The 288358-nt window shown below is 42.8% G+C and overlaps 3 protein-coding genes and 1 long non-coding RNA gene across 51 annotated transcripts in view; 2 read left to right on the forward strand and 2 right to left on the reverse strand.

Moving 5' to 3' along the window:
• Nucleotides 1-15625: 15625 nt before the first annotated feature.
• ECHDC3 (enoyl-CoA hydratase domain containing 3) lies at nucleotides 15626-22411 on the reverse strand. Its single transcript, XM_073002549.2, has 5 exons — nucleotides 22098-22411; nucleotides 20132-20253; nucleotides 19342-19439; nucleotides 17973-18173; nucleotides 15626-16760 (listed from the first exon to the last, which is right to left on the reverse strand). The coding sequence occupies exons 1-5, from the start codon at nucleotides 22274-22276 to the stop codon at nucleotides 16446-16448; spliced, it is 915 nt and encodes a 304-aa protein (XP_072858650.2). The 5' UTR covers nucleotides 22277-22411; the 3' UTR covers nucleotides 15626-16445.
• Nucleotides 22412-25964: 3553 nt separating this feature from the next.
• Nucleotides 25965-35364, forward strand: LOC144583174 (uncharacterized). The gene is made up of 2 exons (XR_013536822.1): nucleotides 25965-26035; nucleotides 28225-35364. It is a non-coding gene; the product is annotated as an uncharacterized LOC144583174 (long non-coding RNA).
• A 443-nt stretch (nucleotides 35365-35807) lies between these two features.
• On the forward strand, nucleotides 35808-206887 carry USP6NL (USP6 N-terminal like). 7 transcript variants are annotated; one of them, XM_020801066.3, is made up of 15 exons: nucleotides 35808-35946; nucleotides 54852-54941; nucleotides 131826-131899; nucleotides 133517-133599; nucleotides 149339-149378; nucleotides 153421-153501; nucleotides 166188-166295; nucleotides 170679-170788; nucleotides 171784-171832; nucleotides 175354-175474; nucleotides 177863-177957; nucleotides 181582-181647; nucleotides 181764-181863; nucleotides 184549-184701; nucleotides 200814-203544. In XM_020801066.3, the coding sequence occupies exons 2-15, from the start codon at nucleotides 54938-54940 to the stop codon at nucleotides 202304-202306; spliced, it is 2577 nt and encodes an 858-aa protein (XP_020656725.3). In that variant the 5' UTR covers nucleotides 35808-35946; nucleotides 54852-54937; the 3' UTR covers nucleotides 202307-203544. The 7 variants fall into 7 exon arrangements, with proteins under 7 accessions (XP_020656725.3, XP_078232583.1, XP_078232582.1 ...); XM_078376456.1 differs by having other exon boundaries at nucleotides 35936-36017; XM_073002548.2 differs by lacking the exon at nucleotides 35808-35946 and adding an exon at nucleotides 36224-36368.
• A 64793-nt stretch (nucleotides 206888-271680) lies between these two features.
• The window catches only part of CELF2 (CUGBP Elav-like family member 2), a 607596-nt gene continuing 590918 nt past the window's right edge, over nucleotides 271681-288358 (reverse strand). For 29 of the 42 annotated variants that reach the window (XM_073002525.2, XM_078376465.1, XM_073002538.2 and 26 more), the window contains 3 exons: nucleotides 282650-282847; nucleotides 280228-280371; nucleotides 272499-275450 (listed from right to left, as the gene is read on the reverse strand). In XM_073002525.2, the coding sequence (XP_072858626.1) occupies nucleotides 275323-275450; nucleotides 280228-280371; nucleotides 282650-282847 (470 nt within the window). In that variant the 3' untranslated portion in view covers nucleotides 272499-275322. Of the gene's footprint in view, nucleotides 275451-280227; nucleotides 280372-282649; nucleotides 282848-288358 lie in introns of all 42 variants that reach the window. The other 13 variants (XM_073002540.2, XM_073002539.2, XM_078376477.1 and 10 more) reach the window with 3 other exon arrangements.

Raw genomic sequence — 288358 nt, forward strand, 5'->3', positions numbered from 1 at the left:
CCCATTACATCTGGGACTCGAAGGGAGGAGAAAGGTTGAATTTAAAGTGTGGGACTCATTCAAAGACCTGAATATTTCTAGGTACCACATCTGCAATTTTATCATATCACACACTCCTAGTGATTGACTAGGTAATAATTTTTTCCCACCTGTCCTTAATTATGCCTTTTCCTAATCCTACAATTTTAATTTTGATCTCCAGTTTTACAAGAACTGTGGTTTATTTGCTAAAAGCTCAACAGGGACATGTATGTGCTACCAATGGCTTCTACAGATGCAAGTTGTGATTGTTATTTTTGAACAAAAAAAGGTGTCTCCATCCTGCCCAATGGGCTTTGGCAGTGATCATGTGATATCTGATTTATCAACCCCCATTGTCCAAACCGGGACTTGGATTAACATTCTCATGGGTTTACGCCTCCTAACCATCTATCTGGACTTCCATGATTTCTTCTCTCATCATCCATTGGCAGACTGATTAAGAATTTTGCAGAGATTAAAAGCTTCCATATTTTGTCCAAGTGCAGTTTATCCTAATAAAGGTATTGCCCATTTGTGGATTTCGGAGTCTGGATTTTGTTTTATTTCACTAAGGAGCCCCATGGCATAGTGGTTAAACTGCAGTACTGCAGCCAAAACTCTGCTCATTACCTGGATTCAATCCAAAGTAGCCAGCTCAAGGTTCACTCAGCTTTCCATCCTTCCAAGGTCAGTAAATTGAATACCCACTCGCGGTGGGATAATGTGTAGCCTGCATAATTTTAAAAATTGTAAACCATCCAGAAAGTGCACTATGGGATGATATAGAAGCAGAACAATTTGGTAGGGTTGTTTTTTTTTTTTTGCTTTCATTTTTATTTATTTTATTTATTTGTTTTATTTACAGGCCACTTTTCTCCCAATAAGGGGACTCAAGGCGTCTCACAGTACAGTATTAAAAAGAACCGGATTAAAAGCACAATACATTATAAATGAAAAAAAAAACAATTAATCTATAAAACTGATTAAAATACTGTACACTGAATGATTTAAAACATGTAAAATGTTAAAAACTATCTTAACTACCCTGTTTCCACCAAAATAAGACCTAACCTGAAAATAAGCCCTAGTATGATTTTTCAGGATGCTCGTCATATAAGCCCTACCCCAAAAATAAGCCCCAGTTAATTGAAAGCCCTCCCTCCACCCTTGTGCAGCCATCAAATCAAATCAAATCAATGTATTGTCATTGTAAGTATATACAATGACATGGGTGTCTATGTGAATTTCGTTGTATGGGTATAATATGTATATACTTACAATGACAATAAATTGATTTGATCAGAAGATGACATGACTGTAGTTGAATAAATGTAGATGGCTGTACATGAAAAAAAATCCCCTGAAAAGTTTGTTTGTTTTTTTGGAACAAACATTAATATGACCCTATCTTATTTTTGGGGAAACACGGTCAGAAATGGGATTCAGGGACTCAATCATGATGCTTAAAAGCGTGCCTGAAGAGATGGGTCTTCAGCTGTCAGTGGAAGGATAAAAGGGAGGGGGGGCAATCTGATCTCCTGAAGGAGAGCATTTCATCACCTGGGAGCAGCCACAGAGAAGGCCCCGTCTCGTGTCCCCATCAACCCTGCTTGCGCTGGCAATGGGACCAACAGGAGGACCTTCTCCAATTATCTTAAGAACTTTGTTGTACGTAGATGCCACCTGTGAGCTGCTAACCCCGTTCAAGCCATTCATTCGTTTTCGTGTAAGGCAGCATCCATTCTCTGCTATCAACCTCTGTGCATTGATTAGCGTGTTTGGGGGGGTGGGGGCTCAAAGCTGACTCGTACAAGAAGGCTCCCTCACAGGGATTCCATTAAATGCAAACAAATGACCAAAGAGGGCTAGTGTCTTGTACGATTAAAGATTTCATTCATTCTCCACAAATGAATGACTGGAAAGGCCAATTGACCATTCATGATGCATAGGAATTGTCCCTCAAGGTTTCGGCTGGAAATTCAGACGGCTACTTTAGACTACGTCCAGTGTGAGTTTTGGCTTTTCTTCAAGTTGGCTTGGAAACCGTTATCATAAACTGTTTTTGAAGTTATCTGGGCTGCCATAGTAATTCTCTTCTCTGGAGACAACAAGCCAAGAAATGCTTCACCTGAGCCTGAAAAAATGTCAACTACTCGTCACGTGTAGTCCCCCCCCCAAAAAATGGTCTCTTTCCCAAGATCTGAGGTTCATACACCTCGTACAATTTATTGGGATTCTCTACTGCACTCACGAACTCAAACTGTTCAGAAATGTGATTCCTCTACAAAAAGGTGCCAATAACACATTGTAAGGAATGTTAGCTCAGAAATGATTAGTAAATTCCTCTTTTTGGATCACAAATCCAAAATGCTTGGCTGGAGGATTCTGGGAGGTATCATTTAAAAAAAGTAAATTTAGCAAGCTTTGGTTACAGGTAATAATGTTCCTTGTAGCATGTTACTTCTGACACATGTTACTTTGATAGCCAGTGAGGGCTAACATTACTGTTTTCTAAAAAAGTAACACAACTAGTGGTAGCAGTGTTATTTTCCAAAACATCACAGGGCTTACCTATGTTATCTGAGTCAATCCATCTCACATTGCACTGTCCGCTTTTCCTACTGCCTTCCTTTTTTCCTACCATTATTGCCTTTCCTCAAGAGCATTGCCTTCTCAGAACAAAGAAAATTTAGCTTCTTCAGTACTGAAATCTGGCTGTTCACCAGTAAAGAATTATTAAATATATACTGTATTCCTTGCTGTCTTTGAATCTTGTGTTCAGGATTATAGCCTATCTCTTGCAAAAGCATCAGATCTAGCTTTAAACAGTGTTCTGAACTATGTCCATTTGAATGGCCGACCCACAAATAGTACCCAGGGAGCATCGTGATGCAACAATGGCCAAAATTGAACTGAAGCCCTTAGACTGCTGGCTCAGAACTACATGGAGGATGACCTAAGTTGGAGTTTTTAACAACCTCGCATGCTGCCTCTAAGAGGTGTGGCTGGAAGGGACTTTTCTGGGCTGGGGTGACTGTCAATCATTGACAGTACTTACCAATAGTTTCCTCCTGCCTCTGAATTAGAAGAGAGCCCCTCCTCTCTGCTCAGCACTTTTTCCCTCTCTGTTGCCTGTTGGCAGTCAGTTAGAATATTGAGGCCTGTTGCTGAGAGCAGTCATGCTTGCTAGCTTTGCTGTATGATGTGTTTGCAACCGTAAGTAAAGAAAATGGTTTTTACTCTTTCTGCCACGAATGTCTCAGAGTGAGTGACTGAGACTGTAAGTGCCAGTTATTAACAAGGAAAAGGCTTGGGGTAATCCGGGGAACTTGAATCTATTCTGCTCTGTAAATCCCTGCACTTCTGCTGTGCAGCTAGAGGAATTTAACCAAGATTAAAAGCTCTGCAACAAAGGTACAGCTTTCTGGACTGAAGTTGGGGACTTTCCCACTTTCCCAGGATCCCCAGCTATAGTGGTATACTGACTCATAGAACCACGGAGATCATAGAAGAGGACAGCCCATCCCATGGCAGGGGCCAGGCCATGGAGATGCCAACGTGGGCATGGAGCCTTCAGGCTTAGGGCTGTCATGGCCACAAAGTTTAGAGGTGCCTGTCCTCACTAGGTTGGGAGGGGGGCCAGCTCTAGGACTCTAAGCCAGAAATCTCCCCTACCAGCTCGTCAGCCTCTGAATCAAAGGCATGGCCATTACTGAATTCTTGGAACAGAACACCATCATGGTCATGGGGATTCATGGGAACTATAGTCCGAGAAAGAACATATTCAAGCTCCCTTTCTGTTGTGGTTTGCATGGAAGGGAGAAACCTTTAAACACTAGCTTTGTCCATTTTTCTGCCTCTGCGGTAATAGCCAGAGCAGATCTTTGTCTGAGGTTCTGTACTCAAAACATTCCTTCTGATAGAAAAATCTTATTTGCCAAACCGAACTGCGCATTACACACACACACACACACACACACACACACACACACACACACAGAGAGAGAGAGAGAGAGAGAGAGAGAGAGAGAGAGAGAGACTGGGTGACAATGGTGATGTAACATAACCGCTGGCTTTATTTCTCCGTCCCCCACCCCACCCCAAACACAAGGAAAGCACAGCTGACCTCAGAGCTGACTCTAAATATAGATTGAACGGTGTTAGCTTCTCATCAAGAGCCAAATGGCATAATAATTGGATTTTGGCACCTCTATTAATCGATGTCAGCTTTTTCATCCAAGTGGCATTTGTGGGAACAGTTCAGCTAGTGGACGAATCCTGAAGAATCTGGGGCACGCTTTCATTTTCTTGAAATAATAGGCTACGCCCTGGACCAGCGAAGAGCTACTCTTTAATAATGCCCCTGCCACCATTACGTAGCCCCGCTTCCAGATTCTTCAGCGGTGGGGTACAAATGTTTATGATTTGGGAATTTAAAGAAGCAAACCAACTCACCAACTTCTACCATGTTGAGCTTCACCCAAATGTCATAATATAAGACCCGGTGGGGAATCTTTTTCTGGCCCAAGGGGAGAATTCCAGTTTGGGGTGGAAGGACTTTGAGAGATTTGAACAGTGGGTACGGTGATGAAAAAGGCAAGGGTTCGGATTCTTATCCATTAGAACGATCTCCTTCCGAGCCATTCTAGGTGGGTCTCCGCAGGAGTAAGCCCCAGTGCAACACTTCTGCTGGCTGCAAAGAACCATTTCGTTTCTTGCATCCGCTCTCCAGGTTGGAAGTCCAAAGACACAGAGTCCTGGTGAAGCAGATAAGAGCTGTTTTGCCCATCTGGCCTTGTCTTCATTCTCTATTCCACTTTTGGTGGGAGAATACCTGGATTTTTAGGGCTGAGGTTTTGTGCAAAAGTTTACATAGATTTTGGGGCACTTAGCATCAAAGTTCTGCCTGGATAGCTCACTGAAGCCCGTGGGGTGTAGACGACATACAGAAGCCACCACCAATACAGGACCCACATCTAACACAGGGGGGGGTCATATAGAGCCTCTTGAACCTGGCATCCCTGAAATGCCAGTTCTGACCCCACTCATGAATCATCAGCACCCTCCAACCCAGGGGCTGCCTTCTGTTCCAAGGGTGGGGAACCTAGTCCACTCCACAAACTGAATTGGGTTCCAGAGATTTCAGAAGCGGGGCCAAAAGCAAATGGGTGGGACCAAAACAGCCACATGTTTTGATCAAAATCTTCCTGCAACCAAACCTGAAGGTAGGCATGTCCACCTTGTAGAACGAGGGAGGGTAGAGTGTTAGAAAACCTGGGAACCCACCAAAGGAGGAAGGAGACACGGCCCCTTGGAGAACCTGAGTCTTTGAGATTTCCCACCTCCAGAGACGTGAAATGCTAGCAGGAGTGGTGGTGGTGGTATTTTGGACTATTAAGTCCCACAATCTATTCGTTATGGGATTACGAACCAAACAGTACCTATCTTTGCTCGGTCCTGAACTAGACAAAGATAATTCACCCATGTACCCAGTGCTCCCAAGGGGGGTGGGGAATAAAACCCACACACAATGGAGCCGGAAACAGGCTATCCATTTAAAGATCTGTGTTGCTCCAAAAGGGGGCAGAGCTTGAGTGAGTTGGGTCAAATCAGGAGGTATTAAATGGCACAATTTGTCTCTTTCTTGCATTCTGTCCGGGGTCCTGAAAAATCTGCCTGTCTAAAGAGTTTCGTTTCCAGAGTCTTGACCTCTAGATGAATTACATTGGTGTTTCCCCGCCCTCTGGTCTCCTGCAGCATGTTGGACTTGCATTTTACCAATCTCTTCTTTGGATTCCGTCTTGCGACAACATCAGGGCTCTGTCACACGGCTGATTTATGTCGATTCCAGTCCCGACTTTTCCCCCCTCATCGCTGTAAAGTCACATGGTATAGACCTCAGTTCCCATTTACAAGAGCCAAGTAACTTGCGCCCCTGCCACATTGGCGTAAAAAGGCATTTTTAATAGGGTAAAGAAAATATATTAAAATAGAAGGGACCCGTCGCCCTTTTGGTCCTACCTCCAATTGGTGGCTCTGGTGCCCTTGCCTCCTTAGCCATCCTCTTCATCCTGCTCCCCTTGCCTCTGCCCCCCCAACCAGCCAGCCAAACCGCCACCAGAGCCATGGAAGGACCACCACGGCTTCCAGAGAAGGAGGGTGCCACAGCCAGGAGCCTCACAATGAGGAGTGGAGAGAGCTTGGTTTGGGGGAGAGAGCTTGGTTTGGGGAGACAAGTGAGGGAGAGGGCAAGGTGTGCGCAGAAGGGAACCAGGGAGAGAGGACAAAAACCTCCAGAATCACTTTGTGACCCCATTGGGGGTTCGGACCCACAGGATGGGAATCCATGGCTTAAATTAAAGGATTCCTGTCCCTCTGGGTCAATTTGTGTTATTTTTTTCAATCAGGCCAACTTGTTAAAATAAAAACAAGCGATCGAAGCCTTCGATGCAAGTCCACAATCCCTGTTTGTCTCCAATGGAGACTTGTTATGGGTTTATCTTTCCATGGAGGCAATTAGCAGCAATCCCTCCAGCCTCCTTTTGGTCTCCCTCCCTCCTAATACTTTGGAGTGTGATGACAGATTACAACATGGAAACTGCCCTCTTTGTTGGTCTCCCATGCGTAATTGTTTAATGAAGTATTCACTTTGTGTAAGTGGCTGGTTGTAAGCTCATCCTCACGTCTGCCTCCAGCTGTCTGGGCCAAGGCTGCTAAGCTTTCCAGTCTAAGCATTGCTTGTTCTCTGGCTAGAGGCGGATCCAGTTAATTTGCAATATGAAATTCTGGCTTTGCAAGGTCAATAAAGGCAGTGTCATCTTCATTCTACAGAAATGCTTTCGGAGAAGGAAGGGGGAAAGAGAGCTTGGTACCTTTGTCTTGACTTCTCAACGCTGTGTTAGAAAGGGATGGAACACATCTCTCTCTCTCGATTAATTCATTCAGTTTATATGCCGCCCCATTAGTTACATGCACAACACTGGGTAGGTTACACAAGATTAAAACTTACCAATATCCCACAATAACAAAAACTGCATTCAGCAAGACAACAGACAATAATTATATGACACAGATGAAACGTATCCATTCTGAAAGAAATCAACCCTGAGTGTTCACTGGATGGATCCTGATGCTTAGGCTCCCATACTTTGGCCTTCTCACAAGAAGACTCCCTGGAAAAGACCCTGATGTTGGGAAAGTGTGGAGACAAGAGGAGAAGGGGACGACAGAGGACGAGATGGCTGGACAGTGTCATCTAAGCGACCAACATGAATTTGACCCAACTCTGGGAGGCAGTGGAAGACAGGAGGGCCTGGTGTGCTCTGGTCCATGGGGTCACGAAGAGTCGGACACGACTTAACAACAACAACCACAATTGCCAACCTGGATAGCTCAGTGGTTTAGGTATCTGCATGAAGTGGCAGAGGTTGGGAGGTTAGATCCACTGTTCCTCCTGCAAGTAGAGCCAGCCTGTATGGGTAAGCTGCACAGACCCAGGGCACTCCAGAAAAAGGGAATGGTAAACCTTCTCTGAGTCCTCTTTACCCAGAAAACCGTTACCGTAAGTCAGAATTGACTTGATGGTACATAATAATTATTAGAAAATGTATTCTCTCTCCGCCCCCCCCCTCCCCATTTCCTTCAGGTTACAAAAGTCATGTTGTTGCATCTTTGGTGAATGGAAACACCTAGCATTTCCTGTATGTCCACTTGGGGTCACTGGGACAAAAGTATTCAGGACCTCCAACCCGCAGGCAAGGAATAAAACCTGCAGGCCAAGCCCAGCTCCTTGCTGGAATGCAAAAGCCCAGGGCTTCCTTCCTGTTTTCCGATGACTTGGGGACATTTTTGCAGAATTCTCAGAAGCTTAGCTCAGAAAGGCCCCTGTGAGATCTCCATGACTCCCTCTTGGCCCTATAGCATAGACTGAAGAGCTTTGTTTGTAAAAGGAACATTACAGAAGTACGTCATATCCCACAGAAACAATATCTGAATATCTACTGTGGGTCAGGGTTTAATCTGGGCAAAATCTCGCTAGGGAGAAAGTTAGGGATGGCAAACTCGCTTTGATGACACTTTAAGAAGGTAGTGCGGATGGAGGACAATTGGCTAATTAATTAATGGCATTAATTAAAAGGTCTTCCTGATGTGGGATGAGGAAATCTTGGCATGGATCGGGAAGGTGAAAAAGGCCACTTGGAAAAGACCACAAAAACTGTACTTGAATCATGTGGGGTAGAATTCTGTACAGGACACCCTCCTCATCCTTGTGTGCATGTGGGAACATGCGCTTGTGCTCTGTGTAACAAATAAGGAACAGGAATTAGACCATCATCTTAGAACTGCCGAGCTGGAAGGGACCCCATGAATCATCAAGTCCAGCCCCTCTCAAGGAGGCCCAGCCTCTGACCACTGAGCTACTTCTGCAAATTATTAAGTGGGTTTTGATACAAACATGGAAAAGAGGTGGCTTTCCCTATTAATGGCATCCCATTCATTAGCCTATCCCGCTCAACATAAGCATTCAGTCCCTGGCAGTCCATCCTCAAGGAAATGTAGCTCTCTACATTAAAATAAAAAAAGTTGTCCACTCTGTCCCAGGAAAAGTATTCCACCAGCTGGGTGCCACCACCCAGAAGACCCTGTACGTGGTTAAGTACTAGGCATCAGGGTTTGGCTGTGGGAGCATCAAGACTGAGGCCTCCATTGTCAAGCTTTCCTGAAAAAGTTTAAAGTACTCAAGGGTGTGAATTATTTGTTGTTTAGTCGTTTAGTTGTGTCCGACTGTTCGTGACCCCATGGACCAGAACATGCCAGGCCCTCCTGTCTTCCACTGCCTCCCGGAGTTGTGTCAAATTCATGTTGGTCGCTTCGATGACCCTGTCCAACCAGCTCGTCCTCTGTCGTCCCCTTCTCCTCTTGCCTTCACACTTTCCCCAACATCAGGGTCTTTTCCAGGGAGTCTTCTCTTCTCATGAGATGGCCAAAGGATTGGAGCCTCAGCTTCAGGATCTGTCCTTCCAATGACCAAGTTATAGACAAGTGCTAAATCAAGTTGTGGTTCTATTGGGCCAGGATGCGGATCGTAACCCTAAGCCAGATACTTGAACCATCAAGCTAACCAGCTGTTCCTTCACAGAATTCCCTCACGGAATCACCTCACTCAGGAAATAAATTATTATAGGGATACCTTTGTAAATTAAAATCACCCCTCATCCCTCTTTGCACAGTCACAACTGCCAACTCCTTTCCAGGAGAAATCTTACCATGCTTTACAGAGCTGTTGAGGCTAAGCCTTTGGCTAGGTAGGGCTCAAATTATATCATAATGGAGTCCCTGCTAAGGCCTGTCTTCCAGAGCACCTCTCACTTTATTCATTAGAAAATAAGATAGAATGTTCTGAAAAATTGGTACTGAGTTTCCTCCTCTTTTGGATATAAATGCCTTCAATGGAAAAATCCACCCAGCACAAACTCATGGGCCAGGCCTTTGACTTTTAGGCAAAACACTTGATTAGACCTTTTTAAAAAATAACCCTCAGTTCCACTTATCAGTTTCTTTTTCTGCAACAAAACAAACATCACAATAGTAAGAACACCGCTAAACTTGAACAGCTAGTAGCCACACCTTTATTTTCCAAAGGTTTGATTCTTTTAACACTTGGGAACTTCATGTTCTTGAATACTTGGATGCAAGACAGTACAGCTTTGATGGGAACGACGTGCCTATATTTTGTGTGTGTGTGTGCCGTCAAGTCGATTCCAACTTCTGGTGACCCTGTCTAGAGCTACAATAATAGCTGTGGTGAACTACAGTGTCACGGGTTTCCAATCATTTATAAAAACCACACACACACCACTCATTGATGCTTGTCATCACTGAATAAAGGATGTGCTTTCCAGGAAGCTTTTTTTAAAATGTGAGGTTGTTTTGTTTTGTTTTTTCGTTTTCACTGGTTTAGGGTGGCCATGTGTTCTGTTTTACAAAGGTCGGTCCTCTGAAGAGTTGTCACACAACATGTTCTATGAAGAAGGCAACTGAATGTACTGTATTTCCCCCTGTATAAGATGCCCCCATGTATAAGACGCCCCCTTTTCTAACCCAAAATTAAGAAATCTAAGTGGGGCTTAGCAAGTGTAAGGGGAATGGGATCAAAGCACTGCAGGATCGCTTTGATCCCTGCTTTCCCCTCCACTTGTTTTTTCCTCTCTCCTCAGTTTACTTCCATGTATAAGACCACCCTCGATTTTTGGTCTAAAGATTTTAGACAAAAGTATAGTCTTATACGTGGAAAAATATGGTATGTATCCAGATTTCATGGCTCACCATGGGCTGTTTTGCTCATGATGGCTTCCAATCTTTCAAGCAACTCGTGTGACAATCACAGGATCAAGACAGTTGTGTTCTCTCTGATATAATAGTAATACTATTCTTAGAACTTCAGAGATGGAAGTGATCCTACGACTCTAGTTCAACGTGTACCACTCAATGTAATTTGACCACCTTTCAGAACCCCCCCCCCCTTATTTTCCCTGAAGAAAACCAGCCGCAGGGCTGTGTCCATAAGTCTTGTGGGGAAGTTGTATCGAACCATGTTTAATAAGCCTGTTAGATCCCAGTGTCCTTGCGGATGCTAAGCTGCATATTCAAGGTTTAATGACTAAGGGAAGAACATTGCTAGTATTTCTTTACACAGTACACAGGAAAGAAGATCCATCTTACATTTAGACATCTCAGTTGATATTGTGTTATATTAGCAGCATTTTCCACCTGCCCTGGAGATATGAAAGGTGACTCTGCAGAAAAGGTGAGTTATCAATAGAGCATTGTTCTTCTTTCCTCATGATGGGATGGGAGACGAAGAGAATCCAGTTCCATTTACACAATAGCTCCAGCGGTATTGCTCCAGCAGGGAACTGGATTCATAAGGCGTCTCCCCCCTCCCCCCGGTCATGGATTTGCATTGCAGTGCAGATGTGAACCCGACTGAGTTTTCTTCAGGATGAACCATGACAAGCTGGGAAGAACCTTTTCCCCACCTGGAAAAGCAGCATCCAAATCTGTCCTGGAGTTTAGAACATAAGTTTTAGGAGAGCGCACAGACTTCAGGAGACACTTGCCAATTGTCTGCACAATGTCCTTGCCCAGTGCAATAAATCAGTTGCCATACTCAAACAGAAGGCAGTGAAAAAACAGTACGAACATCTCAGCTGAAGATAGCAATTGTACAGTTAATGACAGAAAGCTGTAGCACAGAGTTTAAACACCTTGATGCTAGCAGTCATTTGCCAGAGGGTTGCCCTGATAAGGTGTAGGAGTCAACAAACACCAGAGATGTGGCAGATCCAGCATTCCCTCGCATAAAGTTCCATAGGCTAGGAACAGCCACACAAAAGGCCAAACCATAGAAAAGATCTTGGAGACTTCCTTTTTCACTGGTGGAGGAAGCCTCTCTGTTACCGTCATTGGGGGGTCATAGCTGCTGTGGCCACTTTGTCACCTGTCAGCCAGCCTTCTGTTGATACACCTCTCAGGTGAGCTAGTTTTCAGGTAACAGACCCACATTCTCCACCTGGGAGAACTTGCCAGAGCTTAGAACCTTGGAGAATTCAAGATCACCCCCATCTTACACTGAAGGGGACAGCTTACAAAAATATATCTACCCACCCATTCACAAATAGAGAAGAATGGTCTCAATAATAAATCTCCATGAATTGTCCCTAAAAATCATGACACTAAAAGGTTAGAATGTTCCAAACATTGCATTGCTTTCAATTACTGTTTTCTCCTTGTTACCTGCAAAAATAACATTCCAGCTTTGGGATTTAAGCTCTATTGAATTCAGTGATATTGGCTCTGGGTTAAACTTAAATAGGCCAAAATCCAGTTACTGTTTAGTGCACAGAAGGGCAATCATGCAAACTGTATGTACATTGTGCACATAGGCAATCCCGTGTGCACAATCGATTGAACAACCAGCGCATGGGTATGCACATGATAGAGAGCAAGCAAATTAGCTTATGTAATTGCTCTTCCTTGGGAGGAAAGTGATGACAAACCTAGACAGTATCTTAAAAAGCAGAGACATCACCTTGTCAACAAAAGTCCGAATAGTCAAAGCTATGGTTTTTCCAGTAGCAATGTATGGAAGTGAGAGCTGGACCATAAAGAAGGCTGACTGCCGAAGAATTGATGCTTTGAATTGTGGTGCTGGAGGAGACTCTTGAGAGTCCCCTGGACTGCAAGGAGAACAAACCAATCCATTTTGAAGGAAATCAACCCTGAGTGCTCACTGGAAGGACAGATCCTGAAGCTGAGGCTCCAGTACTTTGGCCATCTCATGACAAGAGAAGACTCCCTGGAAAAGACCCTGATGTTGGGAAAGTGTGAGGGCAAGAGGAGAAGGGGACGACCGAGGATGAGATGGTTGGACAGTATCTGCGAAGCAACCAACATGAATTTGACCCAACTCCGGGAGGCAGTGGAAAACAGGAGGGCCTGGTGCTCTGGTCCATGGGGTCATGAAGAGTCGGGCACGACTAAACAACTAAATAACAACAATCGCTCTTCCACAATCCTTTAGGTCTTACAGGATCCTGACTGTAAAATCAGACAGCATGGCTGACCTTTTACACACACACTAGACCCCGAGTCGATGGTAAAAAAAGGTAATATGGGAACAATGACCGACGAAGGATGGTGATAAAATATTCCAGTAATGAAATATGAAGCCAGTATAAATGCTGAACTGACACAATAATCAGCTGAATGTGAAAGACCGAGAGAAAAGTGGCTGTTTTCATGCCCTTTTCATGGCCAAAATCTCTGGACCGTATCTTGTTTATATACATCTTCAAAACTGCCTCGAGCACCAAATATTTTTGAACACTGAACTTGTAATTTCTCATGGAAACCGGTGAAAAATACCCTCCGGCCTCTTTTATACTGCTGTAACATTATCTACAATAAATCGCCCTGAACATCTTAATTTAAAACAAAAATTAGAAGAGCTGAAAAACCCATTTTAATAGGTGACAGGGATTAATTTTGTGTAATTTTATTAATTTTTTACATTCGCATCTTATTTATATGAGGTTATATGATCGTTTTATTAGGTTTGGGGATTAATTAAGGGCTTTATTAAGTTTTGAATATGGTTAAGGTTGAAAAAAAGCTTCAGAAAAGCCACTGCTTCTGTTTATTACACGGCTCTGTGATGGCACCTCATTATTAATTTTTTTGGGGGGGGAGGGTGTCTTTTAGATGTTCAATTAGTTTTAGTTAAAGTTCTTTACTTCTAAAAGAGAGCTTACTCAATATATTGTTAAGAGTGTTTTTTGTTTCTGTTTTTAATGACTTGTTTATATAAAATAGCTTTCACATTTTTAGTAGATTTGACGCATCTTCTTGGGGCTTATATTTGGATTCAGATCTAAGTACTTGGTATATTCACACACATTAAACATATCTTTCTTGATTTCACAGGCTCATAACAAAGTAGATAAAATTGTGCAGCGAAGTGTTGGGCAAAAGGCAGATCTGGATCTACTGGTGATTTACCAGTAGCTTTTGTGAGTGTGTAGTAAGAATTGTGAACTTAGTGCTGGTACCAAAAACAAAAGAGCATTCTTTTCCTAAACTGTAAGCATACGATCTTCCTACTCTTATTTCATATTCAGTTGTTGAATCTTGACGTTCATGTTGTAAAAAAAACACACAAAAAAACCCGGTAGATCTTGCAAGTTCAAAGTCTACTCATTCCTGTTGTGCATAGGTTGTAAGGATATTATCATTTAAACATGAGTGTAGATTGCTCTCTTGTGGTTAAGTGCAGAATTGCCCTCTTCAAGGTTGCTTAGCTAAAAAGCCACATCCCACTTAGAATCACAGGATAATGGAGTTGGAAGACCCCTCGGAGGCCATCAAGTCCAACCCCTGCTCAATGAAGGAATCCAAGTTAAAGTATATTTGACAGATGGTTACCCAGCTTCCTCTTGAATGCTTCCAGTGTTGGAGAGCTATCTCTCAAGGTAATTGGTTCCATGATCATCCTTGACAAAGATGATGGAAAGCATCTCTAATAATAACAATTGTGTGCCATCAAGTCCATTCTGACTTACGGCAATCCTTTTCAGGGTTTTCTAGGTAGAGAGCACACAGAGGTGGTTACCCATTATTTCCTTCTCCTGGAGGGGATCCTGCGACTGCACAGCTGGCCCAAGGCCACCCAGATTGGCTCTACTTGCAGGAGGCCCATTGGGGGAATCGAACTCCCAACCTCTGGCTCAATGGCCAGAGACCTAAACCATTGAGCTATCCAGCCAGCTGGAAGGGATCTCTGACAGCTTGCAAACATTAACTAACTGATTTGCATTTGTGCCAGCACAACTTCTGCCATCTGAAATAGGATAGTGCTGCTACCCGCACCCCCTGCCCATTCCCTCCAGTGATGTCGAGGGGATGGGGCACTTAAGAGGGGAATGGAGGACAGAAGACCATGGGGCTGGTGGCTGTCTCCTAGTCATTCCCCACGAGATCTCAGCTCCAAAGGCCCAGATGTGAGCAGCCAGCCCTGCGGCCATCTCTCTCTAGAGCTGAACCTGCAGCCGTCAACGATTGAAACCAATCTATTACTATCTGGTGCAGAGCCCAGCAGTCTCCTCTTCCTTGAAACCCACCCATATGTGTTCTTGGGGGAGGGATGGTGATGACAGCGGCAATGAATGGAAGGTGGAAGCTCTGCCAAAGGCATAGAACTCCACTCCAGCATTTCAGTACCTGCGGGAACGGCCTGACCACAGCGAATGTTTGGTCTGCTCCTGATTTGGGTGATGCTTTTATCAGAATGGCTAGTAGCCATCATAAGAGCAGCCTTGCAGCTAAGTGGATGGTATAAAAGTTGAATGAATGAATGAATGAATGAATGAATGAATGAATGAATGAATGAATGAATGAATGAATGAATGAATGAATGAATGAATGAATGAATAAAACCAAGCACAAGACTTTCTACCAGGCAAGATGGCAAACAAAAGCAAAAAAGGAAGGAGACCCATGGCTAATGTCCTGCGCTTCCCAAGGCATGTCAGAGGAACCACCAAATATTTATTGTAGGCTGCTCCGTGTCACTGCATTCTGTTCTTATGCCTAGCCTGTACAACGGCTCTTTCAGGGATAGAGACTTTGGGATCATAGCAGTAGGGAGAAAGAGGTGACCAACGTACACTTGACAGAAAGGGTAGTTGCCAAAATAAACAGCTGTGGGTTTTTTCTTTGTCTGTTTGCTTCAAGGCCTGCCTTGTCATGACAATGTGGCCCGATGCACCGGTCAGATTATGTCTGTGTGGCCTCTTAACGGGAAGTTGCCAATGATAAAAACCACTGCAAAATTCATCTGAAGGGCAATAAAGGTCTAGGCAAAACCTAGGAGATTCTGAGGCTCATCATCTCAGAGCTCTTTCCAAAAACATATAAAAGTAATTAAAAAAAAACACCTTGCAAAGTACTTTTGGAGCCTTGCTTTTCTTCCAATGTTGCTGAAAAGTGTAAATGTTTCTTTTAATGTTGCTGAACAGTGCAAACTTGCCCAAAATGCAAACTCTGGTTCATTTAAGAGCCTTTTATTGATCAGGATCTGGTTGTCATGTAAATGCTTCGAACCTGCTTACTTCTGCTTAAATATGTCTTTTCAGCCCACCTACAGTGCATCTTCGGCTCTCCTTTTTTATTGATAGAGCTCTTAAATTTATATCCCACCTTTCCTCCAGTGTGGTCAAGGAGACGCTCCATGCATGCCACAACAAGCCTGTGGGGTAGGTCATGCCCCAAGAGACGAGTCTTAAACTTGCATCTCCCGTTGAAAAATAAAAGCAGAAAAATATTTTAAAGGCACTGTATTCCACAGATAGTTATTAACTGCTCGATCCCCTTTTCTCTCCCCCACCCTTTCTTCATGTTGCCCTTATTTGTGAATTAAATTTTTAAAAATTCAATTAAATTGATTTAATTTAATTTAATTTAAATAATTAAATTTTTAAAAATTAATAAAATTTAAAAAATTCAATTTAATTCAATTTTGAAATAATTTTTTTAAAATTCAAAAATAAAAAGGAAATCAGCAAGCTGCCAGCATCCTTTTAAAGCAGGGTGAGCTTTACGAATGGCAGATTACTTGAAACAAGGTTCTAGTCTAGTGGTTCCCAGTCTTGTGTTCCCAGATGTTCTTCGACTAAAACTCTCAGAAGTCTTCACCCCCTCGCTGTGCTGGCCAGGATTTACTGGGAATTGTAGTCCAAGAACAAATGGGAACCCAGGGTCGGGAAGCACTTCGTCCCTATGATAGTTCCGCAGGCTGGCGCACCTCGAGTGCCTTCTTATCACTTGATTTGGCTCTAAAAAACCCACTCTATTTGGAAAACTGTGTTTCAGGAAGATGACCAGGCAGGCTTGCGTTTGGAAATGAAGGCCTCGATCCCTTCTTGCCCATCCTTCATGGCCAGGTTGTCCACCATGACCCGCGAGGTGGTTCCGTAGGCCGCGCTAAGATCTTGCTCCATCTGTTTGTAAAAGGCGGCTTTCCCCAGTGCCAAAACAGACCGGCTGCTCTCGCATATCTTGCGGGCAATTCTCAAGGTTTCCTCTTCTAATTTGTCCTCTGGGACCACTCGGCTGACGAGCCCGTGAAGAAGCGCTTCCTGAGCGGTCATGGGTTCACCTGTGAGCAACATCCGCAGGGCAACCTGAAGAGCAATTTTGCAACCGGAGAAAGGATTATCTGATGTTGGTTCCTTTCAAGGCCAGGAACGGTGCACAGTAGGACCCCTGTATGCATGGGGGATCCATTCCAAGCCCTCTTGTGGATGCCAAAACCCGCAGATAATAATAAACCTTATACATAAGCACCACACTTTTTGGAGTTTTGCTTTTTAGCATGGTTTCTGGCCCTCTCTAGTGGCTAGTTCTGGTAATCACATCAGGGAAATACATATTTTTCCGTGTATAAGACACCCCCATGTATAAGACTATAATCCAAAATTAAGAAAAATAAGTGGGGCTTAGCAAGTGTAGGGGGAAAGGGATCAAAGTGCTGCAGGATCGCTTTGATCCCTGCTTTCCCCTCCACTTGTTTTTGTTCTCTCCTCAGCTTACTTCTGTGTACAAGGCGAGCCTCAATGTTTAGTCTAAAGATTTTAGACAAAAGTATAGTTTTATACAGGGAAAAATACAGTATTTCTGTTTTTTCCCCCCTTTTTATATTTTTATTTTCAGACTGTGGATAAGTGAAACTGCAGATACCAATGCCATGGATACATGGGTCCTGCCGTATATGTATATACGTATACACATGTACATCATGCACCAGCCATGCAAACAAGCTACAGGAACTTGAATGTAACATTAACATAATGTTGTTACGTATATCAAATCGCTTCCAAAGATGTCCAAGGAGTGGTTTACCACTGCCACTCTCTAGCAAGTTTCCGTAGCCAAGCAGGGATTTGAACCCAGGCTCAGAACCCAGGCTGAATAGAGTCTCAGTCTGATATTCTATCCACTACCCCACGTTAGCTCTTGCAACCTCCATACTGGAATTATACATAGGACTCAAGAGTAATAGCCACTGATAGACCCATCCTGAATGAATGAGTCCAAACCTCTTTTAAAAAACCCTCCACTTTGGTGATAATCAGGTGGCAATGAATTCCAGAGTATAACTAAGCACAGTGAGAGGAAGGAGTTCCTCCACCTCCTCAAATATGTGGAAAGCTGCCTGTAGACACAAATCTGCACAATTCTACTGGCTGCCATTACGACCAGCATTAGGATCTCATTATGTTCTGTGGGTTCGTCATCCACACTAAGCAGACATGTAGGGTCACCCCTCTCTCAAAGTTGCCGAGAAAGGAGTGATTGTGCAAAAGGTGGCAAACCATCTTTTTGCCAAAACCTACCTTCCTAGGGAGAGATCGACCCACAGCCACTCCAGGAGTCGAGCAAAACAGACCGACGTTTACTCCCGGGGTGGCAAACGTGGACTTCTCGCTGGCCACAGCAAGATCACAGCTGGCCACAAGCTGGCAGCCCGCCGCGGTGGCCAGGCCATTCACCTTCGCAATTACAGGCACCGGCAGTTTTGGAAGTAAAACCATGATCTGTTAAAAAAAGAGAGAAGTGTATTTTTTAAATTTTTTTTAGAATATCTTAGCAATATATTAGTAAAAACAAAAGATGGCTACAGCATCTCTCTTGTTTTCACCATGTCAGATGAACGTATTTTGCTGGAATCCTGTTAGTGCAGCCTCAGCATGAGTAACTCTGATGATGTCATCAGCCACAGCCGTTGATCTTTAATGAAAAGTTTTGTATCCTCAGCACCGCCACCAAGGTTCTGAGGCTCCCTTTCAAGTTGAGGAAGCTGTTGGGGTTCTCAAGAAGGAAGCTTTTAATGACTGAAATAGCCACCACGGGAACTGTCACCAGCCTTAAGCATGCAGAGCTATGCCAAGAGGATCCCAACCTTTTATTTCTACTTATTTCATACACTGATTGAAGAGTTGACTCAAGAGATTCTGCGGTCTGAGGAAGCGTAAGATGGAGCACTCCCCCATTCCATGTACAAAAGCCATCTGGATGGATAGCTAAATCCATCTTCAACATAGGTGATGATGAGGTAGTATTCTCTGCAACCCTTGGAGGCAGGAGGAGAGGCTGTATGATGCACAGCTTTCTTCTTCTTGCAACCACCCACCAACCTCTGCTGCCCGAGGTCAGTGCCACAACTCTACAAGGCAGCCTCCCGAAGCAAGCCGTGGTCTCGTTAAAATGAAACATCAACTTAGGAAAAGACAACTGCTACAGGAACAGAGACAGGGAAAAATAATCTATAAAAGTGTCAGACTATAGGTAAAACAAATTGAAGTTCTAACTGAATCAAAAAAGATCTTGACTGATGCCAAAAATGTACGTGTCAGACCCCACGTGAGCTTCTCTAGAGGCATGTTCCTAAGACATGAGGTACAGGTAGCCTTATGCCAGGTCTACGTAGCCCACTTTTCTCAAGGCCTTCACTAATAGAATCAAGGGGTCAGAGGTACCTTAGAGGTCATTTAGTCTACCCCTTTGCTCAATGCTGATTTCTGCGTTCTTCAGGTTTGGCGGAGTGGCCACCTAATGTTATTCCTTTGAGTCCAGCCTCCTAAAGAATCTTTCAGAAACCTCAAGCCGCGTGAAAAATCCAACTGCCCAATTAAAATTCCGGAACATGATAAAACGGGACAGGCAACGTATTCCGCATATACGGCACCCATAGGAGCAACTCACTTCAGAGCATGTCTTAAAGACTTCCATGTGGTACTTCTCACCCTTCTCATGAGTCAGTTCTTTTAAGTCATGTCCAGAGGAGAAAACAGGCCCTTCACCTTTGGAGGTGTTTGGGGGAAAAGAAAAAGACAGAAGGTGACAGGATGTTACAAATCATATATTAAAAAATTGGCAATCCTCTTGACCCGAGGCTTATAAGAGGGTTCACACATCAGTGAATGGACGCATGGATCTGACCCATGGTTTTGTCTTGGCTAACAGACAACAGCAGTAACCCCTTCTTCAGTGGGCCAGAACAGGTAGGAGGATAGGTGGTGGAATGATCAACTTTAGCACTCAAAGAGCCTCATCCGGGACCGTTCCGAGTCAAAATGGGAAGGAAGAATGTGAAGCTGGGGCAAAACCTTATTAGGGATGGGGATTTAGGATTTCTTGGACTACAAATCCCATAATTCTCCATTCTGGGATTTGTCCCTGGCAGACAGGCACCTAAATATGGCTCATATGAGAGAAAAAGGCCTAAACTGGATGGCTTTGAGGCCAAGCTAGGCCTCGCTCTACCTTATTCCTGCTCCAGTGCCAGTGGGGAGCTTTCGTTCTAGACAGGAAGCTAGGCCTAGCTTCCTGTCCGGCCTTCCAGTTTAGGCCTTTCTCCCAGGTGAGCCACATTTAGGCATCTGACTGTCTATTGGGGAGAATTCCAAGAACGGAGAGTTATGGATTTGCAGTCCAAGAAATCTGAAAATCCCACCTCTACCGCTTCTCCTCCCAGCTTTTCTCACTGAAATACCTGAAATGATGATGACACGCAGATCTGTGCTCTCTGCCTCCTGCAGAAGGTCCTCACGGAGAGATTTCAGCATGCCGAGGGAAAGGGCATTTCTTTTCTGAGGGTTATTCAAAACGATGTTCCTGTGAAGATAACTTTGGTCAGAGATGGCCCTGGGAGGCAGTTGCCGACCTGGCTCACAGTCTCATGTATTGCACATGGATATAGGCCTTCAGAAAAAGACCACCATACAACACAACAGCAACCAGTCAATCGTCCTGGGGTGTTCGGGCATATTTTTCATGAGGCTGACTCCAAATTGTGACAGCTGTTTTCACTCTTGTATAAGGAAGTGTACTACCTCTGAAAAGGTGCAGTGCAAGAACAGGTACAATAGACTCTCCCGCTCATTGCGGTGTATCAGGTTTGTATCAGGCCATGACTAGCTCACAAAATGGTGGTTTTAAGGCCGCATCCACAATGGTGAGGAATTCTGGGAGTAAAACAACACTGGAGGATGCAAGTTTGTGGGCCAGTGGCTCCAGAAAGTTCCCAAAAAAGCACATTTCAAATAGTTGATTTGACCATTTTTCTTTTCTTTTAAACATGCAAACACTGTTTTGGATTGTCTTAGACTCAGAGAATCAGAATGGAGTTGGAAAAGGCCTACGAGGCCATCCAGTCCAACCCTCTCCTCAGGGCAGGAATCCAGATCCGAGCAGATCTGACCGAGGGTGGTCTGGTTTTCCTCTGAATGCTTCCAGTATAGCACAAAATGCTGAACAAAGGGGTCCAGACACCACATTTCATGTTTTTGAGGTGCTGAAAAATGCTCTGTTAGTGTTGTCGCATATTACAACTAACACAAATACAGTATATATTTGGAAATGATTGCAAAACGATTTTGATGAATTTCGAAGTTTAACTGCTGAATTGATTAATCATGGAGGGAAGTACTCAGCGATTAAACCCAAGAATATGCTCCCCGGTCAATATGTTTCCCTCTGCTCGTCTCCGAGTCCTGAACTTGGGAACCTGGGCCATTTAGTATAGTATACAATATACAGTATGTGATGTTTTAAACCAGACTCTGTGAGTCTCCAGAGACATCCAGATATGAGCACAATTCAGATGCCAACATTCATGCTTTTACAGACTTTCTTCACACATGACGCTTACACAGTACAAGATTCCTGTGCATGTGACCACGTGTTTTCATCTGAGTGAGTGCAAAGTTTAGTTAACAGCTTTGCAAAACATCATTACGGGGAGGGGGGACAGTCTGCAGCTCTGATGATGTGCCTAAAACCTGGGCAACCAATTAATATGATTTCCCCAGCTGATAGCTAAGGGAATCTGGCGAAGATAACTCTGTTTAAGCCCTGTCAGCATCCTCTCTCCCCACAAACGTGAATTTATCTCCTTGCTTATTTATTTTCAAAGGGCTCTTATATGAGGCTCTGCATTGAAGCCTTCCTCGCCTGCGCACAGAACTCTTGCCCCGCAGGGCAAGTTTGCAGAGGACGGAAAAGTTACTCTGGATGGACTACAAAAACCCCCAGTTGGCCACAGGGGTTTTGGGGGGGGGGAATCCTGACCATCAGACACACCGGGTCCACGAGAGCAAAAAAATAAAAAATAAAAAAGGGAAGAAAAAGAAAAAGAAAAGGCTCCTGGCCCGTTCCCGTGAGAACCTAAGAGGGCGCATCGCAAGGAGACGATCATCATGCAGGTAAAAAAAGTGGGGCGCAGCAGGCAATGAGGAAGACCCAACATGGGGCGGACTGACTCGGAAAAAGGAACCCCCCCCCCGGCCCTTGCGTTCGCACAACCCTGAGCGAGGCTCTGAATGGCAGGGACGCGGGCGCATATAATAAAAGGGGAGCTAACAGGGTTTGGAAAAGGGGGCGCAACAAGAGGGGGGGACACGGAATCCCGGGTCTTCCCCCCCCCCCGCAATTTGGCCGAGCGGCTTCCCTTCCCCCACCTGATGCCGTCCCGCTGCCACGAGCGAGTGAGCCGCTCCCCTCCAGCCCCAGCCGCCGCTCCCTCCTCCTCCGGCTTCTCCGGCCCGGCTCCCCCGGAGACCCGGCGGCTAGCGAGCAGGAGCGGCGCCCGGATCCGGGCCCTGCAGCGTCTCAGGCCCGCCGCCGCCGCCGCCGCCATGGCTCGCTCCGGTCCGGGGAACGGAGGGCTCTCGTGCGCCGCCTAGTGCCGGCCGGCCTGCCAGCCAGCCAGCCACCCCTCGCGGGCGCCCCGGGATGGGCGCGAGATCCTACCGCCCAGCGCGCAAGCGGTCCTGCCTCCGCACCCGGACCCGTCAAACGAAGAACAACCACCGCGTGCCTGTAGCCCGGAAGGGACACCCGGGAAGGGCGGGTGGAGGGTCCCCCTTGGAGGGCGTGCGGGCTTCACAGCGGGTTGGATAGGCGCCGCGAGGGCGGATTCTGCCTGCAGAGGCTGGGGTGGGCAGAACCCGCACTCGGCACCACCGAAGCTCCCGCCTAGGTGGCCTTCGGGGGAGCGGCGCGGTCCTAGGATGGCCCCAGAAGAAAGGTGAACCACCTCTGACTACCTACTCTGTAACCTAGAAAACTCCGAATAGGTCAGAAGGGACTTGGTGGCACATCATCATCATCGTTGGCCATTGGGGTTATCAAGGTACAGTATGTCAGCTACTCTGTTTCCCCGAAAATAAGATCTAACCTGAAAATAAGCTCTACAGTGGGGTCTCTACTTAAGAACTTAATCCGTATTGGAAGGTGGTTCTCAAGTTGAAAAGTTCTTATGTTGAATCTACATTTTCCATAGGAATGCATTGAAAACCATTTAATCTGTATCTGCTCTTTTCCGTCCATAGAAACTACATACTGTGATTTTGCAGGATGCTCCTCATATAAGCCCTACGCTAAAAAAATAAGCCCCAGTGAAGTGAAACCCTGCCCTCCACCCTTGTGCAGCAACCAGAAGATGACATGACTGTCTTTGAATAAATGTACGTAGATTGTTGTACATGAAAAAAAAAAATAAAACATCCCCTGAAAATAAAAATAAGCCTTGCTACTTTTTTTGGAGCAAAAATTGATAGAAGACCCTGTCTTATTTTCAGGGAAACACGGTATTTAAGGGGAGGTTTCTCCATGGCTAGCCACCAGTGAGTTTCCATGGCTGATGAGGGGTGTGGGGGCCAGGTTTCCTGAACGCTAGTCCCTCGTTCTGCCCGCCATGCCACGCCAGCTCTCGTCAGAGATAGAGCGAGAGCAAAACTGAGCGGGCAAACAAGTCTGCGGATGGGTATTCGTGCACACGGGCAGGTGTTTACTCAGGTAGGCCTCACCTTGACCCTGTTTGCTCAACTCTGGAATTCAGCCAAAGAGCCAGAAAATGCAGTCGGCTGTCCAAATTAGGAGTCTCTCTCGAGCAGCTGCTGCCATCCTGTGATTGTGTGACTGAATTAAAAACTGGGCAGATGTTTTTGGCGATCACATGCGTGATCCTGAGATCTTCCCCACCGTAGACATTTGCACAGAGGCGGATGACATAGGGAGAGAGCAGGGCAGAGGGTGGCCATATCCCCCCTGATTAGAGACAAGGGTGGTTTTTCCAGTAGCGATGTATGGAAGTGAGAGCTGGACCATAAAGAAGGCTGACCACCGAAGAATCGATGCTTTTGAATTGTGATGATGAAAGAGGCTCTTGAGAGTCCCCTGGACTGCAAGGAGAACAAACCTATCCATTCTGAAGGAAATCAACCCTGAGTGCTCACTGGAAGGACAGATCCTGAAGCTGAGGCTCCAATACTTTGGCCATCTGATGAGAAGAGAAGACTCACTGGAAAAGACCTCGATGTTGGGAAAGTGTGAAGGCAAGAGGAGAAAGGGACAACAGAGGACGAGATGGTTGGAGAGTGTCATCGAAGTGACCAACATGAATTTGACCCAACTCCGGGAGGCAGTGGAAGACAGGAGGGCCTGGCGTCTTCTGGTCCATGGGGTCACAAAGAGTCAGACATGACTTAACAACTAAACAACAGCAAGTGTGGCTTGGCCTATTTATTTACCCGTTCCATTTGAATTGATTTCTATTCCAACTTTATAACAATACAGGAGAAGATCCAAGTGGACATGCAAAGTGATACCACTACAAACAACATAAAGGATAATATGCAAAGTAAACATATACCGTAGTTGTTAATAGAGACGGGCCCCATTCAGACATCCAAACTGCCCTTGGCCAATGCCTCTGGATTCCTTTAATGAGCCAAGATGTAATAATACGCCCAGTGGCTCTCATTTCCTCTTGAGTGACGACATTGTGGTGCATTTATCACCAATTAAGGATACAAACTCTGTGAGTTATTTACTTGTTTATTCATTTAGAATATTTTGCCCCATCTTTCTCCTCAAAAGGGACCCAAGGCAGCTTACATCAGTAAAAGACAAATATTTAAAACTGAAAACAGTAAGAATTGAAATACTAAACCAAACAAATGACACACTAAAAAACAAGTAGATGAAAGCAACACCCAAAGTACATGCAAAACAGTAAGCCACAACAATCCATTTAAAATCTCAGTCTCAGACAGTCACTCAAGGAAAACTTGCCAGAAGAGAAAAGCCTTTGCCTTTGCCTGCTTGCAGAGCCTATTGTGGCAGGGAGTTACAGTAAAGTCTGGGAGCAGTTACTGTAGGTATCTAACTGTTTGGAGTTCAATCTTTCCTATGCGTCCCAGAAGAGCCGGCCTGGGTTGCCTTGGGCAAGCTGCACAGTCCCAGCATTGCCCCAAAAGAAGGGAATGAGTGCTCTCTACCTAGGAAATTCTGAGAAGGGTCACCGTAATTCAGAATTGAGTAGACAGAAGACAATTAAAGGGATGTGGTGGTGCTGCGGATTAAACCGCAGAAGCCTCTGTGCTGCAAGGTCGGAAGACCAGCTGTCGAATCCACGTGACGGAGGGAGCTCCCGTTGCTCGTCCCAGCTCCTGCCAACCTAGCCGTTCGAAAGCATGTAAAAATGCAAGTAGATAAATAGGTACCACCTCAATGGGAAGGTAACGGCGTTCCATGTCCAGTCGCGCTGGCCACGTGACCACGGAAACTATCTTTGGACAAATGCTGGCTCTATGGCTTGGAGACGGGGATGAGCATCGCGCCCTAGAGTCGGACACAACTTGACGAAATGTCAAGGGGAACCTTTACCTTTACCTTACACAATCAAAGTACAGTATAAATGAAATTAGGAGTATCATATGCCTCAGTTAACCACAAGGGGGAAACAGTTTCTAACATAATACGGTAATAATAGTTTGAGCAGATTTTATGGTTCAGCTCCTGTAAAGCCAAATGCAGCCTCTTATACTGTTTGCACTTTAATCACTCCTTTGGTCCCCCCCCCTTTTTTCCCCTGACCACCCTCTTGGCTGCTTATTCCCAGGGGACCCTTGTTCTTGTCTAAGTTTCATTCTCAAATTCTTCAGCTTCATTGCCAAAATGTGAAGCTGAAGGCTGCCACCGGGCACTTTACCAAGCCCCCATGCTTATTAGATTTTCCATAAATATATATCTTCAGTGTCAGCTTCTTATTGGTGGTAGGGCTTGGGAATGCTTGCTTCAAGGAGCGTATCAATTCCAACGGGAAAGGTTTTTGTGTGTACGATCCTAAGTCTTCTTATGGAATACAGTATTCATCAGAGGAAACACAAAGCTTCTGATACAGATGCTAGCTTAGGGCACAATCACACTTGCAAAAAGAACCCCAGTCAACATTCCCTCTCATTTTAAACCCTGCTCTGCCCCTCTTGCATGTGACTCCACCCCTTCAGTGACTCTGCTCCCTGTGCAGGGTTCAGCTGCAATTGGAATGAAAGGGGACGGAAACACACCTTGCGGGTGTGTGGAGGAGGAGAAATGCTGCACCGAGAGAGGGGTATGTGTGTGTGCGTGCTGTGCTCATGTCTGTGCAGCCGTGTAGCTTAGAGGGAGCCTTCATTCCAGTTATACTGTTTTGGCCGTTATTTGAATCGTTTCGAAATTTTCCGTTCACATGATGCAGGGCTAACATTTTGATTCATTTGCCACAGCAATCCGTTTATTATCTCTTCACTGGGAGGGTTGTTTTTAAATGCACCGATCATGTATTGCTTCATTTCCTATTGTTTCCATATGTGTGATTGTCGCTGTCGATTTATTTCCTTCGTGAAGGGATCAGGTTTTGGGGCACTGTGGCCACTTCATGGCCACTGTGCTTGTACCCTTAAAGTGGTTTTTTTTAAAAAAAGGGATATCAGTAAATCATAGCACTGCCACAAAAACAACATGAATACATTGCTCAGAAGAAAAGAGCCTTCCCCCTCCCTTGAGGGCAAATGAGGGCTTGAGAAAGGGATATATCCTGCTTTGAATTGTATAGGAAAGGGCAAAGCATTAACATCTTCTCTCTTTTTAAAAATCCTGCTCTTCACAATACTTTGCACATCTTTTAAAACCCACTTTCTCCTCCCAACACTGCAAAAGAGGGGGGAGCCAAGAGCTGAGAGGGAGAGATATGCAGGGAAATAAGAAAAAGGGGATAAGTGAGTAAAGGAGGGAAGGGAAAAGGGGAGGAGGAGAGAAGGCTCGTACAACTCTAGTGATATATCACTGTTGTATTTTTTTAAAAAAAGGACAAGGGGGGCCTGATTGCCCCAAGAAACAATAGAGAAAATGAATTGATACAAAATTGAAGAGCCATGTGGCCCGCTATAACGATTCAAATACCTGTAGAAAGAAATGTAGCAATGCAATCCAAAGCAGTGTAAATGCTCCTGCCAATATGTATCCCACTTTACCACTGAAAATACCCGTATTTTTCGCTCCATAAGACGCACCTTTCCATAAGACGCACCGATTTTTTAGGAGAAGAAAACAGGAAAATATAATCTGTTTTCTTCGCTCCATAAGATGCACAGACTTTCCACGCCCCTGTTTTGTGGGAAAAAAGTGAGTCTTATGGTGCAAAAAATACAGTAATGTATCGATAAAACAGAGGGATGAAAAGAACTGGTATAACTGGGTTTCTTTTCTCACGTGTGACTGAGCCCTTAGTGTACTGTACACTGGTGGCCCTGTAACAAAATGTTATTTTTCCATGTGCCAACATGCTGCTAAAATGAGAGTGGGGGGCCCGATAACACTAAAGATGGATTACCTGGATGGCTTTATGCTCCCCACTACAAACTCAAGTTTGCAGCTTGTGTGTGCTCCTGGATTCAACTCTGAGGCTGGATGCCCCAGTTTTAACAGTGTGCATTTGCACACTTAAAATTAGTGCAGTCGCTGTGCCGGTTCCTGGATGTGTCTAGTCTGACTGCTGTGACACATGCTTTGGTTACCTCCCGGTTAGATTACTGCAGTATATGCTCTATAGCAGTGGTCCCCAACCTTGGGCCTCCAGATGTTCTTGGACTACAACTCCCAGAAGCCTACACCACCACCTTTTCTGGCCAGGATTTCTGGGAGTTGGTCCAAAAACATCTGGAGGCCCAAGGTTGATGACCACTGCTCTATAGAGCAGCTTTTAAAGAGTGTCTGCAAACTTCGGCGGATTCAAAATGTCTCAATGAAACAATGCAGCCGGACTAGTTACAGCGAGCTCATAACGTCACTGGAATGATCACCAGGAAGTATTTTCCTCTGTTTTTCTGGCCCATGGCTGACAACAGTGCAGTAATAACACCATTCTATGAATTAGCTGTATGTTTAGAGCCACAATGACAATAATTGCAACCTGGGTGCTGAGAAATAATGTGTAAAGCAATACATTCCTTTTAAAATACAACCTTTGGAACTAGATAATACTACCGAAGTGAGTTGTTGCTACCAACAGATCAGACTGCTTGGTGAAAGCTTACCTGACTGGATGTGACTTGAAAATACAGAGATAGGATTTTATAGGCAACTATAAAAGTAGTCACCCATAAATTAGTGTAGCTTTTAGGACCTCCACACATGTCAGAGCTTTCTTGGTAGTGGCCTCCTGGTTTTAGAAATTGCTTAAATTATACATCTAGTTGGCTCCCCACATGTTGTGGGGCAGCAATTAAAACAGAGTTTTATTTTTTTTATTTTTATTTTTAGAAAAATCAGCAGTAGCTGAACATGCCCTAAAACAAGTTGGACATGAAATTCTATTTCAAAATACTGAAGTACTGGACAATATCAGCAACCACTATGTTAGACTGCACAGGGAAGCCACTGAAATCCATAAACATCAACAGAATTTCAACAAATAGGAAGAAGACCTAAAACTAAACACGGCTTGGCTTCCAATATTGAAAAATACAGCCTGCAAAAGGTCAATGAACTCTACCCAGCCGCAAGAATCAGGCATCATTGCACAAAAAAGACCAGCTAAAGACACCCTTCAATCAAAGTAACAGATAATCTCTCCCCCCCTTATCACAACAAAAAACACGCTGATCACCCTATGTCCTGAAAAAAGACAAAAGCTGTTCCCACAGCTATAAATACTCAACTATCCAACAAACAGCAACAGAGCATGGACAGAGTTCCTACTCCAGTCCTCTGAAGATGCCGGCCATAGAGACTGGCAAAACGTCAGGAAGAACAACCTTCAGAACACAGCCAAAGAGCCTGAAAAACCCACAACAACCAAACCTGTTTCTGTTGCATCAATTATTGGGCCACATCCAGATGGATGCAAAGGTTCTGCCCAGAAGGTGTTTGGCTTCTTTCTGTTATGTGTTTGGTTCCCAGTGACTCATGGATCCATACTGCCTCAATGAGTTTCCCTGTTTTGCTATAGAGAGGAGGTCTTTTTCTAGGTCCTGCCACCTTCACAGTTGCATTTGGTGGAGACCCAGGAGAGGGGCTTCTCTGTGGCTGCTCCAAGATTTTGGAATGGCCTCCCACTGGAGGCCAGCCTTGCTCCATCTTGGCTGTCCTTCCGTGAGCAAGCGAAGACTTTTCTCACCAGGCAAGCTTTCTCTGAGTGATTGGCTGTCTGAGTGGGGTTCTTAAATGGATGGTTGTGCCTTTTACTGATTTCAATGTGTTTCTGGTGTTGCTTTTGTTTACTATTTTTTTAAGTGTGGCATTTTTAGGATCTGTATATTTACTGTTTTTAGATTTAAATATTGTATTTCAATGATATATACTGCATTGGGTTCTTTATAAGGAGAAAGGCAGGTTAAAATATTTTAAATACATAAAGTAATAAAATAAAATACAGATGAGAGGGAAGTGTTGGTCATATACTGCTGCTTATCTGCAATTTTCTTATATTTTAGCAGACACCTGTACTGTCTTACATTAGGTATTGCTGACAATGAACCCATATTAGGAAGAGCAAAGTATACATCAAATTACATAAATATGTAATACACACAAACATGCCCTTGGAGCTTAAAAGGGGGGGGGGCTGTCTTATCAAGGAATAGCTGGGGCATGACTATGTTTCTGTCAAGGCTTTAGAAATGAATGAATAAAGAAATAAAGGTGTAATTGATCAAGTAAGTCTCCTCTACTGAAATGGCAATGGACCAGACCCTGCTTTTTCTGCTGAGAATCAGGCCACAGATCTGTGAACCTGATAGGGATTTAATTGAGATATAATAGAATACGAGACAGCTGGCTTCCTTTATGTTTCTGTTACATCAATTATTGGGCCACATCCAGATGGATGCAAAGGTTCTGCCCAGAGGACGTTTGTCTTCTTTCTGTTGTGCAGGTTTGGTTCCCAGTGACTCATGGATCCATACAGCCTCAAGGAGTTTCCCTGGGGTTTATTTTTGGTTTTTGCTACAGATGAGAGAGATGATTGAATGTCTTAACAAAAGAAAACAACATTTTATTCACTATGCGGGACTTCCCTTTTTAGACTCTTTATTTAGCCTCAGTGTGATTGACCCACACATAGGTATGTAAGGGAAGGATTACAGATTTAAAGGTTCTTGGTTGATACCTTCTAGAAAATTTGGATCATGCTTTTCCTAGGTCGTCAAAATGTCATAAAAAGAGTGAAGGTTCAAGTCATACAGAACTCTTTCAAGTTTCGAAACACCCAGGTTCATGAAGAATCCTTAAAGTAAAGCACACATTTGAAATATATTTTGCTGGCCCATTAAAAGTCTTATTCAACTCTGAATTTTTAAATCTTAATTTGTTTCACAAGTGAACCATATGATTAGGTTTCTTTTATAAAGCTGGCATCTGCATTGATCCCTTTCATCAGGTGGGATCAAGGTTATGCCTCCCTCTTCTGTGCCTTGGGCATTCTATATCAGGTCAACATGTTTGATAACGCCTGTCTCCCATGAATAAAGCTTTATTTCATAACACATTCAACAGCACATTATAATAAGCATTTGAGACTTAAGCAATATTGGTTGATGTTTTGACTTCACATTAATAGGAAGCGCAGAAGGTTCCTCACACATGGTGTGAGTTTGACTTCACTTAGGTTCTCTCAGCTGCGATACAAGGATATCTGCAAGCGGGATCTGGAAGCCTTAGGAATGGACCTCAACAGATGAGAAACCTTGACATCTGAACATTCAGCCTGGAGGCAGGCAGTGCATCACGGCCTCTCCCAATTTGAAGAGACCCTTGTCCAGCAGGCTGAGGCAAAGAGGAAGTCACAAAAGCAGCAAAACCAGGGAGCTGGACAGGGGACAGATTGTATTTGTCTTCAATGTGGAAGGGATGGTCACTCTCGAATTGGCCTCCTGCACCACACTAGACGCTGTTCCAAGTCCTCCATATAGAGCACATTCCCATAGTCTCTCGATACTGAAGGATGCCTAATCAATCAATCAATCAATCAATCAATCAATCAATCAATCAATCAATCAATCAATCAATCAATCAATCAATCAATCAATCAATCAGGTTGTCTCAGTTATCCTTAACCATCTTCCCCCCCCTCCACCAGAGGCTGGGTGTCATGACAGCTATTGTGACTTTGGATGCAGCCCTCCAAAACAATGATACTGAGCTGTCTTTCTATATTCTGTAAATTCTAACGCAGAGACATGACCCGAATCCAAGACTCTTGAGTGCAGAGTAAGGATGGGGAATGTAGAAGGCCACAGGCTGGATGTGTTCCTCCTCCAGATGAAATTATCTTTGCACAAAAACAAGGGAGGGTGGTGGTTTTTGCTCCTTTCAGCTTCGTGGTGGGGAAATGTAACATCCTAGCAACATGAAGGGGACAATAATACTGGCCTACCATTTAGGGTTGTTGTAAGCAAAGCACTCACTGCCATTGTCTTCGTAGATCCCTTTCTCTGTTCTCAGATCACTGACAGGAGACCTTTCACATGCATCCCTGACCATGAAGATGATGGTTGGCTGGCAATGAGGGTGCATGTGTGGAAATATTTTCTCAGTTATAGTATTGGATGGAATGGAATGCTCTCCCCAAAGGGAAGTACAGCAGAGCTGAAATAGGTGTCGAAAAGTAGAAACAGAGGAAACCCAGAAACGATCAAGAGGTTGGGACATTTTCACTAGAACGAAAAGTTATGGTGTTCAAAATCAGAAAGAAAAGGGAAAGTGGGAGAGGTGGAAGCTCACGACATGGAGTGTAGTACATAAATGGAGGAGGAGGAGATTTTTCCCCCCTTTGGGACACTCAAACTGGTATTCACGGAGGCTGAAAGGTGATGGGTTGAGGGTACAAAATAAAACATGGAATTCTTCACACAGCACAGGGTGATTAAGTGTACCATTTAGTGCCATGAGTGATGGCTGCCTGCTTGCACAGCTTTGTGGTAGAAAGGCGGGATAGAACTATCTTAATTACAGTAAATTAAACAAAGCAGTCATCTTTATAGAGAACAGAACTATTAATCCTAGTTACCTATCATAGTGGGTATGGATCCTGTCTAGTATCAGTGGTCATAAGCCTGTCTGTATCACTTGCTGGGGAGCATGGGACAGAGGGCACCCTTGCATTCAGGTCCTGCTGGTGGGCTTCTGGTTGGCCACTGCAGTAACATAAACTGGAAGGGACAGGACTTTCTCCAGTGAGCTCTGGCTGTGCTGGCTAAAATAATATTTCTGAGCCCTGCTTTTTACTGTAAGTTTGCCTCTTGCAGACTCTTTATGGGCTTTTTTTAAATTTTTAGTGCCAGCAAATGTATTTACTGAAAACTTTTGTAGGCATTAAAAATTTAACCCGTTGCTTTTCTTTTACATCTCCTGCTTAATTTTAGTGCCCCCATCCTGATAGGGTTTATGTTCAATAATAGCTATAAAACTTATATATTAAAAAGTAATACAGACATGCATCAAAGCACCCTTCTGTTCTTCTTATCGATTTATTTTACACACCCCAGCATGGAATCATACCTCCTTTCTCTTGGCCTCCTTTCTTCTGTCCTATTTTGGATTTTGATTTCAGACGTGTGGTGGAATTTTGATCTAATGAGACAGCCCAAAACGAATGCAGAACTAAGAGATTATGTGAAACAGAGATATTTGGGGAGAGGTGGAATAAAAGAGAGAAGCAGGCAGGATGGGGTTACTGCAGAAAGCAGAGAAGATGTAAGGAGGAAACAGATAATTGGAAAATGGTCCAGCCAACAGGGAGATGGAGGAAATCTTTATTGACCAAAATAACTTCTTTTATCAGTCGGTCAGCATGTGGCTAACTGGCAGTGTGTGTTTTGATTCAGAGGACAGGTGGCAATAAGAATGGCTAGATCAGTGTAACTGAACCTTGAATTCCCAGAGAAATGCTGCCAGTTGGAAGCAGGAAGAGACAAAGGAGTGAGCAAGGGTGAAGGAAGAGCCACGATTTATGAAGAAGACTTGAACTGGACAACAGTTTATGGGAATGCAGCCCAGAAAAAGAACAGCACGGGCCCATTTACTATGTGTCCTCTTCCAAACTTCATTGCAACAAATAAACGTACATTATAGGAGTGCAATCTGGCATGCAGACCGAGCATATCAATTAGAAACAAGCAAATATTTTGTTATATGCCATCAAGTTACATCTGATGCATAGCAACCCCAATAGAGTTTTTCAAGGTGTGTGAAATATTTGTAGGAGTGATTTTACCACTGCCACTCCCCCAGTGAGTTTCCTTAGCCAACAGAGATTTGACCCCAGGTCTCCCAAGTGGCAGTTTTTCTCTCACACTGCCTTTCACTGCTTTATGCCACAAATGCCCTTTAAAGGCCCAACAGCAGGGGGTTGTCATTTTAGGACATTTGCAAGGGTACCTTCTCCTTTAGGCTTGTACAGCTAGTCTTCAGAAGCGCATTGCCCCGCTGCATCTGCTTCCTGACACTGCCAATTTATCTTCCTTCTCCATGTCAACAACTGGGAGTTGATCTTGATCACTTCTGTGACAGCCTGATCCATATGAGATCCACATGCGGTGCAAGTGGTTAAGTGCTGGACTTAGAAACTGGAGAATCCATGAACTATTGGCCCAGGAAACTCCTGGGATGAACTTGAGCCGGGCACTCTCATCCTAACTTACCTCACAGCGTTATTGTTAAGGGTAAATGAAAGGCGTTGTATGGTGATGAGCCTAGCCATCTCTTCCACCTTTGCATTTCTATAGTACTAAGAGAAAAATGTGCTAAATCCAATTGTTAGTCCCAATTAGAGATGGTCATGAACCATTTGCTTTGGTGGTTTGTCTTGATTATCATCGCAACAGATGTTAGGCACACCAACCCCTTCAGCAGTGCCCACTCAGAACCAGTGTCCCATCTTCCCTGCCCTGCTTCCCCTGGACTCTGCTTCTGAGTGGGAGCCCACCAGAGGAGGTGGGGCACCAAACCACTGAACACCGCTTGCAGTGGTGAATAAATTGAGACGATTTCTAACTCTAATGAAAGTTGATCCACTTAATCAAAGGAATTTATATAAGTGTTGACTCACCAAGTTCCCATTGATTCAGTGGGTCTGCTCCTTGTTCTCATGTGCTGCCCAGATTTACATTCCACTTACAGGGACTCTAATATGATTTTCAATGTGAAAACCAAGGGAATGGTTTTACCATTGCAGGCTGGCCAGATAGCTCAGTGGTTTAGGTATCTTGGTTGTGGAGCCAGAGGTTCTGAGTTGAATTTCTGACTGTGCTTCCTTTGAGTAGGGCCAGTCTGTGTGGCTCGGCCAAACTGCAGAGTCCCAGAGCTGCCCCCAGAGGAAGGGAAGGGTAAATCACTTCTGAGTATTCTCTACCTGGAAAACCCTGAAAGGGTACCATAAGTCAGAGTTGACTTGATGGCATATGATTATTTACTATTGCCACACACATCCCATGGCATGACTTAATGGAGATTCAAACCCTGTATAGCTCAGTAGTTCAGGCACCTGGGTGCAGAACCAGAGGTTGGGAGTTCAATTCCCCACTGTGCTTCCTGGGAGTGCAACCAGCCTGTGGTCTTGGGTAAGTTGGACAGTTCCCGGGTGCCCCAGAAAAAGGGAATACGTAGTAAACCACTTCCGAGTAAGGTGGTGCCTCGCTAAATGATGTTAATCCGTTCTGTGAAAATCGCTGTGTTGTGAAAACATCATTTTGCGAAGCGCGGTCCCCCAGTGGAATGCATTGAAATCTACTCAATGCGGTCCAGTGGGAAAATTGTCATCTAGCGAAAATCGCCCATAGGAAACCATCGTTTTGCGAGGCGTGGTTCCCCATTGGAATGCATTGAAATACACTATATTCAATGTGTTCCAATGGGAAAATCATTGTCTAGCGAAAATCAACCATAGGAAACCATCGTTTTGCGAAGCGCAACAGCGATCGCAAAAACTCATCGTCTAGATTAATCATCCCGTGAGGCACCACTGTATTTCCTACTTAGAAAACTCTGGAAATGGCTGCCATAAGTCATAACTGATTTGACAGCACACAAAGAACTTTCAGCTCTTTGGAGGAAAGATATAAGCATAAATGAAAATCATATTTAAAATTTATAGATACTGTATATTTAATTCTTTTTATATTGTATTTTTTTCTTTAATTTTTATAGTTTGTTTTGATATTGTGAGCCACCTTGGGTTCTCTTGAGGAGAAAGGCAGGGTATAAATATTTTAAATAAGTAATAATGATACAGTAATGGTGAGGTCTATTCCAAAGCCTTACAGTGCAATATTTTGATAACATGGGACAAAACCGCTGCTAAATGAGCTGGTACTGTAATAGCCTAATTTTTATAGCTGGATCCTATTTATCTTCTCAGATATAAGCCACTGTCCTTCTCGCGGATTACTCCTAGATAAGAGGATCATGGCCTTAAAAACAGCACATTAAATACAATACACACTGAAGCACGGCAGCGCAAGGGCGGGAAATGGCTCGCCTTTCCACTCCCCCACCCTCCGGGGCTAGAAAATTTAGCTAACCCAGCAAAAAGCAGCAAAACAACGTGCTGCCTAAGCAAAAAGTTAAACCAGCCGCTTGCTCTGTTGAGATCAAAATAGCTGCCCTGCCTTCTCAAGCACGCCCCTAAGTGGGAGGAGCTTCGCTTCGGCCCAAGATGGCGGCCGTCCTGAAAGCGGCCTATGCACACCCCAGGCGAGCGGGGTTGGGTTGCGACTTTGACAGCATCATGTCCCCCGCCGGCGCCCGTAGCGGCCCAAGATGGCGCCCGGCCTGGGAGCGCCCTATGAGCGGCGCGCGGCTGGGGCGAGGCTGCTCCTGTCCCGAACCCGGCGGGCGGGGGCAGTGTTGCCATGGCAGCGAAGAGTAGGTGTCACACCGGGCCACTTCCTGGTTGGAGGCCAATGTCCCGGGCACTAAGCTGGGAAAAGAGCCGTGGGGAGGAGGCGGGACGAGGCCCCGGAAGGAGCGGGAGGCCGAGGCGGTGAGGTAAGGAGCCCGGAAAGGGGCGCACGGGGGGGGGAGTTCTGCTCTTCTCGGACTTTTCCATTTGAGGCGGGGTACGTGGGGGGGAGAGAGACCGAAATGGGACGGGGGGGTGAAGCTCAGGCCTCCTTATAAGCCCTTTGCCGGGTGGGCTATTCCATTCCTTAAAGGGGGAGGGGTCGGCGGGTTGGGCTGGCTCATTCCACGCGCCCTCCCCGGCGGTCCAATGAGGGGCGAGAGTTTCCTCAAGCGATGCCTGCCTGTGGAGCTGGGATTCTCCATTACTCTAGAAAAATAGGGGTGGGTGGGTTCGCCTTGGACCCTCCCACTTCTGCCCTTGGTGGGGGGGAGGAGGAGGCCGAAGAGAGGAGGGACCCTCGACGGTGTGGTGGAGAGAAAGGGGAGGCGCTCGCCCTCTTTTTATGGTGGGTCGACTTTTTTTGTGGGGGGGTGGTGGACAAGAGTGGGAGTGGCAAGGTTTCCTTTTTTGGGGTGGGGGGGATAGGATCTGACCCATTTCTTGGGAAACTGCATGGGGGGGGAAAGTAGAGGGTTGCTTATGGGGGGTCAGATTTAAAGGAGATTGTAAAGGGGGGGAGCCTCTGAAATGGGGGCATGTTGAGGTGCACGTGGAGGGGGGGACAAGGATGATGAAAGTTGAACCAGAGTTCTGCAGAGGGGGAATCTGAAATGAGCAGAGTGGGGACAAAAATCTATAATTTTATTTATTAAATGAGGAGTGGGTGTCTTTAAATTGCCCCATCGGCCTGATTTTGCAGCACAGTTCTGTGCCTATTTATTCAGAAGCCCCAGGGGGGTGAGGGGGGTGGGGTGTCCACTTCCAGGTAAGTTGGCCTTAAAAGGAGTGATGTTGCCCAGCTTCTGAGTTGTGAAAGGGATTTTCTGCTGTTTCCTTGAACTGGGACCGTGGGAATCTGGAAACACTGTGTGTGTTAATTTGTTTTCCCTATTTGTGTGTGTGTGTGTGTGTATTCACCTTGGCCACCCTTTGTTGATGACGGGTGTACAAATTGCACTCCTCATTCCTCTGACAGCATCGTGGTGGGTTATATTAGAGGGTACCCCCTTGTCTTACTCTCTGTGTGTTTTCCTGCCGGTGCCACTTAACTTTGCACCGTCTGCATCAAAACTAATTTCAGAATACAGAGTTGTAGTAACTAAAATTGGAATTAAAAAGAAAGAAAGAAAAGAAACACCCTTGAAACGTTAGCATAAAATTGATCAGAAGGAAAGTCACTTGCAGTAATTAAACTCTGCCTTTGTTAGAGGCTTTGATTTTTCCCCCACGTGGTCAAGTGTGTGTGAGGGGGGAATAGAGCAGTGGAAGGAGACCTGGACACAAAAGACTCTGGACTACGTAGTTGTGTTCCTTGAATAAGCTGGTGTTAAAAAGGGGATCAGCCTGTCAGGCTTGTGGGAGAGTATTTTAAGTGGATTGGTACAGCTCAATCTGTCTTGTGCAGAAGCCTTTCAGCTGTAACTTTGCTTCCCTGCCTCGTGCACTTTCTTTAGGAAGAGGCAGTTCTTAAGTATTATTAAAGGTGTTGCATTCTTCTACGTTTGTACTGTGTAATGACCACACAACTTCCTTTTGTTTTAATTAAATAGCATAGGTGTTTCCTTGATGTGCCTTTGGGAACATTTGCGTTTACTGGTCGCTGAATGGCTGGCTTAAGAGAATCGCGGTATCCTATTACCAGTCCTAAAAATTCAGGATGACTTTCTTTGTCAGAAGTTTGGAACAGTCTCTGAAACTTGCTTCATGAAGCCATCTAGGGGTTCTTTTTGATACTGGGTTGAGATAGAACTGGAGTGGCTTACAAAGAACTCTTTCAGTTTTGTCCCATTTTTATTCAAGAAGTGACCGCTTTTGATGACACTTACTGACAAGTAAGGATACAATCCTGGGCATATTTTCTTGAGACCAGGTAAACTCAATTTAGCTGTATGGGATTTGCTTGGGAGTAAAAGGGTCTGAATTGACTTGATGGCACACAGTTGTTATTAAGCATGTGTAGAATTGGGTTACAAGAGTGACTAATGCAACATAGGTTTTTTTTTTAACATAGTAGGCATTCATTTATTTGAAAGCTGTCAAAGCCTCATTCTGTTCTTTTTAACTTCTGACCCAGCAGCTAGTAGAAGCAGTTTGCTGAGGGATTCTTTGATGTGTAAATACATTGAAACTGTGAATGAGAAAGGAGGTGTGTCTTGGCAAATATTTGATCTGTTCCTCTATTATTCCTTGCCTGATTTGTCAGCAGTTCTGGAAAGGTTATCAAATGGAAGGAAATGAGACGCTCTAAGTGTAACCTAGAGCATTTCTTGGTTTGTCAAGGTAGAATATTTGACCTGCTAATTCACAGGGCGGTTGTTGTTATTGTTATGTGCCCTCAAGTTGCCTTGGACTTAGGGCGACCCTACATATGAGCTGTCATCAGCTGTCCACATTCCTCAGTTGTGTTCAGTACTCTTTTCCTAAAGACTTTTTAATTAACTGTGCCTCAAAGTAGAATTGAAGGCAACTGCTTCAGTTTCTGTAAAATTATGTCTAGATAATGGATGGTTGATTAGGAGAATTAGGATTTGTCCTGAGGATCTCTTTGCTGTGTGTGTGGGCTTTTTTTTTTTGCACATAAGTATGTAGAAAAAAATGTGTGAGATACAATCAAACTGGAAATCAGCCAAAGTAGAGAAACTAAGTCATCTTAGGGCTGTGCTGATGCTTTTATTTCCTGCAAATAGAATATCCCTACAAGCATGTGCCACTAGCTGCAGAGTCCACATATAGCTTTGTAAAGGCTCCAGTCCCATAAATATGGATGTAAACTTATTTAAAGTCAGAGAAGCTTGCTTCCAAGAAGACGGACGTATAAAAATCAGTGAGATATAATGCGAGCGGAGATGGTGTGACCCTACTGTATGTAGCTGAGGAAATAATAAAACATACATCTTGATGGTTACAGGCAAGCAAAAACACAGATTTTTTTCTTGTTGAAGCTATTGCTTGCAAATAGCTTTGCCTCTCCTGAAATAGCACATCTCTTCAAACCGGGTGGAGTTGTAATTAGAATGGAATTTCTAATAAGAATACAATAGTGGGCAAAGCTTACAGTTGAGCACACTTTGAGCAGCATGTAATTTAGTGAGAGGTCTCATGACACGTACCATGTCTGTGTCCAAATTACAGTTCAGGAGAGGCACAATGATGTAAATACTGATGCAGAGAGATCAGGTGTTTGTTGTGTGGCGTCCGACAAACCCTCCAGCAGCTTGATTGTAGGCTACAGGGAACTGATTGAGGCTTGCGATAGAGCAGCCTATTTCCACAATGACAGCCCCGGTTCCAAAGTGGGGCACAATATTTTTGCAGTGGCCAGGCTTGCTGGTGAGTATTGTGTGACTCAGGCATGAATATCGGTTTAGATATTCATCCAGATTTGGTACTAAAGCCTTTCCTGGATTTTGCTGCAGGTTGAGGAACTTGACGGTTCTTCTGGCCTGGATGGGGCACTTCTTGCATTTCCAAGAGCAAGCCATGCTGAACAAAGGACTGCCTCTAGTTTTGAGTATCTCCTCACTTGCATAACATTCTGGATCTGGGTCCTGCTACATGACCCAGCTCCCATGCCTGGTTTACTCTTTGTGGTTGTGGGTTGCAGCAGTTTTGTGATCTGTAGTGAATGAATTTGGGCTTCCTGAGGCCAAAGATATCCTTTGTCGTTGTTATGTGCTGCCAAGTCAAAACCAACATAGCGATCCTGACACGGTTTTCAAGATAAGATTTAAGGAGTGGTTGAACCAGTTCTACTCCTCCAGTGAGTTTCCATGGCTGAGTAGGGAATTGAACCCTACTCTCCAGAGTCCTAGTCCATTGCTGCATCCACTAGACCAGTGGTCCCCAACCTTCAGCCTCCAGATGTTCTTGAACTTCAACTCCCAGACATCCTAGCCAGCAGAGATGGTGGTGAAGGCTTCTGGGAGTTGTAGTCCAAGAACATCTGGAGGCCCACGGTTGGGGACCACTACACTAGACCACAGTGGGTACATGTAAGATGTCCTTTAGCAATTACTGTATTTTTTGCTCCATAAGACACACCAATTTTTTGGGAGAAGAAAACAGGAAACTATAATCTGTTTTCTTCGCTCCATAAGACGCACAGACTTTCCACCCCCCCTGTTTTGTGGGAAAAAAAGTGTGTCTTATGGTGTGAAAAATACGGTAATTAAAGCATTAGGACTAGACCAGCCATCTGACAGCATGGCCAGTATCAAAGACAGAGTTTGGACAAGTTAGAGTTTGGAGGGTAGGTAACATGGCCATGATGGCTTAGGGATTCAGAGAGCTGTGGTTCCCAGAAGTAACTTTCCTATCATCTGGTCAGGGATAAATGCTAAAGGGGACTCTATCAGCTTTGTGAAAATGCTACATGCTAATACTACTTCTAGCTGAACTCTTCTCCCCAACATGCAAGTTTGGAAAATGCAGGGGTTCCTTTAGATAGGAAAAGTATTCAGGCGAATTCTGTATTGCTAGCAAAGCTTTTCATCTTCATCCTGCTGAATGAATAAAGGGAACATGTTGAACAGAACCTCATTACCTGTGTTTGGGCTATGGATGAACCCGTTTGGTGTTTTTTTTTATGTCAGTTGCACTTTGATTTTTGAGGCTCAGCAGCATTGCTAAATAGCTGCATGCCATGTAAACACACTTTGAAACCTGGCTGTTTCATTTTCTTGGCAAATTTCTCTGCATACGTGGTTGTCCTGTTGAATTTCATATTTTTTCACAGAAAAATCCCCAGCAAGCCCTGTCCTGTTTAGGTGATTATAAGATGACGTTTCTGAAAAAGAAATTTTACTGTTTGTTTTCAACAAGTTGGCCATGGCCAACAAACCATTGCAAACACACAGACATTGTATGTTAAGTGCTTAAAAGCACTCAGTAGGAAAAATGCCAAATGTGAAACATATACCAGATAATACATTGAATATAAAAACACAGTGCATGTATTTGCAAATCACAGGAAGTAAAATGTTGTTTAAAAGCTTTTGTAGAAAAATGCGGCAAAGTTTAGAGTTCAAAGCATATTTATAGGGATGTTATCATCTGACATCCAGAGCTTCAAAATGTGGTTTGCTTGGACTTCCTTAAGATTATTCCAGCTACAGGAAATATCTGATAATAGAAATTGCAGCTTTTACAAGAGCTACAGAATTACAGATTTAACACATTACTCCTTTGGACTATGAATTCCTTGATATTGGATTCTGGGAGTGGAAGTCCAAAAAGTAGAGTTCCCAAGTTCTGCATTTAATTTCATGTGTAGGCAGAATCCAGAAGAAACCATCCTTCTAGCTGTAATCATGTTGTGTGGGGTACATGCATGTCCACCTATGTGTAGGTAAACATGCTTTAAGCAATGGTCCCCAACCTTGGGCCTTCAGATGTTCTTGGACTACAACTCCCAGAAGCCTTCACTACCACCTCTGCTGGCCAGGATTTCTGGGAGTTGAAGTCCAAGAACATCTGGAGGCCCAAGGTTGGGGACTACTGCCTTAAGGTACACTGGCTGAAATCCAGTAGCAAACTGGTACAAGAGTAGGCTAATTGAATCAATGGGGATGTGGTGAGTCAACACATGTGTAAGTTGCACTAATTCAATGGGCTACTCTAATTATGACTTACTGTTGGATTTCCGCCACTGTTACCTGCATACACTTTATAAGTTAATGAGGACTCTCGCCCTTTTTTGTGCTGAGTCCAGGCAATTACAAACCCACAAGGGATTCTTACGGTATCTGCAGTTCCTGCTATTTTTTTAAAAAAAGTTCAGGGTTGAAATGTGTGATGAGGAGGCTGCATGAAGTAATTTACAATATTTCTTTGCCACTTGGAATGTACCTTTCTATCAGCACATTCAAAGTATTTTTTAAAATTTAAAATAGTGAGGGGGAATTGTAAACCGCCCGGAGAGTGCTTGTAGCGCTATGGGGATATATATAAGTCCAAAAAAAAAACCAACAAAAAAAAAACTGCACAAATATCACACGGTCACACTGCAGAATCCTTTTCAGGAGTTAGGCTGCTACACATTTGGCGGTTTGGCGCTGGCCTGGCTCCGTTCCTTCTTGGAGGACTGACCCCAGAGAGTACAGCTTGGGGAGAATTTCTTGGCCCCGTGGAGTCTCAATTGTGGGGTTCCACAGGGGTCGATTATCTCCCCAATGCTGTTTAACATCTATATGAGGCCGCTGGGTGGGGTCATCCGGGGATGTGGGGCTTGGTGTCATCAGTATGCTGATGATACTCAGCTGTACATCTCCTTTCCACCTACTGCAGGAGATGCCGTTCTGTCCCTTCAGCGCTGCCTGGGGACCGTACTGCAATGGATGCAGGAGAACGGGCTGAGGCTGAACCCGGACAAGACGGAGGTACTGAGGGTGGGCGCCCCCATAGTAGGGGGTTTGGGAAACTCCCTCTCTTTTGGGGGGGTGACCCTCCCCGCCAGGGACGGGGTCCGCAGCCTGGGGATCCATCTGGACCCAGCGCTCACCATGGAATACCAGGTGGCGTCCGTGGTCCAAACCGCCTTTTACCATCTTAGGCGGATAGCCCAGCTGCGGCCCTATCTTGAGGTGGGGGCGCTCACTACCTTGGTGCATGCGCTCGTAATCTCAAGATTAGACCACTGTAATGCGCTCTACGTGGGGCTAGCTTTGAGGCTGCTGCGGAAACTACAGGTGGTGCAGAATGCGGCGGCCAGACTTCTTAGCGGTGTGAAAAAATACCAACACATTTCACCTACTCTGGGCACATTACATTGGCTGCCCATCCACTTCCGCATCGACTTCAAAGTGTTGATGCTTACATATAAAGCCCTAAACGGTTTAGGGCCTCGATACTTGGCGGAACGCCTACCCCCACCAAGATCTACCCGTGTCACCTGTGCGAGCCAGGAGGCGAGGCTGAGGAGCCTAACGCCGAGGGAGGCCCGGAAAGAAAAGACAAGAAATCGGGCCTTCTCGGCAGTGGCTCCTCGCCTCTGGAATAACCTCCCTCCTAACATTCGCGCGGCTCCCTCGCTGGGCATTTTCAAAAAACAACTAAAAACATTGATGTTTCGGCAGGCCTTCCCCTTTGTCAGCTCCTGACCCCCTTTTCCTTCTTCTCCCAGTGTTTGGCCTATCTTCTGAAAGTCCTCCTTATGTAAATTGCTTTTAATCATATTGTTGTTGTTTATGCTGGTGTAAGCCGCCTAGAGTAGTCTTAATTGATTAGATAGGCGGGATATAAAATAAATAAGTAAATAAATAAAATAATTTTTTAAGTAATCAGACAGAACTTAAGTAGATGTTCAGGCTATACAGAAGGAGGCATTCCCACATGACTTCTCAGTCACTGTTTCCTCAGGGGCCAAACATTGGCGGAAGGGTAGGGTAGGATCATGAAGGGTTCAAAAAATCCCCAGCTGAGCTTCTGGACTTCATTTGTAGTATGGCCACTGTACAGAACATTTCCTTATTGTATTATCGTAAGTCATGCCAAATAGGCTGCCGATCTTTTACTGATCGCAGACAGTTTAACATTCGTGACCGAAGGGCAATTGGAGCCTGGGATTCTTAAATCCAATATTCTCTAACGAGGCCCTAATTGTGTTTTGAGGCAGCAGTCCTTTATCCACTTATTTGGCAATAAGCCTCATTTGAATTGATGTGGTGGCGCTGTGGGTTAAACCACAGAAGCCTCTGGGCTGCAAGGTCAGAAGACCAGCTGTCGTAAGATCGAATCCACGCGAGGGAGTGAGCTCCCGTTGCTTGTCCCAGCTCTTGCCAACCCAGCCATTCGAAAGCATGTAAATGCAAGTAGATAAATAGGTAGCACCACGCTGGGAAGGTCACAGCGTTCCGTGTCTAGTTGCGCTGGCCACGTGACCACAGAAACTGTCTTGGGACAAACGCTGGCTCTGCGGCTTGGAAACGGGGATGAGCACTCCCCCCTAGAGTCGGACATGGCTGGACTAAATGTCAAGGGGAATCGTTACCTTTTACCTCATTTGAATCAGTGAGATTTACTTCTGAGTAGACATATATAGTTGTTCGCAATAAATTTGTGCGCAGGACACATGTGGTTTCTCTCAGAATGGAGCTGTTCAGAATGCAAGTGGCTCCTTGTCAATGAAGCACTGCTCTTGAAAGTGTCTGTGCATATAAATACTGTATGTATATGCAAATTCATTTCCAGACTCTGTATTTATTGTTGTTGCAATAAAAAGGATGGCACGTCTCCTGAATGCTTTTGAGCCTCATTTTACAAGGCTTGGAGTGTACCTTTGAATCCTCCTTCGTAGTGATGCTCCTTTATGGCACGAGAGGAAGAAATGTAGGTTCTGCTTCCTTATCTGGAGTCTTTTTAAAATGTAAGACATTAACCAAACCTGTGGGGTCCTTGCTGAGAGTCCACATCAATTTGGCATGTGCTTCGTTGCACTCTGAACACATATTGCAAGGAAATAGCAATAATGGGGGTGCAAGCTGTCTTTTAGGGGAGGCTTCTCTGATCTTTCCTCGTTGTGGAATTCCTGATGTGCTTCTGATTTTGTATCCGGCTGTTGTCACACATGCCTTAGGTGTGTGCTGTTTGAGTTCCTGCCTCCTTTGGAAAGTGTTTGGAAATCTTGAGTAGGTCCAAAATACGGTGGTGAGGCTGTGGACCAGAGATAGTTGCAGGGTAAATAGGAATTCTTTTCTACAGCAACTTCACAGACTAGCAGTCCTAGATGCAATCGGAGTGCTAGTTATGATCTATAAAGCCTTTTACAGTTATGATTAGGTTACCTGGAGGACTCTTACCTCTGTGAACCTGCCTGTGACTTGGAAATGGGAAGAACCACCTTTTTTCTGTTCCACCGCCCTCGCAGGTGCATTTGGTGAGGATCTGAGAAGGGGATTCTTGGCTGTCCCAGGCTATGCAACTCCCTTCTAAGAAAACCAGGCTGTCCCTCTCCCAATTATAGTATCCTTACATCTACAGACAAAAGACCATTTGTCTAGATTGGCCATCGGAGTTTGATGGACCAGTTAGAAAAGGTCTTTTCATGGTGGCCATTCTATTTCAGTTTTGGTACTTTAAAATGTTATTTTAAATCATGTTGGCTGAAATCCTCTAGGAAGGATGTTGTTAGCAACAGCTGACTGCTGCTGATTAAAGGATTTCTGTTGTTGAGGTGCACACAACTCAAAGAAGCTATGTGTTGCCCTGAAATCATCAAAGAAAACCTTTAATTAGCAGTAGTCTGCCACTGCCATCGTTCCCGTTTCACAAGCAAGTCTTGCCCCAGAGGATATTTGTCTGTTTTTCAATACAGTATTTGTTTTACTGTGATAATTTATTAAATAGTGTTTCAAAACTGTAATATATTGTGGTTGCAGCAGCACTTTTAAAAATGCATGTTGTCAGCTGTCTTGGCCTTGCCAAGGGAAACCGGAGATAAATAAATGAAATAAGTAAATTCTTACCCCGTCCAGAATTTGAAAAGTGCCACTTTACTATGTGAGAGAGTGAGGAGTCTGCCATGGAAACCTGGTTTCAGGAGCTGGAGCATGTTTCCAGTGCATGTTTTTATGTTATACAATATAGTCAAAAAACGAGATGCAAATGATCTTGTAGATTATGGGGTAGCAGCAGGCATATGTTTCATTTTTACCTTCTTCTTGTGCAAAACATCCCACTGGAAGCAAATTGCTTGTATTAATCCTGTTGTAAGCCAATCATATAAGGACTGCAATTAACATAGTAAGTAGCTCAGATCAGTGAAAGACGCCTTCAGAGGATGACATTGGTCCAGTCAGAAGATCACGGATGCAATCAAGCAACTCATGTAAACCATCTTATCTTTGATTAGGAAGTATGCTGTGTGGTGTTACTTTAATTATAAGTTACAAAACAGGCAGCTTTTCTCTGCTTTATCAGTGTCACGTATGTTTTCTCACCCTGCCTATGATAGTTTACTATCATAGTTGTAAACTGCAGTCACCTCCCATGAATGTCACTGAGCGTAGGCCAATGGTCAAAGACCAGTGGAAGTACAATCCAGAGCATCGTGAATGGCATTGGACTGCCTTGATTAGGCATCCTTCAGTCTCAAGAGACTATGGTAACATGCTCTGTATGGAGGACTTGGAACAGCGTCTGGTGTGGCTGAGGAGGCCGATTCGACAGCCTACACTTGTCATTAGCTGATGGCCAATGTCTGTGTCCTTTGGATGGACCTTTTCTCTTCTCCAAGTGGACTTTTCACAAGTGACCATGTTCCATAACCCCATTTGGAGCACTGTCTTATGTAGGGCTCCTTTGGAAATTGTTCAGAAACTACAGTGGGACCAAATTGCCACATCAAGATTATTAACTGGGGCTGGTTAGAGAGATCACATAACTCCTCTGTTACAACGGCTCCACTAGTCAGTCTCTGGGACCAATTCAGCGTGCTGGTTTTGACCTATAAAGAGCTGTATAAAACTTGGGTTCAAGTTATCTAAAAGACTGCATCTTCCTATATAAGCCTGCCAAAGTTTTTTAATTATTGAGGGAGGCATTTCTCTCAGTCCCAACACCTTCACAGGTATGTTTGGTGAGGACATGAGAGCCTCCTCTTTTGCTACTCCCAAGATGTGGATCACCCTCCCATGGCAGGCCAGGCTGGTGTTTAAATATTTTAAATAAATAAATATTTTAAATAAATAAATAACAATGAAAATAAGGAGATACTGTACGATAAAGTCCCATGCATTCGAAGATTCTGTATTCGTGGATCAGGAGAGGGAAAAATATTTTCCATTATTTCTTAAGTAACCATCAAAAGTCAATCTCTTGCTGACATTCTCAGACTTTTGTGGGATAAACTCCCCACTGCCCTCGCTCAGCTTTGCCGCTCAGAGTGGTCGCATAGACCAGATGGGCGGGATACAAATCAAATCAAATCAAATCAAATCAATCACTCAATCAGTAAATAAATAAATAAATAACCACTACTTATCAATTAGCAAAATTTGCTTTGGCAGCAAAGATGATAACGTGTCAGAATCTCAAGGAAGAAGGGATGGTGTGTCAACTTACACCTATCTGTAAATTTGTGATGTCAGTGCTATATATGTTTTGTGTGGCTCTTGATATATGGTGACAACCTATAGTTTTAAGCAGTAAAGCTTGCTTGAATGAAAATAACGACGTATGCACCATCCATAATTTAAGGCTTACTGGTTGTAGAATTTGCACATTTTTGTGTTTCCTCTGGAAGAGAGCAGCTTGTTTGGGAATGCAGAAATCCTGCGTTAGACCTTTTCTTCAGGTTCGGTGGCCAGGGCATTATTCAGCATCTGGTTTTCATTTTCCTCTCCTCTGTGTTCTGGTTCCAGGCACCCAGCTGTGCAGCCAGAAATTCTCTCTTAACTCTGCATCCTATACAGTAGTTCTATTTAATTCCCAGATATGACCTTTTGTTTTCCCTACACACCCTCAATGGTCATCTTAGCCTGTTATATTGAATGTCTATATCAACTGAGAGCAAGGCCATTGCTCTTTTGCTTTTCCTCTGCAACAGGAGGGTCCATTTTTATGGTGACAGTTGTTTTTCTGCACCATCTGCACCCGATTTTTGCTCTCCCCCAGCTTCAACTCCGGGTGACCCCTGGAAAGTCCAAGACTACATTTCATTCAGAAATCTTTGTCTCTACATTTCATTCAGAATGGTTGTGTTTTTCTCATGAAACTTAAGGATATTTTTCTTAAGAATGAAACGTGGGCAGGTTTTTCTGTTGACTTAAGAACAGTCAACTTGACTTAAGAACAGTAGGACCTTGTGGGATAGGGAGATAAAAATTCCTTTCAAAACATACTTGGAATGATCACCTTTCACATTGGTTGTTTGGTGTTCTCTTTTTAAAACAAAACCCCTTTTGAATTTCCCCCACCCCGAGACAGTAGCTGTCAGTTTGCTTAGTTTTGCAACTCATTAACCAGCAACCTTACAGAAAAAAATCTGGTGCTTTCCAGTTATCTTTGTTGGATTTGCTTTCGATCTGCAAATATGATGTTCAGTCACATTTTAAGGGAGTTGGATAATTACTTTCCCTTTCTTCTTATCCTTCTTAAGTCTTTAGGAATCAAGGAGGAAACTGCATGGAATTAGCTGGGGAAGTTAGCACAGATGATGGAGCTTGGTTAGTTTGTAGAACGAAATCATATGGGTGGAGGCTTGTATAATGGCAGTTAAAAATGCAGCAATTGTATCTTGTTGTGGGATACACAAACCTTTAGAGTGCTTGTAAGGAAGTTCCAAAAATTATGGTCAGAGGGTGCATGTTCTGCATCTTCCAGAAGGATAGGACTCTTAGGGAAAACATTTGATCAACATAGATCAAACTATTTTCAAAAAGGGGGAAAAAGAAGACCCAAATAATTAGCACCCCTTCAGTCTGACATTAATTCCTGGAAAGATTCTAGAGAAGATCGTTAAGCAGACAGTTTGTAATTACTTAGAAAGTAATGCTGTCATTACTAGACGTCAACATCACTTTCTCAAAAACAAGTCATGCCAGACTAATTTGATCTTTTTTTGATAGAGTTATAGGCCTAGTAGATGAAGGGAACACTGTGGATGTAGCATATCTTGATTTTAGTAAGTCCTTTGACAAGGTTCCTCACAATATTCTTGCAAAGAAGTTACAGTGGATCCTTGACTTACAGATGGCTCCACTTACAGACTTTTCGAGTTACAAACTTCTCTGGTCGCAAAATTTAGGTTTGACTTGCAGCCAGAGAATCGACCTACAGACCGGAAAAAAAAAAACCCAAATGGAACAAAAACGGCCGGTTACGGATTAATCGGTTTTCAATGCATTGTAGGTCAATGGAGCCTCGACCTACAGACTTTTCGACTTGCAGCCCCCGTTCCAATAGGGATTAATTCTGTTAAGTCGAGGGTCCACTGTAGTAGAATGTGGGATACATAGTGCTACTGTTAGGTCGATTTGTAATTGGTTGACTGACCAAACCCAAAGGGTGATCACAAGTGGCTCCCCTTTGTCCTGGAAAGAGGTGACTAGTGGGGTCCCCCAGGGTTCTGTTCAAAATGACCGTGCCAGATTAGAGTCCTGGGCCAAAACTAACAAAATGAATTTCAGCAGGGAGAAAGGTAAGGTTCTACAACTAGGCAGGAAAAAATGAACTGCACAGATATAGGATGGAAGACACCTGGCTAGACAACAGTACCGGTGAAAGGGATCTAGGAGTCTTGGTAGACCACAAGCTGAACATGAGTCTACAGTGTGATGCGCCTGCCAAGAAAGCCAATACAATTCTTTGTTGTATGAACAGGAGTATAGTGTCTACATCAAGGGAAGTGATAATACCACTCTATTCTGCCTTTGGTCAGTCCTGACCTGGAGTGTTGTGTCCAGTTCTGGGCACCCCAATTCAAGAAGGATGCTGACAACCTGGATCGTGTCCAGAAGAGGGTGACTAAAATGGTTAAAGGTCTGGAAGTCTTGTCCTGTAAGGAGCGGTTTAAGGAGTTGGGAATGTTTAACCCAGGGGTGGGCAATTAATTTCTATAGGGGGGCCACATGAAAAATCTGAACTGTGTTCGGGGGGGCAAACCAACTTTACTTAAAAATAAAATGAAACAGTGATGTTATTATTGTTTTTATTTTAAACTTGTTAATCTTCACAAATACTAAAGAGGTTTTTTGCGGTATGTTAAAGATAAGCAACTGAGCAACTTTAGACAGAAAGCTATAAATGGTTTTGATGTCCGGCGGGCTGGGCAGGAGCAGCTTGCGGGCTGTATGTGGCCCTCGGGCCACACTTTGCCCAGGTCCGGTTTAGCCTTACAAAAAGAAGGTATACAAAAAAAGTATAACAATAAAAGAACATCTATAATTTAAACTTAAAAGTTCAATAAACCTGTTATAGTTGGCAAAAAAAAGAAGGATGAGAGGGGACATTATAACCATGTTTAAATATTTGAAAGAATGTCATGTTGAAGAGAGGACAGGTTTGTTTTCTAGGGCTCCAGAGACTAGGACACGGGGAAATGGTTTCAAACTACAGGAAAAGAGATTCCATCTGAACATTAGGAGGAATTTCCTGACAGTCAGAGCTGTCCCGCAGTGGAATAGGCTGCCTCGTAATGCGGTGGAATCTCCTTCTTCGGAGGTTTTTAAGCAGAGGCTGGATGGCCATCTGTTGGGAGTACTTTGATGGAAGTTCCCGCATGGCGGGGGTTGGACTGGGTGGCCTCAGTGATCTCTTCCAACTCTATGATCTTAAGAGTTAAGTTGTACAGCAAGGGTGAACATGATGAGGTAAGAAAGTAAGGTGGGTCTGTGGCCAAGATCAGCACCACTGTTTCCCTTCAAATTAGGGAACAAGCCTGGAAATCTTTGTAGGGCTCAAGCTTTATCATAGTGTTTTCAGTCTTGGTGGTGTCACACTTTTGGCCTTCAGCTCCCAGAAACCATAGCTGGCATACCCAGTGGCCAGGATTCTAGGAATTAAAGTCTAAAATGTTCAGCAATCGAAAGGCTGAAAATCACTACCTGAACCTGTGACCTGTAGGGGTTTCTTACTGTGTTTGTTCAGTTCAGCAATGAAGAATGCATGGCCTTCCAGATATTGTTGGATTGTAATCTGCATGTTTTGGCCATACCTCCAGGGGTTGTGGTCCAGCAATATGTAGAGGGTTATATATTTGCCATCACTTGTCTAGTTGGTACCATGTTGTTTTGACCAGGGGCTGGTAGTGGAAGTCAGTAAACGGAGTTCTGCATCTAGGTTTAGGGTTTGTACATTCTGCTTCAGCAATGCATTCATATAACTTTCTTAGCATGTTCTAGATAGGGTCCAGCTGTTCTTGAATTGTGCTTTCATTTTATGGGTTTCATAGGCTGCTATATACACAAAATCAAAGCACAATTCAAGAACAGCTATGTAATTTAAGCCAATCTTTCAATCCTTTCAGTTACTCAGTTTAGAAGTTTCCACTAGAAAAAATTCTGCAGTTCAGATTTCATTTGTGTCAGTAGACTTATTTCTTGTTAACTGCAGTATATGTAGATGAAGAATAAGAGCTTATCAGCCCTATTTTCCAACTCCGACTGAAGAAATTCCTGCAGTTTTTCCCCCCTTGTGACATGGTGCAGTTTTGGAAATTCGTAGGTGTCCTATTAAAATCTTCTGGAGTATTTTAATACATAGTTCCATTGGGAGTTCCCGATTCCTTTCAAGTGCTAATTCTAGTTATTATCCCTCTGTGAGCCGATGCAGAGCCTTTACCTCTTTCTGAAAATTGACACTGCCTGATGCTGGAAGGGTTGATGTGTAGAAGATTATTGGAGGTGGAGTCAATCTGGGCAGAGAAAGTGTGAAAAAAATACCGTATTTTTCGCTCCATAAGACGCACCTCTCCGTAAGACACACCAAATTTTTAGGAGAAGAAAACAGGAAAAAAATAATCTGTTTTCTTCTCCTAAAAATTGGTGAGCCTTATGGAGAGCTCCGTCTTATGGAACAAACCCTAGGACCCTTTGGAGGCTCGCCCAGCCCCCCCCGGAGGCCGGAGGGGGCAAAATCGCCACCTTCTGGGACTCTTCTGAAGCTTCCCAAGCCTCAAAAGAGTCCCAGAGGTGGCGATTTCGCCCCCTCTGACCCCCGGGGGGGCAGGGTGAGTCTCTAAAGGGTCCTAGGGTGTGTTCCAGGACCCTTTAGAGACTCACCCTGCCCCCCGGGGGTCAGAGGGGGCGAAATCGCTACCTTCTGGGACTCTTCTGAGGCTTCCCAAGCCTCAAAAGAGTCCCAGAAGGTGGTGATTTTGCCCGCGCTGGCCCCATGGGGTGTGTGTGGGGGGAGCGTTGCAAGGGTCCGAGTGAGCCTTCCCAGACCCTTGCGATGCTCCCCCCACTTGGAAGCTGGCGATTTCGCCCGCGCTGGCCCAGTGGAGGGTGGAGGGAGCGTCACAAGGGTCCTGGAAGGCTCACTTCATAACATCTATGAAGATATCCTGATTTATGTCAAGGTGGCTTCCAAAGGTTACACATTTTGTATAGTTGTGCAGCAGGATATTGGCTAGTGTGTTCCTAATCTGGCAAAGCTGCCTAGTTAGCTACTTAGATGGATATTCTCCCTGTCCTTGTGATAGAGCGTCATGGAATCATGTAAAGGCTTTATTTTGTACCGTATAAGCTACTGTAGTAATATTTCGTATGCAAAACATGCCTTGCATCTCCACAACATGAAGTCATGGATTCAGGTAACACTGTGCACCATTGCAAACTTTGCAAACAGTTTATTAGCAGTCTTTCCATCTGACAGAGGCTGATAAAGACACAGATGGAATCCCTCCAGCATTAAGTGGTGAACTTCCAAATGCGTATAATGCTGTGGAAAGATTGGATTATTAACAAATGGCTGCAGAATGATTATCTCCTCCTTAGTAAGAATATGGCAGTTAGTATCTGCATACTGATTTTGATCCCTGTAGCATAAGCTTTAACGAGGAGTGTTTCTCATCATTTTTTTAAAAAAATCATATCTGTGAGAGTGAAGGTATGAAGTCTTGTAGTCAAAAATCTTTTCAGGGTAAGAGGACTTCAGGACATGTGCTGGTGTAGGGGTGTAGCGAAAATGTGTAAGTCAGTGTTTTGTAGTTGTGGTCTCATATAAAGTGGACAAACCACAGTTGTAGACTTAGTTGAGATGGACTATGTTAAAATATTAATGAATCATAACAAGAGCCTCGTGGCGCAGTGGTTAAAACGCTGTACTGCAGCTAAAACTGTGCTCACGACCTGGGGTTCAAATCCCAGGTAGCCGGCTCAAGGTTGATTCAGCCTTCTATCCTTCCGAGGTTCGTAAAATGAGTACCCAGCTTGCTGGGGGGTCAATGTGTAGCCTGTATAATGAAATTGTAAACCGCCCAGAGAGTGCTTGTAGCACTATGGGGCGGTATATAAGTCCAAAAAAATAAAAATAAAAATAAAAAGGACATGCTCTTGGCCAATAGATGCTGAGCACCTAGAAATCATCCTTAGCATTTCTTAGCCAGAATAGGGAAGTGTAAGAACATTTTTTTACTTAAGAAAAACAAAAGGATAGCATCACCAGATTTTAAAGGGCAAAGACTAATTCCATTCCCTCAGAGGTTGCAACAGAAGGAGGTAGGATGCACAGCTGTTTCATTGGTTCTGCTGAAATGCCAGTATTGTTAGGCTTCTCTTTCCCATTTTAACTGGTGGTCAGAGCTTCTGTCCTCCTTCAAAAATGAGATCTAAGTTGGATTTTTTCCCTCCCTTTTCCCACGGGTCATTCTACCCGCTTTTGTCATGCATTTTAGATGGAGCCTATGTAAGCCATTTTGTGATCCTTTTGAACTGAAGAGTATGATAAACATTCTCTAAATAGATGCTCCATGGGATAAAAGACTCTTAACATTTAGCTTCTTAGCTAGAAAATTAAAGAGTGGTTTGTGTTTCATGGAAATGTGCTGCCTAATTTTTTGACCTGTTCCTTTTAGACGTTCCATGCTGCTTTTCCGGTGACCTCCACTAAATGGCTTCTGTAAAATATCTGTAAATTGAATGGTGTACTCCTTCTCATTGAAGACGCCACCAAAAATTGACTGGCCATATTCCACTCCGTTTCCATATCTTTATCATATCCCACTCCACCTCCAATAGCGTCCCTTTCTCCCTGGAAATGGCTGGCAGGAAATCTAGGCACGACTTGAACCTTGTGGGGAGGGAAATGGGGCTGTTCATCTGCTTTGTCAGAGAGGGCCCCTCTCAGGGGCGTCTCCTATTTAGTTTTGTGGCTCCAGGTGGCAAAAGGGCTTGCCAGGTAGAGAAGTACAGAGGGCTGTACAGAGAACAAACCTCTTCACCTCAATTTTTGTTTTTGCTGCTGTTCTTAATTCTGCAATGATGATGTGCCTTCAAGTAAATTCTGATTTATGGTGACCCTTTTCAGGATTTTCCAGGTATAGAGTACCCAGTTCACCATTCCCTTCTACTGGGAGCTCCCTGGGACTGTGTAGGTTGCCCAGGGTCACAGGAGGCACAGTGGGGAATCGAACTGTCAGCCTCTCACTTTACAGCCAGATACCTAAACCAGGGGTTCCCAACTGTTTTGGGATCGCGGACCAGTTGGGGGTGTGTGGGCTGTGTGCATGGGGGCAGGGGCACCCCTACGTTCATGGGTGGGCATGTCACAATCGTGGGTGGGTGTGCCACGCTCATGTGGGGGTGCATCTGACATGCCCACCGGCGAGCACGACATGCCCACCGTGTGGGCGGGCAGGGGGACGGAGATCTGTGTTCATGGCTCAGTTCAAGGAAGCCCATGGACCGGCACCTGGTCGCGGCCCGGGGGTTGGGGACTCTTGACCCAAACCACTATGCTGTCTGCCCAGCTGATTCGATATAAGCAGTGTGCTTATCAGAATGGTCATCAGAAAAAGTTGGCTGAAGAATGTGGTTCTTGTCTATTTTATGAAAGCATTTGCTTGCGTCCCAAAATGATGCTTATCTTTTCAGTTTTTGCTGCCTTGTGAGTGTTTCATTAACAGATCAGAGTACTGTTTTTTAAAAATCTTTTTAAGTATAAAAAGAATTAGCATTTTTTTAAAAAAGGAAAGCTGAAAAATCTGGGAAAATATCTGATACCTAGGAAGAAAATGAGCTGCACAATTGGACAACGTTCAGAAGGAATTTAGGAGTGCTAAAGAATTATTTCCTGAGGTTTTACAAGAGTTAGATTTCTTTCTGAAAGCACTTCAGTTGAAGGCATTATATGAATAATACTGTTTTTCTTGTGTTTTTCTGCTCTTCACCAGGACATGTATACCTCTGAGAGATCTTCTTGGACAAGATACCTTGGTTTATTATCTGTCTGGGACTATATGCGAAGAAGCCACCAGTCATGAGTGAGTAAAAGTCCTTCAGAGAATACTCAACGTTAATGCTTTTGAAAGAAAACAGATTATGCTTCTGGCTGTTAAAACCAAAACTTTCTCTTCTGCTGTGTTTCAAATGTTCTCTGACACAACAATCTGTAAATGAATCTTAGCTCTTGATGACCCTTTCCTCTCCTCTTCTTTGTTTGTTCAAATCGTGATGGAATTCACTGAGAGGTTCTCCAGAAGAACATAATTTTCAGTCCACATCATTACAGAGATAAATAAAAGTATGCCACTACAAGGGTTTCTAATGCAGTGCCGAGTATTCGTGCAACAGGCAGCTTCTTTGCATTGGCAAGATGCCTTCATGAGGAAGTTGCACCTACTACCATCACTGTCTTCCTTTTGCTGGCTGGTTCATACCTTTTTAATTGCTCACTAGAGATGGGTGCAACCCCATCCCTCCAGGACAGAGAAATTACACTGCTGCCTCTTCATGGGCACCTGCTGGAGAAGGTGGGACTTTAAAGCACTGAACAGCAGATAAATGAACCAGCATGAACCGTCAAACTGGTAGTTCATGCCAATTTCTATTGCCCACCCATTTTAAGTGATTACTTGTTCAGCTGCTTATACAGCTTTATTCTCTTGATTTAAAAAAAAATGCTGATTCTAAATTTGCCCTGAAATCCATGTTTTGTAGGTCAATATTCTTAATTTTAAAGACAAAAAGTCCATCCTTTGATTTTTTTTCCATTTGTGAAAATAATACTGTATGTTTAGAAAACATTTTTCAGGCCTTTCTTTTTTTTATTAAGTGTTCTTTCTTGAACAATAAAGCATCTTTTAGTACCCCAAAGTAATTTTGTGTATCAAGGATATTGTTGGATAATGTGTTTCACAGGTGATAAACCACATCACTGGAGTGCTTATCTCTTTTACTTGCTTTCTGATAGTTAATGGAGTCATATAGATTCTGGAAACCTTCCTAGTTTTTTTCCCCATTCTCGTTTTTTGTGGCATAGAAGTTGCTATAGCACTGCTGCTTTCTTGCCACTTGATCATCTCAGACATCTGCAGTCGGGAAGGAGGAGTTTCTGGTGTGGCTTTTCCTCTCATCAAACTTCCTGCAGCTTACATCTGACTGACCTGTAACATAAGTTCTGTTTATTAAAAGAATAAATTCAAATGCACGAGAAGGAGAACAGGACGACTTCTCCCCCACCTGTGACTGTGTGTGGGGAGATTCTCTTCTACAGGGTGGAGCTTTGTGAAGTGATAGGGAAACCTACATTTTTCAGGGTCTTTAATCCCATGGATTTCTTCTGCTTCTAGCAGACTCTTCCCTCTTAGGGCTGATGCTGTCCATGTGTGAAGAGTGACAGTGGTGGTGGAGGGTCTTGTTCTCTTCCTGGCATTATGCACTGACATTAGCCCTTTTCTCAATGTCCTAAAAGGGCTGTAGACCCCCATTTGGCATGATTTAGAAGCTGCACAGGAGGGAAAATGTGGCTGCCTTCACAGTTCCCAAACTTTCATTCATTCATTCATTCATTCATTCATTCATTCATTCATTCATTCATTCATTCATTCATTCATTCATTCATTCAATCTACCTCTTTCCCTCCTATGCAAACTTATCTGATTGTAGCCATCAAGCCGTCTGTTTTTTTGCTGCCTTCTCCATGCAGTTTCTGTCAGACTTTCGTGGCCCTCAGTTCTAGCTGGCAATTGTGTACCTTCTCTAGTTCTGTGAGATGCAACTGGTGCTGTGGTGTCTTGATGGACAGTGCCTATGTGTGGCCTTATCTACTTGGCAAACTAACTAAAGAAGACAATTAAATCTTGCTGTGAATGCATATTCTGTAAGATGGGAAGAAACAAGTTACAATATGGCCCTTCCTATTTGCGAGATCATTATCCACTGATTCACCTTTCTGCTGGCTGAAAATACTAAATAAAAACCCAGAAGTATCTACAGCAGTGCCTCGCTTAACGATTGCTTCATTAAATGACAAAACCGCTATATAATGACAGTTTTGTGATCGCTTTTGTGATCGCAAAACGATGTTTTAATGGCAAAAATCTGCTTTGCGATGATCGGTTCCCTGCTTCGGGAACTGATTCTTTGCATTACGACAATTTTAAAACAGCTGATCAGCAGCTTCAGAATGGCTGCCTGCTGTGCAAAATGGCTCCCCGCTGTGTTTTTGGACAGATTCCACCCATTATCTTTTGGCTCATATATATATTTATCATCAGAGGCATGTCTGCTCTCTTGAAACCAAGGGGATATTTGACATCTAAAAAGAATGATGAAGATTGTGGTCTGGCCACTGGCTGTTGCATTTAAATAAAAAATAAAATGACCAAATGAGGACTCTTCCTAGTAATACTGTATTTTTCTGTGTATAAGACACCCCTATGTATAAGACCCCCCCTCACTTTTCTAATAAAAAAATTAAGAAATCTAAGTGGGGTTTAGCAAGTGCAGGGGGAAAGGGATCATAGCGTTGCAGGATCACTTTGATCCCTGCTTTCTCCTCCACTTCTTTTTGTTCTCTCCTCAGCTTACTTCCGTGTATAAGACAACCCTCAATTTTTAGTCGAAAGATTTTAGACAAAAGTATAGTCTTATACATGGAAAAATATGGTATATGGCAGAAATGTCTTAGAAGAAAGGGTAAAATAGAGATACGTACTGCTCATCTTGTATAAACGGGGATGGGGTGGGCAAAGCCGCAAAAATATCCAGAAGTAGGCTCAGTTTTTCAAGTGGATTAAAACTTTGCCCTGTTTTCCGAATCTATTTTTGGAAACAATGTCTTACCATCATGCAGGAACTTGGTAGGCATGGTTTCTTCATGGAAAGGTCAGCTATTAGAATATTGTTATCGCAGTTTTTTCAGAAGCAGAAATAGTGGTGTCACTTTGTGGAGTAATTATGCAGCACATGGAAATTTTAATAACTTGCTGGACTGTAAATGAAAATGCTAACAGCAGACAATCAGACAAAAGACAAATAATGCAGCCGCATGAATTGTTTCAATTTTAGCCTTCTCACTGTTCACAAATATCTTTTCTAAGATAGCAGTGCAAAATAGGGGAATAAGAATTACCAGAACGAATTTATTTGCTAACAGTGGAGAATTGAATATAGAATTAACCATGACTTTTTTTTCCTTTTTTCCCCTTGTATAAAAAGAGAAGCAAAGGGGCAGTCAAGTATTGGGCAAAGCTTATGAACAAATTCAAACATTTTAAAAGGACTTCTGTCATACCTTATATGTTGAATCACCTGCCTCTGAATTATATTGATATTTTACAATTTATTAAGATAATTTGATTGCTATTTTTCTAGAAAGGTAAGATATGAGAGTTGTTCTTATATAGAGGAGGGTTGTGACAAGAATTGTATTTCTGGAGCTTTATACTCTCTAGTTGTCAAAAATCCTAATTTCAACTCAAGTCTACAATTTCTAAAAAAAGAAGGCAAAAAAATCTCAAATGAATAGTTTTGATCTAGGCATGTTCTCTCTCCTAGGACAGCTTCCAGCTCACTGTTCTAGCTGCAGCCTATCTTTTCCTGAGAATATAGCAGAGATGACATTTACTTGACTTCTGTCCTGAAGTATACATTTACAGTGGTGCCTCGCTTAACGAGTGCACCGTATAACGACTAATCCGCATAGCGATCCCTTTTTCAGGGAGGCATACCGACGGTCGCAGTGGGCAAAACTCGCATGGCGATGATAGATCTTTGCTTTGCGATGCCCGCAGATCAGCTGTTAGGCGGTTCCAAAATGGCCACCGGAAGCCCCGAAATGGCCGCGCACAGCGTTTTTGCACCCTCCCCTCGCTTACCGAGGGCGCGAAAATGGCTGCCGCTATGGAGGAAACTTCGCTGAACAGGTAGTTTAGGGCCCATTGGAACCAATGGGTTTTTACGTTCCGTTTAGCGATGTTTTCACATAGCGAGGGTTCATCCGGAACGGATTAACCTCGCTATGCGAGGCACCACTGTACTTCCCACTGAATACTGACCAGACATTTGAGTTCTCACCACTGGGCAGCATGAACTGAGAAGATGCTCTGGAAGGCCCATTTCAGGAGAATACTGTAGTAGGGAGCTGTCCTTCAGAAGAGCCATCTGCCTTAATTTGATTTCTCTCTGAGGAGACTCATAAACAGCTTCCAAAGGCACCTCGGGCTGCCAGAACAGCTAAATATCAAATCCCCTGCCATGTAGTAAAGTTGGATCAAACTGCAAGTCTTCTAATTTCTTCCTGTTCGCCTTCTGAATTCTTGAAATACCTTGGACCTGTTCACTGAAGGGCGCTTATGCTCAGCCTGTTAATTTGCAGAATGATTTGAAGATGATGAAATTCTGGGGAAGTTTTCCATCTGAAATAAAAAAGACAGAACGTTTTTGGTTTGGAAAAAAAATAACGAAATAATATCCTCAAAAACCAACCAACCAACCAAACAGAAGCTCATTAAACAAACTGCTGCTGCTGCTCCTTATGGAATTCGATAAAAGTAGTGTCTGATTTTTGTATACATCCAACTTCTAGTAGTTTTCACCATACAGACACACACAGACCTTAGACATACATCTGAAAAGGGCTTCACTTTTTCATTAGTTTTCCAGCATGCTCAGGGGATGTAGCTCAGTGGTAAAGCACATGCTTTGTATGTGTACAGTTCTATACCTGGCGTATCAGTTGAAAAGAGATGAATGGCAGGTGATATTAAATATCTCTGGTTGAGATCCTGGTCTGATGCAGCATGGTGATCCTTTTGTTCTTTCCCCCAAGCCCATAAAGTTTGACTGATACGTCCCTTAGAGAGGAGGGCCATGAGATTTAATTGACTTCACTCTTCTGAATGGTCCTAGGAAGTCCAGGGGCAATGAGGAGACCTACCACACGATGACCCCTATCTCAATAAAAGAGGGGCTAGCAGTCATGTGAACTGTGTGGGAAGGAAACACATGAGTTGTGCGGAGTGGGTAAAACATTTCCTGCCTGTGCGCTGAATAATGGATGGCCAAAGAGTTATTTTCAATCTTTCAAATACTTATCTCTTGTTCCTTTTTTTAGAAGGCCATGCGAAATGTCTTGCAGTTATTTTTAGCAGTGGTAATTGATGTTTTAGTTAAATCTTTTCTGTGGCTTCATTTTTTCCAAGTTTATGTCATAGACAACAAAATTAATTAGTAGAGCAGATGGAAGTTCCTGTGGAACTGGCACTAAGTTTTGAAATACTGTATTTTTCCGTGTATAAGACAACCCCATGTATAAGACGCCCCCACACTTTTCTAACCCAAAATTAAGAAATCTAAGTGGGGCTTAGCAAGTGGAGAGGAAAGCAAGGATCAAAGCCCTGCAGGATCACTTTGATCCCTGCTTTCCCCTCCACTTGTTTTTGTTCTCTCCTCATCTTACTTCCATTTATAAGACGACCCTCAATTTTTAGTCTGAAGATTTTAGATAAAAGTATAGTCTTATACACGGAAAAATATGATAATTCTAGCAGTGGCTGTAAAATCTTTACTTTGCTCAGATGATCCATGCTGCTGTCTGTACTTCTGTTGTTTTTTAAATGATCTTTTCCAAATGTTTCAATTTGATGTAGCTGTGCTTCAAGTGACTATGTATCTTCGTGTATGAGTTAATTGAAAACCTGTCGAAAATAAATGACTTATTGTAAAAGGTGCAATAGCGATGTGGCAGATCAGTTGGCATGCAAAAGCTTTAAAGATGCTCGAAATGATTGCCTTGACTCTCCCCTCACGGTCTTCTTTGGGATCAGGGTTGGACCTGGGCAGCTTAAATGCCGATCTTCTGACAGCCCGAAAGCATGCTAGGTGTGTGGAAGAAAATGGGAGTGCCAGTTTGGCAATACTAATAGCAAAAAATAAATAGTAGATGATGACATACAATATTGTCTTTTAAAGTAAGCCGTCTGAATAATGTTTTTATCTAGCAGGATCAAAATTGTTTCTGAAACTGGCTGTTATGCTGCTTTTTATGATACTGTGTATTTTAACTTCTTTTTGTTTTTCTTCCTCTGGGTATATGTTAGAAGGGCTGAATGATGCATTTATCATGGATAAATACATAATGTTAGGGAATGTCCATTGATTTTTCTCTGACTTCTATCTTGCTGGTGTAATACACTGCGGTCTATAACAAAGTACAGTGGTGCCTCGCTTAACGTTTGCTTCGTTTAACGTTTTTTTCGCTTAACGTTTATTTTTTCAGAGGCAGATTGTGCTTCGTATAACGTTTTTCCCTATGGGCGATTTTCGCATAGCGTTTTTGGGACCATGCTTCGCTTAACGTTTTTGGTTTTAGGTCCCCTGCTTCGCTTAACGTTTTTTTTGTTTTCAATTTAAAAAGTGTCTTAGAAGGGTCCAAAACGGTTCTAAATGCTTGGATTCGTTAGAGGACCCCTTAAGTCATGTGCAAACCTGATTTGGCTTTGATCTGACGTTTCGTTAATTTTTTGTGAATTTTTGTTTTTTGGCCCATAGGAACCAATGGACCTGTCAAAATCTGACAGCTCCATGCTTTCCTATGGGGGAGAAAACAATTTACAAAAAATTAACGAAAGTTCAGATCAAAGCCAAATCAGGTTTGCACACAACTTAGGGGGTCCTCTAACGAACCCAAGAATTTAGAACAGTTGCTGAGTCTTCATTAATTTTTTGTGAATTTTTTCTTCCCCCATAGGAAATAATGGAGCTGTCAGATTTTGACAGCTGTCAAAAGTTGGGGGAAAAAATTCACCATTAATTAACGAAAAGTCAGATCAAAGCCAAATTAACTTTTGCATCCGTTTTAGAGGGTGCAGAAGCTAATCCAAGCATTTAAAACCATTTTTGACCCTTTTATGACACACTTAATTTTGCAAAAATTGACTTCGCAAAGCCATTGAAACCTATTGAGTCAGCTACAATACATTCCAATGGAGGATACATTGTATCGTTTAACGATGTTTCCTATGGGTTTTTTCGCTTAAGGACGGCAATCCGTGCCTATTGGAACGGATTAACCGGTTTCCAATGCATCTCTATGGGAAATGGTGTTTCGCATAAAGTTTTTTTCGCATAAGGTTTTTTTTTTTGGAACCAATTAAAAACGTTATGCGAGGCACCACTGTACTTTTGTTTAAACAGTATACTGTACTTGAATCTGCCAGATGAGAAGCCCTTGAATGCAGGCGGCCTCGTGTTTCAGTGGTTCCTTTGAAAGCATGCTCAGTCTATCAGCAGTGTTGCTGCTTGCTGTTGAGAAGGGCCTTTTTTTTACAGAGTCTCAGTGGGGGATAGTTGGAGATGTTTTCTGTGTCTTCCCTTTTCCTTTATGTGCATGTCAGACGCTTCTGCAGTTTTCTAAGCAAGCAGCTCTAAAGCTTCTGTCCAGAGGATACAACAACCCACAGAGAAGTGTGTGGCCGCTGGAAATTTAAAGGTTTATAGCCTTATTTGTGTATTTAGTTGTCATTCTCTAAAATTATATCATAGCTTTACTGAATAAAACAGACTATATTGTGCAAAGAAATCAAATATACGATGCCCTGCAAAATCTGCTTGTGCTATGGAATTTAGCATTTTTTATGCAGAATCCACAAAAATGTGTCATTTTCCTTCGTCTTCCTTATTTTTAAGGTCCCTTGCATGTATTCTACTGTTCAGGTATATGGGATGGGCTTAGCCCAATTCATTTAGACCAGGGTGGATAAAAACCAATGTTTTTTTTTTTTAAAAAAAAACACACACAAATTGATTTAAATCACAACTTAAATTTAAATTGCTAAAAAAATTCCAGTTTTCTGATTTAAATCAAATCTACCCTGATTTAAAGACTGATGTTGGTACTAGAAAAGTTTTGACAAGAGTGGCCGGAACCTTCCAAGCCATCGGAACCAGTGGCTGGTTCTTGGAATTTTAGTACCAAATGTAATTTTTCAGAGTTCTGACGGGAATCCAGGGGGAGGTAGCCTGCCAACCATTACTCCCTGAGCTATTCTTGTATTTACACTTTAAATAGGTAGGGCTTAACTGTGCTAGAAAGCTTGTGCAGGTTTATCTGTGGAAAGGGAGTATCTAGGACATAGCATTCTAGTTATGAATTTTGCAGACCCGTTTTTCATCTGTTGCGGTTTATTCATCCTTTTGAAACATTAGCATTATAGGTGCACACTGTTTGTACAGAGACCTCATATCCAATCACGTGCCGTCTAATTTTCTACTAGCACTGCTACTAGCACTACTAGCACTAGCACTAATTTTCTACTAGCACTGCGTGAGTGGGGTTTTGACTGCGTCTGGAAGCACATTGGCTTTGGCTGCATGGCGCCAATGCCGCGCTGGTGCATTGGACTGATAAAATTGTTACAGGATTTGTGTTTTTTTGCAAACTGTTTACTGGTACCATACATCTTTCTGTTTTTAGATCAGAGTAAACCCGTAATTCCTGGCCATTTCTTTCAGATCCCACCCCCTCTCCGTTTTATTATTAATTAGCAGAGTTGGTGGTAGTGGTTGAATTACTTACCGTTGAAAGAAAAACTTCCATTGTCTGTCAGAACCCTATTTGGCATTTGGCGCTGTCTTTAAAGTAAGACTTTGGACAAATATGTCTCTTAATGCTCTGGCATTTTATTGAATGAAGTAAATATGCACCCTTAAGTAGACAGAATTTATTACTGCTGTCTGTTTGTGCTGTGCTTATAATGAATCTACGTTATTCCCACTGGTTAAATAAGGGCTGATGGCCTTCTTATAGTGTCTTCCTCCCATTACATTTTTGGATTAAACATTGCCACAGACATTCGCATGTGGTGGAGTATTTGACTTTGCTAATAAACTGTGACAAACAGAATTGTGTGCTTGCCCTCACATTTCTTAGTGATGTGAAATAGAGTAATTTTGTTCTGTTCGTGCCTTTTTCCGGGGAAAATTGAAAAATGTTGATATAGAAAGGGAGCAGCAGATCGGCTTTCTGTGCTGTCTGTTTGAATTGAATTGAGGTGAAGAGATTCCCAAATCTTCAGTGATTCATTTAATTCTGACAGAACTACTTTGCTTTCTCACTGTCAGCACATGGAAGTTAATAGTGGTTTACTGTGCTTGAAATTATTGTTGGCTGTTTTTCAGAGGGTGCTCCTTCCTGTCTATACTGTGTCTCATTACAGCATGTACAGTTCAGTCCTGTGTTTGTTTACAAGTAAGTCATCCTGCTTCATTGTAAATATATGTAAACAGGATTGTAACTTTGATCTCTTTCGAGAAAAAGACTTAGCCTTCAAACAGGACTTTTGTGTAGTCAAAATGCTTCGCATACATTCTTTGCGCTGAGATCGTGGTGTGAAAAGCAGTGTATAAGTGCCATAATTTAAATTTAAAAAAATAATTTAAAGGTTTAATTTGCATTGCTTGTAACAGTCTGCCAGGTAGGCTTTTTCCTGTTCCAAAGATGGAGCGGCTTGCAAGAAGTGGGTTACAGCCCACGAAAACATGTGGCAAATATAATGTGTTAGCCTTTAAGGTGCAAGAAGCCTCCACGTGGGAGGTGAGGACTGACATTGCTGTCTTCCCTCGCTTCCCATGGGAAGTTAAAGTTAAGAAGTGAGATTGCAAACAGAGATTTGATCTAATAAAATCCTGAAATGTTCCAGTTGTTTGAACTGGCTCTTGTTACTCATAAATTGTGAATGAAAATTGGGCTTCTCAAAAACCAGCCACCCTTCCTCCTTTTAAGCACAAAACAATGTTTGAGTCTGGGTTGTACATGTTCATCAGAAGTGAGCCATGCTGGCAGATATTGCTAGGGCAAAAAAAGAGAGAAGAAGCTGTTTTGTATGGCTTTCATGCAAGGCAGAGGTCCCCAACCCCCGGTCTGCGGCCCGGTGCCGGCCCGTGACCTGAGCCAGACTGGGCCGCAGAGGCAGACTTCCCACCCACCCCCGCATGCACTCCCCCCACAGCCTGTTTGCATCTGTGTGCGAGTGCGGGGCCGCGTGTCTGGGGGTGCACCGCCTTCCCCAGCTCGTTCACAGGGCTAAAAAGGTTGGGGACCGCTGATGCAAGGCAGCAGTGGCTCTTGAAATATTTTGTTGCAACTCCTGTAATACCTCACCAAAGGCTGCGCAGGCAAGGGCTGATCAGAGGAGCAGTCAACAACATCTGGAGTAGAGATGGGCATGAACCTCCGTTCAGAGGTTTGTGCTGGTTCGTATGCACGGTGCCACATGCTCACTTCCCCTGCCAGCGGATGAGTGAGGTCATTGGCCAAAGAGGCAGGGGAAGAGAACATGTGCCATCTGTGGTGCCGTGCGCATGAACCTCCAAACCAAGGTTTGTGCCCATCTCTAATCTAGAGGAATACACTTGTTCCATCTCTAAGGCCACATCTCTTTTTTGCACAAGTTTCAGTAATGTGCGAGATCTAACAATATGTTTTGCAAAGGGCTCCTCATAGGTGGAGAACAACAGTGCTATAGAACAACAGTGCATCTGTGGTGTTGTGCTTTGTTCATTACTGCTGCTTCTGCTGCATAGATCTAATACCCTTGGTTTGTTGGATACTTCTAACAGGATAACCTAAAGGGTAGATTTCTAATAGACTTCTAATAGGGTAACCTAAAGGGTAGAAGAAGGCTGACCACCAAAGAGTTGATGCTTTTGAAATTGTGGTGCTGGAGGGGACTCTTGAGAGTCCCCTGGACTGCAAGGAGAGCAAACCTATCCAGTCTGAAGGAAATCAACTCTGAGTGCTCCCTGGAACGACAGATCCTGAAGCTGAGGCTCCAATAGTTTGGCCATCTCATGAGAAGAGAAGACTCCCTGGAAAAGACACTGATGTTGGGGAAAGTGTGAAGGAGAGAGGAGAGAGGACGACAGAGGATGAGATGGTTGGACAGTGTCATCGAAGTGACCAACATGAATTTGACCCAACTCCAGGAGGCAGTTGAAGACGGGAGGGCCTGGCGTACTCTGGTTCATGGGGTCATGAAGAGTCAGACATGACTTAATGACTAAACAACAACAACAAAGGGTAGATTAAAGGCGTGGGAAAAGTATCTGTGTACACAACACAGTGCGCTGCATACGATTAGTGTAGAATTGGGCTAAAAGGAAATCGCACGCCAACAGATAAGCATAACTCTACTGTCTCTTCCTCCACCCTGCTGTCTGAAAAACGGCTATGGAAGTTTTCCAGTGACACTCACGGTCTGTCATGGTTGAGGGGGAATAACCCTCCCTTTCAGTTCTACTGGCAGAAGCATTTTGCATCAGAAGATATAACCTTTTGGATCCTGTCACTTTTTTTCCCCCCAAGTGGAGAAAAGGTCACTGGTACACAGAGTTTGCTTCAGCTAACTATAAAATTCAGAACTGTCTCCTTTGCAGGATAAATATCTTCTGTCCTGGTTTTACAACTCTCAACATCTTTTGCTCACTCAAGAAAACCTTTTAGCTGTGGAAAGCAGTTTCCTGAGAAATAGCTATGCTAGTCCATTTCAGCCTTTAATCTAGACAACCACCACCAACAAAAGCAGAACCAAAGAAGGGTTCTGGCACCTGTAAGCCTAGCAGATTTATTTGGATGAGTTTTCAAGGATGACAATCTACTTCTCCAAAGACGGGGGAAAACCATTGTTTGAACAAATTTCTTTGAACAAGCGGGTTGTAATCTGCAAAAAGTCAAACTGAAATAAACCGGTTAGTCTTCAAGGTGCCTGTTTTGTTTCTGTTATTGTTAACACTAGCCATAAAAAGGCTGCTGCATAAGGATTGTCAAGTAATCATGCAGGTAATATCTGGTCATAGCTGGCTGCTAGAACAAAAGTTTGTAGGACATTGATTATTAAGTGATAAACGTCATGGTTTTGAAATCATTAACTACAGTGTGAACTTGGGATGTGATTACCGTATTTTTCACTCCATAAGACGCACCTTTCCATAAGACGCACCAATTTTTTAGGAGAAGAAAACAGGAAATATAATCTGTTTTCTTCGCTCCATATGAAGCACAGACTTTCCACCCCCCTGTTTTGTGGGAAAAAAGTTTATCTTATGGTGCGAAAAATACGGTTCTTATAATGTGTCTTGTTTTGGAGAATGTTCTGAATCTCACCATGCCATATCTCTCTACAGAGACCAGCCTCTGGATCACCAAAATGCCCCAGTTTCCTGTGAAAACAAGCCTCCGCTCTGTCCCCACTCCCATTTCCCCTCTTATTTATTTTGTACAGGAAAACTACCAAGTTCTTCCTTTTCTTGTGATTCCTCCTTAGGAAAGATGCTAACCTCCACGAGGATGGTAACAATCCTGAGCAGCCTAGTTTTTGCCTATCCTATGTGGGTCTGGTCTCTGGGTGTCTGTGTGAATTTGATTGTATGAGTATACTATGTATATACTTACAATGACAATAAATTTATTTGATTATCCTTTCCATGTGAAACCTGTGTCGGAAAGGCACTGTTCTGCGCAGGACTTGTAATAACTCTGCATGGCCTGGCATTGCTTCCAGAAAAATATGACCGTGAAACTTCTGAGAAGTCCTGAGATATTTCCTGCAAGATTTTTCAGGAGGAAAAAAGAAAATCCCTCCAGTAGAAAAATTTTGCTGTGAGAAGAAAAGAGTGATTCCCCCCCCCCCCCCCGATTTGTCTCCAAAAGAAGGAGGCTATGAGATTTATTGATAGGGCAAAATGATCACCTGCAGTTCCAATGGATTGTAATTTTTCATACAAAACATGCAGGTGATGTCTGTTTGTGACACGGTAATGCTATACAGGTAAAGGATTTTATTTTATTTTTTTAAAAGGCATGCAGCTCTATACCAGTCAATTCTACAGGTTTCTCCATAACCACTGTTCTGTTCTATTGCAGATGTAGTCTGCAAATGGGATACAGAATTTCTTCTTCTGAAATTGACTTTGTTCTGTCCACTACAGCTTGTTTTATATTAGATGAATGGGAAAGTGATAGTGCAGACAACTGATTTCAGTAATGTACTTTTAATTTGTTAATTTTATGTTCAAACTGAATGATAGTCACTGAATCTTAGGGGCAACTATTGTTGTTAGGGGTCTGTTATGCATTCCCGTGGATAGCATTGCTTGATGGCAGGGCTGCTATTCTGCCAAGGACCACAGTCCTGCAGGAGTAATTTGTCCAGAGCTGTGTGTGAGCCGGGTGTAGAGCAGATGCTAGGAGGAGAATCCGCCTCCATTTCTCTTTTCTGCTGTACTTGGTAGACACCTTGGAAAGGGAAAAAAAAATCTGTTTTGCCAGAGGCCTGAACTTACTGTTTGCAGGGGGCTTCTGAAATCAGGCTGAAGAGCACCAGTAAATCAGTTCTGTCAAGGCAGAGTGGTGAGTGTTTTTTCCTTGTGTACGTATGTTGTGAGCATCAGGGAGTCCTGCCTGCCTCTCTCTGGAATTCTGCGCCTGTCATTGATTTGGCAGTTGTCATATTCAGATACTACACACTGCTGTAAAGATCTAGGGACTTCTTGTCTTGATTTGGTTTCTTTGAAAAGCACTGTGCCCCTGGAGCTTGTCACTGCTCACAGACATGCAGTCAATATAAGGATATAGACTGTTCAAAACAAAGGCAGGTGATAAATTTATGAGACTACTAAAAGAAAGTTAGCTTTCCACACAGCCATGTTCTCATCAGGCTGGGTAAATAATATTTTGTATTCTCTGGACTATGGATGATATTCAGAAGGTCTGTGATATCTATAGGGAATCAGTTCCAATTTTTTTCCCTGCAGATACTGAAACCGTGGATATGCATATCGTATATATAGCATAATCTCTGGTTCCCTCCGGTGTCCAACTTTGGTAGTACACCTTGGAAACATGTATTTTGGGGGGTTATTTAATATTTTCAGGCAGCAGATCATTGAAACTGTGGGTACTGATCTCATGTCCTACTGTACACGATTGTTTCTATAACTAATTTTGTCCTGGTTTTTGTGCGACTTTGAACATGTATTTCAGACTTCCTGGACAATGCAAAGTTGAGTCACCCATCACAGCATCTTTCAGGTCTTCCTTATTTAATGCAAAGGAAGATGGGCTGAAGACTAATTCTATGCCCTCCATGGTGGCAAATGAGACAACGCTATATTTTAAAAATTATTCCACACCTAATTGGATCGGCTTTAGAAGGACTCCCTCTGCAGTACATTTCCAGGTCTGAGGTCAATCGCAGTTCTGCCAGAAGAAAAGAGACAGATAGTTTCATTTGTCACGCCTATTCTGCGTATCAGCAGTGGGAAGTACCATGTACCCTCCTGTTTGTTCAAATTAGGTTGGAAAGGAGCTGCTGTCTTCATCTCGTTGAGCTTTGGAGATGCTGATATGGTGGAGGCAGCAGTATGTGGGGCTTTTGGGTGCATACTGCTGATTACTGTTTTGGCTGTCGGTAAGGGGAGGAATTAAGGCCCTGCCAAATACACATTATCGTCATAATTTCAGATAAGACATAATTTGTATTGATGAGACACAGTAATAGAACCAGTGAGGAAAGAACAGATGGCAGTCCCTCCTGCCTGGCAGTAGTCTTGCCCCACATGGTTTGAACAGAAACCTTTGAAGACCCCGCTTTTGTTATGCGGCTGTTTCTAACTGTAAAACATTTAAACTTCAGTGGAAGCTAATAAAGGTGTTTCTAATCCCATTTGTCAATGTCTATAACCAAGTATGTGCACATTATGTCTCTTTGACACGTGTTTTTCTTTTCTGGTTTTGCATTTTGGGGACTATAAGCTATGGAGGTCCTGATGGGCAGAAAGCCATGCGGATAAGTATAAATGATTTTTAAAAAGCGGATTGATTAAATTTTGGAAAAAAATTATCAATTTTTAAATTTAAATTGCTAAAAATCTGATACAGAAACTTGTTTTAAACAGACATTGTTGTTCTATATGCATCCAGACATTGTTGTTCTATATGCATCCATGTATTTGCATGCCCTGAGCATGATTTGTGATCTATATATTGAAATTCAGAGGAATAGCACTATATTCCATAATAAAGCAAAGATGGATGGGAAGGAAGGGATTCTGTTATTTTTGATCTCATGGTGCACCTAAATGTTGTTGTTACTTGTTGGTTGGTTGCTACATGTGTAGTTGCTGGTCTCTTTGAGTGGTAATGGGTGGTATATCTTGAACTTTATCTTGTTCTTGTTAAATTGGTAGTTGTCTTGCTCCTTGTAGAAAACCTTTCTTTCCCATTTTTATTTTCTATTTAACTACTCCTCATCCCATTTTAATAGTTTATGTATTATCTGCTACATTTATATTCTCACCTTTCCTCCAGGAAGCTTGTGGCTTCATAGTCGGGCTCTTCACCTCTCGACCCTGTCAGGTGGAACAGGCTGAGAGCTGCTGTTGGCCCGGCATTGCCTGGTAAATGTCACAGCTGGATGGTAATTTGAACCTTGGTTTTTAAAAACGTTTCCCAACATTCCAGCTATTCGCTGTGCATGTGCACGTGTGCGCGCACATGCATATTGCACACACAGGACACACACCATGATCAGAGTTTTGAGCTGCATAGAAGCTTTTGCAGGTGCATCAGTATATGTGAAGATCTCCCCGTTGCAGGTGTTCGCTTCGTAAGCGTTGGTGCTTGTGGGGTTAGAGTTATGGGCTGATGCAGCATCGGGATTTGCACTGCTTGACACAACCCTGTCTCTGCTCATGTGGTGAGTTCCTCCACTGGTAATAACATCTGAGTAGAGCCTCTGTTGACTCTGCTGCATGTGTCTCTATATGTACCGTTTCTTATACGTGAACAATACGTCATGGATGAAGGAAGAGCATTCAGGAAGAGGAGATGAAGTAAAGTATTTGATTCCTTCTTTAGTGGTGGGCTAGATACAGTGGTGCCTCGCTTTATGATTGCCCCGTTTAATGATGAAACTGCATTACAACAAACTTTTTGCGATCGCAAAACGATGTTTCCTATGGGGGAATTTCGCTTTGCGATGATCGGTTCCCTGCTTTGGGAACCTATTCTTCGCAAAACGACAATTTTCCAACAGCTGATCGCTGGTTTCAAAATGGCCACCGGGTAAACAAAATGGTCCCCCCGCTGTTTTCTGGGACGGATTCCTCGCTGCACAGGCAGCGAACATAGCTGCCCTATGGAGGATCTTCGCTGGACGGTGAGTTTACAGCCCTTTGGAACGCATTAAACGGGTTTTAATGCATTTCAACAGTTTTTTCTTTTCGCATTACGACATTTTCGTTCTACAGCGATTTCGCTGGAACGAATTAACGTCGTAACGCGAGGCACCACTGTACATAGGTGACTCTTGCCAAGATACAGTCATGTGACTTCTTAGAGATGGAGAGTTTGGCCTATTCTCAATAAATCTTTTTGTTTGTTTAAAGTTGAAAGCTGAATTTCAACAATTCTAGAGCAGACGTTGGAGGTTAATTCTCCTCACTCTTGCTCTTCATTGGCAATGTAGACATTAGCTTGTTCTTTCACACCCAAATAGTATCTGACTGCTTTCTTCAGGCTGGCTGCATTATAGATAGACCTTTTATGGCTTTTATTTCAAAATCTTAGACAATATGAAAATATTAATTGCAGCTTCCCAGATACTAGGAAGGCTGAGCAAGAGAAGAAATTGGGATGCAAAAAGGTCACCCTGCAAAGCATTTGAAACAGATGCCCATTGAGTAGGGGGTTTGACTAGCAGATTTTTGGCTCTGTCTCTTGCTGTAAATTTGTTGCCTTGTGTTGGCAATGGAAGTCAATAAAAGCTGGTTTTCAAAGAGCCACTAATTCCAATTACATTAATGAAGACATTTTTGAATTTGACTGATGGCAGCTGCGTAATCAGAATTGAGGTCACTCTTTCTTATGCTTGGAAATATGGAATGGATACTTAAAATTTTGGCTATACCAGTAGTGTATCTAGAGTGGCTTCATAGAGTTGTTTTAATCTTCTGTTAATCTCAGGGTCTGTTTTTCCTTCTGTTTAGGTTAAAGAAAGATGTTCATTCTCAACTTGTTCAGAGGTATGTTCTTGTTCAGTATATAGATACCCAATACCAGAGGTGTTAACTAAGGTTAACCAACCATACGCATTGTGTAAACACCACATTTATTGCTAGCACTAGTGAATGACTATGTGTTTTGTGTGCTAGAAAGAGAATTTAAAGCTCTTTTGTTGTGGCTCCAATACAAGATGTCGGATATTTCTCTAGAATTCTAAATGTGTGTTATTTTTCTCCTGGGAAAGAGTAAATTATTTCCCTTTATGATTATAGACAAAATACTTTAAATGTGTTGGTGGCTTTGACCAAGATACTGTAGTAGGAATAAGCAGAAACTGTGGCTCCTTGTAAGGGTTTTGGTTTGGTACAGGTAGAACACCAAAACGTGGTGGGAATATGTAAATAAAATGTGAAAATAAACAACTTCGATGACACTGTTCCAACCATCTTGTCCTCTGCCATCCCCTTCTCCTCTTGCCTTCACACTTTCCCAACATCAGGGTCTTTTCCAGGGAGTCTTCTCTTCTCATGAGATGGCCAAAGGATTGGAGCCTCAGCTTCAGGATCTGTCCTTCCAGCGAGCACTCAGGGTTGATGTCCTATAAAATGGATAGGTTTGTTCTCTTTGCAGTCCAGGGGACTCTCAAGAGTCTCCTCCAGCACCACAATTCAAAAGCATCAATTCTTCGGTGGTCAACCTTCTTTATGGCCCTAAGATATTCTCCAAATCATGGTGCAGTAGAGGAGGGTTGGATGAACCCTGAGCCTCGTGGTGCGGTGTTTGAACTGCTATACTGCAGCCATAACTGTGCTCATGACCTGGTGTTCAATCCCAGGTAGCCGGCTCAAGGTTGACCTAACCCTCTATCCTTCCAAGGTCGGTAAAATGAGTACCCAGCTTGCTGGCGGGGGGGAGGCAGCAATGTGTAGTCTGCATAATTAACTTGTAAACCACCCAGAGAGTGGTTTAGTGCTATGGGGCAGTATATGAGCAGCACACTTTGCTTTGCCTCTTCCTCACCTGCAGGGTGAAACCTATACACTGTAATTTGATTTACTTCTGCATTTGTCAAGTTACAGATTTGGAGCCATAACAGGCCTCTGTCTTCTTTGACCTGTTGAGGTGGGTGAGAATTACATGGGATTCCTTTGTGCCCTGAATCCCATTAAGAGCGGTGCCAAATGAGCCTCTGAGCCTAATGGGGTGGGTAGGTGGAAAAACGGGGGCTTGGCTTGCACACCTCGAAGGATCCCTTTGGTCGCCTTCAGGCTATGAGCACTCGGGAGAGGCAAGTTTTCCACTTCTGTCACTGTTGGTTTCAGAGATGCGTCATGCGGTGAGGAGTAACAGTCTGATGTTGGACTACAGTTCCCATCAGCTCACGGCAGCACAGCCGATGGTGAGGAATCCTGGAGTCATAGACACACAGCGTCTGAAGGGCCAGTTTTTGCTTGTCCAGTTTACATTGACTAGCAGCATGGCGCTAGGGCTCCAAACTGGAGTCTTTCACATTCTAATGGAGAAATATGACAGCTGAACCTGTGGCTTTTTTGGAAGCGTAGAACACGATCCAAGACTAGTTGCCAGCATTCCTTCTTTCAGACAGAACCAAGACAGAACTGTGGACATGAAGGGTTCAGCTGTAGTACTTTTCTCCACATGCACAGGAAGCGGGCAGTTCTGAGCTAATGGGGTGGGTGGGTGGAAAAACGGGGGCTTTGCTTGCACGCCTATGAGCTACGAGCACCCGGGAGAAGCAAGTTTTCCACTTCCTTCACTGTTAGTTTCAGAGATGCATCATGCGGCAAGGAGTAACAGTCTGCCTTGCCCCTTGGGGAACGGGGTGGGACAGTGGCCCATTTTTGGTTGGCCATGAAGCCAGTAGCAATTTGTAAATCTCTCTCTCTCTCTCTCTCTCTCTGTGTGTGTGTGTGTGTGTGTGTGTTTGTAGAGAGAGTTCATTTGGCTATTAACATCCTTCGTGGGATGACGTTGACGAAATAACAGTTCTCTTTCAGGATCTAAAACTGTGCAGTCTTTATAGGAATGCAGCTCTTTAAAACAGTTGGAGTTTATTCCCCCCCTTTAAAAAGGGAGAGTGGTTTCATTTCTTGGGATCTGAGAAGAAATGACTGTGAAAAAGCAGTGGCCCTTAAAAACAAACTACATACGTATTCACTTAAACCTCAGGTGTCAGTTCAACCATCTACATTTTAAACCAACCCCAACTCCCAAAAAAAGGAATTTACACTTGCAGTTCCTTTAAGGTTCGCTTTTGTGGGTTACATTGTCAAGCCGGTGTCATGGATAATCAGTGCAGGTTTTTGTGTAATGTTTTGGGACATTTAATTTCTTGTATTCCAGTGTTCTTGTAGAAACCACCTGACAGAAGCAATAGCAGGGATTCAGTTGAATATATATATATATTCTGTGCCCCTGCTGGTAAGATCCAAGTAATGCCAGAAATACTTGCTTTTCAGCATTTGGTATGATGTATAGGAATTTTGTTTGTGTGCAGAAATTTCAGAGGCAAGTGTTTATGAAGTGGCAGAGGGGGAAATTAAAAGGCTATGAATCCTTAGCCGTAGTTGTGAACCTTCTTCATTTTACTGCAGCATTGCTGAGGACTCTGAAACCCACCAGGCTCGGTGATTTGACTCATTGGTAGACTTTATACTCCTCCAGGGCTAAAAAAAGGTTCAGTGTGTTTTGTACTGCCTTTGCATCCATGTGCAAAAATCTCTTTAAATCATCATCACCTCTTGCTATATACAGTTGTCAGGCACCAAAAGCGTATCCTAATAGAGCAACGCAGCTGGTGCTGCGTTGCTCTTGCTCCAGCTTATTTCAAGCAGACGTGTCCTGATCTGTAGGAATGAAACCTGTTGGCATTCCAGAGGAGCAGCTGTTGGCTTTGATCTTGCAAACTCGCAATGATTCAGGTCCTGCAGATTGTGAAAGAGCTGGTGTCGCCAGCACGACGTAGAACAGGCACGGCAAAGAAAGGTAGGAGAAGCTGTGAAAAAACGTTCCCCCTTAATCATTTGAGTTAATTAATTGTTCATGCCGACTTGCAGTTTGGCACTTGAGCGATTGCCGGAAGCCTTATTCTGTGTTTATTTCTAGTTTTGCATTTTGGGCACCGAGATTCACTTGCTGCAGCTTTGTTTCGAGCAGCGGCAAACTCTGTTGAGATCAGTAATCGTGGTTTTAGAGGGAATTCTAACAGACATGAAGGCAGAATTTAAGTGTATGTAGTTGATAAGTTCAAGAACTGTATTCTCCCCCCCGCCGCCATTCAGTTAAAAGAATTTCTTCGATAGGCAACTGAGTGTTAAAATAGCAGCAGTATGCTAGAATAGCAGGAAAAACGGTAGAATGCTAGAGTACCTTGCAGTCTAGTTGTAAGATTATTATACATAAAAGAGAGATGCAGTATTAGTGCTTTCTTGGGAATAAGAGCATTAAAAGCCTGCTGTGCACTCATTCTTGTAAAAATAGGTTAAATTTTGCATGTTTAACTTTCAGATTAGTTCTTCTGAAGAAATGTTACTAAAAAGTATATCTTTGATCCCATCACTGTACGTGGGGTGTTTTGATGTAATTCCACCTGCTTTGTGTATGCATGTCTGCTTTAAGATGCAGATGGTTGCACCAACTGCCTTTTAACAGTAGGGTCCTTAATTTACCGATGTGTGAATTTAAGTATTGTGATCTCAGGTGGAAAGAAATAACCTTTAACATCTTTATGGAGCTTTGCTTAGGTTTTGAATGCTATATTTCTTGAGCATACCAAGGAAAAAACTATATTCCACTCTTATATGTGCCTGTTCAATGAGTCAGAGAGCAATACTAAATGCCTTTTCATACTGTTATATCCAGATCCATAAGTAGTAAGTCCCACTGGTTTCAGTGTAATCCATTTCTAAATAGGTATGCCTACATTTACAAACCTAAAACAGCTGTTCGTTTAAATGAAAGAGTCTGCAGACAACTAGCGATTTTAAGCTGGAAGTTTTGAAGATTAGTTCTTTTTTCATTTTGCATAGCTCATGACTGGTAAAGTTATGACATGGTAAAGTTATATATTGCCATCTCTTTTATTCTGTGCTCTAAAATGAATTGATAAATCGAGCAGTTTGCTTCAATGGAATTGGCAGACATGATGGGAGACCAGCGCTTTCAGGTTGTTCAATCATCCTGTCCGTTGCCCGTAATGGAATCTGAGCATGCGGTAATATGAAAGTGAGAATTTTGGCCGTGGAGATTAATATTTAATCTTGCGTCCACACTGACCCAAAAGAAAGCTTGACCTTTACAAAAATGTTCTTCATCAGAAGAAACAAATCTTTGTGACCCCCATTTTTGTCTTAATCATGAGAATTCTTCTAGTTAGAATCCCAGTCAGTTGCTAATCAGACTTAATGGGTTTGATGTGAGTTGTATGTGATCAGTGAATTTAAAATAATGGCGTGATCTAGCCAGAATTCAGCACGTATAAGCCCTAATCATTTTGGTGGGAGAGTTAAATGTATGCTTAACTCTTCTCTGTCAAAATGAATAAATCTTTCATGCGGAGATGAAACGCTTTGTGCATTTACTTGAAATGAATCCAGTTGACTTTAAGCAGACTAACATCTGAGTAGGTGTGTATAGATTGCACGGTAAAACTTAACAACTCTGATTGTTATGTGCTTCACAAAATATTTTCTGGTTATTTTGGAAAGTATTACTGGGGCATACATACAGTTCCTCTGAGTTCTTACCTCTCTTTGTAGTTGTGAGCTCTGGGGTTACATGGAAAGCTAATTTTTGATTAAGAGTCCATATGCCCTCCTTTTTACATACTATTATTCTGTGAGTTGCTTTCAGGTAGCTCAGTGGATTGTTCAGTTATCACTGCATGCTGAGCACAGAGCAGTAGAGTCTGTAAATGGCTGACAAAAGAGGCCCAAGGAAAGACTATGGCACTGGTTCCCAAACTTTTTTTGACTCGAGGCGCCCTTGACTTACTGGCCATTGGCCATGGCTCCCCAGCACCTGCTGTATCCATGGGGTCAGTACCCATGGTTTCACATCTGCTGCCTGAAAATAAAATCAAATAAAAACCAGAGAAATACACCTTCCCAAGGTGTGTTACCAGGACTGGCCATGGAACCAGAGACTATGCTATATACAGGTGGCTTGATGGAAACTCACCTGTGGCCTGAATGGAGGGAGGAGGCAGCAAAGGCTCCCTTGCAAACAGGAGGACAGGAAACCCAATCCTTTAGCAAGACTGGGATAGGGTTTTCTCTCTGTGCCGTGCATGTACACCAGAGAACCTTCAAGTAAGTGCTGCATGATACTTTGGGTGAGGTGGAGGGACAAGGGGGAAGGATTACAAGATTCCATGGCGCTGCTGGATGGATTTCCCAGTGTCCCACAGAGCCATGGCACACTCTTTGGGAAACACTGGACTGTGGTGTACCATGCTGATACACGAAATCTCCTTGGAACAAATCAGACTTGCGAAAAATTAAATTGAGGATTCTCAGTCTTTAGTCTGCTATTTGGTTTAGATGTCAACTCCCAACTAGCAGAACCAGTGGCAAGGGCTTCTGGGAGCTGAAGTCCAAAACATCTGGAGGGTCAGTGCTTAACCACGAACTACTCGTACACAAAATTGTATACACAAAATATGCAGAACAATAATATCTTGCTAATTTCAAATAAAGAGAAACAGTTGTTGGAGGGTTGCAATAAAACTGCCCTAAACTCAATGTAAGCAGGAATAGTTCAACCTAGTGTCCGCAGTGTGTCTTCCCTATACAGCAGAGGCTCCCAACCTTGGTTCCCCAGATGTTCCTGGACTGCAATTCCCAGAAATCCTGGGCAGCACAGCTAGTGATGAGGGCTTCTGAAAGTTTTCATCCAAGAACATGGGGGCATCCAAGGTTGAGAATCCCGGCTGTAGAGGGATACAGTGGATTCATGTAGTGTGGTCAAGCACCTACAGAACTTTTGCAGTAAAGTTGGCATAGTGACCGGACTTAGCTGCATCAGGATCGGTGTGTGTGTCAACCCAGGTTGCCGACTCAAAAAGGAAAGGACATAACGTCCTACTCATTGTGTTACATTTTTAAAAAATTGTTGTTTTTTGTTGTTTAGTCGTTAAGTCATGTCCGACTCTTCATGACTCCATGGACCAGAGCATGCCAGGCCCTCCTGTCTTCCACTGCCTCTCGGAGTTGGGTCAAATTCATGTTGGATGCTTCGGTGAAAGTCTTATATTCCCCTAGTTTCCTTTCAGGGTAAATTCCAAAATATTTTCAAAGGAATGCAACTAGAAATGATTTTTTTTTAAAAAAAGCTTGTTAGCTCTTTGTAAAAACACTTAGCAATTCATTATTTCTCAGAGCTGTAATTGGATGTGACCTTGTGTATGTCAAGGCATTATTGTACAAAATGAGTCAGCCTTGTTAGCGTTTCTCAGTAGAAGCAAATAAATGATGTTGTTAAGAATCTTGGTATAAAGTAAATGTAAAGTTACATTACTGGATCTTAAAGAATTTCTGGTATTTAACTTTCCAGGTGGCTGCTCCACCCAGATTGGAATTTAATTCTTGCTTATAAGAGACAGTGAGACCTTTTTTTGGTAATCTGCGTATTGTATGGTTAGAATATTGGACTGAGACGCTGGAGGATCAGGTTCTAGTCCCTACTGGACTGTGAAACCAATTGTGTGATCTTGGGCTACTCAGTTTTAAAATCTTTTCATTCCCTTGACTCATTAAGCAGAGATTGACCGTAGTGCTATGTTTATGCAAATATTTGTAGAAAAACCTAGGATTGTCTACCTGCATGTTCATCTGAAACCTTGGATAGTCACTACCAGTTAAAGTAAACGTTTCTGTGCTAAACAGAGTATCTCAATATGTACATATTTTATGTTACGGTGTCTGTCCAATGAGTCTACATCTGCTAAGTCAAAATTAGGGCATTATCCATTAGATCTAACATCCTACATTGAGTAAAGTGTTTCGCTTTAGCAAAGACTGTTCATGTGCTGAACTCTCTTAGGAAACGACTTCACAGTTCCATATTACATCTGCCAGAAAGATAAAAATTGTCCCATTACTTAATAAAAATAAATCAAATAGCAACAGGCAGCAGAGCATAAACTTCGTTGTTTAATAAATAACGAAGAGGTAAGAGGGAAAAAAAGTTTGGATTTTTTAAAACCTTGCATGATGTTAGGCTAGGATGTACAGTGGACCACCCGGAACATGTTCGAATCTAAGGTTGCCACTGCAGTTATGGTTCCTGGTGCTTCTGCCTTCCAAGGATAGGTGGAGCCTTCTTTGTAATAGCAGTTCTGATCTAGCACTTCCTTTCTGTTTCTCTGAAACCAAAAGAAATGGCCCATAAGACTAATTTTTCTTTCATCTTAATCTCTCCAGAGGTGTACCTGTGCTTTGGACTATGTGTGTTAAGCCCCCCTTTTTTAAAGGACTCAAAGTTAGAACATATGAACCTTCAGCCTGACTATTTTTTCCTCTTATCTTAAGCTACAGAGGATTCCCCTGAAAAGTGGGAAAGGAGCTGCATTCTCTCATCTCCAGTTTGTTGTTTGGCCGTGTCCCCCTTGACCTGCTGGTTCTCTTTAGCCTTCTCCAATTGTCTTAAACGCAGCCAGGTTAGAAATGGGTGTTCTGTTGCTTGGGCCTTCTTTTGGCTTTGTGTGTGTTTCTTCTTGCCTAGTGGTTACAGAAAGCCTGTGTGTGATGTCAGCCATGTGAGCTTCAGTTGTACCGTCAAGTAAGTGGTTCAGGACCCAGAGGTAATTGCACTTAGAACGGCCTGTGCGGCAGAAATTTCAAAAAAAGCACATTTAAAGGAATGTAATTTTATACACTAGTCCAGTAGTTCTCAACCGTGAGTAACCCAGGTGTTGGTTGTTGTAGGTTTTGTCTGGCTGTGTTCTTAAGGTTTTTCTTCCTAATGTTTCACCAGTCTCTGTGGCCGGCATCTTCAGAGGACAGGAGTCAGAACTCTGTCTGTGCTCTGGTGCAGATTGTGGGATAGTTGAGTAATTATAGTTGTGGGATCAGCTTTTTGTCCTTTTCATGAGATTGGGTGATTATGGTGATCAGCGTGTTTTTTGTGTGGGTGTATTGTTGTGATAAGGGGGAGAGATGATATGTCACTGTGATTTATTGGTGTCAGATCCCGGATCCCGGCTGTCAAATTCTCCATGAATACAACCCAGATGTTCTTGGACTGCAATTCCCAGAAGCCTCCCTCACCAGTTGTGCCGCCTGGGGTTACTGGGAGTTGCAGTCGGAGAAGACTTGGTTTACCCAAGGTTGAGAACCACTCCTATCGTCCTTCTTGTCAATGGGAGCACACAGTGGTAAGAAATAAAGGTACTTCCCCCAGTGCTATATTTTCACAAGATCTTAAAATTCTAAGGCTTTCAAACAATTAATTGTAACGGGTTGGTTAGATAAAAGGAGTAATCAATTCTATTTAAGTAAATGTGCTTGTTACCAAAACTTTAAATAGAGTTTCATTTGAGAGAGAGAGAGAGAGGAAGTATGGGTGAACTTTAATAAAACAAAAAGTTCATTTCATTATTTAAAAGGAAAGGTCATCTCATATTTTTTCCTGTCTTCTTTTTCAAGTAACATGGCAGAACCAAAATAGGATATAATTAATGTATGTCCCACCAATTTAATCTGGATCTGATTAAATATTTCAGTCTTAACCCTTTCCACACACTTTAAAATGGGTATGCAAAAGAGCTTGGATAACAACATGCGGTTTCTCTAATGGCTGTGAAAGTGTTAATCACTACATGAGATGCTATTACACCTGCCTGAACATTATATTTCCTTCTGAACTCAACAATGTGTGACGTGTACATGGCTATGCTGTAATGTAGGTCTAAACCTATAAGCATATACAGTATTTACAAAACCAGGGTACTTTGATTTTGTCGTTTTAATGGTCAGACAACTAGAAGGGTGCCATATTTTCTGTGAGGTACAGTAGCCCTGTAATGGATTTTCCTTGGCCGACCTGAAACAAACTAATCCAATTATACTTCATCTATTTTATTGACCTCTCTGTTCAACCTCCTTGAAACACCATAGCACTGTGTGGGAGGTGTGCCTGTAAGAACTCCTGCATGTATTGTGTGTGTAATATTCAGAACTGCTGTTAAGTGTTGGGAAATGCTTGGAGGTAAAGCTTGGAGGTTTTCTGTCCTGCTACGATCAGTTCTGGAAGCCAAAGTAATTGTGCCATCCTTCATAGAAAAACAGGATTTGCACTGATTTTACTATTTCAGGTACTCAGAAGATGCAAAGTTTTGTGCTCAAGTTGCCCATCATGGCAGTGGTGGCACGTCTTGCTCGCCTACATATTTGCTTATGCTTTCAAGTAAAGGAATTCTAGGAGGGCCACTATTATGACAAAGAACTGGGAGTTAGGTGTGTTTTTCTATAGCTTTCCATCATCATCAGGGTTGATTTCTTTATTGTTTTAGCACGTTTTTGCTTTGCTTTTTATCTAGAAAGGCTTCCAAGTCGACTTATTAATCTAAAAAAATAAGACAATACTTTCCCACAGGCACGTAGACTTCTCAACAATGCCAGGGTTAGGGGTGCTGGATCCCTGTGTAGTTCAAAATCCATGTGTAGTTCTCATGCCAGGAGAGGGGGATAGCTGGACGATCACTATCGGACTAGGGTCCATCTCACCGCCAACAACAGGTACATCCAAGCCCACTTTTCTCTGGCTGCTTTTTGGAGATGAACAGCAGCACAGTACTTATTGAATATTTATATATGTATTGAAATACGTATTTATATATTGGAATATTTATTTATTTATTGAAAATAAATCCTTGTATAACCCAGTGGTTCTTAACCTTTGTTACTCGGACGTTTTTGAACTGCAACTCCCGGAAACCCCAGCCAGCACAGCTGGTGGTGAAGGCTTCTGGGAGTTGCAGTCCAAAACTCCTGAGTAACCCAAGGTTAAGAACCAGTGGTATAACCAAAACTGCACTGCTCAAACCCATGGAATTCAAAGGAGAAATGTAATCCAAGAGAGAGAGAACACAATAGGGAAGTGATTACGGGGAGAAAAAATCAAACGTAGACACTAGATCAGTGGTGTCGAACTGTGGCCCTCCAGATGTTCTTGGCCTTCAACTCCCAGAAATCCTGGCCAGCAGAGGTGGTGGTGAAGGCTACTGGGAGTTGAAGTCCAAGAACATCTGGAGGGCCACAGTTCGACACCACTGCACTAGATTCTTGAATACAGGATGCAACTGGTGGTGTTGCTGCACTGAAGCACGAGGACATGTGCTTCTTCCTTTTCCTTAGGAGGGCTACGACAATGGCGGTTGGTAATTGAGAAGGTGTTCCAAACCTAGAGCTGGTTGAAGGACAGGGATGGAGATATGCCTGCCAGTGTGGTGCTGGTGGTTGAGGATAGCTGTTCGAATCCAGCACCTCTGAAGAAGTGCCAGGTTTGGGAAAGGCCTGCTGTAGCGTCCAGCTCCTGATGAGTAATTTTCTCAGCCGTACTTTCTACTGCTACTGCAGCATTGTGGGTGGATGATCCCCAAGGGAACTGTGGGAGTCTGAAATTCACATACCGGCTTGACACAACTAATTGCTTGTTTGCGGACCTCTAGTAATGAAAAAGGTGCTGCATGTTCTTCAAGGTTGGGGGAAAAATCATCTAAGGCATGGAAGGTCTCTCTACCCAACTCCCAACATTTCGATTTCCTGGGTAAACAAATCCCAGGGACATTCCTAGCTCTGCTATCTTCTTAAAAATACATTTGCAGTTTCTTGCATGTCTGTCAAGTTAAGGTCTTTGGCATTTAAAGTTGGATTCTGGCTTGCAGCAGATGGAATCCTGGCCACACAATTGCTTCTGGTTCTGTTCTGATTCGAACTGCACTGAAACATTGCCTCAAAGTGGGGGCGGCTTTCCTTCATCTGTGCATACAGCCGAACAAGATTCAGTGTCAATTGAATAAATGTTTCTTGTTCCTTTCTTTTCAAATCCAGCTTGATATTTGCAGTTTTAAATTTTGTCTGTCAGAGAGTTGATTGCAAGTGGGAGATGAAGGAAGACTTGTTATTGTTTTTGGCCTGAGCAAATAAAGCAACTCAGAGCCTGTCCACATGGGCATTTATCCACATGGCATTTGGTGTGCTGATGGGCCAGGTTGGTTCATTCTTTTTTTTTTCTGGTGACCGTTCATGGACGTTGATGGAATGGAATCGTGACCCCCTTTTATAATAGCCAAGTAACCTGCAGTGTCACCTGTTACCTCCACATAAAAGGGCATTTTTAATGGGGTAAAGTTATCCCTTCTCAGAAAGTAGAGCCGTCTGTCTCCCCACTCCCCCAAGGTCTTGTTTCTCATACACAAAAACACATGCAAAAACTTTCGTATTCTATTCCGAAAGGATATTCTTGCTAGACAAAAACTGACACCATTCTTTTACCACTGGGGAATACAGTCTGCAGATGTTGCTGAGCTGAAACTTAGAGGAACTGAGCTGGCATGATGTGTGGGTTTTTAGGAACATATAGTAGATGGGAGTACAGGGTGGGGAGCTAATACCTGTGGCACTAGAGACAGCCAAGCATAAAATCTTTGCACGTTTGTTGTATGGTATCACTGTTTGGATTAAGGGTTTTAACCCCTCCATTGAAAGTTGCGATCCTTATTTGCCATGCCAAGATGCGCCTCTTCAGCCGGTCTGCGGCTCGAAGCTGGTATGCCCTCAGTAGAATGTCAAGTGTGGCTACATGCATTTCGTTATTGGTTAAAGTTGGTCTCTGCCCCAGTAACCTGTGGCTATTTGGGTAGAGTGGGCATCATATATGTTAAATAAATAAAAAATAAATAAATTATTTGCTAAAAGATGTCATTGCCAGTTCATGGCATAAGGGGTTTACAGAAAAACTGCATCCCTTAGGCTTCTCTATTGATTTCTTACTGAGACAGCCTCAAGGTAGCATTAAACCAATACAGTGGTACCTCGCAAGACGATTATTCCGCAAAAGGTTTTTTTCGCTAGACGTTGACTTTTTGCGATCGCTATAGCGATTCACAAAATAATTCTTCCTATGGGGGATTTCGCTGGATGATGATTTGGTCTGTGCTTCTCAGACCGTTTTTTCGCAAGATGATGATTTTTACAGCTGATCAGTGGCTTCGCAAAATGGCTTCCCTATGGGTGATCTTCGCAAAACGGGTGTTTTAGGGACCGATGCTTCACAAGACAGCTATTTAAACAGCTGATCGGCACTTCGCAAAATGGCTCCCCTATGGGTGATTTTTGCTGGACAATGACTATTTCCCCCCATTGGAACGCATTAAACGGGTTTCAATGCATTCCAATGGGGAAACCCTTTTCGCTAGATGATGTTTTCACAAGACAGCAATTTCAATGGAACGGATTAACATAGTCTAGCGAGGCACCACTGTACTTATACAACATATTGAAGATATAGACCTTCAGTATGCTCTAGCTTGTGCAAACAGTACTTCTTCACCACTGTGTTTTGGCTTAAATTTTAACTTCCGCAAGCCAGCTAACTACTTGTACCAAATTACAGAACCAAGATATCACCTTGCCTTTTCAAGGGCTAATTGCTTTCCCCTAGCCCTTTCAAAGGGATGTTTTAATAACACCCCATATGGTGAAAGGATTTGTCCCTGTGGGAAAGAAATTATTGAGCCCTTGGCACTCATCATTTTAGAATGTAGGCTATATAGGATCGAACACATTCGATATCTTGGTTCACTCATGACTAAATGTACTGGCCTACCTCCCACAAGCTATTCGAAATTTTTGTTGTCTGGAGAGAATCAAATAATTACACAGTTACTGGCTTAAATTTTTATTTTCAGCTACAAGAACGTGCAAAATGCTATAGCAAGATTTTATATTATATTATGTATTTATTTTATCTATTTTACCTTTGTATGAACGGGTTCAGTAGAAATGCTATTGTTTGTGTGGTTCCATCCATGTGGGCTTAAGCCTTGGCTTAAGGCTTAATTGGGTTTAGTGTTGTCCTTAGTCCATATGTGATATCATACCAAGGTTAGTACTGAAAAGAGAAGTAGGGTGGACTTCTTGGGAAAGGGAACAGACAGGAAGAAAACTAAAGATGATGTCACGTGCATTTTGACTGGGACAAGTACCACTGTTTCCAGTAATCTCTTGGCAGGAGAAGATAGCTGGGAATCATGTGCATGGAAAGTCAGTGGTTGCTGATTTGTTTCAAGGCTTTTTATCCTGGTGATGAATGTTGTTCATCTCCCTGACATCTTAGAGCATCTGTGTTTCGTCTTTATGGTCCTCTAGTCATTTTCTTCCCTTATTTTTTCTTCACTGAGAATAACAAGCAAAAGAGCACGAACCAAAGACATGGACAAAAATTGCTCATTGTTAAAGCTGGGAGTTCAGTTCTCGACTATGCTTCCCAGAAGATCCAGCCTCTGTGTCCTTGGGCAAGCTGCACAGTCCCAGGGCAGCCCTGGAAGAAGGGAATGTTCAACCACTTCTGAGAACTCACTACCTAGAAAACCCTGGATAGGGTTGCCATAAGTCAGAATTGACTTGGCAAATTGAGTAAGGCAAATTCCAGAGTACATACAGTCGTGCCCCGCTGGACAATTACCCCGTTTAACGATGAATCCGCTTAATGTTGACTTTTTGCAATTGCTTTTGTGATCGCAAAATGATGGTTTAAATGGGGTTTTTTCGCTGTGCTTTGGGAACCGATTTTCGCTTTACAACGATCAGCAAACAGCTGATCGTCTGGTTTCAAAATGGCCGCCGGCTGAAGAAAATGGCCCCCCGCTGTTTTAGCACTGATTTTTCGCACTACAGGCACCGAAAATGGCCGCCCCTATGGAGGATCTTCGCTGGACGAGCAAGTATTCAGCCCATTGGAATGCATTGAATGGTTTTCAATGCGTTTCAATGGTTTTTAAAATTTTGTTTGATGATGTTTTCGCTCTACAGCGATTTCGCTGGAATTAATTAACGTTGTCAAGCGAGGCATCACTGTACTGCAAATTGGAAGAGGAAGGATTGCTCTGTAGTTTAATTCATGGTGAATATTGTAGATATTCAGCATCAAGTTTCTTTGCATTGTGTTTGGGGTGTGTGAGAGACCCAATTCAGCATAGTTGTAGTGCAGGTCACTGGATGGCCATTCATTCTCTAGTTGGGGGCAAGGAGGATCCTATCTGAAGTCTGGAAGATTGCTAACGGTCAGTTTTAAGGACTACCAAGCTTGAAGAGCCAAAGGTTTTGAACTGCGGTAGGGTAGCTGCCATCTCTTTCTGTTACGGTTGAGTTTACAAAAAAACTGTTCATAATTTCAGCCTTGAAAGCAAAGTGTTTGCTAAGTTCAGGAAATTCCTGGAAGAAAAAGTGGTGTCACGACTTTTCTGTAACGTACAGGGAGAGAAGGAAGAACGCAGGATGGCGAAAGAGCTGGTTTAAAGACTGGTTTGAAGGGTCCTTCCTTGGAAGAGTCAACAAGTAGAAGAAAGATTCTTGTTCACAAGCCCCTTCTGTGCACAGCTGGGAACCTTTCTTCATCTTCCCAACTTGTAGCTGGCCCTCAGTTATGTAACAAACAGTTCAGGCAGTTTGATTTCAGAAAGATTCGTCTTACTGAGCAGCTAACTGATGGATTTTAGACTTAAAACAGATGTTAGAATTTGTAGTGTGCTCATCTGTCAGTTGAGCACACTTCTGTAGGGCATTTTTACTGCTGAAGAGTTGAGCGGCATTGGGTTTTCTTAATTCAGAAAGAGGAAAACATTCAGCATTAGGATTTTTTTAATGTTTCAGCTTGCTGCTGCTATGATCAGTGTTTGTTTGGACATGTGTTGGGCTTTTCATTGCGGAAGCATAAATGACGCAGAGGGCAGTCTTGTTCCGGTGTTTATACCCAAACCAGTAGTCCTATTCAAATGTTTGCACAAGGACTAATTTTCCAGTGTGGTTTTTTTTTTCAGTATATGAACAGGAGTTTACATGCTAGCAGTTCATCATTGTTTCCCCAGATTTTGAGTCTTGCAAGTGGCCTAGAAAAGTATAGCAAGCAGGCACTGTGCTGTAAATCTCAAAGGGGCCATATGGCTGCCTGGGGGGTCCCTGGTCTATTTGGAAGGGGCCACAGTCTGGAAGCTATTCTTCACACACCACCTGATAAGGTTTGCTGTTCAACGTATATAATCTTGATTCAACCTATATTTCTTTCATATTAGGTTTATGGCCAAGGCCAAAAAAAAAAAAAAAAAAAAAAAAAAAAAAAAAAGGTTGAGAATGGCTGTGATGGTCCTCAAGAACCAAAATCTAGTGGAGTTAGTGATGGAGCTATAGGGCAGACTAGGGTCTATTTTCTCTTATTGATCTTAATGGCATGGACAAAGAAGTACTTGAGTAATGCAGAAATCGATGGCACTGTCAATTTCAACAGTAATCTTTTTTAAAAATTAAGCAGACCTACGCACCTTATATTTCTTCCTTTTAACAGATCAGTGTGCTATATTACATTGGCATGCCTTCTTTTCAGACAGAGGTGACCTAATTTTTAAAATAGCTCCTTTTACTGTCAGTCCCAGAAAACAATGCTTTACTCCTCTCTCTCTCTCTCTCTCTCTCTCTCTCTCTCTCTCTCTCTCTCTCTGTGTGTGTGTGTTCGGAATACAATACAAGTTAGTATTTGCTTCAACTTTAAGCTGTAGTTGCTAACCTACAGAGTATTTTTCTTTTTCAATGTCACAGCTGACAGGTGGCATCAGTATATGGAAATAGGCTGCAAATTGCCAGTCCTCTTACTCACACCACTCTTGTTAAGGGAGAAGATGGAAGAGGTTTAGGATTGTTACAGTGCTGTACATTGGAAGGACAGATCCTGAAGCTGAGGCTCCAATACTTTGGCCATCTCATGAGAAGAGAAGACTCCCTGGAAAAGACCCTGATGTTGGGAAAGTGTGAGGGCAAGAGGAGAAGGGGATGACAGAGGATGAGATGGTTGGACAGTGTCATCGAACTGACCATCATGGATTTGACCAAACTCTGGGAGGCAGTGGAAGACAGGAGGGCCTGGCATGCTCTGGTCCATGGGGTCACGAAGAGTTGGGCATGTCTTAACGACTAAATAACAACAACTGTGGTGGTTTTCAACCTAGTACAGAGGCCAGAAGATGGAGACATACTCACTTTCAGCAGCATCACTACTCATCCTTAGTTTCTTGTAGCTATGGCTATACCTCTTTCTGCCTGGAATTGTGAAAGGATTAGCACTGGAAGATGTGGAGAGCTGGGGATAGACAGTTGTAGCAGCCTTGTGGACAGGTGAAGTTTACTGTTTGGCTGTGGCTGTTTTATGCCATCAAGTTGGAACCAACGTAGAGCAATCCAGATACAGTGGGGTCTCTACTTAAGAACTTAATCCGTATTGGAAGGTGGCTCTCAAGTGGAAAAGTTCTTATGTAGAATCTGCATTTCCCATAGGAATGCATTGAAAACCATTTAATCCGTATCTGCTCTTTTCCGTCCATAGAAACTAATGGGAAGCTGCTATTCCGCCTTCTATCACTAGAGGGGGATTTTTTCTTTTTTCCCCTTAGGTCAGGGAACAGTGTTAAAAGCACTTCTGACGAAGCTAATTTTGAAGCAATGGACTGAAAACCAATTAATCCGTTCTGGCTGTTTTTTTTATGTAGAGGTGCGTTCGTACATTGAAGCATTAGTTCCCATAGGAACTAATGCAAAGCTGGTTAATACGTACTCTACCACTAGGGGGAGAACTTTTTTTTAACCTAAGATGACCTAAGGTTAAAAAAAGAGCAGGAAAGTTTTTTTTCCTGTTCTTATCTGGATTTTTGTTCTCAAGTAGAAGCAAAATTTAGCAAATGGAGCTGTTCTTAAGTGGAATTGTTCTTAAGTAGGGACGTTCTTAAGTAGAGACCCTACTGTAGATCTTTCGAGATAAGTGAGATATTTAAAGAGTTGTTTTTCCCAGTTTCACTCCCTTAGTAAGTTTTCATGGCCAGGTTATGATTTAAATCAAAAATTTCCTGAGTCCTATCTGGATTTTATCTTAGTTTTTGTTTTTATATTATATGTAAACGGCCTAGAGTAGACACATTCTAGATAGGCGGTGTATAGATCTAATAAATAAATAAAAAATCCTAGTCCACCATAGAATCCACTGCACCAGTGGTTCCCAAACTTGGCTCCCCAGATATTCTTGGGCTAAAACTCCCAGGAGCCTTCACCACTAGCTGTGATGGCCAGAATTTCTGGGGATTGCAGTCCAAGAACATCTGCGGACTCCAGGTTGAGAACACTGTGCTGCACCATACTGGATTTTGTACCATTTATAAATCAGTGAAAGTATATGAGGTGTTACATAGTCATAAAGTGAAATTCAGTAGATGTCAGATGAGGAGAGGAGAGGAATTTGGAAAGAGAAAAGGACCAAATGAAAATAAAAGGACATTTATTAGACATGATGTGAAGAAGAGAAAATGATTGGATGGAGAAAAAGGAAGGCTTTGTCTAAAATGCATCTGAATTATAGGACAATAATTTATTTAATGAAGGACTTTCTAATTACTGAATTACTATTTAAAATCAGTAATTAACTATGAGAAGGGAGACACACACACACACACACACATTAAAAGAGGCAGTCCTGCCAAGTATTTGACATGACAAGAGCCGAAGAACTCTGCGGGAAGATGCAGAGACGAGAAATGGCATAAGGGTCTGGAGGCTTGTTAACACATTTCATGTTTGATAGATGGGAGACAATGTAGGAGAACAGAGAGAAAGCATCAAAGATTTGTATCGAACAAGATCATGAAGAGACTTACGTGTCAGATGTGCAAGATTAAGTATAACACAAAGCAATAAGTCAGTGAAAGCTGTCAGGTGAATAAAGCATGAGGAAAGTTGGTTGTATGAGCAAAAGAGAGATGCAGGCATAGATAACAGGTTTAACCTGAGAGGTTGGAACTATGATAGAAATTGCAGTAATCAGTGTGAGAATAAATAGGTTAATTTTACAAGAGCCACTAAGGGTATTGGGACACGTCCCAAAGACGGTGGTCACTGGACTATCTTCTACAAAGGGACAACCAGGATGAAGTTTTCCGAGTAGCATTTGAAACAGCTGGGCATGTCTCTAGAAGAGATGACGATGGTTGCCTTTCTGCATCTCCTATAATGCTCTTAGTTTTTCCACTCTAGCCCAATATAAACGACCTACAGTATGTGCCCAAAGTTGTGGGTGGCTTACCGGGGCAAGCTTTTGTCTACAGAAAAAGAAAGAAACAGATACCTTGATACCTTCGTTCTCCACGAACTTTGCAGTCTCGGTCTTACAGTCTTGCAAAATTGTCTGCCTACAAACAGAATGGCTGCTAAATCTGGCCTGCCTTTGGGGTGTACGTGGTGTTTCCCCTTCTTACCCATTCTCTAATGTTATTCCTTCTAAACCTGTGGAGGAATTTTGGAGAATTCAAAATGGTGGTGTTTGTAACTTACGGATCTATCACTCCACCAACTTTTTTTTAAAATCAGGTGGGCTCTAACCAGCTTTGTCTGCTGGTTGGAAATTGCAAATATTCAGAGAAACTGGAAGTGGGAATATTAACAGCATCTGGGAAGAGTGATTTGACAGTAGAATAAATTTTGGAAGGATTGGACTCCCTTTTGCTCGGAACAGTTAACAGAGTATGGGTGGTCATCTATTATGGATGCTTACTTATCATTCTGCATTGCAGACAACTATATTAAGGACAAAGCTGAACTAACTGGTACTGTATTTTATTATCATGATTTGGAATGACGGGTTTCCATCAAACATGTCACTGCCTGATTTCCTTCCCTGTAAAATCCTCCTAGCTGGGTCACAAATCCACAAGGACTGCAATAATTTCATTCTGGGCTTCTCTGACGACTAGGAGCAAGCCATCCCAACCAAACAAATATTGACTTCAGAGAGTACGTGTGTGGTAACTCCTGCGTCTACTGTAACCTATTGGCTGATTTTGACACATGGCATGAATATGAAAATTCAAATGAATATGAAAACTCAAAAAGTTGTATTGCTTGAGGTATGTGGACTAGCCTAGGTTGGTTCCCTTTGCACATTTTGATTTTGCAAAAGATACTTCCATCTGAAGTAGTGTCATTGTTTCTCCTGGAAATGATCACTAGACTGTCGGAACAGTGGGCAGTGTTGTGTAACTGCCTGGTCCGGATCAAAAATAAAACTTGGAATTTAGAATCGAGGATGTTTTCCTCACAAATGACAGAAGCTCCATTCTGAGGGTAATGGCTCTGCTCCGAGGAACAAGGGGTCCTTGTCAGTCGCCGACTCTCTCGCTGAGCTGCCCTTCCCAGAAAGCACACAAACCAGACCCAGACTTAACACTAGCCAGAAAAAGGCAGCCTTGCAGGGAACATACATTCAACAGCCACTTGTCTCTATGCCAGTTAATTAAGTCTGGAAAAGTGAAGCAAGCTTGTTCATTTTTTCACTCCATGTCACTCAGTTAGCCATGGAAATACATCTTCTGTTGGCCTTAAATTCTGTCTCGTTCACTATCCCTCTCTGTCAAAATTCAGAAGAAAGCACAAAGGGGAAAGAAGCTTTTTGAGTCCTTCCCTGCTCTTTTAGCACAATAGTCAGCTTTATAGAGCCGACACTACTATATTCAAGGAGGAAGTCCTGTGATCACCTCGCTTCTCATCTGAACTTCAGCACCAAGCCAGCCTTTTAACACAGTCTTCGGCTACTTAAATATAAAGGCTAGCTGTGCTGTACCATTCTACCTGAAAATGCAGATGTGTGGGGTAAGGCTCTTCCTTGAAAAATGAAACAAAACAAAAAACACCAGCACAATATGGAGCATTGTTGGAATATTGTTAACTAAAGTAGACCCATTTAATCAGTGTGGATTTGGTGAATCGACTCCTCTGTGGTGTATTGCATGCAGGGAACTCATTGGCTAAAATCCTGTTCCTTAGTGTAGTAAATCACAACTAGAATAGCTTACACTAAGCAACAGGATTTCAGCCAGTGGGTCTCCTGCTTGCATTCTCAAAGGGTGCATTTCAATGGAGGACTGTACCACATCCGTCCCATAGTATTGAAGTTATATGAGTTCAGCATGTTCTTGAGTTTCAGAGCATGCTTATTCATTTCAGCTCTTTGAAGAAAGCGGGACAATTTCTTAAATGTCCCTATATCAATTATAAATGTGAGTTTTTAAAATATTTAAAACCTTTGAAAGCTTGCTTAGAGAAAGAATATCCAGAGAAAAGCATTCTCCTGTTTTATGTCTTACATTGAAAGGAGAGATATAGCCAGACAACAGAAAACTCTGGCCAAGCATTTGTTCCTGTGTCCACCTTTCTAATTTTAGGTCTGATGTTTTGTTCTGCCTGCGCTCATCAGTAGGCTAAGTGCAGCATTTTAAAAAGATATTTCTTCTTTCTTTAATTGAAGTATTATGATTTGAGTCATGATGTCAGAGCTTTGCGTGTGAGGGTTCCAAAAATACATCTTGGTTGTTAATTTATGTGCTCAGAGGTTGTCCATAGTGGTGGCTAAACAGGTAAGCTGGTTTCCAAAACTTAATTTTGTTGCCACAGTGCTATCATTAGCTTTCCTGACAGTAAACAGTTCATAAGACAATAGGGCTGGTATTAACACACATGCTAATTGGTATTAACATACAGGCTAATCTTAACCTTATCCTCTTAAAGAGGGTAGTGAAAAAGGTTTGCAGAGTTCAGATCGCTTACAGCATAAAATTTGCTGAAATGCTTGTAGCAATTTTTTTTAAAAAAACTAAGCAAATGGTCTGGAAGGTGTGAGTGTAGAGAACACAGGTACACGGACCAATGCTTGTGGCTAAAGAAAAGATGCAGATGTATAAAAATTGCTATATGACTACAAGTAACAGTTTCTACTTCCTTCCTGTTTGAAAAAAAACAAAGTGTGTTCCTTATATATCACCTCATAGTGCTTAAAGGTCTCTCTGGGTAGTTTAAAAGGTAAAGGTAAAGGTTCCCCTTGACATTTAGTCCAGTCATGTCTGACTCTAGGGCGCAGTGCGCATCTCTGTTTCCAAGCTGTAGAGCCAGCGTTTATTCGTAGACAGTTTCCGTGATCATGAGGCCAGCACGACTAGACATGGAACGCCGTGACCTTCCCATAGTGGTGGTACCTATATATCTACTCGCATTTTCACATGCTTTCGAACTGCTAGGTCGGCAGGAGCTGGGACAAACAACGGGATCTCACTCCGTCACATGGATTCAATCTTACAACTGCTGGTCTTCAGCACAGAGGCTTCAGAGGTTTAACTCGCAGCACCAGCATGTCCCTGAGTAGTTTACAGTGTTTTTAATTATGTAGGCTATGCATCACCCCCTACCCTTCCCCAGTGACCTGGGTACTCGGTTTATTGACTTTGGAAGGCTAAAAGGTAGAGTCAGTCTTGAGCCAGCTATCTGAATCCGTTGGGATCAAACTCAGGTTGTGAGGAGAGTCTTGACTGCAGTAGTGCAGTTTAACCACTGCACCATGAGGTTCTTATAAAACATTAAAGACAGAGCAAAAACCCTTCTAGCATGCCAGAGGGAAGGGAGAAGATGAACTGGTTCCTTGGCATGTGTGTGTTTGCTATGTGAATGCAGTTTTCTGTGGGGAGAGGCAAGAATGCAAATAGTATTTCTCTTTGCCTCTGGAAAAAAATCACTGAAGTTCCGTGGTTCCAAACCTTGGGTCCCCAGATGTTCTTGGACCACAACTCCCAGAAGTTCTGGCTGACACAGCTAGTGGTAAAGGCTTCTGTGGGTTTTCGTCCATGAATATCAGATAATCAATAGATTAACAAGAAGCAACAGCATCTTTAAGCATACTGACATTTGGTCCAGCAATAATAAAGAGGTGAAATAAAATAGTGACTGAAATCCTGTTGCTTAGCATAGACATTTTCAACTCAGGTAGGCCCATTGAATCATTGGAACTTATGGAAAAGTTGACCCATCATATCCCCACTGATTCAGTGGGCCTGCCCTGGTTGCAACATCCTGCTCTAAGCAACAGGATTTTATTAAGTATATGGTACGTATTGTAAATGAATGTTATATACAGTGGTGTCCCGCTTGACGATGATAATCCGTTCCAGCAAAATCGCTGTAGAGCGAAATCGTCGTCAAGCAAAAAAACAAAACAAAACCCCATTGAAATGCATTGAAAACCGGTCAATGTGTTCCAATGGGGGAAAGACCTGCTTGTGCAGCGAAAATCCTCCATGCGGCGGCCATTTTTGCGGTCCCTGTCTTGCGAAGAATCCGTCCTGAACACAGCGGGGAGCCATTTTGTGACCCGCCGATCAGCTGTTTTGAAAAATCAGTTCCTGAAGCAGGGAACCGATCGTCGTAAAGCGAAAAAACCCTTTGAATAATCATTTTGCGATCGCTATAGCGATCACAAAAACTCATTGTACAGCAGATTTTGTCGTCAAGCAGGGTAACGGTCTAGCGGGGCACCACTGTACATTAGTAACACAGTAAGAGCTTTTTCTGAGAAGTTAGTTTGAATGAATGGATCATTAGAATCTACTCAAAGGCTTTTAACACTGGTTTGTATCAGCATGAGAACATGCTGTCTTTCTCCTATACGGCATCCTGATAGAAAGGAAACACAGATATGGGGTTGCAAGTTTGCTTACTCCAATACAAAAAGGGGGTAGTAAGCTCTTTAAACCAAGAAAAGCCTGTTAAGGTTCATCATAATACGTTCAATGAAAAACATGGAAATGCCTGTTGTTTGGGGGATGAGATGGAAACATTATTTTATTAAGGGAAAGATCCGAGTTTCCTGTTATTGCTATTGATGCTTCACCCTAGTAACCCTTACTGAGAAAAGCAAGCCTGTTGAGATGTACTCTGGGTTTTGGGCTTGTTCTCAGATCATGGGTTTCGGTGTACAAGCCTGTGCTTGTTTTGTTTATTATTTGATACTAGAATGGAGAGCCTCAGGCCAAGGGCATAGCAAGGCTTGGTCATGTTTGAGACAGTATTCAAGTGCAGAACAAGTGGGACCTGCAGCAAAATGTTGCAGTGCAGAATGTTCCTGGGAAACAGCCTTCCATTCTCTTTTCCCATGGTATTCCATCCCTTTCCAACCCCAGCAAAGTATCAGCACTCCATGCCAACTGAGCCTCTTGAATCCTCTTTGTGCTGTTGCAGTGGGAGAGAAATTTCTTCTTTAAGGTGTGTTTCAACTTTTTGGTACTTAAGTAAACCCCAAACCTGTTGACATGTTGCTTTTGTGCTTGGACGGTGGTATTTAGATACAGACGTGTTGTTGTTTAGTCGTTGTGTGCGACTCTTCGTGACCCCATGGACCAGAGCACGCCAGGTCCCCCTGTCTTCCACTGCCTCCCGGAGTTGGGTCAAATTCATGTTGGTCGCTTCGGTGACCCTGTCCAACCATCTCATCCTTTATCGTCCCCTTCTCCTCTTGCTTTCACACTTTCCCAACATCAGGGTCTTTTCCAGGGAGTCTTATACAGACGTGTTACTATAAATATTACACAGTCAGATCTCTAGCAAAGTGAGGGCTAACACACTGACCATGTTGTTGTTAAGGAAGGTGTGTGCTCGGCTTCTTTGAGGCTACTGGTTAGAGATGAAGCGCTCTCTTCTCTACAGGAGCCCTATCTTGAGATAGCTCAGTAGTAGAAATGGGCATGAACCGGCGGTTCGGCGCACGGCTTGTTTCCCAGTCAAACAGCTGATCTGTTTGGTGCTTTGCCCCTTCCAGCGGTCAGCCATTTGGAGATAGAGGAGGGCAGGGTGGTGTGTTGCTACTGAGTGGGCCCTGCTCTTGGGGATAGAGAACTGAACTGTGGATAAGTTGTTCAACTGGGAAATGAACCAGTAGTTCAAACCCATCTCTGTTCAGTAGTATTAAAACATTTAGAAATCCTCATATAGCTAGCCAAAAGTTCACAGAGGAACCGATTGCTGCTCTGCTTACTAGTTAGACTCATATATTTCCACTTGGGGATGCATCAAGGGCCATAATGCCCGAAAGACGTTATACGACCATGAAACTGCAGGCCAATTAAAAGAGTAATAAACAACAAGGCAAAGCAGACCACCCAACCTATGTTTTTTTAAGTTCTTGATGTCTGAAAGTGACTGTGAGTGCAGGGAGACTGAGCCATCATTGGTGAAAAGACAGAGTAAATTGTTCCAAGAGTAAGATGTGCTTGAAGCACAGAGGTGAGAAAAGTATGGCCTGCGGGCCACATCGGGCCCAAATGTGGCTCATCCTTGGGATGCCAAGCCCTCCCCCTCCAATTTTTTTTTTAAGTACACTGAAAAAAGCCTCTTATGTTCTCTAGATGCTGTGAGATCCAACTTTGCCATATTGTTCCTTCCAGTACCCCTGTTTTCTCAAATCCTGTTTTAAATAATCTGGACAACTAGAGGGTAATAGAGGGCTTTTAAATACAGTAGCTTTTTTTAAAAAGGAAGAGTATTTTAGCATGTCACTGCTGCCTTCCAAGAACTAACAATGTCCATTCGCGGCCAATAGACCTCTGGAGATTGCCCATCCCATTGTAGCAAATAGGCTCTGGACCAAATGGTAAGAGACGCAAGTCCTAGCTGTTAATGAGCATCACAGCCGAAGATGGGCATCATCAGAGAAACAATGGCTTGCTTCAGCCAAGCAAGGCACTACTGCATCTCTCCTTCAGCTTAAAAATCTGATGTCAAATCTACAAACAAAACTCAGCTCAGCAACTTCATACTGTTCTGTCCCATTTAACTTTCTCTACGTATGACCATCTCTTGTTGAATATACAGGATAATGACATGCTTAGATACATGCACTCTGCTATTTCAAAACACATTCTGTATGTCCACTTACTGGCTTCTATAGACCATGAGCTGATTAATAAGGAAGACGTCAAATGTCTTTCAAGTCATAAAGGCATGTTAAAAAAGAAAATGCCTTCTATAGAGAGAGAGAGATTGGCACTTGCCCTGGGAGGACAGCATGAGCTAACCATACACATATTCACTAAATTGGTTTTCTGACAATACTGTTGGCACTGGCCCTCAGGTCCCTCCTACCAGTTGAGAATTTCAGGTTTGCATAATTGACTTGGCGGGCAGCCTTGTTTTGCTTACGAAACTAAGACATCATGGTACAGTGACATTGTGACTTTTGGCAATAAAGCACTGGTTTTTTTAAACAATATCAATGTTGCTTAAGTGATGCCTGGCAGTGCTTCTCTTAGCTAGATGGATGGTTGTAGACAAAAGCTTGGGACTTGGCATGCCCGTGTTGTATTGTGATACTGTTGAATTCCGAACATAACTGAGGCTTGTTTGTAATAGGTGTGGAGGCATTCAAAACAAAAATCAAAAACTGTGTCCCTGCCCATCTTGTTTGAAAAGATTAGGGTACAATTGGTCCCTCCAGTGAGTCAGAATTAACCTCCAGAGGACCCCAATGTCATCTTTTAGGTGACCAGTGTCGCAGCAATTACTGCCAAAAGCCTATTATGGCATGTGTAGTTCTAAAACAGTGACACCCGTGATCATCTTTTGCAAGGCAGTGTTACACTCTGTGAAACCTTCATTCACCCCCGTGGTGGCACTCTGAATGTCTTCATTTTCACAGCAAAATCAACCTGCAAGATCTGAATTTGTCACAGCACATTTCAAACCGCGACTACGGCCTCGTTCAAAGTTACATTTAAATTAAAGTCCTGTCCCTCCTTTCAAGTTTGTTTCTTCCTGGGTCTTGTCTTATAATGCCGGATAGCTCTGTGGTTTAGGTATCTGGCTGAGAAAACGGACATTGCCAGTTTGATTCCCCACTGTGCCTCTTTGACAGGGGCTGCACTCAATGATCCATAGAGACCCTTTTAGTTCTGTAGTTCTAAGATGAGGATGATTATATAACTTCCCCCTCTCTGAATGTCACTCAGTACTGGTATGTTTGGCCATTGGCAATGCAGATGTTTGCATTTGTTTTATCAGGGTCCTTGGCAAGTCGCTAGGTATAGATTTAGATTGATTTGAAGAGACCTCAGTGTTAGTTGTGTCGACTTACATCCTAAAGTCAGCTTACATCCTTAAAAAAAGGGGGAAGAGAAGACTCCATGGAAAAAACCCTGATGTTGGGAAAGTGTGAAGGCAAGAGGAGAAGGGGACGACAGATGACAAGATGGATGGACAGTGTCATTGAAGCTACCAACATGAATTTGACCCAACTCCGGGAGGCAGTGGAAGACAGGAGGGCCTGGCGTGCTCTGGTCCATGGGGTCACGAAGAGTCGGACACAACTAAACGACTAAACAACAACACATCCTAAAATTGGCTTGGAATTCTGCCCTTTGGGGCTTTTCCTTGCCTGCTGTAGCTTAGCACTCCAAAGCCACTCAGAGGCCCTCTTGAAGGCACAAGCAGTCTAGAAGATTGCATGTGTGAAAGAGTGGACCATCAAGGGGACCTTCTCTCCCATGACTGGAAATTACTTATGCTAGGACTGCGATCTGGATCCAGGCCATTGGCAGCACCTCCCGTTGAGGATTGTAAAATGTTGCAGTCCCTTTAAACATTTAAAGTTCTTATTCAAGATGCCTCAAGGTACAATAAATCTCACAGTATTGAAAAGATTGTGTGCATTGTATTTTCTTCAACACATAATGAAATGTTTGGCCCCTTTCCCTCCCTAATGTATTCCCACATTCCATCAGAAATCAGCTGACTCATATCCTTTATTGATTTGCTCATACGCAGCAATTCACTTTTCTATTTTCAAGAAAAATCAATATACTGGGTATTTTGCTTCTTTATAACTCCTTTTTGGGTGTATTAGCATCCAGTATTGTGAAGTTCGGTAAAGGTTGAAGCTCTTGTGTTCCTCAAATTTCATATGGGAATATAAGAAGCTCTTTAGTTCGCTGTCAAATTAATTGTCTGGTTCGACACCCTGGCCGTTGGCCTGCGGGGGGGGGGGGGCTGCCACGGGATTCTGTTTCGCTTCTGATATACTTTAACATCTCCATAAAACTGCTGGGAGAGGTTGTCTGGAGTTTTGGGGTTTGGTGTCACCAGTATGTGGATGACATCCCACTTTTTCTCTCCTTTCTATCTAAATCTGAGGAAGCTGTTTCTGTTCTAGATCAGTATCTGGTGTCAGTAATGGACTGGATGAGAGTGAATAAACTGAAACTTGACCCAGACAAGACAGCTGCTCCTGGTCAGTTGAAAGGCAGCTGGTTGCAGGGATCACATTAATTCCCCCTGTTATAGCAGCTCCACAGGCTGCCGATCCATTTCTGAGCAGAATTCAAAATGATAATTTTAACTTCTAAGACCTTATTCCTTTATGAGTCTGCCTGGGTGCATCAGGGGAGGTCCTTTGTTCCACCATCCTCACATGTATGTTTGGGGATAACTAAGGAGAGGGCCTTCTCTGTGGCTGCTCCCAGACTTTGGAACTCCCTCCCACTAGAGACCAGCCTGGCCCCATCTTTGCTGTCCTTCTGCAAACCTAATCCAAACAAGACAGGAGGTGCTTTCTGTCAGTCAGAAAACAGATCAAGTAATCGGGATGCAGCTTGTGCTGGTTGGAGTTGCACTCCCTCTGAAAACACAGGTGCACAGTTTTTTGTTTTTTGTTTTGTTTTGGAGAAGGCTCATCTCTGAGCCTTGGATGTTCAGGTTTCGGAAGTGGCCAGGAGTGCTTTTGCACAAATAAAACTACTGCACCAGGTATGTACATTCTTGGAGTGATCTGATCAGGCCACAATGACATATACCTAACTAATGACATCCTGGCTGGATTACTGTAACACGCTGTAATTGGGGGTGCCTATGGAAAGTGTCAGGAAACATCAGTGGGACCAAAACTCAGCAGCCGGATTGCTGATTGGGGCTTGCTATAGGGATCACATAACTCCTCTGTTACAGGAGCTCTACTGGCTGCCAATCTGTTTCTAGGCTGAATTCAAGGTGTTGACCTTGTTGTTGTTGTTGTTGTTGTTTAGTCGTTAAGTCATGTCTGACTCTTTGTGACCCCATGGACCAGAGCACGCCAGGCCCTCCTTTCTTCCACTGCCTCCCGGAGTTGGGTCAGATTCATGTTGGCAGCTTCGGTGACCCTGTCCGACCATCTCGTCCTCTGTCGTCCCCTTCTCCTCTTGCCTTCACATTTTCCTAACATCAGGGTCTTTTCCAGGGAGTCTTCTCTTCTTGTGAGATGGCCCAAGTATTGGAGCCTGAGCTTCAGGATCTGTCCTTCCATTGAGCACTCAAGGTTGATTTCCTTCAAAATTGATCGGTTTGATCTCCTTGCAGTCCAGGGGACACTCAAGAGTCTCCTCCAGCACCATCGTTCTTTATAGGTTCTGACCTATAAAGCCCTCAATGGCTTGGCCCCACTGTGTCTCCCTTTATTAGCTTGCTTGAGTGTTAAGATTGTCAGGAGAGGCCTTTCTCTCCCTTCCACCACCTTCACAGGTACATTTGGTGGGGACAGAGGGGAGGGCCTTCTCTGTGGCTGCTCCCAGACTGTGGAACTCCCTCCCACAGGAGGCCAGACCTTTTTATGGCATTTGTTTGATCCTTTTAATATTTGTACTCAGTGTGGTTAGCTTTAATATTGTCTTTTGATGATGTAAGCTGTCTTGGGTGATTTTAACAAGAAAGGTGGAGCAAAAAAAAGATTTAAAATAAATAAATAATAAATTTGCCCATTGTTGATGACTGGGCATGGTTCTCCAGAGCCTCGGGCACAGAAGGAGTTTTCTCATTGCTTGCTGTGTGGTGCATTTTAAAGTGAGACATATTTTGCACGGGATGACTATGCCATATGTAGTTCAGTTTCACTGAACTGAAGTCCCTAGTCTAAATGACTTGATGCAGTGTGGGGGAAAAAGTTCTTGCCAGTCTTATGTGCAGTAGAAAAGGTTTTTTTTTTTTTTTTAAAGCACTGTCAGGTGAGGATGACTATAAAACCTGATTTTTAACCAAGATATTACTGGGGCATCTTTCAAAACACTACACAGTCTGTAAACCAAGTTCACTGCTCTACTAGAGAGTCTTGTCTCTGATGGGTTTTAGTTTCCACATGGCTTCTTGTTGGCAATTCTTGTTTTCTTCTTGATTAGAAGGGCTGCAAAAAAGCTGCAGGCTATATAACTCCTTCCCATCTATCTCTTTTAAATAACATTTCAGGAAGTTCCTGTCTTTCCCTCCCCCCTTTTTTTTCCAAGTCTGCTGCCCATTCAAACTCTGGTTATTTTGAAGAGTACTGCAATTTTAAGAATTAGAAGAAGACTGCTGGGTGGATGCTGTTAAGGCGCTCGAGGTCCAGGAGGCGACCATGATGGTAGGATGCTACAAGGAGTGCTGGGAGACCCATCAACTGCCATGATCTAGATTCTGGTCCTTGCATGGGGTTTGCATTCCTCCAGAGGAGGCTGCCTGGGTTTGCTGGGACGAGGCAAAGCAGCAAGAGGTGGGCCACTGGTGGGCTCAATGATGGGCACGCCACCACCAAAAGCAAACCCAGGGCCACCATTTCCCAGCACCAGGCTCCAATCAGAGGAACCCGCCGGTTTGTCCAGCTACCCCACCTCTTCCACTACTACCACATTGGCAAAGCGAGACGTCCTTGGCCCAGCTTGGACTGTGGGCACACCTGAAGGGGAAGTGCATCAGGCCGCAGCAACAGAGCATCATCCAGGGTATGGAAGGGTAGGTGCTGAAGCTACTCTAGTGCAGGGAAGCCGGCCAGCTTGTATTCGGCATCCTTGCTCTAACACCCTGTGCCTTGTGCACTGGAGGAGAGTGTTAGAGAGGATGGAAGAGACGGGATTCTGCCCTTCCCCAGCCCTTAAAGACTGGGACTAGTTTGTTTGGGAGCACATTAAACTCCCTGGCACCCTTAAAGAGACAGCTTTCTGTTATACGTCAAGTACAGTAGTTGAATTCCTATTAAATGAGAATAAAGAGTTTCTTCTGCTCACCACTGACCCTTTCAGTGGAAGGCAGTGTGGGGGCTCCTCCCAGGGTTCTATGGGAACCTCAGAGCCTTCAAGGAGAATTGGAAATTTTTAACTTCCAGGGGGGGGGGGAAATGTTGGATATGTCATCAGCTTTACTCAGTGTAAAGCTGCGGATCAGGATTATTTCACTAGATCCCATATGCTATGATTTTATTTTGCAAAGACTTTTGCCTTGTGACACTTGGTTCTCAAAGTGTGAAAATCCTCTCCCCCCAACCCCTGCCTCCATTTTCCTACCTCTCACTATCATCACTTTAGCCTCTACTGTCTTCTTGTAAATTTTTTTTATTGTAACCTCCTGGGTTTAGGGATCTTTTCAGCTTGTTAATTTGTGAAGCACCGTGTACATGGAAAGCACTGTAGGAGCTCCTCCTTTGAAAAGTTTCCACCCATATTTTCTGAGTAGAAATCCCTTTCTTATCTATAAGCCTGTGTAGTTTAAATCTTCCATACATTATTTCAGCAGGCTTATTTGATCAGGCTGTAATGGATTACAGTGATGAAAGATTCTTGGCGCTACCTAAATTTATTCAGTTTTCTCTTAATTCCTAATGCAGTTACTACAGCATGCTGGTTTAATCTTATAGCCTTTTATTTGCTCAGGAGAGGTGTTATTTGGCTTTTTTTAAAAAAAACGTTGACCGGTCATATGATTGAGGCACACAGGATTGAGCAGAAACAGATTGCTTTAAAAATGTGGTTGAGAAGAAGAAACAGATTGATACTGTTTGGCTAGAGGTGATCATTTGAGTTCCTAAGCATAGCATGATCAAACTTTCCCTTGACAAAATAATTTAATAAGATGCTGGATAGATCATCAGCCTTACTCAGTGTAAAGAAGACCAGCATGCTCTCAAAAGTCTTTTCTCCCCTGAAGGGTCCTGCATGGCTTGGAATGGAGGTCAGGTTAGTTTCTCTGTTGTCCACGTAGGCAAATGTAGGCCTGGTTCAAGCCTAACGGTGCTTGATTACAACCTCTAGACGAACCATGGTTTGACATTGGGGTGGGTTTATGTTGGCCTTTTTGTCTTCTTCAATGTCACTGCTCCATCTTCTGATAGAGTATACTATCCTTATGGCTGATCGCCTGACTGCTGGAAGTGCTAACTACAACTTTTAATTCTGAGATTGAAATTGACTTTATTAAACTCTAATCACAGTTAATGTTGACGATTACGATGGATCAAAGGTGCTGTATTTTTCTGTGTATAAGACTATACTTTTGTCTAAAATCTTTAGACTAAAATTGAGGGTTGCCTTATACACGGAAGTAAGCTGAGGAGAGAACAAAAATAAGTGGAGGGGAAAGCAGGGATCAAAGTGATCCTGCAGGGCTTTCATTGCCGCTTTCCTCTCCACTTGCTAAGCCCCACTTAGATTTCTTAATTTTGGGTTAGAAAAGTGGGGAAGCATCGTATACATGGGGGTGTCTTATACATGGAAAAATACGGGTAACTCAGTGTTTACTGTGTTATTATGTAGTGAAGGTGGGAAGGGAGACCACGAATGTGCAACCCCCAAGGGTACAGTATCTGCTCAGCTACAGAAGTCACCTGTCTTAATATTGTTCTTTGTAAGTAGTACAGTGGTGCCTCACATTACGACGTTAATTTGTTCCAGCGAAATCACTGTAGAACGAAAACGTCGTAATGCGAAATTTAAAAGCCCATAGAAATGCATTAAAACCCTATTAATGCGTTCCTATGGGCTTGAAACTCACCGTCCAGTGACGATCCTCCATAGCACGGCCATTTTTGCTGCCTGTGCCACGAGGAATCCATGCCAGAAAAGAGCGGGGGTGGCCATTTTGAAACCGCCAATCAGCTAGCCGATAATCATCGCTTTGCAAGAATTGGTTCCCGAAACAGGGAACCTATCATCACAAAGTGAAATTCCCCCATAGGAAACATCATTTTGCGATTGCTTTTGCGATCGCAAAACCTTCAACATCAAGCGATTTTGGCGTAAAACGGAGCGCTCATAATGCGAGGCACCACTGTATTCTTAAAAAATAAAAACAATTGATCTATGATTTTTCCATTTTTTTTAATCCAGAAGTTTTGCTTATCATTACTTTGCTCAGCTTAACTTCATTTGAACATAAGCTTGTAAAATTTTAGCATGGAAAGGAAGAGGTTTAGAGTTGGGATTTTGAGGATCCGCAGATTGAACAGGTACATAAAGGTAAGGAGTTTGTACACTGAGATTAAGGAAATACAAAAACCTGAACCACTCGTAACAACATTATAATTCCTCATAGTCTGAAATCCTTTTAAATATCTTAAAATATAATTGTGGTACTGAATTATTATTATAGGAACCAGGTTCTCATTTGTACAGATGGGAACCATGGTCAGAATTGTTTCCAAAAAGACACCTTTGATTGTGTTTATATAAACATGCTGTTTGTCATTCATAGCATGAACTGGGCTGTGCCAATTTTTTTTAGCCCCTAATTGTCAACTTCTGCCATCTTTACTGCTTGCAATTAATTTTGCAGTTATGCTGTGCAAATGTCTGCAAGACAGGTTTCGAATGTCTGAAGCAGAGGAATGGTTTTTATAGGGTGAATTGTTTGTAACTGTGCCGTGCATCTTTGGGCTTGTGAAATGTTCAGAGCCCTATTAAAAAAAACAACCTGCAAACGATAGACCCTGGAACAGGCATAAAAGTGAATGTGTTGAATTTTTATGCATTTATTTATGAGAAGAAATACTTACATGTATTTTAAGTATGCCAACCTTGGTAGCATTTCTCCCACGTTCACTGACTGCTAAACAGCGTTCTGACGTTGTGCTGTGCATCTGAATAATATTGTCCACGTGTATAAACACATACTGTTACCGGTCTCTTTGAATGGTAGCTCGGTTTGCTGTAGCCTGGGATATTTATTTATTTATTTAATTAATTGATTTATATGCCACCCACACTACCCAGAGGTTAACATGCAGTTAACATGAAGAAAAAAAAAGCAGAGTGGATAAAAATCAATGTTTTTTTTAAAAAAAATCATATTGATTTAAATCATGATTTAAATAAAAAGGATTTTTTTATTTAAATTGTAAAAAAAATCTGATTTTTAAATTTAAATCAAACTTAAATCAAATCCACCCTGAAAAATAGTAAGAGATAGTGGCCAAGCTTATAGATACATTTACGTATGATTCACAGATACAAGATGTAGTGGTGGATGACAGTATGGGTGGCTTTGAAAGGACTAAATTTATAGAGGTTAGGGCCATCACCGACTGGCAGTCAGGATGGCTGTACATCTTCTCCAGGATCAGAGGTGATGTGCCTTTCTATTTCAGTTTCTGATGAACACAAATGTGCACTCAGGACAATCTATAGATAACCGACTTGCCAATCTGTGAACATTTATTTATTTATTTATTTATTTATTTATTTTATTTATATCCCGCCTATCTAGTCGCGAAGACTACTCTAGGCGGCTTACAACAAAGTTAAAATACAATAAGAATAAAACAACAAATTACAAAACAGGTAAAGAAAAAAGACAGTAAAGAAATAAGAAAATCAAAAATAGTCTTATGAGAAGGCCTGCCGAAACATCCAGGTCTTTAATAGATTCTTGAAAGTGCCCAGCGAGGGAGCTCCGCGAATATCAGGAGGTAAGTTATTCCACAGGCGAGGAGCCACCGCCGAGAAGGCCCTATTTCTTGTTTTCTCTTTCCGGGCCTCCCTCGGCGTTAGGCTCCTCAGCCTCACCTCCTGGCTCGCCCGTGTGACCCGGGTAGAACTTGGTGGGAGAAGGCGCTCCGCCAAGTATCGAGGCCCTAAACATAATGTTGGACTGGATGTACATGTTGTGACAACCCCAGACCTACTGGGATATGCCACAGTTTCACTAAGCTGCCACCAACCATTCCCTATAAGAAGTCACACAGACCAGGGATGGATTTTTAAACAAATAAAAGAACAAGGTTTATTTACATAAAACACAGGGAAAATAAAATGATCTAATCAATAAGATACAGTAACGTGGCTTAGTCTCACTCATACATACACCAGGTAAGTTCACACAGAACACCTTTAAATAGAGCACAGACCCTGAACCTATCAGTTCTGGCTTCCCATACAGACACCTGAACCTATCAGGTTGGTACTGACTGACACACAGTAGTACTCTGTCTGACACACAGACTCCCACACCAGCTTCTTCTCTCAGCTCTCCTTCTAGCTTCTCCACACACGCTCCACATATATATACAGTACAGCCCCTCCTCCTGATGTCCCGCCTTCCACTCCCCATAGGATGGAACTTTCCCTCCAAACCCATGACAGACAGGTAACATCAGTGCTGTATGTAACACATGTGTCTGATCCCACATGTCTTGTCTTGTTTTGGTGCTTCATGACAACAGATTCTCTTGCTCTTACGCTGTTGTTGAAAAAGTGTTATGGGCCCATGGGCAGCTCAGGGCATTCAGAAGTGTCTCTCAGTGGGGGCAAACTAAGCTTTGGAGCATTTGGGTCCTTGGAAAGTTTTGTGCAGGTGTCAGAGTATTATTTGACATTCTCTAACCTCTAGTGAGGCTTGGTTGGCCTCTTCTTTCTCTTCTGTCCGTTCGCCAACAGGGATACTTTGAGCAGTTGACCGGCTGCTGTGCTTTTAATAGGTGGGCACTGTACCTTTTTTGAACATATTTTTAATTACTTCGGAGCCAGCTGAGTTCTTAATAGTGAAATTAGTTTATTTGTGTTTTAGAGCTGGTGTAGATCTATTGGGACGTGGTGGCGCTGTGGGCTAAACCGCAGAAGCCTGTGTTGCAGGGTCAGAAGACCAGCCGTCGTAAGATCGAATCCACGCAATGGAGTGAGCGCCCGTTGCTTGTCCCAGCTCCCGCCAACCTAGCGGTTCGAAAGCATGCAAAGGCAAGTAGATAAATAGGGACCACCTCAGTGGGAAGGTAAAATGGCGTTCCGTGTCTAAGTCGCACTGGCCATGTGACCACGGAAGATTGTCTTCGGACAAAACGCTGGCTCTATGGCTTGGAAACGGGGATGAGCACTGCCCCCTAGAGTCGAACATGACTGGACAAAAATTATCAAGGGGAACCTTTACCTTTACCTTTAGATCTATTGGTTAGAGTGCAAGGGCTGGAAGTTCAATATTGACCATGAGTCAGCTGAGGTCCCCTGGAGGATATGAGACTGATGGGGGCCATGGGCCTTTGGCACCTGTGCAGTTTTGGACAAACTGTATAATGCCACCAGAAGGAAGGACTGTTAAACCACCTCTGAGTATTTTATATGAAACTACCAACATGTTTTGACCCAACTCCGGGAGACAGTGGAAGACAGGAGGGCCTGGCATGCTCTGGTCCATGGGGGTCACGAAGGGTCGGACACGACTTAACGACTAAACAACAACAAAACCCCAGGAGGCTTGCTTGAGTTGGAATTGACTTACGTGGCACACAATTAAATATTTTGTGTTTTAATATTCTAGCGTCCTACATTTCTCTCTGTGCCTAGTTTGTTGTGAGCCACCTTGAGTACTCTTTCTGGAAGGAAGGCAAGGCAGAAATGAAATAAAGTAGTGGTTTAAGCAGGCTTTCGTCATTGCGTTGTAGCTGTGTCTGTGGTTTCCCTTGAGTTCCTTATTCAAAACGTTTTGTGTGACCATTCCTGCTACTTGCAAAAAGTATCAGCTTCTCTTCTTCCCCAGAAAGCATTGATTTATGAAGTGTCAGCAACCCTCCTACCTAGTTCCCTGCTCTAAATAGTTTCTCTTCTGCCTGAATGTGTAGCTCAGTGACCTTTTATTTGGATCCCTGTCCTCTTTTGGTTCTTTTATTTACTGGGGACAAGTTTTTGAAAAAAGGTTGTTGTTGTTTAGTCATTTAGTCATGTCCGACTCTTTGTGACCCTATGGATCAGAGCACGCCAGGCCCTCCTGTCAAAAATAAGATCTTCCAAGGTCCCTAGGAGCCTTCCATGTGATCACTGCAGCCCATGACTCTGGTTCCCCAATGGGCTTTGAATCCACTCCGGTTTTAATGAGAACTATCGAAGGTGCTGAAACTTTTCAGTGAATACTGTTCAAAACTTTTAATTTTGTTGTTTAGTCCTTAAGTTGTGTCTGGCTCTTCATGACCCCATGGACCAGAGCACACCAGGCCCTCCTGTCTTCCACTGCTTCCCAGGGTTTGGTCAAATTCATGTTGGTCACTTCGATGACCCTGTCCAGCCATCTCGTCCTCTGTCGTCCCCTTCTCCTCTTGCCTTCACACTTTCTCAACAACAGGGTCTTTTCCAGGGAGTCTTCTCATGAGATGGCCAAAACATTGGAGCCTCAGCTTCAGGACAAAGGAGATTCCTATAATTTCAATAAGACCATTGCCGTGTAATATTTGGTGCCTCATAGCTTTGCAGTGTTTGTGCCTTAAACTTCAGTGTATTTTCCTCTGTCATGAAAATGGTTAGTAATTTGTAGGAAACTTAAGCTAGCAAAAAGTCACCACAGATTTCAATATAGGGTTTTAGTCTTGTGACAGCTCTTTATTGATTTTCAAGAAAATGTTCTCTCTCTATTTTTCTTCCAAGAGTTCATATGAAGCAATTAGAACTAATTCAAGCGGTTGGCAGTCTTCCTCTTCCTCTCCCTTCCCTCGATTTTCTGTTTCAGGTTTTCCATTCCATTTCCACCACTTGGTGATAAATGATGTTGCTGGAAAACTCAACTGTCTTGTATTTTATTCCAGTGCCACTTTTTGACACTGGAACAGAACCGGAATAGATACCAGCTGGGCCTGTGGGAGAGGGGCATTCCATACGCATGGTGCCACATCCAGGAAAGCTGTCCTTCCCATCTTCATATATCATACAACCCTCAGGGGAGGGTCCTGAGGGAGAGCTTCCTTAATGGAATGTAAGATTCAGACAGGTGTAACCAGCTAATGGGTTCCAGAGGGACGCTGGTATAAACAGAAGGTGCTAACAGTTGAGCAGGGGAAAAGTTCTGATCTGCTAATGGAAGTCCTTAATTGTTGCTCTGGAGGGTCTCCCATCCTTATTACCAGGTTCTTGATTCAGTGGTGCAATCAAGACGGGAAGGTGAGCAAACCTCACTTTCATACTAGAATTCTTCTGTACGACCATTAGCATCAATTGCCTTGTATGGAATTGCCAAAAATTCCTTGTTCCTTGTTTTCTCCCTCCCCCCCCCGGAAAAAATTGGAAATTTTTGGAAATTTTACATTTCTAGAGAGAACTTGAATACATAACGTCTCGGAGGTCTTTCATTAAGGTCTTCATGTTATATAGTTTGAATATCATGTCATAGACGTATTATTTATGATTGTAAAAGAACATATTCCACACTCCATATTTTTCCCCAATGTCTCCAAGAAAAAAAAGGATTTGGAGGAAAACAGATGCCCCCCTCCAATTTTTCCATTCCCCCCCCCAGATCTTCCTATCTGTAGTATAGAGAAACTCATAGTTATCGTCTGTATACTACATAAAATATCTTTGCCAAACAACAACAAACAAACAGACAAAAGACTAAACATGCTGTGCCTACAACTTTACAGGTAGGGTATGAACTTTATGTTGAATTACCTGAGTGACAGCTTTCTAAAAGTTGTGGCTTCCTTCTGTGCATATAAAACAAAATAAGGAAGTGATACTTGCTTACTTCATAAAGAATAATTAATTTGTGTTTGTGCTTAGCTGAGAAGTGTGAACCTTGGATGTTGGCTAAGTGAGGCTACACCCATTTTGGAGAAGAGGCAGGAGTGAAATGGAACAGACTATGACATAATCTCTATTTTGGGGAAGAGAAGGTTATGAGGTTGTGACACAGGCTGAACTAGTCTAGAGACAAGTGACAAACCCAGTATTGCACCCACACCAAGTTTTTGCTTCATCGTTTGTCATTGTTGGAATGTGGTTCAAGAACTCCACAAGACTGTTCTTCTTTTTGTGTGAAACCACTCCAGTGACTGGGAGGTTGTGTCTGAAGCTCAAGGAACCAACGAAGGCTCTAGTCTACCTGACAGTGAATTTTGGCACCTTCGGTCTGGCCGTCTCTTAACCTGGCTGGGCAGGGACTGCTGCTGTGGAACAACCATCTAATAAGATGGTTTCAGAATCATGTGGAAGCATTGTAGAAGGTATGCAGTACATATATAGTGTTTTGTCGTGTATTCTTGTATTTTACTAAATTGGATGTGCTGTCATACTGTTTGGATCTCAAGGATTCTGTGGAAATTTGTATTTATTAATCTCTGTAAGAAAAGGAACTTTTTTTTTAATTGCACTGGTTTGTTCTTTGCTTAATGATTATCCCCCAGACTAGGTTTCAGAGTTTCCTTATTGCTTCAACCCAAGCAGTTTAGTTAGAGAGCTATGGGAATATATCACTTCTGGTCAAATACTGAAACTAACAGATGAGGCCCAGATATAATAGCGGTTTGACTGTGAGGATGCGAAAGTCAATTAATGAGTGTTCTGAAATGGATTTTGGAAGAAAGTTTTAAACGTCTGCTATGGTTTTCGTTTTGTAGAGTAACGGACTGGGATTAGGACTCTGGAGAAAAGGGTTCAAATCCCTGCTCAGCCATGGAAACTAACTGGGTGTGTGGAAATGGTAAAACCACTCCTTAAATAGCTCACTTAACTTGAAAATTATATTGGGGTCACTGTAAGTTAGTTCCTACTTGACAGCACAGAACACAAACACGCACATGATGTTGTTGGTTTTTGCTCTAAATAGATGTTATAAAGTACAGTGGTGCCTCACTTTACGATTGTCCTGCATTAGACGAATCCACTTAACGACGATCTTTAAACGATGGTCTAAATGGGGGAACTTTGCTTTGCGATGATCAGTTCCCTGCTGAGTTTTTAGCCCATTGGAATGCATTGAATGGATTTCAATGCATTTCAATGGTTTTTTATTTTGCGTTACAATGTTTTCGCTTAACGGCGATTTTCCTGGAACGGATTATCGCTGTTAAGCGAGGCACCACTGTAATTGTTTTCATTGTGCCTGTAATGTTTGCCACATTTATATTTGGTGTATGCATGTATGTATATATGCAAGATCCTGTAGCAATGGTTCTGAACCTTTGGACTAAAGCTCCCAGAAGCCTTCGCCACTAGCTGTGCTGACCAGGATTTCTGGGAGTTGTAGGCTACGAACATCTGAGGATCCAAGGCTGGAAACCACTGCAGAAGGGAAGATAGATCCACTCCTCTTGTTGTGCATCTGTAACATTGCAGTTCCACATAGCCAGCTGAATACGGCGTTACTTTGGCTCCCCAAACAGGGCTGCTGCATTTGAAGAGGGGAGTTGCACAGGAAATCCCACAGTGCCTCGATTTTCCTTTCTGCTTAGACAACGTGACATTGTGCTGCCACTGGAACCTAAATATAACTGAGCCCATGTATCTGGTTGTGTAGGAGCACAAAGGTTCACCCATTTTAGATACTTATCCTTATTCAATCAAGAATCTGGTTGTTCACATTGGTCATTCTTTTAAAAAAAAGAATGCAGGTTTGGAAGCCACTGGCCTTAACGCTTTGACATATTACAATAATATTACTAAAATGTCCCAGAAGTTATGTGTGTCTCTCAGTCTAAGATCCAGACTCTCCCAGGAAGTCCTAGGTCTTTCAGCTTGCAAATGGGGAAATTCGATTCTCTTTGCAAGTGAGCAATCTTGCCCTTCCAGGCAGATCTAAATCTCCATCTTATCTTGTTTATACACATCTTCACCTTCTTTTCACCTATCCCACTCACATGATTGTCATTGGCGTTTCTGAATTGTCTTTGACGTCTGCCCTGTACATTCTTGTTCATTTAACACTTTCAGAAACCTGCTTAAATCATGCCCTCGTAATAAAACTGTTCTGTTTTATTTCTGTTTTCTTTCTCTCCTTTTCTCCAAGGAAAATGGTGTACATTATTATCATCCCTAATTTTTATTCTCAGAACACAAAGAGGTAGATTAGTCTGAGATGAAGTAACTTCAGTGAGCTTTCTGCCTGAATAGGAACACAGATCCTGGATTGTCATAGTAGTGATCCTACACTTTCACCAATATCCAGCAGCCTTCTAAATCAAATTTAGTGCTTATCCATCCTGTTCTCTTTTCCATCACAGGACTGACATGATATAGTGTTGGGATTGGTTTTATACTGGGATATGGGGATGTGGTGGCGCTGCGGGCTAAACCGCAGAAGCCTGTGCTGCAGGGTCAGAAGACCAAGCAATCGTAAGATCGAATCCACGCGACGGAGTGAGCTCCCGTCGCTTGTCCCAGCTCCTGCCAACCTAGCGGTTCGAAAGCATGCAAATGCGAGTAGATCAATAGGGACCACCTCAGTGGGAAGGTAACAACGTTCCGTGTCTACGTCGCACCGGCCATGTGACCATGGAAGATTGTCTTCGGACAAAAACGCTGGCTCTATGGCTTGGAAACGGGGATGAGCACCGCCCCCTAGAGTCGAACACGACTGGACAGAAATTGTCAAGGGGAACCTTTACCTTTACCTATGTACTCCATGAGATTCCCAGTGTGGTGTAGTGCAGTGGTCCCCAACCTTGGGCCTCCAGATGTTCTTGGACTTCAACTCCCAGAAATCCTGGCCAACAGAGGTGGTGGTGAAGGCTTCTGGGACTTGTGGTCCAAGAACATCTGGAGGCCCAAGATTGAGGATAGAGTGATGGACTAGAACTCTGGATAACATGGTTTGAATCACCGCTCAGCCACGTACCCTCTAATTTTCAGCCCTGGGCTCCACCTCTCTCTCTTGTTTTCACCCCTGTGTGCGTGACTCCACCCCCCCCTGCACACATAGTTCTGTCGTGACCAGAACCAAAGGGGTTGAACACTATTACTGGACAGAGGAGGAAGAAAGCTGTGTGGAGGGAGGTTGGGTTATGTGTGCATGTGAACAGCTTAGAGGGAACTTTGTGGCTCAGCCATAGACACTCACTCACTGGGGAAGTGGAACTGGTAAAACCTCTCCTTATAGATGTCACTTACCTTGAAAAGCCCTATTAGGGTTGCTACAAGTCACTTCCTACTTGACGGCGCAGAGCACACAACATGGATATGTACTAAAAAGGTGTCAGGCAGGAATTCTGCCTGAGAACCTGCTTCCTTCTTGATAGGGAAGAAGGAACTGTAAGGAAACCAGCTAAAGTACCGAGGAAGCCTCATGATGTGAACAGTTTTGGATCCAGTTGAATTTGGTAACCCCACCCCCCCCAAAGGTTATAGGTTAGATCCCTGATCTGTTAATGGAAGGCTCCTCTACCTGTTTGTTCTCTGAGCATCTTTCCATCATATACAACTATTCACTCCCTTGGCCCCATTCTTCACAATCTTCCCCCCCCCATTTTTTAAGCGTTTTCATGGCTTGGAGGAGTAAAGGGTTGGACTTACCCACTTCTACCAGCTCTTTTGCATTTGCCTCAATCTGGAAGAAATCCAAACTTTGCTCCTTGGTCTGAGCAACAAGACTTGGAATTTGCGTTACCTGTGTTAGGTCACCGTAGTTATTTCATAGCTTCCTCTCAGTTTTATCACAGTGGAAAATAGCTGCAAATATTCCATTTCCTTTCCTATGTAGTTTAAACAGAAGTCGTATGAGAAGAGTACGCAGTCATTGGTAAGATTATATCATCTTTTTTTGTTTCCTATTTTAAGGCTTTATGAACTACCAGTATGGGTAGCTTTACAGAGTTTTCTTAGTATGTTTATCATATGAAGATGGAGGAGGGAGGAAATAGAAGTCTGACTGCATAAATATTTGAACATTGGCATAGCAGAGGAAATGAGGCTCCACTGTGAATGGGCACCAAACTAAGTAAATTCACATTTGATTTGCACTTAACCCTTTGATACATTAGCTACACTCTATGTGAACTGTTGGTTATTTTGGGCCATGGAACCTTGAATTTATTTCACACTTTCGTTTTATGTGTGCAAGTGGCAAAGCAGATATTGATGTGAATTTGGGATTTGTGTCATCGATCTTTGTTAAAATCTAGCTTTTTGTTTGCCTCATTCATTCTCGTATGAATGATTACATAAACAATGGTGAAGGGACCCAACACAATCAGCGTGGTTCATAGTTGAAACATCCTTGCCGGTTTCTGTAGGCAAGTTAATTATAAAATAGCAACTCTGATGGCAGTAAGTTTTGTCTTGATTACTGTTAAGTTAGAAGTCATGTTACCCACCATATCTGTTGTAAATAGTAGATGTGTTAATAGCAGATGGCACATTCTTGACCATTATAAGAAGCTGTCTATCTTTGCTGTGTTTGAATTTGGACATTATACTTTGGAGATGGTCACATAATTGAGTACTGGAGTTTAAACCTAGCCAACTTATGTTTTCTAGACCACTTACATGACCACAGAGCATCCTGCTACCGTGTTTTCGGGGAAGGAAAGGAGGTTCCAGATCCCATAAGTGCTGTTTTTGTATATGCCTGTCTCATTTTATTGGCCAATATCCAGTAGTAAGTCATAACTAGAGTAGGCCCACTGAATCAGTGGAGATCTGGTGAGCCAACTTTTCTATAAGTTCCATAAATTCATTGAGTTTGCTCTAGTTGTGACTTATTGTATTTCAGCCATTGTATTAGTGTACTTTTGTAATCTCTATGAAATATTGTTTGATCTCAAAGGGGTGGGACTAAGAAACAGGGATGGGGATCATGGGACTTGCTGCCAAGTCGGATTTAAGTTGCACTGGTGACTCTACTCATTTTTTTCCCCCAATGACTTGGACTCAACTTATGACTCAGAACCCACCCACCCCCTTTTTAAAGAAAAGAGCTTGCTTTTAATAGGGACTCAGACTTGGGGTTGGTACTTGGTACCAAGGACTCGGATTTGGACTTGGACCCAAAGATGTGCCAACGTACCCGCTAAGAAAGAGTGAGGCTGTGAGTAAGAGATTTGAATTAAAAAGAGCAGGAGAGCTGAAGAGGCTGGAACTGCTGTTGCCACTCAGCTGCTAAGACCCTTGTAAACTTGGCCTAGGGTTTTGAAGACTCTGCATGTGGAGCTGATTCTTCTAGTTATGGATACCCAACCCAGTTGAGGGAGATATCTTGAATTTGTGTCTTTATTCGAATTCAAAAGGACACTTGAACTTTGCAGTTTTGACAAAGAGTTCCTCTACTGGTGCTGTTGCCAAAGTCTTAGTGCACAAAACTGTAGCATTTTGTTGTTATAATTGCTCATGTTGTCTGTTATATAACTGAATAAGAAGAGGTGCATTTTGTGAAATTGCAAGGTTTATTAGTAGATACCTGAGCTAACAAATAGCCCCAAAGAACTTAATAGTGTTACACTGCTGAAAAAAAATGTACTTGTGAATATAACACATATGGGCTCACGCTACAGATTTAGGCTGAATATCAGGAAAAAACATCTTAACTGTTAGAGCAGTACAACAAGGGAACCAATGACCTCGGGAGATTGTGAGCATTCCAGTGCTGGAGGCATTCAAGAGAAAATTGCCAACCACCTGTCAGATCTGCTTTTTTGTTTTGTTTTGTATTCCTGCCTTGAGCAGGGGGTTAGACCTGATGGTCTTATAGGCCCCTTCCAACTCAATTATTCTATGATTCTATGCATATGGCGGCCCTTTGTTTCATTTCCCAACTGCTACAGCTATGCTACTGCTTTAAGGGAGCTTCCTTGATGTGTTGCCATGCATTGTATCTTAATAATTTAGACGACCACCCCTTCGTATGAATTAAAAAGGAGTGACTTTATTGCAGTCCATAGAGATAAGCAGCAGGATCTTGCTACTGCGGCACCATGACAAAAAAAGGGAATGTCTAGGTGTTTCCAGCTAAAACAGAGTTAGGGGAAAGAAGAAAAATAAGATCTGTAATCTTACAGGTTCCGTCTTTGTGTTTCATATAAACACCAGCCTCTTTGAAAAGGAACATTCTGATCTCCGTTGGTGTTTAACAATTTCAAGTTAAATACTCTGTAGCCAAGGAAAATACCAGTTGGTATTGTCTGCTGAGAACACTGCTGTCCTTGATATATCTCATCTGTCTTTTGTGAAACAGTACGCATTGAAATCTTCTTGTTTCTTCTCGGCTGGAATGCTGGCAGTGTAGGCAGATGTGTGGAGAACACTTGCGTGGCTCCCTCGAAAGATACTTCGCACTCAACAAATAAGATCATTGTTCTCTAAACCTCTAGCCCGTAGAGTGTGGCAACATTGGGCTCAGTGTTTACAATAAGTGGAGATGCGAACTCAAAAGAGACTGGGCTGTCTGAAGCTCCAGCTTTCCAACAAAAGGAAAGAAACACACTTTTTGCCCGTTTGCTTTGGTTTTTTCTTGTCATGTGTGCAGAACGGGCATGTGTTGCTTATTATGCGGTGAACTAAAAATAAAGGATTGTATTCAATGAGGACCAAGGCTGTAAACGGCAGTCGTGACAGGACAAGAAAAGAAAAGTTAAAGAAGGATAAACTAAGGAGAGGTAAATGATCCTTTCAAGTTGCAAACTGTTCTGCTATTCTTTGTGTGTACTGTGAGCAGGGGATTAGACTTGAATGGCTTTATAGGCCCCTTCCATCTCAATTATTCTATGATCCTGCCTTTTGTGAAAGGAGGTGAAATTGATGTGTGATAAAGCAGCACTTGGCAACTTAGGACTTAGGACCATTTTCAAGTAACTTACTTTAAAATGGGACTTGCTTCAAGTAAACATAGTTAGCATTGATCTACATGTAAATTACCACTTTTTAGTTCCACAGTTTATATAAAATCAGCCTACTGTCTATTAGAACTGTTTGGAGAATATAATCAAACTGTTTTTAGAAGTTGTAAGCAAAATTACTATTTTAGATCATCTGTAGGTGCTTTAGCCTTTATATTGTCACACGCTTAAATCACATACAAATATAATACTTTTGTAAAATACTGCAAAGCACGGTTTGATCTGTTTGAAAAACTTTCTGCTGCTCATTTGAAGTAGGCACAGGATTTTTTTTGTTCGTGTGCTTGATAGATTTCTTATTTAGTGGGACTGCATGGGTTAGAAATTCAGCTAAAATGTGTTTACATCAACTCATTTATCTTCATAGTTTTACAGGGCAATAAGTATTTCAGACATTGCTGTGGAGTAATTTTTAACTGGATTTTTAAAGATGGAGGAGGTGGAGCTGGTTTGCATGCATTTCTTTCTAAATCTTGGGGTTTCTTTCTAAATCTTAATCTCTGGATAGTAGGAGAGATGGAAGTAATTTATTGTACCTATGGAAAAGCTGTCTGCCATGCATGCATTTTATTTTATTACCTCTAACATCAGTCTCCCCCATCTTACTTCTAGCGCAGGATAGGCTGAAGCGAGGTCAGCGTTAGCTATTACTTAACTGGGTAGTTTGCTATGGGTTTGCAAAAGCTTTTTACTCAAAAGTAATAACAAGCTAGTCATTTCTGTTGGCTTGATCACTTACTTCTCCGTGATACCCAGTGTTGACTCTGATTAGGACTTTTTGCAGCTGGGCTGCCCAGTTCTGAAATTTTGCAGGTTGACCAGTTCATGACTCAAACAATTGACTGTGCTTCACATCTGGCTGTACCCTCCAGCTGCAGTTCTGTGCCTAGCTTTGTTAGCTGACCTTTTGGTTTTAATTAAAAGGAGGAAAAAACCCAGAGGTGGGGGTTTTCCTGACATCTGCCTTCCTATTCTCTTACTGAATTTCCCAATGAGTATCCTATCCACGCAGTCCCTAAATCTGTACTTAGCTCCAGCAAGGATTTATCATTATGTACCTTTAGTCACTGTCCCAAGCTATTATATAAGCAGCCCACTGTAAGAACTTAGTGCAAGTGATCCTGAAGATAGCAAACATCAGTGTCTGCTTCCTGCAGTCAGAAGCTTACAGCTGAACCTTTTTTGCGCAAGGGCGAGTGAAAACAAAAGGAATCTGAATGATGTGATGGTAATCAAACATGAGCCACAATTTCCTGACTGCTAGGTAACCCCTGCAGCCCCACATGAGTCACGGAAGGAATGGAGCCAAGTTGACACTATTCTTTTTTTCCCCTTTACCTGCATTCGAAAACAAGATGCTGTTCTAGCAGTGTTATGAGAGGCCGTCTTTCTGGAGCTCTGCAGTTGTGGCCTGTGTCCCTGCTTAGCACTGTGGATGGTTGCTGTGCAGTTGTGAGGTCTACAATCCATTTACCCCTCTTTTTTTCCTACTGCAGTGGTGGGCAGCTTGTAGCCTTCCAGGTCTTGGGGGACTGCAAGTCTCACCAGCCACTGTCAGTATAGTAAAGACTAATAGGATCATCATCTGGAAGGTCACATGTTGCCCATCCTGCTACAGGAAAGAACATGGACTGGAAATGTGGAAGCAATTATGATTTTATCCTAATTAAACCCTGAGCCCCTCTTTTATTGCATTTCTCTACATCCCACCTGCATATTTCTCCCATTCTTTGTTTGCATTCACAGTTGCAAGATTTTCTCTATTTGTCCTGTGCAGCTACACCTATTGTGGCTTTGTTTTCCCTAAAAGTATGCATTTTAATCTGTTTTCCCTATTTGTGTGTGTGTGTGTGTGTGTGTGTGTGTGTGTGTGTGTGTGTGTGTGTGTGTGTTTATACCCCACCTTTCTCCTTGAAAAGGACCCAAGGCGACTTGCACCATTGAAAGATAATATTTGAGTTTGAAAACAATGAGTATACAACGGTGGTTAACATCATTAAAAGATAATATTCAAAGCTGAGAACAATGAGTGAAGAGGCGTCTTACATTGTTAAAAGACACTGTTAAAGCTAAGAACAATAAGTATGCAATTTTTAAAGAAAAAATGGCACTCTAAGGAAAGCAAAGGGCAAAATGGAAAACACAAGTAGTACTAAAAATCCAGTCATAGCAGTAATTAGAGATGAGGGTATTTGTATACAAATGCCCTCACAGGTAAATATAACAAGGGTCCAGCCCCCTGAGGCTGGACTGTCCATTTGATGTCCGCTGCAGCCATGGGCTCCACACTCCCTTCCTATCGCTCCGGAATTTGTGGTCAACTAGCCACTCCTGGCAGGAGGCGGGACGGTGAGCCTCCCTGCCAGACTGACGAGTGGCTAGTTGACTGCGAACTCTGGAGCGATGGCAAGGGAGCGCAGAGCCCACGGCAGCAGCGAACGGGTGAGTGGACGGTCTGGCCCCAGGGGCCCGAACCCTTGTGATGTCTACCTGAGCGGGGTATTCGTATTCGCATACGAATGCAAATACCCCCATCTCTAGCAGTAATGCATAACAATCCATCCGTGAAAACAAAATCACACACAAGTAACTAGTTACTGAGAGAAAGCTTGCCTGAAGAGAAAGGTCTTTACCTGTTTCCAGAAGGACAGCAAAGATGGGGCCAGGCTGGCCTCCTGTGGGAGGGAATTGTCCACATTTTAAACTGTTTATATTTGGATATGATTTTGTGGATATGATTTTGTATGTATTTTGTTTTGCTACATTGAATTACAAGGCACGCTGTGCTTCACCAGGAGTCTTGGGAGTTGCAAAATGGAATACTTTTACTTGCCTCTTTAAATCTGTAAAATTCTAGTAAGATCTAGAAAATTTGTCCTTTTTCAACAAGAATTAAGGTTGTTGTTGTTGTTGTTGTTGTTGTTGTTGTTGTTGTTGTTGTTGTTGTTGTTGTTGTTGTTGTTGTTGTTGGCTTAAGTGATCAGAGTGCAAAATGCCAGAATAAAAGTAGAAATGAGGAAGACCTAACCAGGGCAGGTATATCCACATAAAGTTACTGTAGCTGAGATGGGATACAGTACAGTGGTGCCTCACATAACGATGTTAATTGGTTCCAAACAAAACATCGTTATGTGAAAACATCGTTATGTGAAGCACCATTTCCCATAGGAATACATTGGAAACCGGTTAATCCGTTCCAATAGGAATGGATTATCCGGTTTTTTCCCTCCCCCCGTGGCTTGGATCTGACCCACGGCGGCTAACTCAGCCATGGCTTGACTCCCTAGAGTCCGGCCATGGCTGGGGTAGCCGCCGTGGCTCGGATCCAAGCCGCGGGGGGAGGGTGGTGGGATTGGAATGCCTTTCAGGCATCCCGGGGTTGGATCCCACCCGCCGCCGGTTAGGGTAACCGGCGGCGGGTGGGATCCAAACCCGGGATGCCTGAAAGGCATCCCAATCCCACCACCCTCTCAGCCTGCCCCCACAGCTTGGATCCAAGCCGTGGGGGGTCGCTGGGAGCGGACACCCCCCCCCCACCCTGCAGCCGCCGCTTGAAGCCTCCCCGCGCTGCTTTCCCCAGCCATTCTCGGACGTCCAGGCGTCCGAGAACGGCTCGGGTAGGCGGCCCGGGCAGGCTTCAAGCGGCGGCTGCAGGGTGGGGGGGTGTCCGGAAGGTTTCCAGGCTTTCACCTGGAAACCTTCCCGATACCCCCCCCCCTCTGTCCCCGCTGCTGGTAGCCTGCCCGGGCCGCCTACCCCAGCCGTTCTCGGACGTCCAGGCGTCCGAGAACAGCTCGGGTAGGCAGCCTGGGCAGGCTTCAAGCGGCGGCTGCAGGGTGGGGGGGTGTCCGGAAGGTTTCCAGGCTTTCACCTGGAAACCTTCCCGATACCCCCCCCCTCTGTCCCCGCTGCTGGTAGCCTGCCCGGGCCGCCTACCCCAGCCGTTCTCGGACGTCCAGGCGTCCGAGAACAGCTCGGGTAGGCAGCCTGGGCAGGCTTCAAGCGGCGGCTGCAGGGTGGGGGGGGTGTCCGGAAGGTTTCCAGGCTTTCACCTGGAAACCTTCCCGATACCCCCCCCCCTCTGTCCCCGCTGCTGGTAGCCTGCCCGGGCCGCCTACCCCAGCCGTTCTCGGACGTCCAGGCGTCCGAGAACAGCTCGGGTAGGCAGCCTGGGCAGGCTTCAAGCGGCGGCTGCAGGGTGGGGGGGTGTCCGGAAGGTTTCCAGGCTTTCACCTGGAAACCTTCCCGATACCCCCCCCTCTGTCCCCGCTGCTGGTAGCCTGCCCGGGCCGCCTACCCCAGCCGTTCTCGGACGTCCAGGCGTCCGAGAACAGCTCGGGTAGGCAGCCTGGGCAGGCTTCAAGCGGCGGCTGCAGGGTGGGGGGGTGTCCGGAAGGTTTCCAGGCTTTCACCTGGAAACCTTCCCGATACCCCCCCCCTCTGTCCCCGCTGCTGGTAGCCTGCCCGGGCCACCTACCCCAGCCGTTCTCGGACGTCCAGGCGTCCGAGAACAGCTCGGGTAGGCAGCCTGGGCAGGCTTCAAGCGGCGGCTGCAGGGTGGGGGGGTGTCCGGAAGGTTTCCAGGCTTTCACCTGGAAACCTTCCCGATACCCCCCCCTCTGTCCCCGCTGCTGGTAGCCTGCCCGGGCCACCTACCCCAGCCGTTCTCGGACGTCCAGGCGTCCGAGAACGGCTCGGGTAGGCGGCCCGGGCAGGCTACCAGCTGGGGCTGGCTGACGCTTCGGAGGAGCCGCGGGAGAGGTCTCCCCGCAGCCCCTCCGAAGCGCCGGCCAGCCGGCCGGCATTCTCGGGGCAGGCGCTTCGGAGCAGCTGCGGGAGAGGTCTCCCCGCGGCCACTCCAAAGCGCCCGCCCGGAGAATGCCTGCAGGCTGGCCGGCGATTCAGAGCGGCTGCGGGGAGACCTCTCCCGCGGCTGCTCCAAAGCGCCGGCCAGCCAGCCGGCATTCTCAGGGCAGGCGCTTCGGAGGAGCCGCGGGAGAGGTCTCCCCGCGGCCACTCCAAAGCGCCCGCCCGGAGAATGCCTGCAGGCTGGCCGGCGATTCAGAGCGGCTGCGGGGAGACCTCTCCCGCGGCTGCTACGAAGCGCCGGCCAGGCAGCCGGCATTCTCAGGGCAGGCGCTTCGGAGGAGCCGCGGGAGAGGTCTCCCCGCGGCCGCTCCAAAGCGCCCGCCCGGAGAATGCCTGCAGGCTGGCCGGCGATTCAGAGCGGCTGCGGGGAGACCTCTCCCGCGGCTGCTCCAAAGCGCCGGCCAGCCAGCCGGCATTCTCAGGGCAGGCGCTTCGGAGGAGCCGCGGGAGAGGTCTCCCCGCGGCCGCTCCAAAGCGCCCGCCCGGAGAATGCCTGCAGGCTGGCCGGCGATTCAGAGCGGCTGCGGGGAGACCTCTCCCGCGGCTGCTCCAAAGCGCCGGCCAGCCAGCCGGCATTCTCAGGGCAGGCGCTTTGGAGCGGCCGCGGGAGAGGTCTCCCCGCGGCCGCTCCGAAGCGCCCGCCGGGGGCCTATGGGGGAAACATCGGTATGCGAGTTTCCTCCATAGACTGCCTCGCTATACGAGGCAGTAGTTTCCCCCAGAAACCCCCTCGCTAAGCGAATTCATCGTTAAACGAAGCATTCGCTAAGCGAGGCACCACTGTATATTTATGTTCCAAGACCATGGCTGTGTAAAAAGAGAAACTTCACAGCTTTCCTTCTTGTAGAGTTAGGGTGACATTTCAAAACCTTCCTTTGGAAACTACCATTTCTTAGCAAGACCTAAATTATTTCTTTAGATGTGTAAATAATCTAGGAAGCTATTCTTAAAATAGTTCCGTGTGTCCAGCTTAGTGTGTCCCGCTTATCGGGCCTTTGGCTGTAGAATAAATTTGTATTGTACTGTGTCCTGCATCCCTCCTCCCATCTAAAATAAACAGTGAGATGCAGTGAGAACCCCAATTCCTGTTTGTAACCGACAGCCTTGCTCGAAGTTATGGAATAACTTTAGAAACACCAAGCCCTTTTGGACTCCGGCTTTCACTCTTGCAGTTGCTCTCCATCCTGGCTGGCATGGATTGTGTGGGAGTGTGTGAGATCATTTCTACAGTGGCTACACACTGTCCAGCTGCTAAGCTGGGGGTTGTGCATCTTTTGTATTTTGTTCTCAGAAGTCCAGCTGCATTAATTTTGGGTGAATTTTTTTTTTGAATTGGCCCAGTGTTTCATGTGATCTCACAGAAATTGAACACAGTGATAGGAAAGATGAAAACAACACCCTCATTCTATCTATCTTTCCTCCTGCCCCCAGTTCACGGTATCTACTTCTATTTACTTCTCTTACTCTGTTTTCCTATCTTTCATCTTCATTTCCCTGGGTTTCTAGATGCAAAGAACCACAGGGTTCATAGACCTTTTGAAATAGCTGCATCCACAGAGCTGAGATGAATTTTGACTGATACAGCTTGTTATGAAGGTATGAGAGAAACTGCATCTGCCAAAATTCCCCTTTTTGCAAAGCTGCTGAAGGTAAAATATCTTTCTTTCCATGCTGTTTTTCCTGTTCTTTCTGTTATATGCAAGCATAAACTTTCAGACTGTGGAACTCTCTCCCACAGGAGACCAGACTGGCCCCATCTTTGCTATCCTTCTGCAAGCAGGCCAAGACCTTTCTCTTCAGGCAAGCTTTCCCTCACTAACCAGCTACCTGTGTGTGATTTTTAGATAGATTGTTATGATTACTGCTTTGACTGGATTGTTAGTACTACTTGTGTTTTCCTCTCAAAGTGATATTTTTTTAAAAAACTGTATCCTTATTGATCTTTGCCTTTACTGTATATTGCCTGTTAATTGATGTGAGATGCCTCCTAATTCATTGTTCATAATTTTTAAATACTGCCTTCTAAAGATGAGAAACACCATTCTATACTCATTGTTTTCAATGTTAAATATTGCGTATTCTCAAAGGCTTTCACGGCTGGGATCCGATGGTTGTTGTGGGTTTTCCGGGCTGTTTGGCCGTGTTCTGAAGGTTTTTCTTCCCTGACATTTTGCCAGTCTCTGTGGCCGGTATCTTCAGAGGACAGGAGTCAGAACTCTGTCTGTGCTCTGTTGCAATTTGTTAGATAGTTGAGTATTTATAGCTGTGGGATCATCTTTTGTCCTTTTCAGGAGATTGGATGATTATGGTGATCAGTGTGTTTTTGTTGTGGGTGTATTGTTGTGATAAGGGAGAGAGATGATCTGTCATGTGATTGATGGATGTCGTTAGCCAGTCTTTTGTGTGCAAGGATCACTGGTCCTTGTGGCTGGTTAGAGTTCGTTGACCTTTTGCAGGCTGTGTTTTTCAGTGCTGGGAGCCAGGCTATAAATAAAGCTATAAATATTCAACTATCCAACAATGCAACAGAGCACAGACAGAGTTCCGACTCCAGTCCTCTGAAGATGCCGGCCACAGAGACTGGCGAAAAGTTAGGAAGTAAAACCTTCAGAACACTGCTAAACAGCCTGGAAAACCCACAAGAACCATCATTAAATATTGTCTTTAATCATTGTAAGCCGCCTTGTGTCCTTTTAAAGGAGAAAGGTGGGATAAAAATATGTGAAACAAACAAAGAATGGCCTATGGCCGTGGCCCATTTCTTTGTCTTGTGCCACCAGCTAAAAAGCTCTTCTTCCACAAAAGTTTTATGCAGGGGTTCCAGCACTAGATCTTGCACAGGCAACTGATTAATTTCAGATCTAAAAATGTATAAATCATTTCTTGAGCAAGAATGGAATTCCCTACCATCGCATCTAATACCCATTTTAATTTCCATCCGCTCCTTGCTGTTTTTAATAAGTCTCATGTGGGTCTGGATTAACATAATATTAAACTGTCAAAGTGGATTGCAAGAAAGCTTCAGTTGATTGCCAGAAGTAAGGAGGATTATTTTATGTCCCTAAATGTACGATTTTTTAAAAAGGAAAAATGATAAATATAATGAGTTATCAAAAGCTATGCAACATGTCATGTTTTATGACTTTTCTCCCACCATAGGATAGACGAAGGCTGAATCTTTTTATACATGTACCCTTCTTAGAAGAACAAAACAAACTCGCAGTGCTTTGAACAAAAAGGCTGTGAGTTCTAAATAGTTTTGGTGATGCAGGTCTCCAGAACAGCTACTTTGATATCTGTGACAGGGCTTTTGGAGTGATCGAAAACTGGCTGTTGTGCATGGCCATTCCTTATGTCAGACTGGCTATTCTGTCCTGCATCTCAAAGTTGAGGGTCGTCTTATACACGGAAGTAAGCTGAGGGGGAGAACAAAAACAAGTGGAGGGGAAAGCAGGGATCAAAGCGATCCTGCAGCACTTTGATCCCTTTCCCCCTATAGTTGCTAAGCCCCACTTATTTTTCTTAATTTTGGATTAGAAAAGTGGGGGGGCATCTTATACATGGGGGCGTCTTATACACGGAAAAATATGGTAAATTGGTCTAACACCTTGGAGGGTTATCTAAGTACAAAAGGTGAGAAGGCTGAGTTTTAAGTTCTGCTTCTTTTGTCCAGCAGAAGGGCGTTATTGTTTTTTTTTTCATACCATTCTGATGTGAAACAAGTTGTGCATGTGTGCATACAGCCTGTTTGTTCCACCCTTCCCATGAGTAGGTAAACAAGGGAAGAATTTCACATTATCTGAACCTGCAATTAGGGATAAGTGTGCCCTGACAGGCAAAGATTTCTTAACTGGCTTTAAACTTTGGTTTGTAGAGCCCTGGTTTCTTTAGGTACAATTCATTGCATTCAGATAGTACATATTGCGTTTTATCAAACTGTGTGTCTTGGTTTATTGTCACATGCAGAAGGACCAGTGAAAAAGAGAACGTTTACTTTGAATAGGAAGCAAGGCTGTTATCACACATCCTTAAGTGGTGTGCATGATTTCTAGAGCTTTAGATTGCATAATGGAATTGTCCATGGGATTGTTGTTATAATCTGCTAATGTACTTCACAGCTTGAGCCTCTTCACATACACAGTTGCCACTGAGTGAATATTGACATCTTGAGTCTTACGTTTCTTAGGCTGGGTAGCTCGGATATTATAGGGCTGTGTGGAACCTAAGAAACTATCATAGAATCATGAAATTGGAAGGTTCCCATAAGGCCATCAAGTCCAACTGTTTGCTCAATGTAGGAGTACAAATCAAAGGATATCTTATACTGAATCAAGGCCTTGGTTTATTTAGCTCAGTGTTGCCAATTTTTAGTTAGCAGCTGCTCTCCGGGACTTTTGGCAGGAGATTTTTCCAGCCCTCTTGGAAATGGATAGCATTTGTTCTACTGCTGAACTTCCCCTGGAAGCACCAAACATCACGCCTTGCTAATGTGATCATAACCTATTTCACATTTCCTCTTAGGCACTGGGTTTGAGATTTCTGTTTTAAACCTTTGGCCGATGGTGACTGTTTATGGTTGCTGGCCTGTTTCACTTGATCATTTTGATAGCCATCTGTGTCACGTACAAGTGCAGAATGAGTCTAACTGATCTTTTTATAATAGATAAAGCTTTTATCTTGAAACTTTTTTTTTTAAATGAAGACCTTTCTGTATTCCGCAGAATTCTGTAAGCTTTTTATCTGGCCAGCACTGCAGGTGTATACAGATACCTATGTGTATATTTTCTTGTCTGTTGGTGCAGCAAAGACTTGTTTTTGCAGCAAGAGACTAACACAAATACCTTCCTGGAGATTGCTACAATGGAAGGCACTAATTTAGCAATATACAATGGAAATTCATCAGTCTTACAGAAAAGCTTTACCGAGACGCATACACATAAATTACTTATGAACCAAATGCAAATAGATGGACATTATTCCTAAAGGAATGATCTGAAAAATCCATTGAGGTCTGCTTTGCTGCCAGAACTGGGGTGACAGTGTATTATATTCTGTCCTCCAAATTACAGTGGTGCCTCACATTACGATGTTAATTCGTTCCAGTGAAATCGCTGTAAAACGAAAACGTCGTAATGCGATTTTTAAAAGCCCATAGAAACGCATTAAAACCCGATTAATGCGTTCCTAGGGGCTTGAAACTCACTGTCCAGCGAAGATCCTCCATGGCGCGGCCATTTTCGCTGCCTGTGCAGCAAGGAATCCGTGCCAGAAAAGAGCGGGGTGGCCATTTTGTTTACCCGGTGGCCATTTTGAAACCGCCGATCAGCTGGCCGAAAATCATCACTTTGCGATGATCCGTTCCCGAAGCAGGGAACCGATCATTGCAAAGCGAAATTCCCCCATAGGGAACATCATTTTGCAATCACATCTACGTCTGGCGATTTCTTCGTCAAACAGAGCGCCCGTTAAGTGAGGCACACTGTACTGAACTTTCTGTTCAGTGTCCTTCTTAGGAACAGTGAGAAGCCTGTTTTTCAGCCAGGGAGCTGATTTTTAATTTTGATAGAGCCTTCATGGGAGTGTTCTGGCAGTAGATAGAACTGAGGGACAGAACCGGTATAGATGGAGGGCAGGTATAATTCTTGTCTCTTTGGGCATTTTTTCCACTGAAGGTGCGTAAACTGGCGACTCTGTCACCAATGGGTGGCACTAGTCCTCATTGTTCTTTCAGAACTACTGTCCTTTCTTTGATCTACTCCCACTGGCTCTCCCAGCCACCTCCATCTTCATAAATAGAAAAAAAATCAGTAAAGAAGATTGAACAGAGGTGGAAAAAAATGGAGTGAACTGTCGGCTTCCTGAAGGGCAGGGTATGAAACTGCAAACTGGACCGAGGTGTGTTGTTTCTTCCTCCCCCTCCCTCCATTTTCTAAAGCAGTTTTCAACAAGAGTTTCCACCAGCTGCTTCCAGCTGTGCGATCGTCTTTGGTAGAAATGTTTCCAGTTAGCCTTGTGGTACCTTAAGAAAAGAGTGTTTTGAAGAAACGTAAAAAAGTACTCTAAAATAACACTTCGGGCAGCAGCACAGTGACTCTACGCCTAGGCAAACAGGCGCCAGGCAGAGGGGGATAAATTTTTTATTTTTTCAAACATGAGTGAATTTTGTTTTAGTGAAATGCAGTAGCTCTCTCACGCTTCAGCTTTTCTCAACCTGGTGCCCTCCAAATGTGATGACTATAATTCCCACAATCCCCAGAAATAAACATACCTGGAGTGTGCTAGATTACAGTCGCTGTGGAGAGTCTGGGGATTATGTCTCGTGTCCATGAAAAGGAATATGTCCTCTTGCAAATAATATATTTGAAAGACATACCCGTGGTTATATTAAAATGTCAGAATCTTTTGATTGCCAAATATATGCCTGTATAATAATTAGGCACCCGTTAACTTTTGATGAATGTTATGCCAAATGAATACTAAATAATTGCCTGATTTTCTAGATGTTTGGCACAGTTTGAGATGCCAGGTAATGTGCTAGACTCTTAGACTGTGGAAAACCTTTTTTTTTAAAAAAATGTTTATGCTCATCTGTCATGATGCTAACTTGAATGGCTTGGGAACCTGCTAATGTTTAGTCCGATAATCCTCACCATTTTGTGGATCAGTTGGCTATTATGAAAGGAGGAGAAATGGGACATTATTTTGTATCCTGGAAGTGTTTGATCTGACTATGGCGACACAGGCCTTCGTGTAAATGGCTGCAGCATACTCTACCGGGTTGTTGTTATGTGCCATTACGTCGCCTCCAGCTGATGGCAACCCTGTGAATGAACACTCCAAAATGTTGTGTGCTCAGCTGTCCTGCTCAGCACTTGAAAACACACGTCCATGACCTCTTTTAGGGAGTCAGTCCATCTCATATTTGGTCTTCCTCTTTTCCTGCTGCTTTCCACTTTTCCCAGCATTATTGTCTTCTCGAGAGAATCCTGCCTTCTCATGATGTACCCAAAGTAGGACAGCCTCAGTTTCAACATGTTTGCCTCCAAAGATAGTTCAGACTTGATTTGACCTAAAAACCACTTGTTTGTCTTTCTGGCAAACCAGAGTATTCATAAAGCCCTCCTCCAGCACCACATTTCAAACAAATTATTTTTTTTTCCCTGCCAGTTTCCTTAGCTATCCAGCTTCCACACCCATAGATGGTGATTGAAAATACAAGAGTATGGATGGTCTTGGTCTCCAGTGACACATCCTTACACTTGATATTTTTTTTAGTTCCTTCACTTGCTGTCCTTCCTAGCCTCAATCTTCTTCTGATTTCTTGCCTGCCGTCTTCATTTGGACTGATGATTGAACCAAGGTATACAAAATCTCTTAACTATTTCAATCTCTTCATTGTCAACCTTAATGCTGTATAGTTCTTCTTTAGTCATTATTTTTTTGTCTTCTTAACGTTCAGCCGCCGTCCTGCTTTGGCACCATCTTCTTTCACTTTCCCTAGCCGTCGTTTGAAGTCATGACTGCTTTCTGCCAGTAAGGCTCTACCTTGGACTGCCTTTAAAAAGCATTTGGAACTTCAGCTGGTTCAAAATGCTGCAACTCAACCACTGGTTCCAAGGGGCATATACGGTAACCCCTCTGGTACATCAGTTTCATTGGCTTCTGGTACATTCCTGAATTCGATTCAAAGTCCTATTTATGACCTATAAATCCCTTTATGGCTTGGGTCCCGGCTATTTGTGACTGTTGTGCCATTTTAACTGATTGAGACCACCTTCAGTAGAGAGAAAGGTGCCGTATGAACAAATGAAATAAAATAAACAGCCAAGGTCTCTGTTCTTCACCCATCAGTGACTGCAGCTAAATTCTATTGCCACAGGCATTATTATTATTATTATTATTATTATTATTATTATTATTATTATTATTATTATTATTATTATTATTATTATTATTATTATTATTATTATTATTATTATTATTATCATCATCATCATCATCATCATCATCATCATCATCATCATCATCATCATCATCATCATCATCATCATCATCATCATCATCATCATCATTATTATTATTATTATTATTATTATTATTATTATTATTATTATTATTATTATTATTATTATTATTATTATTATTATTATAGGTTTGAGAGAGTGGCCTGGCCAGAAAGCCAGGTTCGGCCCAAGGACTTCCATTTACCACCCCCCCCTTTCAGGATGGATAAAAACCCTATAGTTGTAGTTTTAGAAGAGGTAGCCACGTTAGTCTCTGCTAGCCAATCAGGCAAAAAGAAAAGAAGAAAAAATTAAGATGACAAAAATGTTACTTACTTACTTACTTACTTACTTACTTACTTACTTACTTACTTACTTACTTACTTACTTACTTACTTACTTACTTACTTACTTACTTAACTTATATGCCGCCCACACTACCCAAAGGTCTCTGGGCGGTTTACAACATTCAAAATGCAGTGGTGCCTCGCTTAACGAGCGCACCGTATAACGATGAAATCGCATAGCGATCCGTTTTTTTGGATTGCTAATGCGATCGCTCAACGAGCTTCAGATAGGCAGAAATTCGCTTTGCGAAGATCGGTAAGCGTTTCGCTTACCGATCTTCGCAAAATGAAGCTCTGACGATCAGCTGTTTGGCGGACAAAATGGCCGCTGGAAGCCCCAAAATGGCCACGTGCAGCGTTTTCGCGCCCTCCCCTCACTTAACGAGGGCGCGAAAATGGCTGCCAGCCATAGGAAACCTCGCTGAACGGTGAGTAAAGGAGCCTTTTGGAACGCATTAAACAATGTTTAATGCGTTCCAGTGGCTTTCCCTGTCCCGTTCAGCGATGTTTCGCTATAGCGAAGGTTAATATGCTTTTGTAAAGATTATTTAGGCAAAATTTTCTGTCTCATTACATGCACCAGTCTAGTACATAATCAAGAAGGGGCACCATCAGGGAACTCTGCATTTCTCAGTCTAGAATTGTGTGTTCAGAGAGACACAGCTTTCCTTATGGTTTTTCAACATTACTGTATTTTCTTTCCTTCCTTCCTTTAGTATTCACAATAATTGTGCCCCCTACCTTTCCACTCCTTCACCTGCCATGTTAATGGATAAACCCACTATTTCTGTTGTTTGATTTTTCCTTTATGGCACTGTTTTGCTTTACTTGACCTCTGTTTTCCATAACAGCATGTTCCATCTTCCCTAGGCTTCCCAAGGGAGAAAGCAAAGCAGTAGCAATATCTTTAGCTATTCAGACATCTTCTGACCTTCACCCTTTCTCAATCTGATCTGTTTTTGCAGTTTCTAGGAACCACAGCATCTCAGCATGGATAGCTGTCTTTCATTGTTGTTAAGTGCCTAAACAATCTTACCCTGGCAGTATCCAGGGGAGACGTTGAGAATAATGCACATGCTTATTAAAAAGTAGGAGACCTTACATTTCAGGTGAAATAATAAAGCTGTTTAAAATGAAAGAGTCCAGAATATTGGTCAGTATTTCCATTATTGCTGTGTATTTTGAGTTTTTCCCATATGTGTTTCAATGGCAAAAAATCCTTGCATATTAGTCACAGAACTAGCATGTGGTTGGGCGCTTCGAGGTATGTTATCTTTTCACCTGGAGCTTGGAAAAGCCTGGGGGGGGGGGTTGAAGGGACTACAAATAGTCCATACAGAACATTCAGAGTTTCTTTGTATTAATATCAGGCTGTTATACTTTGAGAAGGAAACCTTTTTCACTCCCCACTCTACCCCACCCTCATGTCCTTGTGAACGTTGTTGTGGTTTATTCATTAAGTCATGACCGACTCTTCGTGACCCCATGGACCAGAGCACCCCAGGCCCTCCTGTCCTCCACTGCCTCCCGGAGTTGGGTCCAATTCATGTTGGTTGCTTCAATGACACTGTCCAACCATCTCGTCCTCTGTCATCCCCTTCTCCTCTTGCCTTCACATTCTCCCAACATCAGGGTCTCAACATCAACATCGTGAATGTTGCTTCTGTCCAAAGAATGGCTAGGAGTAACAGATCCTTTTGTGCCCATCTTGTCTTTTCCCAGGTTCTGATGCTGAGCAGGATTCCGCAGCCAAACTCGCTCAAGAACGAGCCGACATAGTTGCCAAGTATGACAAAGTAAGTGTCCATACTACACAAGCCTACTTGCCATGCGCTGTTCTGTTTGAGTAGCAATTGCCCGCCTCCCCCAACCAAAGGAGCACAGGATTGGCAGAGGCGTGTGTTTGTTCTGTGCCTCTTGCCGCCACCAGCATCTTTGGCACTATGTTTAAGTGTTTTCCTCGTTGGCTTTTGCACAGACTGCAGAGAATTTTAAAAAAAACCCAGGCCAGTTACCAGCAGGAGACAGCATCTCTGTTGTGCTCAGTGTTGCAAGAAGCGATAGATTATAGTAAGCGTCTGTTGAATAATACACAGTAGAACACCCCGCCCCTCCAATATACGGGATCAGTATCCACTGATTCACTTATTGGCTGCCTGAAAATACTAAGTTAAAAAAAAAAAACCCCAGATACAGTATACATATTTATGTGTATTTTCAGGGCATGTTTACCAAAATGGGCCACTAGAAGGAGCCAGCCACCATGTAATGTTTAGCTTTTGATCCTTCTTTGTTTTTTGTCAACCACAGGGGTGGGTGTGCTTGGAACAATCAGATCCCGTGTAGATACATACTGTGGTTCTACTATATTCAGTCTCCAACAAGTGGCCAGGCAGAAACATCTAGAATTGCACTGCTAGCTTTAGGGTAATGGTATTGTTGGCAGTAGACACAGTCTCGTACTTGGAGATATATTACTCCTGAGTCAGCAGGTTCTATTGGGGCACTACAGTGTTCCCCCAAGATAAGACAGGGTCTTCTATTAATTTTTGCTCCAAAAAACGCACTAGGGCTTATTTTCAGGGGTTGTTTTATTTTGTTCATGTACAACCATCAACATTGATTCAAATACAATCATGTCATCTTTCTGGTTGCTGCACAAGGGTGGAGGACGGGGTTTCACTTCACTGAGGCTTATTTTGGGGGTAGGGCTTATATATCCTGAAAAATCATACTAGGGCTTACTTTCAGGTTCGGTCTTATTTTTGGAGAAACAGGGTAACAGCTAATAGCCAATATTCAGTAGACAGTATTCGTTACTAACACGTCTAATGCTACTGCTCTCTTCTTTCTTTAATGGCCCACTTTTAGCCAAACCTAAGTGACATAATGACCACTGGAGAAATGGTCAGCCCAACTGTAGTGGCAGTTGATGCTTAAAACAATAGGAAAATCACAGTCACAACATGGCCTAGCTTGTCTGGAAATAACATAGGGAATGTTTTTACATGAACACGTGTGATTAAACATACAGACTAAGCTTTTGAATGGGTTGCTCTACCTAAGCAAGAGGCAAGTACAAATGTCCTCTCGTGTGGTTCTCCAGATAGTAGCCATGGAGTTAAGTTAAAATAGAAAAGGTACTTCCAGTTTTGAAACTGAGATCAGTCAATCCCTGTGCAATATACCGTATTTTTCGCACCATAAGACGCACTTTCCCCCCACAAAACAGGGGGTGGAAAGTCTGTGCGTCTTATGGAGCAAAGAAAACAGATTATATTTTCCTGTTTTCTTCTCCTAAAAATTTGGTGCGTCTTATGGAAAGGTGCGTCTTATGGAGCGAAAAATAGTACGTTACCAAAGTATACTGTAAATAACAAATGAATTCTGCCTGTATTGTTTGTTTTCTGCAGGGACGAGAAGGTGCCCAGATTGAGCCTTGGGAAGACGCCGACTACCTTCTTTACAAAGTTACTGACAGATTTGGTTTCTTGCAGTAAGTGGCACGGATTGACAAGGGAATGACGCAAAAAATTTGCGGCTTGCATTTTTAATTTTCCTTCTGGTACGCTTGTTTGGTCAAAATATTGACTGCTTACTTTTAATAGAATTGCTTTGTGGCTAGAATTCCCTTTGGTGAGTATGATTTAAATGGAGCTGCTCAGTGGCAGTGCCCTTCATTAATTTATATTCTCTGCTTTCGTTTCTCAGTGATTTGAACTGATTTGCATATGGTAACAGAAAAACCTTGTCTTTTTGCTGTTCCTGTGGGTAAAGATAACGGTGTGATGCTTTGTGCTGGAAAAATTGGGGGCAACGAGGTGTTCTGAAGAAACTGGAAGAACCCGCATGTAAAAGATAAAACATTTTCTTCTATAATTTCTCTATTGCCCCCCCTTTTCCAATAGAAAAATAGCCTTATTTCTTATTAATATATCATATCCAGGTTTGCATCATCTTGTTGAGTGTTGTGAATAACCTCTTCATTTTCTTTGCTATTCCATCTTGGTTATCCTCTCTTTAAATTAATTGTTTTAAATTGAAATTGTAATTTTATGATTTTATATATTTTTATACTGTTCTGTTTTATTTTGTAAGCCGCCCCGAGTAGACATGGTCTAGAGGGGTGGGGTAAAAATCAAATAAATAAATTAAATAAATAAATTTTTCAAAGACACAGTCACAGATGTATTGATACAGATTCTCAGGGTTTGGAAACCTCACTGAGCAATCCTGGTTATCATCTATACTGAATCCTGGCATATATGTAATATTACAGTGTGATTATATATATTTTGGCTAGTTGCTTAGAGATAAGGCAAGGGGTAAGCTTGCAGCCTGATTTCAATTTCTAAACCATGGGTAGTAGACTGGGGATATTACATTAGTACCAAGTCAACATACTGTTCTATTATTTGAACGACAGTAGGACCCCTTGTCCATGGTATCAGCACCTGATGATTTACTTATCCACTGCCTGAAAATACAAAATGAAAAACTCCAGAAATACATAGTGTATTTAACAAATTTCCGGGGTGTATTTACCTGAACGGGCCAGTAGAGGGAGCCAGAAACCATGAAATGTGTAGCGTTGGATACTGGACATGGGCATCCATTCCTGGCCCCCCAGAACCAGCTTAGGGCACTCACTGGCCTCTGTGCAGCATGTACTTCTGTCAGCACTGTTGTCATACCAATTTCAGAAGAAGTCCCACTGCTACTTCTCCACCACACTCCCTACAGCCCAACGCTCAGCAGCTGAGTGGGGAGACTCTTCCCAACTCCCTGCTGGAGTGATTAGCTGTGGGGATTGGTGGGGAAGCACCCCCTGGATACAAGTACAAAGCACCCCTATCTATTTGATACTTCCATGTTTTTCAGCATCTATGGGAGGGGAGGGCTTGGAACCCCTGCAGATATCATGCTCTTAGTGCAAAAGTAAACAATTAAAAGCTGGTAGAAGTAAGAGCCAGCTGGCATAATGCTAGTTCATCTCCAGTCATTTTCAGGGAAGACCCATACATGCTGCTGGATCAATCTTGATAAATCATCATATTTTGCCGATGTGTCCCACCATGTTCATCTGGTTCTTGCCGAAATAGATGAATGTGTGTGATCAAAATGCTTTCTACAAGATCCATGGCCACTGTCTTCAAGCAATAAGCCACGATCAAAACTGTGGCTGTGAAACTAATAAATGACAGATTTTCATTTTTCAAGGCAAGGTTCACAGTAGCACAGGTTAGCTCTCTATTTTTAGCTACTAGCAAGTAGTTCAGGTTTTCTGTGTACTCTAGGAAGGGCCATGTTGTCTAAAAGAAGGGCTGTCTTGTTAGGTGTTGCAGCTGCGTGGAGAGGACACGCCTGATAAACAGGAAGACACGTCTTCAGCTGATCAGTTCTGCACTGAAGATAGTTCTTAGTTACATGAATCACTCCTAGGCTTGCTTCCTGAGTATATGCTCACTGGAAGTGTCCCAAGGTTGCACCTGGGATTCTCTGTGTGTGAAGCACATTCTCTCCGACTCAGCGGTGTCTCCTCCCACTCTGTTTGCATGCATTGCTATCACATTTGGCTCAGTAGTACAGTGTCTGTTATTATTCAGTGTGCTTTTATTAAGATGTTGGCAGCAGGGATCTCCCTTGTTTGTAATTTCAACAAGAGACAAAATTGCGAGTGGAGTTTACAGAATATTTTCATAAAGAGAAGGGCTTACCCCATGCAATGGGGTGTGTGCAAGCCATGCTTCTGTTCAGAAGATATTGTACCCAGCCTTAGGGATTCCAGATTCTTATGTCTTGCACGTCCTTTGTAAAAAAATAAATAGTACTGTGTAAGCAGAGGTCAATATCTACGAATGTTAACTGTAAAAGCAAAGCGGTAAGGAGCTCACCATATGCTTTTGATCATCAACCTCAATAGAAAGTGAAGAAAAGCTATTACAAGATCCTTTGAGAACTGGAGAGATGTGTTTTATTCTCCATATGTAAGGGTAAAGGTTCCCCATGACATTTAGTGCAGTCGTGTCCAACTCTAGGGCAGGGTGTTCATCCCTATAGAGCCAGCGTTTGTCCATAGACAGTTTCTGTGGTCACGTGGCCAGCGCAACTAGGCACGGAAGGCCGTTACCTTCCCACCGAGGTGGTACCTATTTATCTAGTCACATTTTACATGCTTTCAAACTGCTAGGTTGGCAGGAGCTGGGATGAGCGATGGGAGCTCCCTCTGTCGCGTGGATTCGATCTTACGACGGCTGGTCTTCTGAGCTTGCAGCACAGAGGCTTCTGTGGTTTAACCCGCAGCACCACCACGTCCCCTTTGTTCTCCATAGTGGGAGGTATATCTCAAGGTATCCACCAGGAAATGTATATGCATGAGACATAGAAGTGACAGGAGAGGCTCAAGTAACTCATGCTTCCTCCCACACTACTTTAGTAAAAGGAAGCTGTGCTGCTTATATACCAGCCCATTGTGCTTAAAGCACTCTTAAGTGCAGTTAACAGTACAATTATCCAGGCTATGCATTGTCTTCCCCCACCCCCATCAATCTGGGTACGTACTCAGTTTAATGACCTCAGACAGATGGGAGGCTGAGTCAACCTCAAACCAGCTACCCTCAGCCCATTGGGATCAAACTCCTATCTGCCAGGTGGTTGTCTAAATTCCTCCTGGTTGCCTCCAGTGTCGGAGCGTTCACCACTTCTCAAAGTAATTGGTTCCACTGTCACACTGCTCTAACAGTTAGAAAGTTTGTTTGTTTGTTTTGATACTCATCCAAAATTTGGCTCCCTGTAACTTGGGTCCATTGTTGTGTGTCCTGAACTTGGGGATGATTGAGAAGAAGATCCTGCATGATATCTGTTAATTTTAATTACACAGTGCCTTGATCTTTGAAACACTGTGCCTTACCTTGTTGTAATCCTAGCAGCATCCCTATGACATAGGCCATCATGCATTTCTAGTGTGTTATGAGTGTGTGTGTATACAGAGGCTTGAGTGCATCTCAGTCTCCATCATTCATGTCACATTGAACAATTGTTTATTTTAAGGACGGGCACAGTGCCGTCTACAGAATGCACGTGGCCACCGCCAGGGCCTCCAGTAAATTCCTGGCTCCCTATAGAGCAGAATTTGAATAAAGATGCAAAAGCAGCATCTATGGTGTGCTGGTCCTTCTGGCTCAAAGGACTCATTGTCAAAAGACTGGTTGTCTGTTCTACAGTTTTCTCATGTGTATTTGTGTATCGTGTACGCAGTTTGAGAAGCGCGGTTGCAAACGAGAGACGGTCCACGCCTTTTTAAATTGAACTGGCTTTAAACCCACTGTGCAATTTGCATTCAAATGCCGGCTGGGATTCTCAGCTTTGTGCTGACAATTTTTGTTCCGAAGTTTTAGTATCCAATATGTTGTTGTTTGCAGTTGTAAATGTCTCGCCTCTGGAATATTATGCATTATTAAAATTCAATTTTCTAACATTGTTCCGTTTGAATGTGCTCTGCGGGTCTTGTGCAAAGCAAAGGTGTTTATCCTGCCTTTCTCATTTCAGAATGAAGCTGCGAATATAGTGCTAGAGCTGGGGCTGTTGCTGAGGTAGGGCAGGTGTATTGGCCAGAAACAGAAATACATTCTGCTCCCATAGCTCACTGGTGAAAAATTAAGCCCTAGTTAAGTTAATGCACTAAAATTAAGCAGAGACAAGCCAGGTGCCTTTTGGTATATGGAATATCCTGTTGAATTCTTTTGGCTCAGCCCATTCCATTGCTCAGATTAGTTTGTATTCAAGGTAGCTAACTTTCAGGAAAAGTTGGTGGGGAATAATTCCTCTTGTTTCCATTTCTTTTGAAACTTGTCACCTTTATGGGTTGCATTTCCTCATGGTGTCAGATATAGCTGGTGGTTGCCTCTTTAAAATCTATGCGTGGCCAAGAACGATGATACATGTAAAGGTATAATTTTAATGGACGAATGGTCTGCCGCTTAGCAGAAGGTAGTGGAGATAAGATGTATATTTCTGTCACCTTTTACTATGGATGTTTTTGTATCATCTACTGGTAATGTCCGGATAAACGGCTGGTTTTCCATAGCTATTTCCCAGACAGATTCACTGAATGAGACACTATGAAGGAGTAACCCAGCCTCTATTGCGTTCCAGTAGGATGAATCACTGACTATGTAACTTATTTTTATTATTCCAAGTTAACTAGCTGTTGTTACTGACTCTGAGATCTCTGTAATATCCAGAACTAGCTTGATAACGATAGAAGCTCTAAACCTCCATGGGATGCTGGATCCATATTAGACTGCAGTCAACCAGCATAGTATGTGCTTTGAAAGTGTACACCCTTGGTGTTTCAAGTTTGGTTCAAACCAGCTTGCAACCTGTTATTCCTGAATAAGGAGTAGAGAAGTTGGTTCATTTTCTTCTTTCCTTCTGAACTAGATCTGCAATGCTTAGCAGTACATTAATGAAAAGGTGACAGAGTTTTTAGGAACAGGGTTTACATCGCTATGATTGACAGTGGTGCCCCGTTTAACGATTACCCCGCTTGACAACGAATCCGCTTCATGATGATCGCAAAATGATGTCTTAATGGCTTTTTTCACTTCCCAATGATTGGTTCCCTGCTTCGGGAACTGATTCTTCGCATTATGACGATCAAAACAGCTGATCGTTGGGTTTTCAAAATGGCCGCTGGCTGCTCAAAATGGCTCCCTACTGTTTTTAGGAGGCATTTTTTGCTGCACAGGCACCCGAAAATGGCCGCCCTATGGAGGATCTTAGCTGGACGAACAGGTATTGCGCCCATTGGAACGCATTGAATGGTTTTCAATGTGTTTCAATGGGCTTTTTTATTTCGCTTGATGAGGATTTCGCTCTTCAGCGATTTCGCTGGAACGGATTATCCTCGTCAAGCGAGGCACAACTGTACTTGTGCTCCCTTAAGGGCAGCCTGAAGAAATTATACAGCAACAACAACATGAGGAACTGCAAAGGCCCTCAGAGTTTGTGATATAGATGGGAGATGGATAACAATCTCTATTCTAGCAGTAGGTAGAAAGATGATTTTGCCTGATTGTCCTCCGGTTGTTTCTCTAAACATCTCTGAACATGAGAAGCACATACTTTGACCTTGTAACTGTTGGCCCCCTCCCTGTTTCTTTTACTTGCTTATCAGACAGGATTTAAGGAACAGCTGTCAGTCTTGGCACCTGTGCTTTCTTCTTGAATTTAGCCCGAGTCACATCCTCTGGACTCATTAATTTACTGGCACAGATGTGCTGCCGGGTTGCATATTTCTCTTAGCTCCCTGATTTTAGTCTCTGAAGAATATGCAGGAATTTTCCCCAGCAAAACAAAGCCATTCCTCTGCCCTCCCTCAATGCCTCTGATTTCTTCCGAAAACTCTGAACCAGGCGGTGCCCATCAAATTGCAAATGGAGAAACTTGAAATAGATTTGAGGAGAAAGGAGGAGCTTAAAAAGGAACAAGAAGCAGGTACAGGTTTTCTAAAAACAAAGGATCTACTGTGTGTGCTTTTGCCTTTAAATGGTGTGAAACCACAGAAGTGCTTTATTACTCCATGACTGTTCACCTAATTGTCTCTGTTGAGTGAAACTTCTGTGTGGGAGGCAGACAAAGAGCGACTTGTTTCTCCCTCTCTCATGCTAGAAGAGGGTCAGCCAGTGAAACCTAGCCATAGTAGATTTCAAGATAAATGAACAAACAAAACAAAAAAACACAGATCAAAAACAATATCTAATTTTAATTTATGGAAATAGATGGCCATTGAAGTCTTGTTTGGGCGCTCCATCTGAGAGCAAAACCTTGCTGACTTTATTGGCGTGCCCCCTTCAATTGCCTACTCATCAGATCCCTGCCCCAGTGCCCCACCGCCATCACGAAGCTGCCAGTGCAGCTCCAGCATTCTCCCCTCTGCAGATTTGCTCACTCAATGCAGGGCAAACCAGCCTGTGCCAGTAGGGGGTTAGACAACTCTGCTTGGATCACCATGCAATTCTGAGTTGTATGCAGGAGGACATAAAAGCTGGCTGGTTCATCCATCCATCCATCCATCCATCCGTCCGTCCGTCTGTCTAATCTATTGTCTTTCTATCCTGTTGACTTAGTGCAAAGCATTACTCTTAAGTGGTTTAGAGGAAGACAAAACAACAAACTCTCCACACCATATGCCAACATTGAACACAGGTTACACATACAGATCTAACTTAGGTGAGGATGGATTTGAATCCCTCTTGAAACAAGACAGCTCAGTGGTTTAGGTATCTGTCTGTGGAGCCAGAGGTTGGGAATTGGATTCTCCACTATGCCTCCAAGGAGAGAACTGCCAGCCTGTGTGGCCTTGGGCAAGCTGCACAGTCCCAGAATTCCCCCAGAAGAAGGGGATGGCAAACCTGAGTATTCTGTCTTTGGAAAACCCTGGAAAGGGTTACCATAAGTCAGAATTGACTTAATGATACATCATCATCATCATCATCATCATCATCATCATCACCATCACCACCACCACCACCACCACCACCACCACCACCACCACCACCACCACCACCATCATCATCATCATCATCATCATCATCATCATCATCATCATCATCATCATTATTATTATTATTATTATTATTATTATTATTATTATTATTATTATTATTATTATTATTATTATTATTATAGAAATACTGTCCATTAGCCAGGGCTGCCCCGTACTGCTTGACAGAGTAAGGTGGTTGCCCCAGGCAGCAGATTTTAAGCACTTAAAAAGGGACAGCAAATGGCTAGCTACTGTATTTTTCCGTGTATAAGACACTACTTTTTTCTAAATCATTGCATTAAAAATTGAGGTGCATCTTATACACAGAAGTAAGCTGAGATCGGTGAGGAGAGAACAAAACAGCCCATATCTTGCCTCTGCAAACAGGCTTCCTTCAGTCAGGAAACTTAGCATCCTCCAATCACAAGCCTTATGGAACTGACGTCAGCTGATGCTGAACAAACCAATTGAAAATGTACAATTAAGAATGTGCACAAACATACTTTGCTATTGATTGAAAATAAGATTTTAAATTAGGCATCCTTCAGTCTCGAGAGACTATGGTAACATGCTCTGAACAGAGGTCTTGGAACAGCATCTAGTGTGGCTGAGAAGGCCAATTCGAGAGTGACCATCCTTTCCACACTGAAGACAAATACAATCTGTCCCCTGTCCAGATCCCTGATTTTGTGACTGCCTCTTTGCCTCAGCCTGCTGGACAAGGGTCTTTTCAAATTGGGAGAGGCCATGATGCACCGCCTGCCTCCAGGCTGAACGCTCATATGTCAGGGTTTCCCATCTGTTGAGGTCCATTCCTAAGGCCTTCAGATCCTGCTTGCAGATATCCTTGTATCACAGCTGTGGTCTCCCTCTGGGGTGCTTTCCCTGCACTAATTCTCTATACAGGAGATCTTTTGGAATCTGACCATCAGCCATTCTCACGACATGCCCGAGCCAACGTAGATGTCACTGTGTCAGTAACATATACAATGATAAAAATTCCAGCTCGATCTAGGACTACTCTATTTGGAACTTTGCCCTGACAGGTGATACCAAAAATGTGTTGGAGACAATGCATATGGAAGGTGTTCAGCTTCCTCTCCTGACGTGCACAAAGGGTTCAGGACTCACTGCAGTACAGGAGTGTGCTCAGGACACAGGCTCTAGAGACTTGGATCTTGGTATATGTCATCAGCTTCTTATTAAGCCATACTCTCTTTGTGAATCTAGGGAACATGGTAGTTGCTTTGCCAGTCATTTGTCCAGCTCGACATCTAGGGAGAGAGTGTCAGAGATTGTTGAGCCAAGGTACACAAAGTACATTAAGCCAAGGTACACATGAGTGGAGTAGGAAAAAAAAACAGTCAAAATGGGTGTGTGTGTTTACAATTGAATGTGGGATTAAGACCAGATTATAATATTAGTGGAAAAATAAGACATTTTGAAAGAATGCGAATGACAGATTCGCACATCTATAAATTTGGGTTCTGCAAAGGATTTGGTCTCAGTGAAATAATTTAAAGCTACTTAGTTAAGAGTGACTTTAGCAGTGTATTCTCCTTGTCTCTTTCTGTCTGCCAAAGGGAGGAAATTTGTTAAATTTTAACGAATTAACAAATTTGCTAAAATTTGTTAATCTTAGAGTAGGTTGCAAGAGCTCAAGGAGCATAGGAAATTGCTCTGAAACCTGTGAAACCGAGTGAAATTAAGCGAAATTGAGAGAAAGAAAAAAGTAGCTTACCTTTGAACACAGAGAAACTTTGCGTTCTCGTCTGGAAGAATGAAACTCTTACAATCTGAAGAATAATGTGAAATGCCTCAAACATTTTGTCTCTACACTCTACGGAAAGAGTCAGAAGAACTCTGCATGGAGTTGGAAGAGTCAGAAGAACTCTGCATGAAATCACTGACAAATGTTTTATTGACTGGCATAACCTTTCTTCCAGTCCTGTTCTTTGTCATAGATTTAAGAGTCTTAGTTTTTCAAAAGGAAAAGCTCCTGCACCTTTTTCCCCCGGCAGGGCTGCCCCACTTTTCTCCATTCACAGTATAAAAGTATCCACTGCCTTGTGACAGCTCATTAAACTACTGAGCATGTTTTGAGAACGGTTTGCTAATGTTGGTGGGTTATTGCTATGCCTGGGGCATACACCAGGCAGCAGAAATCAGCAGAAATCTAGCTAAGAGGCTAGCGAGAACCATCCATTCTCTCCCACTGTACTCTTTAAATGTAATATATTTTAGCAGCAGGTGGGAAAATGACGATAATGGGACGAGATAAAAGATCCCAATCATATATAAAGTATGTTAAATATCACCAAATGAAGTCATTGACTCTTGTTTTTTCACTTTTAAAAAGGGTTATTTTGATTTAAAAAAATATTTTCCCCTTTTTACTGTTTGTGTTTGTATGTGTTTGTACATTTATATACTCATCATCATCTTAACCAGCCTTTCTCATCATGTTGCCCTCTGGGTGTTTTGGGTGACAGTTGCCTTTGCTTCCAGCCAGCATTGGCAGTAGTTAAGGATAATAGTCCATAAAATCTTTAAGGGCACGATGTTGGAAAACGTTTCTAGACCTCAAGATGCTACTCTTAATGCTCTGTTGAAATTCTCATCCATTCCTAGATAATGCATGGAAAAAACTATAGCAGCTCATGTCTTTGGGGTTCGTTTACAGATTCCTTCTCTTTCTGCCTAAGAGGATCAGTAGCCAAACTTGATGAGATTGGCTTCTAATTGCTTAAGCTTTTCTACTGAATGGTTTTAAAGCTGCAACTTTGAAAAAAAACAACAACTGTATTTTATTTCTAAGATTCATCTCTCTCTTTATCTTCTCTTAGTCCAGTGGTTCCTAACCTTTTTGAAAGAAACGCCCCCTTGAGCCATTGAGGAAGTTATCATCGCCCCCCTCCCCATGGCGATGATATTCATTCATTCATTCATTCATTCATTCATTCATTCATTCATTCATTCATTCATTCATTCATTTATTTATTTATTTATTTATTTATTTATTTATTTATTTATTTATTTATTTATTTATTTATTTATTTAAGACACTTAAATCCAATGACCCCTGAAAACAAAATTCAATTCCAAGAAAATGAAATGCCCCCAAAAAGTAACATTTAATAATTTAGTTGCAAGTGAATTTTAAGACGCAAAAAGAAATACAGTATAAAAAGGGCATAAAAACAAACCGCAATGCAGGAACTAAAAATTTCAAGACGAAAACTCTGAAACTAAATTAAGATTGGAGGAAAATATATATTCATGCACACTGTAAAAAGGCTGCAGCCATCTTCACAGGTTTGGCTTGCTCCAGCGCCCCCCTACCACCCCCATTCTGCTCCAGCGCCCCCACACCGCCCCTTTTCATTCTACTGCCCCCCTGAAAAATGAAATCGCCCCCTGGGGGGCATTATCGCCCACGTTAAGAACCACTGTCTTAGTGGAAGGCTGAACTTGAGATGGATTGGTTCAGTAAGAAGAGCCATGGCTTTTAGTTTGCAAGATCTGAGCAGGATTGTTAGTGACAAGACCTTTTGAAGGGTCTTAATTAGAGATGGGGTTATTCGTATACGAATATCCCTGCACAGATGGAAATAACGAGAGTCCGGCCCCATGGGGCCAGACTATCCACTCACGACTTCACCTCTGCTACCGGCTCCGTGGAGGCTTCCTGTCACGCTGTTCTCCCCAATGGATTAGCCACTCTGACCTAGCAGAGAAGCTTGTCATCCTGCCTCCTGCCAGGACTGGGTAATCGACTGCGGACAATGGCGTGATAGGAAGCTTCCGCGGAGCCGGTGGCAGTGGCAAAATTACCGTCGCTATTTCCACCTGTGCAGGGATACATTTCGACTTACGAACAGCTCCGTTTGCAAAAATTTGCTTTGACTTGCGAATTGAGCTTTGACTTACGAACAAAAAAAAACCTGTGGGGAAAGCAGGAAATGGACTTTGGACTGCTTGGTACTGCCTGGTACTGTAATTTAAAAATGTAACAATTGGTTTAAAAAGTGCTTGGTTTGGTTTAAAGCAGCTTGGTTTTAAAGATGTTTTGGTTAAAAGGTATTCGTTCCCTCCCTCCCTCCTTTCCTGTCCTTTTTTTAACCTAAGTCATCTTAGGTTTTTAAAAAAATTCTCCCCCAGTGGTAGAGGACGGATTAACTGGTTTTTTACTTACAAACGGCGCCTCGACATAAGAACAAAAAACAGCCAGAACGGATTAATTAGTTTTCAGTGCATTCTTATGGGAAATGTTGATTTGACTTACGAATGTTTTGACTTATGAACATTTTCTGGGACGGATTAAGTTTGTATGTCAAGGCACCACCGTATTCGTACGAATACCCCCATCTCTAGTCTTAATTCATAGGATTGCTGTAATTCAGCAACAAGTTGACTGCACACATTTTTTTTCTGAGAGCTGCCCAGAAAATTATGTTCTTGACTGGTTAATACAAGTAATAATAAATAATTGTGTGCCATCAAATCGATTCCGACTTATGGTGACTCTTCCCAGGTTTTTCTAGGTAGAGAATATACAGAAGTAGTTTACATTCCTTTCTTCTGAGGGTCCCACGGGATTGTGCAGCTTGCTCATGGCTACACAAGTTAGCTTTTTTTTCCCCTAAGAGGCCCAGTGGGAATCAAACGCCTGTCCTCTGACTCTGCAGCCAGATACCTAAACCACTAAACTATCCAGCCAGCTCATTTAATATAAGTACCACAAATAAATAATTAGACAAATAAAACCTCTTTCTAAAACATGTCCAGAAATCAGTAGCTACTCTCAGCTAGTCAGTGGAAAGCTCTCTAATTGTGGTGCTGAGTTCTAAATCTGCCATGTTCTTATTTTTCTACACTCCTCTCTAGAAGATCCATTTTCTCCGTAATTAAGATGAGAGACTAAAGATTAATCGAGATTAAGAAATTAGGATTAATCACCATCTCACATCATGCTAATATGTTAGATGTATTTTGCAGAGATAGTTCTTTGCTTGAGAAAGGCAGTGCATTTCAGTATATAAAAGTCTCTGTGTATGAACAGCCACCATCCTGAAATAAGAACCAACTACAAGCTTGTAATAGAAGGGTAAAGTGCTACTCTTTGTAGTATAGCTGCCTTTGTAATTTCACTTGCCAGTATTGAACCCCTTAATTATGATACATGGTCTGCTATTATAATGGCCATAGCCATATAGCTCAGTATGTTGCACGAATGAATGTTACAAGAGTTGTGTCAACTCCTGTAATAGTCTTAACTGATGAGTAATAATGTCACTTTTTTGGACATACTTTTAAAAAGGTGTGTGAAAACCAGCACCAGCTGCTTTTACCGTGTGCAATAAATTTAAAGATCCAACTCCATGCATCACTTCAAATCTGTTCTAAACATGCTCTTCTTGACAAAGCATATTCTTCAGAAATTCTGGCTCAGGCAGGGGAAAGCTGTGACTATGGCATCAAAGCCCTGGTGGTTGCATTTCAGCCTTTCCTGCGTGTCATGATTAGGACAAAACATTGCACAGTGCATGAATTATCCCTATTTTCATATGACCTGTTTTCAAGCTTTATTGGCCCAGCGAATACCTTGGTATCCTATAAAGCCTGATTTGGGGTTGACCAGTTTTCTTGATCTAAAAATAAATCCGCCTTTTAGTCTTCAGAGACTTAACAGCTCAAGTGTAATATATGGTAAACTATTGGAGCACTATGGGTCAGCTATCCATACCGCTCACACCTCTCAGGCCTTGATGTTGTGGGTGGCCACTCGGAGGGAAGCCAGAAAGTCCATGATCAGGAATCGGGCCCTCTCAGTGTTGGCTGCCTCCTTGTGGAACGCTCTACCTGTAGAGGTGTGCCAGGCCCCTTCCCTCCTAACATTTAGAAAGCACATGAAAACATTGTGTTTCCCTCCTTTATAACTGTTATTTATTTTTATTTATCCTTATCCATGGATTTTACTTTGTATTTCGTGTCTGTTGCTGCCATTTTGAGTTCTCAGGAGTGTTGCTTTCCTTTTGATATTTTTGTGGTTTGGCGGGCAGATTGCATTCTTTTCTTTCCTGTTCCCCTTTGTTGCTGGGAACCGCCCAGAGTCGTGGCATGACACTGGATAATGTAAAATAAAATAAACAAATTATGAACATATTATTGAACAGCTGGATAGCTCTGTGGTTTAGGTAACTGGCTTTGGAGCCGGAGGTTGGGAGTTCGATTCCCCACTGTCCCTCTTTGAAAGGGGGCTGGACTCGATCATCCATAGGATCCCTTCCAACTCTGCACTTCTAAGATGATGATGATAATAATGATAACACATCCAAGAGAGTGTTCTGATCTGTTTGGGTGTTCAGTCTGAAAGCGTACAAGTACATTTCTCAGGTTGACACGGACAGGGTTGGCGGTGTTGTCCGCTAGCCCACACAGAAATGCTGCAAGCATTAATGTTATCAGTGTGAAGGTCTGCGTGGCCGTTTGTGATCACATTCGGCTCAACACACTTGTGGTGATCATACAGTCCTTAATGCTGAACGCACAAAGTTGTGCACAATTTTCAACTGGGGGGAATGGTGGAGAATACTTGCCTCTCTGAGTCATCCCTGTCTTTAAGCTGTACACGCTGTCCAACTGAACACCCGAAGAGGGCTTTGGTTACATAGGGTTTCCAACAGATAGAAGTTTGAATACTATCGATAGCTTTGCATTTCACTAGATGATTATTTTTTACTTGAGCTTTGGCATTTAAAAATCTTAAGGCATGAGTTTCATCGCTGTGTTAGTAAAAAAAGAAGAAAGTAACGATCTTGATCACCTTCACCAAAGCACTTAATAAAATGCTCCCCCCAAAGCACTTAAGTCAAGTGCATCTTGACAAATGATGGAATATCACCAGTTACAGGCCTGTTTTATATGTGCTAGTGCTTATCATTGTAGAAGTTGGTGGTGGAAGAGTTATTGAGCCAGTGTGGTGTAGTGTTTAGAGTGTTGGATTAGGACCCAGGAGAGCTCGGTTCAGTTCCCTGCTTGGCAGTGGAAACTTACTGCAGGCTGGCACTGGTGAACCTGTCTGTAAACATTTCATGTACCTTGAAAACCCTGTTCGGTTCACATAATCCATACCAAATTATATCATAAACAGAAAAGAGGAAAGTGAGAAAAAAGTTAGGCAGGTAACACTGGCAAATTGAAGAAATGAAACATTACAAAATATTGAAGCATCCAGGAAACCTTCAGAACATAAATTAATTAAATCATTTTTTTAAAAATGTCTGTTCACAGGACAGATTCTAAAAATCATGTCTTGGCTTAAGAAGCTGCGATGCACTTAAGCCTTTTTTTGGCAGTGCATTTTCCTACTTCATGCTGCCTGTTTCTTCAGCACACCACAGTTAAACTTGGGAAGTTCAGTTGTTTGAATAAGGTTTGCTTAATTGCAGACTTCCAGATTTAATTGCAGGGTATTGGGAAAGGGCACCACGAGAAGAAAGTAGGTGGCACATGGCTTATTCATATCTCAATTTTATGAAATGGAAACAAGACTGCCTGAACAGGGACACAGATTTGCGTGCTTCTTCTCACGGTGGATAGACTACTTAGATGGATTCTTGCCTCATTTTCACATGTACACATCTACCTGTTTCTTTATGTATGTGTGTATATATATGTATATGTATATGTATATATATGTATATGTATATGTATATATATATATGTATATGTATATATATATATATATGTATATATATATGTATATGTATATGTGTATATATATATATATATATATATATATATATATATATATATATATATATATGTATGTATGTATATGTATGTATGTATGTGTATATATATATATATATATATATATATATATATATATATATATATATATATATATATATATATATATATATATATACGTATGTATGTATGTATGTATGTATGTATGTATGTATGTATTTATGTGTGTGTGTGCTGATCTGATTCATGTAATAGTTTCCTATCAAGACAGTTAGAGAGATATTTGATTGCGTATGCCACGCCTGCTTGTACAACCCAACTTCTGCCTAAAAGTTAATTTTAAAAGCAGATTTTAAAAAAATTAACCGTGTTGCAATCACCTGCCATGCTAATTTGGCTGCACAGTGGTTTGTGCTTAAAGCTGTTTTAACAGAAATTCAGGAGACGCGTGGATTAAAGTCTGACATAGTAATTAATGTTAAGGATCATTCAATTTGCACTTTGGGTGCTAAAGTCAGATTCGCTTCTGGATATAATCTAGATACATATTTGATTCTTTTACATTTTTATATGTTCTTGTTTGTTTTGCTTTATTACCATTTTCTTTCTTTGTGGGCCTATAAATGTTGTCACTTGAAGGCTTAAAAACAACAACAAAAAACCAATTTGCAACACGGTTTGTCCAGACCTAGACTTCTTTAGTATTCTCTTGCTCAGCTCTGTAGATCTTGTACCTAAATAAAGATACGGAGTATTGCAGTAAAAGACCTCTGATTCTTCATTATCCTGAATATCATTGCAGCATTGGCACCTTGCAATAAACTCTTCAGCTTCTGCTCTGTAGCTCTGATTCCCCTCTAATTGCTAATGATCTCTTAGAAAATATCAGTATTTTCTAATGAGTCTTCTTTCTCCCCCCCTTTTTTTTTAGCCAAGAAGAGTTACCTGTCCATGATGCAGCATCAGAGAGGGTAAGTTGTCCAGCTGTCATGTAAATTGTCAGTGAATGTTTTAGGAAGACTCTGTGCTGTAGCACCTCTGAAGCAAAGTGGGGGCTGATGTATAAAGTTTGTGTAACACAAACCAGTGAATGTTTGAAATCCCATGTACTCAAACTGAGTATTTTGCTCAGTGCTGCTCTCTCTGTCCTGACTGTGGGTGGCTTTCCAATGACTGACGGCAGCAACCAGTTCAGAAAGCCCCTTCCCTGCCAAAACCTCTTAAAGGGGTCATTTGAGTGTGCAACGTACAGTATCCACAAGTGGTTCCTATAGAGTTGCACTGATCAAGTTAGCATTTTCAGAGTTCCATTTCACCCTTTTTATACTTTTAGACTCTGGTGATTTAGGAATTCAACTTTCTTTACTTAGTAATTTGTGGTCTAAACGTAATCATGCCTCTCTTATTATTGCTCAAATGGCGAGCCTGGCCTCTTCTGAAGAAATCAAACCAAAGAAATAAAGCTCATTGGCCCAAATCCTGTTGCTTAGTTACACCTGGGGAAGGCAACTGGCATAACTTTCAGTAGCTTATTATTGGCAAGCCACACAAACTCCTGCTGGGTTTTTCATGTGCACACTAAGTCAACAGGTGGGCGTGCATCCAAGAATCCCAGCGGGGGACTCATTAATTGAAAGTTATGCCAGTTGCCTTCTGCAGGGCATAACGACGGACGTTTTTGGCTTTTGGGTTGAATTTAGATGGAGGCATGCTCATAGCAGATCCACTGAAATTAATGAAATTATATGAAGCCTTTACTGTCTGAGTAACAACAACGGTGAAGTTCTGACATATGAATATCCCGGTAGGGTTTTCTAGGGATAAAGTGCTCAGAAGCAGTTTACTGGGGTCTCCTTCTAATGGTGCTCCAGAAACAGTGTATGACTTGCTCAAGGTGATCTCAGTTGGTTCCTCTTCTAGCAAGTGCAACAGGGTTTGAATTCCTGACTCCTGTTTCCACAGCCAGACATACCAATTTACTGAGCTCTAACAGTTCTGATCCTGTGCTAAGTCTCATTAATTTCACGGTGTCTGCTCCAAATGTGACTGTCAGGATCCAATCAGATATCTGTGCATGCCCCAGACTTTCCTTCCTTTGGTTTCCAATGAGTCACTTGCATTTTGGATGCCTATGTCAACTTTTTGCATGCATAATCTTATAGTAATTAATGTGCTCTGCCTTTCAGAAACGATGAAATTAGGGCTAGACACCAATGTTTTTAAATGTTGAAATAGTTACAAGGTGTCATTGTACCTGAACAACCTAAATATATTTGCTTTAATTATGCAGTGGAACATTCCCATGGCCTGTAGAACAAAGTCCGGCAGATGGGCAAGGTAGCAAATAGGGGCCAACCACTGATCTTTCAGAAGTGTTGCAACTTCTTAACGCTTTCGTCAAGAACGTATAGCTTCTAAACATGAGTCATCATAGTCATGAAACATTTTATGAACAAAAGATAACCCTGTTGTTACTTAGAAACTGCAACTTCAATTAATATAAGTTCTCTTCTCAGCATACTTGCTGGTTAACGTTTAGAACTCTAAAAGAAACTCCTTATTACATGACTTTGCAAAAAAAACCAAATTACTTGGTTGAACATGACTGGAACTGAGCTTGATGGACTGATGCAAACTTTCCATAGTCATTTATCAACAGGAGAAAAGATTATGGTATACGTAACAGTTCTACTTTATTGAAGTGCCGTGAAGTACTCAACAGTTGCTGGAATGATGTCTGCCCTACATTAGCTTGTTGCTGTTTGGTATTGCTTAACATGCAATGCAGTCCCATGATTAGGCCTGCAGTGGTATTTAAACTAAAACTGTCTCCTAAGGGTGTGACAGAGGAACAGCATGCATAACACATTTTTATGTTTATTAAGATGCTCAGGACCTGTCTGTTTTATACATAGGAGTTACTTTCAAGTTTTATGTACCATAATGCTATTTACTTTGCAAAAAATATTTTTGTACACTCCGCAACAATAGTACAGTCATGGTCCCTATGATTGTACTATTCTAAACTTTAGAGAAGGGGTGGGGAATTTGGCCAGGTTCAGGGGCCAGTTTTGTGCCCCAGGATTCTCTGGGGTCACACGGACTGCCAAAAAAAAAAAAAAAAAGTGGAAAAAGCAAAAACCCACCAGAATGGCCAGATGTTCAGTCTGGAAAAATTGTAATTCCAGTGTCAAGACACTTCAGAGCAGCAAAGCAGTTTGTAACCTGTTTAAAAGATGAGTCCCTGGATGTTTGAGGAATGACTGTTTGCTCTAAAAACGAACACTTGGTCGGGAGGGAATAGGACAGAGAGAAGTCTAGTGGGGGTACCAAAAAATGACTTTGGGAGGTCCTATGTGGGCAATGCCGGGCAAATTTCAATAGTCCAGGAGGCACATCTGCTTTTGTAACTCCCTACCTAGCCAGAATTCTTTTCCTAGAAAAATTGGGATTGTTTTTCTGCACTGGAGAAATCTCCTTGAGCATACAAAGCATTTGGCTACCCTAGATGGCTAAGTCAGAACCAGCTCCCCTCATGATTCTGGCCGACCCAAAAGTTTGACCTTCCCTAGAGAAAGTTGAGAAGGGAAGAAGAATAACCTTCTGTGCATCTTGAGGCAGACTCATTCAGCTTTCCCTTATCCTGCCCAGTCTTTTTCTTCTGGGGAAGGTTGGCTGAGTCAGGGAGTGCCCGCTTTGGTTTCTGCTGGTTAAAGACAGTACAAACCATTGTTCTCTCTCCCTCCTGTGGGAAACTTTTTTTGGCTGGAACAAGCTGTGGTAAGCAATGCAGCCTAAATGCAGTAGCACACATGTAGGCATCTGAGCCAAGCCCTCTCGTTCCAGCCCGATCTTTTCCAAGATAAACATCAGGCAGAGTCTGCACAATAAGAAAGGCCAGTTGGGGTTCCCTTGGGTTCATGTGTGGCCGGGACATGTCTACAGAAATACTGAGGAACAACTTGCCTTTCTCCCAACTTTGAAACTGGAGATAGGATCTCATTATGCACCCACCTGTGTCTTTATGCAATGGCATGTGCTGCATTTCCACTTTCAGGGTTGGGAGGATGGATGGATGGATGGCTAGCCATCATTCTCTCCAGCGAGGAGCCCCACGTTTGCTGTGGTGAGCAGATTTATTGATGCTTGGTCATGTGTCATCAGAGTTTATATCATTCCTCAAAATGCCTTCAAAATTATATTACATGCGATGCAAAATACATTGGTAATTTTTGAAGTCTTAAAAGTGGTCGGATTCCAAAAGATCTCCTGTATGGAGAAGTAGTGCAGGGAAAGCACCCCAGAGGGAGACCCCAGCTGCGATACAAGGATATCTGCAAGTGGGATCTGAAGGCCTTAGGAATGGACCTCAACAGATGGGAAATCCTGACATCTGAGCGCTCAGCCTGGAGGCAGGCGGTGCATCACGGCCTCTCCCAATTTGAAGAGACCCTTGTCCAGCAGGCTGAGGCAAAGAGGCAGTCCCGAAACCAGCAAAACCAGGGAGCTGGACAGGGGACAGACTGTATTTGTCTTCAGTGTGGGAGGGATGGTCACTCTCGAATTGGCCTTCTCAGCCACACTAGACGCTGTTCCAAGACCTCCATACAGAGCACGTTACCAGAGTCTCTCAAGACTGAAGGATTCCTACTAAAAGTGGGCATATTTTAGCTGTCCTGTATAAAGTAAGATGGGAATATAAAGCAAATACATTGTAATCTTGTTTAAAAGGTATCATTTCAAATCTGATTTGGCTTAAATTTATATACAGGCTCTATCAACTAAGTAGTATGTTTAACTACTTTTTCTCTCAAGCCAGCTGAACTGGCCAGATTCAACTGGTGAAATAACATTGTCTTAAAACAGAAATGTCATTTCAAAGTTTGCATTTGAGTTGAAATACTTACCAATGTGGTAAACACCTTGTTGAGCTTGTATATGTTTTCGGAGCTAAAAAAGTTCTTTGGTGCATGTGCAGTAGAGAGAATAATAGTCTTGTAATTCTGTTTTCAGCAAAAGCAGCTGGAAATTGAAAGAACTACAAAATGGCTGAAGATGTTGAAGAGCTGGGAAAAGTATAAGAACACGGAAAAGGTAGAGTCCAGTTTACATAGGCACTCTTAATTATTTAATTTAATTGAATTTAATTTAACTTATCAAATTGGCTGTTGTAATGTTGAGCCCGTACTTTTTTTCTTGTTTCATAGCATTTGCAAAATAACAACTGGACAAAAAAGATGGCTTGCTGAGAATTCTATAAAACCTATTCAGTAATACGCTGAAATGCAAGTTACACCAGTAAGCAGAGTCGTAAAATGGAATAGGAACACTTTCACAGCAAAATGCAAAAAACGATTTCATTGCGAATTGAAATAACTCCTAAATCAGATTCACATTAGGTAACAATTATTGAATGACAAAGCCGAAAGAACACTGTGCTCTATTTTAAATAGTCAACATTTTCAGTTTCCCAAGCAGATACTGCAAGCTACTTCTTTCCAACCGTGTTAGATTCTAGTTGGACTTTAAAGCAGCTAGATCGAATGTAGATTGGTGTATTGGATTCTTTTTACAAGGCTCGATCATTTCAGCCATGTCTGAGTAGAATGTCTAAAAGGTAATAGGATGACCATAAGCATTTTACATATTGCAAAGCGTGCAGATCCTGTTAAAGAAGCTAAGGAGATGAAAAGCTGTGCATTTAGTAGGGCCAGTTTATCTGGTTGAACAGAATAGCTAAGATTTGAGGGAGTCAGAAGTGGAGGAGCATGGAAATGAGATATCAGACAAGGAGAAGATAGGCTAGAAAAATCACATGATGGCTAGAATCAGAATCATAGAATAACAGAGTTGGAAGGGGCCATTGAGTCCAACCTCCTGGCCCAAGGAAGGAATCCTCATCAAAGCAGATCTGACTGAAGGTTGTCCAATTTTCCCTTGAAGGCCTCCAGCATTGGAGCGCTCACCACCTCCTAAGGTAATTGGTTCCACTGTTGTACCACTAACAGTTAAGAGGTTTTTCCTGACATTCAGCCTAAATCTGGCTCGAGACCATTATCATGTATCCTGTACTCTGGGATGATCAAAAAAAGATCCTCCTCTGCATGACTACCTTTCAGCTATTTGAAAAAGTGCGATCCTCTCTCTCCCCCAGTCTTCTTTTCTCAAGGCTAAACATGGCCAGTTCTTTTGGGCTATCCTCTTGGTTTCCATCCCTTTCTCCTCGTGGAGCTAGCTTTGGTTCTGCTGTTTTTGGTGAAAGTCTACTGGAAATGGAGACTTGGCATAGTGGGAGGTATACCCAAGTTCTGACTTGGTCATGTTTCCTTTTGCAAAGTGGAGGTAATCCTATAACTAAGCTTTGTTTAATAGCTTTCCTTTTTTTTTACTGGGTAGGAAGCATAAAGAAGAGAGCATAAGCTGTCTCCATACTTAATTGTCTCCATCTATGGGAGCATGGGGGCATCTGTAGCTTGAACGATTTCCTTCATCTCTCCTTTGAACTCCCCGTAGGATATTCCATGGAGTACTGAAGCATAGGTTCCCCAAGCACGATGACCAAATTTAGGCATGATCCATTTAACGTCACATTTCAAAATGGACTCTTTGATTGCTAAATCAGCCATTGTATTTGGCGGCGAGTGAATGATAGTTTGTGTAAGAAGAGTTGGGTGTTGGGTGGAAAATCCCTTTTTTGCCAATTTGTGATGTGACCCTTTTTATCTGCAGCTCCTTATTAAATAAAATCTTCGACTGTTTTGTTCTCCCTGCCAGCCTTCTCTACCTTTAATCTCCTCCCCCCCCCCAAAAAAAAGAGGTGGAAGAAAAAGATGTATACAATGAGCTTTCACAACCCTATACATCTTGTGTGGTTTTTTGGGGGGGGCATTTTTCAAAAGTAAGGATATAGTTGGGGTGGCTTTAGCGAGTCTCAGCTTAAACTCCCTATCTGTAAAAGTAATCTATTGTAAACTATTGGTTTAACTTCACAGGACGTCGGAGAGGACAAGCACAATTGAGATTTGAAAGTATTTGCACTTTCTGAGTGCTAAACAAGTACAGTGGTGCCCCGCATAGCGACGATAATCCGTTCCAAAAAAATTGTCGCTATCTGGATTTGTCGCTATGCGGGGAAAAAATCCCATAGGAATGCATTAAAACACGTTTAATGCGTTCCTATGGGGGAGAAACTCACCACTATGCGGAAATCCTCCATGCGGCCACCATTTTCACTGCCCGGTAAGCGAGGAATCCGGGCAGAAACACAGCGGGTGGCCATTTTCTTTACCCGGTGGCCATTTTGGAACTGCAGATCAGTTGTTTAAAAAAACATCGCAATGCGGAAATTGGTAAGCGAAACGCTTACCGATCATCGCAATGCTATATTTTGCCATGAAAAACATTGCAATGCGATCGCATTAGTGATCGCAAAAACAACGTCACTATGCGGATTCGTTGTTAAACAGTGCGCTTGTTAAGCGAGGCACCACTGTAAATGATAGAAATAGCTGTGCTAGACCAAGATGCTCTAACTCTCCCTTTTCAGTGTTTTCTTCCATGAGGTATCGCCATTTCTGCTTCTCCGTAAGCCACTTGACAGCTCTTTTGACCTGCATCTTAATCAATTCTGCAGTGCACTGATTAAGGACCGATCAAGCTATCCATCATTATAGGAGGGTTGTTTGTCCTGGTGTGGTCGCAGCATTTAGGAGGCATTGAATAGAAATGTCATTCACGATATTCATATTCAAATAGCTTCATCTCTGTGCTTCTGCCTTTTGCTCTCCCCCTCTCTTTTGGTGGTTGAAAAGTGATCTGAATTGAGAGGTGGAAGACAGAGGAGAACTGACAAGCAGGGTTCGTTGGATATACTTCAGAATTTATTGGGAGAATTGATGTCAGCTTTTCTATCTGTTGTTTCCAAAGGATGCATGAAGCTTCTCTGAGATTCTAATGACTTTGGAGCGCAGGTTCCTTTTGCCGTATTTGACCCCAGGTTTTGGCAGAGGGCAGCTCTAGATGGTGTAGAAGCCCCCAGGAGACTGTGGTAGTCATGGGTTCCAACAGCTACTTGCAGAGTGATACACTTATTCATTTCTCCTTTGTACGTGCTATCCTATGGCTGCATTGTCAGTATGGGTGTATAGCAAGAATAAAAGCAAGCTAAGCATGCATAAAATCAAACGTGGGCAATAAAACATAAAAGCAGTGTAAAAACCGATTAGCCCAGGTTCCTCTGAATCTGATATTTATCATTCCCAACACTTGATATAACATCCCAGCCATCCTAAAACATCCTGTTTTATTTCACTCTTCTTGGTCAAGCAGTTCCCATGCATTGTAGACTTTCGTTCAATCAGATGCTGCCACATTCTTTCTGCTAGTGGGGAATGACTCTCATGTGTAGAGGGAATGCTTAAGAGCAGCCTTCCTTCATCCAGTTGTGGACTATGTGCCTGCTTTTTTTCCTAGCCGTCGTGCTAGAAATGATGGGAGTGGTAGTCCAGCACATCTGGAAGAATCCAAGTTGGTGAAAGGTTGGCTTACAAAATTCTTTGAAACTGGAATTAATAGTCCTGTCTGAACAACTTGTGCTCTTAATTCCAATATGTTGGTTATCTATTGCATTTTATACTTACATTCATCCCATCCCACCTTTCTTTACTTAAACGCTGAGCATTTGGAATTATAGTTGTTACAGTGGTGCCTCGCTTAACGGGCACTCCGTTTAGCGAGGAAGATTTTGTGATAGCAAAAGCGATCGCATTGTGATGTTTTAAATGGGTTTTTTTGCCGCTTTGCGATGATCAGTTCCCTGTTTCGCTTACCGATTATCGCAAAGCGGTGTTTTTTTAACAGCTGATCGGCGGTTCAAAATGGCTGCCGGGTAAAAAAAATGGCCGCCCGCTGTGTTTAGGGACGGATTCCTCACTTAAGAGGCAGCGAAAATGGCCGCCGTATGGAGGATCTTCGCTTTAAGGTGAGTTTTTTGCCTATAGGAATGCATTAAACAGGTTTTAATGTGTTTCTATGGGCTTTTTAAAATTGCATAGCGACGAAATTGCTTACCAGCGATTTTTGCTGCAGGGATTAACGTCGCTATGCGAGGCACCACCTCGCTATGCGAGGCATCACCCACATTCTTCTGAATTGCCTGGGCTCCATATTGAGGCATGCTCTTAGGGTATTGATTTCATAAATTGCATATCAGTAAATTCAGGTTTCCCTCAGAGTTTAGCAGAGAACTATGGTTCATCCCACATCTATGAAGCACACAACTTGTGAGACCCATGTTTGTAAAAATGTTTGCAATGCTCATAACTTACCAGGTGTAAGCCGCTCCGAGTAGATGTTGTCTAGTGGGGGCGGGGTAAAAATCAAATAAATAAATAAATAAATAAATAAATAAATAAATAAATAAATAAATAAATACTTTGGCACATTGCTAAATAATATTTTGGAGGAAGTAATTATTTTATTTTTGAAAAAAAAATGCAATACTTTTTAGAGAGCAAGAAGGCTAACTGTTCTTTTAGTTGCTTTGTTCCTTTACTGTGCCCCACAAACTCTCCCCCCTCCCAATGTGTCTTCTCTTTTTTGTTAGTAAGCCTGGTGAAGGAGTCTGTCTCTTCCCTTCATTGATATGAACTGTTTTGGAAGATGGCAGTTGTCTAAAAATTAGAATAAAAATAAGAGTATTTTTAAATAAATGTTTTTTTAAAAAAACACTTCCAACTAGAGATGGGCACTTACTCCAGTTCAGTGTACTTCGGTGGATTGGGCCCAAAGGTGTTGTACTGGTGCCCCAGATTACGTGCCCTACCTCCTCTTGTGGGTGCCCCATCAGCAGCATTGCCTTGGACCTCCTATTCTCGCCTCCCCCTCTATGTGGGTGCCCGCAGGAGGAGGCAGGGTGCAGAATCTGGGGCACCTGCACAACTCCTGTGGGCCTGATCCGGGGAACTGTGAAGAACCACAGTGAGTGCCCAATCTCTGTTTCTAACACATAACTGGTTTAGGAGACTGAATGACGAATCAAAGTACCTTGTTTCACTTTTACTTCTGCCACAAACTCTTGTGTGTGGTCATTGCGGATCATTCATTCCAACACCCCCTCCTTCTTCAGCCAGTTGCAACATACAGGGCAATACTATTTTACCTTCCAAAATTGTAAAAATTAACACTAGGTACAGTAATACATATGAACAGCTTTGGACACTTCAAAGCATTGTGCAAATGCTAAGTATTGTAATCGTAATACTGTCTTCCGGCTACTTGAATTGTTTTCCTACATAGTTGTGGTTAGATTGCTTCTCATGCTTCTAAAAAGTTTTTTAAAAAAACCAAACATGAAAAACTCATACCTTGTATTATTTTCATGCACACCCAGTGCCATGGAAGAAGATTTTTGTCTTTTCAGTGATCGTCTACCTTGGCAGTTTATGAGATTTTCCTTGTCTCTGAAATATAAGACACACAGTCGAAATCCTTAATCCAGTTGAGTGTTTTTATCTTTAGCTGCGATGTTGTAACATCTTCCTGTAATGAAGAACCTCCTTTTAAGGGAAGGTGACTGAGTATATCTAAGCCTTCATAACCTGCAGGAAAGTCTGAATATATGACAACCTGATGTCAGACTACAACTTCCCTTATCCCTGGCCTACAAGGCAAATTACTGCGCTTCCTGGGGGCTATGGCAATTGTAGTCCAAGGCATGGGTTGGTGGGGGACACAAGGTTGAGGAATGCTTGCCTATAAAGTTCTTTAGCAAGGCTCCTTTTCAATACCTACCAGTAGTCTAATATGTTACTCCAGTATATTCAGTTTTTTTTCAGCTACTATTAACAGCACACATTTCACTTGCTTACTGTGTATTTTACTGTACTCATACCCCAATCTTTGTTTCTAAAGAGTTTTGACAGAGCTTTACAGCCAGGCTTTTCGCACATGATTTTCTCTTTGTACATGTATTTTTATGCACCATCACGTCATTTCTGGTTAGGACCGTCCTATGAGTGACCTCTGAAAGAGGTTGTCATTAACATCCCTCCTCAGGTCTTGCAAATTTAATTAGTGGCTTTCTTCATTGAGTCAATTAGAGATGGACCCAAACTGTTGGTTTGGTGGTTTGTGCTGGTTCATTTATTAGCCAAACAGGTGTTTGATGCTTCAGAGCCCCATATCCTCCAGGAGGCGGCCACTTGGAGACAAAGCTTGGAGGAGGCAACGCAGGGAAGCCAGGGTGTTGCCTCTGAACGGGCGCCTGCCAGAGGAGACATGGCTTTGAAGAACCAAACACATGGTCGACCAATAAATGAAGTGGCATGAACTGTAGAATCTTGCTCATTGCTAGAGTCAATCCATCTAAAGTTAGGTCTTCCACTTTACCAACAACCTTCAGCTTTTCCTAGCATTATTGTCTTCTTTTCCAGTGAGTTTTGTAATTCTCATGACATGCCCAAAATGCAGTAGGCTTAGTTCAGTCATTTTTGCTTCTAGGGAGAATACAGCTTTAATTTGATTCAGCGTCTACTTTTTTCTTTCTTTCTTGGGGTCCAGAACATCCTTACTCCAACACTACATTTTGATTAAATTGAGTTTTCAGGTAATCTCAAAGGCTTTCATGGCTGGGATCCAATAGTTGTTGTAGGTTTTTCAGGATATCTGGCCATGTTCTTGAGGTTTTTCTTCCTAATGTTTCACCAGTCTCTGTGGCCCATATCAACAGGAGTCAGAACTCTGTCTGTGCTCATCCCAATGGATGACACCTTTGCAATTTGGAACCACGGTGAAGAAAAACTGGAAGAATTTCTAAACCATCTCAATAGGATCCACCCAAATATGCAATTCGCCATGGAAAAAGAAATATAGGGCCAACTCCATTTCTTACATGTCATGGTCATACGCAAACCTGACCTCCTATTGGGACACAAGGTCTACTGAAAACCCACTAATACAGACCAGTTCCTACACAAAAACTCCAACCACCACCTATGACAAAAAAGAGGCATAATCAAAACACTGGTAGATTAAAACAACCAGAAAAATCAACAGTATCTGAACATGCCTTAAAACAAGCTGGACATGAAATTCTATTTCAAAAGACAGAAATACTGGACAACACCAGCAATCATTATGTTACACTGCACAGGGAAGCCATTGAAATCCACAAACACCAGCAGAACTTCAACAAAAAAGAAAGTCTAAAACTCAACAAAGCCTGGTTCCCAGCACTGAAAAACACAGCCTGCAAAAGGTCAACGAACTCTACCCAGACACAAGAACCAGTGATCACTGCACACAAAAGACCAGCTAACGACACCAATCAATCACAGTGACAGATAATCTCTCCCCACTTATCACAACAATACACTCACAACAAAAAACACACTGATCACCATAATCTCCCAATCTCCTGAGAAGGACAAAAAGTTGATCCCACAGCTATAAATACTCAGCTATCCCACAAAACTGCACCAGGCCACAGAGTGAGTTCTGACTCCTGTCCTCTGAAGATGCTGGCCACAGACACTAGTGAAACGTTAGGAAGAACAACCTCAAGAATGTGGCCAGACAGCCCCCAAATCCTACAACAACCATGCGTTTTCAGGGTTGTAAAGAAGTACACAGTGTGTAAAGCTTTTTAAAAATTATAGAGGAAATGATAGTATCAAATGTGTCTTCTTCCCTGGCCACTTTTTTTTAATCTACTTTTTCTTTGGTTCACCTTACAGTTTTTGGCTCCATACTGCTTCACTCTGATGAGTAAACTGTTGTTTGCAGGGAATGGAACCCACTCATTTAGTGATCTGTAATCAAAGTAGGTTTAAGAGACTTTCATCTGGTGTATTCCCATAAGGCCTAAAATCCCACTCCCTCGAGGGTAATCCAGCTGCTGTTACAGCTGTTTGCTTAATGTCTTGCCACGCCGTCCATCTGTCCCAGTCAGTTTGAATCCTATCAGACGAGAGGCTGTTTGTCTACGCTTGAGTCTTCTTAACCCCATGGGCACATAACCCAAAACATATTCCATTATCATGCTCACCACCCACACAAGACCATGTAGGGTAAGGATGGGCAAAGAGTGTCATGGGATAGAAAAGTTTCCCCCTCCCAGGCTTTTTCTTCTTCTCTCTGACATTTCCCCACAGCAGAAAAAGCTCTGCAGAATTCCATCAATGCTTAGTTTTGCTTATGATATCTGAACCCGTTGTTGGAAATTGGCCTCTCTCCCTCTGAAGCAGCCTCCCTCAGCTCTGAGATGGCCTTCCCGTTTTTCAAATGGGAGAACAGAAGCACCAAGACAGAAAGCTGTGCTGTGGCCCAAGGGTGATTTCAGATGCTCAGCTGGGCCACAGGGCAGAGGATGGGGACATTTATCCTCCGCCCAAAAAATATTTGCAGCAAACTGTACAGTATGTGATGTAGACACTCTATAATGACTCTTGGATGCATGGAAGAAGGTATATGTGCGGGGGCTCAATGACAAATCCCTCACCCTTCAGGAAGAAAAATTACCCTGTTCTCTTCTGTGCATAGAAGGATCCATGTCAAATACTCACTACTGACATTATAAAAAAAAGATTTATATCTCGCCTTTCCTCCAGCAATCTCAGCATTGTTTACTGTATGTGCCTCTCCTCCCTCCCCACTTTATTCTAACAACAACCCTGGGAGGTAGGCTGGCTAAGAGTCTGGTGAGTTTCATGACAGTTGGGATTTGAGAGTGCTTGTCTGGCACTCTGACCAGCATATATCCCGCTGGCTTTCGCATTAAGGGTAAAGCCTTGAAAAGTTAACTTTTTGGACTACAACCCTGAGAATCTTCCAGCCACTCTGCCACTAGTTAAGATTTTAGTGGTGAGATCACTGTATCGTAGAAGTGTGAGATCCTTTGACCCAGCTAAGCAACGGAAGTGGACAGCTGTGCCTGTTCCTTGAGATGTCCAATCTGGCCACAGTGACGCATGGCTTAGTGGCGTCTTACTTGGATTACTACAACGTGAGCTACATGGGCTGCCTTTGAAGAGTATTTGGAAATATCATCTGATTCAGAATGCTGGAGCCAGACTGCTGGCTGATGCTGGTTATAGGGAACTTTATTACAACAGCTTCACTGGCTGCCCGTCTGTTTCCAGGCCAGTGCTGGTTATTACCTATAAACTGGGCTTGGAGGATACAGGCTATTTGAAGGATTATTTCATCCCATATGACTTCAGTTTCTAAGATATTCAGGGGAGGCCCTTCTCTCAGCCCCCCCCCCAATCTTCCTAAGCTCTGGAAGAACACGAGAGAAGGCCTACTCAGTGGTGGCTCCCAAGCTTTGGAATGTGCTGCTCCTGAGATGCTAGGTGGGAACCCTCCCTCTTTTCCTTCCTCTGTAAGTTTATTAACTTACAGATTTTTAAATGTTTTAAAAATTGTTCTTAATCTTGGTTTTTAATTGTGGTTACAGTGGCGCCTTGCTTGACAACATTAATTTGTTCCAGCGAAATCGCTGTAGAGCAAAAACGTCGTAAAGCGAAATAAAAAAGCCCATTGAAATGCATTGAAAACCATTCAGTGCGTTCCAGTGGGCTGAAAACTCACCGTCCAGCGAAGATCCTCCATAGGGGCAGCCATTTTCCATGCCTGTGCATGCCGTCCCTAAGCACAGCGGGGGGGGGGCATTTTCTTCAGCCGGCGGCCATTTTGAAACCTGACAATCAGTTGTTTTTGATTGTCGTAAAGTGAAAATCGGTTCCCGAAGCAGGGAACCAATCATCGCAAAGCGGAAAAACCCCATTCAAACCATCGTTTTGCAATCGCAAAAGCAATCGCAAAAACAGTCGTGAAGCGGATTCGTCGTTAAACGCAGTAATCGTAAAGTGGGGCACGGCTGTATTTTTAATATAATTATATTGTGTTTTCAAATTGTTTTGTTTAATCATTTCAGTTGTTGTGAGCCACTATGGGTCTTCTGTAGGGAGATAGGCGGCATATAGACAAACAGATTAACTCAATAGATTCTCAAACCTGCTAACTGCCATCTCCCTGATATGAGAGGTGTAAAAATATTCTAGCCACTGTGTTTTAAGTAAGTGTGAACAGGTGACAGTCACATCATAAGAAGGGTGCCTGTCAGTATCAAACACTTATTATCTATAGTCATTTTTTACTTTTAAGTATCTTAATTTGTTTTTCTTTCTCTTGAGCTGGAATGTGAGAGCCTTGTTTTGAAGGGTTTAACGCTCACCGCAAGGTTAAAAGCGGCCGTCACGGTTATATAATGGAATTGAACTCCAGAATGAGCTTGCGAAATCTGCCACTAATATTTGCCGTGCAGTATCTAATATAGCAGCTAAAGGTTTATAACTGTGAAATTTTTAATGAATTAATTTGATTGGTAAATTATAATCTATAGGCAGGAGATGAAAGGCCCAAGAGTGTATTGATTTATTTAGCCACTTCTTTCAGAGAGTAATTTGTTTGGCAAGGAGATCTCAAATGAATTCACCGCCCTGCTCACAATGAAACCCTAGTTGCGTGTTCTTCAAAACCAGGCTACATGTTAGGCAGGGGCGTTCCCCTGCTAAATGGCTTTGTTTTTTAAATAGCTGTTGGATGCTGTTGGTTTTGAGCTGAAGAAGGGTAGAAGAAGCCTTTTTAACTCCTTCCTTTCTGTGCATGCTACATGCATTCCCAAACAGTGAATCATTTTTAGGCATTACTTTCAAGCTGGGGTCATTTTTAACTTGTGCCCCATTGCAATACCAAGAAAAACTGAGCAGACTTTACATAGCATAGAATAAGTGACAATCAATCAAAATCAAGTTTGAGGAGCAAGAAAATATTTCTGTGTGCTGAATGGTAGAGTTGGCCTGTCGTGCAACCTATATATACATCAAGTGACCAACTTTTATAGAGATGCATAAAAGGTTACTCTCTCGCTCAAGCTTCCTACGTACCTGCCACCATTAGGCGTCAGGACAGAAATGAAGAAGGAAGGGAAGCTTAGCATTCCTTCTTAAAGAATTTTCTCCCTTTGCTTGCAATGCACGAAGTCTCCCACCAGTTCCATGGCAGGTGTAAAGTTTTCCTGGATTGGGAGGGTGTGGACGGGTGTTACCCTGGGAGGGGTTTTGAATCTTTGAATTACAATCCTCCCACAATTCACCCATGCAGTGACTCCAGTCTTCTACCTGTAGATGCTTCTGCAGCTGCCTTAGAAACCATATGAGTTTAGTTCAGAGGTTTTGTTTCCCCCACTGGCCACAGTGAAAAGTAAGATGTCAAATAAGAATGAAAGTACAGTGGTGCCTCGCATTGCAATGTTAATTCGTTCCAGCAAAATCGCTGTAGAACGAAAATATTGTAAAGTGAAATTTAAAAGCCCATAGAAATGCATTAAAACCCGAGTAATGTGTTCCTATGGGTTGAAACTCACTGTCCAGCGAAGATCCTCCATAGTGCGGCTATTTTCGTTGCCCGTGCAGCGAGGAATCCGTCCCAGAAAACAGTGGGCAGCCATTTTTTTTACCCGGCGGCCATTTTGAAACCGTTGATCAGCTGTAGGAAAATCGTCGTTTTGTGAGAATCGGTTCCCAAAGCAGGGAACCGAACATCGCAAAGCGAAATTCCCCCATAGGAAACATTGTTTTGTGATTGCTTTTGTGATCACAAAACTTCATTGTTATGCGATTTCGTCATAAAACGTAGCGCTCGTCTTGCGAGGCACCACTGTAAAGTAATGATGAAACCGAATGATAAAATTTCAGTTGCCACACTCCTGACGCAACCCTAAGGATGCCATGATCTAATACATAAAGCAGATTGAATTCAATCAAGGCCGTGCACGTTTGGAGTGTGTTGCTGATTTCGTTCAGGAGACCCAATTTTTGCTCGTTGATGACAGTTGCGTAGTGTCTAGAATAGTAAGTTATGAACAGTGGCAGTGTCTCTTCTTTCTGTCTCCTGCTGCATGAAAGGATTCTCAAAGGAGGCTTGAGCCATCTGGTCCAGCCCCTGCCACCCATCCCGTCCAGTCTGTTCGCACAAAAACCAAGGGGAGCATGCCAGCAGGACAGCAGTGCAACTGCACCTTAAGTTCTTGTATTTCTCAACAACTCACAAGACAGGGGCATGCTGATTCTGGTAGTGAAGATGGCATATAACAAACCTGAATAACAACCTTGAATGGCCCTAACCCATTTGGATTTAGTTAATTCTCATTTGAAGCCACCGGTGTTGGCAGCTATCACAACATCTTGCTATAGACTTGTGCCATTCCCTGGCAAATTCTGAATGCATTAAAAAAAACCACTGTGTATGTTTGTGTAAAACCTGGTTTCTTGTGCTGAACCTCAAAGTGTCACCCAAAAAAGCCTGTTGGAAAGCATCATTACCTTGCCAAATACCCCAGAAAGGAGTAACACCATGAAACCCATTGACAGTTCTAGTTGAAGAACTGTCTTCCATCTGCACTGGCATGGCTTTCTGTTCCTTTCGGACATAAGAAGCTCATTGTGTTTCCTCAAAATACACTCTCCCTTATTTCTCACATTTTCATTCCTTCTCTCCCCACCCCATTGCATTTTTAAGTGCACGACACACCTAATAAGTAACTTCACCAAGCAGTATGTAATGCTTCTGTGTCTAGATGAGTACCACCTTTGCTTTCATTTCAGGTTGTGGGGCTGCCAGTATACAGCAGCAAAGCCATCATCAGGCCGTACCTTTTCTGGTTCTTGCATTTGTGATTTTTTTCTCTCTCTCTTTTTCTGTCTTTTTTTAAAACACAGTTTCATAGGAGAATCTATAAAGGAATTCCATTACAACTAAGAGGTGAAGTTTGGTCTTTGCTGCTTGATGTCCCCAAAATGAAAGAAGAAATGAAAGACTATTATAACGTGAGTTTGAAAGTCAATCACATGTCTTCCAGTAACTTTAATTCACTTTCTTTTCTTTTAAAATTACCTGTAAAAACACCATTGCAGCAGACTGGATGCCTTGATTTCTTCCAGAAGGGGGAAAAAAATCAAGTCTATATAGAGATGCCTTCATGAAAATATCCCCTTCCTTATTTCCTTCAGTCACATCAGTCCTCTACTTTCTACCAGTGTCATTTCCCAGTTCACATACCCTTCAGTAAGAATTATTCCACATACACAAATGCTCCAGCCCATAACTTATTTTGGTAACTTAGGAAGTTGTCTTATGTGGGCGTTACATTTGTGATTGTTTGACTTACTCTGTTTTAAATTTCACCTTCATTTGTACAAATGCAGGAACAGGTGATGCCTTTAATCAACCGTTAAGAAAATTAAAAACAAAAACAAAAAACAAAACACCAAACAGAAAGCTTTCGATGGTAAACCATCTTCTTCAAGGCTGTGCATCCAGTTCTTGTGGGTAGTTCCAAACATGTGTGCTGTTATTAATGTCCCAAATTCACATGGCTGATGATGTGGAGGCTAGGTTTGCTTCTTAGAGGGAGACAGTGTGCAAGTTGGTTTCAAGCTCTTCCTCAGCTAGCAGCTTGGAAGTTATGACCCATCTCTTAAATGACAGTCAGGCAATCTGGGTCCCCCCCACTCCCCCGTTTTTCCCTGCCTTTTTGAAACACAAAGAATTTCTTTTTGGCTAAGGGAGGAGAGAAGACCCAGGAGCATGGCCTGCCTCTAACAGAGTTGGGATTAGGAATTTAATGAAACCACCAGGGACAGTCCATTTAAGCCAAATTGGTAGGTGCTTTCTTTAGCATGCAGTCGGGACGTGGTTGTGCTGCGGATTAAACTGCAGAAGCCTCTGGGCTGCAAGGTCAGAAGACCAGCCATTGTAAAATTGAATCCATGCGTTGAAGGGAGCTCCCATCGCTCGTCCCAGCTCCTGCCAACCTAGCAGTTTGAAAGCCTGTAAAATGTGACTAGATAAATAGGTACCACCTTGGTGGGAAGGTCGTAGCGTTCCATGTCTAGTTGCGCTGGCCATGTGACCGTGAAAACTGTCTTTGGACAAATGCTGGCTCTATGGCTTGGAGACAGGGATGAGCACCGCGCCCTAGAGCTGGACACAACTGGACTAAATGCTTGTTTGGTGTCCAGAGTCCATGATGTCCAAAAACTCACATTGGTCTTCAGTTGATGCCCCAATCAGCCATTCTGCGGTATCTTACAGTTCATATTGTGTTTTTATATGTTACAGTTGTGATTGTAATCCAGAGAATGCCTATTACTAGGCCTGGTACAAATACTGAAAATAATACTGTCCTGACCATGCTTCTGTCTGGTTCAATGTGGTCTCTATTTGACTGGCAGCATCTCTCCCCAGGATTGCGGGCAGAGAAGGACTTTTCTCTTGCATTGCTTGCTCTGTATTCCTTTTAACTAGGGAGTGCCTGGGCTGAACCCGGGAGTAGCTGCAGGAGCTCTGCCACCAAACTCCAGTCCTTGCCTTTATTAGGGTCCTGAGAGCACCCCAAATGAGAACCATGGCCAACTATTGGCAATCCCGCCAGTAGTTGGCGACTCCCACCATCATGGAATTTCAGATTGTTGGACTTTCCCAGGCTTTGTGGTTCATTCTTTCTGAAAGCAAAACGCAAACTGAGGAGCAGAGAGACTCCTGGTTGTTCCATTCCACCTTAGCCAGCCCGCTCTTGATGAAAGCAGGCATAGTACAAGAAGTCACTGCATAATTCCCACGGTTTTGGCACCAGTTTGTATCCTGGATTAGAGGAGATGAGTCACCTTTCAGGTTATGCAAGAAATGTAAATATATGAATTTTCAGCAAATAAACAATCCACGTGGAGAATCGTGACTACCAGGCAGTCTTTATTGATTAGCGCACTCTTGAGCATGAAAAGTACAGTTTCCCATGTTGTCTTAATCACTATTAAAGGAAAACAAGTTTCAGTAGTTAAGAAGCTTCTTTCCCAATAAGACAGATGTTCAGTCCTGCCAATAGGGGCTTATGTATAGTTATTGTTCAGCTGATATACCACTTTTGCAATCAATACATGATCCGGTCATGGATATGACTACATCTTTGTTGACAAGCTTTTTAACACTCCTCCTTTGCTCATTGTGAGAACAAATAACAATTTCTCCTGGTTTGGTTTACTTACCTAAATTGTCTCCTCCCACATCCCAAGTGGTGATTGTCATCTTGAGGAGGCAAAAAAACAAACAAACCCATAAATATAGTAGTTACCTGAGTGTTTCTTTACCATCAGGGCTAATATTTTTTCTTTTGTGGGTGGGGAGGTAATCTTTGCTTTATCCAGCTAGAATGGAGTAGGTTTAAGGATTAAATCCCTCTCCCTCATTCCATGCTACAACTCCAATCACCATAAAACCTCCAATGGCGTCTTTAAAATTTAAACATGCTTATACTTGCACATACAGTACAGTACTTCAATATTCATTTACTTGCAGCAGCTCTCCCAGTTTCTAATCTGGAGTATTTCCATGGTCCTCTCTGGAGGTAACTGAGGAGTGAACTTGAGATCCATGCTCCTATTAAGCATGTGCTGTTTGTGGCCCCTTTCCTAAACTGTGTTACAGTTCTCTGTGTCCCATACGGTCAGTCCTGTGTCTCCAATCTGAACCAAACCTTTGGATCCATCAGTAAATATGGTACAGTGGTGCCTCGCAAGACGATTTTAATTCATTCCACGAAAATCGTCGTCTTGTGAAAAAATTGTCTTGCAAGGTTCCCTTTTTTTTCAGTGTACAAAAAAAAAAGTCTTGCAAAGCATCGGTCTAAAAAAAGAAATCTTGTGAAAGCACAGTCATAGAAAAAAAGTCTTGTGAGGCACCATAGTGATCACAAAAACCAAATCATCTTGCAGGTTTTTCATCCTGCGAGGCAATTGTCTAGCGAGGCACCACTGTATACTGGTGCAAACCCCAAATTAATATAATACTTCTAATATCTTTTCAGCAAGCTTACATTAGCTTTCCAGTTACACTCTTACAGCTTTACAAATAAAATGAATAAGAAATTAGATGGTACAATGGCTTTAAGACTTCCAACTGGACATTTTTAAAAATGTCATCCCTTGATTTTTTTTTCCTAACAACATTATTAAAAACATGCCTGCCATGACAGCTCAACAGATAGCAAGAACGTTTTCCCCAAGTGCAGGTTTTATCCAGGCTGAACTGGAACAGTCCACGGGTGCAACGGACTTGAAATAAAACATCAATAATCCATCTGACAGCGAGGTTCCTTTTTAAAAAAGAGAGGAGAAAAAGCCCTACCAATACTGTGAACCAAAACCATAAGCTGGCCAAGAAAAATAAGAAATGAAATGGATGAAAGACAAATGGATGTCTCCAAAGGTTATGGATGCCATCTAGTGATGTGTATTGGAAAAAAAAGAAAATAATGTAAAAAGAAACCGCCAGGGTATTCAAAAACCCAGGTGTCTTCATTCTCAAGTGAGGCCGGGCGATATTTTTTAATCTTAAAATTATTGAGAAAGCTGAGCTGGTGCTGCCAGCAAAATACTTTATAGATTTCTTGATGTACGGTGCGATTGTATGTGAAATCTAATAAGAAGCATTAGTAAACCTGAAATATGGTTTGAGGAAAATTGCCCGTCTGTGTGCAGAATGTTTCCACTGAAAGAGAAATGGCTTGCATTTGTATGCAGAAGTTCTCTTGACTGCCTGCGTGGACTAGAACGTATGCATTATTTGGCCACCCACTGTGCTCAACACCGTGCCTGTTAATTCAGGCTGGCAGCTGATAGTCACTTCTTAAGAAATAAGTTGGAATGATCATTGGGACAGTGGACTTACAGTAGGCATGGGCAACGCTTGATCTCTTGGTTACATGCACTCTTCCAAAGTCATTTTTTCAGTTTACCCTAAAAAAAGTGTGCTGCTTATATACCGCCCCATAGTGTTTCAAGCACTCTCTGGGCAGTTTACAAGTTAATTATGCAGGCTACACATTGCCCTCCCCCCAGCGAATTGGGTACTCATTTTACTGTTCTCGGAAGGAGAGAAGGCTGAGCCAACCCTGAGCCGGCTACCTGGGATTGAACCCCGGGTCGTGCAGTATAACAGTTTAACCACGGCTCCAATATACCCAATTTTTAAAAGGTTTTCCTGCGGGAAAGGGCACAAACAGGACATGAGGAGCATATGTAGTTAAAAACAACAACAACAACCCAGGAACTTCTTTTAAACTCTTGGCCATAGTCACCAAGTTTTGTGATTCTGGTATTGAACAGGGAAGTTATGGTGAATATATTTATTTGCACATTCTTTTGACTTCTTAGACTTTAAAAATCAAAGCAAGAGGGACCTCCCCAGACATCAGACAGATTGATCTTGATGTGAATCGGACATACCGTAATCATATCATGTTCAGAGACCGATACGGAGTTAAGTAAGTAAAGTTGTTCATCTACCTTTTTAATTTTTTTAAATTCTAGCATGTCAGAACTTCTTCAAAAGACTTAAACCTCTACAAAGATACAACTGAGGTCTGTGTTCTTGAACCCCTGTCTTCTGTCCAAATATTGAACTGAACATCTTATTGAAAAGCACCCCCCCTCTCTCACACACAGATACATTCCGCGCATATACGTCACACTGTCCCATTGCAATACAGTGGTGCCTCGCTTAACGGGCGCCCCGTTTAACAACAAATCCGCATAGCAACGAATTTTTACGATCGCTTTTGCTATCACATTGCGATGGTTTAGATAGGAAAAAATCGCTTTGCGATGATCGGTACCCTGTTTCGCATACCGATCATCACATAGCAATGATTTTCCAACAGCTGATCCGTGGTTCCAAAACGGCTGCCAGGTAAAAAAATGACCGCCTGTTGTGTTTTCGCCCGGATTCCTCGATTAACGGGCAGCGAAAATGGCCGCCGTATGGAGGATTTTTGCTTAAAGGTGAGTTTTAAGCCCATAGGAACACATTGAAGGGGTTTCAATGCATTCCTATGGGCTTTTTAAAACCGCATAGCGACGAAATCACTTTGCAGCGATTTTTGCTGCACGGATTTTCGTCGCTATGTGGGGCACCACTGTATTTCTGTTTCAGGAAACTACATCTTCAGCCAAATGAAAGCATGTACTTTTTGCTTTTTTATTTTCATGGCGGGGGGGAGTAATAAGAGCATATTCCTGGGAGTCACTTTTTAAAAAGTGCAGGAACGCCCCCTTATTGAATATTTTTCTTTTTCCTGTAGCACAAGCGTGGGAAACCTGGGGCCCCTCTTGATTGTCTTGGACAATAGCTTTCACCACTCAGGCTGATACAAGTTGGAATCCACTTGCCGGCCACAAGTTTCACACAAACCACTTCATTGGTGTGTTCAACAACCACTTAAAATTTTTATTTAGGTTGCTTTCTCTCTTTTCTCTCTAGGCAACAATCTTTATTCCATGTTTTGGCTGCATATTCTGTATATAACACGGTAAGTCAATGCGTGTATAAATGCATGTCATCATTTATATATGGTCTACTAGAGACTATTGAAATGTTATTGTCACTATCATGGAAGTAGGATGATGAAGGGCAAAATGGAAGTGTGGGCCTTAAACAGCTGTAATGTTCTGCTGGAGTTTGGTTAATGCTTTCCCTTTCCTGTCTGGCCAATGGAAAAGAAAGTTTCTGATTCTTGATTGGATGCCACCAAACAACCTTTGCAAATGTTCCTTTGAAACCATGAATAAATTTCATGGCTCACAAACACCACCAGAAATATTTCATCCCTGGATGAGTCTTGGATGATTGTCATAAATCAGAATCAACTTGACAGTATGTAGTGGGGGAGACTTATGGTGTTGATGGAGATGCTCATAGTATACATTTTCATTCACTGGAGTAACCATTTCATCTGCTTTAATAACCATGCAATCCTATCCATTTGTACTAATTTATTTATTTATTTATTTATTTAGTTAGTTAGTTAGTTATTTAGTTATTTAGTTATTTAGTTATTTAGTTATTTATTTATTTATTTATTTATTTATTGGACTTATATACCGCCCCACAGCGCTACAAGCACTCTCCGGGTGGTTTACAATTTTTAAATTATACAGGCTACACATTGCCCCCCCCCCCCAGCAAGCTGGGTACTCATTTTACCGACCTCGGAAGGATGGAAGGCTGAGTCAACCTTGAGCCGGCTACCTGGGATTTGAACCCAGGTCGTGAGCACAGTTTTAGCTGCAGTACAGCATTTTAACCACTGCGCCACGAGGCTCAGTGAGTTCAATGGGACTTAGTTCTATTGAACTATGGGAGTATGTTGTTGTTGTTGTTTAGTCGTTAAGTTGTGACCCCATGGACCAGAGCATGCCAGGTCCTCCTGTCTTCCACTACCTCCCGGAGTTGGGTCAATGTCATGTTGGTAGCTTCGATGACACTGTCCAACCACCTCATCCTCTGTCGTCCCCTTCTCCTCTTGCCTTCACACTTTCCCAACATCAGGGTCTTTTCCAGGGAGTCTTCTCTGGGAGTATGTGGGTATAGAATTACAGTCTAAGCATGTCAAGTCTTGAAGGTGCTACTTTGCCCCAGTGGTTTCCCATATGGCAAATGTTTAATCTCACAAATAGCATGGCATATCAATTTAAACTAGTAACTATATATGTGACTTAATGTTACACGGAATTCTTTCTCAGTCTGGATATTCAAGCTTTCCCTGAGTGACTGCCTCAATGTGTTTTTAAATGGATTGTTGTACTTTGCTGCTTTGACTGTGTTTTGGTGTTGCTTATGTTTTTTAGTACAGTATTGTATTCATTGATCCTTTTAGTATTGTGTAGTTATTGTTACTAACTTAAAAACTGTATTTTAATTGTTATAAACCACCTTGGATCCTTTTTAAGGATAAAGGCAGGGTAAAAATACTTTAAATAAATGAATAAATAATAATAATGAATTAATAATAAATGTTTCTTGTGGCCATATGTCCTATCAAAATCAATCAGTACAAAAGAGAGAAAATCAAAGAAAGAAGGATAACGAGGAGCATATACAGTATTCATACATTTGCAAGTTTTGCATCCAGTCTATGAATTATAGCCAAGAAGACGTTAGAAATTTGAGCTATGTGAGAGTTCTGGTCTGACAGGCAGCACAAGACCAGCCACTTACCTGAGCAGCCGTGAAATTTATGCAACAAGGAGTGGATCAGGTCTCTTCTAATTTGTTCATAAACAGTACAGTGTAAAAAGGGCATGTGACAAAATTCTGGTCAACCCAAATCCTCATGGGCAGTGACTTTTTTTGTTGTGGGTTTCCCTAAAATCTTTCTTGGAGTAAAGGTGAGGGTAGAACATGGAACTCCTTCTTTCTCAGTCTGGATGCTCAAGGAGGGTGGGGGAGGATGAAAGGAAAAGGAAAAAATCAATGACAGAAAGATTCTGTCTTGAAAAACCAATTTTCTGTCTGGAGGGGTTATTTTTATATGAAACTTTTTTTTCCCCACTTGAGCCTCCGTCAGCATTCTGCCATTGAACAACTTAGCTGTTGGAGATAAATAGGCCAAAGTATCCTAAGGATCAGTTACAAGGTGAAGTAAAATCATAGATGTCAGACTGGGAGAAGTTAGACAAAAAATTGAAAACTGAGGGTGCGACCACACAGTTTGTCCTGGGCTGACATCATCATCCTCAAGTCCAGCCCCTCTCAAGGATGCACAGTGGGGAATCGAACTCCCAACCTTTGACTCCACTAAACCACAGAGCTTTCCAGCATGAACTTCTCTATACTACACCTGACATGTAATTTGTAGCTGCTGGTTTTCACAAAAATGTTTTAATTCTCCTGGAAAGGTGTGTTTCACGTGTCTGTATATCACATCGTGCCACTTCTCCTTCGCCTATCTCTGCCATCATCCCCACCCCGTTATTCAACCCGTCACCGGCATTCAAATCCTTCCTCCTCTTCATCTTCCTCCTATGCTTAGCAAGTGAAATAGCACTGAACTCACAAGACATGATAAGCACTTGCCTTAGTGCTATACTATTATTTTTCCTAGGAGGGGAAAAAAATAAAATATAATTTCAATTGCTTTAAATTTGTAAAATAATTTTTAAATGCTTAAAGTTTAAATAATGATGTACAAATGCTTAACCTCGAGGACAGCATGGAATAAAAATTTAAACTGGTGACTGTACATTACACTGGATTCTTTCTCATGACAGGTATCCAAGTGGGTGGTTGTATGAATGAGAAAGAATAAATGCCATTTAATATATATTTTAAAATTAAATATAATTTATAAAGTGTGTTGCACTTGTAGCCCTTACTGCTGCAAACAGAAGGCAGGTAGAAGGACTAGGGTTCATTTTCACACAATACTCTGCTCTGTGTATCATTAATAATGTCTGCTGGATGCACTCAACAAAGGCTCTTAAGGGACTGATGTTGTTGATCACATAATAAAAAAGCACAGCAGAGCAACGCAAGTGTGAAATTCAGCCTGATGACTGAATGAAATCCCTGTATACTGGTGCCGGAAGATTAGATCTACCCATGATTAGTGCTAAAGTTGTGCAGACGACAGAAAAAACAATAACAACAACAACAACAACAACGAGGTGGATCAATTATGTAAATGAAGCAGCAGGCTTGCATTTGCAAGAGCTGGGGGGGGCTGTTGAAGACAGAAGATTTTGGAGGTGGCTCATTCATAAACTGGCCATACGCTGGAGGCCATGTGATGACACATTACAGCAGGCGTCCAGGGCACAGAATTCTTGTGATACCTGAAGTTTTCCATCCACATTTCTTCTCTTGCCTACCTGACAGCCGAATCTGTTCCTCAAGGTCTCTCCACTCATTTCAACATAACAGCTTCTTGTTATGCCACCAAAAACCCAACAACAAATAAACAAACAAACAAAAAACAGTTTACACATTTGTGGACGGGTGAGTGTATGCTGCTTCAAACGCCTAATCAAAATCTTCTTCTTCTTTTTTTAGGAAGTTGGATATTGTCAGGGAATGAGTCACATCACAGCTTTACTCCTCATGTATATGAATGAAGAAGATGCTTTCTGGGCTCTGGTGAAACTGCTGTCGGGCCCCAAACATGCTATGCACGGTGAGCCCCTTCAGATGCTTGTGCAAGGGCACCCGGTCAGTTGGAGATGGCTTTGGAAGCTTCAGACTGGATTTATAAAAACCTCAGATGGGTGGACATCCTAGTGAATGTGATTTAACGGATTTTAAAAGTTTTAAAATATTTTTTTTAGAATAGACTTTCTAATTCTGCAATAGGATAGTGAGGGGCTATTAAAGTAGTACTTAAGGTTCTTCACAGTGGAGTAGACATTGTCTGGGGGCCAGGGTAAAATATAATAAACAAACAAACAAACAAACAAACAAACAAACAAATAAATAAATAAATAAATAAATAAATAAATATAATGTGCAAAGAACTTTACCCGGCAAGGTTAAAGAATAAGGGAACTGTCCGCAGAATTTTCAAGGAGTTACTCTAAACCCAGCCATTGTATTAATTAACCCTAATTTGAATTGATTCTTAATTCTGAAAACCAGGACTAAAAATACATTCCCCGTGTATGTAGTTTTCAGTTAAAAGCAGAATTGGATAACATCAGTGTATTCTAACCTATTTCCAGACGTTTCAGGCCATTTCTACATGGCATGCTTTTATTTATGCTTAGTAGGTATGGCTTTAAATACCTCAACATCAGGGCAAATCTCAATGGCTTAGCTTTCACCAATCTGTCATTGAGTGAAAGTATGGGATTGCCAAAAAAGCCAGCTGCCATACTTTTTTGCATCGAGGCTAATAGATCACAGAGGCACAGAAGCATTGGTGCAATGAACCCGTCGTGGCATCAGTGTTTCTAGGTAATACCAAATGATGATTGAGAACATGGAGCAACAATGTGTAGCCATTGAGGTGTACACCTTTGGCAACCATTTATGTGTTCTGAAATTCGGACATTGCCTATGCTGCCAAATTTCAGCAGCATGGCATTTTACCAAGATCCAGATCTATAGATCGTGTGTCCTGAGCACACTCCCATACTGCAGTGAGTCCTGGACCCTTTGTGCACGACAGGAGAGGAAGCTGAACACGTTCCATATGCGTTGCCTCCGACACATTTTTGCTATCACCTGGCAAGACAAAGTTCCAAATAGAATAGTCCTAGAACGAGCTGGAATTTTTAGCATGTATACATTACTGAAACAGCAACATCTACGTTGGCTCGGGAATGTTGTGAGAATGGCTGTGGGTCAGATTCCAAAAGATCTCCTATATGGAGAACTAGTGGAGGGAAATCGCCCCAGAGGGAGACCACAGCTGCGATACAAGGATATCTGCAATCGGGATCTGAAGGCCTTAGGAATGGACCCCAACATATGGGAAACCTTGACATCTGAGCATTCAGCCTGGAGGCAGGTGGTGCATCACGGCCTCTCCCAATTTGAAGAGACCCTTGTCCAGCAGGCCGAGGCAAAGAGGCAGTCCCGAAAGCAGCCAAACCAGGGAGCTGGACAGGGGACAGATTGTATTTGAGTGGTCAATACGACCAGATAGGTGGGATATAAATGGAATAAATAAATAAAATAAATAAAAATATTTGTCTTCAGTGTGGAAGGGATTGTCACTCTCGAATTGGTCTTCTCAGCCACACTAGACGCTGTTCCAAGTTCTCCATGCAGGGCACGTTACCCTATTCTTGCGAGATTGAAGGATGCCTAATCCTAATCTGGCAGATTTAAAAAAACAAACAAAACAACCATTTTTACACTAAAAGACGTTGCATTGGGAGTGTCCGCTTTGTGTTAGAGGAGAATTCTATCCCTGAAAGCCCACGGGAAGTCGTTACTTCTCTTCCACAAAACAGGGGAATCAACAGCAGGAATTTGGAAATAGGCAACCTTATTCTTTTTTTGCTGCCACTTTGCCAAATTTCAGCGACAGCACTGGAAACACTTTGAGAGGTGGTGAAGAATGCATCCCAGTACTTCACCACCTCTGGTTTAGTTTTACGAGCAGGACCCCAAGCTCATGTGCTGGTCTCCTCCACTCTCCCATATGCAGATAATAAAAATTTCTGCTCACAAAGTGTGGTTGACTATGCTGGGTTGAAATGCCAAGTGATTATTATTTTTCTAATATCTCAGCATGCTGTGACATGGGAATTTACTGTTTTTGAGTTTTGAGTCTCTGGTGATAACACCACACCAGTCAAATAGCCCTACTGTGAAATCTACAGCCTTATGCATTTTCCCAATCACCGTAGCTGCATTTGAGGAAAAAGTGTGATATTTACTCCATATAAGTATTTACCACCGAAGATTGTGTTGTCTTTAATGTTGTGTGTTGTTTTGATTATTCTAAAAGCCATTTAAGGAGTTAGATTTGTCTGAAAAAATAGTTTCCAAAAGCTGTGAATATCCTTTGTTGGAATTTATGGGTGTTTTCATTTTTTAAAATTCTTTTATGCTTTAGGGTTTTTTATTCCTGGTTTCCCCAAGCTGTTGAGGTTTCAAGAGCATCACGACAAAATAATGAAGAAATTTTTGTCTAAACTTAAGCAGCATTTTGTAAGTAAATGTCATCAAGGTATCATAATGATAAAAGGCGATGTTTATGGGGAGAAGATCCAAGAGATATTTCGTTCATATCCAAGCTACCGTATTTTTCGCACCATAAGACGCACTCCCCCCCCCAAAAAAAACATTGGGGAAAAAGTGTATGCGTCTTATGCAGCGAAATTCCCAGATTATTTTTTCCTGTTTTCTTTGCATAAAAATTTGGTGCGTCTTATGGAGAGGTGCGTCTTATGGAGCGAAAAATATGGTACTTACATTGGTGTCTGGGGAAGCTTTGAAGTAGTTTCATTAGCAACCTTCTGCAAGCTGGTGGCCTCCAGATCTATAGGAGCACAACTCCTATAATACTATGCTCCTGTCTATCTATCTATCTATCTATCTATCTATCTATCTATCTATCTATCTATCTATCTATCTATCTATCTGTCTGTCTGTCTGTCTGTCTGTCTGTCTGTCTGTCTGTCTAGTCTGTCTAATCTCTCTGTGTGTGTGTGTGTGTGTGTGTGTGTGTGTGTGTGTGTGTGTGTGTGTGTGTGTGTGTGTGTGTGTATGTATGTATGTATGTATGTATGTATGTATGTATGTATGTATGTATGTATGTGCCCCCATTTTTCTCCTTAAATGAGACCCAGGGCGGCTTACATCATTGAAAGAGAAAATTTAAAGCTTTAACAATAAGTATACAAAGAATAGAAAGGAATGGCCCCAACTAGGCTTAGGAAGTAAAGTCCTGATATATATGCACAGCAGACATTATTTGGGTCAAAACACCAAGAAATTGTCTTGTCCTTGTTTAGATGCCTGCTGTTGCAAAAGAGGGCAGTTCCATGATTTCTTCAGTTTAGGAAAGACTGTGAGGACAAACCAAATCTGAGGAATAATCATGCCTTTGTAAAATAGCCAAGTGTGTCCTGTACAGAAAGGTCTCCAGTGGTGTTCAGGTCCACACACAAAAATCCTATCGATTTCAATCAAGATTGAGCATGTTACCAACCGGCTGCAAGGTTCCGACCTCTCGTTTGGCCCACTGTATTGAGAGGTTATGAAACATAGTCTATTGCCATCAGGATGTGCAATGCATTCCTTTTCTGTTTCATGAGATTTGATGTCTACTTTCTACGTATAAACTTGTTAGAGAGTAGCCTTAGGCTGCAGACTTGAGAGCACTTTTACTGGGGAGGAGATTCAGCTGGATTCAGTGACTTCATTTCTACTAAATGGCTGGAATATTAAATATTTGTGGGAGCCGGTTCATGAGCACCACATTGGTTTCCCCTTTCATTACATATAGAATGATATATAATAAAAGATGTGGGTTGGGTGACCGAGCAGAAACAGAGATTTCTTTTTTATTGGTTGCCAAAGGCAGACATGACTTCAGATTTGAGACTCTGCTGTAAAGTGTGACTTCAATTTTTGCAGCAGAGTTCATATCAGGTTTACACTGTAGGTCATTGCTGCTTATTGCTTTAGTTTCATATGAGTTTGTCTCCCGCAGCATAAAAATGTTGAACGTATTCTTGCTTTAATACACAAGGTTTTCTGACCTGAGGATTAGATTCTGGATAGCTGATGGTACTAGTTTAAAATAAACAAAATGCTGCTATATATATATCGTAAGCTCCCACTCAGAAAAACTTAATTAAAAATAGAACTAGCTGCCTAGAAATATCTTTGTTCATTTGTTTGTTTAAACTCAAGACCAATTTTCATGGGCTGTTCTCTCAATGGAGTTCAGGCAAAATGGTTAATTAACTTTTTAATAACTTTATTAGCTACTACTAAAGAATGACATTGTTTATTTATCTATTTAATAATTAAATAATTAATTTGTTTACTTAAATAAATAAAAATCAAGAACCCCCACCCTTGAAGAGCCTCGTGGTGCAGTGGTTAAACTGCTGTACTGCAGCCAAAACTGTGCTCACGACCCGGGGTTCAATCCCAGATAGCCGGCTCAAGGTTGACTCAGCCTTCTATCCTTCCGAGGTCAGTAAAATGAGTACCCAATTTGCCGGGGGGGGGGGGCAATGTATAGCCTGCATAATTAACTTGTAAACTGCCCAGAGAGTGCTTGAAGCACTATGGGATGGTATATAAGCAACAGGCTTTGCTTTTTGCTATAGGAACACACATACACAATTCATAACGCTTGTACTTAATGTAATAAGCATATATATAAACAAGATCCACCGGGGTTTGCACTGGAGGGATTTTATTTAGCTGGAAAAATCCCATCTTTTAGGAAGAGCTCTGGGACAGCATGATGGGCTGTGTGTTGTCCACCACTATAGCAAATAAAATGGGCTGCTTGTCCACCAGTGGTGTAAATGAATGTTTTAGCATTACAGAATAGGGGTGTCCAAAGTCATAGGAGCAGAGAGCCACGTACTAAATCTTTCAGGAGTCTTCATATGATTGCTACTTTTACCATTATCCACTTACGAGATCCCACATTCTCACCAACCAAGGTTGTTTTAGTTAGGGGATCCATAATGGAATGATCTGATGGCAAGTTGGTATGGGAGCAAGTTATCTTACAAATCCCTTGGCCCTGAGCAGTGTAGGGCCTAATAAGTAAGCCCTGCTGGAACCTATATCATAGCATTATGGCTGAATTTGCTTTCCCCAAGAATAAAAATAATGCTGGCAGAGCATCCACTTGAGTGCCTGTTAGAAACTAGTGCATTGTGTAGTGTTGTCTAAACATCTATGCCAAAGGGCAACATGGCTGCCAAATTCTACACCAGCTTCAGTTTCCAAATACTTTTCATGGGTATTGCAAAAGACTTCATAGTGGTTTAAGTGGGAAGTAACTAAAACATACATAAAGAATATATCATATAATCGTGTCTAAATCCACTTCTCACAGCTAGAAGATGCAGCTGGCACAACAGCCAGCTTGACCCCCATAAGCAACGCTAAATCAACTATCATTTGCAGTGTCTAAAACTGACCTTTCAGAAGGGGTGCAATTCCCACCCAGAACATGTTGTACTCCCAATCCTAAATACTAACTAACTGGCAGTACTTCAGTCTTGTCTGGATTCAGCTTCGTCTTGGGAACCCACATCCAGCCCTTAGTTCCTTCTAATTAACTCCACAGCTGCCTTGATACTCCTTGAAAAGGAGAGCTGAAGATGAGTGTCAGCATATCAGTGAGACCCATATGCTGGACAAAAGAAAGCTCATTTCAGAGTAGGCAGAAGAGCTTGAGGCTGTAAGACAAAGCCCCAGTAGCTGAGCAGTGATCCCCTTAACTCTGCTTCCAAGGACTGAAACCACAACACAGTTGCTGTCTGATATCCAATGCTAGCTAAACATCTCAGAAAGATCCTACATCCAGGGTTACTGACTGCCATTGAAAGATTTAAAGAAGCCAGTGGAACTGTATTTGCCTAGTCTAATTTCCAGCTAAATTTACTAATGCTGGCTATCGCCATTCTCCAGACAGAGCTTGTTTTTTCAAAACGGGGTAAAGCAAAATGTCACGGAGATCAGTCAAATTTAGACTCTACGCTTGCCATTCAACTTGGAGTTCATTGTCTATTGGATGCTAGATAGCACGAGATTATGTTTCTTAACAGAGGTTCATAAACGGTTTCTTCTTGGCAGGATGCCCAGGAGATCAGCACTAGCTTTTACACAATGAAGTGGTTTTTCCAGTGTTTCCTTGACCGTGTGAGTACCCCTGATGGTTTGAATTCCCTTTGCCTCCCTCATCATCCAAGCACATGTTTTGTGTTTTAGATTCAAAATTTGTTTGTGTTTCTCCTGACCTGGTAGTTTCGTTGCAGACACCCTTCACGTTAACCCTCAGGATCTGGGACGTCTATATACTTGAAGGAGAACGGGTTCTCACTGCAATGTCTTACACCGTTTTGAAACTGCACAGAAGTAAGAACTCTGTCCTTGACTGTAAACAATAAATTGTCATCTGAAGGGATTTGAAGTTGAAACTGTGTTTGTTTGTTTTAACCATAGCTGGTATCCCGTTCCATAGCTCTATTGATATAAAGGGAATGACGATCACCAGCAGTGACAGATGGGAGCTAAATTAAAGAGTTTCTTCCACTTGCATGCAATGAGACAAAGTCATGCACAACTAACAACTGAAGGAGGAACTCTTGAATTTGAAGCAATCTGACGCTGCTGGGAATGCAACTCCGAGGATACACTTTGTTTACTACAAATCCCAGAATTCTTCATTGTGAGAATCCTATCTGACAGACACCCACTCATGGACACCTGAGTGTGACTCACCTGGAAAAAAGGCTAATGGTGGAAGGCTTGGTAGCCTAGTATAAGCCTAGCTCCTTCTAGCTTCCTGTTCAAAAAGGAAGTTACCCCAGTATTTGCTGAGAGCTTCTATTTGAACAAGAAGCTAGGTCTTTGCTAGGCCACAAAGCCTTCACCCATCAGCCTTTCTTCCAAGTGAGCCATATTCAAGTATTTACCTGACAGGTAAGAGTCCCAGAATGGAGAATTCTGGGATTTGTACCCCTCATCCCAAAATAACCCAAACCCAAATGGCACATCTCTGGTCACTCCAGTTAAGCCAGTAGAGCTACGCCCAGATTGGTCGACCAGACCAGATGGGCGGGATATAAATCAAATAATTAAATAAATAAATTTGGATAATAGCCATTTGTCTCCACTTGGATATTTCTCCGAACACATCAGTACTTTCCCCCACTACTGATTTTGTTTTCCCCTTCCTGTAGGTTTCACGATTTTATGGATGCGTATCTCTGGTTATCACAATAACAACTATTGAGAAGACTCTCATGACCATTAACAATTACAATGGATATTTGCTGCATTCAAAGGGCTCTTAATTACAGTGGGGCATTGACTTACAAACGTCCCTACTTACGAACATTTCGAGTTATGAAAAGCTCCGGCCATAAAATTTTGCTTCTACTTGCAGCCGGAGCTTCCAGTTACAAAAAAAAAAAAATCCAGGGGGGAAAGCAGGGAATTCGAACTGTTGGTGGTGAAGAGGCTGCTTCTTTGCCCCAGCAGTTAGGAAAAGGGAGGCTCAGCCTCCTGGGCTTCCAACACCGCCCCGAACTCCATGCCGGGTGCCGGCTTCCTGGGCGTCCAAACCCCCTCCGCTGCCCTGTTCCTAGAGGCGCGTTGTAGAGAGGAGTCAAAAAACTGGATGGAGGGGCTTTCAGAAGTTCTCAAAGGAGATAAATCATACCTTATACACCCTTGCAAACACCATTCTCTATCCTGCATTTTTCCCCCTTTAGGTGAAGTGGAGCTTGGGGGAAAGAATATGATAATATGTAATAAGGTTTTACTGGGTAGTGGGCAAAGTGGAGCTCTTAATGATGGTTTTCTGCAACCACCCAGCCTTTTCCTGACTCCTTTTTGGGGCATTTTTGGTGGTCTGTGCAGCCCTTGGAGGATTTCAGGGGAGAAAATTAGCTCCACACGCTTCCCTGCATCTTGACACATTAAGTGTCATGGAACATGGAAGGCTGTGAATTTCAACTAGTATGATACCATATTTTTCTGTGTATAAGACTATACTTTTGTCTAAAATCTTTAGACTAAAATTGAGGGTCGTCTTATACACGGAGGTAAGCTGAGGAGAGAAAAACAAGTGGAGGTGAAAGCAGGGATCAAGGCAATCCTGCAGCACTTTGATCCCTTTCCCCCTACACTTGCTAAGTCCCACTTAGATTTCTTAATTTTGGATTAGAAAAATGGGGGGGGGGCGTCTTATACATGGGGCGTCTTATACACAGAAAAATATGGTACGTTGTGTTTTCTCTCTTAACAGGCCTGCTCTTTTCCAAACTTGCAGCCTGCCATCACATTTCAGAAGGGCACTTTGCTTTCCCACTCTGTATTCTGCCTCCCTCCCCACCTCAGCTGCCCAGCTTCTTGCCATTCCATATAAAGATGGGCATGAACCACGCTGTGGCGTGGCACCCAGACAAGTGTTCTGTGGGCACCGGGCACTTCCCTCTTCTGCCTCCTCCAAGCGATTGCCCACTCAGAGGCAGCATCATGTCCTTTCCTCCTTGTCTGGCCTCTCAGACAACAAGGTGGGGCAGAGAAGCCTGTGGCACGGCAGTTGCCCGGAGGAGGCAGGGGAAAGCACACAGCATCCCTGGAACATCTGTGTGGGTGCTGTCCCAAACGGGGACAAACTGAAAGTGTCGTTCGTGCCCATCCCTACATAGGCCATGCTCAGATCTCATTGGCCTGAAATGCATTGGTTGTTTATTTCACTTCCGCTATATACAAACATCGGTCACGCATGCTGCGTTCCCTCCTCTTGCTTATCAGAGACCTGATCTGTCTTCATTTCCAACCAGAGTCTCCATTCATAAGAAACATGTTCAGGAAGGGAAGTAATAACCACAGGCTTTTTGTAACACAACCTTCTACCCTGAGTGACTCAGGATTCTAGAGTTCTTTTCAATTCACGTTCAGCGAGTAGAACTGACTTCAAGATTTTTATCTTATTTTATCTCCTATAGAGCCAAAAAGAGAGAGGACATCTTCGCTTCCGCTGCGGTCCCTAGCTTCTGATATTGTATTATCCTCTTTTTCCCACCCTAGAACACCTGATGAAATTGCAAATGGAGGAGCTTATACAATTTCTTCAGGAAACTCTTGCCAAAGATTTCTTTTTTGAAGATGACTTTGTGATAGAGCAGCTCCAAAGCTCCATGGCGGAGCTGAAGCGAGCCAAGTTGGATCTGCCGGCCGCAGGTAAGTGACTACAGGCGGGCCAAGTGCTCTGAAAGGAGAGCTTAGAATATCACAGGTGTTGGATTCTGGGAGTCGTAGTCCCAAAAAGAAACTTCTCCAAGATTTGTCTGGATACTAACAGCCAATTTGAATTTCTTGATTGTTTTGTCCACCATTGAGTCCACCATTGAGTCTGTGGCTTTGAAATACAGTGGTACCTGGCAAGACGATCACCCCGAAAACGGTTTTTTCGCTAGACGTTGACTTTTTGTGATCACTATAGCAATTCGCAAAATGGTGTTTCCTATGGGGGATTTCGCTGGACGATGATTTGGTCCGTGCTTCACAGACCGTTTTTTCGCAGGACGACGATTTTTGCAGCTGATTGGCGGCTCCACCAAATGGCTTACCTATGGGTGATCTTCGCAAAATGGGTGTTTTTGGGACCGAAGCTTCGCAAGACAGCGATTCTAACAGCTGATCGGCGCTTCGCAAAATGGCTTCCGTATGGGCTATTTTCGCTGGCCGACAACTATTTTCCCGCATTAAACAGGTTTCAATGCATTCCAATGGGGAAACGCTTTTCGCTAGACAATGTTTTCACAAGACAGCGATTTCAATGGAATGGATTAACATCGTCTAGCGAGGCACCACTGTACAGGTGGTAAAGGTTCAGTGCAAAGCATATACAATAGTACCTCGGTTTACGAATTTAATGTGCTCTATGCAGTGCACCCCAACCTTAGGCCTCCAGATGTTCTTGGACGTCAACTCCCAGAAATCCTAGCCAGCAGAGGTTGTGGTGAAGGGTTCTGGGAGTTGTAGTCCAAGAACATCTGGAGGCCCTCGGTTGGGGACCACTGTTCTGTGGGACGTTACGTAAAGCAAAATTGGAATGGATTAACATTGAGGAACACAAGACATCCCTTCTTCCAGAAAAGGCCACAGGCAGTCATGTTCTGTTGTCACAAGACAACTAAGCTGACATCTTTTTTGTTAGAATGGAGGCCACACGTTCAAAATGCCAGTTGTTTTGATTTCTTGGCAAGAGGCTCCAGAAGACCATTTTCAACCAGGAGAAGCTGTTCTTCAAACTTACCAATTCTTGCAGAAAGTTGAAGGTTCTTGCACAGAAGCTTCCTGGGAGCATTTTTTTTCCTCCCTTGTGGGAATGGTTGCTCCACTCGAATAGTGTAGTTTTATGTGACAACATTGTGATGGGCCGCTCTACTTTTAATTCCCTGCCTGAGTTTTTTTCCCCTTAACATTGTGGATTTTTTCCCACAGTCATAGCAGAGAACATTGACACTTTGCTGAAAAACTGAAAGCCTCTCTCCTTGGTAGTTGGGTAATTTAGGCATCATTCTCTTTTCAGCGGTAAAACGCTTTAGGGCTTTTTAAAGGGGACCCTTTCCCCCCTCTTTTTATTCTGGAAGTTCTAAATTTATCCCTAATTTCATTTATTAATGCAAGAGTGCGTGTAATCTTGAGGACCACATAGTCTTTTCCTTGTTCTTCATTTAGTAAAGCTCTTATATAGAGATGGACATGAACCAGTTTGTGCCCATTTGTCTACCACCCTAGTAGGTGTTTAGCGCCCTGCCTCCTCTGTTGGGCACCCACTCAGAAGCAGCACCTGGAGGAACAGGGCAAAGGAAGCCAGGACTGGGTGTCTGCTGGAGGGGGCAGAGTGTTGAACTACCGAACATTTGTTGCAACAGTAAACAAACAGGCAGTTTGTGCCCATCTCTACTCCTATACCATGTAAGTTCACAACTTCCTGATCAGTTTGGGGTTTGTACTGTTCTGGGAGAAAAGCAGTGTATCCATGTGTGGGGAACAGAGAGAGGGAGCATTTGTAAGTAAGACTGGGTTTTTCTGTGTGAAGGCTGTGGCGAGGGCAACAGAGAATAACATGCTTTCAAATGCTTTGAGCAGTCATTAACAGTCGTGTCAGCCGGTACATTGTTGAGCTTCTGCTCAGAAAGCTACATAATAGAGTGGGATGGTAAAATCTGTGCAGGTGCTTCTGTCCTGCAGGCCAAAGGCAGGTTTTCTTCCTGGAAACCACTGCTCTTACACAATGGCCATGGTTTTGCAAGTGGCACAAACTTCCATTACGACTGAGAGGACTTTGCTTTAGGTTTCAGTTTGTTCATCATCAGTCATCTCATTTCATGAGGGGGTCATTTTTCTTCAACCCCCTAAACTGATTTCTTTTCTTTCTGCAAATGATCACAAAAGATCTTGTCCTAGAACATCCAGCAGACTTGTCTTGCAGTTTCGCATTGCTTGTAGCTTTATGCCTTGTTTGCTCCTCATCTGGATTTCATCACCCCTTGAGTCTTATCCCTCTACCCTGTGTTCATTCTTGTTTTCCTAATCACTATCTCCAGGCAATGTTATCTTTCCCTGAACTCGTGCTCTGCAATTTCTAGACATTACTTCACTGTGCCATGCCTTGTCTGTCTCTGATTCCGTGATGGTGCTAGGGCATATTGTCTCTCCTCGGACAAGCATGGGGTTAATCCTGCCTGAGAGAACCCATTGAAGAACCTTCCCTGTAATCCAAGGCTCCCTTTTGCACATGCATGACAAGGTTGGATGATTAGCAAGCTTGGGAAAACACTGAGCTATGGAAACAGATGCAGAGGAGAGGAGCAGAGAATGAGAGAAGCAACAGCAATGTTGGAACAAGGGTGCTGTTTGCTTCGAATATCCTAGTGGAACCCTCTGCTTTCTGTCCCATCACGGGCAGACTGGGGTGTTAGAAATGGCTTGAATTTCCTTAAGGTTGTACCTCAGAGTAAACTGAAACCTGTCTTAAGGAACTTGAAGCCACATTTGGTTAGCATCAAATGTAGAATCAGGGAATAGAATCATGGAATTGGAAGGGACCCATAAGGTCATTGAGTCCAACCCCCTGCTCAAGGCTGGAATCCAAATCAAAGCAGATGTGGCAGATGGTTGTCCAATTTTCTCTTGAACCCCTCTAAAGTTGGAGAACTCACCACCTCCGGAGGTCATTGCTTCCATTGTCATACTGCTGTAACAGTTGAGAAGTTTTTTTTCCTGATACTCAACCTAATTCTGGCTTCCTGTAGCTTGACTCCATTCTTATGTGTCTTGCTCTCTGGGCTTATCTAGAACAGATCCTGCCCTCCTTTGGGTGATTATCTTTCAAGTATTTGAAAAGTGCTATCGTATCTTCCCCTCAGTCTTCTTTTCTCATCATGCCCAATTCCCATAGTATTTCCTCATGTACACCCAAGGTCCTTATGGGTTGTAGAAGAGAGGAGAAGAAAGGATTCTGGACTGGACCCTAGGTTCATCTTGGCAGGAAATGGAGACAGAAACCTCAGTGCCAGGCCTACAGGTCGCCTTGAACGGTTTCTGTGTTCTCATCTTAATCTTCATATAGGGCAGTTGTAATAAAGGACACTGGTGCTGGAAATCACATATACTTCCCTAAATTTAATGTCAGAAAGGAATGAGAAGAATGGAAACATATAAACAAAATAAGCAGGCAAGGAAAGCTTGCATTCTTCTCTTAAGAAGGTTAGAAGGAAATAGGAAATGACTTTCTGTCGGGTTGGCCAAGAATGAAGGGATGGAATTAAGTTTAGCAGAATTGATAAGAGAGTTTTTTTTCTTGTACATGTCATTTTTTGTCTGTGTTACAGGATATTTTTTGGGGTGGGGGGAGGCGGCAGTTAGGTTGGGGAAAAAGCTGCACCAAGAGTGATCATAAAGCTCTATTAAGATAGTGGTTATCAATCATGTCACATCTTTTATTATTATATTACTGGAGGAGCTCAAGTAAATGAAGGAGTTGGTGTCAGGGTTGGAAGTCTATCAAGGCATCATCCGAAAGCAGGGGTGGGCAGATTTACTCAGGTCAAATAGGGGCATTTTTGTCCTTCCCCAATATAATCCCAAATATTTATGTTTCTTTCTACCTGTCTTTCTTTTTAAGGCCTTTTCTGGGGGGGGGGCACATAACAATGGTCAACCATATTCCAGAGGCACCTGGGGATATGATTTTTTTTTCAATCTGGGGATAAAATTGAGCTCAATTTTGGGCAGATATGGGTGCTTAACAACCAGTTGTACGCAACAGCAGGAGAAAAGGATCCCTTGTTGCTGGGGACATCTCACCCCAGTTTTGGGGAAAGAGTACCCCAACCTGATCCATGATGGACGCCAGCTCAGCCTTCAACTCAAGGAAAATCTAGGAGAAGCCTGAATTTTAAGTCTTCCATGTCAGGGACAGGATGTCTTCTACCAAGCAGGAGGTAGCAGGAGAAGGAGCACAAAGCTTTATAAATCCCCCATTTAGAGTTTTCTACTTGAAATTTATCAGGCAGGAATGAAAAACACCAGGAGGCATTCCTGCGTTTTTCCGCTCCCAGCATGCCTTAATCACATGGGGGGGGGTTCTGGTTATTTTTCATGGATCAAGAGACTAAAATTTCTTGGAAATGACTATCTTTCCTTTCATGTCCACATGAGTGGAGAGCCTCTTAAGCCAAAAAAAGAAGACAAGCCTGTTACGCAGCCATGCGCTGTCTTCTTCACAGAGGGATCCTGTGCACGGCACTGCGTGAACCTTGTAGCCTTGGGAGTCAACCTTGGTTCACTGACTACATAGCCATGAATCCACTTCCTGGTTTGCCTTGGGGACATTGATTTCCCAGTTTAGAGAACAGGAGTAGGAGAGCTGTTGCCCTCACGGTCTGCCCGTAGTCACCTGGAAGGGCTGCCTTGGCAAGCAGGAGGCTGGGCTAGGTAGCCCTCTGGTCTCCTCCAGCCGGCCTGCTCTTGCGTCACTCCTTGTAGTTCAATGTAGATTTCGCAGAATATCGCTAAAACAAAACCGTAGTCACAAACACCAAAGGAGCTCTCTATTTAAAAAGACAGACAACAGATCCAGCTGCATGAAAATACAAACTCAATGACTTATAGGCCTTTTGAAATGAAAGGTCCTCCAGTTATTTTGAGGGACATGACGTAGTGTTACGGGAAGTGGGGAGGCAACCGCCCCTAAAATGGAGGATTCTACATCTGTAAGAGGAAATACAGAGCTCTTTATCATTTTGCAGCGATGTCTGCCTATGTTTTTGGTTATTGCAGCAAACGCAAAAGGCAAACAGAGGGACGTATAACCTGATCTCTCCTAAATGTTCACTTTGGCCTTCTTATTCTCTCCTATTAGGCAGTGTCACCTTTGCCTTGACAAAGTCCAGAGTTCACCTGTTAAACGTGTTCCTTTCCTCTCCCACGAAGACTCATAGATCTGCTCTAGTTAAAACTTACACTTTTCTTTCTCTATCCGGTCTTTATTTTATTTTTTATTTTTTTGAAAGGTGGTGGGGCGGGTGCAACATCTCAAGAGCCATAATTTTTCACTTCTGCGTATTTTGTTCTTTTTCCCTTTCAGATGAATATGGAATTTTTCATTTATACGTTTGGAGAACACACACGTACCCATTTTTTTCCCTATTTTGCACTGCACTTCATTAACAGACTAACTCTTGGAACTCTCAGATAATGTTTTTTTCTGTGTTGATGTTTTCCTTCCTACTGATTTCTTGAGTGCATCTAAATTGTGATGAAGTTGGAGGTTGCCATGGAATCTTGTGTTTTCCCTCTGGCGGTTTGTCTGCCTGTGTGGTTTGAGCTGCCTAGTTTGTGACATTGAATTTCTCTCCTTGCATCCCTAAAGATGTAAGCAGTGTTTCTAATTGTGCTTGAAACTTGTCTGACTATTTGCTTAGACTCGGTAAAATCCGGCGTAGCTTGAAATTTTTGTCTGCGTTAGAAAATGGTGGTGCATTTTTGCTGGAGGGTTTTTCCCCCCTCTTCCCAATTCCATTAGCTTGGTAACAAACAAACCTGTTACTTTTCTTAACTGTCTTTGCTTTAATCTTCATAAGGGCTTCTCAAGTGAAATTCTGTAGGCACCATCTTGTAGTATAATCAAAAACGCAAGTCCAGGCTAGAATTTCCACCTTCCTTCCGTTATTGTGATGATAGTGAAGCAAGGGAAGCCAATTACTTCATTTTTATTTGTTTATACATTATACAATTTGTCCCTCTCCTTAACACAAAAGTTCTAGGTTCTGCTTGTGTACTGTTAAAAGAAGAAGAAGACATAAACACTTTACAGAGACAGAGCACAAAAGGGAAAAGTTCTAGGGAGGGGAAGAAAGAAAACGAAATAGCCTTTCAGCAGGCTGGTGGAATGAAGGTACATCACATTTCAGTTTGCTTTCTGGGGCAGACTAGATGTAATGCTGTGCCACCATCCCACCCTAAACCCCTTAGAGGTCGTGTGACTTCAGTAGCTTAGATAGGTCTAGTTTCGTTAGTGCTTAGATGGGAGAACACTAGATAATGCTAGGGATCTCAAGGTAAGGCTAGGAAAACAGTCTTGCCTGGAACTCTGGAAAGTTGATGCTAGCTTGTGCTGACCATAATCTAGATGGACCAGTGATTTGACTCTGTGTCCGGCAGTTTTCTATGTTAGCCCAAACACAGGACTAATAATAATCATGTAGTATCAGGTCACTTCTGACCTAGGGGGATCCTTTCCAAGGTTTTCCAGGTAGAGAATACTCGGAGGTGGTTTATCATTCCTTGGGACTGTCAGCTTGCCCAAGTCAAGCCACCCAGGTTGGCTCTTCTCACAAGAAACAGACTCCCAACTTCTGGCTCTGGCTGTGGAAGTCCGCAGCCATATGCTTATTTCCCTGCCCTGTCACTTCAGCGTAGTTCAGTGATTCCCAACTTTGGGTCCCTAGAGATTCTTGGACTGCCACTCCCAAAAAAACTTTGCCAGCACAGCTTTTGGTGAAGGCCCCTGGGAGTTGCAGTCCAAGAACATCTGGGGAACCCAAAGTGGCGAACCAGTGATCTGGTTCAACTGACTTTGTCATCATCACTTAGTTTTCTTCTCCTCCTCCTTTCACTAAATGCTGTTGATGCCAAGATGGTGAGCAGAGGGAATGTAAAATCCCATGACCCCATGATACACAAAATAAACTCTATTAGATGGTGTTCATGTCTAAGGCCTTCAGGAACTTGATTCCATTCTCAGCCTTAGCCTTGTGTGCAAGAATAACATTCCACTTGGCTTCCCAGGTAGCATAATGTGCTTTTCACCTATACACTGTCCAGGTTTTTAGTGAGCAAATTACTTCTTAAATCTTAAAGCAAAGGAATTACTGACCAGGAACCATCCACCTACTGTGCCTTACTCACCAACACATTTTATCTGACAGCGTCTCTGCAAAGCACTGCTCTAGCACTGAAATTATGGGCCACAGCTGTTTACCACGAGCCAGTGTTGAGAGCTGTTCAGCGTCTTGAGTTGTGTGCGGCATTCAATTCAGAGCAATTGGTCGCCGAAGCATCCTGCAAATATTAACCTAGAGAGCTTTGCGGTTGCAATCAGTTTCCACTGGGTGGTGACAAAGATCAAGAATAAATCCACAGCTCTTCAAATCAGAATTCAATCTTTTCTTTTCCTAAACAAAATCAGAAGAGCTTTATTCTTTCCTTTGCTTTTGTGTCTTTAGGCCTTGGGTGTCTTTGCCGAAAGAACTTTTTGAAATCTGATTTAATTTAATTGGAATTAAAGCAACAGCAACCAAAAAGGAAGGATGCATAGGAGAATTGTCCTAATAAGTAGGTATTAGAACATTTCCAAAAATATGGTAAGTCCAGTTCATCGAGATCTTAACCTACCCCCCCCCCCCAAATAAATCCACAGTGCTAAAAGAAAAAGGACAGATTTTGTCATTCACTAGGCTCTCTGAACGAAAATGTGCTGTGATCTGCCCCAATCCAGGCTCATGAAGACTGCACTGCCTCTAAGAAACTGTGTTGTAAAATTGATCTGGAACTTTAAAATATCCAATCTGGCTAAACTTAAATACTTTCCTAGCCAATTGATTTCCATCACAAAGTTTAGTATATGGAGTTTAGTATTTGCCTTTGCGAATACAGTTTAGTATGTATTTTATTTTTTTAAAAAAAGTTTAAGTAAATACATTAATTGATAAATACGTGTTTAAATCTCTCCCACTGAAATCAGTGAGACTGAAGTTATATTCAGATGCTCAAAACTGGGCAGGATAGCCGTGCCTAGGCGGGAAAGACTCTAGCTTAGCTCCCTGTATCTTTTGTTTCATTGGCCTCCTGTACGTAAAAAGAAGGTGATGAGAACATCTACTATCTGTAAATGAGACAGGAATAGAGACTTGTCGCTCTGCAGATGTAGGAAGATGACAAAAAAAAGGAACGGAAAGGCAAAGTTAGAGCATTTTCTGCATGCATGAATGTATGTATGCATTCCCTGGTTATGAACACCTGAATAGAGCTTGGAGGATACTGACTTCTGGCTAAATCATGCCAGGAACCTCGCCAAGTAGGGGTAATTCCTGTAACTCGTATCGTCCCTGTTCTGGCACTCCAGAACAATCCTTTTTTGGCAGAGTTGCTAGTGGACTTCACTTCCTCTCCTTGTAATTGGAGGGGCGTTCCATGTGAAGGGAAGGCCCCTGATCTTTAGTGCAGTTCTTTCTCAGAACATGTGGTAGGAGGAGAGTGTATCAATCCATGGACTTCACTCATGGACAGTGGACCAGAAGGTGAGGGGCTAGAGTTGGGGCTGATAGATGTATCACCTCCCTATTTCACGTCTTTAATAAAAAATAAAATAAAATAATTCTCATATAAAAATATAAAAATAAAATGCAGTGGGTCAGAAGAAGCCGGATGCAATGGGTCAGAAGAAGCCCATAATTAGCCTTTTTTTGTTTCAGCAAATATGTAGTAGAACAGCCCTACTGGTTCAGACCACCAGAAGGGCATTCTGCAGTTTTTGGGTGTAGCCCAGAATTTAACAACATTCCTGAACGTGCTTCAGCTCCTAGAGTCCTGTGGTGTGTCCCACAGTGACGTTTCTGTGCACACCCTTCCTTGCGGTGAGCGAATGTGTCCCTCCGACTTTTGGATTGCCAAAGCTGAGGCAGGAACTGCCTTTTTTCAACAAGTTGGGCTGCAGTTTCAACCTGCAGCATCCTTTCCTGGTTGCTTCCACTTCTACCCTCATGGATGAACAAGTGCTTTCTATGGTTCTTGCTTGCTTTTAGCTAATTCTGCATGCCTGGCGTTGGAGAAGATCCAGCTGAGTTTGTGAGAACTTTCATCAGAAGGATAACTAATCTTCCTTTCTGTTTTCCTCTTCCTCGCCAGCACCCGATATCGTGGTCTTCCAGTTCGGTACTATCCCCCAAGTGTCTCCTGGTATTTCAGCTTTACCTTGTTCACCAACCTTCTCACTTCTTCCTTGTGGCTTGAGCAAGGACTGCTTGTATTTATTAACAGGCATGATGGATGGGCTTGTACATGGTTTTATTGCATCTGTCTGGAAAAAGGTCTTGGCTTCTTGAATTCAACCTGTTTGTTCTTTAGATGATAATGCCGTATTCCTGCACTCCAATTGCATTTCAACATGTCTGTCAAAGTCATGTCTGCTTAGCAGTCCATTTCCTTTAATGGACTTGTAACGAGAGTGTGCGAGAGTTCCTTGTGTGCATGGCGGAGTTTTGGGTCATGGCAGCTGTGGCTACTAACATTGCAGGAAACCGAAACACAATTTTACAAACTCACTTTCCTGCATCGGCTTTCATGAGGAAAGGTAGCTCTTCCAAGTGACTAAGCAGAACTGTTTTCCTAAATGAGAATTCTTTGTATAGCATGATGATGATGATGATGATGATACAGATGGTGCATGCGGGCATTGAAAGTTGATCTACATTTCGACGGTGCTGGAACTGAGGATTAGCCTTGTGTTAGCCTGTTGCAGGGGAAAGAAATAAAAAGTTTTGTAGCATTTTTAAAAGATGCTTAGTTTTTAAGGGGCCACAAAATCCTCATAAGTTTAAAGCTGGCATATGTATTTTTAAGATATGTATTTTATGTATCACTCCTTGATCAGATTATCCCAAGGCTACTGGAAAACATTAAAAATAGTTTTCTCTACCGAGCGTGCTCCAGAAATGCAGGAACTCTGATCCTTTTCAGTCTCCATGGCCTTCATCTCTACTGGCTAGGGTTGAGTACATCTGGAGCATCTCGGTATGGAAGAAGTTCTTCAAAACTATTTTTTAAACCAAAAACACAAACAAACATTCACACCCCAAGGCTGTAGTTATTTTAGCCACTGGCAAAAGCCAGTCCACCTGCCTTCATTTCCATCATCCCAGGGCAACTGATGATTGGAATGGTGCTCCTTCTGACAGGTTCAGCCCCATAAGCAAAATTAGGTTGGAGTTTCTGAGAGTGATGAGGTGCGATTTTTCATTTATTTGCTGAGAGACATTTGGTCAGCTTTTGTAAGCAGTGAATCATCTCTTGTCTTCTAGCTCATTTTCAGGTTGCTGTTTTGGAAACTCTTAACTATATTCGTATTAATGCATTTGGGTTGTTTCTCTCTTCCCAGGTTTCAACGCTGTGCCTGCATGTTCTGTGCACACGATTTTAGTGATTCTGACAATTGAGGGTCAAACTAGACAACACACTTAGCACATACGTAGAAACAATGTTCTTTCCATGGTGAAATGCAACTATTTGTACATGGATGGTTTTCCCCACCTACGTATTTTGCACTTAGTTGCCTTGTTTTGTGGTTTGACAAAAGTAAACACTTTTGTGAGTCAGATTACTGAGCCATGTGTCTGAAGCATTCCCTGTAATGTCTAGATTGACCCTTAAGCTGGGAATACCCTGAGACACAGTGCCTGCCTGCCTGACTCCCCCATGATGAAGCCTCCCAGTTGGCCAAGTCTGGTGTAAAAGATCTAGCAGCCTGGCTAAGTGACGAAGAGAGCAGATTATCTCCTGCCTACTGCGCTTTTCAGACTCCCAAGTGCTCCAGGTTTTAGCTGCAGCCTTAGTTCAAGATTCCAGCTGGCTTTTTAAAAAAAAGAACAAGGAGCAGAAAGAAAAGGAGGCTTTATGAGCATAATGTGTAGCCTTATTTTGTGTTTAAAGCAAGCCTGCCATAATTGTAGGGCAGCAAATGGTGCACTTGATGTTGTACAAAACACATAATGTGAGCATAAGCTTATACCATAATCACGAACATCTTTTCATGGAAGGAATTGCTATTGATTCCAAAGGAAGGTTGTTCCAAGCCATCCATCCTTTGAAGAACAGGCAGGGCACTACCAGATGCTCAGCATCACAATACTCAGGTGGTGGAGTTTTTTAACTGTTAACTTCGTTCTCACATCAATGCCTAGCATCAGGCCAGGGCCAGTGAAAGCCAGCATCCCGTCACTGACAATGGACCACTAGAAGCAGCAGCACCAGGACTGGAGGTCCCTATCCATGGTGGAAGATGCAGGGAATTGCTTAATCCTTCCCTTGCAGTCCACTTTCTCCCTACAGATTCATTCCGCTTCTCTTCTCCTTGATGTGTGTCCCATCTTGCATTCACAGAGTACAAATAGCCTTGAAACATGAGCCAGATGGGTTGGAGAATAGCTGAGGAAAAAGAGTGCTAAATGGAAAAAGGTGGGGGGAAAGACCGGGCACCCCGTTTTTGAGGGCGCTTTGCCCTTTGGGAAGAAAAAAAATGGACGTTCCAAAAGAGAAGGCGATGGCATCAAACTCTTCCAGCCCTGGCATCTTTTAGGATGAGAGAGCCAACTTTAAAGTTTGGGGCATGAGCGATGCCAGCAGATCTAAACAGGCTGTGTACTTCTTGTTCCTTCCCACCTCTTTTGACCCCTAAGCCTGGAGTGAGGGTTCACTGGCATTCTACCGAGGCCACGTGATAAGGATCTGAAGCGGAGTCTCTTTTCATCTCTTCTCCTGTCCTTTTGCCTTTGTTGCTTATGCAATCTGTGTCCAATTATTTCACACATCTGATAGAATGCCACAAACCTTGCTTGCACATGCCTTTGGTCTTCGCAATCAACATTTGTGACCTTGGACTGCTTTGGCTGTCAGTACGTCTGTTAGTTCTCCATTTATAACCCCCAGGCTCTCATTTGGAGAACTAGCACCACAATTTAGGGTCGTTCTAACGGTCGTTCTTCTCTCTTCAAATGTTCAAAATTCAGGTGTTAGCCTACAACATCTAAGCAGCTTTGAACCATGCACACCAGGCCTAATGCTCTCTCTCTCTTGCTCTGACATGTGAAGGAGAGAGATTACAGAGAGTAATCTTCAAAGCAACAAAGAATTCAATAAAAATGTCTGTAGTATTCTCACTTGGGTGTCTTGAAAGCTTAATGGTAATTAAGAGACAAGTGAGCTAAATTAAAAAGAATAAAAGCCGCCTTATTAATCAACCTGCGTACATTTCAAAGTTTCCCTTGGAAGAAACTATGCGTTGAATCAAGATATGGTAGAGAAGGGAGAGAGAGAGCTGTGATTATCTAGTGAACCACTGAAAACACTGATGGTGCTCATGCTGGAAACACATAGATGCACATGAACACAAGGAGGAAAAATGTTAAAAAAAACAAGAGTTTAGAGGAAGAGGATGATCTCAGAGCCTATCTTAATCTGAATCCTTGGCTGCCTCAAAATCACATCTCTGGGTTGTGATAGATGTATATATGTAATACAAACACACACACACACACAAGACAGATGAGCCACTCTGTTCAGGATCTTGCAAGATAGAAAAGGAGGGGAGCTCAGTGGTAGAGAACGCCCTTTGCATTCCTGTCTGAAGATTGCTGTCTGAAACCCTGAAGCAAAGATGGGCCAGTGGTCTCACTCAGTACAGGATATCATTCTGTGTCTGCCATAAAGCAGGTTGGGAAGTCATTAAGCCCCTGCCTAATATTTATTCATTTTTAGCATGTATACGTTACTGAAACAGCGACGTCTACGTTGGCTTCGGCATGTCGTGAGAATGGCTGATGGTCAGATTCCAAAAGATCTCCTGTATGGAGAATTAGTGCAGGGAAATCTCCCCAGAGGGAGACCACAGCTGCGATACAAGGACATCTGCAAGTGGGATCTGAAGGCCTTAGGAATGGACCTCAACAGATGGGAAACCTTGACCTCTGAGCGTTCAGCCTGGAGGCAGGTGGTACATCGTGGCCTCTCCCAATTTGAAGAGACCCTTGTCCAGCAGGCCGAGGCAAACAGGCAGTCATGAAAGCAGCAAAATCAGGGAGCTAGACGAGGTACAGATTGTATTGGTCTTCAGTGTGAAAGGGATTGTCACTCTCAAATTGGCCTTCTCAGCCACACTAGATGATATTCCAAGTCTTCCATACAGAGCATGTTACCATAGTCTTTCGAGACTGAAGGATGCCTAATCTACAAAATATTTATTCCTAAGCACCCAGCACTCATTGGCATATTGCCTTTGAACAGGATGTACCCGTTTAGACATTGCTGTTAAAAGCTGTTGGGACAAAAGGCCTCTCAGTTTGGCTATTTCCATTTTATAATTCTATAGGCCAGTTGCCCTAAGCACATTCTCATGCCTAGAGATTCCATGTACTAATTTTTCATTCTGCGCATTACGCTGACCATATCACACTGTTTCTTAAACATGGCTTCTTTACGTTGCGTTGGCATTTGTCCTAAAAAGAAGCTGCAAAAATAACTACAGCTCAGTCAACATAGAGGTTCACCTTTCTCACGTCGATTCCTTTGGAATATCTCGCTGTTCCTTATTTTCTAACCCCTAATTCATCAAGCGCGGTTGGATAATCTTCTGTGTTTGCAAGCTGCGCCAGGCAAAGATCATACAAAGCTCAGCACAGAGTTTGAACCAGCCAAACAAGAACATCTTGCAGGGATCCAGCCAGCTGTTGTTAAAGAAACTACCATGTAAATTATGTAGGTTGAAACATAACATGCTCTGCAAATATATCTTGGGTATCTATCAGAGTTTGTGAAGAATCTTTGTCGGTGTAAGTTAATTATTCCTAGTGTCTCTCAACCTTCCCTGAGTGTTGTGGAGTTGGTTTGATTTGCCTGTCTTTTAGAAGAATCGCCGCAGATTGAAACAAAAGTGGTAGTTGTGCATTGTATCACCAGCCTTCCGTCGTTTGCCCAATATCTGGAGGTTAACAAAACTCCATCACTGCCTCATTTGCTACTATCACCAGTGTTAAGCATGACGGTCAGGATTGCACTTCCATCAGGTTCTTCGGAAGGTTTTTAGGTCACAAAGCAGGCAAACCAATGAACACTGTGCTGCCTCTCCCTGAAATCTGATTAACTGAGGTGGTCCGGAAGGCGGTCAAAATTGACCAAGTATCTGAAAGTGAAACCTTGGCTAAAATTGATTGGCAATGGAGTGGTTTTCAGGCACGTTGCTAGAGTTGGGGTTGTTTTTGCTTCTGCTTTGCTTTTGGGGGTAGTTAAAATTTTCCGAGGGTTTTCAGCATGGCATACTTGGAGTGCTCGTGAAACTAGGCCATATAGCATATGCATTTGCCATAACACCATGATACTAAGACGCAGGTATGTTGCCTTAGGCAGGAATAAGGGCCCAAATGTAACTGCTGTTTTCAACAACAATGGCATAGATGCCATCACACTAGTTTCTAGTCTAGACATGGAGGAACATCATGAAGTTCAGCATCTAACTTTAAAGAGACTTAGTCCTCTGTCTGTTGACTTTAAACACTATGGTGTTTGATGGCTCAGGCATTCTGTCCTGCAAAGATCTCTCTGTCCAGTATGACTCTGATAACGGGAGTCATACCGTACAGAGAGATTCCCCCCCCCGCCCCGCCATTTTAGGAAGAAGGCAACAACAGTAAGAAGTACTGTATGCTGCGTATATATTGCCCCATAGCACTTAATGCTCTCTTTATGGAGTTTATAACTTTAATTATGCAGGCTATACATATTCCCTAACCCAAGTGAGTTCAGTACTCATTTACCAACCTCGGAAGGATGGGAGGCTGAGTCAACCTCAGGCTAGCCTGAGTCCATGGGGATCAAATTCAGGTTGTGAGCAGAGTCTTTTATTTATTTTATTTTATTTTATTTTATTTATTAGATTTTTATCCCGCCCATCTAGACCAAGGGTCTACTCTTGGCGGTTAAACCACTGTGCCATGAGGCTCCTACCTCGTGGCGGCTTATTTACCATATTTTTTCCATGTATAAGACACCCCCATGTATAAGACATCCCCACTTTTCTAATCCAAAATTAAGAAATCTAAGTGGGGCTCAGCAAGTGTAGGGGGAAAGGGATCAAAGCGCTGCAGGATCGCTTTGATCCCTACTTTCCCCTCCACTTGTTTTTGTTCTCTCTTCAGCTTACTTCCGTGTATAAGACAACACTCAATTTTCAGTCTAAAGATTTTAGACAAAAGTATAGTCTTATACATGGGAAAAATATGGTATTGAAAACATACCACTTTCTGGGCCTCCCACCTGTCAGGCCTGATTTCTCTCCAGAAGAGGTTTGGATGGCAGCTCGGTCTCTTCTTGGATTGAACAACTTTTTAAATTTGGGTGGTGGTCTCTTTTTTAACTGCCCCAGTAGAATTCAGTGTTTCCATTGCTTTCTCCCCACTGTGAGAGGGAGTGGATGCAGAGATGTACAAGACTTGTATTGTATTGTGCATTCTCTCACCACCACCTCTGCAGAAGGATTTCTGAGCATGCCCTGACACTGAATAACTTGAAGCCTCAGAATCTTCTGAATGAAACCCACGTTCAGAACAAGCATGACTAGGAATATTGTGCCTATATTCTTGAAACCATCAAGGTCGAGAAATCCATTTCCAAATGCACTTTGCAATCCAAGGACGGGTTTTGCATGCTTGAACAAGTGCTTTTGATCTCAAACCTGCTGACCACCTGCAGTTCTTATTGCTGTCGAAAGTGTGTGCATATTGGGTAGAAGACTAAATCAGCCATAATCCCTGACCTCTGAAGACTTGAGTTCATTTCTGAGCCTTCCAGCTCAGTTTTTTTTCCTCTTTTTATTTTAAACCATGTTTTTCATATAGTAATGTGTGCGCTGAAAGAAAATAAACAAGTAACGGGCATCTTTTGGCATGGAAGGGACCTGTTTCAAGATTTTTGTTGTTGAACGTGCATGCTTATTTTATGTTTTATTCTCCTAGGTAAAGATGATGAGCTTCCAAAGAAGTTGGAGAAAATCCAGCCTGAAACTCAACCTGCCATGATGAATCTTACTCATCTTGTCAACGGACAGAGTAGCACTAGCACAGCGAGCAGTGCCCGGGCCAGCCAGAGGGCAGGGCACAGAGCGCCTGCAGAGAGAGTGCAAGAAAACTCCCTGAAAACAATTGCAGAGAAGGACCCAGAAAGCCCGCCAAGTCACCGCAGAAGGAAAAATCCCCTGGAAAAGAGGCCTTCTTTGAGACAACAGAAGCCGGTAACAGCCAATGTGAGGAGTGGAGTGCCTGAGCACGAAGCAGAGAGTCATAGAAAAAAGCCCGAGGTTCAAGGAGAGGCTGCCGACTCCAAGCAAAACAGCAACGCAGCTGCCAACCAAAATTCCAACGCGACTTTAAACATGGGAAAGGAATTTGTACCGAGATGGATAAAGCCTTCTGAAATTAAAATTATAGAAAAGACTGCAAAACTCACCATGGAGATCAAGAGTCGTTCTGCGAACCATGCCGGTTCAGGAACGTCTCCGAGTCCTGGTGGCGAGTCGCAGTCATTCGGCGTGAAGCAGAAGATGAGGGTTTGGGATGTCGAAGAGGGTAAGCGAGGCTCGAACGCGTCACAGTACGACAACGTTCCTGGTGCTGACCTAGAGCACGACAACGTGGCGGATGAAGCAGTTGGAGGGGAGCTCTTGCAGAGCCCAAAACACACCGCTTTCTCTAGCAGTTCGGCCAAGTTGGCAGAGAAAACATCTAGTCCACCAAAAACACCTAACAGTTTTGCCTTGAGCTCACAACCAAGGCTCTCGAGATACTCCTCCCAATCTGATGGGCCTGATGTTGGACCTCATATTAAACCACCTCCTCCATCTTACAGTAACCCACCTGTTTACCATGGAAATTCTCCGAGGCATATCACCAGTGTAATTCATTCCAGCGTCATACCCACGCAGTACACTCATGGGAATTGGACCAACGCTCCGGGTCGACCATACTTCTCTGAGCTTCCGTCAGAGCTGTCGGCTGATAAAACCCTTAGAAATTATTCTGTTAACCACCATAATCCTGTTGTGAAACCTTCAAATCGAATAGAGGTTGTTCCCGTTGACACATACACAAGCCACCTTAAATCACCCGTAGGTCTTAGCTTTGAAATTCCACCAGCAGATTATTTACCGGACAACAGAAAGAGACCAGATCTTGCTTATATGTACAGGCAGGAGGCTTTAGGGCAAACCTGGAGCCAAGACAGCAGTCGAAGCCACTTGGCTAACATGAAGAAATACCCGCCTTTTCAGTCAATGTCTGTAAACGACCATAATCTCCCCACTGTTCCCATGGATAGTCCTATAAGATACAGGACTCCCCCAACCCAAGAATTTGGCTCGCCGTACTATAAATATCCAAGTTCCCCCGGCCCTACCCACCACTACAGACACCAAACTGAGGGGTTGTCCATGCATGAGTCAGTTCTGCTGTGAGAAACAACACACACTCAGCTGAAAGGCCAGGAGAGGACTCTGCAAGATTCATCGGTCATGGGTTGGTAGTTATCCAAGATGGCCAGTCTGGAAGAGTTCAGATAACACTATTCTACAGCTGCAGTTAAATGTTGACAGAAGCTGAAACTGAGTACTGAGTATATCAGAAAAGATTCTATTCTCATAAGTATAGCAATAGCTTTATACATTCAGAATGTGACGACCATGCCAGTTCTTTCTTAGCTGGGAAACAACCTTGCCTGAAGCTTGTAAGCTGGTTGTTGACTCAACACTACAATTTACAGTGTGTTCAGTTGTGGAAAGAGAATGATACGAGTCTAAAATGGAAGCATTTATGTTCCTGGACTGTATCCACAAAGTACTTCTTTATTTTAACTTAATTTAATTTTTAACTTAATTTATAAATCATCTATTAGTTTGGGCTGGCTAGGGAAGGGGTTTCTCGACATTCTCATTGACACTGCCTCTCATTAACCTGGGAATAAGCAGTCCAGGTTATCCAATGCAAACTTTATAGAGAAATTTTAATTGCCTTTTGTTCAGCCAGGAAGGAGAAGATTTGGTATCCAGAGCAGAGGCACTCTGATACAGCCAATAAATGGTGCTTTTAAAAGTAGGACTCTTTGTGAATTGTAGCATGCATCTAGGGTGTCAAGAGTATTTGAGCCCCGATCCACAGGCACACATCCAAAGACAGTTCTGCTGTATAACAGTCTTCATTTCTAAGTCCCATTTCTTTGTGTTTTGTTTGGTGGAGGGAGGGGGTTCGATGTTTTATCGAGTGCAGAATGTGCATTTTTATCGCAGAACAGTGCTAGAATGTCTTGATCATCATTGATTACAGCAGTGCTAATATATCTGATCATTGATGGTTACAGATGGCCTGTGTAGATGCGGAAGCTGTGTGTACAGTCAAGTTCCCAGTTCTGTCCACCCCTTCTTTTCATAGGTTGGGGATCCATTGTTGTGTCCTGCTGTATGCGTGTCAAGCCCAACACCCTTTAGTCCAAACCACACAATCTGGACACCTCAGTTCTTGTAGTATGTTCAGCACACCGTTGAGATGGATTTGGACCCTACACTTATATGAGAAACCAATATGGGAGTGGCTGGTGGAGGTGATCTGGGCATACTTTGGGCTCAGCTGGGGCAATGCAGTCCCATTCCTGCAGTAAATTTACATTTTGAACATCCACAAAGGGCTGCAAACAACCCATTACGTAAACTGCCTTTGATAGCAGTAGGATCATACAAAGCCCTTTTGTAAATACACGAAAGACTTAACACTGACAGTATGCGGCTGAAAGTTAAAACATGGATTTTAATTGTTATCCTCATAGAGATTTCTCAACCATCTATCTTTCTCAGCTCTGACAAAAGAAAGTTGAAGCTCTTTGAAATATATTGCTCATTTCTCTAGTAAGATTTCTGTGCTTTCGCAACAAATTCTGGGAAATGAATATCATCTCCTCTTTCTTGCATGCACCATTGGTGTTATCTTTGTGTCTTATATTAGGGCCGCCCTTCGAACCGTTAGGTTCAGTGTTGTTCCACAGACATCATGGACATGATAAATCAAGATTGAGTATGACCTGTTAAGGTCCTATTAATTTTACCGACATTTGCTGGGGGGGAATGGACTGTCTGTCCTAATATATGATTCACTATGTCCAAGAGATGAACCATCTACTGTGTCTTAGCAATCATTGCAACAAATTGGAGAAACCAGCAAATTCGGCAGCTATGGAACCCTGAAACACGCACAGAGTATGAAGGGGTGATTTTGTTCCAACGACATCTTCCAGAGATCATCTATTGAGCATGGCCCAGGGCCGCTCTGACTGGGGAAATCGGGTCAGAGCGAGTTTTATAAACAGTGGTAGTAACTTTCCGAAGTTCTAGGTAAGCTTTCGAGCTGAGATCATCCATGCCAATATCACAACCGCCATGCCCTCTTGAGAAGGCAAACGCGGAGATCATTGCAAAAGCTTTTGTTTCGGGGGGCATCCGTAGTTCATCTCCCGGCAGATTTTTTCGGCAATCTATATTTCAGCAGTTTCTATTCCATTGTTTCCTAACCTTGTTTATCAAACACCTTCCCTTCCCCTTCCTCGTGTGCTTCCTCCTCTGTTCCCGTAATGTGCTTGAAGGTCTTGTTTTTTTCTTGAGAGCAATAGGCAGTCATGCCTTGATTGGCTAGTGCTGCAATACCGCTAGGCCCTTAAGAGATGATTGTAGGTATAAAGTCTAATGCTCAAGTGCTCCCTCATTGTAGAGAGGAAGACAGCAAATTTATTGCTCTATAATCAGTGCCTGCAACCTTTGGATGTTTGCTTTTTCTTTTTCTTTTTTTTTCTTTTTGGTAAAGCAAGGACAGCCAGAAATGAGAACGTCACAAAAATACCTGAAAAGGTTCTCAAACCCATTTTTGCGGGGAGCGGACAATAAGTGAAAGTGGCCGTCTCCTTTGGCCCATGAGCCCTTTTTAAAATTAAAGCATGGGGGGACAGCAAAATTGGGTTAGGACAGTAGTGCAGGGAAGAGCATTTCAGCTTTTCCACCAGGCTGGTTTCCGTGACTGAAACCATCCCTATGAAGCCGGTGTAGTGCTAGCAGCAGCAGGAATTCGCCGATACCTGCATTATCTCTCCTTTTGCCCCAGTAAGACTAAGCTGTAAGATAGTTTTGAGTAAAGGCCCTTAAGGACCTTTAAGGTCCTTAAGGACACCCACCCCAGAAATCCAACTGGATCCAATTGAAATGCTCTGTTTTGTTTTTCATTTTTAATTCAGGAAATGTGCTCATACCTGCCATGTCTGTTTTGGACATCCTTTGGAGCAAACTGGCCACGGGCCGTGGTCTAGTAGCATCTTTGTGCAGACTAGCCTGTTGTATTTCCACTTTGCCTAATCCAGCTTTCTGTTCTTTCTTCTCTCAACTATGGGGCATTGGCACACCTCATACTGATACTATCCCATACAAGGGTGATGAGCCCTGGGGAAGGCATGTATCCAATTCAGCAAAAGCACAGCGTTGTTATTTTTGGATTCTTCTTCTGATCCCTCAGTGGCAGATGCAGGAAACCCACTGTGTGTGCATAGATCAGAACACCGGTTTGCCATTATTATTTTTCTCACAGTCACTTAAGCTTGGCTGAAGGTCTAGAACCGAGAGCTTAAGTCATCATCATGACTACATCCAATCTATTGAGTCAGTTGCTGAGCGATAGGTCAACAGTGGTGTAAACTGCTTTGATGCAATACGCCTGCTGTGGTTGGAATTGCCAAAGGGATTCAGGTCAAGGACTCTAGGCTATGGGTGGTCCACCTGAAGTTAAAAATATGGGATGGAGGCAGAAAGAGAGAGCATTTGTTCTTTTTCAATCAAATACTGTTAAGCTCCAGGTTGTAAACGAGACTGGCCTTCCATTAGGCAGTCCCTTTAATTTATGGTTTTTCTGCAAAATGATGTAACCAGCGGCACTGACGGTGAAAAGTGCAAAACAGTTGCCCCCTTCTGAAACATGTTTGCACAAATTGTAATCCAGAAAGCTGATCGGATTCTGCCTAAGGGCTGGTCAGGTTTCCCTGATCTGGTCAGCCGAGGCAAACAGGAAAATGGGAGCTTTTTTTGGGGGGGAGCACTTTCTGGGCTACAGCCATATGGGTGGGTTGGTTCTGTTGAGAATCAAAGGTCACCCAAGGCTGCCCCAAAACCATGGGCTTCTCATACCTCTGCTTGCTGCAGGCTGGCCCTATTCGTCTTTTATGGTACCTATCTTCAGCCTTCTCTGACTCAATGCCCTCGAAATGGGTTGGGACTGCAAAGTGGAGGTAAATCTGTTGGGAGCTGTAGTGCAGGTAGGGGAAGGCTGCCAAAGTCTGCCTTTGTTGTTGTTGTTGTTCAAAGAAAGAAGCGCTATTTAGCTAACGTGGTGGACCTTTTGTGTATAGACTGAATCTGATGTAATTTTTGAAAAATTAACTTTGTGACTGACTCTTTTTTTTTAACCCACCAAACACAGTGGAGTAACAGCTTGGCATGGCACTGAGAAGAAAGTTACACTCTGTGTGTGTGTGTGTGTGTGTGTGTGTGTGTGTGTGTTTGCGTGTGTGTGTGTTTGCGTGTGTGTGCTGAGTCCCTCCAGATGTTGTATTCCAGTTCCTACCAGTCCCAGGCAGCATGGCCAGTGGTCAGAGATGATATAAAATTGTAACTCAGCAACATCTGGAGGTCCGCAGATTCCCAACCTCTGTCTAAACTGACATAAAGGTGGTTTTGGTTTTTTTGTGTTTTTTTTTGGTCTTTTTACCTTCGTTCTGATTGACTTAACGGCTGCATAGAAGTGTATGTATATAATAATGTTGTCATGTAATGATCTGAAAGTTTAAACCATGGCTCTGTGATTCATAAAAAGCATAACAAAAATAATAATTATTATAAGCTGTACAATTTTAATGGATGCTAGCCGTGAGAAGACAGCTGCGCCTAAAATATGTATCGAGACTAGTAAATACTGTAGATTTTTATATATAAAATATATACATGCTATTTTTCTTACATCATCTTTGACAGTTTTTTTTAACTATGTTTTCCTGTTCTGTTGTGACCTTTATTTTGAACCTGTTAAAAATAATCATTAAGCCTTTCCTCTCTTGTGTGCCTGTCTCAAAGTGGTATCTTAGCCTGGCGTCTAAGCTCACCTGAGCGCAGAACAGGACAGGCAACTTTCTGTTTCTCCCAAACCAGAACAGATGACAAAGTGTGATGCTGAAAGTCAGATCAAATCATCAGTATCGCCTAGAGTTTGACTAATTTCATAAGCTTGCAGCCTTCAACCCAGGTGATGCAATCAATGTGCACACCTCTTTTCTATCTTCAACAATTTAAAGCAAACAAAGAGCTATCTAGCCATCTAAATTCATTTATCTCTTAAGGAATGCTTTCCAGAATGTGAGCAAGAAGGCTGCTATTTCCACATTGCAGTCTACTTTTGCAGGTTGTGATACTATTGGCAATGCATGTTCCTTACTTGCATGCTTCAGCATGATATGATGATCAGCATGAATGTGTTGGGTCACAGAAAACATACCACTGGTAAAGCAGTTCCTATCATCTTAATGCAGGGTCTGGCTGATGGAAGACACATCATTCCCCTTGCCCTGTGACATGCAGACCAAATGCCATGTGCAGTTTTTTTGGGGGGGTTATCCTGACCCCCCTAAAAAAAAGACCTCTGAAAGTCCTATCGTATCCTCTCTATGGAGTGAGGGAGCAATTTTCTCCAGCACATCTGTTCCTTCACCACCTCTATAATTATCATAATTTGGAAGGAAAAACAATTGGCCCCCAGAAAATGGAAGAGAAGTTCAGTTTTATTTTTGAGTAAGAAGACGTTGTTGTTTAGTCATTAAGTCGTGCCCGACTCTTCGTGAACCAGAGCACGCCAGGCCCTCCTGTCTTCCACTGCCTCCCGGAGTTGGGTCAAATTCATGCTGGTCGCTTCAATGACACTGACCAACCATCTCGTCCTCTGTCGTCCCCTTCTCTTGCCCTCACACTTTCCCAACATCAGGGTCTTCTCCAGAGAATCTTCTCATGAGATGGCCAAAGTATTGGTGCCTCAGCTTCAGGATCTGTCCTTCCAATGAGCACTCAGGTTTGATTTCCTTCAAAATGGATAGGTTTGTTCTCTTTGCAGTCCAGGGGACTCTCAAGAGGAGAGTCCCAATGCAGGGGACTCTCAGCACCACAATTCAAAAAGAAGACGTTTGGGTCTGTGAATTTAGGCAATGGGTATGTGGTCATCCGGGTTTTCCCCTCTTGGTCCTGGGTACAGAAGACATCCATTTTTCAAATGCCAAATAACAACAGAACTGGTTTGTTAGCACATCCCTGAGTTTTGCACTTCGCTCCAGTACTCGGTGCCAACGACAAAACTGATCTTATTTGAGTGTGTTTTTTAATTCAGTTAAAAGCTTGTCTACCTCTTGGAGCATCCTTAAACAGTACAGAGTATTTGTCTCTATTAAAGCACAATGCACACAGCCAGTACACGGCACCCACAAAGGTTGTCCACCCATCAGTGGGGTCTTGCTCCTTATGGAAGGGGCCATGTTCTTTATTTCCCTCACACCCTCAACTTTCCAGACCTTCCCTCCACATCTGTGTTTGTATCCTACCGTTCCCTAAATGGCCTCAGAGGAGCTTATGCTATTGAAAACAAGAAAAAGTATCACACACTAAATAGTTAAGGTCCAACAATTAAACCTCCCAGCAGGGGGAAGAGGACTGATAAAATTCCCTAATATTAAAAACCATTAAATACTGTATTTTTTGCACCATAAGACTCACTTTTTTCCCACAAAACAGGGGGGTGGAAAGTCTGTGCGTCTTATGGAGTGAAGAAAACAGATTATATTTTCCTGTTTTCTTCTCCTAAAAAATCGGTGCGTCTTATGGAAAGGTGCGTCTTATGGAGCGAAAAATACGGTATATGAGAAAACAGGATGGACCTGGCCATCTTTGTGAACCAGTGTCCACTGGGAGCAGGACTCTATTGAAAGGTGGGCAACCTCCAAACCTCAGTTTAATATAAAAACAAGTTGAAAAAATTTGTACAGGAATAGTCTATCCCTCCCATAGGACAACGGGGAGAGGGACTGAGGAAAGAGATTGACCCCACCCCTCGTTGGCATGAATCTCCTAAGATATTATTTACCCTTCAAGGAAATCCACCCTATGAGAAAAAATGCAATAGTTCCCCATCATTGCCTTACTGCATACACTTGGAAAAGACTTTGACTTAACCTGCAGGATATTTGGTGGAGGCCATCACAGACCTGGGCCTCAGATCCCTAGAAACTGTTGCCAGCCAGAGTAGAGGATGACTGCTTTCCCACTAGGACACTGGACAAGAAGACTTGACACCACCTTCAATTCCTAGCTGCCTCAATGTTTTCTCATCATTTCTCCCTCATGAGAGAAAGGACAAAACAGTAGACCATCTATGGATACCATGCCTCTTACCTCAGAGCAGGAGGAGCCCTGTCTTAGAATTGGCCAACTTCAAGTTTAGGTAGATAATTCATCTTCAAAACAGTGGATTAGGTTTTCTACTGTGTACAGATCCAATAACACAATGCAGTCATGATGTACAGTAATTCTACATTCTCAGAGGACCTCCAATATACCAACCATCAGCATGACTTGAAGGAGACTTTTCTGATCATTTAACCAGAAGCTACCTCTCACTTCAAAAGTGTCATACAAATCCCAATGTTTCCCCCCCTGTCTCCTAGGAATAATACACCCTGCTCCATGCTGAAATGCCTACGTTTGTCCTCTTACCTGGTGAGCTGGACCCTCAGGTGCCTGCTTGGTCAGCTGAGGCACAAGGCCATCCAGAATTAAAAGTCAAGGTCATGTAGGAGTCAAATTAACTAGAAACTCACCAAAGAAGTGGGCAAACCAGATGCAAAGCCAAAGTCCAAATATCAAGCCAGTCACTGGAAACAAACAAGGAATGTCCGAGGAGTGTAGTCAGGAGCCGAAAGAGTCATACAAACATGGAACAGGCAACCAGGGTCAGGAATCACAGCTGGGAAAAGCTGAAAAGAGAACATATATTTTCTTCCGCACTCCAAAAATGTTTAGAGAGCTGGGCTGTGAGACCTCCATGCGGATTGTGGCCTACTGGTCTCCCTGGAAGGAAAGATCTTCCCATTAAGGAAATCACCTACTCTTCTTCCAGGGAGTTTTTCTCTTCAAAAGAGTCGTTTGTCCGAGAGCTTTCTTGTTCAGGCTCATACACTCAACCTGAGGCATTTCCATGGGCTGGAGGGGAACCAGGTCCCTCCAACATGGCCCTGGAATCATCTTCATCAAGCTTCTGCTCGTTCTGTGGTCCAGCATTGCACACACAGATGCCGTCAGCTGGTGGTTTGGCCTCCCAGGTTTCTAGGGAGTCCATGGTCTGTGCGATTTCTATGTGATGAGCTTTGATTCAAACTTGCTTGAAGAGTCTGTTAAAGCCATGCGGTTGTATCCGTCTCTGTCAGCAATAATAAAAAATCTCATGGCGCCTCTGTAACAGGCTTATTTCATCAGAAGCTTTCGTGAATACCATCCATTTCTTCAAACATGAATTCATAGTGCATATTCTTTCTTCACAAACACCCATACTCTACAACTTTGAATTTTCTTATATTTTAGTTTCAAACGGGCAATGCTACTTTATCAGCACAATCTATTTATGAACAGTTGTGCATGGTAATTATTATTTTTATTATTTTATTTACTCCTATGCAGACTTTCTCCCAGGATGGGTTGCAATATACTGTACTTTTTATTTTTATTTTGCTGAAACACAGAAATTGCAAGTACTAAAATATCATTGAAAACATTATGCCATTACAATGCAACCAACCTAGTTTACTTGAAGACACCAGAAAGCTAATAATACCTCGTTTTAAGTGTTAAATCAAAGTAATACATCTAGCGAGAACCCAGTCCTCAGCCGGCCGTCAGTTTGGTGGAACTTAGCAATTTATCCTTGTTTCTTGTTTTTACCTTGCCTCTTCCCTTAAAAGAAATGTTGTTTTTTATGCCTGAGCATGTGTTCACTGCACATTTTGTCCTGGCATTTCCACTGCTGGTGAGATTAAGCCATCTCTTTTGTTTTGTCCATGCGCAATTGTGCAGATACGGCACCAGACGATCATGAGGATGGGAACAGAAACCTTAGCACCCTTAGCAACAGCTGCCACGTTTTTTTCCAAGCTTGCGAAAATTAAAGTATTACGTGGCATCTTCACAACACAAATAAATCATTTCCCACAGAGCCCACACACACACTTGTGTGCTTGACGGTTTATTTATCTACTTGTTTACATGTGTGTTTCATAGTAAGGGCTTACAACCACAGACGAAGAATGGGAGAAAGGCAAGCGAATTGTGATGTTGCGTGGTGATATGGCACTGGCGACAACCTCCATGCAAGGACATGTCCAGGTAAGGGGCAAAAAATGGCTTCTAGTATTCCCCTACCTCTGAAGGCAAAAAATGTTGAAACTGAAGCTATCCTACATTGGGCACATCATGAGAAGGAGAAGGTAATGCTGGGAAAGGTGGAAGGCAGCAGGAAAAGAGGAAGACAGACTGACTCCCTAAAGGAAACCACAGACTCGAGTCTGCAGAAGCTGAGCAGAGTTGACGAGGACCAGACATTTTGGAGATGGCTCCTTCATGGGGTTGCTGTAAGTTGGAAGCAACCTAATGGCACACAGCAACAACAATTCCTCCATCACACACATGGCGAAGGCCCAAATGAACTTACCTGTCTGTGATGGCAGAATTGGGCAGCCCAACCTCACCTCCCTCTTAATTTCCCATGATGCTCTATATGATGATATAGCTTAGGAACATCATGAGAGTATAGCAGGCTAGATCCAGTGACCTTGGTGCTCAACACAATGACTGAAATCTAGTAGCAAGTTGAAAGTAGAATTAGGCTCACTGAATTAACAGAGCTTAAGGACTCAACAAATCCTCACTGATTCAACAGGCTTACTCCAGTTGTAACTTACTACTGGATCTCAGCCTATACAGTATATAGAAATATTCAAATGCTGAAGTGAGCCAAGTTCAATAGCTTGTGATCAAGTTTTATTGCTCCTCCAGTATGTTGAAGGTGGCGGCGATGTGAGTACACTTATACGCTATACTGTATACTGAAGTGACAGAGCTCAAATACAGGTTAACCACCTGTGGCTATTGATACTACGCAAGATTGGCCCCAAAGGCTGACTGCATCTATCGATCGATCGGTCTGTCTGTCCGTCCGTCGGTCTGTCCGATCTTATTTCTATGCCACACCATCTAGCAATTGGTAAGCGATTTAAAAATAAACATGAAAAGACAAATTATCTCCCACCGAATCCATAAAGAATATTATATATTATTTATATATTATATATTAAAAAGGAGGGCAATACTCCTATGAATCCAAGATGGCACCAGTGGGCAAACTACAAACGACTAATAACCATAAATAAGGCGAAGTCACAAGCAAATTATAAAGGGAGGATGTCTTAGAATGCTTCCCTGAAAAGCAATGTTTTTATATGCATCCTGAATATTAGGAAGGAAGGGGCCTGACACACCTCTATGGGCAGAGCAAAGAAGTGGCCACCACAGAGAAGGCCCTGCTCCTAATCATGGACTTCCGGGCCTCCTTTTCCAACGGATAAAATGGCACACATCTCTAGTGCAATATCCCTAGTCTCAGGAACGTATCAGCAATGTCCTACACCACAAAATCAGGGCACCATTTGTGGCCTATCAGCATGAGGGTGAAAGAGGAGAGTGCAAAACACGGGCTGAAGCTCAACATCAAAAAAACTAAGATCATGGCCACTGGTCCCATCACCTCCTGGGAAATAGAAGGGGAAGATATGGAGGCAGTGACAGATTTTACTTTCTTGGGCTTCATGATCACTGCAGATGGAGACAGCAGCCACGAAATTAAAAGACACTTGCTTCTTGGGAGGAAAGCAATGACAAACCTTGACAGCATCCTAAAAAGCAGAGACATCACCTTGCCAACGAAAGTCTGCATAGTCAAAGCTATGGTTTTTCCTGTTGTGATGTATGGAAGTGAGAGCTGGACCATAAAGAAAGCAGACCGCCGAAGAATTGATGCCTTTGAATTGTGGTGCTGGAGGAGGCTCTGGAGAGTCCCCTGGACTGCAAGGAGAACAGACCTATCCATTCTGAAGGAAATCAACGCTGAGTGCTCCCTGGAAGGAGAGATTCTGAAGCTGAGGCTCCACTACTTTGGCCATCTGATGAGAAGAGAAGACTCCCTGGAAAAGACCTTGATGTTAGGAAAGTGTGAAGGTAAGAGGAGAAGGGGATGACAGAGGATGAGATGGTTAGACAATGTCATCGAAGCTACCCAAATGAACTTGACACAACTCCGTGAGGCAGTGGAAGATAGGAGGGCCTGGCGTGCTCTGGTCCATGGGGTCACGCGACTAAACGACGACGAGCATTAGCATCCATCTTTTCCTACTTTTTAGTTTTCGGCTTTGCTAGGTTTCTTCCTCTGGTGTTGGCAGAGTCTCCTGCCGAGGCATGGACACCTTCCTGTTCCTCCAAGCTCTTCCAATTGGCAAGGCATGTGTGTTTCCCTCATTCTGCCCTTTCCAACCCCAGAAAAGGAACACACATTTCAATTTAATTTCAGCTTACGGGTACCCCTGTAGCTGGTTGTTGTCCTCATGTGCCTCTAAGAGAACAACAGTCGGTTCCACTTAAGAACAGCTACCTCAATAGCCGACGTGTTCTTGCGTGACAGGTGTACAATATCCAGAGTGCTTTGGAAAGAGAAGTTTCTTAATGGTCGTCCCTGCAGGTGTGTCAAATGACCCGCCTGAGAGCAAAGTCACACTTTAAAGGGGAGCAGGTCCTATTGTTCTTCCATACTTATGGTTCTCATACAGAACTTCCCTCCCTCAGCATCAAAGCGATTTCACACCAAGGTCTCTGGATTTGCTAAACCACCTTTTGTTCCTCGCTTAGCGATTACCTCCCATATGATTTCTCTAAAGGTTGGTTCTTTTCGCCCACCACACTAATTTAGAAATGAATCATGTTCTGGTTTGTATTCATCAGGGGGCGGGGGGCGGTGAAGGGAGAGAGGAGGAATTTTTGAACAGGACGCATTCTGATTTCCCCTTTTGCGCAGATGGATGGGCCTCGTAGAAAAGTTATTTACACCAAGGCAGGGGGAGATTGCCCAACAGTTTCAACATCTAGCTTCCGATACGTGTAATTAATTCCAGGCCGGAATAATGGAAACAAACGGTGAGCTGTCAATGCAATGGCAAGGAAGCTCCCGTGCACACCAAGCTTTCTCGAAACGAAGCCATTTAAATGGAAACCTCAAGTTCCTCGGAGATTTTTAAGTCTTGTATTTGATTTACACTTTGGGCTTCAGTTCCTTGTCTGCTCTCTTTGTAGGGGTGGGAGCCTTTGCATGGCTTTGATGAGGGCACTCCCGCTATGAGAGGACTGTGAGTTCAGGACAAAGTGGTGTAGGCGATTTGAACCCTTTATCATCCCGGGGTGCTTCCTTTGGCAAGAAAAGGCTTTGGGGGAAGTCCTCCATCGGAAGCTGCTGAATGGGCAGTTGGCTTTTGTGGCTGATCTACCGAGTGCTTATTATGCTTACTGTGTTCCAGCGACTGCATTAACAGCCAAGTGGTACTCTTGGGTTGCTAATTGCTTCTATTCAGAAGTAGAATGCACTTTACCAAGGTTAAAAACCCTTCTCAATGCCTCCGTAAAGGACTTATGCATTGTTATAACTCCATTTTAGCTTTTTATTTAAAGCAACGTGGAAAGCCTGTGCCAAGTTGGTTGGTTTGTTAATTTGTTTAGGTGAGTTGGACCAGAAATTGGAAGGGTTTGGCATTTCTGGGTCCCTTAAAAGACCTTGGAAGATTCGTGATTGGATATCCTTGTTAACAGCAGGAGTCTGTTAGGACTCTGAAATTCCCAAAACAATTAATAGCCAACTACATCTGATTCCACAGTGTCTTCTTCACACCATTTGCAAAGTAGAGCCCAAATAATGGATGTTGCAAACTGAAGTACTTTGGGCACATCATGAGAAGACAAGATTCTCTGGAAAAGACAATGATGCTTCACAAGGCGGAAGGCCGCAGGGAAAGAGGGAGACCAAATACGAGGTAGATTGACTTCCTAAAGGAAACCTCAGGCTTGAGTTTGCAAGAGCTGACCAGGCTTGTTGAGGATAGGACATTTTGGAGATTCATAGGGTCACCATAAGGGCAACTGGATGGCACGTGGAAACAACAAATAAACTAAATTCAACTGCTCACACAAACAATAATAGACCAATGGAATCAATTGAAGTTCAATAAGTAGTTTGGTGGTTCCACCCTAGATGGATTGTTCTAGTTCTGTAGTTCCTGAATTTCGGACTCCATATTTTTGGGGGCCTCGATTCCCTAGTCAACGCAGCCAATGGCCTGGGCTTCTGAAACCTGGAAGCCAAGAATGTTTGCTCTCACAAGTTTGGAAACTACAAGTTCATTCTAATGCTTATTTGGAATCTCCTTCTAATTTACAGGGACGTGGTGGCGCTGCAGGCTAAACTGCAGAAGCCTTTGTGTGCTGCAGGGTCAGAAGGCCAGCAGTCGTAAGATCAAATCCACGTGACGGAGTGAGCTCCCGTCGCTTGTCCCAGCTCCCGCCAACCTAGCAGTTCGAAAGGATGCAAATGCGAGTAGATAAATCGTGACCACTTTGGTGGGAAGGTAACAGCATTCCATGTCTAAGTCGCACTGGCCATGTGACCACAGAAGATTGTCTTCGGACAAAACGCTGGCTCTATGGCTTGGAATTCTTCTTCTAATTTAAGTCCTTAGGTTTAGAACCTACCCAATGGAGCAGCAGAAAAGAAGTTCTCTTCATCTTCCATGTGACATACCTTCAGATATTTCAAGATGGGTGTCATATATTCTAAGGCAGGACACCATTTGCAAGAATCGTACTGCCATTTGAGGTGATCCTTACACCCCACCTGAAATGATCTGGTAGTTTCAGGGCAGGAAACTACACCACACCTCATGTGGCCTGATTTAGCCTTTTCCTCCCTTTAAATGGAAAGAGGGGGAAATGGTCAAGATCCTCCTCTGCATTCCCTCCTGTCTGCCCCTCGATGGGGGAATCGGAGAAAAATTGGATTCGTTTATTCATTTGTAAGTGATATACCACTGAATTGGTTTGTCACAACTTACTGTATTAAAGAGGTTTAAAAAAAACCCCACCTCCCTCCCCCGTCTCTCCCTCTGCAGCCAGAATGGAAAAAAGCTGGATTTTGTTTTGAACTGTTTTGAACCTTCACTTGTGTGAAGGTTAGATCCTACAGTGGCTTGATTGAAGTGATAGCTGAGGGATCTGTTTTGGTTCAATACTGGTGACCACACATGCTGGAACCAAACCAAAAGAGAGCAATCTCACCTGACCTTAAAAAAAAGTAGCTCCTGGTGGGGACCCCCCCAAAAATTGCTAGTAAGCATGCATAAAGGTCAGGCTGGTTCATGATTGTCTGTACATTATGGCATCACTGGAAAATGAAGCAAATCAATTTGTTCCCAAAGTGGTCCAAACTGCAGGACAAAGCATCATCTGACTCCACCTTCAGTGTTGTATTTCCAATGTTTTCACACCAAAGGCAAGGGACTTACAAGTCAGTGGTAGAACCCACTCTTTGGATCTCCAGCTAAGGCTGGGAAAACGTTGTGTCTGAAAACCCCAAACAGCCTCTGCTGATCAATGGAGATACTGTAATATTGAATGTGTCAGAGCACTGATTTGTTATAATGTAATATCCCTCTTTTGCTAATTCCTGTTTGCTCATTCGTTTTAATTGCTCCTTTTCCAACCGACTAGTACAGAGGATCATGCTTGGTCTGGAGCATTTCACTCTCTGTGGTTCTCAGTTTAGAGCAAGCAAGTCAGACGATTCCAGCGTACAACATTCCATTGTACAAGATGTAGGGATCCCTCTCTATTTAAAACGCTGTTCCGAAGACGAGGGGTGAAAAAAAAAAACTTTATTTTCAACCGCACGGCATTGTGAATTCTACAGGAGTCTTAGAGGACTCTCGTAGCCTTGACATCTGAAGTCTTCCAGAACGAGTTAAGTGGGGCCTGCATTTGAAGTAGCTGATTGTAGCGGGAGGGAGAAATGAATTGTATTAATTCCAACAGACTTCAAGAAAACTTGGGGCTCTGAAAAGTTCTGTACGTCTTTGGGTTCAGAGGTCGCCGGCGATAAAGAAGCGTCAAAATCAAGTATAAAGATTCAAGACAAAGCCTGATGGGAAGGCAGCTGCTTTTTCAGCCTGAAAAGAAAGAAAGAATTCCACTCTCCTGAATGAACGCCGCATGCTTTCGGCTTTCATTTCGATTTTATTCTTCTCTTTAAAAAGTCGTTTTGGAAATCAGTGAAGGTAAAAAGTTGAAAAAGGGAACAAGAGGAAGGGTGCACTTAGACCTCTGTTGCTGGTACAGAGGATTGTCATTGATAACTGAATCGGGAAACAGGTGATTGTTAGATTGCTACAATTCCATACCCAAGGACAATAGATTCGTTGAATCTAATTTTGCCTGCATGTACGTGCTCAAGGGTTGGGTATCTGTGTATGTGTGTGTATCCTACCAAGTATGAACATCTGACACTATTTTGCTATTCACCACTGAATGACACCTCAAGCTTTTATTCAAAGAAACGCCAGGCATTCAGTCAAATGACCAGGCTTTCCACAGAACAATGGGATTTATTGGATTCCTGCATCGAGCAAGAGGTTGGACTCAATGGCCCCTTCCCGTCTGATTATTCTGTGATTCTACAAGACAACACCAGGAACATATCCAAGGGTCTGTTTGGCTTCATGCCTTCCTTGCTAGTAGTCCTCCCAGCGGCATCTTGTAGGCATCAGCTGGCTGGACCAGGTAAACAAAATCTGCAAGACCACCATCGCATATGAATCCATGGCAAAATTGTCATAGGCACAAGGAGACCGTTTGAGCAAAACCTTTTTTTAAAGGTTTCAATTTCTAAAAATAATTATTTAATTTGGGAGGTGGAGGGGCATATTTAGGTCCTTGGAGGCTGGATCACATCACATGATGGCTAGAATAATAGAATCATAGAACAATTGAGTTGGAAGGGGGCCTATGAGGCCATCAAGTCCAACCCCCTGGTCAAGGAAGGAATTCGAATCAATGTAAACCTGACAGAGGGTGGTCCAATTTTCTCTTAAATGCCTCCAGCATTGGAACGCTCACCACCTCCCAGGTTGTTGGTTCCATTGTCCTACTGCTCTAACAGTTACAATGACAACAACATCATCTTAGAATTGCAGAGCTGGAAGGGACCCTATAGATCATCAAGTCCAGCCCCTGTTAAGGAGGCCCAGTGGGGGAATCGAACTCCCAGCTTCTGGCTCTGCAACCAGAGACCTAAACCACTGAGCTATCCAGCCAGCATCAGCTTTTCACAATGCACATCCTTCTCCTTGCCCTTTACCTGAGTTCTTTGTGGTCCCTGCCCCACCCACTGTGACCTGGGTACAACTGGAGCCCCCACATCATGTTCTCTAGCACCCAATCCAAAGAAACACTCTACCTCTGATGTTGGGGGTAATATATGGCCATCCGGACTAGCAACCATGGATGGCCCCAATTTTCATGATTTTTTTTTTCTAATCCTGGTTTAAAGTGGGCAACCGTCACTACATATAGTTTGGCCATGTGCAGCATGAAGAATTATATCCTTTTATTGGTCATGAATCAGCATGGAGATTCAATGATTGGTCTCATTGGGTTCCGGCGTTGAATTCTAGTCTTACATCTGGTGGGCCAGTGTGGACACCTAAATAATAGACCATATGGGTTTTACTCTTCCCCCATCTCGTTTTCTGTTCTGAAGAACTATTTTTACAACATGCCCGGTGTCCAACATTAGGAAAAGGATGTATCCGTGAGTTACTGGCCTCCTGGAAGGATACTGGTTAACATCCATGCATGTTCCATTCACTTCCTCCTAACAATTTGTGGCTCGCTCATATGTATCTCCTTTAATCCGTCTGGCTGCTTCTGACTGGCTTTCTCTAAAGTTGCAAACTCTGCTTCTCATTGACTTCATTTCTGTGCCTGGATATTGTTCAGCATTATTCCTCCCTCATCCCTCACCCTCGTGACAAATACCCTGTGAAGTATTTCAAGGAAATACATCCTTATAGCTGATGCTTTGTAGGAAAAATAGCACTGTTTCTTTTTTATGTTAAGCTATCGTACATTTCCTATATCAGATGTTACTAAAGAAAACACATTCTATGGGAGTATGTTCATGCTTAAAGAAATATAATACCAACTGAACTGAGGCTAAACCACCAGAATTATTATTATTTTTTTTTTGGCACATAAATAAGAAGGCTGAACTTGCATATGAAGAAGTGGGCTGCAATTGACCAAAGCATTTGCCAAACAAAATGTGTTAATTTTTCAATGGGCCACATTTTTCCTTCAAGAGATTTACAAGGTCACCCCTCTCGCCCTAGAAATATCACAATGAACGTTTGCAGCCAGGGGAAAAGTTAGTTTTAGAATTGCCAGGCAAATGAGGGATGCTTCTCCCAACATCTATAGACAAGCAAGATTCTGAGGTTGGTTCAGACCTTAGAAAATTTTTATTTTCTAAAATACAATTTCCAGATTCCCTCAGGCCTCTTGCTACTTACTTACCACAAGAGTTGGCTTTTAGTTTGGAAAAGTTATTTTTTCCCCCCTCCCTAAAGCCCCTATCACAAATTGCCTGGACAGCTCTGACTGTGGAGACAGAGGTTGGGAGTTTGATTCCCCACTGTGCTACCTGTGAGTAGAAGCAGCTTATGTGGCCTTAAGCAAGCTGCACAGTCTGAGATTGCCCCCAGAAGAAGGGAACGGAAAACCACTTCTGAGTACTGTCCACACAGAGGACCTGAAAAGGGTCACAATAAGTCAGAATGGACTTGACAGCACATGTTTATCATTAATATTAAAAGCTCCTATGATCACCCAGCCAGCATGGCTACAGTTTCTGGAATCCCACAACAATCACATGCAAATCTTGGAGTGTCATATCAAAAACCACTTCCCCATGCTCTGCATTAATGCTGGTGGCTGGTCTCCTGTACAGTGTTTATGCACATGAAGCTTCAGCCATGGTGATTCCATTGTCATCCATTGTCACGTGATCGTATGACCAGGCACCATTTCAGACAGGTGCAGTTGCTTTCCTAGTTGGCACTCCATGGATGAAGATACTGAACCCCTCCCTTGGTATGCTAGCCATTATCCTGAGAATGCCTGCAGGAACATGGGAGACATTTCTAGCAAGCGGGTACTGGTAATAAAACAAAACATTCTTGGTTGTCTTCTTCTGAAAACCAGTTTCTGGAGAGGACAGGACTATTGCAATAAGTTGTACTGACGAGCTTCCCCTAGCCCAGAGGTTCCCAACCGTGGGTCTCCAGATGTTCTTGGACTACAACTCCCAGAACCCTTTGACACTAGCTGTGCTGGGAAGGAATTCTAGGAGTTGCAGGCAAGGAACATCTGGGCACCCAAGGTTAGGAACTACTGCCCTAGAGGAAGCGTATTAGGATGCTAAACGGGTTCTCAACAATATTGCCTTTCCAGATGTTGTTGGTCTTCAAATGCCAGAATTCTTGATTGTTAGACATACTGGTTGGGTCCTTGGGGATCAGAGGACTGAGTGGTGCACAGGGACTTGGGTGATATTTTCTGTTGGAGCTTTTACAACCTTCCATGCTGCCTGTAGTTTGAGTGACAGGGAGGGACATTCTCTGGGCTGCAGCAACTGTCAATCTGTTCAGCAGTAACCAATCATTCCCTCCGACCTCTGAATTCAAAGAGAGCCCAACCTCTTTGCTGAGTGTTCCTTTGCATCTCTTTAGTCTGTTGGAAGCAGTTTCCTGGTTAGTTTGCTGTTGGTTTGTTCACAACTGTAATGCAATGTTTTTGTTCTTTCTCTTACAAATGTCTCAGAGTGAGTTACTTGAGATCTTAAGTGCCAGTTAATGAGCAAGGGGTGGACTATCTGGGGAACCTGTAGCTATTCTCTTCTGTAGATCTTGTAGCTAGTCTCTTCTCTGTACATCTACTGCATAGCAAAAGGGAAATTTTACCAGAGATTCAAAACTTTAAACTGTTTCCACAGAAACCTTGGGTTAGTAATTTTCTCTCATTCCGGCCTCTCTTGCAACATTGCTGTGAGATTAAATGGTGGTGGAGAGAGCCACGTCACTACTTTGAGTTCACTGGAGGAAAATCACAATGTAAATCTAACTAATAAATGGCTCTGTGTGCGGGCACATGCAAATTGCAGAACTTTCCAGGGACTCAACAAAAAAATAAAATAAAATCCTGGGTTTCATTTCTCAGTCAGTCGGTTTTCCCTCCCCCCCCCCATTTCTTTAGAAGTTACAAGGTCAGAGGGAAACGGGGGGAAAAAACACATTTGAAAATTTCCCATTAGAGGCTACAGGAGATAAAACGAAGCTTCCAGATATGAGCATTTTTATCCATATTTGATACACAACGTTGGGACTAAATTATCACTGCTGTTCAGCACAACTGTGTTGCATTTCCAAACAGCAGGGGGGGAACTTATCTCCCTTTGCGTGTGCTTGAATTACTGCACATATCGTAATGCAGAAAAAAGCACATTTGAAGCATGATATTGTACTTTAAAAAAAACTTCTGTCAAATGCAGGTGGTCAAGGATATTTTCAAGATGTCTTAATTTTTTTTACAGACCGGTAGCTAGAAATCTTGTACCACAGTGCGGGCTGGGTGAAAAAAAAATTCTAAATTAATCTGAATTAACAACATCCTGCCTGTAAGTCACTTAATACCTTTTCTTTTTCAATTAAGCAAGTGATTAATGAATTAGCATATGTCTGTCATATGACTGGGAATCAGTCTGGTACTCTTGCACCTTGGAAGCTGGGAATTCTTTGCCCCTATTGAGAAAAGGGATAGGATTCAGCCTGTGTGTTTGTCAGGATCCAGACCCTAGTGGTACAGGCAATGGGAAAGATGAGGAGTAGAATCATGTCTTCAGAGTGTTATTGGGAATTGGCCTTGCTGGGGGATTTCACCACCATGGGACCCTCGCTGGAAGGAATCTCCTGGCATCAACTTGATACAGGTATTTAATCTCCCATCCCATCTTCCTTTGGGTTGGTGGAGAGCAGCTTCTCCAGAACTTTCCATGATTTGGAAGAATACAATCAATAGCCAGGGGGCAGCTATATATCCTCCATCTCGGCGGGGGTGGGTGGGCTCTGGTCCATGGGGTCATGAAGAGTCGGACACGACTAAACAACTAAACGCTTAACATCTCCTCTTAAAGACAGTGTAGTCTCAGGGCTACAGAATGTGGAAGACCCTTTGTTAACTCTAGACAACCACTGGAGCAATTTGGCACAGTGGCTAAACTGCTGTAATGCAGCCAACACTCTGCTCATGACCTGGGTTCAACCCTGGGGAGCCGGCTCAAGGTTCACTTCACATTCTTCCGAGCCCAGAAAACTGAGTACCCAGCTTGTGGTTGGGTGGGGCAATGTTTACCCTGTGTAATTAAATTGCAAACCACCCAGATAATGTTTTAAGTGCTATGGGGTGGTATATAAGCAGCAGGCTTAGCTTTCTTTGCAGAACTAAGACTATCTATCTATCTATCTATCTATCTATCTATCTATCTATCTATCTATCTATCTATCTATCTATCTATCTATCTATCTATCTATCTATCTATCTATCTATCTATCTATCTATCTATCCATCCATCCATCCATCCATCCATCCATCCATCCATCCATCCATCCATCCATCCATCCATCCATCCATCCATCCATCCATCCATCCATCGTACCTTTGCCTGCTTGCAGAAGGGCAGGAAAGATAGGGCCAGCTTGGCCTCCAGTGGGAGGGAGTTCCAGAGTCTAGGAGCAGTGACAGAAAAGGCTCTCTCCTGTGTCCCCAGCAAACACACCTATGAAGGTGGTGGGACCAAGAAAGGCCTCTTAACTCCCGAGCTGGCTCATAATGGCAGAGGCGGTCCAGACTCTGGGAGTAGCGACAGAGAAGGCCCTCGCCTGTGTCCCCACCAAACACTCCAACTTGGGCTTCAGTGTGGATCATGTTGGCTGGAAAGTTTTTGGAGTCAATGCCAAACCAAATAACATTCCTGAGTGCATAGAAGCATCCTGCGTTTCAAGAAGACTCCAGTGTCTTCCCTCTGTAGGGAGCTAGCCAAAGTTCTGATCTTCTGCAGCTGCCCTGTTCTGTTCTCTTGCAGTCTCCTCATCAGTCCTTCAAGAACTTGAGCCTGCAGGAGAAGAGCGCCCATTTTAAGCTTTCCCTCCACTGTGGGCTTATCATCCATCTCTATGAAGGAGCATTAAATGGGAACTCTTTTAAAGGGCAGATCATACATAAGTAAAGGTGATTTATTTATTTATTTATTTATTTATTTATTTATTTATTTACTTACTTACTTACTTACTTACTTACTTACTTACTTACTTACTTACTTACTTACTTATTTAACTTATATGCCAACCACACTAGCCAAATGTGTCTGGGTGGCTTACAACAATTAAAACACAGTAGAAAGATAAAACAGCTAAAATACAATTAAAATATATATGGTGGTGCCTCGCAAGACGAATGCCTCACGGGATGAAAAACCCGCGAGACGAATGGTTTTTGCAATCGCTGTGGTGCTTCGCAAGATGGCTTCTTCTATGGCCTTGCTTCACAAGATGATTTTTTTCCAAGACCAATGCCTCACAAGACAACTTGTGGGGGATTCCGGAGGTTGCAGTAAAAACAAACGGGGGGGGGGAGAGATATTTCTCCGTTCTGGTCACTCCTGTTATCTCAATGCTTCCTCTCAGTCCCTCCACCTTACTTACATGGAACCAATGGCTTTGCTTTCACATCTCTTTGAAAACAGTTCCATTCTGAATTCTGTGAATATTTCAAGGAGAATTAACGATGGAGGCAGCAAGCAGCCAACAGCCTGGTTCTACCTCATCAGGAGATCAATTATACTCAGCGCTGGCTGATGAGGGTATGGAGGAGTTGCCAAGATTTCATTGCTGAAGGCTAACAAATGTAGAAATCCAGTAAGTGTAAAGCAATTTTCTTCTTAAAGGAACCCTGTAACAAAAACAAGATCGGGCGGTTAGTCATACTCAAGCACATTCCGTTCAACTGGTTTCTTGCTGTTTGAGAGAGATTCGTTCTTCATGACAACACCTTGTTTGTCTTCTCATCTGTTTTCTTCTGCTGTTTCAACCTTCATCATGCCTTATACGATTACAGTGGTGCCTCGCTTAACGATGTTAATTGGTTCCCAAAAAAACATCACTATGGGAAAACATCGCTAAGCAAAACACCATTTCCCATAGGAATGCATTGAAAACCGGATAATCCGTTCCAATGGGAACGGATTACCATCCTTAAGTGAAAATCGCCATAGGAAACACCGCTAAGCGAAACAATGTTTCCCCCATTTGAATGCATTGAAGCCTATTCAATGCATTTCAATGGTTTTGACAGGTCCGTTTTCACTATTTTTAAAGTGTCTTAAAATGTTCAAAAACTGTTTTAAATGCTTGGGATCGTTAGTGCATCTTGTAAAACCTTTGCAAACTTAATTTGGCTTTGTTCTGAGTCTTCGTTAATTTTTGGTGAATTCGCCCCCCATTGGAATGCATTGAACTGTAGATAGGGCTTATATTACGAGCATCCTGAAAAGTCATATTAGGGCTTATTTTCAGGTTAGGTCTTATTTTCAGGGAAACAGGGTAACAGCAATGAGAGTATAAATGCTAAAAAGGATCAGACAAATGGCATACTAAAAAAAAACCCCACACCGAAACACATTCAAAGCAGTAGGGTACAAACAACCATTTAGAAACCCCTTTCAGGTGGCCAGTCGCTCAGGAGAAGCTTGCTTGAAGAGAAAGGTCTTGGCTTGCTTGAGGAAGGACAGCAAGGATGGGGCCAGCCGAACTTCCAGTGGGAAGGAGTTCCAAAGTCTGGGAGCAACCACAGAGAAAGACCTCTCTTGTGTCTCCACCAAACACACATGTGAAGGTAGCAGGAACAAGAGAAAAGCCTCTCCAGATTTTCCTCTTTCCCACATTGAGTCGCTGCCTGTTTTAAGTTCTGATCACCCTGAATGCACCAAGCCGGTCTGATTTCAGAGGCTGAGGTTGGTCAGGTCTCCATAGCATTTGGATGGGAGAAACATCCACTTATGTCAGGTGACTTTAGGAGATCATGCTTCCTAGGGGCCTTTTGCCAGTCAGACCTGACAGCATTGGGCAAGATGGAGCTGGTATCTGACTCAACGCTGCCTAGCTTGATATATTTTCTTTCTGATGACTTTTCTCCTTGAGATTTGGTTTAATAATCACACAGGTGAAAAATCACACAGCCAAAGGGTTGCATGGAACCTCAAAACCTATTTGAAGACCCTGGGGGAGAAGTCCTTTCCTCAAGGCTAAACATGCCCAGTTCTTTCCTCATAAACCTTGGTTTCCAGTCCTCTGATTACCCTTGTTGCTCAATACTTCTGCTTCATGCCTGATTGATGGACAAGAAAACCATGGCCAGCCAGGACTTGATCCAGGATAAGGACGAGATGGTTGGACAGTGTCATCGAAGCCACCAACATGACTTTGACCCAACTCCGGGAGGCAGTGGAAGACAGGAGGGCCTGGGGTGCTCTGGTCCATGGGGTCACGAAGAGTCGGACACAGCTTAACGACTAAACAACAACAACAAAGGATGCTGACCTGTGCAACACTGATCATCTTCCTCAGCTTTGTCCATTTGCGTTTGCAGCAACCGGCAATACTTGGCATCTCTGGAGTTGCAAGGATCTACTGTGACTTTATGCTTCACCCTAGGAGTCCGATCCACGGTCTACTGGGTTTAAGGTGGGCATTCGTGTTCTGGGACAAAATAGGAATTTTGTCGTTTCACCACCCATCCGACTTGAGCTTACCTTGTAAGCTACCTTCCATTTGCAGGAGAGAAAGGCACAATCCAGATCACAGAAATGAATAAACCCGGTTGCTTTCATTCTTTCCATCAAGTATTCAAAGAAAAGAATTAAAAACAGCCCCCATCATTCTGAGCATATTGAGTGCTTTGAAATAGAAAAGGGCAAGAAGCATAGATTTGTTTTTCACATCACTTTAAGTCTCCTCTTTATTTCATCCTTTAAGCACCCAATCCTATTCTCCTTGTAATAACTGCAGAGTAAACAAACTCTTCGAACCAGCAAACAGACCTGCTTATTTATTGCTGGCTGAGGAGAGAACACAACAGAGTGGAGCTGAAGAGCAGAATGGAGCAAAGTCCAAGTGGAGGGACTCAAGTTCTAAAATTTAATTTTTCAAGGAACAGGTATCTCTCTAAGTCTATAGAGTCCACTTTTAGGCCATTTCCATAATTGATATTATTGTGGTCATGAAACGTTCATCCTTTGTTACGGAAAGTCTTGAATGCAGACACTGGCGAGGCTCATCCAGAAGTCCTTTTGGCTGTACATTTGTTCACTGGATTTTTCAGATGGCCCTCCTCTGAAATTGTTCCCATTATTAAACCATTTTTTAAACAGAGGCTGTCATTTTTTGGTCATGCCACAAATGAAAAGGGCATACTATATAATGTATAGTATGTAAAAACAAGCCAGTATACAATAATATAAATTGATAAGTGAATGTAAATATTCCCAAGGGGTGAGGAGAACACAAGGTTATGATGTTAAGTCGTGTCCAACTCTTCATGACCCCATGGACCAGAGCACGCCAGGCCCTCCTGTCTTCCACTATCTCCCGGAGTTGGGTCAAAGTCATGTTGGTCGCTTTGATGACACTGTCCAACCATCTCGTCCTCTGTCGTCCCCTTCTCCTCTTGCCTTCACACATTCCCAACATCAGGGTCTTTTCCAGGGAGTCTTCTCTTCTCATGAGATGGCCAAAGTATTGGAGCCTCAGCTTCAGGACCTGTCCTTCCTGAGAGCACTCTGGCTTGATTTCCTTCAGAATGGATAGGTTGTAATTGTGTGTTCGTGTTTTTTTTCCTCTTAATGTATTTGTCTGGTTACGGATTAGTTATGTTTTGATTATTATTGTTTATTATTTTTGTTGTAATAAAAAGTATGTGTGTGTTATTTGTTAATTAATTTGTTAATAAAATAAAAAGCAACCCACCTCTAAAAATCCAGGTTGGTGAAGCACACCTCAGGGTGGGGGGGTGTCAGTGCCCATAATTCTGATGTACAGTGGTGCCTCACTAGACAGTTACGCCGCATGACAGTTTTTTCGCTAGACATTGGCTTTTTGCGATCGCTATAGCGATTCGCAAAACAGTGATTCCTATGGGGGAATTTCGCTGGACAATGTTTGGTCCCTGCTTCGCAAACTGATTTTCGCTAGACGATGATTTTGACAGCTCCCTCCGCGCTCACAAACAGGTGTTTTCGGGACCTAAACTTCGCAAGACAGCGATTTAAACAGCTGATCGGCGGTTCACAAAGCGGCTTTCCTATGTCCGATCTTCGCTAGACAACAACGATTCTTCCCCATTGGAATGCATTAAACAGGTTTCAATGCATTCCAATGGGGAAATGCTTTTCGCTAGACAATGATTTCGCTAAACAGCGATTTCAGTGGAACGGATTATCATCGGCTAGCGAGGCACCACTGTACTTAGAAGTGAAGGGCTTTGGGAACAAAACCTTGGAATCTAAAAATAGCTCTTCATGCTGAGACATTCTTTCCTCTGGGGGCTTGTAAGATTGTGAATGCAAGCGATCTCTGCAAAAGCTGGCATACATCATGATTCCCAGCTTGTTGTCCATATTTTCTTGGGAGACTGTCTAATGAAATTATTTAGAAGCAAATGGGTTGGGCAAATGTCTGTCACATTATCCACGGAGGAAGTAGTTGGGAGCTTGTATCTGTGTGTTTATTATGGGATTCCCCATGCGGTGCAGTGGATAGAGCAATGGACTCAGACTGGATTTGAATCTTGGCTCAGACATAGAAGCATGCTGGGGGCTTATTGCTGGTAAAACCACGCCTTAAGTATCTCACTTACCTTGAAAACCCTATTGGGGTCGCTGTAAGTCGATTCTTACTTGACAATACATAACAATTTGTGTGTTTAGAAAAATAGGTTGCTAAGAGACTATTGATCGAGATAATGTGAGACCAAAGGAGAGGATTATTTATTTGGAGCAAAAAGATAAGATATGACAATGTCTTCTGTTGGAGTAACATGACATTATCCATTTGGATTGGGCTCTAAATGGGATTGTACATAAAATCATACAATAGTGTTTGTGTTAGGTACTGGCAAATCACTTCTGGTTTATGAAAAAACATGTGGTCCTTACCTCCTATTACCTTGTAATACAAAAAGAAGGGCAGGTGATACTTTTATTAAACCACTTTTAAAAAGCTAGCTTTTCATCTATCGGGCTGTACCCTAATACTGTATATTATTGACGGTACAAGAAAAACACACACATGGAAATTCCACAAATGGTATAACTTCTGCTTCTTAAAAGTGAGCTCCAGAATGCAGGCTGCAAACACCAGTCAGGAGCGTTGAGTTCAAATTCCACCTTGATGGGCCCTGGTTGGCTTATCTCTTCCACTTCACCAACCAGAGGGCTGCCAGATATCCAGAATTTCCCCCCTCGCTCATCAAGGTTCCTTGTGTGGCGAGGTTACACAGAAATATGGCAATCCCCCGTCAAAGAATTCGGAATAACATTTAGTCTACCCGTTTAGGCGAAGCCACTAAATTTTACTGCTATAGATCCTGTAGCATTGTAGATGCAGTAATGGTTATTTACATTGTTTTGGCTACAGTGAGGTCTCGACCTACGGAATTAATCCGTATTGGAACGGAGTCCGTAGGTCGAAAAGTCCGTAGGTCGAAAATGCATTCCCCATAGGAATGCATTGAAAACCAATTAATCCGTACATGGCCCAAGAAACACCCAACCACATACATAAAATTAAAAATAAATTTTAAAAAAATTCAGCTTACCTTTATGTAGTCTTCAAGGGGTCCCCCACCGCCGCCATCGCTGCTGTTGGAGGACTCCAAGGGCTTTGGCGCAGCTGCCGGAGGCCTCTCAGAGGCCCCCCGCGCCACTGATAGTGCTTCGGAGGCACTATTGGCGGTGGGGGGGGCACATCGAAGAGGCCTCTTATGGTGGTGGGGAAGGCCTTTGGAGGTTCCTGCACCACCACTGCTGGGAGCCACGCCGCGCTGGGCAACCCCAGCCATGCTTGGACTCCCAGGAGCAGCAGCAGTGGTGGGCGACCTCCAGATGCCTTCCAGCGGGGAAGCAATGGAAGGCATCCAGAGGCCCCCTACCCTGCCGCCGCCTTCGGAGCTCTCAAAGGGCTTCCTCCAATGTTGGGGGGGGGGAAGCCCTTTGAGTCCTTGGAAGGCGGGGGACCTCCTGATGCCTTCCATTGCTTCTCCGCTGGAAGGCATCCATAGGCCCCCCACCCTGCCACTGCCGCCGCTGGGAGCCGAGCTGTGCCGGGCAACCCCAGCCATGCTCGGACTCTTTTGGGCACTGGGGACAGGAGACAAGAGGCCAGTGGGTCCAGCTTTCTAAGCCCTGAAAGCCCAAAGCAGGCAGTGGGCGCAGAGCAGCGTTCGGCTTTTCCTGCCTAACCTTAACTCTCAGCTTTGGAAGCCGAAAGCCGCCCTGCACCCGCTGTCAGATTTGGGTTTTTGGGGCTTAGACCTGCAGCCTACGGACTGGAAGTGGGAGGTGGGGAACGTGCCAAATTTGAATTTGTCACTTTCCTCACCTCACCCTTCTGGTCCGTATGTCGATTCTCCGGCTGCAAGTCGAAGTGAAACTTTGCGGCTGGAGAAGTCCGTAGGTCGAAAAGTTCGTAAGTGGAGCCGAATGTAAGTCGAGACTCCACTGTATTTAATTATAATATAGTCATTGTGTCCTGTTGTAAAACCATTCAGAGCAGTCGCTTCCACTAGATGGGCAGTATAAGAATCAAATGAGTGAATGAGTGGATGGATGGATGGATGGGTGGGTGGGTGGACGGATGGACGGACGGACGGACGGATGGATGGATGGATGGATTGCAGCCAAATTAGTAAAGGATAACACTTCCTTTACTATGCAAGATCTGAGCAGGACTGTTAATGATGAGGACATTGTGGAGGTTGTTAATTCAGGCTTGTTTCTGGTCTTGGAGCCCAGCTTGAGGGTGAGAGGTAAGAAGTAAGAGGATTGCCCTCCTCACCCTGCTGCTTCTTTGCTTAAAATGCTTTCCACTACAATTCTTTTTATAGCAGTTTGGAGTGACGCTGTTGCTAGTGCTGCTCTGTAGCAACACATAGAACCTCAGAGACCTCCTCTTCTTGAATGTCCCCAGAAAACACTGGGCAGATATCTGTTGGAGATCATAATAATCTTAGAACTGCAGAAGCTAGAAGGGACCCTCTGGATCATCGAGTCCAGCCCTTCTCAAGGTTGGCACAATACGGAATTTAGCTCCCAACCTCTGGTGCTGGAGGCAGACGCGTAAACCTTTGAGCTAGTCAGCATACATTGAGAGCTGGGCAACTAAGACAGACCCACCTTCTTTGGAAGAGGTCCCGGGGTCAATCCTCCTTCTGAAAGTCTCTCTTCTCGCCCAAGTCTGATTTAAAGAATGCTGAACCAAAAAGAGAGGGATCAGAATCGTTGCAATTGCTTATCCACACTGAAACCCTGGACAGGAAGATTCAGCAAGTGCACCTGTTCAAAGTGAGGTGCAGTGTATAATTTAAAAAAAATTATTGCTAATTTTGCATCTCTCGAGATGCAAAAATTAGCATAGGCAATTTTATGCAAATGCATGATTTATTTCTAATTTTGCACCAACGTATGCAGATCGGCATATACTGTTCCATGCAAATCATGGCCTCCTTTACGGAGATGCATAGAGTGGCCACCCTGTGGGTAACCCTTTCAAAAATATAATCTTAGAACTGCAGAGCTGGAAGGAGCTCTCCTTGAAGCTGGGTGTCAGCTGAGTGGTGGGCCCACAAACACAGGCAGCAGGCCTGGCTTCTCTGCAAGGAGTCAGGAGTGCCGCCTTTCAGGACGGTGGTGGAAGCAGAATTAGAAGAGCAGCTTTGAGACAAGATAGGGAGACAACTGGGAAAGGGGACAGGGGAGTTGTAAGGGGAAAAAGTGTGGTGCTCTTTTTTTGGCAAAACAAGATCCACTAACTAGCCCAGTTTGTGTGTTGTTTTTCTCACCCCGGTTCGTGGTTTGGTTTGTGTCCATCTCTACTCCTGACCTCTGGGTCCACAGCCAGATCCCTAAGCCGCTGAGCTATCTAGCCATGGCAAGGCTGTGGGATCACGGCCTCTCCCAATTTGAAGAGACCCTTGTCCAGCAGGCCGAGGCAAAGAGGAAGTCACAAAAGCAGCAAAACCAGGGAGCTGGACAGGGGACAGATTGGATTTGTCTTCAGTGTGGAAGGGATAGTCACTCTCAAATTGGCCTCTTCAGCCACACTAGACGCTGTTCCAAGTCCTCCATACAGAGCACGTCACCACAGTCTTTCGAGACTGAAGGATGCCTAACAACCCCGTCCAGATCTATGATTCCATGCGTCTGATGTTTTAATGCAGTGGTTCTTAACCTTTGTTACTCGGATGCTTTTGAACTGCAACTCCCAAAAACCCCAGTCAGGACAGCTGGTGGTGAAGGCTTCTGGGAGTTGCAGTCCAAAACTCCTGGCTCAAGGTTGACTCAGCCTTCCATCCTTCCAAGGTCGGTAAAATGAGTACCCAGCTTGCTGGGGGGGGGCAATGTGTAGCCTGTATAATTAAAAATTGTAAACCGCCCGGAGAGTGCTTGTAGCGCTATGGGGCGGTATATAAGTCCAATAAACAAACAAACAAACAAACAAACAAACAAACAAACAAACAAACAAACAAACAAACAAACAAACAAATAAATAAGAACCAGTGCTTTAATGAAATGAAGCAAGGCGAAACTTTTCTGAGACGAAACACAAGCTGTTTACTGCTCCCGTCAGGATCAAGAGATGGTGCTCATCAAGAAACCCAGGGGAGAAGGGGGAAGAAAAGGAAGAATGGTCTCTCTCTCTCTCTCTCTCTCTCTCTCTCTCTGTATAATAACTCTTCCTAATCCATCCTCTTCTCTGAGGCCGTGTCATTTGGAATTTTGGCAGCCCAACTGACATGAACCTCACCCGCAAATTTCTAGAGACAGGCAGTGTTCCTGAAGTGGAAAGATAAAGAGCTCGTAAGGGGGGGGGGGCGCTTGCCACACAGCAATCAACAAGGAAAGGTGGCGCCCAGCACATATTTCAATTGCTTTGCGCGGGGGCGTCGCCAACCGGCTTTTACCATTTTGCACTTAACGCCCCAGAGCTGCCAGCAGCCTTATTGCAAGGGAGGGTCTGTTTGCTTGACATTTCCATCACAAGATCCCTTATTTTCGAAAAGGCTTTAGAGTTCTGGGTGTTTTAATTAACAAGGGGATTACACTTGGCAATCAAGCTGCCAAGCCGGAATCTTCATCGGCACTCCTCTTTTAAAGGAATAGAAGGGTCAGTGTGGTTTCTCTGAGGTATTTCTCTACAGTAAATGAGTCTGAGCGCCCATCTTATAAACGAAGGGACCCCATTCATTGGGAGACTGTATTTCTCTAAAACCCTCTTCGGAGCTTAACGTCTGAACTGGACGTTCCTGGATTACAGCTACAAAAATCTCCACAATACAGCTTCGGTGATGGACCAGTAATGATGGGTTTTCTGCATTTTCTACACTACAAATACCATCACCCTCCGTTCTGGGAGTTCTACCTCCCTTACGGACACATTACAAGCATGTAAATGTGATGCACCAGGGATAAAGTCCTCAGCTGAAAGGCCTTGACTTTTTGCTAGGCCTTAGCACCATCCAAGCTTCCGGCTGACCAAGAAAGCTCCCAGCTAGCACTGGGACAGGAACAGGAAGTATGGGTAGAGCTAGGCCTAGCTAAACCTCAAAACCTTCCTTCATTCTTTATCCTAGGCACAACACATTTAGGTATTTGCAAAATATCTGCAAGGCAGGTAGAGCTCTCAAAATGGGAGGAAATAATTAAAAAAAAAAACAGTCTCTATGGAATGGCCTTCAGAAGGGGTCTGGCTGTGGTGGACAGTTCAAGTCCTCAGGCAGAGGGGTGGACTAAGGCAAGCGTACTGACTGTGTTTTTCAGGTACTCTCTGCAGTGAACTACCAAAAGATAGGAACTGTTGCAAAACAAAGTTTTATTAAACATAACCCTTTTTTTGCCATTCTGATTGTTCTCTTGTGTTGCTCGATGCACTGTCACTGCATAAAATGAGTGTGTTTGAACTTTGTCTTGTGCAGGCTGTAGCAGAGTTGCTGAGCAATCTGGGTTCCAATCAATGATGAATATTTGTACACACAATGAAACAAGACGCCTTTGGGATCCTGTGGTTGGAGCAGGAGCAACCTGGAAGCAAAGCAGCTTGCAAGAGGTAGACCAGCGTGGGCCTTTTTGCAGATATCGCTGGACAGAGAACATCAGGAGTAGCAGACATTGTCACAAAGCTGGCCAGCATCCTGTTGGTCGATTACACAGGCATAAGCTACCTGCGCAACCCAAACAGTGGCGAATTGTCACTACCTTGCAAGGTGCTGGATATTGCAGAGTTGGGTGCAAAGCTTGTAACTAGAGATGAGCACAGATCAATTCATGCTGCTTTGTAGGAAGCTGTCGGCAAGGCACCTAGGGTGCTGCGTGTTCACTCCCCCCTCCCCAGTCAGCTGCCCCACTCACAAGCCTCCACACACCACCAGGTTCCTCCTTCTCTGGTGGTGCTCTAATCCAGGCAGGAACTCGGTCTGCCCTTCCCTGCCTCCCTCGGCAGCTGACCACTCAGATGAGGTGGCACGGCAGGGATTCTCCCTGCGTTGTCTTTGAGTGGGCGGCTGCCAGAGGAGGTGGGGAAGGGCAGCCCAAGCTTCTGCCCAGACTGGAGTGCTGCTGAAGAAAGAGGAACCCAGTGGCACATGGAGGCTTCTGAGTGGGGCAGCTGTCCAGGGTGGTTGTGTGAAGCAAACGCTCAGCACCTGTAGTGCATGAATCGATTCGTGCCCATTTCTACTTGTAAAGGTAAAGGTAAAGGTTCCCCTTGACAATTTTTGTCCAGTCGTGTTCGACTCTAGGAGGCGGTGCTCATCCCCATTTCCAAGCCATAGAGCCAGCGTTTGTCCAAAGACAATCTTCCGTGGTCACATGGCCAGTGCGACTTAGACACAGAACGCTGTTACCTTCCCACTGAAGTGGTCCCTATTTATCTACTTGCATTTGCATGCTTTCGAACCGCTAGGTTGGCAGGAGCTGGGACAAGCCACGGGAGCTCACTCCATCGCGTGGATTCGATCTTTCGACTGCATGGTCTTCTGACCCTGCAGCACAGGCCTCTGCGGTTTAGCCCGCAGCACCACCACGTCCCAAATTTCTACTTGTAACACAATCAATATACAACAATTTGCTTTTTGGGTGGGTGGGTGGGGAATTCCAACTCCCAGAATTCTTCAAGAATTCTCCAGGAAGAATTCTGGAGGTTCCAGCCCACTGACACATAGTTGCAGACGCCAACATTGCGCTCACCTGGCACAGGGCCTATCCTCCAGACTGCTTGGCTGCTTTAGTCTACTTCCTGTTGTCCGTGTACAGAAAGGAAACGATCCCAGTGCTTCCTTGGAGGCCAGATTCTTGGCTGAGAGTGTAGTTCTTTGAGAGACACCCTGTATTGAATCTTAAGATTACACATTTCATGAACAGCATAACTCACTGCAGGAAATTCTTCCTCACTAATGGGGTATCCAAGCAGCGGGGGGGGGATTTCTGGGTGGGTTTCTAAACAACCCAAATCTACACATCTCTGCTGGAAACTGTTTGGAAGCCTTTTGATCCTTGTTGGCAGACTGCTTTTTTTTTCAGAAAGCAGTGCTTTCTACTTCACTAGATATATATTTTTCAGATGAAATGGTCTCTCTTTCCCCTCCCTGCCACCCCCCACCTTGCCACTTCCACCTCCTCAAGCAGTAAACATACAATTTCCCCATGTTCAACAACCTCTTTTCCTTGATTCTTGATGGACTCGTCATATCATGGTAGGGAGGTGTACAAGTGTTTGTGTTTTGAAACGCACTGACCTGTTGGGAGAGCTAGAGAGACAAAGAGAGAATTTTTCTGAGGAGACCGTTTCATAACATTTCTTCCCGGGTTTGTATTTTCCTTTCTTTGCTTCTTCTCGTTTTGTAGTTTCAGGCACAGCGTTCAGTTTGTCTGTTGCCCTGTGACTCACCTTTGACAGTCTGCCGAGAGAAAAAAATGTTTACAATGTTAGTTAAAATCTCAATCCGATCCACTTATCTGAGCGTTAAAAAAACTTTAAAGGTAAAGGTTCCCTTTGACAATTTGTCCAGTCGTGTCTGACTCTAGGTGGCAGTGCTCATCTCCGTTTCGAACCCATAGAGCTAACGTTTGTCTGCAGACAATCTTCCGTGGTCACATGGCCAGCATGATTAGACACGGAATGCCATTTACAGTGGTGCCTCGCTAGACGATGATAATCCGTCCCACTGAAATAGCTGTTTAGCGAAATCATCATCTAGCGAAAAGCATTTCCCCATTGGAATGCATTGAAACCTGTTTAATGCGTTCCAATGGGGAAGAATTGTCGTTGTCTAGCGAAGATCAGCCATAGGAAAGCCGCTTTGCTGTTTAAATAGCTGTCTCGTGAAGCTTAGGTCTCAAAAACACCCGTTTGGCGAGCATGGAGGGAGCTGTCAAAATAGTTGTCTCGCGAAAATTAGTTTGCAAAGCAGGGACCAAACTTTGTCCAGCGAAATTCCCCCATAGGAATCACTGTTTTGCGAATCGCTATAGCGATCGCAAAAAGTCAATGTCTAGTGAAAAAACTGTCATGCAGGGTAACTGTCTAGTGAGGCACCACTGTACCTTCCCACCGAGGTGGTACCTGTTTATCTACTCGCATTTTTGCATTTTGCATGCTTTCGAACCACTAGGTTGGCAGGAGCTGGGACAAGCGACGGGGGTTCACTCCGTCCTGTGGATTCGATCTTACGACTGCAGGTCTTCTGACCTTGCAGCACAGAGGCTTCAGCGGTTTAACCTGCAGCGCCACCACGTCCCTTATCTGAGCGTAATAAGCGTTGAAAGCCATGATCGTTAATTCCGAAAATAAACATGTAGAGGACTATGATGCAGATTTCCGCTGCCTAGGTTCCTATCCTATATCTCCTCACCAACAGTGCTTTCTAGACAAAGCCTGCTCCTTTCCCCTAGGAAAAAAAAATCAAGTACAGTAGGTCTCCGTTATCCATGGGATCACTATCCACTGATTCAGTTATCCACAGTCTGAAAATATTAAAGTATTAAAAAAATACTTGGAACTGATCTCCTGTGGATTTAGGTATCCTACTCTACCATGTTCCAGAGCAATAGTGAAGGAACTTAAGCACCCCCCTCTTCCTGGCAGGCTTCTTGTTGCATGATTAATCTCTCTCGCCCAGAGCAAGTACGGCCAAACAGTGGGAAGCTTGTTGGACTGGAGGTGAAGCGTATACAGTTTCCCTTTTACTCTGTGCCAGTCATGATGAGTCACGTGTTTGCAACAGAGTAATAGTTATAGGTGCCTAAGTGACATATCCTGAAGCTGAGGCTCCAATACTTTGGCCATCTCATGAGAAAAGAAGACTCCCTGGAAAAGCCCCTGATGTTGGGAAAGAGTGAAGGCAAGAGGAGAAGGGGACGACAGAGGACGAGATGATTGGACAGTGTCATCGAAGCAACCAACGTGAATTTGACCCAACTCCGGAAGGCAGTGGAAGACAGGAGGGCCTGGCGTGCTCTAGTCCCTAGGGTCATGAAGAGTTGGACACGACTTAATGACTAAATAACAACAAAGTGAGCAATCTAATAGATTTGTTGAACTATGCAGGGTTCTTAAACCATGTTTTGTATGTTTTCATGGGATGTAAGCAGCTTTTACTAGGAGAGCCCTACCATTAGGCAGAATGAGAAACTGCCGTAGTTGGGGAGTTGCTGGTAGCTGAAAGTTGCTGGGAGACAGAGATGCGTGTCTGCTAGTGTGTAAATATACAACCTGCCCTGTCTAAGCTAGCCTGTTGACCTCTAATGGGGTAGAAGGTAACTGCTCAATGGCTAGAATTCTCTAGCACTTGACATCATCAGCCACTGGTTGTTTGGCTCTCAGTCATGCTGCCAGGATTAGGTTAGGCATCCTTCAGTCTCGAGAGACTCTGGTAATGTGCTCTGTATAGAGGACTTGGAACAGCGTCTAGTGTGGCTGAGAAGGCCAATTTGAGAGTGACCGACCCTTCCACACTGAAGACAAATACAATCTGTCCCCTGTCCAGTTCCCTGGTTTTGCTGGTTTTGGGACTGCCTCTTTGTCTCGGCCTGGAAACATGGTGGTGATTTGAGTGCTACATCTTGAACAGCATGATGGATTATACTGTAGCTTCCATTCAATTCATGTTTCTTTCCCTTGGCCTTTCAGTCCAAAATTTCTGTTTTTTGGGTAACATTGAAATGTAAGACATGGGATGCAATGGCAGGACAGTTTAGTAGAGCTGTGTTGTATTTTTGTCACAAATGTTTTTCCCCCCTTTTTTCCTGGTAAGCATCGCAAACATGTAGGACACCGTGTATTAATAATCATTTAAAACAAGAGGTGGCCCCTGAAATAGTCAGAAAGCTCCTCAGCAATGTACCTTGCATTTAGTGTGCTTTGTTTTGTGATTGGCCACTGGAAGGTAAACACACACCTACTTTGCACATATGATGGCTGAGGATTACATCCATGAGAAAATCCTGTTGTAGGATGAAGAGAAATTACTTAGAGGAAACACATGTTTTCCTTTTAGAGCTATTTCAACTCTCAGTTGCCTTTGCAACAGAAAGAACCTTTTCAGTCTCAAGAAGTTAGTCCCAGGTAAATCAATGAAATTTCCCTGAATAATAAAGAGTAGCAAGAATGTTTTAAAACTGAAATTTATTGACATGAAGGAATAAGCAATATTTGGAAAGAAATTAGAGAGCATAAGACTGCAAACCTTTTACTATTGATTGTATGACCCACTGGATACACTTCTTTCTTAGTAAGTATGCATAAGATTACTCGGTAAATCTCTTCCCTCCCTCCCTCCCTTTGTGTGTGTGTGTGTGTGTGTGTGCGTGTGCGTGCGTGTGTGTGTGTGTGTGTGTGTGCAGGCCCCATTTAATAAAGGAGGTAATTACAGCCAGCCCATTGGTAAGACTGTATAATTACTGGATTTTCTTCCTGAAGAAGCATAATTAAGGGAACTTGAACTGTGACAGGAGAATGGCTGAGCCAGCTAGTTTGGTGTTTCATCAAATTAAATGACCGGGCTTGTTCTCTCCATGCTGTTTCTTGACCAGACTGGAGGATTTAGTGCCTCTGGTTTTCTGCCCTTCATGTCTGGATTACAAACAAGTCCAAACTCAGTGGCTTATGGAAGAGATGCTCATAGATCCCCTGGCTGTTGTTAAGGCCAAGTTCCTGTGACTTCTGCGCTGTGAAACACAAAAAGCTAGAATTCCGTGGAAGCCAGGAGCATCAGTGCTGGCAAGCAGGGCAGGCTCTGTGAATTCTGGTAACTAATGGGAATGCAGTTAATTAACAACACTGTGCCCTTAGAATTCCGTTAAGCTCTGCTGCAGAATTTGAATTTTCAGTTTATCGAAAAGATTATTTGTGTGGGCAATATGATGTTGGATGTTTTGAGGCTGCAGTGGTATGGAGAATCTTCTCAGCTGGCGTGGTTTAAGGGTATTCTGTTGCACTTGGTATTTTGTGGTGAGCATAGAGTCAATATTCCTAGTGGAGACCATACGTCCATCTCCTGGGGAAGGCGTGAAACAAAGAGCCCCTGCTGTTGTTGCTGCTTTTAAAATTGTTGAACTGCTCAATAGTGCAGTGGATTAGCTGCAGAGCCAGAGAGAGGTCAGGAGTTCGATCCCCCCCCCCCGGCCATCTTGACAGAGTTTGGACTTAATCTGTAGGGTCCCTTCCAACTCTGCAGGTCTAAGGTTGTTGTTGCTGTTGTTGTTGTTATTAGAGATGCTAGAGTGGACAAAGTGCAGCCCTCTGTATCTTAATGTAACTTCCACAGTTCCTCACCATGAGCTGCACCAGTGAAGGCATTTGCAGCTGCAGCCCAATAACTTTTGATGGGTCATATCTGTTTTTGCCAACCTCGGTCTCGCCCCAGAGGTTAGAGAGCTTTTTAAAAAAACTTCTGGCCTGAATTCGCTTGGTAGGTGTGTTGGGATTCCATATCTTTCTGCGGACAACGGATGAGGTGGCGAGACACGTCTTGTTAATATGCCTGGCCATGTGCCTAATTGCTCAGTGGATGCACCTCAACACAACTGAGCATGGCGAATTATACATACCTTATGTGAACACTGATCAGATTCCAGGTGATGAGTTACAATGCCAAGTGCAGTGCAGTAGATAGAGTGATGGGCCAAGACTCAGGAGATCTGGGTTCAAATTCTCACTTGGCCATGGAAATGAGTAGACATTGTCTAGAGGGGCGGGGTAAAAATTAAACAAACAAACAAACAAACAAATAAATAAACTCGCTTGTGGGGTAGAATTGGGAAAACCACTCCTTAAATATCATGAAAGCCTGGCTAGGTATCTTTAATTTTGTTCTGATGTGGCAAAACATAACATAGCAACTACAATTATAGTCCCCAAACCATTATTATAATTATTTAACGAGGAATACAGGAATCACTAGGATTCTACTTTGTCCTTTTTCCCAGTAGAAATATTGGAAAGGGACTCTCAGTCAGGCCCTTGAGAGAGAAGGGAACAATTCAGGCCTCCTTCTCCCAGCAATTCCAGTTAGGAGAAAGGGTCGGGCTGCTTTGAAGAGAGACAATAAAACATGAATCAAACCAACCAACCAACCAACCAACCAACCAACCAACCAAACAAACAAACAAACAAACAAACAAACAAACAAACAAACAAAGTCTTAACATTCTGACTGGGCTTAAGTATATATAGGAAAGCTAAGTCTGAGCATCTTGTCCTAGAGTAATCGTCTCTCTTAGTTGCTGTCTAAAAGTGTGGCTGAGAAGGCCAATTCATAAGTGACCATCCCTTCCATACTGAAGACAAATGCAGTCTGTCCCCTGTCCAGCTCCCTGATTTTGTTGCTTTCGGGACTGCCTTTTTGCCTTGGCCTGCTGAACAAGTGTCTCTTCAAATGGGGAGAGGCTATGATGCACCGCCTGCCTCCAGGCTGAACGCTCAGATGTCAGGGTTTCCCATCTGTTGAGGTCCATTCCTAAGGCCTTCAGATCCCGCTTCCAGATGTCCTTGCATCGCAGCTGTGGTCTCCCTCCATACAGGAGATCTTTTGGAATCCGACCATCAGCCATTATCACGATGTGCCCGAGCCAATGTAGACGTCACTGTTTCAGTAATGTATACATGCTAACAATTCCAGCTTCTTCTAGGACTACACTATTTAGAAATTTGTTCTGCCAGGTAATGCCAAAAATGTGTCAGAGACGACGACGACGACGACAACGACGACGACATCATCATCATCATCATCATCATCATCATCATCATCATCATCATCATCATCATCATCATCATCATCATAATAATAATAATAATAATAATAATAATAATAAAAAAAAAAATTGAAAGATGTAGGCCGACCTTTCTTTTGGTGTTTATTGGTGCCCACCTAATATCAAGCAGAAAATAGCTCAAGGTCAGTTTTCCCTGTCTCTCTCCCTCTTTCCAACACCACAATGGGTTCCACATTCTAGCATCCATCGCTATCCGGATCCGTCACTATGCAGGGGGGGGGAACACATAGGAACGCATTAAACTCTGTTTAATGCGTTCCTATTGGGGAAAAACTCACCGCTATGCGGGGAATCCTCCATCCGGCTGCCATTTTCGCCACCCGGTAAGCGAGGGCAGGGCACAAAAACGCTGTGGGCGGCCATTTTGTTGACCTGGTGGCCATTTTGGAACTGCCGACCAGCTGTTTGTAAAACATCGCAATGCGAAGATCGGTAAGTGAAACGCTTACCGATTATCGCAATGCGATGTTTTCCCTATCTAAAACATCGCAATGCGATCGCATTAGTGATCACAAAAAATGCATCGCTATGCGGATTCGTCATTAAACAGTACGCTCGTTAAGCGAGGCACCACTGTATTCTTGCTGCTGGGCTGCCTGTGTACTGAATTGAAGAAGTCATGGTTTTGTAGAGGCAAAGGCCTGGAGTCTAGACTTGAAAATAACAGAGATATTGTTGGGCGTTTCTTCAATCAAATTCTGCAACAAGGCCTTTCTAACATGTGGAACTTAAGGGACGCATGTATATGAAATATCCAGCTTGAGAGATGGCTGAATTGTTGTTGTAAGATGATCTGTTTTTTTTTTTTAAAAATGCAAACTCAGAACATTTATAATTGTATTTGAGATATTCCTTTAGAACTCTACAGATGGGTACACTTGGCATTTACCTTTCACTAGGTCTGGGGAAGAAAATACAGAGTCTTCTTTTCAGTCACATATAAAAGCTGATGGAGCTGACAACTGAATTACAGTAGGACTCCCCTATCCACAGGATCACCGATTCATTTATCTTCTGCCTGAAAATACTAAATTTAAAAAAATTCAGAAATACATATACACACATATTTTTGGAGTGTATTTACCAGAACAGGCCACTAGATGGAACTAGAGACCATTCAATGTATAGCATTCCATACTCATGCATTTGTTGGTATCCGCACAGAAGCTCACGAGGGTCTGTTTGTATGGCAGTGGTGGTTGCCTTTAGCATACATCTGCCTATCCTTGGACATATAGATGCGTCATATTATGACAGCATTGAAGAAGTACAATTTGAAGTACCGTGCACTGGTGGAACAGGCTGCAATATGGTTGTAATGTTTAAGGCAATTGCACTCTTCATTTCTTGCCAGGATTCCAGCGTACTCTTCTTGTTGTTGTTTAGTCGTCAAGTCGTGTCCAACTCTTCGTGACCCCATGGACCAGAGCACGCCAGGCCCTCCTGTCTTCCACTGCCACCCGGAGTTGGGTCAAATTTATTTTGGTCGCTTCAGTGGCACTGTCCAACCATCTCGTCCTCTGTCATCCCCTTCTCCTCTTGCCTTCACTCTTTACCAACATCAGGGTCTTTTCCAGGGAGTCTTTTCTTCTCATGAGATGGCCAAAATATTGGAGCCTCATCTTCAGGATCTGTCCTTCCAGTGAGCACTCAGGCTTGATTTCCTTCAGAATGGATAGGTTTGTTCTCTTTGCAGTCCAGGGGACTATCAAGAGTCTCCTCCAGCACCACCATTCATAAGCATCAATTCTTCAGCGGTCAACCTTCTTTATGGTCCAGCTCTCACTTCCATACATCACTACAGGAAAAACATACTCTTAAGCCAAGTTGCAGGTCTTCAACAATGAACAAGATTGAATAGGGTTCAAGTTTGTGGACCTGCTTCGGTTTTGCTAGAATCCTCTAACCAGAACCAAGTGCACATTTGTAGTCCAGGGACACATGCCCTTTAGAATTAAGGAACTGAGTCAGTTTGGAGCACTTGCCCATCAGCATTTTCCACTCTGCCTAGAAGTGGTTCTTCAGCGTTGCAGGCAGGTTTTTTTCCCCATAACTCTACCAAGAGATCACTTCTAATCTCCTTGTTGGTCTTCCATCCAATTGATAACCGAGTTTGCTAGCTTGCTTAGCTTTTGAAGGTGGACAAGATCAGGTGTGTTCAGGCTGAGACAATATCCCATTTGACATTGGGCAGCCTCTCAGTCTGAACCATCATCACGCCTTTATTTCAAAGGTTGACTAGTCCAAGTAAAATTTAAAGATAAAGAGATATTAGAAGGAAAAGCAGGAACAAGGTCACAAAGCTGTTCATCGGTGTATGAATAATAGATTGACCAGGTATTCTACCGAGGTCACTTGATTACAGCTTTTCCTACTAGGGGAAGAAGTACTACATTTCTACTTAAATCTCCTTAGCAAGCTGGGGATCTTAATTAGCGTATGTAAACAATATGCAAACCAGTATCACTTTTTTTGGCCTTTTATGTGTGTCTGTGTAGGCGTTGTAGTCCTAACGTTCGGTCTAAGAGGCGGTGAGAAAAGGCTGTGCCGGGCCCTGTATGTCTGTTCTCTGACAGGTGATAACAAAGAAAATGTGTATAATGGAGAAAAGGTCTGTGGGGGCAAAGCAGAGAAGTGGAAGGCTGCTTGGGGTTTATGCATATAGGATTTCCAGCTGGGGACTGTATAAGCCAACCCTAATTATAAGGTTGGAAAGTACAGGAGATGGGGACCGGCCGGTAGCCTAGGCAACCAGGCTCAGGGTGTGTTGACTGATGTAAAAGATTAAGGTCTGAAATCTGGCCTCTTGCTGAGGAGAATAATGCTCGACTGAAGCTATGTGTGAGATATTTATTACCATTACGAAGCCCTCAGTAAAGGAAGGAAGGAAGGAAGGAAGGAAGGAAGGAAGGAAGGAAGGAAGGAAGGAAGGAAGGAAGGAAGGAAGGAAGGAAGGAAGGAAGGAAGGAACCACTTCAGGGTCTACAGTTGGCTATTGAGGAAGACAAAAATAAGGTGTAATGCAAAATTCTGTGGAGACCACAGGGAACAGATCATGACCCATGGAGAAATCAGCAACGCTGAGGTGAATTCAGAGGCAACGATAACCGATCTAGTCAGTCTCATGAGACAAAAGCTGGCTATATGATCATTTAGATGCTCCAGAACAATGTAGAAATCTCTCTAAAGTTAAGGTTTGGGGGTGGGGGAGGGATGGTCATCCTTTTTCATTGTGTGGCTTTTAACAGCAGCTTGGAGAATGACTATTTTTCCTAATTGTTTGTTTAAAGGTTTATTTCATATGGTTCAGTGTTTCATTTTAACTGCAGGTTTAACCATACATGTCTCACTTTCTCCGTCTTGACACACAAAATCCCCACCCTTTCAGCTCCGGCTTTTGCAGTTTTCTTTTTTCAGGTTGTGTGGATCGTTTCTCATGTAATAATTTTTTTTTAAATAGAGAAGTGAAAAAAATTAAAAAGAGAGTTAAAGGATGTGGCTAGTAGAAAAAAGAGAAAAGTGGAAAGAAAAGAGAACAACAACAAGAAAAGGTGAGATAGTTATTTATTGATTTGTGTGATGTGGTATATATATATATCCCAGTTGTTACTGGGATAGCTCTTTTCATCCACATATATTTCCATGCCAAATTATCCCTTTGTGCACAGCAGGAGAGGAAGCTGAACACCTTCCATATGCATTGCCTCCGACACATTTTTGGTATCACCTGGCAGTTCCAAATAGAGTAGTCCTAGAATGAGCTGGAATTTTTAGCATGTATACATTACTGGACCAGCGACGTCTGCGTTGGCACGGGCATGTCATGGGAATGGCTGATGGTCGGATTCCAAAAGATCTCCTGTATGGAGAATTAGTGCAGGGAAAGCGCCCCAGAGGGAGGCCACAGCTGCGATACAAGGATATCTGCAAGCAGGATCTGAAGGCCTTAGGAATGGACCTCAAAAGATTGGAAACCTTGACATCTGAGCGTTCAGCCTGGAGGCAGGCGTTGCATCATGGCCTCTCCCAATTTGAAGAGACCTGTCATGAGTGCAGCTGAAGACCTGGAACCAGAAGGGTTAACTCAGGCTGAGGAGAATGCTGAGCAATCAGAAACACCTGAATTGCCTCCAGATTCTCCTTCCTCAGTAGTCAAGCTTCGGGCCAGGCTTTGGGGAAGACTTATTTATTTATTTATTTATGTATTTATTTATTTATTTATTTTATTTCTATCCCGCCTATCTGATCATATTAGATCACTCTAGGCGGCTTACAATAAAAACAACAATGTAATTTTAAGACATTACAGCAGAAACGTAAATAAAAATAAAGAACAGAATAAGAAAAAGATCGTCAAGGATTTTCTGTTGGGAAGGCCTGCCTATACATCAATGTTTTTAGTTGTTTCTTAAAAATCTCAGGGGGCAAGTTGTTCCAAAGGCGAGGAGCCACCGCCGAGAAGGCCCGGTTTCTGGTCTTTTCCTTTCGGGCCTCTCTCGGCGTTAGGCTCCTCAGCCTTATCTCCTGGCTCGCGCGAGTGACACGGGTAGATCTTGGTGGGAGAAGGCGTTCCGCCAAGTATCGAGGTCCTAAACCGTTTAGAGCTTTATAAGTAAGCGTTAACACTTTGAAATCGATGCGGAATCGGATGGGCAGCCAATGCAGTGCAGCCAGGGTGGGGGAGATATGTTGGTATCTTCTCAGCCCACTGAGTAGTCTGGCCGCCGCATTCTGCACCACCTGTAGTTTCCGCAGCAATCTCAAAGGTAGCCCCACGTAGAGCGCATTACAGTGGTCTAATCTCGAGACTACAAGCGCATGCACCAGAGTGGTGAGAGACCCCACATCAAGGTAGGGCCGCAGCTGGGCTATCCGCCTGAGATGGAAGAAAGCGGAACGGACCACGGACGCCACCTGGGTCTCCATGGTGAGCGCCGGGTCAAGATGGACACCCAAGCTACGGACCCCATCCCTGGCGGGCAGGGTCACCCCCCAAAAAATGAGGAAGTTTCCCATATCCCCAGGTGTGGGGGCGCCCACCCTCAGTACCTCCGTCTTGTCCGGGTTCAGCCTCAGCCCGTTCTCCTGCATCCATTCCTGTACAGCCTCCAGGCAACGCTGAAGGGACAGAACGGCATCTCCTGCAGTTGGAAAAAAGGAGATGTAGAGCTGTGTGTCATCCACATATTGATGGCACTGCGCTCCACACCTCCTGATGACCCCTCCCAGCGGCCTCATGTAGATGTTAAACAGCATTGGAGAGATGATCGACCCCTGTGGGACCCCACAATTGAGGCACCACGGGGCCGAAACATTCTCCCCAAGCTGTACTCTCTGGGGATGGTCCTCCAAGAAGGAACGGAGCCAAGCAAGAGCCCGGCCACCTATCCCCAACTCGGCGAGCCTCCCCAGGAGGATACCGTGGTCAATGGTATCAAAGGCCGCTGAGATATCGAGGAGGACCAACAGAGACACTTTGCCCCTGTCGGCCTCCCTCAATAAGTCATCACACAGGGCGACCAATGCCGTTTCTATCCCATGGCGCGGCCTGAAGCCCGACTGGAATGGATCCAGGGCATCTGTTTCATCCAGGAACGCCTGGAGCTGATCGGCCACCACCCTCTCGACTACCTTGCTTAAGAAAGAAACATTGGCGACGGGCCTATAGTTGCCAATTTCGTCCGCCGCCAAACTGGGTTTCTTTCTTATGGGCCTAATGAGTGTTTCCTTGAGGGCAGAGGGAAATCTACCCTCAAGGAAAGACCCATTAATTATTACAGTAGCCCATTCCGTTGTTGAGGGCCTGGCTGCCTTGATTAGCCAGACCGGGCAGGGGTCCAAAGAGGAGGTGGTGGCACGACAGCGATCAAGCGTCCTGGCCACAGTGTCGGGCGATACGGGCTGAAAAAAGTCAAAAGACACTGGGCAAGACGGAGCGCTGGACATCTCAACTCGACTTACTGTATTCAAAAAAGGAGCGAGATCCCGGCGGATGGCCTCCACTTTAGGTTTAAAAAATGCTGCAAATTGGTCCGGGGTAAGACTAGGGGGAGGCCTATCTCCCGGGCCAACTCCGGATAGGTCACGTACTATACGGAATAGTTCCGCCTGCTGGTTAGATGCCTCACTTATCCGGTTAGCGAGGTAAGTTCTACTGGCAGCCTTTACCTTAGACTGGTAAAGGTTAGTTGCGACCTTAACAGCTATACGATTGAAAACCGTCGGGTCCTTTCTCCATTTGCGCTCCAGCCGTCTCCTGACCCGCTTCGACACCTGAAGATCCTGGTTATGGCAAAAAGGTCAGAGGATCACTCGAAGGCTGTCCACAGAAACATCCGTTCAAATAGCCCTAAATATTGACAGGATGGAAAGGTTTCCAGCAGCTCAAGGGGCTGTTTTGCTATAAAAACAGCTCCTAGTCAGCTAGAATTTCTGTGGAAGCAACAAGTCAAAACCTCTGGCTTGCATCCACGCTTCGTGTACCGTGTTCCTGACTCTGGACTCTGACCCTGGACTACGTTGTGTATTTGACTCTGACCTTGGACTACGTTCTGTGAGTTGGTTTGGTGAATGGATATCGGCTTTGCATTCTTGGTATTCCTGACCCTGGACTGGTTTATTGGACTTTGGCTGTGGTAACCCCCGGGAATGTGACAAGACCCTTGTCCAGCAGGGTCGGGGCAAAGAGGCAGTCCCAAAACCAGCAAAATCAGGGAGCTGGACAGGGGACAGATTGTGTTTGTCTTCAGCGTGGAAGGGACTGTCACTCTCGAATTGGCCTTCTCAGCCACACTAGACAGTGTTCCAGGTCCTCCATACAGAGCACATAACCGTAGTCTTTTGAGACTGAAGGATGCCTAATCTAAAATCATACTGAATATCTTTTCATAGCCCGCTGTGCTTAAACAGCCCTAGATCTGAGTCTCGGTGCTCAGGGTGGAGTTAAACCATCCAATTCTGGACACACGTTTAGCCACAGTTAAACATGTTCAGAGTAGACATGGGCACGAACCACTGATACATTGATTTGTACAGCTTCGTCTTTTGGATGAACAGGTATTTGGTGGTTTCCAGCCCTGCCTTTTCTGGCAGGTGCCCACTCAGAGACAGCACCTCGGCTTCCCTGCCACCCACCTCCTTTGCCTGCTGGAGGAAGTGGGGCTGGGAACTGCCGAATGTTCATCTAAAGAATGAACTGGTGAACCAATGAACTGCCAGTTCGTGCCCGTCTCTAGCTAAGAGTTCTTTTTTAGGAGGAGGTTTAAAGTCAACTTTGTCACTATAGACATCACTGTGAGTTTCCTTTTTTAAGACTGCAAACGTCTTCCTATTTTTACGCTGGTGATGATACTTGAGTGGATTTTACATATGTAGTAAAACATAAAAAGGTAACATAAAAAGGCAAATTTCTCCAGAAATGAAAAAAAAGGCAGTGTTTTTTCACTTCTGGGAACTACAATCCCTCCAAGGTTGAGTTTCAGACATCCAAGCTCCACACCCACAAAATTGCCCCCCACCCCGGAAAGTGTCCTTTAGCAGCTGGCTTGAGTAAATCCAGTCTTCATGGAATTCTAGAGCAGAGTCAGAGGAAGCTTCTCTGCAATTATGGTTTCTCTAGGTGCCTGGGAGAGCTTTGTACAGCCCAACGAATTAAAAAAAAAACACTAAAAATTTGTTGATTTGTATTCGTCAGGGGCATTGACTTGAACAAATATGAATCGACAAATTAGTGATACCTGCCAAATTTTGCAATGCATTCTTAAATTTTTACTCATCTCTAGTACAAACATGTAATAGACTTGAGACAGAAATAAAAACGTAACTGGCAGGATTTTATAGGGCTAGTTGGGGCTGACAAAGGTAATCATGTTACAATGACACTGTAGTTATTTACCAGAGAAAACATGTCTAAGTCCAAAACATGTATGACAATTACCGAATGTCTAAGCACAATGAGTTATGTTATATATTATGTACATATGTTTATAAGTTGTAACACTTATTTAGTGTTTTAACCAAAACCACAAGTGATTATTTTACTACTAATATTGCTGGCACAAACATAGTAAAGGGAGTATATATAATTTTAGGGGACGTGGTGGCGCTGCGGGTTAAACCGCAGAAGCCTCTGTGCTGCAGGGTCAAAAGACCAGCCGTCGTAAGATCGAATCCATGTGACGGAGGGAGCTCCCGTCGCTCGTCCCAGCTCCTGCCAACCTAGCAGTTCGAAAGCATGTAAAAATGTGAATAGATAGATAGGGACCACCTTGGTGGGAAGGTCACAATGTTCCATGTCTAGTCATGCTGGCCACATGACCATGGAAACTGTCTTTGGACAAATGCTGGCTCTATGGCTTGGAAACAGGGATGAGCATCGTGCCCTAGAATCGGACACAACTGGACTAAATGTCAAGGGGAACTTTTACCTATACAGTGGGGTCTCTACTTAAGAACTTAATCCGTTTTGGAATGGTGTTCTTAAGTTGAAACGTTCTTAAGTTGAAGCAAAATTTCCCATAGGAATGGACTGAAAACCAATTAATCCGTTCTGGCTGTTTTTTTGTTAAGCAGAGGTGCGTTCGTACATTGAAGCATTAGTTCCCATAGGAACTAATGCAAAGCTGGTTAATACGTACTCTACCACTAGGGGGAGAATTTTTTTTTAACCTAAGATGACCTAAGGTTAAAAAAAGAGCAGGAAAGGTTTTTTTTCCTGTTCTTATCTTGGATTTCTGTTCTCAAGTAGAAGCAAAATTTAGCAAATGGAGCTGTTCTTAAGTTGGATTGTTCTTAAGTAGGAACGTTCTTAAGTAGAGACCCCACTGTACAATTTTACTCTTTACAATAGTGCTTTTTAAAATACACTTCAAGCTGCTGTGTGCATACTCTGCAAAGTTACAGGTTATATATTATTTACTATAACCAAAAGCAAACACATGGAAGAGTAAGAAGGGACCCCAAAAGTCATCAGGCCAACCCCCTAAAGAGGTAGCAAGTGCTTCACCTCTTGTGTCCCTGTTTGGAATGAACTTATGTGTGTGTGAGTGAGTGTGAGAGAGCAAGCGAGAGAGACAGGAAGGCAGTTGAAGTTGGCAGCTCTGATGTTAATGCGGTTTTAAAATAAATCTGTTCTGGGTTTTAATGCAAACTTTAAGGCATTATCCAGGCTGCTATTTGGGGCATCTAATTCAGGATAGCTTTCAAGTAAAACCTGGAGTGGATTCATTGTCCCACCGACATCAGACTCATCCGCCTCTGAGCTTTGATTCAGACAAGCTGGTCACAGGTTTGGTGAATCTTTGGTGGGGTGGGGAGGTCACTGTATGTGCTTGAAGAGAAACCTTTCAAGCAAATAGCCTAGTGTGTGATGGCTAGACGTTTGGTTGGTAGTGTCCCAAAATATTTTAATTGTATTTTAATTGTTTTCTCTTTTTTTAAAACTATACTTGTTGTAAGCCATCCAGAGACCTTTGGGTAGTGTGGGCGTATAAGTTAAATAAATAAATAAATAAATAAATAAATAAATAAATAAATAAATAAATAAATAATAACGCCAGACCAGAACCCAGATTAGAAAGGATCTAAACAAGTAGCATCATCTGATCTTCTCTCTCCTGGCCTTGAAACAGAAATCCAGAAGCCACTCACCGCCATTACTTGACCATGAAGGGATTCACCTGGAGGGTTCAAGGGAATTTTGTGAACAAAAAAAGTGTCTCCCCCTTCTGTTAACACCCTCCCGCCATATTTTGTTATTTGGGGTGTCAGGGATCTGTATTTAGATCTCTGGGACCTGCATGAGGCCTGTTCCCTCCCAATTCTTGAAAGAGATCCCGGAACACATGTTTCCTGACCAAGCTTTTAATGGTGCTGCAGCTGACTCTCTTCATATTGTCCTGTTGCAGCCTTAAGGAACCTGCATTTCATATTTGTTAGATTGAATCACTTAAAAATTTTCACCTTACAAAAGGATTGCTTTGAAAGCACAAGTATCAGAGGTATTCTCAAAACTTTCAAAAATGGTCATCATAATAATAATCTTAGAACTGCAGAACTGGATGGAACCCACTCACTCTTTTTCTGGGGGGGGGGGGGAGGAAGCCTATTTTTAATAGGAACTTGGAGCATGGGACTTGGGACTTGGTATCAAAGCTTCAGATTTGGACTTGGGACTTGGGACCAAAGACTCGGACTTGGACTTGGGATGAAAGACTTGGACTTGAGATATGGGACCAAAGACTTGGACTTGGGACCAAAGACTTGAGACTAGGGACCAAAGACTTGAGACTAGGGACCAAAGACTCGGACTTGGGACTTGGGATGAAAGACTTGGACTTGAGACTTGGGACCAAAGACTTGGACTTGAGATATGGGACCAAAGACTTGGACTTGGACCAAAGACTTGAGACTTGGGACCAAAGACTTGGACTTGGGACTTGGGACCAAAGACTTGGACTTGAGATATGGGACCAAAGACTTGGACTTGGGACCAAAGACTTGAGACTTGGGACCAAAGACTTGGACTTGAGATATGGGACCAAAGACTTGGACTTGGGACCAAAGACTTGAGACTTGGGACCAAAGACTTGGACTTGGGACTTGGGACCAAAGACTTGGACTTGGGACTTGGGACCAAAGACTTGGACTTGAGACTTGGGACCAAAGACTCAGACCTGAGGACTTGCCTACATCTTTGCCGTATGTAATGTAGTGAATGGCTACATACAAAGCCTGCCTGAAGGATGTTGGTTTATGTGGAGAGATCAAATACAGCTCATATCTGAAAACAGAGCAACTGGAACCCCAGCTGGTGATAACAGTGAACCATTTAACTGCAGTCCATTGAGCTAAATCTATTGTCGCTACCTGATTGCTGTTGGACACATATCTGTGCCGTGTTGATGCGAAATGGGTGCTTCTGCCTTTCAGAAGTTGATTATGATGTAAATTGTGTTCCAGCTGGAACTGGGTTGAAGGGCTATGATTTATTTGTGTTTTTCTTCTTCTTTTTTTTAAACACAGCTCTCAGACAGAAAAATGAATAGTACACTCCATCATTCAGTGTTATTATTCCTCCTCTAACAAGAGTGTTTATTATGCAAGAGCTTAAATGCAAAGGTGGAATAAATGAACTGAGATATCAGATCGGGTGCTTTTTTTTTTGTTAGCTGATCCCCCCCCCCGCCTAACACCGCATCTACTCATGATGCTACAGAATCCATATAATTGGGTTTAAGGGTGTACTCATTGTATATTCTCCAGTGCTTGTTATTTATTAGTATAAATACTGCCTGCCCAAGAAACAAGATGAGTGAACCTTCATAGAACAGTTTCCCAAAACCATTGAATTGTATTATTTTTTAAAAGAGAGACCCTCTTTGTTTATCCTTCCACTTAGCAAAACCAAAGAAAATAATATCTCTTGGTTTAATTCATTAGCTGATGCACTATTCATTTGCAATGTCCTGAAGTACAAATTTTAATAGCTTTTAAAGTGAAATGGTAGCTGTAGGGCTGGCTGCTACTGCTTCATGTTTTTGCCTTGTTTCTAACTGCTTTCATAATGTGACTGCCTTCTTTCTCCTCCTTTTTTTTTAATGATTTTCTTTTAATAATATGAAAAATACATATATTTGAATCTCAATGAGATTAGGAAGTGGATTTTAGTTTGTATAAAACTTCTTTCCCATGAGCTGTAAGTTTAGTTTTTCAAAGATTAAAATGGTAAAGAAGGCAATACTTAAGCAAATGTTGATAGACAGGGACCATGTTTAACCTTACCCACCACCTGAACATACGTAACTGCCGTATTTTTCCATGTATAAGACTATACTTTTGTCTAAAAGATTTAGACTAAAAATTGAGGGTCGGCTTATATACGGAGGTAAGCTGAGGAAAGAACAAAAATAAGTGGAGGGGAAAGCAGGGATCAAAGTGATCCTGCAGCACTTTTATCCCTGCTTTCCCCTCCACTTGCTAAGCCCCACTTAGATTTTTTAATTTTGGGTTAGAAAAGTGGGAGGCATCATATACATGGAGGCGTCTTATACCCAGAAAAAATGGTATATCATGTTCAGATAGTGAGTAATCGGAACCACAGTGTTGGTTATATATATTTATACAACATAGAACGTGTATTTGTGTTCCTGTATATTTAAATGTGTTTGCTATGAAAGGGTAGAATGTTGTATTTGCGTAGCCTAGGATTCTAACCAATCAGAATGTGTCTGAAGTCTGACAGACAGGGTCCAATATTTGACCGGGACAGAACCAAATGTGTGACCCAGACAAGGTCTCACACAATATGTACCTCACCCAGAAACTTGTATGAGATAGGGACTGGTGACAATAGATAACTCAGGCTAAAATAGTGACATGTACAAACTAGAGATGGGCACAAAATCAGAAAAATATTAGTTCATTTTGATTTGTGATTCATCAAGGTTAATGACTCATGAATAACAAATTCATGATTTTTGGGGGCGAATCAGTGAATTGATTCATCAATTTGTTTTTGTCTTTAAAACCGTATAAAATGTCCCTCCCAGAACTTAGAGACACCAAAATTGCAGAAAAGCTTCTCCCAGCTCTCCTCTACAATGCCTCCAAGATTGAGTTTCAGGCATCCAAGCTCCACACCCACAAAATTGGTCCTCCCCAGGACAGTGTCCGTTAGCAGCTAGTGTGAGTAAATCCAGTCTTCATGGAATTCTAGAGCAGAGTCAGGGGAAGATTCTCTGCAATTATGGTTTCTCTAGGTGCCTTGGAGACCCTTGTATACCCAATGAATCAAAAAAACCACTAAAATTTGTTGATTTGTATTCGTAAGGGGCATTGATTTGAACAAATGTGAATCAACAAATTACTGACACTTGCCAAATTTTGCAATTCATTTTTTAATTTGTGCTCATCTCTAGTACAAACATGTAATAGACTTGAGTCAGAAATAAACACGTAACTGGCAGGATTTTATAGGGCTAGTTAGGGCTGACAAAGGTAATCATGTTATAATGGCACTGTTAGTTATTGACCAGAAAAAATGTTTCTAAGTCCAGAACATGTATGGCAATTACTGAATGTCTAAGCACAATGAGTTATGTTATATATTACATATGTTTATAAGTCGTAACAGTTATTTAGTCTTTTAACCCAAAGCACAAGTGATTATTTTACTATTAATATTGCTGACACAAACACAGTAAAAGGAGAATATATAATTTTACTCTTTACAATAGTGCTTTCTATATCTATATACTTCAAGCTGCTGTGTGCATACTCTGCAAAGTTATAGGTTATATATTATTTACTATAACCAAAAGCAAACACATGGAAGAGTAGGATCTCAAAGGGACCCCTTTCGGGAGTTGGCCTGATGCAGAAATCGGTAGTTAAAGCATCCTTGGAAAATGACCATCTGACCCCTTTGTGAAAACCTCCAGGGGAGAGTCTTCTGAGGTAACTCCATTGTCAAATAGCTTTTACTACCGGCACATTTTTCCTAATGGAGATTCAAAATTTCCTTTCTTGTAGTTTACATCCCTTGCTTTGGGCCTTATACTCCATCTTCCGTGTGGCAGCTATTCAAATATGTAAATATGGGAAAACATTCTATTTTCCAGATTAAAAGTTCCCAGGTCTCTTATTCACTGGACTTGCTTTCCAGAACTTTCCAGAAGTTTTACTATCTTGGTTGCCCCCAAAGGTGGATCTGCTTTTGACCCAGTGAAGCTCCTGACTGAAGAATTATGGCAATGCTGAAGCGATTCTACAAAGCTTTGAAGTAACTAGTTATAAGTAACTCAGTTACCTGTGACTAGTTGTGAAGCAACTACTTTCCGGTCTAACAACTTAGTTACTCCAAACAGTTACTTTTAAAGGGCACTTTTAGTCATTTTTAGTTATTTTGACAGGATTTTTTTCCAGGTTTTATGCTGTTCTTTTATCACTCTGAATTGTCAAGGAAAAGTATGTTTGCTTTTATCTTTTCACAAACTTTTCCAAGGTGCAGTATCAGAACTGGCCACCAAAGGGAACTGGAAGATAGATCTCCGTTTTTCTAACAGAGCTAATGACAACACAATATATATGAATAATGTGCAATGCAATAAATTATTTGCACAACTATCAGGGCAAACCAGCTGCTGAGAAGTAGTGAGAAGTTTCTTTTAAAAATGTAAAAATCCAAGTTTTGAGATTTCTAAGCGGGTCTTCTGAGGGAATTCTAGCAGAACATTTCTGAAGAACCTCAACATTACAGAAGGGAAAGAAATGGATTAGACCACAGAGAGCAGAGGAAGGCTGAGGAAGGGGAAAACAGCCCCTTTAAACATTCTTATTATTTCACATAATGAAATAGTAATAATGGTAGCAGCTTCATAGGCAGAGCAACATAAAGGCTGAGGCCTATGGTTGTGTTCAGCCCAGGGATTAATAAGTTGGGGTGCATCTGACAGTTTGTAATGGCTTTGGGTGACTCTGTGCCCCACTTTCATGAGGCACACAGTAGTTTATTGGAAGGGTTGTCCAGTTTAAATCTACTATAAAGATAAGGAACGCTAAAAGGGATGATGAGCAAAGACTTTGAAAGTCGCCATCTTGACAAGTAGGGCCTGCACTGTTGGCAGGAAGAAAAGTTGGCTGGGTTACTGTTTTCTTCACTATGATGCCAGCCGTAATATTTCTATTTATAGTAATTATTCATCTTAAACAATACAAATTGTTTTGCCACTTATTAATTAGTTAATATCCCATCCTTGGTTGGTGGAGCTCAGGGAGATTAATAGCCTATTATTTCTGTTTCTCATGAGAAGAGAAGACTCCCTCGAAAAGACCCTGATGTTGGGAAAGTGTGAAGGCAAGAGGAGAAGGGGACGACCGAGGATGAGATGGTTGGACAGGGTCATCGAAGCAACCAACATGAATTTGACCCAACTCTGGGAGGCAGTGGAAGACAGGAGGGCCTGGTGTGCTCTGGTCCATGGAGTCACGAAGAGTCGGACACAACTTAACGACTAATCAACAACAACTTATATTAACATCTCTATCTTGGCTTTCCATCAAAATGGTTGAATATCAGGAAAAAACTTCCTAATAGTTAGAGCAGTACGAGAGTGGAACCAGTTACCTCAGGAGTTGGTGAGTGCTTCAACACTGGAGGCATTCAAGAAAAACTTGGATAATCACCTGGCAGATATGCTTTGATTATATTCCTGCATTGAGCAAGGGGTTGGACTTGATGGCCTTGTAGGCCCCTTCCAACTTCACTTTTCTATGATTTCTATGATGACAAATCTGAATGTCAGGGTTGTTAAGATGTGGGTGTGCTGTGCGTGGAACAGAAATTTATTAAAATTTGAACCACATTAAGAAGTAACAATACTTAATAGTAACAGAAAATTAAAATGCAAGAACTAAAACAAAACTTTTTAAAAATACAGTTTTGAAAATAGAGCTGTGATTTTTTTAAACCAAATATTAGGAGCAAAAGAGCTTTCTGATAAATAGCCTCCGTCTTGGCCTCTCTGGAATAATTAAAAAAAAACACAGTGTTTCTTTTTAGTAGATGTGAAGATAAAACCATGACACTGAAGAATGGATAGGAGGGCCAGTAGTATAGATGCTCAAATATGATCCCTGTGTACCCTTCCCAAGAAACATGGTAGGTTGAGGGCACCTTGTGCTTCCTGGAGGATGTCACTGCTGGATAGATCAGTGGCTTAGGTCTCAGAGCCAGAGGTTGGGAGTTGGATTCCCCCCCTGGGCCTCCTTGAGAGGGACTGGACTCGATGATCCAGAGGGTCCCTTCCAGCTCTGCCGTTCTACGGTTATTATTATTGTTCCCCATATTCCATTGCAACAGGGTTGTATCATCTTCTTTTCCTTGTTGGATGCTGTGCTCCTTCATTATTATGTGGGGAGGTATATACTGACAGTGAGCAGGGCCTGTAACCTCTCTCGCTTATTCTTCCAGCCTCCCCTCTTCCTTCTCTGAGTGCAGCGGCACTACCTAGTTACATCTGTTTGAGACCCCTTTCCCTGCCATAGCTCCACCTTCTGAGATCCTGGGATTTAGTCACTTAGAGATGTTTGCTAGAGAGGTTTCATGCACTCCTTTGAGGTCTAGCTGATCATTCAATGTCCCTCTCCAAGCTGCAGATCCTAGCACCGCATAGGACGGAGAGTGGCCATTCAAGTGGAATTGAACCGATCGAACTGCGCAGTGCAGATTCTTTGTCTCCTTATTCCCTCCTCAGAAGGTAGCTGGGTCTAGAAATACCACTTTTACTAAGGCGCTCCATTGTTCTGCAGAGAAAAGAAGCCAGGGGATTTTAGCACCTCACATGCCCTTTTAAATATTGCCCCTAAAGAGAAAGTGTGTTATGAAAATAAATGTACAGTAATGCTTCAAGCACTGTGGGGTGGAATATAAGGAGTATCCCAATGTATCTTTTTATTAATGGAGTTATCAGAACTGGCCACTGGAAGGAACCAGAGACCATGCTATACATAGCATTCTCTAGAGAAAAATATTTCCATGATAGCATACCAGAACTGGCCATGAGAGGGAGCCAGAGACCACACCATTCACTATTATAATGATGTTTGCTATAATCCATGTTTTCCAGTATCTGCGCACAGGGGGGGGGAGTTGGAACCAATCCCGCATGGATACGGGACTGTATTATGCTCTCTGTTCTGATTGAAGTCTGTCCTCTGTAAAATAGGGCACGCACCCATCCTGCTACGGTTGCAGATTACCTCCTTGTTGTTGTTTAGTCGTTGAGTCATGTCCAACTCCTCATGACCCCATGAACCAGAGCACACCAGGCCGTCCTGTCTTCCACTGCCTCCCGGAGTTGGTTCAAATTCCTCTTGGTCGCTTCGATGACCCTGTCAACCCATATCATCCTCTGTCGTCCCCCAAGACGGACAGGTCATAGTGGAGAGTTCTGACTAAACACAATCCACCTGGAGCAGGAAATGGCAAGCCACTCCAATATCTTTGCCAAGAAAACTCCATGGGCAGATTGCCTCCTACTAAATCCTATTCCTTAAAATTTCAGGGCTGAAAGCTGAGACTAGGCGTTGAGCCATTGTGATGTCATAGGAGCCCTACTCTGTGATGTCAAGGGTTTGCGATGTTGCAGAGTTAGGCAAGAGCTGGGAGGGCCCCTCGAAGATGTTTCTGGAACTGCTGATTGTGGAAAACAGGCACAAGTGAAATGGGTTCAGATCCGGTCCATGATGTGCTGTTTTGCACATCATGCAAAATAGCATGATTTTGCATGATGTGCAAAGTTTTGGTGGCCAGGCATACGGCAAAATGCCCCTAGCAGCTTACACCCCGTGCTGCTTTACCTACAGCACTCAGGACATGGGTGGACCTTTGCCAGGCCATGTGCTTGCACAAAGTTCACTGCCACTCTCTTCAGGGCTTGTGCAACATGAAGCATCAGGAGCTACACTTCTGGCCCTCATGTCCAGTCTTGCTCGAAATGGCACGAAGGCCCCGAAGGCCTGCACTGCCATGTTCTTTCCCCAGCCTCTTCCTCTCACTGACTTTGTGCCACTAAACTTTGGAGCCAGCTGGGAGTGGCAAGAGAGTGTTGGAGTTTTTAAACAACCTCACATGCTGCTTGGAGATGTTGTGGCTGGAAGGCACCTTTCTGCGCCATCTATCCAGCATTAACTAATTGTTCCCTCCTGCCTCTGAATTAAAAAAGAGCCCCGCCTCTCTGCTCAGTGTCTTTTTTCTCTCTCCCTCTCTAGTCTGTTGAAGTCTGTTGCTGAAATCAGTCATGTTTGTCATTTTGCTGTTGATCTGTAAGTAAATCAAACATTTTTATTCTTTCTCTTACTAATGTGTCCGAGTGAGTTATTGAAACTGTGCCAGTGAATGAGAAATGGGGAGAACTACATGAGGAACTTGCAGCTATTCTGTTCTATGACTCCCTCCACGTCTGCTGCCCAGCTAGAGGAATTTAACAAAAAAATTCAAAGCTCTGCAACCGAGAGAGATGCCCGGGCTTTAAAGATACCTCAAAAACAATCAGGCCAAACTTCCTCATTCTGGCAACATTTGCACCGAGATCTGTCTCTCCCTTGGATATCCAGAGAAACGTAGCCATTTCCTGGGACTCTAGCTGCCAGCCTGGCACTCTGCAGCCCAATGTACCACCACGCCACAGTTTGAACTCGTCTCCCAAAACTACATCCACCCCACATTCCAAAAAGGGCTGCTAGTAGGGAACGTGGAATTGCATTTAAGAGTGCTAACTCACTATCTGCATAGGAATGAAACAAGAATTCTAAAGTGGGGGAATTAATTTTTTCTTTCAGGTGGTGTCACATGAACACATGCACCACACACTTCTGAAACCAGGCATATTCCGCTGGATGTTTGAGAGATAACGGTGCCGACCCGCTTCTAAGCTGCCACTTACCAGCTGTGATATTTCCTACGTGCTCGTTTTCAAAACAATTAAGGCTTCCAATAACTTCCAGCCTGATTAATTGAGGGCACTTTTAAAAATCACTTTCAATTGTTTAATCTAATTGACCAAATAATGCAGCCTGAAGGATTATTAAGCAGCAAGAACAATGGTCCTATGTAAATCCTAAAAGAGGGGCTTTCTTCTCGTAGCTGAGGGAAGTAGCTTATCCCGCCACCCTCCCTAATGCACACATTTTCACCTGCTGTTACTTATGTTTCTTCAGCTCGCTTAGCGATGTGTCCAGTCAGGTTTCTATAGAGCCTGCTGCTTCATAACTATGTTTTGCAGCGTAGGTCATTGTGTTCCACAAATAAATGGTTGATGGTTACCATAGGGATAAAAAGGACTTAAGAGTCTTTGTGAGCTTGTAGCATAATAGCCTCCCTCTCTTCCCCCAACTAAACCCTTGTTTTGGCATGTGTCTGCAGTGCAGCATTCGCATTGGATTGTGATGTTTAATTTTGGGAAGAAGAAGAGGACCAGCTCCGTATTCCTCCATATTCTGTTGCGCAGACAATGAAAATTCACCAGTTGCCACAGGGATGAAAAGGTATATTGCAGGTTTAAAACACTGCTGTGAAAGCCATACGGGTCCATCCTCCCTCCAAATTACTTTTCCATTTTACTTGTTTTAATTTTTATTCATTCCCTGCCTACCTCGCAAAGCACCACAATAGTTGCTCCACCTTAGTAGCTGGTATGCCTGAGATGAGCGACTCCCACAAAAGAGGACATCATGACGTTGGGATTGTCAATGACCCCATCCTTGGACCCAGCCAGTGGCCAGAGTCCATTGGCATCATTCCATTGGCTTGTGATGGTGCAAAAAAAGAGTGACAGGCTTTATCAAGAGGTGCAAGGAAAACGATGTGGGATTTTCCATTCGATTTCTTGCGCCTGAGTATTTCTTAGTCATCAGGAATCCCATTGGGCTAATGCACCCCTGTTGTGCTCCTTCAGCTCCATTAAATTGGTTATGATTTAAAGGTAACGGCCCCAATCTGAGAGATCTTGGGCACAAAGGTAAGCATCTGCTAGAGCATCCCTATCAAGAAGTTGGCTCAGAAAGTAGAAAATAATCACAAACTGTTGGTCCCAAGAGCAGTGTCGTCGGATGATCTGGATGACCATTATGCAACAGATTTACAGGGGATTGCCAATTGCCTACTGAAAAATAGAAATTTGGGGATGAGGAAGAAGAAGAAGATGATAATGAAAACATGCCGAGTTGAGATTTTATGCTACACTTCTCATTTAGGCAGGCTGCTTGGCGTTGCAATTATTTGCAAACATACTGGTTATTTCATAGTGTATAAATTAACTCTGGTCCAATAACAATGCCTGAAAACCTGTGTTTGGTATATTTGTTAACTATTCATGATACGGAACAGAGCTGGGCTTGCCAGAACGATCACTACAGTGGTGTACTTCCTGCAGGATTTACCGTAGGTGTTTGTGTCTCTTCCTGGCCAACTGTTAATGATTCTAAACAAACACAAATAATGTCGTCAAGCTTTCCATTCTGTCTGGGGAATATGCAGAAATTCACGCTTGTTTCTAGAATTTTCTATTCAGCAGCAAAGTTATACAAATGTAAGACAATAGTCTCTTGGTTATTTACCAGTCTAATGGCAACTTTTGCTGTGGTGCATTATTCATTGATCAGCTGGCTGATCGCATTCTGTACGATCACTAAAACACACGGGACAGCAATACTCAAGTTCTTTTCCTAGATTTTGACGTATGCTTTTCATAGTTTTCACCAATTTATTTTGCTTATTGACTTGGAATATGAAGGATTTATGTAGGAAGAAATGGGAACTGTGTGTAACATGTCTATAGAAATCTAGAATAATAAATTGGTGCAATGAGTCATCATGGATATGTGTTATGATTTAAGGGCTGTTGTTTTTTAAATGTCTCTTTCCCCCACCATTGTCTTAACTGAAATTCTTCTCACATCAGCTTCTTATTTGACCAAATGACTCTATGATAAGTGCTGGATTCAAGTGGTTTCTCTATAGTGTTTCTATTCCCAGTGTTCCTGCTGTTGGCTAGGGATTACCACCCATTCAAAAGACATATATAATGACCAAATATGGGGAACATATCCTACTAGAAGCCCACAGATGTTTGTGGGACAATATTGTATGTCCAGATGTCAGTGTATCGGTTTGTTTTAAAAAGGTATAATGTAGATTACTGTCTTGGATCCATTCTTCTCTTCCAAAAATTGGAAGAAAGCAGAGCTATGGAAACAAGAGGAGCGTACTGAGGAAATATGGGAAGCGACAGTGAGGGATTCAGATGTACTGAATGACTGTTCAAATCAAAAGGAAATCAAACGATGGGATGAATTTTATAAGTGGTCTCAGTTTCCTCACAGTGTTGGAGTAACTTTAAACCTAAGTTACTAAAATATAACCATAGGTTGATAACTGGAGGGTAATCAAATAGTTTTTTAAAAAGCAGAAAGTTGATTTGTTATTGAAATATGAATAGTTTGGACGATTGTATGTTCTGTGTTCTCCTGTCTTCTAATTTTTTCCCCTTTCCCCTCACTTCCTTTTACCTTTTGTATTCCTTACCCTATTCCTAGTAGTTAAAAAATAAATATTTTTTTAAAAAAGGTATAATGTAGTTATTCGATAAAGAGTGGGGGAGTAGAATAAAATATAGCACGTCTGGAGATTTTCCTGACAGCTTGAACTCTGTGAGAGGTGGTCCTTTTTAATTTTTCTTTCATTTCTCCTGCTAAACAACATGCCCTGATGAGGAGCTCACAGAATAAAGAAAAGCTGGACAGCAGAAATCCACTCAGAAGTCTCTGAAAACACATCACAATTAGAGTTGGGCACAAACTGCCGGGTTGTTTATCAGACGAACAGGTGATCGGTGCCTCTCAGCCTCACCTCCTCCGGCGGGCGGGCCCCTACTCAGAGGAAACGCTGTGGCTTCCCTGCCCCACCTCCTTCTGGCGCTGCTTTTGAGTGGGTGCCTGCCAAAGGAGGCAGGCTGGGGCGTGCCAAACACTTGTTCAGCCCATAAACGAACTGGCACAAATAGTTCATGCCCATTGCTAATCACGACATTCCTTCTTCCGTCATTGACTATGTATGTCTTCTCACTGTTTTCCCCCCATGCTATGACTACAACGGACATCTGTGCACGCTACTAGTTCTTTCTCTGAAGTTACTACCACTCGTCGAGCAGAGTTGGCAACGAAAAGTAGGCGTCGTCTATGAATATTTTATAGACCACACAAACCAACGGTTCAGACACATAGTAAGTTTATTATGGTATATGGCAAACATCAGACACTTTTTACTCTTCTCTGGTGTCCAAAAATGGCTTTGTATTTAGTAAGAAAAATAGTCTTTCTCCTTAATATAGCCTTTACATTGTAAAAGGAACATATTTGATAACAATCTCAGCTTTCAAGGAAATTATTTTTTTTGTTCTTTGCCCAAATAATAACTACCATCTCCCCTTTTCCCCATTAGTCCATTTTTCCGAGTTCCATGGATAGATTAAATAATACCATACAAAAAGAAAATCATTTGGCATGGAGGAATTTAAGACTTTTGTGTTCCCTTTTTCATTTTAACAAAAATAAAGCCCAGACCTTAGAAGCTCTTTGCTTTTAATCCCTCATAAAACTTTTACAGACAAACGAATCCTTTCAGTAGCTTTATTTAAGAAACCACGCACTGAATAGATATAAGACACATCCAATATTGTGTTCCTGATAGCAGGTGCATAGATTTTTGTGAAGATTTTTTTTTTGTTCCCCGTTTTGAGAACATATTTCATGGTCAAAAGAAGGGAAACTTCCCAGTGATTGTGCTAGAGCATTTGAGAGAGAAAGAGAGAGAGAGAGAGAGGAAGGAAGGGAGGGAGGGAGAGAAGGAGGAAGGAATTAGAAAAGAAAGAAAAACAAACAGGACACAGGAAAGTTGTGAAATTACAACAGAGAATGAAGACCAGAAACAGCCAAACCAGCAGTACAGCCGATTCCTGATAAGTGAATAACCTGATTGCATTTTCACAATACTTTATTCACTTATCAGGAATGAAACATGGTACAGTGTTGCCCTCCCCAATAGTCTGATACCTAAGGACCACCAAAAGGGATAGGAAAAAAAATGCAGCACTCACTCCAACAAAATATTAATCAACCTCAAGGAAAGCTCCTGTCATGAGAGACATACCACTGGCTTTGCTCTTTACACCAAAAAGGGGGCTGTTATTGACATCAGTTAGGTACAGATTTTGCATGTGGTATGAAATATAATCACATTGCTATAATCACTGCTGAAAGCTCAGAACGCTCACAAAACCCGGACGTGTTGTCATTCCAGAAATGTCCATAACCTTTAAATAGAGTGGCTGGTCTTTGGATATTAAGGTTCGGGCAAGCCTCTCCTAACTGCTTAAGTATTCCTCAACTACATTTGTCTATTTGCCTTTTACATTTCCAACCCTTCTTGAGTGAGTTTTAATTTAGAGTTCTCTCTGGCTGCAGAGTGTCTTCAAAAACACTCCTTCAGGAAATGGACTTCCTTGTCTTTATAGATCAGCAGTTTTGAGACACTAACACCTGTGTCTGGGGTTTTTTTAAAATAAGGTGTGAAAATAGGTCTCTTTGGGGGCAAATTTCATGGAGATAGATAGACGTGTGAGTCTCTTTTGGCCTGCGAACGAAAAGAACAAAACACAACAAAAAACATTTTGTGGCACTTTTGACACTTAACATCTGTCTACTTGTGAGGTGTTGTGGACCACGAGTCCACATCGAGATTGCAAAAGTGGCACAAAAGTTTTAACGCTGTTGGTTTTGATTGGTTGACAGGCCTGCAAGTGTGGCTAGTAGAGTACACAAGGAGAATTCAGGGATTAGTGTCCCAAAATTACTCAGCAGGATGGAGAAAGGAATTCCAGGGCCCTGGAGCTGGTGTGCTTTAATGCAATGTCAAAAAACACACACAATCAGATAACCTAGAAACCCTTTTGTGTCTATGTAAGGTATGACGTTTATGAGTGTTAGGAGCCTTTGGTGTTGCAGGTTATGACTCAGAGTAGAATTACTCGGAGTGGCTTGTAAAAAAAGACAGATTTGGTTATATGGCAACATATACGAAGGAAAACTGATGGGTGGAAGGGGGATAATTAACACCGCCTCTCCGCCTTCTGCTTTACTACCAGTCTCCAGGCCAGGATTAAGTCTGGTTAGGAGAAAAGTTATCTACCGAGTCATCTTCAGGGAATACCTGTTCCTGATTCTTTCCTAGTCACTTTCAAAATGTGGGTTTGGGAACTGCAGGCTGTTTGGCTCCAATGATGTGCAGGTCTGTTTTAGTATAGCAGGAAAAAGGAACATTTAAGAAACGGCGTATTCCTTCCCCCCATTCTTTTTAAACACGAGACCTAGGTCCCAGTGAAATGACCTCAATTATTATCCTGGATACTTCAGCACATCAAGCTGAGTGTGAACATCTTTCTTTCTGTCGAAAGATAAACCCACCCCCGTTATTTACACAATCACTTATCCTAGGACAAGAGGCACACGTTTCTTTGAAAGTCCTTTAGCAATAGTGCGGATTATAGACGCCTCGGATAAATAGTAAAGGGGTGACTCTGATTTTTCTGTAGGCTTGTTGGCTCTCTGCTCACCCCAAACTCTGCTACACTCTGTGTGCAAGGAAGATAACAGAAGTTACCTCGGTAACTGGCCCATGCAGATGATTCTGAGTCATATTCCACATATGTTGGATGCATAGCTGAGAGTCAACGAGTGGTTTCCCCATGTGGACAGGGTGGAATCTGAACACAAATCTCCCATGTGTATCTGCCACTCTGTCCACTGAATCGTATGGATTCCAATTATCCCCTGTTTTGATATTTATTTATTTGTTTTGGTTTGTTCAACTTGTCGGCTGAAAATGTATCACTTTTAAAGGCTTCAAGTTCCTTTTAAAAAAGGCCCAACATCTCCTCCTCCTTCTTTTAATGCACTGGAATAAAATGATTGTCAGCACTTATTAACACTTTAAAGCTCACGTAACCCTCCTGGGAAGATCAGCTCCTTCCCAGACTCTCCTATTGTTTTAGTTCTGCTTACAAGAGGGTCGTTTTCCTTGTGACATAGAGCAGGCACACAGTTGCATCATGGGATATAAAGTCCTATGATGCAGAGGTACCGATAAGGTAACTGAGAAACATAAGCAAGGAGTGGGGTGGTGGGAAGCAGGCACCAGTGAAGCCACTTAAAAGGCGGAGAACGGAAGTATGCACAACCATTTTCTCCACTGGAAAGCTGCAGACATGGGGATTTATGAAACAAGCTCCATAAACAGAGGGAAAGCATAAATCATGCCCTCCTATGGACCACTGGAAAATGGTGATCAATAGTAAGGAGAGAAGAGCCCTCGAAACGTAATGCTTTCAAAGCTGGAAAAGGCCGCCATTTTAGATGTGCATGTGTGGGGCCAGCTCCCGTAAGTTGTACCCAGAATACTGACCAGAGAATAAAAGCCACAAGGAAAGTCTGTGGACTCCGTCTTATAAGAGCACTTTTACGTAGGCTTCAATTCCTGAGATTGGGACAAAGGGATGTATGTATGGCTTAAATCCCAGAAGGCGGGGTGGGTGCTGAACAACATCTCTCAGTAGAGTTCCCTCCCCCATCTGGCAGATTTAATGACTCAAATCGACAGCAACAACATAAATCCCGTGAGGATCCATGGATAATGAAGTGAGGACAGAATTTTTAAACTGGACAGAATCTAAATAGCATGAGAGCAAACTGCCTATTTATGATTTAGTTTGTTGTCTCTGATAAAAAAAAGAGAACATCATCCTCAACTGAGAGGGAAACAAAGATCGAAGTAATCAACTTTTCTCCTTAGAGATTTCTCTGTGACTGGAATATATGCCTGCCTTCCCTGCTAAGATCACATAGCCCTGTTCAGCACCAATGGTGTTGCTGTTTACTTATTTTTGACTTCTACTAGCATTAATAATTTAAAGCTCCCACTGAGCCCACACAGCTTTATCTATGACAGCTTTCTTTATCTATGTTATAGACAGCTTTGTCTATAAAAAGCTTGTTCACTCAGTGGGTTTAACTCAGGCTCCCTGGTCTCTAGTTAAAACTTTATTCTGAGAACTACTGGTCTAGCCGCATATATTGCCAGAGCACTGAGTACTTATGGAGAAATACCGACATTTTTCTGTTTCTTCTTCCATCAAGTAACTTTTTAGGCAGTAAGTGTCCAATGCTTCTGCAAAACAGATGCACATTTCAATCAATAATCAGAGAAAAAAACTTTACTTATGTTTTAAATTTTTTTTTTTTTGTAAATACATTTGTGCGAGTTGGTTGTTTGGGTTGTTTGTTTTAAAGGCACCTCCAATATAACTTGCAGGTTAGCAATTAAATGGTCTCCTGCTTATATCATCAGAATGATAAAAGGCAACTGGAGGTAAAATAGACCTAGGGTTATCTACAAATCTGCATTCACTCTCCAATCAGAGGTTCACTTAGGTGGAATCGACTGTATCTTTTGTACACAACAAATAGAAAAGAAAATCAACAGGAACGTGAAACAGTGAGGTGTGTAGATGTATTACCAACACGGAATGACCACCAACAGTACAACACACAGAGAGAAAGAGAGACAAGTATTAGGAAAATGGTTTAATATTGGAGACAGAAGCAAAAAAACTGCATCACACAATAACATACGTTACAAAAATAAGTTTGACTGTTTCAACTACACGGTTATGTTCACAATGAAGACAGAAGAATCAGAAAAAACTTTTGATCTAAACAGCAGAAAAGCAAACCCCTACTTTTTAAAAAACTAATACATTTATCCACATAAGGTGACTGTGTACTCCTAAATTCTAATTTGTCTTTATATTGTGTAACTGCACAATACAGAATAAAAAGTGAAACTTACCGCTTGCTTTAAAGACAAAATCTAAACACTCAATATAAGCAAAGGGAAAGAATTAAACCAAGCCAAAGTTTGTTTGTTTGCTTTATATTCTCTAAAACAAATCAACTTTCTTTCTACCAACTGTAAATCAAACATGAAGACCAGCCATGATCTGGGAGCCCACAAGAGTAAGCCACAAAAAAATCCTTTTTTTTTTTTTTAAATCTCCAGTATAAAAAGTTCCACTGGTACAAAATGCATAAGTACAATCAAGTTTTAGAAATAGGAACGCCTGTGGGATTTTTGTTTTTGGCTCAAATTCCATCAAACAGCAAAATCCAAATGCGTCAACAAAACAGAAACAATACTCAAATGGTCTTACAAGTTTCCACTACATTGCAGTAACTTTGGCTTTTTCTCTGACAAAACTTTAAAAAGACACAAAAAAACCTAGGGTACAATCCGTGTCCACCACAGACTTAGTATCTCTACGTAGACGATTCACACATCATTCAAGAGGACGCTCTTCCCCTCTCCCACAAAGTGACAAGATGCTCATCCAGCCTTTCATTTCTCTTGGTGTAAGTTATTTGTGCATTATTAATTTCTACTAAATAGAGAAAAAAAGGCTGGGAAGGGCAAATGAGAGACCCCTCGTTGTCGGCAAGCGGCAGGGTGGGGAAACTCAGCTATATGGAGCCATGCGGATGCTACGCCCATGGTGTGAATGGATCATGCCCCCAGTTTTTTACATTCTCAACTAAAAGAGAGTTATTATTTAACTACAAACAACAATTTCTCACAGCACAACACTCCACTCCCAACCCTGCCCAGGTACATAGGGTTATTTTTTGTTGTTGTTATGACATTGTTCAGAAAAAATTCATGAAACTACATGTTTTTTTTAAAAAAGCATTTGTTAATTAGTATGTAAGTTAATAGAAACAGAAATGATAAAATGATTCCAGAAAGTATCACAACAAGCCAAGGAATAAGAACCCCTATGGTGAAAGAAAGATGAACTTGTTACTCCTTCAAAAACGGCCCTTTCAGTGAAATTCGCTAATTTGTTTGGGAAACCACTACTTTGTGCTTTTTGACATTGAATTTTGAAAAGCAGATTTCCCTTATTTAATTCTTCCCCTCCTTCCTCCATTACTAAGCCCTTTAAATTCCTGCTGCTCCAACCTTCTCCTCCTGGTTTTTTTTTAGTTTTTTAAAAAAAATAAACGAGTGGCAGATAAGGTGTTTGAGATCAAATAAAGACTCTTATGTATGCGATCAGGTTTGTTTTGTTAGTGAAGGCCATCAATTTGTGCAGCTGTAACTTTGCTGGCTGGTTTCCTTGCACTGCCTTGCCCTGCATTCCAAACCCAACGGCATATTGCCTCTTCTGCAGAGGCGAATGTGAGGAAGGCCGTCAGCAAACATCTAGCTGTAAGGATGCTTTGATCCTAAACATGGCATGTTGTTTCTGTGGATCCTAGTCTTCATTCTTAAGGAGGTGATCTAAGTTTCTAGATTTATTTTCTATGTACAGGCAAGATTTCTTTACGCTGGGAAAATGAAAACACTTGGGAAATCAATGCTAGTGGCTAGAATGCTAGATTTTACTGGTATAAACAAGAGATGGAAACGAACCTGTGGTTTAGCAGTTTGTGCTGGTTTGTTTACCAGCTGAACAGGTGTTTGGCAGCTCCCAGCCCCACCTCGTCCACTGGGCACCCACTCGGAGGCAGCACCCCAGCTTCTCTGTCCCGCCTCCCCTGGCGCTGTCTCTGAGTGGGCGCCTGCTGGAGGAGGTAGGGCTGGGAACTGCCATGCACCTGTTAGACCAGTAAACGAACTGGCGGTTTGTGCCCATCTCTAGTATCAAAACGAATCCAAATTCTAGAATGCAAGCAGCTTAGCACAGCTGGTGACATGACTTAGATACGGTGCTGTTCTGCAGACATTGCTGCCTTTTTAGCAGGGTTTGTGTGATGTTCGAGTACAAGGTCCCGCTGAAATAAAAGAGCTGAACAGCAAGCTGTTAGGGGCAGTATTCTCACCAAGTTCTTCTACACTAGATCAGGAACTAAGGGGCTTCTTCTTTTTGGTCAATTTAAAGCACATTTATTCTGGAAATGTAAATGCCGAAGAACAGCAATATGTCCTGGAAAGACACAATGATGATCCCACATTATGCATCAGAGTGTATATGATCATTCAGCAGGCAAAAAACCGCTGCATTAAGTATAAAATAGCCCTCAAAGGGTTTATGAAGGCCCCAGCAAGAAGTAAAAACCTAAGAGAATCACAAGAGTGTTTTTTACCTGTATGTGCCATAAGAAACCTTATTATTATTCTTATTAATTTTTTTTTGCATCACTTGGATTCTAGTCCTTTCCAACCCAGGGCTTCTCTCTAAGACAATCATTTTAAAGCAAGAAGGGGGTGCATGGACATCATCTATATTTTTAAAAAAGGTAATTTCCAAAGGGGATTAAAGGAAGGAAGGAGTTGGGAAGTGTTTTGAATGAACTCAAAGAGGAATAGACAACGAGGAATGATTATGGCACTTTTATCAGTAGCATAGAAAGCTGCTGAAATGTATTGGCTTGGAACAAGGGGTGGTTTGCCAGCACAGAAGACCCAAATTCTGGTTAAGGAAGAGGAATGTTATCATATCCAATTTGACTTAAAAAGAGGGAAGGGCTGTCGTCAGCTCTGCCTCCCTTTCTTTTCAGCTTCTTGGGTTTTATTCTGAAAACATGGAGGATTTGCAGAATCCCCTGACTATGTGAATAAAGTTTTTTTTCTCCCCCCCCCCCCAGTGAATCTTTTCAGGACTGTGCCCATACATTGTTGCAACAGAGAATAAGAGATACAAAATAAATGAGGTGATACCTTTTAAATTGAATCACTTTCTGTGGATGGATCATGCAAGCTTCTGAGTTATGCAGAAAACATTTGTCCAATAAAATGGAAAGCTGAGGCTACAAGTTAGGTACGACAGAAAAGTGAATTGCAAACGTATCATTTAGTTCTCGTTTAGTCCCTTCATAGAAACAAGATCACAATCTTAGGATCTATGACAGAGTCTCTTCTTGAGATGCATTTCACAGCATTATGTTTGCTGCTGCAGCAAATATGTGAAACACGAATGGTGTGTATTCCTAAACATTTAAGGCCAGGAAGCCCTGATTAGCTACAACAATCTGACACATGCACTATACCTATTTACTATGTCGGTGTGTGTTCAGCTATATCTGTGTATGTTCTTGCATATGGGCAAAAAAAAAAGCAGATTCAGTGTCAAAGATGGACGATATATTGTACATGATGGTCCTGTGGGGCTGGGAATCAAACAAGCTTTAGTGACAGCTCATTGGCACATGTAGTAATTCCATTGCAGAAATGACAAACTAAACATTGTGCAAATGATGACTTCCTAAAATGGCCAGGGCAAGGATCAGTACGCTTTCGAGGTCCAGAGGCCAAGTTCCAGCTCTTGTGACCCACTGAGGCCACATCAGCTTCCTTCTCCTCTGAAACCAAAGTGAGCAAAAGTTGGCAGGACTTTTGTCTTTCCTTAACTTTGAGCATTTAGCGTTCTACTCCCCACTTTCCAATGCCAAGTGCACTGAATTCAGGAACTATCTGCCATGCCCGGGAAACATGGAAGGCTCTTTCTGAATTAAACCCAGATACCTGGAGTTCACTTTGCAGTTCTCTTGGACTGAGGTGTCCAGTGATAAGATGCTGATGTACTGTTTTGGCACATCACATTTTATACTTCTGTGCTCAGCCTGAAAAAAATATATAAGGCAAGAAAATAGACGCCTTGGGTAAACACTACATATTTTGGTGGGAATATCACCACCTCCCCCCCCTCTCTTGATAAATGTGGTTGATGATCTAATGGGCCTGTTTTTCCCTTGGATCATGTGTATGGGCTACATTTGTTCTGAGCATCAATAACCTGTTTACACAGGAGTCCTGAAGACCTGTGGCTAGGACAAGGTGATGGATCCCATGCCCCAGTGGTCCCCAACCTTGGGCCTCCAGATGTTCTTGGACTACAACTCTCAGAAGCCTTCACCACCACCTCCGCTGGCCAGGATTTCTGGGAGTTGAAGTCCAAGAACATCTGGAGGGCCAAGGTTGGGGACCACTGCTGTGCCCGACTGAGTGAGAGAAGCATGTTGTTCTCCTGCCTTTTAATGAGTTTGCTGCATCTCCCAAGCCTGCATGTTCCATTATCAATAGAAACCAGGTTAACGAAAGATATTGCCAGACCTACTTTGTATCTATTACATCTGGACCAATATATTATTATAGATCATGGAAGATAACACATCAAAGCATTACAACATGTGTAAACCTCATCCATAAAAATTAGTTTAACTGCAGTGCACAATAAAGTTTTCATCCAGGAAGTTCTAGTGCATTGGATTTAAGCAAAAGTTCATTTTATTTTATTACAAAAATATTTTTTTCTTCTTCTTCATGATTTCAAATTGTGGGTTTACCTCTCCTCTCTAGGAGTGGCCATACAATATTATTTTTACTTTATTTTTATTAATACTGAATAGCATAGTCCAGCAGCATATTAAAAGCTCTTTTTAAGAAAAGACAAAAAAAACCCAAAGACCTAAAAAGGAGATCTACATTTACTATTTTAAATATTTTTTTAAGTTATAGATACAGAAGAAATTTAGACAGCAGTAAAATATTTTTTTTTTTTTGTCCTTCAGGTCTGCCCTGTGCATTTTTCTGATTTCAACCATGTATTAAATAAACCACAAAAATTAAGTATATATATATTTATAGCTATAGATATATATATATATGTATATATAAAAATAAACAGCAAAATGGTGAATGTATAAAAGTATTAACACTCAAGACAGCTCTGGGTGGAAAGGGTTAAAAGTTCAAAACTTTCTCACCTTAGAGGTTTCCATACATATGAAGAAATTACATTGTGAGGTTTGCTTTCACAGCGCCGATGTGCAGAGTGGTTAGAAAAATGAAACATGGGCACTTATACAATGTTTTACAAAAAACATCCAAGAGAAATAACAAACAACAACAATTTCAGGCAACAAGACGACAGGATAGCAAGTTAACAAACTTTTAACCTCTTTTTTTTCCTTTAAATATTAGGGATTTATACAAAACACATAGTAAAATACCCATGTTATCAAATTACTTCACACAAGAAACACACTGAAGCTCTATGAAGAAAAAGTACCTTTGGAATTTGGCACTAAGAGTTTTTCACTGATTTATTTTTTTATTATTATTATTATTTCTTTAAAAGAAGAAACTTATCACATTTTGCTGAACACAAACACATCTAAATTGTCCACAATAATAATAATAATAATTAAAAAAAAGTTGACATCAATGCATCACAGAAGCCAACACAAACTTAGTCTGGAATAGTTTTTATTTTTCACATGAAACCCTTTTCTTTTTATTATTTTTTTTTAAATTTTAAGCAAACAACTTTTTTTGTTTTTTGAAATCCTTTTTTTTTGTTCTGTCGTCGATTTTGTTTCAAGTAAAAACCAATTTCAAACCTGTTGTTTATAAACACTGAACACTTAAAAGACTGTAAGACCCATGATGAAGTCACAACTTAATTCACGAAAGCACCAATGGAGCGACAGCTTACAGTAACTTTTCTCCTGTACATCGAAACAGTATAAAATATAGGTAATTTTCATGTGCATTAATTCATGGATTGTCTAACTTGTGAGTCAGTTCAGCAAAAGGTGACACAAATAGGTAGCATTTGCCCTAAAACAGGGTAAACTTTATTTTTTGTTATACTAATCTACAAAAAGTGGTTCTATATATATATTCTTAATGAGAAAGTGAGCCACCTAAAATGGCCTTATCAAAAAACTTTACACTGCCTGAAAAATGTAAAAACTATTACAGACCTCTAGAGACTTAAAATCAGACAGTTCTTCATTTCAAACTGTTTTGGAAGTAGTCTGTTAGAAACCGAACATTCTGTGACTCTGGACACATATTGCTATTTCTCATCAGTGACCAGCCAGAATGCCAATCTCTGTATAATACTTTCAAGTCTGTTTTTTTTTTAAACACAAAAAGAAAAGGAGGACCAAAAAAAAAAAAATAAGGGAAAAGGAACAAATAAAAATCCTAACAAAACATTTTGCCACAGGTTGTGTATGTGTGTGTTTGTGTGTTTGTGTGTGTGTGTGTGTGTGTGTGTGTGTGATACTCCTAACATTAATTTGACTGATAATAAATTCCCAACTGGCATAAACGCATTAATGCTTTTTACACTGACTTCCCAGGATTCATATAGCTAGATGAGGTCACATGCAAAATTTCAAAGGTTCAAACTATAGATCAGTAGGAGAACCAAATTATAATGTGAGGTCAGAAAGACATCAGAAACAATGACGGGACGATGAAACTTTTTTTTTTTAAGACGCCACAGGGACATGCTAGGCAAACGATGAACTAACGGGCATGAAGATGTCTAGGGAAAAACAAGGAAGAGGAAAAAAAGTTACGGAGAGTCTATGCAGCAGAAATAAAATCATTTTTAATGGGTGCAAGGAAAAAAAACTAATGCAAATCTTTCATCATTAAGATCTCAGTTGTTCACACAATTTGCATTAACTGTAAGTCAAGACAGCACAATGAGAACGCCCCCCAAAAACGAATCCATCTGGAAAGAGTTAGAAAAGATGGATTCCTCTTTTCTTTGGGGACAGTAAGGTGTGTGTGGGGGAGAATAAAGAATCAGTTTCAACAAATGTAACATGGGGGGGTGCACTGTAGGAGCAGGTTCGGGGTAGGCAGAAAGAGAGAGAGAATAGTCCAAGACAACCAGATTTTAAACCAGATAATGGAAACTACAAACAAGATAACTTGACAGAATACAAACAGGAGGATATAAAAGTATGAACCATAAAAGATGTAGGATTCAACAGTGAAAAAGCACCCATTCTTGGCACATATACTTCAGAGACTACTTCAAAAAAGGATCTAGCTAGCAGAGAGAGCTGCTGTTTAGATATCCAATAAGTTAACAATAGGCAATAAATAACTTCCATTATTTCTGAGGCAGTAAAAATTTTTGTATAAAAATAGAAATGCTTTTTACAAATAAAATTTACAGGCCTGTGGCTTTCTTTTGTGATCTATTATTATTATTATTATTAATATTATTATTATTAATTTTTTTATCTTTCAAGAAACATCAAGTATTATCACTCTTTATTTATTTATTTATTTATTTTAAACCCTGTAGCTTTAGAAACCGATCTCTGTTCATTTTATTTTTACACTAACACTCTAAAAAAAATTCCCCTAAGAACATAAAAAAACCACAAAAAACAAGAAAACAAAAACAAAATTAAAATAAAAGATGTGAAATATATAAAGACAACCAGCATTGAACAGGAGAATATGACGTCATGTCAATCTGAAGCCCTAAAAAACAAAACAAAACAAAAATATACAAGCCCCTTAATTGGAAAACAAAAAAGGAAAAAACAAAACTACAAACAGAAGTAATGGAAAGAATTGGTGGTATTTTGCAAATGAGTTCCTTTCCTGGCCATGGGCCACTGTGTTAGCCTATAAACTGCTGGTGCCATTTCGATAAGCCTAGGTCCAGATTTACAACTGCTTTCAGTTTCCCCAATGAAAGAATTAAAGGACACCAGGGCTGAAAAAGTTATAAAAAAGCATTTTTCCCCCCTCTTGACAGATTGAATTCTTAAGATTTCAAAGGGTATCTATGTTTTCCTTTCAAAGGTCATTAAAAAACACACAAAAAAATATATAAACCAGGCATTTCAAATAAAAGTACACCACGACTTTCGATATTTATTTGGTTGGGATAGCCAAGTTTCCTTTAACGGCAACTGTGGAGAAAATGGAAGCAGTGTTGTCAAAAACAGCGGTCGCCGGGCGGTGGTTGGCAATGTGTTAAGTTCGTTTTGAAGCCCCCTCCTCCCCTGCCCCCGGGGAGGATGGCTTTGCTCAAGGGACTTACCCTAAGAAATCTAAATTAATAGCAGTAAGCTTCTGGGGTAATGATCAGTAAGGTTTGCTGTCATTTTTGGAGCGCTTCAGCTGAACTTTCAAGCGTTTCATGCCAATCTGAAAGCCGTTCATTGCCTGTATAGCAGCTTGCGCGGAGACAGGATTGTCATAGCTAACAAAACCTACAATACACAAAAGTGGGGGTGGGGGAGAGGAAAGAGGGAGAAAAAGTTAAAATCAGCCAACAACGTCGCAGATATTTCATAGACACGCTCATTCTGTCATTCTAAGAATGAGGAAACTGCCATGTTTGACTGTATGTTCCCGCCAGGGCTGTGCGGTCCTCCAAGTATGTTCATCAGCTCATCATTTTTTAAAAAGTGTTTTTTTTTTTTGCCCCCAAACAGTCACTTGCAGAAGAGACCTCTGTTGACCATGGACCATCAGAACCAAGACTAACCCCAACATCTAAAATACAGATGCATGCTCGAACTAGTTGCTTCATGTATAGCAGACAACTTCCTTTCTTCTTCCATTCATCAATGGCGATTCACTTCATTTCTCTTTTGATTGTGTTTCATACATTTTGTGTTTCTCATTCATTTCTACAGGATTGTGGTAAAAGCCAAACCGGTCCTCTATTGCTGTAACTTGAATATTTTTGTATTCTCGAAGGCTTTCACGGCCGGGATCTGATGGTTGTTGTGGGTTTTTCAGGCTCTTTGGCGGCGTTCTGAAGGTTGTTCTTCCTGACGTTTTGCCAGTCTCTGTGGCCGGCATCTTCAGAGGACTGGAGTAGGAATTCTGTCCATGCTCTGGACTGAGTCCATGCAGAGAGCATGGACAGAGTTCCTACTCCAGTCCTCTGAAGATGCCGGCCACAGAGACGGGTGAAACGTCAGGAAGAACAACCTTCAGAACACGGCTAAAGAGCCCGAAAAACTCACAACAACCATTGAATGTTTTTCTTTGTAATGATGTGTTTTCATGTATTTTTTCAGTGCTGCAATTATACTCTCCCTGAGATTCACATTGTTTTCAAATCTTGCTATGCTCCTAGATTCCTCGATCTCCTTTCTCAGCAGAATGTGTATTCTTTTGCTAAACGAAATAATGCAGTGCAATGTCTCTTGTTCATTTCAGGAAGGCCTGCAGTGACAGCCTACCCCAGAGCCTCTCATGAACATTGAGGAATTATCCTAAGTGGAGTGTACTCTGGCACAGTTGATTCAGCAGGAATTATTTTAAACTGAGGGAAGAGCAGAACAGGCTTTTGAAGGAACGTTAGGCTGGGCAAATAAGAAGAGGCATTCCCCCAGACTTTCTTTGGATCCAGCGTCTAAACCTAAATTGCAAATGGGTAGCCACCTTAGGGTCATCTGTGCAACACATGATTAAAATCCGTGTCTATGATACCATGGCCAAAAGGCTGTTGGTCACGCCCGCTGGTGTAACACAATTGGTGTAACCCCATTGCTGAATTAACATCAGTTAAGATGTTCGTGCGGTCACTTGTTGTGTGCAGAGTCACACAATGAGATACGCAACAGCAAATGCCTACACAAACTTCTTAACTTGTGGCAATTCTCCAGTGTGATTTAAATCAATTGCATCACACTAACATAAAAAGGCAGCAGAATTTTGGCCCAATTTACAACATCACTGGTAGTGGTATTCCTTATTTACTTAAAATACTTATCCCACCTTTCCAAAAAGTTTCAAGTGGCTAAAAAAGAAGGCAATATAAAGGGAGTTAAGTAGAATTAAAAGGCCAATTAAAGGCTGTCATTATTTAAAAAGAAAGAGAAACCAGAGGATAAAACTAATGAAATGGCAATGAAATGCAGTCAACAAAACTATGGACATCTGAAGGCTACCCTAAAAAAGGAAATTCTTCACAGTTCACTTTACATACACTTTGCTTATTCTCTCTTCTTACCTAATTACATTTATTCAGAGGAAGAGCAATTCCTTAATCTTCTCACCTGTACCAAAGCTTTGTTTTGACTCATTCGGACCAATGTGATATCCACGCCGGTTGAGGTCACTCAAAACTAATCTATGCATGTAGTAAAATGAAGTGACTGAAGCAGACTCTTTTGCTTTATCACACCTCCTCCTTCTGCTGCTCTAGGACCACAACATTATCAGATATCCATTCAGCTGCTGCTTTAAAATATTACCTGGGTTTTTCTTCTTCCCCAAATAAATGCATTTACCATATTCTGACATTTTAAAACTTGACATTCAAAGCACAAAACCATGTATAGCTTAAATTAACCAGTAATTTGGCACTACTTCAATTTTAATTAATGATAATTTCACTTACAGTGACCCTATGAATTGATGACCTGGAAAGTTCTATCGTTTATAGCTCTGTTCAGGTCTTGCAAATTATGGCTTCCATTACTGAGTCAAAATAGGAATTTATAAGACCCTAAAGTCCTCAAAAAGGTCAGCAAAGAGGGAACTGTATCTGCTTTCTAGAGAGATCCTGAGATCTCAAAGTATTTGACAGTCCTCTGACTATATCACGTATCAGATGCTTGCTTTCAACTCTCAACAGTAAGTGAATAGATAGCATTTTCTCTGTTGAGCTACTTTCAATGTAAAAACTAGATCCAGCACAGTTACCTGCCTGAAATATAAGTATACCAGACACATACATAAAATAGATATAGCTGTCCAATTATGTCCAGTTTGACTCTACTAGTCTTTGCTGGCCAGTGGCTACACCAAGTGACTAGAATGTGAGGCCTCGCCTGCAGAAGAGTGTGTCTGGGGAGAAAGATGATGTCAATCTGCACGTGGGCAAACCACGACATTAAAATCAATGAAATTTCTGAAGTTCTGTTGGGCTGGGATGGGAAATTGTCAAAAGATTTGTGATAGCAGAAGCAACATCCAGTGAAGGATGCTTGCCAAGGTTACTTGACAAGAAATTCTGTTTTGAGGGGCATTTTCCCCCTGAAAGCATTTTGATTCCTCTACTGTCTTGAACTTCCAAGGAAACGGACAGCATACAACGAATGTTTTAAGCATTCCTACTGCTTAGGAAAGAGGAGAATGGAAAACGTTGTTGTGGGTCTTTAAAATCAGAATGCTCTCGGAAGAGAAATTTAACAAAATGTTGCCCCACAGAGTGCTTTTCTTCCACTTCTTCCTCCTCCCACTTACCTTTTGTCCCCCCCCCCCAAAAAAAAAAACCCCAGGTCAGAATAGACACATATATGCCCATTCCAAATGAGACTAAAATCTTTGTTGCTCCGCTAGCATCATTAGGAGTGTCTTACTTCCCTCTCTGGATATATTTTAAAATAGCTTTTCATGCCAAATAAGAATTGCTTTATTGAAACAGAGAGGTGGTTCTATTTACCTTTTGTTCTCTTCATTTTCTTTCCCATTCCTTATGCAGCCATTCTGTTCACTTCTGCTCTCTGTCTATCCCATTGCCAATTCTCTTTATTTCACCGTTTGAATCCCACAAACATTAATGTGGCTGTATATATTTTTTGCAGTGGTCAAGGCACGTCTATGGCTGTTTCCCCCCTCAATATTCTTTCATAGCATGGCAAAACGTGGGTGTTACCCCTTGTTTGCTGATACTCCCCCTTACGGCATGCATGCTCTGTGGATTGCATTTCAATCAGCATGAAGAGGAACAATCCCTCAACATGTGCTCTATGCCCTATTTGTGAGGATTCTGGGAAAAGTAAGAGGAAACGTCTAATTGCATAGTTTCTCCTAGAGAGGATTTAATGTAATTTGTTAGTAATGAGTTAAACACGGGGAGTTTTCTTATACAACAGAACGTAATTAGGTGTCCATAATAAGGTAGCTTGATTGTATAACTAATGGCATTCTCCCCCTGCAGTGTAATTAGTTTTATGCACTTGACACTTTTTGTTGTGCGTATCAGAAAATGTTTTGTACGCTTCTTTTTTCCCCCTTACTGATTGAACTACACATTCTTGTGCCTTTTCAAGATTAATGGCAGTGTGTGTGTGTTTGTGTGAAATGACATTTTTCTCATGGATTTTGTTTATGTGAAATTACATTCTTCTCGTGGATTTTTCATGAGATTTGCAAAGCACAAGCTACACAAGCACTTCCCTTATCTGGAGTACAGAAATGCATAAGAACGGGGCGAGGAGATGGAAGGGCTAATATACAGATCTGATTCATGGCAATGTACAATGGGGTCCAAATACACATCTCTTTACATCTAGTAGAAAGGATATTGCCTTTGGTTTGACGGCCTTCCAGGGATGGGGCCACAAATACTTATGATCTTCCATTTCTGGTAGTGGAGTCCAAGAGTCCCAATACTTATTATTGGGCACAGGAGCACTGCCTTCATTCCACACATGGCATTAAATCTGAAAAACCGTCCGTTGGCCCATTTGAACCAAATACACAATGCAGGCATGCTGCCAAAGTTGAAGACGGGGAAATAATAATAATAAAAAGAGGGAAAATGCAAGGTAGCATACGGGATTTTGAAGATCAACAGATGCCTTTTGGTGTGAAATGTATTTGTTGGCTCGCTTGTTTTGGTAGGGACTTTTGTGGTTCAAAATCTGCTTCTTCAGGTGTGTGAAGAAGTGGATTTTGATCCATAAAACTCACACTGCAATTAATCCATAAGTCTTTGAAGTGACACAGTGTTTTGCTTTGCTTTCCCCCTTTTAATCTTTCCAACATGCTGAGACAGACTGCTTTTTTTTGGGAAATGGGAGCCAAGTATTAGGGGCAGAGGAAGATTAGCCTATGTTCTGAATGGGAAACATAATGCTCAGTTAACCAGTTACAGATATATGGCCAAGTTACTCAGATCGGCATTATGAATACAGGAGATCAGTCACACTCTGAAGATGAAGTGCTGGGATGTGAAAATGTAAGGGAGAAAGGACAGGTTCCACATATCCCGGTTGACACTGTGTATCAACCATTACATACCAAAGCACTTGCTCAGATTGGTCTGTTTGTCAATGAAGACCTTAGCAGAAATAACATTCCCAAATGGCATGAACATCTGCAGAATGTCCTGGTCTCCAAACTCTTGCGGGAGGTGATAAATGAAAAGGTTTGCTCCTTCTGGACCTGTAAGAAAAGATGGAACGGTCTGCAGTCAGCTGCTTTAATTGACCCTGATGACATTCACTGAGCACCATCCAGGCACACAACCTCAGCACATGTTGGATTTTAAGAAGCTATAATCTGTACTAGTCTATTAATTTCAAAAGCAGCCCCACAAAGAAAGCATGGTAGTAAATCTGACCCTTGAATTTGGGGGCGTGGACCACTCTAGCTATATTAAATCTTAACCAGAAAGTATAAAGCTGTTGAAGTGGATGAAGCCATCCGGGTCATGCAGGCGGTATGTGACAATGTTGGGTCCGACAGCATTTCCAGGCTACATTTCTGCTCTTGAGGTGTTTAGACCATGTGCCATTGTTGCTTTGCAGTCAAAGCAAGGCCTTTATTTCTTGTAGCACACTTGATCCCTTGAGTTTGCAGTCTAAAATTAACAGCTGTCCATGCTAAAAGCAACTTGGCTACCTATAAAACCATCACATTCCTGGGACAGCAGGGAGAGAGCAGAGTCACGCGGGCTGGGGAGAAGAGAGGAAAGAGAAGCCTTCCATTTCCAGCGAGCACCTTCTAATTAGTATTAATTTATTCCCAATGTTAACTTACTAGGGTTTATTTTGCTCTATTGGCCCTGAGTACAAAGGAATCAATCATTTGTTTGCTTCCCCTCAAGACCTGCAATTAAATAAGGAACCCTTCAATGTAATAACGATGGATCTAGTCATTAACCTCCACACACAGTCCACTCAAAAAAAAATCTGCCTGTTTGCAGTAAATCCGGAACCCAGAGAGGGAAGTTCCCTCCACCGAATCAAGCACATTTCAAGGATAGTTCAGGAATTTATGTGCAAAAATAGCAGACATGAAGAAATAATGGATGGGGAGGGTTGGGAGGAAAAGGCTAATGAAATAAATTTCAGAACCGGGATAGTTAAACGTTTATAGATTCCTTATGTAATCTTCAAGCACTGTGTTTACATATGGATGGGTGCATTGATATATAAACGTTGCTTCAGTTCTTGTCATCATCTTCCTCATCCCACTTTCCCCATTTCACCCTGGGGGCAATGAGAAGTCTCTGAATGTTCTCATTTGCTAGCAGAGAATCCCGGGGTTGGAAACAGCCATCAGAAATGAGATGGGCAGTATGTGCCGGTTCGGCAGTTTGTGGTGGTTCAATTTTTTTTGGCTGAACAAGTGTTCCGCACTTCCCAGCTCTGCCTCCTCGGGCAGGCGCCCACTCGGAGTGGAGTGCCCTGCCTCCATCAGGCACTGCCTCTGAATGGCTTGCGTACCGGAGGAGGTGGGGATTGGATGCGCCCAACACCTGTTTGGCTGACAAATGAACCGGCATGAGCCAAACCGGCTAGCAGTTCATGCCGATCTCTAACAGCCAGTAATCAGAATTGGAAGCACGTTAATGCTATAGAAAGGTAGTGCTGGCAAGTCTATAAATAGGGGCGGAGTCAGATTCAAAGGGAATTATTAAAACGGTTATTTATTTATTTTAAATATCTTCCCCAACTTTTCTCTTCAAACGAATCCGAGGCACCTCTCATGTCTAGGTTTTCAAGGTCAATCCCCAAAGTAAGTGAATTTGTATCATCCGAGAGGTTAAAGAAGCTCATACTGGGGCATTCACGTGCTTACATTAGTTAAGAATTCCCTTCTTAACTAATGTAACTCCCAAACAAACTGCACCAGAGCATAGAGTTCCAACTCCAGTCCTCTGAAGATGCCGGCCACAGATAAGGGCAGAACATTAGGAAGAACAACCTTCAGAACATGGCCAAAGAGCCCGAAAAACCCACAACAACCCTTAATTCCCCTCTTCTCACCCTCGGCTGGCTATCTTTCACATCTGCTCTCACCCGGTGTTATCAAGACGTTTTCCTTACGGTAACATCATGATCCCAACTAATGGATGCTAAGTATAGCAACATTTAAAATGAAATGGAACGAAACACCAACATTTGGGAATGATATTAAGGAAAAGAAAAAAACACACCAAGGATTTACTTGATTCATGGTTTAGACCAATTATTTTGCTAATTGTCTTAATTGTATTCTAAAGTGCCCTGTGTGTTCCGAGCACCCTAGAAGAGCAAGCTATAGCTCTGCGTGTTTACTATTACTATAATAATGAACAATGGTGATTTTCATACAGTAAATTTAAAATGTTTTGAATTTCGCACGGAAATCTTATTCTTCTCCCCCACCCACCCACCCACCCTCTTTTTGGGGAGTTTGGTTTTGCTTTGCGTCTCTTAGTGGCCGAAGTTCTTACCTTCTTTCTGGCTGCCTGCAGCGCTTTGCTGTTGCAACAAACTTTGACTGTACAACGTAGGCAGTGCCGCGGCGGCATACTGCTGGATTCCTGAGTAAGCTTGGGTGAGGGCATCCATTGTGCCGGCTGTACCATTCGTCAAGCCTGTTGCACCGAGTCCTCCGTTCAGGGCGGCCATACCTGAGAGCATTTGAGCAACTTTACAAAAAACCCAACAATAGAGAAAAGAAATTGCACTTATTCATTAGTGCTTTCCAAACATCGTTGGCATTAATACGACACCGAAGACAATGGTTGTGCATGCAGATTTCGGACACTTTCACCAGAGGACGGAGGCACGGAGAGAACGGCAGCAACAGCGACAACGTTTAAGGAAAAAAAAATATATGCACACACCAAAACTTTGGTTAAGAATGACTTTTAGCGCCCACTCGGTTTCACATGCAAGCTGCTCCTGGCAAGTATTAAAGGTCGCTGCAACAAACACTAAACTACAGCTGTGTTTTTATAGGGGTGGTAAATCAGTGTTCTGAAAAACCACAGAGGGGGAGGGTCACAGGGTTCATCTGAACACTAATATATCAGGAAGAGAGCCGCCAGCCTAAATGTCTGGCTGCTGTGCTGGCTTTGTATGTTTAGGGCTTTAAACCAAAAAAAAACTAACCCAGCTTTACTAGCAGAATGAAGGGGAACACCTCAAAGGCAGCTATGGAGAGCACAGCCAGAGCAGGTCCGTGGAGCGCAGAAGGCTCCGAGTTCAATATGTAGGATTTTCCATTTACAAAGATCAGACTAAAAGTGTCGGGAAGGGAACGTTGCCTGCTGAAGGCGTCTGCAGAGCTGTGTGTGAGATCCCGTTTTCAATGTGCTCATTAAATCCTCTCCAGTGTGTGTACGTACAAGTGACACATGCTTAAAGCTCTAGGTGGAGCAGCCAAAAAATGCATGGAAGACAGAGGCTGAAATCATTGTTTCTTTTCTTTTTACAAATTTTGCATTTCCTCTTTGGTGACATGAATTTTGCTTTGAGCAGACCACATGATTGAGAACATGTGGAGGATGGAAAGAAGAGCGTGTACAGAATTCCCCAGAACTCTTGTACAGAAGAGTTTGTACATGGTGCTCGCTTTGTCAATACAGTGGTGCCTCGCATAACGAGCGCACCATTTAATGACGAATCTGCATAGCGACACGTTTTTTGCAATCGCTAATGTGATTGCATTGCGATGTTTAGATAGGCTAAACATCGCATTGCGATGATCGGTAAGCATTTCGCTTACCGATCTTCGCATTGTGATGTTTAGAAAACAGCTGATCGCCAGTTCCAAAATGGCCACCGGATCAGCAAAATGGCCACCCGTCAGCGTTTTCGCGCTCTGCCCTCGCTTACCGGACAGCGAAAATGGCGGCCGGATGGGGGAATCTTCGCTTACCGGTGAGTTTTTCCCCCATAGGAACGTATTAAACGGAGTTGAATGCGTTCCTATGGGATTCCCCCCCTCGCATAGCAACGAATCCGGATAGCGATGTTAATCCTGGAACAGATTAACGTTGCTATGCGGGGCACCACTGTACTGCATAAGGTCTCACTTAATGGCTTTCATGTTAAAGAAACTCCAAGCAAAGTCTGTGCTAAGCTGGCATCATTCCGAGTTGGCAGTGCTGACTCCCTTAAACTAACAGTTTGTGAGTGACTTCCTACATTCGGGTTAGATGTATCTCCTTTCCCACTAGGAATGGAGAGGAAATGCATTGTTTAACATTTTAATGATTTTAACACATACCTCTCCATCATTCATTTCTTTCACCTATGCAAAAACTAGAACATAGCTATAGGGCAATATTCCGCATTTTCCCAAACGCGGCAACACACGTCACAAAAAAAGACAATTAAAAAGTTGCACAAAAGGGCACATAAAAATGCATACATTGGGGGAAATGTACAGAAAATGTATATGCGGGGGTAAAAAGTACAAAAATAATTACAACATTTATTGTGATCTTTAAAAAATAATAATGACAAACTGATGCGGAAAGAGGAGAGAGAAAAAAAACCAAAATAATGTTGGAAACAGAAAGAGAAAATCTGCGTGGCACTGAAATTTGCAGAAGTCCAATCTCTAGCATTTGCAATGAAAAAAGGGTCATGCTTGCTGGAGGCTATTGAAGAGCCATTGCTGAATGGCGCAGAAAATAAAAGTCAAAATAAGCCAAAGATCTGACTCCACTACGAGGAAGCCTTATACTGTACATCCACACAGATTTTTTGAATGGCGTCAGCTTCTAAATACGTTTTAAAAAGAGGTATAAATTGAACTATGTCAATGCAAAGAAAATGTCTTGGGGGAATGAAGGTGTTTGCACTTTGCAACGGCTCTCTAGAAATAAAATCTGAAAACAGTCACAGCACTATTTTAAAACATGATGATTAGCCATTGACAACAAGCGTCGGTGAGCAATCCTGGAAGAGGCAGTAAAGAGACTGGACGACCGGATTGTTCTCCTCACTCCCTGGTTTCTTTTCTAATCAGCTACTCTATACAAATTCTTGCTCCGTGTGTCCTAACGAGGATTTTAGAACAAGGGGACACTTACGTGATTATTATTCAGAAACACTAGACACAGTCAAAATTATAAAAAACACTGACTGGTATTATATAACAGATGCAAGATTTTTTTTTAAAAAAAACACCTAAGTATCTGTTAAATATTGGCACAGTATGTATGCTGTTCCTAATATTGCCATTTTTTGTAGCTCTGATGGTGTGATTTCTGGGATTTGCAACTGCTTAATTTCTAGATATTGTTCCCAAAGCCCCAGTGACTATGGGGACCACTGGAGTGTGTTTGTTCCAGAGGCGAGATGTTCGATGGCCAGGTCTTGGTACTTTGTTAGTTTTCCCAATTCTTTATTTTCAACTCTGGCATCCCAAGGTCTTCGTTCTATTCCTACTATGCCTGGTGTGTTATGTTCAAGGTGTCTGTTGGTTTGGATCTGGAAATCCCACGAGATCTTGACTACTTCATTCTCTACCTGATGTTCCCATGGATTTTTGGAGGCTGGGAAGTTATATCTTTTGCACAATGACCAGAGCACTAATTTTTGCCACTCAAAGAAGATGATGATTATTAAACTTAAAATATTGGCAATTATGTCTTCACTCTTGATTACTCCTATATTATACCCATGATGCCTAATATCATCATCATAGGCATCCTTCAGTCTCGAGAGACTATGGTATTGTGCTCTGCATGGAGGACTTGGAACAGCGTCTAGTGTGGCTGACAAGGCCAATTCGAGAGTGACAGTCCCTTCCACACTCAGGACAAAGTGCCCCCCAACTTTGGAACACCCTCCCTAGAGAGATCCGCCTGGCTCCGACACTCTTGGCCTTTCGGCGCCAGGCAAAGACCTTTCTGTTCACCCAGCATTTTAATTAATTACTTTTAATGTTTTAATTGTTTTAAGAAATATTTAATATATGGTATTTTATACTGTTTCTTAAAATGTTTTTAATGTTTTTAGGTTTTGATGTTGTACGCCGCCCAGAAGCCACTGGCAATGGTGCGGCTGAAAAATATTGTAAATAAATAAATAAATAAATACAATCTGTTCTTAGAGTAGGCCCACTGAATGTATGGGAATTTAAGGTGTCAACTCCTATGCAAATTCCATTCATTCAAATGGACCTACTCAAACTGTAACTTACTATGTGATCAGCCACAGCATCCTCTCCAAAGTACAATTCTCGAGATTCTTAGGGAAGACGGGAGGAATTCGTTACTACAAACGACAAGGACCCCTTTAATGGAATGGTCTCTCGTGGCCTGCCTCCTACAACAGCACTGTGATGGAAACTAGCTAGCTGGACTGCGAGCCACCAATTTTAAATTTCCAAGATGTCCTGGAAAGACAGTTCATAAGGGGTACGGAAGGACATTTAAATGGTGGCTCAGGCCTGGTCTGGGGGTGGGGGCTCAGAACAAGAGTCAGCCTGACGGCGGATCCTAGTAGCTGTCTGGGAGCACGACAGACTGGATGTGTGCAAAGTATCACCTGGAGCAACCCAAAAAAGTGCATAACACTTACTTTAGAACTCAATGTTTGTTTTTTAAAACCCAACTCCTCCTGTACGTCCTCAAATTATGTGTGGAATTTATCCGTTTCGCTTGGTAAAAAGCAAAGTCCCCCCCAAGCCCTTGCCAGAAGCGAGACCTTCCCTATACAAGGACCCATGCAACCGCCCACTGTTCTTTCATGGACACACAGCTGGTCTCTCACATCATCAGCATCACGTTTCCCCCAAAGTCTTCACAAGAACAAGAGATTTACAAGACAAATAAGAAGGGACAAAGACAAGTAGACCGCCATGCAGAGAACAGAAGCAAGCAAGTATACTGAGGAGGACCATCCATTCATCTGGGTAGAGGTGGTGAGACTAAAGGACCAGCAATGTCTGAACACATTCCTTGCATTGCTGGACAAAATGCCAGGCAGGGCAGCATCTAGAATTTATGAAGGAAGTGGGAAGGACAGCTAAAGAAATACTCCCAACCACAGGCTTTGGAGGACAAAACAGAGTGGGACCATTCCCTTATGGCAGCTGGTCTCCAACAGCATAGAAGACATAAGGTGGGCACACCTGTCAGCTGACCAGCGAGTGCCAGTATTAGACCAGCCGGTGCATCAGCCAATGCCTTTCAGACCATCAGAAAGTGGCTTGTTTCCTGAGTTGTACATAGGAGCTAATTTCTTTACACCCATGTTAAGGTATCCTGTTCACCTGTAAGATAGACTCTGTCCTGATTCCTGTAATCATGGCGGCCTTCTCGGATGGGCTGCAGTTACCTGTGTCACTGAACTTGCTCCTGTTGTGCAGTTATGGAAATGGTGTGACTTTTAGAGGCAAATTGCAATTCATTTAAGGAATCTCCTTAACGTTATCTGTTGGACGCCAAGTCGTGAGATTTATAGTTGTTGTTATGTTCCATCAAGTGGCTTCTGACTTTTTGGCGACCCTATGAACGAGCAATCTCCAAACTGTCCTGTTAAGTTAAGAGATGTCTTAATGTACGGCAATTTGCTTCCCAAAGTTAGGCTGTTTTCATAACTGTGCAACAGGGTTTCAGCCCTTGTTTTATGTCATCTAGAAATAAGGTCCTGATCCTATGAAGAAACTGATCACTTTTTTGATGAGAGGAACTCGCTTTAGGGACTCGGCTACATTGTAAACACAAGGACATGCACCCCTAACTGCTTTTGTTAAAGAAAGCATGAAGGAGTAGGAGAGGAGAGGGTGTTTAATATTTTCCATATTTGCTGTTTTCCTGCTTTAAAATGCCTCTGCCCTCCAGTTCAGGATACACTTTATTAAGAGGGGGAAAGGACTAAGTACCACTCTCTTTCCCTGATACTTCTTCAAATTATTGCCTTACAAGTTGGTTTTCCTTTTTAACAAGTGCAGTCACTGGGGTTTGCACAAGCATACTTGCGTGTAACTTTAGTGAGACACAACATATATATTTTAAAGAAAAATGAATCAGATCCATGCTTGGCCTTATTTGGAATAAGGTAAAGGTAAAGGATCCCCTTGACATTTTAGTCAGGTCGTGTCCGACTCTAGGGCCTGGTGCTCATCCCGTTTTTCAAATCGTAGAGCCAGCGCTTGTCCAAAGACAGTTTCCATTGTCACGTGGCCAGCGTGACTA

Source organism: Pogona vitticeps, chromosome 5 (genome assembly GCF_051106095.1).
Source record: "Pogona vitticeps strain Pit_001003342236 chromosome 5, PviZW2.1, whole genome shotgun sequence".
Classification (NCBI taxonomy): Eukaryota; Metazoa; Chordata; class Lepidosauria; order Squamata; family Agamidae; genus Pogona; species Pogona vitticeps.

Bases quoted from the DNA above. Each gene is read 5' to 3' on its own strand.
- USP6NL (XM_073002547.2), top strand. From the start codon at position 36,196: ATGCCTGCCTGTGGAGCTGGGATTCTCCATTACTCTAGAAAAATAGGG. The intron at 54,942-149,338 runs GTGAGTAAAAGT...CTTTTTTTTTAG, and splicing joins GAAGAAGCCACCAGTCATGA to CCAAGAAGAGTTACCTGTCC. The intron at 177,958-181,581 runs GTAAGTAAATGT...TCTTCTTGGCAG, and splicing joins CTAAACTTAAGCAGCATTTT to GATGCCCAGGAGATCAGCAC.
- ECHDC3 (XM_073002549.2), bottom strand. From the start codon at position 22,276: ATGGCGGCGGCGGCGGCGGCGGGCCTGAGACGCTGCAGGGCCCGGATC. The intron at 18,174-19,341 runs GTGAGTTGCTCC...TTTTTTTAACAG, and splicing joins TCTTTAAGACATGCTCTGAA to ATCATGGTTTTACTTCCAAA. The intron at 16,761-17,972 runs GTAGGTTTTGGC...ATTGCTCTTCAG, and splicing joins GTCGATCTCTCCCTAGGAAG to GTTGCCCTGCGGATGTTGCT.